Source organism: Sphaeramia orbicularis, chromosome 8 (assembly GCF_902148855.1).
Source record: "Sphaeramia orbicularis chromosome 8, fSphaOr1.1, whole genome shotgun sequence".
Taxonomy (NCBI): Eukaryota; Metazoa; Chordata; class Actinopteri; order Kurtiformes; family Apogonidae; genus Sphaeramia; species Sphaeramia orbicularis.
Genome location: NC_043964.1, coordinates 53,387,756 through 53,641,331, shown reverse-complemented (window position 1 = coordinate 53,641,331; position 253,576 = coordinate 53,387,756). Strand labels below are relative to the sequence as shown.

The 253,576-nt window shown below is 38.8% G+C and overlaps 6 protein-coding genes, 2 long non-coding RNA genes and 1 pseudogene across 15 annotated transcripts; 6 read left to right on the top strand and 3 right to left on the bottom strand.

Moving 5' to 3' along the window:
- The first annotated feature begins 10,290 nt into the window (after positions 1-10,290).
- LOC115424885 (uncharacterized) lies at positions 10,291-18,087 on the top strand (annotated as a pseudogene).
- A 3,032-nt stretch (positions 18,088-21,119) lies between these two features.
- On the top strand, positions 21,120-22,523 carry LOC115423374 (uncharacterized). Its single transcript, XR_003935959.1, has 2 exons — positions 21,120-21,198; positions 22,034-22,523. It is a non-coding gene; the product is annotated as an uncharacterized LOC115423374 (long non-coding RNA).
- Positions 22,524-31,035: 8,512 nt separating this feature from the next.
- Positions 31,036-122,923, top strand: LOC115423968 (neurabin-2-like). Of its 6 annotated transcripts, none has more exons than XM_030141020.1 (16): positions 31,036-31,139; positions 54,803-55,210; positions 56,557-56,756; positions 56,871-57,002; positions 57,075-57,299; positions 57,406-58,113; positions 93,568-93,700; positions 97,111-97,231; positions 100,635-100,739; positions 104,814-104,949; positions 113,329-113,472; positions 113,708-113,761; positions 116,347-116,478; positions 119,927-120,024; positions 120,127-120,223; positions 122,408-122,923. In XM_030141020.1, exons 2-16 carry the CDS (start codon positions 54,889-54,891, stop codon positions 122,459-122,461), a joined length of 2,661 nt encoding a protein of 886 aa, XP_029996880.1. In that variant the 5' UTR covers positions 31,036-31,139; positions 54,803-54,888; the 3' UTR covers positions 122,462-122,923. The 6 variants fall into 6 exon arrangements, with proteins under 6 accessions (XP_029996880.1, XP_029996881.1, XP_029996879.1 ...); XM_030141021.1 differs by having other exon boundaries at positions 56,871-57,014; positions 57,093-57,299; XM_030141019.1 differs by having other exon boundaries at positions 56,560-56,756; positions 56,871-57,299.
- A 233-nt stretch (positions 122,924-123,156) lies between these two features.
- LOC115423978 (uncharacterized) lies at positions 123,157-125,113 on the bottom strand. Its single transcript, XR_003936035.1, has 2 exons — positions 125,078-125,113; positions 123,157-124,934 (listed from the first exon to the last, which is right to left on the bottom strand). It is a non-coding gene; the product is annotated as an uncharacterized LOC115423978 (long non-coding RNA).
- Positions 125,114-142,558: 17,445 nt separating this feature from the next.
- Positions 142,559-146,059, top strand: LOC115423973 (E3 ubiquitin-protein ligase TRIM21-like). The gene is made up of 2 exons (XM_030141028.1): positions 142,559-142,701; positions 143,696-146,059. The coding sequence occupies exon 2, from the start codon at positions 143,698-143,700 to the stop codon at positions 145,336-145,338; it is 1,641 nt and encodes a 546-aa protein (XP_029996888.1). The 5' UTR covers positions 142,559-142,701; positions 143,696-143,697; the 3' UTR covers positions 145,339-146,059.
- A 12,322-nt stretch (positions 146,060-158,381) lies between these two features.
- LOC115423970 (E3 ubiquitin-protein ligase TRIM39-like) lies at positions 158,382-171,612 on the top strand. 2 transcript variants are annotated; one of them, XM_030141024.1, is made up of 4 exons: positions 158,382-158,505; positions 159,495-159,643; positions 163,597-163,599; positions 169,725-171,612. In XM_030141024.1, the coding sequence occupies exons 2-4, from the start codon at positions 159,497-159,499 to the stop codon at positions 171,216-171,218; spliced, it is 1,644 nt and encodes a 547-aa protein (XP_029996884.1). In that variant the 5' UTR covers positions 158,382-158,505; positions 159,495-159,496; the 3' UTR covers positions 171,219-171,612. The 2 variants fall into 2 exon arrangements, with proteins under 2 accessions (XP_029996884.1, XP_029996885.1); XM_030141025.1 differs by lacking the exons at positions 158,382-158,505; positions 159,495-159,643; positions 163,597-163,599 and adding an exon at positions 167,175-167,383 and having other exon boundaries at positions 169,573-171,612.
- A 2,412-nt stretch (positions 171,613-174,024) lies between these two features.
- Positions 174,025-192,812, top strand: LOC115423972 (E3 ubiquitin-protein ligase TRIM39-like). 2 transcript variants are annotated; one of them, XM_030141027.1, is made up of 3 exons: positions 174,025-174,034; positions 187,155-187,280; positions 190,449-192,812. In XM_030141027.1, exon 3 carries the CDS (start codon positions 190,451-190,453, stop codon positions 192,089-192,091), a length of 1,641 nt encoding a protein of 546 aa, XP_029996887.1. In that variant the 5' UTR covers positions 174,025-174,034; positions 187,155-187,280; positions 190,449-190,450; the 3' UTR covers positions 192,092-192,812. The 2 variants fall into 2 exon arrangements, with proteins under 2 accessions (XP_029996887.1, XP_029996886.1); XM_030141026.1 differs by lacking the exon at positions 174,025-174,034 and having other exon boundaries at positions 187,129-187,280.
- Positions 192,813-197,169: 4,357 nt separating this feature from the next.
- Positions 197,170-223,688, bottom strand: LOC115423975 (phosphoribosyl pyrophosphate synthase-associated protein 2). Its single transcript, XM_030141031.1, has 11 exons — positions 223,575-223,688; positions 219,423-219,583; positions 212,702-212,754; positions 210,068-210,134; positions 208,147-208,319; positions 206,063-206,178; positions 205,904-205,959; positions 204,016-204,176; positions 203,871-203,941; positions 202,368-202,514; positions 197,170-198,427 (listed from the first exon to the last, which is right to left on the bottom strand). Exons 2-11 carry the CDS (start codon positions 219,503-219,505, stop codon positions 198,269-198,271), a joined length of 1,086 nt encoding a protein of 361 aa, XP_029996891.1. The 5' UTR covers positions 219,506-219,583; positions 223,575-223,688; the 3' UTR covers positions 197,170-198,268.
- A 10,984-nt stretch (positions 223,689-234,672) lies between these two features.
- Positions 234,673-245,853, bottom strand: LOC115424884 (bryoporin-like). The gene is made up of 4 exons (XM_030142281.1): positions 245,620-245,853; positions 239,877-239,944; positions 236,827-236,967; positions 234,673-235,585 (listed from the first exon to the last, which is right to left on the bottom strand). The coding sequence occupies exons 1-4, from the start codon at positions 245,851-245,853 to the stop codon at positions 235,177-235,179; spliced, it is 852 nt and encodes a 283-aa protein (XP_029998141.1). The 3' UTR covers positions 234,673-235,176.
- Positions 245,854-253,576: the final 7,723 nt, after the last annotated feature.

Below are 253,576 nucleotides of genomic sequence, written 5' to 3'. Positions count from 1 at the left end.
AGAGCTACAAAGGGGCAGGGGCTCAAACTTCCAAAAGGGCACATGAAAACGAATAACCACCAATTACATATGATTTGAAATGTTTAATAAATCATTACACAAAGTATACATTTTTACATTAGTTTGGCAGACAGCTACAATAACAATATGTAATAACTTACGAAGTCGAATAAAGTGATAAAAATTAGGTTTGGAATTCTTTCTTGTTGTAGCCTCCTTGCAGGCCAGGTGAAGATCACTCTGAAAAGGATGGTCTCACTGGTCTGGAATAATCCCCATCCCAAATGTGGCAAGTTCTGGAACTGCAGACATTTACAGGAAGATAATTAATGTGTGTGAATGGTGTACCTAATGCACATGAATAGTATGGAATGTTATTCCTTATATTGTGCTTACCTGTAGTACTTTTTTTCACCCAGTTGGTAAGGGATCTGCTACTTTTAGCGGCTTCAAGTAGCTCCTTTCTGTTTTGTTTAATGTGTCTTTGTTTGAGAGGCATCTTCAAACTAAATAAAAAAAACAATAAAATATATAAGAAATACAACAAATACACCCACATACACACCGTGCATGTCAAGTTATTTTATTATTCATGAGTGAATGTAAGGGGTGAGTGAGTGGTTGGTGGTGGGCAGATGTGGCTACAACAGTAGTTTGGCACCAATGTGTATGGAATGAATACAAAATCCAATGAAAAGTGTCACTGAGTTTCCAAAAAAGATATTTAATACTAATGCTGCATCTTCATCATCATCATCATCATTATTATTACTATATTTATTATTATCATTCAGTATTATCATCATTAGTATCATTATCAGTATTGTTATCATTCAGTATTATCATTATTTTCCAGACTCCACATTCCAAGCAAGTCCTTGGAAATACCTGGTTAAAATTATTTGAAAACTGTGGGCTGGCTGTTGCTTATTTTCATGCAATAAATGTATCTGACTAATTAGACTAGACTCAGACTGCACCTATTCTGTGTATAGTAGGCTGCATTAGGCTACTGTAAAAGATGTGCATTTTCTACAATGTAAAATATACATCTCTCAGTCTCAAAAGTGAGGACTATTACCATGTGTTACAATTTTGCAGCTAAAACTCAACAGTTTATGGAAATAAAACAGAAGCAAATCTGTGTGAGTGCTTCAGCAGGACTCAGACTCAGGTGGACACCCAGCTGTTACAGTGGGCTGGTCTGGGAGCTCATTCCATGACGTGACGATGATATTGAATTATTTACTCACTTATGATCAGTTTTTGGCCCCAAAACTATAGTTGTAGAAGAACAGGACCAGGACCAAAAGAGACAAGTGAATGTTTTGGGTAGACAGCAGGGTGGACTCTCACATACCTGGAATCGTGGAGCTTCCCTCCCCCTCATTCATTCTCCAGACCAGGACATGTGCGTATGCGTGAAAGGTTGCACAGGAGGAAGGGGCGGGGCGTGACAGAGATGAAAGGGCACCATGACCAGGTCCAGTGACAGCCACATTAAACCACTCTGAACATTTATTATCATTGATCAAAATTTTAGTCATGAAAATTTTAGTCATGCAGTTTTTTGCGCAAAAAAAAAAAAGAGTAAAAAGGGCACTTGTAGGCAGAGGATCAAAGGGGCAGGGGCTCAAGCCCCCCTGGCCCCCTGCTTTGCACGTGCCAGTGTGCAGGTGTGTGTGTAGGTGGGTGTGGGGGCCTGTGGGTGTGTGTGGGTACATGTGTGGGTGTGTTTGTACATGTAGGTGTGTGTAGGTGGGTGGGTGGGTGTATGGGCATGGGTGGAGGTGTTTGGGGTGGGTGGTGTGTGTGTCTGGGTGTCAGTGGGTGTGTGTGTGGGTGTGTGGGGGACTAAACGGGGTGTGGGGTTTGGGGGTTGGTAGGGAAGGGCAGGGATGGGGGGGTGGGCCTCTGGGCCTCTGGGCCTCTGGGCCTTTGGGGCGCTTGGCCGTGGCATCGGGGTGTGCACTGGTCTGTGGCGGGTGGCTGTCTGGGCTGACCTGGCCTCCCAGCATGCTGGGTGGGACCCCTGCCCGGGGTGAGGGGTGGCTCCTGGGCTCGTGGGGCTTGGGGAAAGGCGCGTTGCTTGCCATTGGGTGGGCGGCCCCTGGCGGGGGTCTGGCGTCCCTGGCCCCCTGGGGCCGGTGCTCATCTGCAGTGGGCCTGGCTGGGGCCTCCCTTGACCCTCTTTGGGGTGGGTGCACTGTCACCTTTTGGGGGGGTGGGCTGGATCCCCCTCTGTGTTGTCTGCTGGTTGGCTGGTTCTTGGGGCCCTCTTTGTGGGTCCCTGGTCCTTGGAGGGGGTGTGGTTGTGGTTCCATGTGTGTGTTCTTCAGTCTCAGTCTCTTTCCTTGTTCTCTTTCTTTCCTCTGATGCAGTCACTCTGTCACAGCAGATTCATGTGAACAGCTGATGTTGGCTGGATTTGGTTCTGGTGTTATTTGGACAGTTGTTGTTTATCATATTCTGTTCAGGTTTTCTTTTCTCATATTCATCATTTAAAAGGCCTTATTTATTTTTATTTTATTTTATTGTAAGTTTCTTTCTTTCTTTCTTTCTCTTCTGCCCAGTTTTACTCAGTTCTGGTTCTACTTATTGTTTCCATTATAATCATCACCATGGTTGATATTGTTGGTATTTTCCTCTGAGGGTCTTCACCACCTTTTTCTTCCTTGTTCTCCCCCCTTCACCCCTCCTCCTTTAACCCTTAAAGACCCAAACGTCCACCTTTAACCTAAACCATCTACTGATCTAAACTGTTTAATACCTGTTGATCCACTAATCCTATCAATCCATGTCAATAATTGGTGTAAAATACAGTTCTTCATCTTTTCATGGTCATCAGATATGACCATATTTGGACGTTCAGAGGCTCCGTAGTTACCGTGGAAACACCGTCATCTTCTACAACATTGATTCACCACTAAGACCCATGGAGTTGGATCAAAGACAGTGGATGGACACACTGTTTTGTTTTGGGTTTTTTTTTATATATATAAATATATTACATAATAAATATAATAAACCAAAAATGTACTAAAATAACAAGTGACATGAAAAAATATGCAAAATTTTTTTTAAATTATGTACAAAAAATAAAAATAAATAAAAGAAGCAGGAAAATAGATAAAGTGATCAATAAAATTAACAAAATGAATAACAAATGGAAAAAAAATAATAAGTAACATGAACAAAATAAGCCTCAAACTAAATGAAGTTGAATAAAAACTAATAAACCCATACAGTTGGATCAGTACCAGTGGATGGACACACTGGGTTTCTGTTCAGTTCAGGACAGACTGGACTGAAAAAGACACTGTTTATTCAGTTTGATCTGTTTTTACAGAAGAACCTTTGAATTTATTCTGAGCTTTAATGAACACAGAGGATCATATTCTAATAAATGGTGGTAAATTGCTTCAGAAACACAACAGTATTTGTGTGTAACTGATCCTGCTCAGCCTAAATGTGTCAGTTTCATCTTGTCCTGGTTCATCTGCTGCTGTTCAATCATGTCATATATTTGGATTTGAACCTTCATCTGTGTCTCATGTGCTGCTCTGGTATTTAGACGCCGTTTGTCAAAGTCAAAGCACAAACACAGTTCAGACAGATTTAGATCCAACCTGATCAGCCTCAGTTTCCTGTTTCTTCACTCATGTGGACATGTTTGATTTGTCATCAGAATCTTGTCCTGTTTTCATGGCTGTCCTTTGTGTTTTTCCTGCAGGGCTCCTGTCTGAAAACAACAGCACTGCAACAGGTAAGAAATGCACAAAGGAGGGATGGGAACTGGGCTGAAGCTGAATATCCTGGTTCAGGTGGTTTTCATCTGAACAAACTGGAGCCAATGCAGAGGATTCAGGAAGGATGGGTTTTAGGGCTGCACAATTAATCGTTAAAAGATGCAATCTTGATTCACACATGAGTGCGATCTCATTTCACGGCTGCATTACAAACAAATACCCACAAACACTGAACTGCTGCTGCCTCTTCCCTCACCCAATGGTAAAGCGTCTTTACAACACATGAGCTGCTGCTGTCGGCTGCAGTTGAGTGAAGAAAGAGTGAATTACAGCGGAGGAACGTCTGCAGTAAAGAAAGTGAAATGGATGAAAACCCCAGTGGTAGTTTTGAATCACCCACCTGAACTGGTGTCCAGTTAAGGTTCACATTCAGCTGTGTTATTCTCATGTTCGTCTTCTTTTCTGTCGTCCAGATCCAAGTGTGTTTTCATTTTCACTTCTCTGACTTTTGCGCTGTTCTTCTTCTCCCTTTCTTTTCTTTGCCGGTGAGGATAACTCGGCCTTTAACCAGAAAAATCAAAAGTCTCGCCCTCTACAAAAATTTATATTAAAAATATTCCAATGTGCCAGCTGGGAAGTTTCTCTGCACTGCAAACTTACACAGATCAGCTGACGTCACTTAGCAACCGGGACCCCCATTGTATAAGTAGGACAGTAACCAACACACACGTGGGTAATGCTCGCGTGCACCCCCCCACCAAACCACGCATGTGCACACACCCCCATAGATAGATAGATAGATAGATAGATACCCCTCCCATTACACACAGACACACCAACAGATCAATTCCACAGCAAACACTGCATAAGTGACTGGACTACTTGCAGAATCATATGAAAGACACGAATCAGAGGTAAAAGAACCCATTTTCCTTGACAGTCGTGCAATAAACATTTTGTGAAAAAAAATCGTGCCAGAGTACCGTGATCTCAATTCTAAGCAAAAGAATCGTGATTTTGCGAGAATCGTGCAGCCCTAATGGGTTTCCAGAAGCTCCACTGAGCACGCTCAGCTCCTGTTCCTGACATTTGGACAAGTGTGGCTTTAAAGATCCACAAGTGAAGGAAACACTGACAAACAGGAGCAGACTGAGCCATTCAATTCACTGACTGAATGAATGAGGGATGAACTGAGTCCGTTTGGACACAAAATCTGTCAGTGGGACTGAAAACACTGTTCACACATGGAAACCACATGTGCTCAATAATCCAGTCCATGTGGTCCACATGGGCTGATGTGGTTCTGGACTGGACTCTGACTGGTCTGTCTTATTTCTACAGAGTCTGTCCACTTCAGGTTGGTGGGAGGAGCCAGTCGTTGTCATGGTGACCTGCAGATGAAACGACAGGATGGAAACTGGAAACCAGTGGAAGGGTATAACTGGTACAGGAAGTTAGGAAACAGAGTTTGTGCAGAACTGGACTGTGGATCTGCAGTTTCAGTGAGAGACAGATATACTGATTCACAGATAGATAATTGGAGGATCAGAGAAGACTGTGATGAATCTGAACTGAGTAACTGTTTTACATCTGAGACATATCTCTATTCATCCCTAAAGCTGAGTTGTTCAGGTAAGAGCATTAACACTGAACCCTAACCCTTCCACTGTCACTGTGGGCTCCAGATCCTGGTCAGTCCAAGACTTCAACTCACATTTAATGTCAACTCACACAAACTGATCAATACAATCAATCTGTCAGTCAATTGATTTTTATTTATTTAGCACTTTTCATACAGCGAAAATGTTGCACAAAGTGATTTACATATAAAGAATCTGTACAACCCCCCCCCACACACACACATCCACCCATATTATCACTAAACTAAATATAATATAAATGTACAACATTGAACAGATCAAACAGAAGCATTAGTTAAAGCCAAATTCAGAGGTGGGTGTTGAGCCTGGTTTTCAAATGTCTCCATTCTCTGTGGAAAAATAAAGGAAGGTCCACACATCCTGTGAGCTCCCAGAAACTTTATTAAACAAAGTGGGGACGTTTCGGGCCAAGGCCCTTCATCAGACTGAGGACAGATGGAAATGCACAGGCATTTTATATAGAGACTAATCACAATATCACATGACATGTGAATATACGTCATCTTAGATAACTGAACTTGTCGAACACGCAATTAATCATAAATAGTCGACAGTCAAATATTCACAGATACAGTGATCCAGGTACTTATACAATTATAAACAGATATTAATCTAATTTCTTAACATTCATATATGTCCATGTAACTTTACTGTCCATCTGATTGTGATGATAGAACCGTAGCATGTGTGTACAGTTTTCTTATTTACAAATATACAAAAACAAATTTATGAAAACAGAAATACAAAAACTGAAATTGCGTTTGAGGCAACATTGTGATACATTCAAATAGATATCTAAACGACAGTGTTAGAGTGAAGATATATGTACTGCATACACTGGAGTAAAGTGATCCATGAGAAGAGGGATATGAAGACATCTGAAGAGATGTGAAGAGTCTATAAAAAAGGTCTGAGATCAAATTCTTCATTGAGGCCTTTAGGGCTCAGTGTATCTAAGGTATAAATCCAAAAAGTCTCCTGTTGGAGTAACAACAGTTGATATCAGCACCTCGGCTGGGCACACTGACTTGTTCTATGCCCAAGTACTTTAACATGTTGACACTGTGTTGTGTTTGTGTGAAATGTGTGGCCGCTGGGCTTTTTGTGTCTTTGTTTCGTATATTTGATCTGTGTTCTGAAATCCTGGTTTTCAAAGGCCTAGTTTTACCAATGTAGGCTTGTCTGCGTGGACACTTTAACACAGTGGTTCTTAACCTGGGTTCGATCGAACCCTAGGGGTTCGGTGAGACAGTCTCAGGGGTTCGGCGGAGGTCAAGACACACACTCGACTCATTAGTCGGGTGTGTGTGTCAGGCTAGGTCCGTGTAAACAAACGGCTTCAGAGACTCTTTCTCTGATTGACATCCAATATACGCGGTGTATTATTGTTGCTTATAGCACTACAACACATCCGGAAGTGTTTATAATCTCTTCCACTTGTCTGACGATGAATTATTTGAGTATTTTCCACATTGTTGTGATGACTTTTGCTACTTCCTGTTAACCACGGAGGCAGCCATGTGTAGCGTTTGTTTACATTTTTCGGTCACTGCATTGGTCAGTTACAATCATGTGACAACCGACGCACCGTCGCGGACGGAGAAATCGTATTACGCTAAAGCTGAGCTAGTGCCATAATAAAACAACAATCACAAAAATACTGAAGGAGTAACGAGAACTTTTTTTGATACACTACATGCAATTATCTTTTTTTATGCAAAATTGCGTGGTTCTGAAAGTTCGGAGCGAGATGAAACGAAAACCGGGTTGACCTGATGGCCTACACATACATATACACAACAGCAGAAGTCACACTGATTTGCAGTAAATATTCATTATAATTGTAGCCTGATGGAAATTAGGTGATGGGTGTGTGTTAAAATGTTAAAAATGATAAATACCATAAATACAATAAGTTCATTATTGGAATACATAAGGTTAAAAATTAAAACCATTTCAGTGTGGTTGTATTAAAAAAGGTCATGTCTTCGTGAAAAGGTATGGAATTTGTTGTGAGTTCATGCACTGCATTGGTTTTGTTCTTTGAACACAGTGATGTTAATGCACGGTTCATTTTGTGCACCAGTAAAACATATACCTGTGTCTTTAATTTGAAAAAAAATCATATTTTATTTTTTAATAAAGAGGGGTTCAGTGAATGCGCATATGAAACTGGTGGGGTTCAGTACCTCCAACAAGGTTAAGAACCACTGCTTTAACATGTAAATTATGTTTTTTGTATTGCAGGTTATTGTTCCTTTGATCTTGTAGAATTTACCAGACCTCGGATGAGTAAAGGTCTGTGTTTTATGTGTAAAGTCACACTGAGTGCAGGGCCGCATCTATAATTACCATGTGGTATGTTTGGTAAAAAATGAGGTTGCATCAGGGGAGGTAAATGAGCCCGAACCAGTATGTTACTGGAATTTGGTGGACTTTTAAATACAACACGTGGTGATGTATTCTCTGTGGCCCTCAGGTCCCCCTCAGGTTCTCCTCAGGTTCTCCTCAGGTCCCCCTCAGGTCCCCCACAGGTTCTCCTCAGGTTCTCCTCAGGTCCCCCTCAGGTTCTCCTCAGGTTCTCCTCAGGTCCCCCTCAGGCTCTCCTCAGGTCCCCCTCAGGTTCTCCTCAGGTTCTCCCCAGGTTCTCCTCAGGTCCCCCTCAAGTTCTCCTCAGGTTCTCCTCAGCTTGTTCCATAGGTGAGGGTCATAATGCTGTAAATCTGCCTCAGCCTGAGTTGGAGTGTTTCTTCATGGAACAGTTCTCAGTCCAGTGCCAGAGGACCTCAGGGTCCACCAGGGTTCAGAAGGTCAAAGCGAGTCTAAGAGATAAGAAGGAGCAAGACCATGAAGACATTTAGGGTGTATTCACACCAGGAAAGTCCGATAGTCCACTTACTTTGGGCCGGACCAAATGTGTTTTCACTTTTTTTTTTTTTTTTAAGTGCGGTTCGTGTTCACATTGTACATTTTTGTAGGTGGACCAAAACCTGTAAACAAAACCACGTGTGCTGAGCTTGTTCAGCCATTGGACAGAAATGAGCAGTGTCAGTTAAAGCACTAAGTCCAAAGTGAAAGGAGAGAATCAGGGAAATTTTGTGTGCTGTTTTTGTTATCGTCATAGTAATATGATTTTTACAGATGCAGACGTTTGCACAAATGTTTGAGCGGCAAGAGCATTTGATACAACGTCAGGTTTACAATACTGTAGAATTCATTTCTCAAAGATGAAGACACAGAGCAAAATGGCAACGGAGGACAGCGCTCATGTGCGCACATTATGTTGTAACTGTTGGTCTTCTTCATGCAAGTCGTAACAGGTATAAAGTTGGAATTCTGCTAGTATATCAAAAGACTGTTCTCCAAAAGCATTAGTGCTCCGTACTGCTTACCTGTGTGTGTCTATCCTATATCACCATTAACTTCAGCCAGGTACAGAATTCCTTAACACAGGTAAAGTTTGCTGGAGGTGATGAAGTCGTTTATTATTTATCTTTTCAAGCACAACAGACAAATCTGACCAGAGTTCTGAAAATGAAATGTCCGCATGTGACTGTTTTGCATAAGCACTGAATCCAACCCATACCCACACTGAAGCTCAATTACTGGGAACATAAAAAAAACGACACTGGCTTTGACCTCTGCCTTTCTACAGTGTGAATAGGAACTAATAATGCACCATTTCCACAAGAGTAAAAAAAACAACTGTGTCGCATTGGGTCCGGTCTGCTTTCACACCTTAAACGAACCGCACCAGGCTTCGTATGGAACCACGCCGAGACCACCTCTTCAGCTGGGTCTGGGTTCGCTTATTTGGTCTGGAACAGAGTTCGGTGGTTTTTATTCACACCAGCCCAAAAGGTCCGAACCAAGGGCGCAAATGAACTCTGATCTGTTTTAAATGGACTAAACAAGGCAGGTGTGAATACACCCTTAGAAACCATTCAAAGGACCGTCAAACCAGGCCTGAAACCCACGGGGAGCCAATGCAGTGGTTTTCAAACCTGTGTAATGTGAGCCCACCTTCTGGTCTTCATCAGCACACGAGCGGCTGAGTTCTGCAGAAGCTGGAGGTGTGAAGTTCTATTTGTAGGAAGATCAGAAAGCAGAGCATTACTGTAGTCAGTTCTACTGGAGATAAAAGCAGGCATCAACATCTACGTATGGGCCGGACACAGAACTGGACGGACTCTGGCTATATTCTGGAGATGATCAAAAATGTTTTTAGATGGATCCAAAATAAGAAACAAAAGTAAAAATAAACAACCAATAATATCCACGTCCACAAACAAACAGCTGATGAACATCATGTCACACACACAAGAAACAAACACTAACACACATGAATGTGAGTCCACTACAGTCCAGTCAAATCCACTATATAGTCCAAGCCCCAGACCCCGGTCTACTCCAGTCCACTAGAGTCCCTTAGAGTCCACTTCAGACTGTAGTTTGATTCCAGTCTTCTTCCATCTGTGTCCACAGACTCTGTCAGACTGGTCCATGGGTCCAGTGTGTGTTCAGGCAGACTGGAGGTCCGGTCTAACCAGTCCAGGTCCTGGTCCTCAGTGTGTGAAGGACACTTGGACCTTCGTGGTGCCCAGGTGGTCTGTAGGGAGCTGGGCTGTGGGGCTCCTGGGCTCCTCCAGGGGGCGCTCTCTGGAGCAGCGGAGGCTCCTGTGGTGCAGACGTTCACCTGTGAAGGCCATGAGTCTGCTCTGCTGGACTGTGGAAGCTCAGGGGCACAGACCTGCTCATCTGGAACAGCTGTGGACCTTACCTGCACAGGTGGGCGGAGCTTTGACTGACACCAGCTGACATCAGTTCACTCACTTTGATCTCATTTATCTGTCACTTGTATTTGATCAGATCCTGATGATGTCAGACTGGTGGGAGGAGCCAGTCGCTGTAATGGTGAAGTAGAGATGAAACATCATGGAGAATGGGGATACATAGGATTGGGTTTTTCCTTTGACACCTGGACCCTGAAGGCAGCAGATGTCATATGTCGTCGACTGGACTGTGGATCTGCTGTTTCTGGGAGAACATCTGATCATTCTCGTCATGTGTGGTTCATCAGCCCCTCCTGTCTTCTCTATACATCTGCACCGACGGACTGTGTGAGAACATACATTGACTCCAGTGGCTCCACCCTGTCCCTCACCTGTTCAGGTAAGTCTACTGATGATGGTCCTGATTCTGTCAGAGTTCTTCCATGAGTCCATTCAGGTGTGTTTTATCTGAGCTGGGTCAAACCAGACCCAGTCAGACCAGGTCCACACATTGGACAGTTGGACTGAACCATCAAACACATGCAGCTGAATTCAGTTCCAGTCCATGAACGTGGTCACATGACTCTGCTTTCCAACAGGCTGTTGAACAGCTCAGAAGGACTGAGTCCATTAGTTTGAACTGGACTTTGTGTTGGTCCATGTGCTCTTTTTCCAGCTCTATGTGGGTCTGCTGGACTCTGAGGACACCATGGAAACATCACTGACACTAAAGCATGTCCTTAAATGCAGATGTTTGACATGAGCCACATGTTTCCAGTGGTCTGAGATGAACCAGTGCACAGGTCACTGATCAAACCCACTGCATTATGGTGCATTCACTGACCACTGGGATTGTGTGTGTGCCTTTGAACAGACCCCACTCACACATATTGAATGTTCAGTCTGACTTCAGAATGACTGTGTGTCCACCAGCGCTGACGTTCAACTAACTCTAACCTGTGACTGAGGATCCACAGAGTGGACCTGAGGCCTGTTTGAGTCCAGTCTGAATGTAGACAGCGCCCTCTGTTGGAATCCAGGTCAACAACAGCACACACTCACTGTGTCCTTCAGCTCCACATTCAACACTAAAGGGCCTTTTATTGGTGTGTTCTGTGTTCTGCTGTTTTCTTTGAGGACGTTGTGGCTCTGCTTGAACTGGTCCATGAGTCCTATTTAGTTCCTGTGTCACTAATGACTGACAGGAGGCTTTGAAAGAGTCCAGATCACTTTAATCTTTGATTTTAACATGGTGTTTCCTCCACAGTTCAGTGGTTTAGTTCATGTTCTACTGACATTTTGTCCACATTTCTCGAAAAAAAAGCATTTGTTCAAATACAAATGGACCTATTATCAGTTTCTTTTCAGATAATACATGTTTCCTGCTTCTGTAGAAGTCCACTTTCCATCATCTGTCATATTTCCAAATGGTATGTGGTCAGTCGGGCCCATGAATTCAAATTTTCTGGTGAGAACTGAAAACCTTCTGCAGATGAATGTGAGAACACGTGTGCACAGACATGGTTCTGCACAGGGAACATGGAAGAACATTTGAACATGCAGCCATTATTAGTAGTAGTAGTATTCAGAATTATTGCATATTTGATCCTTCTAATCATCTCTGTGGGTAACTAACCATTATTTATCTGTCATAATTGTTGTATTTATCACTGTGACAATAGACTGTATAGAACTGTTCTGTTATATATTGTACTCTGTTCTTCAAAATGAACAGATGTGTTGTTAAGTCTTTCAAACCTGACGTGTCATCGCTGACACACCCTGTGCATCTGCAGTTTGGATGGATGGAACTGTTTCACTGTTTAAGACGTTGTGCTTTACAGGTTTTATTGGGTCATTACGCTCATTTCACTCAGACCTGAACTAGAAGCTGGAGAAGAAGCTGTTTTAGCAGAATTAGAACATGCAGGAAATTGTACAGTGATTTGAGTGTCCAAAAACGCACTATAAAAATCTAATCCATTATTATTATTATTATTATTATTATTATTATTATTAAATTGTAAATGACTAGATTTTGAATGTTCCAAGTGTTCTAGAAATATGGGCAAAAGGACGAACTCACAGCATATTTTCTACCCTTTTTCTAGCCAAAAATAATAAAAAGTGCAGGCGGTCCATTTTCAGCTGAGGGTTGAAAGGGTTCCAGAGTCCACCCTCACACTGCCGTCTGTCCAGGGGCTTTTGTGTCTTTAAACATGTGTGTGTGTTGTTGTGGGTCCACAGACTCTGTCAGACTGGTCCATGGTTCCAGTCATTGTTCAGGCAGACTGGAGGTCCGGTCCAACCAGTCCTGGTCCTCAGTGTGTGAAGAGGATTTGGACCTTAACGATACCCAGGTGGTCTGTAGGGAGCTGGGCTGTGGGGCTCCTGGGCTCCTCCAGGGGGGGCTCTATGGAGAGGGGGAGGCTCCAGTCTGGACCAGTGAGCTCCAGTGTGAAGGCAATGAGTCTTCTGTCCTGGACTGTAGAAGGTCCAGCTCTGCTGGGAAGACCTGCTCAAATGGAACAGCTGCTGAACTCACCTGTTCAGGTACCAAGGGGGCGTGGCTTTCATATGACAGTGTGTTTCTTTGACTCATGTCTTTGTGTCTCTGCTCAGATCCAGGTGGGGTCAGGTTGGTGGGACAGCCGAGCCGCTGTGCTGGTACTTTGGAGATCCAACACCAGGGACAGTGGAGACCAGTAGAAGACCCTGGTAAACACTGGGACCTGAAGTCTGGATCTGCTGTGTGTCAACATCTGGACTGTGGATCAGCTGTTTCAGTCAACAGAACAGATAATTATCCACGCAGGCCTGTGTGTAGGGTCTCAGTTCCTTGTCTAAAGCTGACATCTGGACTGAGGGACTGTGTTGGACAATATTATCCCTATGATGACTCATCTGCTGTGGTCGTGGTGTGTTCAGGTACAAATGGACACAAACTGTGTCTGAACTGAATTCTCAGTGACCAGATGGTTCTGACTCTGATGTTTAAAGTTACATCTAATGACTCTGTTCATTTCATCAGTTGATTATTTTGTCTCAGTTCATTGTTTTTTCTGTCAAATGTGTCAAATATTGACCTTTGACCTTTGGAACGTCCAGATCCCAAATGAACGTCTTCATTTGGACCAGATGAGGCTGAAAACACAAACAGATTTCACATTAGTCTCATTTAGGACAAAAGGACCAAATGTTGACATGTGAGACTGTAAAACCACCACATGTGTGTCCTTTTTTACCCATAATGCCTTTGAAGGTCAGCTGTGCTCTAAATGATCTAAAATCACCTGCGCATGCGTGGCGTCTGTCAAACCGCCGGCGGATCTACTCCTAGAAATACAGCTTTTTAACTACTTATTTCTTGCCTTTCAACGCTTACTCACTTGAACCTAACCTCTTAACCGTGTCTTTTTAACTTGACGCCATCAATCCAAACCTCCATCAGGACAGGTCAGTATTGTCAGTGGATCCTTACCTCTGGCTGTCACCCACCGCTTCCCGCGCTCTGCCCCGGTATCTCGCTGTTTCCACCATGGCGTCATCCTCATCAGCCGGAGATAGTCCTCTTGTCGAAGCCAACAAAACCCTGGTAAAGGCTTACCAAACTATCGCGGATCTCAAAGAGGAAATACTGCGCCTCTCCTCAGAACTCGAGGAGAAAAATGCCCAGCTCTGTGGTTTCTCCAGCCGCCTTCCCACACTGTCCAGTCTGTTCCTGAAAAGCGCAGAGAAGCCCAAAGCCTCCTGTGATGATACGGTGTTATGGGATCCTTCCTCTGCCTGTTCTCGCCCCCCGTGTTCTACACCCTGGTCTGAAGTGGTGATTCGTGGCCGCAAAAAGAACACCAGCAAAGACTCACCACCGCCGACCATCAGCACATCAAACCGCTTCGCCGTCCTGTCCGTGGAGGACGCTCCGGCTCCTCCCCCCGCGGCTGGTGTGCCCCCCATCCCACCTGGCTCTGTCCCGGAACCGGCTCCTGCTGACTCCGTGGCTGCCACCGAGCTGATTACCGGCGACGGTCCTAAAGCCGGTCATCCTGTAAAGCCGTCGAACAAGGGTCCCCACTCCTCGGTCCGCTCCTCTGCCCGGCGCCGCCTTCTCCGAGAGGCCGTCCGCCGTCACACTGACAGTCCACCCGTGGAATGTCCACCTAGAGAGACCAGGAACCCTTCACCTTCAACACCGTCTCCTCGACCACTTTTCCCTCCGACCACCGCTATCCTCAGGGACTCCATCATCCGTCACGTCCGTTTCTTTAACGCCATAACCAGGTGTTTTCCTGGTTCCACCGTCACCTCCATCCTCCATGAACTCCCTCAGCTGCTGCTCTCACTGCCGTCCACCGTTACCCGGATCATAGTTCACGTGGGCTTCAATGACACTTCTCTTCAACAGTCCGAAGTGACGAAGGTTCATTTTAAAAACCTCTTTGATAAACTGAAAGGATCCGGGAAGGCTGTTTTCATTTCCGGGCCCCTCCCCTCCTTTGCCCGTGGTGTGGGCCGTTTCAGCCGACTCCTCAGCCTGAACACCTGGCTCCAGTCCGCCTCTGCTCTGAACGGCTTCAGTTTTATTGATAACTTTAATCTGTTCTGGAACCGCTCCTCCTTTTACAAGTCCGATGGCGTCCACCCCTCTACACTAGGCAGCAGCGTCCTGGCTCAAAACATTCAACACGCTGTCCAGACTAAAACCACTCCCACACCTATGTGACTACGCTCCCCGTCTTCTGCTGCAGTCACCTGCTCCCCCTGCTGGTCACATCAAACATCACCACGTTCAGAGTCTCCTGTACAGTCTGTAGTCAGACTGAATACCACCCCAGCTGATCTCTCCTCCTCTCCCAGCCCCTCACTAATGACAGTTACACCCCTCACTCACACCAGCTCACCTTTGAGGAACAGTCTCTCTACTGGTCACTATCCCATTCCTGTTATTTTCGGTTCATGTATGGGGTTTCACACTGCTAAAAGGCATCGTACTATCACCAATCTCTGCCCATTAATATACACCACAGTCATTGGTGCGTCCTTCTCTATAGGGTTATGGAATTGCCAATCTGCAGTGAACAAAGCAGATTTTATTGCTGCCTATGCCAACCATCACACACTGGACATCCTGGCTCTCACTGAAACCTGGATTAAGCCTGAAAACAATGCATCCCCAGCCGCACTTTCTATCAGCCACACATTCTCTCATACCTCTCGTCCATCTGGATGAGGAGGTGGTGTGGGTCTGTTAATTTCCAACAAATGGAAATACAATCAACTCCTACCTTCAGTCAAATACAACTCCTTTGAATACCATGCCATCCTAGTGACAGCACCAGTCAAACTTTACATAATTGTCATTTATCGTCCACCAGGGCAACTGGGTGATTTTCCTGATGAGCTTGACACTCTGCTTTCCTCCATCCCAGAGCATGACTGCCCCATGCTAGTCCTCGGTGACATGAACATCCACTTAGACAATCCCAGCTTCTCAGATTTCATGTCACTAATACTCTCTTTTGAGCTACAGCGGGTTGGCAGTCCTCCAACCCACAAAGCTGGTGAAGAGCTCGATCTCATTTTCACCCGAAACTGCATCACAGATGCTCTCACAGTCACACCTTTACACCTGTCTGACCACTATTTCATTCAGTTCAGTGTGTCTCTCCCTGAAAAACACTCTGCTCCCTCCCCCATGGTCTCTTTCCGCCGCAACCTCCGCAATTTGTCCCCCACCCACTTCTCCACTGTCGTAGCCTCCGCTCTCCCTCCCCCCAGCACTTTTTCCTCCTTAGAGGTTAATGATGCCACTGAGTCTCTGTGCTCTACACTTAGCTCCTGTCTGGATAATCTGTGCCCTCTATCTACTAGACCCGCTCCATCCTCCCAGTCCCACCCATGGCTCAATGATAACCTCCGGTCGCTGCGTACCAACCTCAGAGCCGCAGAGAGAAAATGGCACAAAACAAAAAGCTCTTCTGACCTGATCACATTCCAGTCACTATTGGTATCCTTCTCATCCAGTGTCACTGCTGCGAAGAAGGCTTACTATAATAACAAAATTCATTCTGCCACCGACACCAAGAAACTATTCTCAACCTTTAAAACACTACTCAACCCTCCACCTCCACCGCCCACTACTAATCTGACAGCAGACAATTTTGCTTCATTTTTCACAAATAAAGTGTCTACTATCAGCAGTCAGTTCACTGATCCACCCATAGACTGCACGCCTCCTTCTTCAACATCATCATCATCACACACTGCTTCCTCTCCCCTGACTATGGCTACTACTAACTCAACTGATAAAAGCCCAACTGCGTCATTCCCCTCATTTACTCCCCTCACAGAGAACGAGGTGTCTAAACTCCTTTCCTCTAGCCGTCCTACAACATGCCTGTTGGACCCTATTCCATCCAACCTCTTACAGTCTGTAGCCCCTACTATCACAGCACCAATCACACATGTGATTAATGCTTCACTGACTTCAGGAACATTTCCTACAGTATTTAAACAAGCGCAGGTAACACCACTTCTCAAAAAACCTTCCCTCACCCCCACTCAAGTGGAGAATTATCGACCAGTCTCACTCCTCCCATACCTTTCTAAGCTCATCGAAAGGGCGGTTTTCAAACAGGTCACAGAATTCCTCTCCCAAAATAACCTCCTTGACATCAACCAATCTGGCTTCAAAATCGGCCACTCCACTGAAACGGCTCTGTTGTCTGTGACAGAAGCCTTGAAAGAGGCTAGAGCAGCAGCCAAGTCTTCAGTACTCATTCTACTGGACTTATCAGCAGCATTTGACCCTGTCAGTCACCATATCCTGTTATCCATACTCTGGAACATGGGCATCACAGGCCACGCACACTCCTGGTTTCAATCTTACCTTACTGGTCGGTCCTTCAGTGTGTCCTGGCTCGGGCACACATCAGCAGTTCATCACCTCACCACGGGGGTCCCCCAAGGCTCTGTGTTGGGCCCCCTCCTTTTTGCCATATACACCACCTCACTCGGTCAGATCATCCACTCACACGGCTTCTCATATCATTGCTATGCTGATGATACCCAGCTCTATCTGTCATTCCCACCTGATGACTCCACAGTCTCAGTGCGGATCTCAGATTGTCTCTCTGACATATCTGCATGGATGAAAGCCCATCACCTTCAGCTGAACCTGTCCAAAACTGAACTGCTGGTCTTCCCAGCTAAGCCAACCATACAGCAGGACATCTCCATCACTATTGACTCCATACCTCTGGCTCCTACCAGTGTAGTACGTAACTTGGGAGTCATGATTGATAATCAGTTGACCTTCACGGATCACGTTGCCTCTGTCACCCGATCATGCCGTTTCACTCTGTTCAACCTAAGAAAGATCAGGCCATACCTAACCGAACAGGCCACCCAGCTCCTGGTGCAGACTATGGTTATCTCCCGTCTTGACTACTGCAATGCTCTTCTAACGGGCCTCCCAGCTTGTGTTGTCAAACCACTACAGATGGTCCAGAATGCAGCAGCGCGTCTGGTCTTCAATCAGCCTAAAAGGGCACATGTCACCCCCTTACTCACCCTAAAAGGGCACATGTCACCCCCTTACTCATTGAGTTACACTAGCTACCCATAGCTGCCCGCATCAAATTCAAATCTTTAATCCTAGCCTACAAAATTCTCCGTGGGTCTGCTCCTGTCTACTTAGGTGCACTAATAAAAGCTTATGTCGCCCCACGACCACTCCGCTCGTCTGGGGAACGTAGTCTGGTGGTCCCCAGACCTTGTACAAGACAATCCAGGCTCTTTTCATGGGTCGTTCCACGTTGGTGGAACGCTCTACCAAGTGCTACAAGAACAGAGTCATCCCTGCCTATCTTCAAGAAGCTCCTGAAGACCCAGCTCTTCCGAGAGCACCTCCTGTCCTAGCACTTTCAAACATTCCATTTTAAATATTCTAATAAGGTTTTTCCCAGGATAACCACAGATTCTTTCACGATTATCTCTGGACCTGCTGCGGTGGTCCGGCCTCTTCCCTGCCCTCATCATCACCACTCACTTATCCTCAACCGCCTCCATGTGTCTCCCCCTACTCCCCCCTTCTCCCCCTCTCCCCCAGTCTCTATCTCTATCGCTCTCTCTTTTTCCCCTTCTCTACTCTCTCTCTTTAACCCCAACTGGTCAAGGCAGACGGCCATCCTCCAGGAGTCTGGGTCTGCTCCAGGTTTCTGCTGTTAAAGGGAAGTTTTTCCTTCCACTGTCACCAGTCACAAGTGTTTGCTCCAGGAGGATTCTGTTGGGTTTCTGTAAATTGACTTAGAGTCTGGTTTTGACCAACTCTATATATAAAATGTCAAGAGATAACTTTTTTGTGATCTGGCGCTATATAAATAAAATTTGATTGATTGAGTGATTTAATTGGTTTTCCCCTGTAAGTCGCTTTGGAAAAAAGCGTCTGCCAAATGCGTAAACATAAACATAAACATAAACATAAATGACCCATTCCTCATGTTTTCATTGGTCAGTGTTCATCCCATCCCAAACTCCTGTGGATCAGATCCATCTGTGTCTGTGAGGAGGATGGATTCTCTGACTGCTTGTTTGTGCTCATGTGTGCTGCTTGGTCCAATCATGTCTCTGTGTGTGGACAGATCTGCTGCCTCAGCCCAACATCTCCCTGTCTGACGGGGTCTTTGGGGTCTACCAGCAGGGGTTCCGGGTGCTCGTGGGCTCCGACTTCACCATCACATGCTCCGTCCGACCACAGTACCCAGGAGGCTTCTTCCAGCTGATCTCCGACACCAAGAAGCCGCTGAACCTCACCATGCTGGCCGTCAATCACTCCGCCCACTTCCTGTTGTCTGCCATGGGCTATGCCCACCGAGGGAACTACACATGTGTTTATCACGTGGACGTTTATAACCACAGCTTCTCGTCGTCTCAGAGCCCCGCCCTCTATCTCACTGTTGGAGGTAATGTCAGGATAAACACACACAAAACACCCACAATGCATCAGTAACAGTCATATGACCATGTTCCAGTGAACAGGTGTGAGCAGAACCACGATGGTAGGACTAGATCAGGTAAAGCCGGTCCAGTTGAACCTGTCACAGACTGGGCTGAACCAACAAACACTCCTTTAATCTGAGCTCAGTTCAAACCACAGTTGAGTTTAAACCCAGGTTTAAACCCAGTCCATCCAGTTGAATGTGAAGAACAGTTAGTGTCCACAGTTCAAGGTGCATCTGTACGTGTGTGTGTGGTCCACATGTCCAGGGTCTAGGGGGGTCATGTTGGATCAGTGGTCCAAATGTTCTCAGATATTTGATCAGGCACCTGTGTGGGCAGCACTTTGGAAGCATTTTCAGGACGCACTTGGTCTCAGTTCAAGAATTTATTCGGATCACATGTGAAACCTAAACACCAGCACTGGTCTTTCTGGACAAGGACTCCTGCAGGAACTCAAGTCACAAAAAGCCTCAAATTCTAGGTCGGTTTGATAATTATCTTCTTGGATGTCTCCACCCTGAACAATAGGTTGGACTTCACAACGTCATCTGACTCCGTCTTCTGATTGGACCTCACCTATTGACGCCACTTACCAACCGTCAGTTCACGTCTTTGCTACTAGAACGTGCTACGCAAAGTGTTGTGATTGTTGTCGTAGACGTGTATCTATTGGAGTGCGAGTTCCCAGCCTCTGTAGACACAACATCTTCTCCAGCGAACAGAACTGACCCTGAACTTATCAGTAGTGACGTCCATGAGTTGAACTGGGAGGCAAGCTTCACCAGTAGAGAAATACATGAGGTGACTGGGACATTTTAGAGCAGCTCACAGCAAAACTGGATTTATTCAAGAGTTATTCTTCAACTTGAACTGAGATAAATGTTCAAACAGTACTATGTGTACGTGGATTAAACATGTCATTTATATCGCTGCGTAAAAATCTTCATTATCTGAGTGTTTCAGTTGTATTTTACGGTCAATGTGCTTTCAAAAACATCAGATATGGTCCTCAGATATCTGCTGTAGATATGGGTGACGGTCTGAGCACATTGTCCAGAATGGGCGTGGGCCTCAGACTGACCCCTGTGGGTGGACCTGGACTCAGGACCTTGTTGCTGTGAGGCCACAGTGCTGTCCACTGCACCAGCACCACCACCAGGACTGAACAGATTCTGTTCCAACACTAACAGTTGTGTGTGTGAACTCAACTCCCATTTGGAGCCAAATCCAACTGCAGTCTGAACTCAAACACACAATCCCACTGAGCTCAGCACAAACAGCCTCATGATGGGAATGTGTCCTGTTAGTGCAGATGTTCTTCACACTGAAGGTGTTCCATCAGTAGATGTGCATGTGTTCCATCAGTAGATGTGCATGTGTTCCATCAGTAGATGTGCATGTGTTCCATCAGTAGATGTGCATGTGTTCCATCAGTAGATGTGAATGTGTTCCATCACTAGATGTGCATGTGTTCCATCAGTAGATGTGAATGTGTTCCATCAGTAGATGTGCATGTGTTCCATCACTAGATGTGCATGTGTTCCATCAGTAGATGTGCATGTGTTCCATCAGTAGATGTGCATGTGTTCCATCACTAGATGTGCATGTGTTCCATCAGTAGATGTGCATGTGTTCCATCAGTAGATGTGCATGTGTTCCATCAATAGATGTGCATGTGTTCCATCAGTAGATGTGCATGTGTTCCATCACTAGATGTGCATGTGTTCCATCACTAGATGTGCATGTGTTCCATCAGTAGATGTGCATGTGTTCCAGGTGTTGATGGGATCGGTTCTGTTCACACTGTGATCAGCAGAGTAGTGTCAAACAGATGCAGTTTGTCAGTTTATCCAGACGTCAGGACTCTTCAGCTCCATTTTGATGGTTGTTGTCTTTGTTGTTGTTGTTGTTGTTGTTGTTGTTGTTTCAGACTTGGTGAGAAACCTGATCATCAGGGTGGTGCTGGTCCACTTCATCCTGATCACGGGGACCATTTTCCTCTACTTCTACTGTCGGGTTTGTTCACAGCTTTATTCAACACTAACACACTTCAACGCTGACATGGGACGCTTCTGCCAAACTGGGTTTACCTCCAACATCTGACACATGTGTTTGTGCAGGTTTACCAGACTCATGGTGTGGAGAAGACAATCACAGAATAACGGCCGATAACAGAATAACGGTCCTGAACCAATAACAGAATAACTTATGTTATTGTCCTGGTAAAAAAAAAAATTCTTTGCAAATGTAATAACTGAGCCAATAATGTAATAATGTATGAATAAAACTGTATCAAAGTTTCATTTAGTAGATAGAACTGTGATAAAATCACAGAGAGAGGGAGGGAGAGGGATTTTTTTTTACCAGGCCAATAACTTACAGCCAAAACTTATTCCGTTATCAGTGGTTCTTCGATTCTCTGTGGTTCTTCCGTTCTCGGTGGTTGTTCTTCATGGTGCTTTTCCTCCGTCCAACACCAGTGCCCTTCATGTGTGTGTTGAATGGTTTGACTGGTTGAACTGGGCTGGGCTTCATGTGGAAAATGTCCGCACAGATGAGATCACATGACTCAGGTCATGTGATGGTCTAAAGCTCCAACCTGGAAGGACTGAGGATGGGAACTCCAGTCTGTGGAGTCCAAGTCCTGGATTTAGTCAGTCCACCTCCTGTCTGTTCCAGTCCACCAGGAAAAGTCCAGACAAACAAACACTGAGACTGAACGTCTGTGTGCTTTCAGAGCCATCCCATGTCAGCAGGATTTACCTGATCAGCTGATTGGATTCAGTGATTGAATGGACTGGACATGGACTCACACACACATGATGATGACATGTTTGTATGTTTGTTCCAGGCCAGTAGGGGGCGCTTCAGACTGAAGATACGGAAGACAGGATGAGATGCACGACACAGTCTACGACCACAGTCTACGTCCACATCCACGTCCATAATCCACATCCATATCCATGTCCACGTTCATCTCCACATCCACATCCACAGTTAAACATGAAGAAGAAGAGTTGTTTGTGTCTTTGTCTCAGTTCCTTTCCTGGAGTCATGGTCCAGTCTAAATGCCTTTCATGCTCTCTGTACATATATATACTCATTTTACTCTGTGTTCATTATCATTAGAATAGAATAGAATAGAATAGAATAGAATAGAATAGAATAGAATAGAATAGAATAGAATAGAATAGAATAGATCTTTGTCACTGTCACAGCAACAATGAAAATTTATCAGCTCTGTTCTGCAAGATAAAAAAAAAAAACATGACTTTGTATTTACGCCTCCTGATTCCTGTCCAATGAACAGTTCTTCAATTAAAGTCTGTGTGTGAACAGTTGGGTGTGATCCAAAAATGTATTAATATGTCCAGATTTGGATTTAACAAGGATTTCATACTCGCTATACAAGCACTTTCTACTTTCCCCAAAGCAAGAATCAAAATGAATGATAGTCTATCTAATCCTATAGCTATACAACGTGGCTGTAGACAAGGCTTTCCAGCGAGTCTTCTTCTATTCAGTCTTTTCATAGAACCATTGGCCCAGGCAATTAGGCAAGAAACAGCTTAGGAGGGTATTTATATCAGTGAAAGTGAATATAAAATTTCATTATATGCAGATGATGTGCTGATCACAGTCAAGGATCCAGGCTCCAGTGTCCCATTGCTGATGAATATATATATATATATATATATATATATATATATATATATATATATATATATATATATATATATATATATATATATATACATATATATATATATTTATTTTTTTTTTTTCTTTTTTTTTTTTTTTCTTTCATTTATTTATTTCATTCATGGTTGTGCATTTCATTTCATTCAATAATCATCAAGTAAATAAACATATACACACCCATGCTCGAAAAGGAACAGGATGAAGAAAATCTTATATTTCCTGCCCCCTTCTAAATAATAATAGCCTTAATGGTCAGCCGTACACAACTAACTATAAAATCATACTGTACAAAGTCAGACAAACCAACTAAATACATCCAAAGATAATACAAAATGAATACAAAACCAAGTGCAAAACTACATATCCAGAAAGTACAAAACATAAGTAAATATAAACCTGATGAAATGATGCATAAACATTTTACCAGTCCAAAACAAGTACATAAATATCACAAAATGCAAAAACAAATACGAAGCCAAATGTAAAACTTATAACTGTTCATATAATCTCATTGTTCTTTCTTTATACACTTTTTTCAGTTGGAATATGTTTTTAAAGTCCTTCAGCTCATTATAAAGAGAATTCCAGAGTTTAACACCCACCACTGATACACACATCTGCTTGAAATGACCTTTCCTTTGATGCTCTTCCTTCTCTGAAGTGAAGACAAACAGTTCTTGTAATTTAGCAGCTAGTGCTTTACTTTTGGCCTTGAACAGATCAAGTAATGTCTGTAACTGAACTAGCTTTTGCCATTTCAATAATCCAGAATTAATCAATAGTGTATTTGTGTGTTCCTGATCATCTGCTTTATGGATAATCCTGATAGCTCTCATCTGTTGGAGATCCAATGGCTTTGTGTTGCTCTTATAAGTATTACCCCAGACTTCCACACAGTAGCTGATATATGGTAATATAAATGCACAATACAGTGTTCGCATTGCCCTGTAATCTAACAAATACTTTACCTTATTTAAAATGAAAGTACACTTTGACATCTTTTTCCTCACATGTGCAATATGGGATTTCCATGTCAGACCTTTATCTAATATTACTCCCAAAAAGCGAAGTTCAGAGACCCTTTCAATATTAATTCCATCTATAGTCAGTACTACATTTTCCTCCCTTCTTTTCTTACCAAAAACCATACATATACAGGGTGGGGAAGCAAAATTTACAATATTTTGAGGCAGGGATTGAAAGACAGTGTATGACCAATTAGTTTATTGAAAGTCATGAGAATTTATTTGCCACAAGAAAATGTCCATAATAGAAAATGTTTTTATTCTATGTGTCCTCCTTCTTTCTCAATAACTGCCTTCACACGCTTCCTGAAACTTGCGCAAGTGTTCCTCAAATATTGGGGTGACAACTTCTCCCATTCTTCTTTAATAGTATCTTCCAGACTTTCTGGTAATAGTTTTGCTCATAGTCATTCTCTTCTTTCCATTATAAACAGTCTTTATGGACACTCCAACTATTTTTGAAATCTCCTTTGGTGTGACGAGTGCATTCAGCAAATCACACACTCTTTGATGTTTGCTTTCCTGATTACTCATATGGGCAAAAGTTTCTGAAAAGGTATGGATAATAGTGTTAGATATGATTATGACATCAGTATATGTTTGGGTTCAAAACAACTGACGTAGTGTCTGCTGAGAAAAAAACAACAAAATGTTCATTGTACATTTTGCTTCCCCACCCTGTAGTTAGGGTTGCAGTCCAGGTGGCTTTATTGGATTGGTGGGACTCTCATCCTGTGGGTTGGCCAGCCTGGAGCGCACAGACCGCTAATTGGTGGAGGAGGACGGAGCCCGCCTTTAAAAGCCGCCTGTGGACAGCCCAGCCCCGCTCCTCGTCCTGCTCCCAACTAACACCGCCAGTTCGCTGTATTAGAGAGAGAGTTTCGACATTTTGAATTCAGTATTTATGCTCATTGTAAATAGTTTATGGACACCGCAGCACTTTTTATTTTCATCACGTTTTCTCCTGTTTTTGAGTTAGGAGGCCAGGTTAGTCCTGTGTATTTTTGTTCTTGTATTTTTACTAGGGAAGTACAGAGTGTTTGAGTTGGTTTTGTTTGTTATTTTTATCACTGCTCACCCTACATTAAATAAACTGCTGCTGGGATTTAATTTAACATTATCTGTCACGGCCTTCCTTGGGAGTGGGAATCGAGTGGGGAGTCCTTTTATGTTATGCCTTATTTTACCCCTAGACTAGGGCGTAACATAAATTGGGGGCTCGTCCATTTGTGATCTATTTCGTTTTTTTTTTTTTTCAAAATTGTTTGATAGTGTTTTTTCTGACGTTTTTTTCCGCAGGTTTTACAGCCTGGTTAGTTACGTTTGGTCTTTGTGTGTTTGGTTGGCAGACCTCTCGCTTGAGTCATGGCAGATTTTGAATTGGACGACTTTGCAACAAATCCTACTGAAAGTAAATTAGATAGATGTAAAAAAGCGGATCTCTTGTTCGTGGCCAGTTTCTTTGAGGTGAGTGTGCCGCTTAACGCCAAAAAAGCTGAATTAAAAGCGCTTTTGTTACAGGCGCTGAATGAGAAGGGTGTGTTTGCTACAACAGTTGGGACTACCGGGGTGGGTGGAGATGGGATTAAGGTGCCTCACGTACAACATCAATGTTCTGTGGAGTACGAGCACTTCTTGGTCGTCCTGTTGGTTTCTTCTTTAGTGCAGATCCAGTCTCTTCAAAGTTATTAATCCAACATTTTATCGCGTGTTTTGATGGAACAGCACCATGACATCCAAAGTTGTAAAAACGTCAGAACTCCCTCTGCGCAGCTGTCAAACTATCACCATTTTTATCAAACATTTTTATGGCTAATGCACGCTGTTGCCCGTTCCACTGATCCATGGTTACTACAATGGGGGTGTGTTTACTTGCTCAAGGTCGCTGTCTCGCAGTGCTGCCACTTGCTCATGTCTGCCAATACGCACTTCAAAAATTCCCGTTTTTTTGGGTCACCCTGTACATTAGGGTCCGATCGAGCCAAAGTGAACGTCAACATGAAGAAGTACATTTGCACACATCATTTATCCAGTGGGCTCACTTTTTAGCTAAATATCTGTATTTTAACATTCGATGAAGGAACCTGCAGTGTGAGCCAGTCCTTTGAGCCAGTGTGAGATTGACTTGTGTTAAAAGACACTAAAGAATGAACATAAGATGGTAAAAGACGACTGAGGGCTTTAAAAACAAATCACATCCATTGTCTATCACACCTGTTGGATAAAGAGGGCCATTCAACTTTAGAATAACGGTCATAATGGTGAGTTTTGCAGCTGTCATTTGCAGGGCCAGATTAACACTTCATTGTACCCTGGGCAACAATATTCAAGGGCCCCATCATCACAACCCCAGGATCCCTATAATCTGGCAAAATACAGAATAAATTCCAGGAATATATGCAAATACACCCCATACTTCAGTATCTAACTATCATCAAATGCATTTTGATGTACAAATGTGTAAATGCTCGTAGAACTACAAGTGCACCACTACAGCCTCTTGTCAAGGCCACTCACTTGCACATGATGATATGAAAACAAAACACATCATCATCATCAGTATAATCTAAAACTGATCCACTACATTAGAAAGAGAGGGAAGTGTCCTCCATTTTCACAAAAAATAAATAAGAAACCATTTCCAAAGTATCCAGTATTTATTTAAGAACACTTTTTGCCAACACAAATGTATTGAATCGTCAGAAAAAGCCCACAGACAAAACACAAACATAATCTGATAGAATCAGATATGAATTTTAAACAGAAATCCACTTGTCACCTCAGAATTCAACAAGAGAGTTAAAGTAAGTGCAATATAAACATCTGGAAATCTGCTTTCTCTGAACAATAAACATATCTCAACATTTTCATGAAGCCACCACAAGGAAAAAATAAATATAATGCAGTATAATCTGCTAAAATAAACATTTTGGTCCCAGTTTAACTTTTAAACAGAAAACACATCACAATTCAAGGCATGTCAAGGCAAGGGTTAAACATTTTAACACTAAATACTACATATACTGAATACTATAAACATCTGGAAAACCGTCAATTTCTCTCAAATACTTATCTGACCAATACAAAGTTTGTGTTCTAAATGATGGGGAAGTGCATGTTTAAATTTCACATTCCTGATTTTATTTGGCATTTTTCTCCTTTTTAAATTTTCGTTTGGCGCTCCCACTTAGCCGCTTCTCCATGTTTGCAATGTTAGATTCGCGTACGTCGCGTATGTCACGTAGTTCTTGACGTCTCACATCCCACTCAGTGCACGCACGTTGATTTGCGTCACCGCTGATTCGCTTTTTGGACTGACCAATGAGGAGAGGGTCTCAGCTCACGGTCACAGACAGCAGGAGCAGGGTTTCTGTGCAGTGCAGTGGCTCCGGGCAGCGGACGGTTTCATTTATATGCAAAAGATAACCAGATATTTTCGTCATGCCTGAGCTACCCAGGGCCCTTCAGAGGTCACGGGCCCCTGGGGAATTGCCCAGTTGCCCATATGGTTAATCCGGGCTTGGTCATTTGTAATAAATCTTAGAGCTGAATGATAAACAGTGTCAAAGGAATGTAAGGCAGTAGCAGGTGCATGTCTGTGGAAAATGTCTCTGTAATCCAAAACTGACTAAAAAGTAGCCTCAACAAGTTTCTTCCTGCAATGAAGAGGAAAGGACGATTTGTTTCTGTAAAAAAAGAAAAAAAAAAAACACCTTTCGTCTCAGTTTAGTTACTAAGTTAGATATTAGGGATGCGCCGATACTGTTACCAGTATCAGGCATTGGGTCCGATACTCAGCGTGTGTACTTGTACTCGTACTCGTAAAAGTACTCTGATACAATCGCACCGATACCACTTACAGCAGTGTGACGTTTACAGTTCAGTGCAGCAGGTACGAGGAGGAGGAGTAATGTCATCCGTGTGGAGATTTAACCAAATAAAAGACGGACACAAAAGTAATATTAAAGACACAGATGGATATTTTGTCATTTCATTTTAGGACAGTGTTGCTTATTTTTTCACTTCATTTATCATTTTATAGTTTTGTTTTGTTTTTTTATTCATTTTTGTTCATTTTATCCACTGTCATTGATATAACTCCAGGGGTTTTACTGGGGAATCAATGTTGTAGAAGATGACGGTGTTTCCACAGTAACTATGGAGCCTCTGAACGTCCAAATATGGTCATATCTGATGACCATGAAAAGATGAAGAACTGTATTTGACACCAATTACTGACATGTACTGATAGGATTAGTGGATCAACAGGAATCAAACAGTTTAGATCAGTAGATGGTTTAGGTCGATGGTGGATGTTTGGGTCTTTAAGGGTTAATCATTTGTAAAGATGCACTGAGATATTAACACGTATACTAAGACATTTGCAATTTGATGAAATGAATGAGAAATTCACGTCTGTTGTGAACAGTTGCCATATGGTTTGGAGGTTTGTCTGTGTTATTTTGAGGATGGAATTTCTGTTTCAAGAACTGAGCCAAAACAATGGAGTAAAACTGCAACAAGTGGTTCCAGTCACAACAAGCCCCGCCCCTCACACATACTGTAGTTTATTTTGTCATGGATCCAGCTGATGTCATCATATCAGTTGCCTCTATATATGTGCCAAGTTTGAAGTTAACTGAAACAAAATTGCTGTTTATATTAGGGGTGTTAGAAAATATCAGTTCTGCAATATATTGCAATATTTCATTTCACATTACTGTATCGATATTAAAAAATACTGTACTGATAATTTTTAGGTATTTATTCAAATGCAGATGTTGTGGAGTTTCTTTTTTGTTTTTCTTTTTTGTTTTTCTTTTATTTATTATTATTTAACACTCTTTTATCAAATAATGTTAGTTCCTTTGTTGGGATTGCACAAAAATAATGTTCTGAACTGATAGAATCTGAACATTTGAACAGGATCTTAAACTGTAATGTCTGTAAAACAAAATTTAAGCTTTAACATGGGAAAATTTGTGATATAGCATCAGATCATGTTGTGATCAAATAAAAATGTGTTTAGTATTTGTGCAGATTTCTGGTGTAATTCAATTCTTCCTGATAATCATTTTTAAAAAAAAAGAAACAAACAAAAAATGGCCCTTTTAACAGTATCATGATATATCGTGATATATCCTATCATGATCCTAGTATTGTGATTTGTATCGTATCGCCAGGTTCTTGCCAATACACAGCCCTAGTTTTTATAGACATTGGAAATTTCGCCCATTATAAGGAAATGGGAGAAAAAAAGATTTAAAAATTCCTAAATTATTTTTACTTTGACCTATTGTTCCTAAAATGTAATCTCATCTGTTCAGGGTCACTGGCAATTGATAAACATTAAGGAGGGTAGGAAGTACCCCAGGACCCCAGGACACGAGTCCCTCACACTATCTCAGATACTTAACTAATACCATGAACAGAACTGAATGTGCAAGAACCTGCTCTACCTCCCAGTATTCTATAATAGAATGTGCAATAACTTGTTGTTACCTTTCAGTACTTATTATTATTATTATTTTAATATTATTATTTTTAAATAATACTCTATTTTACAAATGTGTATTTGTGCTTGTATGTGCAATAACTGTTTTTATATGTTTTAGCTGAGTTTATGTTTTGTATCTGTCTTCTTTGTCATATCTTTTCCTTTTTCTAACTCTTTTTCTGACTCAGGGAAACGCACAAGAATTCTGATGTACCTACACTGCCTATGTATCTGTGCAAATGGCAAATAAAGTCTATTCTATTCTATTCTAAATCCAATTTGGTATGAATTCAACCAATAGTTTTGCTGCTAAAGCGTAAACAAACAAACAAACAAATGGAACCAAAAACAGTACCTGTTACCTCCCCTTTGGGGGGTAATACTATTTCCTTCTAATAACTCCACTACACAGTTGGTTGTACATTAGCTGCTTTGACCAGCAGATGTCACTGTATTCTTTATTTTCTCCGGTCACTTTTTGGCAGTGGTCTTTCCTGAACAACAGTTAAAATGTAACATCAGAACACGTGGTATGAAGTTTTATATGTGACTGAATATAACATACAGCATCTGAGCGAAGTCAAAGGGAGGTTCACATCTGGTCAAAAACATTTTAATTACAATAATCTAAACCAAACTTATATTATTGGGTAGGTAATTACTTATATTTTCAGGAAAATGTATTTTGAAATGAAAAAAATTTATGAAAAAAAATAGTGAGTATTTTAGTGAGTGTGAATGTTTGTACAGTGACTCAGTTTAGTGCCGTCATTCTGGGTTCATTTTATAAACTATAAATAAACTACATTTATTCAAATACACTGAGATTTGACTGTTATATTATTTATGTCATATTCTAAACACAGTGTTTAAATTAATAAATACATATATCTGTGCAAAATACATGTGAATATAATGTTAGTATTATTTGTATGTTGGAGATATTATAAATAAATGTACATGATATTGATAATTGAAATAAAAACTGTTTAATTGTATATTTCCTTTTGTTGTCCATCTGTGACGCTGACATTTGTCTAAACTCTATTTAGGTTTGATCATATATTTGTTTCCTCTATAACCGATTATTGGGTTGTAAAATAGAGGGTTTAAGGTTTACACTGAATACATTTGAGGAGGAAAATGTCAGAGGAACTTCACTGTGGAGAACTGTGGAATTCTGGGAAAAAAATAAAAGTACATTTTTTTCCATCCATGGACAAAAAAGGAGGAGGAGAAAAATGAAGAAGAAGAAGAAGAAGAAGAAGGAGAAGGAGAAGATGTTGAAGGAGGAGAAGAAAAAGGAAGAGGAAGAAGAAGGAGAAAAGGGAAGAAGATGATGAAGACGAAGAAGAAAAAGGAGAAGATGAAAAAGGAGAAGATGAAGGAGGAGAAGGAGAAGACAGAGAAGAAGATGGAGAAGAAGAAAAAGAAGAAGAAAAAGAAGAAGAAGAAAAGTGTTTTGTCTCAGAGAAAGTAAAGGAAGTAAAAGGATGAATAGAAGGACTGAGGATGGATGAAAACAGATGAGAAGAAGAAGGTGATGGAAGGAGGAAGGAGGGAGGAGCAGGAGGAGGAGGAGGGAGGAGAGGGGGAGGAGCAGAGGGGGAGGAGCAGAGGGGGGGGCCATCCTCGGCTCAGTGTGTTGGTTCGTTCCGGACTCAGGAGGACAATGGACCCAGTCCAGCTCAGCAGAACCTAGGACGGACCACGGCACCGGGGCTGGACACAAGGTAGGACTGATGTGGGCCGGGTCCGCCTGGGTCCGCCTGGGTCCACCTGGGTCCGGGTCCTGGGCTCCGGACCCACGGAGGACCGAGCAGACAGATAGAGCAGGAGAGGCACCGCAGAGCCCAGGGTGGAGGAGGAGGAGGAGGAGGCCCGGCTGCATCCGTCCTCCTGCCTCCGAACCCACCGGTGACACGAGCCCACACCGAACCCCTGACTCTGGATCTCGGCTCGTGCACGCGTTCCGCGACGCGACAGAACAAAGTCACATCCGGAGTCCACGCGCCGCGTTGTTGTTGACGTCACCGCCGCGAACTCCGTTAGAAAACGCTCCTGTTTTCAGTGTCCCTGCTGCCGCGTGGAAGGAAACACCTCCTGTGGGTTTTCCACCGCTTCAGTGTGTCAGCCAGCGTGTGGTGGGGAATTCGGGATGTGAGGGAAGCTTTAAACTCCACTTTATTAGAATTAAATCCAGTTTTCATGCGCGTGTGCTGGTGTGTCTGAGCTGAAGTGCACTGAGGAGTCCTGTGGGAAACCCACGGAAAACACGGGAAACAGTGGACGTTTTAGTGTAAGTCAACCCTCATTTGTGTCATATATTGAAGCCGAATTGGTCAATACAGTGGACTGATTAACATGCGACCTTAAAAGTTATTGATTGCGTCTGAAAAAGTGTCACCCGAAGCCGGTCCAAGTCCAATGCGGTGTTTTTTAAATGGAGTTCGGCTGTAGCATGTGTCAGATGTGCCAACAAAGCCTGTTTGTGGCCAACAGCAGCAGAGGGAGCATGCAGCCAGAAGGAGCCTTCCACTGGAGCAGGCCTGGGAGGCTTTCCTCAACACATGCAGGGATTGTCGTGTGAATAGATGGAGGCATTGTAGCTGCCATAATGTGTCTGCTGTTGGACAGTGCGCGTGACGCAGGGACACAGACAGAGATGCTGTGGATGGACACGCAGGGAATTATTACTCATCTGTCCACACAGCAGAGATTAGCATGGCAGAGCAGCAAGAGGAGAGAACAGAAGAGAACAGAAGAGAACAGAATAGAATAGAATAGAATAGAATACCTGTATTGTCATTGTGTTACTCCAGTCAGTGCAACAAAACACCAGTGCTACAGAAATAAGAATAGAGCTTTCTTTCTTTTTTCTTTTCTTTTTTCTTTTCTTTATTTATTTCAAACATGCAAAGAAACAAAATAAAACAAAACCAAATAAAACATTTAAATGGACAGCATCTATCTTCAAGCACACACAAGTCTGAATTTGGCAAAAGGAGTAGGAAGAAGTATAAACTTATTTAATCCAACCCCTCAGTGTAAAAAAAAAATCTGTAATTTAACAGAATTTTCACTGTTTATTTTACAGATTTTTCCTGTATTTTTAAGATACAGGAAAATATCAATGAAATGACAAAAACAGACTGTGATTTTACACGTCAAATGTAAAATAACACCAAAAAACTGTAACTGTGAATAAGCAAAAAAATTGCCATTTTTTTAAAGATTTTTTTTTTTCACAGAAAAATACAGTTAAAAATACATGTGCAAATGGATCATAGTCTCACAAATATTTATTTTGTATTTATGAGATTAAACTGTTAATTTAAAGCTTAATACTGTAAAAAAAATAAATAAATAAATAAAAAAATAAAACAAGATAAAATTACTGACAGTTATAACAAGAATAGAGCTAAGTAGAATAAAAAAACTAGAAAAGCACTCGGAGAGCGCAGGGCTCCACCAAGGCAGATCAGTGTCGTCCCCCCCCCCAAATCACCACCAAAATTTAATCATGTGTTCCTTGTGCCAGTATCAACATTTCCTGAAAACTTCACCCAAATCCGTCCATAACTTTTTGAGTTATCTTGCTAACAGACAGACAACTATATCACTTTTGCTACACATGATGAATCAATCTTCAATATCTTGTAGAACCTGTTGGGAACTTATTTTGTATATATATATATATTTTTTTTTAACCAAGCACTCTGACCATTTATTGGGGAGTTATACATGCATATGTTGAAAATATCCCTATCTCCCAATGATAAAGAATCCTTTTAAAAATTCCTGGATCCAGACAGTGATCCGGATCATTCCCAAAATCTAATCATTTGTTTCTCGTCCCATTTCGGACATTTCCTGAAAATGTCATCAAAATCCATCCATAATTTTCTCAGTTATGTTGCTAACAAACAAACAAACAAACAAACAAAACAAACAAACCCTGGCAAAAACATAACCTCCTTGGTGGAGGTAATAAAAATGGACAAAATACGAGTTGACAGTATTAACAGTATGTGACAGTACGTATATGTATGAACAATATTAACAGTATTTATTAATGAAAACTGTATGTATACTTATGAGCCGAGTCTATATACAAATAGTGATTTATATTTTGATAAATATTGAATAAATTTTTGGGCAAGAAGGTCCTGGGTTCACTTCCTTCCTGTGTGGACTTCGTGTGTTCTCCCCGTGTCTGTGTGGGTTCTCTCTGGGTACTCCAGCCTCCTCCCACCTTCCAAACACATGCACTGGTGGGTTAGTCTGGTGATCTGTATTGCCCATAGGTGTGAATGTGAGTGTTCGTCTCTGTCTGTTCAGCCCTGCGATGAACTGGTCACATGTCCAGGGTGAACCCCGCCTTCACCCATAAGTAGCTGGGATGGGCTCCAAGCGACCCCCGTGACCCTAGTGAGGATAAAGAGGGTTCAGAAAATGAATGAATGAATCAATTCTGCATTGTTATTGCAGAACAGAAGATTATTGCAGGACTTACTGCACCTAAGTCTGCAGTGATTCTTCTAGATCAGACCTGGGCATTGTACGGCCCGGGGGCCACATGCGGCCCGATAGCTGACTCTGACTGGCCCACATGAGGTCATTGGCAAATTAAAAGTCAATGCAAATATATATCACTGTAATAGATGCAACTAATACAACGGTAATGCTTTTATTTTGAAGAATCTGCTAAATTAGCATATTTCTGTGTGTGCTTTCTGTACTTAGCATAAGGCTTATGCACTGATTGGTTTGTTGGTCAGCTAACGCCAAAACAAGAAAAACTGATTTGGAATGCAGAGTTTTTAACAAGACATGGACTCTAAGTATTTCTTCGCTGAAGTCAGAGGTAAATAAAAGGAAAAGGAACTGAGCTATGCAAACAGAGGTGGATGGATTTACTGTTTTTCATGTAAAGTTAATGTAGAGCTGGTTTTGCACATTTTCGAAAATGTTTTTGTGAATATTCATTAAATAGTTGTATTCTGTGCTCCACATTTTCAATGTATTGTTTCATTTACTGTTTTTATAGAGATATATATTGAGCAGAGCTGCAAGTGTATTGATCCGGTCCTTAACAACTGTCAAACCTTCTCATGTGCCCCCATAAGAAAATTAATTGCCCACTCCTGTTCTAGATTGTTGCCTCTGCCAGGAGGTATTGTGATCACTTTGCTTTGTGTGTTTGTTTGTTGGCAAGATAACTCAAAAAGTTATGGATTGATTTGGGTGAAATTTTCAGGAAATGTTGATACTGGCACAAGGAACAAATGATTAAATTGTGGTGATGATTGTGGGGGGGGGGGGGGGGGGCTGATCTGCCTTGGTGGAGGTCTGCGCTCTCTGAGTGCTTTTCTTGTTTGTTTGTTTGTTAGCAGCTCTACAGGAAAACTATTCCAACCATCTTTACCAAATCTTCCCCACAGATAGGCCTAGGCCCTGGAACCAACCCATTAAATTTTGGGCCAAGTAGGCCAAAGTTCAAGGTCACAGCAAGGTCACAACATCTACAATTTTCTATCTCTCATCATTGAGCAATTTTTGAAAATTCATAAAAAATTCAAAATGACTCCGATTAGCCTCCAATTTGATCCACCTGTAGCTTAGAACGATATCTTGTATCTGGCACAAAATTGTCCACATCCACTGTGGAATGTGGACTCTGTGGACATTTACATTTAACATTGAAAATTCCATTAATGACGTATTTTTCATTATAACTCAACAAATGTTGATTGGAATTTAATCTAATTTGACATACACATGACTGGTACCAAGCTTCAACTTTTTCTGCTGTATGGAACAACCTGGAAACTGTGGAATTTAAACAGACATAGTCGATCCACACATGCACACCGTTCAGGGTGCTTGGCGGAGGTTTGCGTTCTCTGGACACTTGTTTCGACTGTATTAAATATACACAAGTGTTGGAATGGAGGCGTGGTGTTTTTACCATCATGAACTATCCAAACACCTGACCTTTAGAAAAACCACAGGCTTGGTTGTTTGTTGTGTGTCCTGTAGTCTGTGCAGACCCCTCCCACCCCATAGATATAGATTATAAATCAATACTCAATCATTTCCTTCAGCTGAGAATTATCAGTGTTAGGTGTTGGAGGTGAAAAGGGAGGGGCTTCTTCTTTGGATGAAATATGTGGACTGTGTGTGAATGGATGGTGCATAAAACAGAAGTGATTGTGGAGGATGGCTTTGTGTTGTAACAGGACTCTTCATGGCTGTTACTTAACTCTGTTTCCTCTTTTTTGGCTCAGTTTTTTTCTGGAAAGGTGCAAAGCAGCTCTACGATATGAGGAAAATATGCAGTAATGACATGACTGGCAATAAATAAAGTAGCGACTGTCTGATGTGACTTTTTTTCAGGGCTGATGACAGTAATAAAACAGAGAGGTTTAAAATGCATCTGGAAGTAAAAGGAAAAAACCTGGATCTGTCGACAACATTCAGCCAGATCAACCTGAGGGGGAGCAGACTGTGTTTAGATATGGAAGAGTAATCAGAGTATTCAAAGGAAGGCAGGGTCCGCTCCCCATTCCAGACCTCAGGTCAATAGACTTTTGTAAATCTGTGTCTATATTTGTCGTTTGTCATGTTCATGTTCGTATTTTAGCCTGAACCAGGACATTTTCTGAACCATAATCAAGTGGTTTTTGTGCCTAAACCTGAACAAACCTCAGCTGTGAAACAGTCTCAGTCTAAATGCAACAGTTAAGGAGTATTTTTCATGTTCTGAATAATATTTGGGTTCTTCTCTGAAACTGGTCCTAAAAACAGGACAGAGGGGCTGAACATTCAAACCAGATGTAGACGAATGTTATGAAGCAGGTTTGGAAGCACTTTGGGTCAGTTTAAAAAATAAATACTCACTGAAATAAAAGAGAAACTATTTTTCAGATGAAACACATGTTTATATTATTTTACATTATATTTAATACAAAACTCTGTATGTAACACGGTCAAAAGGACACAAAAATTACACACTACTATTTTTTTTTAATATGTCTTTATTCACTCACAGGTACATTTCGGGAATTGAACTAATTATCAGGTCAGTCAGGGGAATTAAAAAAAGGATGTTGGCAGACGTTACAACAAGCGAAGAATTTTTTTAATTTAGTACGAGATAGAAGGGTAACATATAATAATAATGAATATATCTGTAAATCAACACCATATTTATGTTCGTTGCCATGTTTATGGAATGACTTCTGGTGTCATCTCGTGATAATAAATAAACAAATCATCACATTTGTGATTTAATGGAAAAACCGACAATACGCACTTCTGTTTTTTTGACATTTAGTAAATATCGGAACAGAAATTCGAGAATTAGCCAGAGAATGTGTTTACCTCCAAAGGAATATTAGTGTCAGAGCTACCAGATCTACTTCAAAACACTGTCTGCACATGACAATACATGCACTGTTCAGGTTCTATCAGTGGAACATTTAGAAATCGATTGGCTAAATGGACATAAACTAACATATATGGGTGCTTCTCTGAAACTGGTCCTAAAAACAGGACATGGAGGTTAAAAATTCAAATCAGATGTAGACGAATGTTATAAAGAAGGTTTGGAAGCACTTTGGGTCTATTTTAAAAAATAAATAGTCACTGAAATAAAAGAGAAACTATTTTTCAGATAAAACACATTTTTATATTATTTGATACCATATTTGATACAAAAATCCACACGAAAATTACACGCTACTATTTTTTTTTTAATATCTCTTTATTCTCTCTCAGGTACATTTTGGGAATTGAAGTAAATATTCAAGGCAAAGGGTTTCACAAAAATGACCACTGTTGCATTCATTCGCCATTTATATGCGTTTAACTGGGCTGGTTCCGCATGCAACACCAGTGGACACGATGGGTTCCACATCAAACCTGGAATGAGACTGAGACTGATGACAAACCCACATGTGTGGATTAGAAAAACCACTGGGATCCACACATTTAACACAGTGTCTTTATTTAGAGTCTATAGAAGAGCATTTACACACATGTTTACACATCTAATGCACTGACACCTAGGGAGATTTAATGTCCATATTTGGGTCTTATTTTTGGACCCAATATTTGATTATAAATTCATCAATTATGGGATGGATCAGAGCAAGAGGATAATATTTTTTTTGTGCATTTATCTGAGGTCATCATTAGGTCCATCCTGGGTGGAAATATGTCAACATTTACCTTTTTATTATTGGGTCTAAAAAGATGGAAAAGTGACAGATTCTAAAATAAACCCAGTTTCAAAGAAGGATCCATTTATCTGAACATTAAGGAAAACCTCTTTCATATACAGTGTGTCAGTAATCCATGTGTTTAGGTGTGAGGATGTGTGATACACTGACTGATACAGTATTTAAAAGGACAACATGCCAAAATCTATGTGCATCTGTTTTTTGTTTGTTTGTTTGTGTTGTTGTTTTTAAGTATCTGTGTCCCCAGTCCTGTGGGACTACCTTTCTCATGTGTCTATTACCACAGAGCCAATCCAAAAAAAAAAGAGATCTTGCAGTGTTTTAGCTACAAATTAGTATCTAAGTACAGAAGTTCAGACACTGCTTCAGTGTTTTTGTCTATTTTGGACTTTTTTTTTTTTTTTTTTTAAATAACATCAACTCTAAATAGTAGGTGAAGACGCTGGCTGGGACCAGGCATCAGAAATGCATTTGGAGCTTAAAGTAAAAAACAAAACATGATAGGGGCGTGGTCCCAGATGGACTGCCCACTACTGTTTGATTCCTAACTGTTGAACCAGACCAGTTGAACACAAATATTCTACAGAATTGTAAAGGTCTAAATGCCATCTGAAACAGACTCAAAGGGAAACATTTAGTTTCAGTACTTTGACATGAAAAATATCTAAAACTACTGCGTCACAGATGGACAAAAAATGTGCTTCTATTTTTTTCCCAGAATTCCACAGTTCTCCACAGTGAAGTTCCTCTGACATTTTCCTCCTCATTGTAGTCAGTGTAAACCTTAAACCCTCTATTTTATAATCTAATAATTGGTTATAGAGAAAAAAAAATATTAGATCAAACCTAAATAGAAAGAGTTTAGACAAATGTCAGCGTCACAGATGGACGACAAAAGAAAATATACAATTAAACATTTTTTATGTCAATTATCAATATCATGTACAATAATTTATAATATTTACAACATAAATATAATATTAAAATTATATTCAAATGCATTTTGCATAGATATATGCATTTATTAATTTAAACACTGTGTGTTTAGAGTATGACATAAATAATATAACAGTCAAATATCAGTGCATTTGAATAAATGTAGTTTATTTATAGAGTTTATAAAATGAACCCAGAATGACGGCACTAAACTGGGTCACTGTACAAACATTCACATTCACTAAAATACTCAAACTTTTTTTTCATAATTTTTTTTTCTCATTTCAAAATACATTTTTCTGGAAATATCAGTAACTACCTACCCAAAAATATAAATTTGGTGTCGATGATTGTAATTGATTTTTTTTTTTGACCAGATGTTAACCTTCCCTTGACTTCACCCATGGATGGATGGATGAGTTAGCTTTAACATTAAGCACTGAAGGCATCTATTTGTATTTGGCTTTTAATACAAGTGTATCACTTACTTGTTTTATGTTCTGCTTGTGTTTCTGATGTTCTTATCTAGTTTGCAAGTTTACTGTATCTTGTACTTTGACTTATATCACTGGGCAGCTTGTGTTGTTTTAAATGTGATATAGAAATATACTTGACTTTGGTCTTGAACTTTTTTTGTAAAGACAAAAATCAACGCAAAGTTTTTTCATGTTCTTTATTAATATATTCTGTTTTCCTTTCACTAGACAGACAGACAGACACAGACAGAGATAGATAGATAGATAGATAGATAGATAGATAGATAGATAGATAGATAGATAGATAGATAGATAGATAGATAGATAGATAGATAGATAGATAGATAGATAGATAGATAGATAGATAGATAGATAGATAGATAGATAGATAGATTGATTTCAAACATACGTAGGCAAAAGAAATAGAGGTAGACCAGTGTATCATCCATCCGATATATCGAGCCGATATATATATATAGAGAGAGAGATTTTTTTCAATATCATCCATCTGCCTTAATTTTATTTTGAAAGCTAATGTTTGATCAGTAGTAAAACAGATGAGATATTTGATCAGGCACCTGTGTGGGCAGCACCTGAAGTTCAGTAAATGTTTAAACAGTACTATGTGTATGTGTGTTAATGATTTCATTCATATCGCTGCATAAAAATCTTAATTATCTGAGTGTTTCAATTGTATTTTACAGTCAGTGTGCTTAAAAAAAAACTGGCGTTCAATATCGGCCTCAAAAATTGGTTGTAGATATCGACCATCAGGTGACCAAATTTTAAAAAAATCCGCATTGACCTTAGAAAAAAAAAACATATTGGTCGACCTCTATAAAGAAATTACCAAGGTTATTATAGTTTTGGATTTTTCATTATAGTTTAGTTTTTACTTAGTTTTGACTTTTTTTCTCTAATTCAGTTAGTTTTAATTCATTTTTAGAGCAGGTTTGTGAGTTTTTATTACTTTTCGTTATTTTCTAAATGCTTAGTTTTAGTTTTTTAAAAAAATATCTTTTCTCTTCTTCTCTGTCGTCGTATTCAAATAAATCCCAGACAGGACTCTGCTGCTTTCTCCCAACTTTAGTCTCCATGTTTCCAGGTAGAGTGGGGACCAGAAGTGACAGACTGTTAAATATCATATGGTGCCAGCAGAGAAAACTGCTTGAGGGAAATAAATCGATTTTATATCAGTCCGACATTGACTAAGACGAAAACGAAGGGATTTTTATCCATAATTTTTTATCTGTTTTAGTTAGTTTTGTAAACACACAATACAGTTTCAGTTAGTTATCATTTTTTTCCTTTTAATTATAGTTTTTATTTATTTCAGTTAACAAAAATGTTTTTACAATTCCAGTTTTTGTCATTTTGTTAGTTTTCGCTAATGATAATAATCTTGGAAATGACCAATTTAAAATCCAATATATGGAAATAAGTCAACCAAAAAAGACAAACAAATGTGACATAAATGTAAGTATTTCCTTGTGTCTCTTAGATACTTGATGTCTGTAAAGGAGTAAAAAGAAGCTGAGTTTATATTATCCAGCCCCAGTTTTACACAACTTGGTTAATCAGCTGATGTATACAGTCCATATAAAGAAGAGGTCTGTTATTAAATTACAGAAAAAGAGAACAAAGTGTCTTTTCTGCAGCAACACTATGTGCCATTCACTAAGCAAAGAAGAGCCCAGTAATCTATAGAATCTATAAATGTTGTTCAATTTAAAGGTAAAGCTGCAGGTTTCGCCCACATTGATGCATTTGAGGCTTTTGTTTATTAGTCAGAGCAGGAGTAACGGCTTCATCTGAACAATAACAGGAAAAGTGTGTGTGTGTGTGTGTGTGTGTGTGTCTGGAGGTTATTTGTTTTGCATTAGATTTAGTCACTTCAGTTCACATGATGTCTGTGTGGATCTGCTATTAGTACGACAGTGTCACAAGACAGAGCTCAGCTGTTTGTGTTGAAACGACCTTTTCAGAGCGGAACCTAATCAATACGTTCTCCAGGCGTCATCAGCGCTAAACATGGACTAACTGTGAGCGTTGGAACCTTTGTGCTTAGTTCATGAGAACGTGTGCTGCAGTGGCCTTGTACTGATCAGAACACTCAGCATTCAGTGGATTATGAACCTGCAGTTATTTGGGAATTACAACAAAATTTCATATTTTATCTCAGTTCTTTATATTTTCACTTCCAGTAGCAGTTCTGATTAATCTGCACTGCAACAATCTAAATCTTACCAAGTGTATTTTTCTCATTTCTAGTCCAAATATCTCATCACACTTAAAATGAGACAATCACCTAAAGAGGAACTTTTCATTGAGATATAAGAACTGATTTATAGACAATAGATCTGGAAAATCTGATTTCAAGAAATCTTACCAAGATCATTTTCACTTGTTCCATTGGCAGATTTTTTTTTTTTTTGCCTAATTCAAGATTTTTTTTTTTTTTTTGCTTAATTCAAGATTTAATTCAAGATTTGCTTAATCCAAGCAAAAAATTCTGCCAGTGGAACAAGTGAAAAAAATTATCTCTGTAAGATTTCTTGAAATAAGATTTTCCGGAACTATTGTCTAAAATCAGTTCTTATATCTCAGTGAAAAGTTCCTCTTTATGTGATTCTGTCTTATTACCTCCACCAAGTGTAACGGCGGAGGTCAAGGCAGTAGGTTTGGTTTGGACATTGGTGTGGACACTGAAGTGCTCCAAGGCAGCAGTCCGGAAAGTTGATTTTTTTTTGCATTTACAATCATAATTTCACGTCATGTAGAGCTGATCAAACAAGTAAACAATCTGAGTCAGAAAAAAATCAGTAAATGACATGTTTATAATGAATATGTGAATATGTAAAGACAACACAAGAATTTAATGCATTCTGCAAAGTTATTCTAATGACTAACATATGCATTATTATTGAACCTCAACTGGGAATTTACAGCCTCTCCTCTTCCTCCTCCTCCTGCCTCTGTACTGTCTGTCTCCTAATAACAATAATAATAATAATAATAATAATAATAATAATAATAAAAATAATAATAATGAATTTTATTTGTATCACACTTTTCATAGAACTCAAAGACACTTTACATGCAGCAGATAAAACAGAAACAGACATTAAAAACAGTCTCCTGACATAAATATGTTGATTCATGACATATGAACAGATTATAGATACACTGATCATACAGTTTGATGGTCCAGTTATTGGCTGAGCAAAAAAGGCTTTTACTTTCAATTATTACATGTAATTTATTCCCAAAAATATGGATACAATCACATCTAGATTCAGAGGTTTTATTGTATTTTCCCCACAAATTTTCTTTGTGTTTTTTAAACAGTTGCTCTTCCATAGAAATGCATTAAAATAATCAGTAAAGTAACTTTTAAAAGTGTGTGTGTGTGGTATTAAATAGTGTCTTTTCTTCAGTATCTGTGTTGAGCCTCTACAGTTCTAGACCCTTGAACTAACTTACACTGGGACTCCTACAGAAGGGTCTTATGACCACTGTTCTTTTCTTTGACTCCTTTACATCCTAATTACTGAGCACACACACACACACACACACACACACACACACACACACACACACACACACGTCCAAATGTACATGTAAATGACTCCACTGATATTTAAATCCGTCTAGCTGATGTGACTCAGACAGAACAAATACAAACATATTGAAAACTGACGTTAGCGCTCCAACTGCAGGTTCCTTTGACAAGTAGATGGAGTGACAGCGGGGAGGGCCAATCACATGTATGTTAGCAAAACCAAAGAGCCAATCAGAGAGTGATAGAATGAGATGAAAAAATACCCTTGGTAAGATTTAGATTTTTTTTCCAGTGTGTGGATTATTTTTATGATTAATCATTTATTAAAGTCACATCTTCAGCCAACAGTCCAGAACCTACAATTAAAATAAAGTTTTATGCAAAAGATATTAGAATATTATATACTATATGTAATATTATTATAATATAAGTCAGCATACGTGTTTTAACATGAAAAAATAGTTGAAATGATTGATCAGTGATCAAACATGCACTTGATCAGTCAAAACTGTAATATTCTCAGGGTTTTATCGACCTTCAGTTTACTGGTGTTGCTATGGAAACGGATGTAAACATCACAGTCTATCAATGTTTTTTTTTCCATTTCATAGGAGATGAATATCATCATTTTACTGTAAGATACAAGCGAAGCTCAGAGGCTGCAAAAGTACACACTCATTCCACTATCAGTACAGATAGTTGCACAAGAAGAAACTTTTGTAAAAGTAGAAGTACTGATTAAACGTCTTCACTACAGTAAAAGGGAAAAATGCAGGTTTTGAAATGTACTCCTTTGATATTTCTGCTGGTTGTGTGTAAGTGAACTGAAACGTAATGTCATATTAACATAATGCAACTACTAAAGTTTACTTGTCGTCCATGGAGCGTTTAATGGAATAGCAATACATTTTTGTCTGAGCAATACTTGATCCTTTCAATCAATACAGTATATAGAGACTATTCTGTGATAATAATAATAATAATAATAATAATAATAATAATAATAATAATACATTAAACTGCATTTATAAAGCACTTTCCATTCAAAGGAATCTCAATGCATTATAGTGAAAAAAGAAGATCTTAAAGTAAAATACTAAAAAACACTAAATGCACAACAAGACGAAACATCATGATGGGTGGTTTAACCCATAAAGACCCAAACAGATACGTGACAGTGGATAAAATGAACAAATATGAATAAAAACCCTAGAAAATAATAAATAACATGGAAACAATATGTAAAAAATGTACTAAAATTAAGTAAAAATGGATAAATTGGAAACAAAATGAACAAAAACAGCCAAAGTAAAGTAAAAATAAAAAATGAATAAAAGATCAACAAATTTTTTAGTAACAAGAACAAAATAAGCCACAAACTGAACTAAATTGAAGAAAAAAAAAAAATTAAAACGGGCGACGAAATGTGCAAATATAAGTAAGTGAATAAGAAAATGTACAAAATGATAAATAACATGGAGAAAATCAGCAATAAAATGAATAAAACATGTAAAGATTGATTCCCCAGTAAAACCCATGGAGTTGGATCAGTGACAGTGGACGGACACACTGGGTTTATGTTCAGTTAATGACAGACTGGACTGAAAAACACACCTGTTCTTCACTTCTCTCTGTTTAGATATAATAACCTTTGAATTTACTCTGAGCTTTACTGAACATTTACATGATCAGTGAATTAAATATAGGAAAATACATGATTTACACTGAAAAACCTCCAAACACACAGGATAATATCAGAATAAATGAAGATAAACACCAAAAAAAAATCTGTAATTAAACAGAATTTTCACTGTTTATTTTACAGATTTTTCCTGTATTTTTCAGATACAGGAAAATGTCAATGAAATGACAAAAACAGAACGATTTTACACATCATATGTAAAATAACATAAAAAAAACTGTAACTGAGAATAACTAAAAAATTTCAATTTTTACAGACATTTTTTTCTTTTTTCACAGAAAAATACAGTTAAAATACATTTGCAAATGTATCGTAATTTCACAAATATTTCTTTTCCATTTATGAGATTAAACTGTTAATTTAAAGTTTAATACTGTAAAAAAAAAAAAAACGAGATAAAATTACTGACAATTAACCGTAAAAGAAGTATTTGTTCTGTCAGTTGAACCAGACTTGTTTGTTAATTGACAAATATCTTGTGTAATTACAGGAGGTTTCACAACAAAAATGTTGAATAAATGTATTTTTGTGAATGTATAACATGTATAAGCACTGATAAACTGTCCAAATACAGTTTTTATCAGTGGATTGGACAACTGAGTCTCACTGAAAATTATTTATGTATATATTTATTGGTAATTTGATTGTTTTAATACATGTATATATTCTTTATTAAACATTACAAAGTCAAAAAAATATGCAAAATCTCATGTAAAGTTAGGGCAAAAAACTGTATTTTAATTATGGAAAATTGCTGTATTTTTATGAGATGGTTATTTTCCAGTATTTTTTCGGCACCCCTGCTGCTGGAATATTCCTGTTTTTTTACTTCTTTTTTTTTTAACAGTGAATGACTTTATAAAAGGTTAAATACAGATACATCTTCCTATGTGCTGTGACTCAGATGTACGTCTGGGTCTTTAAAGCTCGTCTAAACAAGTGTATGAATATTTTTTGCAGTTCTATAAAATCTACTTTAGTCGTGTCCGTTGTCTGAATGTCAGACGGATGAAAAGTCGGTTTGAATATGTCGACGTCACATCGAACCACAGAACAGGTAAAAACGACTGGAAACTGTAGGCGATGTCGGAGCGTTGGTGCTGATCCGGTTCATTGCTCGGTCCTTAAACGCACCGTTCATTAGTCCTGTTAGGCCTGACCTCCCACAGCGGTCTGGCTCCTTCTGTTTGGGGCGCTTTGGAAAAACCACGCAACGTCACATGACTTTTCCTATGGACAGACGTAGGATTAAAGGATTCACGGTTCGCTGGAGACAGAGTTCAACTACTGTATGAATGTTCACACCTCAGCTGTGAATTTTCACACTGATCCCACGGTCTGAGACTGGATTTTAGTACATTTGTCCTCATTTGATTGAGACGGCGTCAGACTTATAAAACCACTGGTGTACGGTTAAACCCTGGTTTTATAATCCTTCATCCAGGCCAGTGGTTCCCAAATACGGCTGTAAGAAAATATCGGTTCTGCAGTGTATCGCAATATTTCATTTCACAATACTGTACCGATATTAAAAAGTACTGTATCGATAATTTTAGGTATTCATTCAAATGCAGATATTGTGGAGGTTCATTTTTGTTTTTTTTTTGTTTTTTTTCTATTTTATTTAATCTTATTTAACCCTCCAGTATCCGGGTGCACCTTTTAGGCACACTTTGCACTTGGTGTTAAAAAACTTTAGATTATTTTTCACAATTTAAATAAGGTTAGAATTCAAAAGTTGTTCATTTTTGCATGATCTTTAAAATTCTGTCCACCAACTCAAATGTGCACATTGTAAACGAAAGAAAATGACCAGACTAGCATCTGTCAAGTGTGCCTAAAACGCACTATTTCTTCCATTTGATCTGTATGATTAGGGCTGACCTTGATTGACAAAAATAAAATCAAATTATAGCAGAAAAATAAATCAATATGTAATATTTAATAGTTTGATTTATAGGTGTGCATTTTACGCACACTTGGTGACAGATGCTAGTATTTTTGAACATTTGACCTAGCACCAAAAATAATAATAATGCAAATTAATTGATGTTGCTGTTAATCATTGACATATGCCAGGCTGCAAAAATAAAATGATATGTGATCCAATTTTTATGTAGTATATTGAAAAAAATTAATTTTTTGTGTTTTTGGCATCCAAAAAACGGTTTGTTTACATTACAAACACAGCATTTAAAGGTAAAAAAATGTGACAGTTATTGAGTATTTGGTATTTTTATTCACAGCTCAAGGTAATGAAATAGAAAAAAGTGTAAAAGAATTAAAAACAAAGTGTATGAAAATTTTTTTGACATTATTCCACAAGTGTGCCAAAAAGGCACACTTGATGCTTAGTAAGGGCCTTGGTGGACGGGATACCGGAGAGTAAACACTCTTTTATTAAATAATGTTACTTCCTTTGTTGGGATTGCACAAAAATAACGTTCTGAACTAATGAATATGAACATTTGAACAGGATCTTAAACTGTAAAGTCTATAAAACATCATTTCAGTTTGAACACAGGAACATTTTGTGATATAGCATCAGATCCTGTTGTGATCCAATAAAAATGTGTTTAGTATTTGTGCAGATTTCTGGTGTAATTCAGTTCTTCAAAGAAATAATCATTTTTAAAAAAGAAACAAACAAAAAACTGCCTTTTAAACAGTATCATGATATATCGCATCATGATCCTAGTATTGTGATTTGTATCGTATCACCAGATTCTTGCCGATACACTGCCTTATTTCCAAACGGTTTCAGCTCCTGACCCGACTTATCAGTTAAATTTTTTTCTCTGCACACAAATTTACAAAAACATACCATGAATGACCATAATATAGACTTTTTTCACTACTTCTGTATTTTTGACCGGAAATACGCAATTGTCGTGGAATTCTACTTCCTCGCCTATCAGGGCAACTATGGTGCAAGTGAAGAAAGAAGAGTTTTAGTAGTGTTCCAGGTCGGTCTTGTTCTGCCCAAAAGCTGCCGTTAAGGATGTAACAACATGAAAATTTCATATCACGGTTATTATGACCAAAATAATCATGATCATCATTACTATTATCACGGTATTGTTGAAATGTGCTCAAAATATTCAAAAAGTACTTACGCACAACACTGAAATAATTTAACCAAGTTCTATTTTGAAAAAACACACATAATGTTCTTTCTGTTGTAGTAACATTAAAATATTAACAACCCTAAACAGAACAAACTGATGCCAGAATAGAATAGAATAGAATAATTTGCCATATGCACAGTGAACCAGACGTTACATCATACAATGGAAGTCTTCCTTTGCAGGTACTCCTTCAGCGAGCATCTACAATCGAAGCAAAGAACTATAACAATAATATAACTTTAAATAAGGAGCCTATATAAATATAAAGAAGCATATCTAACAAACTGTAACAAGTCTAAAAACATCTGAAAAGGGAGTCTAGATAAGCATATCTAAAAACAACTAAGCAAACTAATAATTGCAAATAATAATATGATATATATAATATAGGCAAGGCAAATTTAGTAGTATAGCACAATTCATACACAGGGCAATTCATAGTGTTTTATAAAAATGGAAAAGAGATGGGTTAAAAGCACACAATTAAAACATAATCAATAAAACATACGTAATCAATTAAAATAAAGTAAAACAGAAGAGTGCAGATAGAACATACAGAATATATAATGTTTCATTCAAAGCAGACTGTGATGCTTTAGTAAAGTCGACTGTACATTAGACAGGTATGATATCTATGTAAACATGCTAATGATGTGTTATCCTAGCACAGGGCTGTCAAACTCATGTTAGTTCAGTTCCACATTCAGCTAAATTTGATCTGCAGTGGGCCGGACCAGTAAAATAATAACATAATAATATATATAAATAATGTCAACTCCAAACTTTTCTCCATGTTTTAGAGCGAAAAAAGACATACATTAGAACTTACAGATCGCAGTGGATCTACAAATACACAAAACATTTAATAACAAACAGAAAATTGTTCAAATTTTACTTACTTCTCTTAAAGCTATACCTACCGATGTGGCACTTCTCACAGCACTTGGTAAAAGTTTGAACATAAGTAAGCCCGCTCATCCCAAGTCGTCAGAAATGGACGCATAGTCAGAGCCCCGTTTGACGCAGGGGGTACCCCTTCCGCTAGGATTTCGACGCGGAGGGCAGCCTGATAGAACTGCATGTAAATCCCTCAGTGTTGTTGCGCTCTGATGCTCCCCTTCTCTTACCTGATGCGCGTGATGGAAGCGAAGGTGGAAGTGGAGGTCCGGTCCGCTTTGGCGTGTCCGCGGACCCCGCCCTCAGTAATCAGATACATCATTCATCTGCCGTGGGCCCTGTTCCATCAGTAGACCATGTAGTTAAGGGTCTGGTCTGTGCAGCGCTGGGTCAGCGTCTTCAGCTGATGAGGTGCCCAGCACGCACACTGTGAACACGCGGCCTCCGCGAATTTTCTGTGGACATTTGAGGTTTCATAGTCCATACATTTATCATCTTACATAATCTTACACAGTGTGACACCATGTACATGTACCTGAATCGGTACTGCGGTCATAAAAGCTGAGCTTCCTGCAGACCTGTTCAGTCCAGTTCACCAGACTTCCGGACTTTTATCTCATCCTTCATTCATCAGACTCCTGTTTGTGCCCCTCAGTTGTTGTTTCTGTTCATAAATCCGTTTCTTCCCTTCCACATGTGCATGTCAGTTCTATCCAAACACATCCTTAGACAGTAGACTGTGGTCAGTGACAGGAGAAGCAGCGCCAGTGAAGTGTCAGATTCAGAGGGACACATATCAGATGCGGAGAGCGATAATGGATCGGATGCTGGACGGCAGTAATGGATGATTGACAGGAGGCTCAGCCAAGTTCGGCCAATTATTTCATTCGGACCGACTAAAATGATTGGTTAGACTTTTATCAGAACTATATGAGAATTAAACATTTTTGAGTTTCAAAACCTGGTGGATTTCTTTTATATTTTAGTTTGACACATGCTTATTAGGAGCATTTTAAGATGACAAAAGAAAAGTGTAAAAATGCCACATCATACGGTAGAGCTTTAAGACATTTCAGGTTATTCTTTTTTTTTTTTTTGCAAAATTATACTTTGTTTTAGTGTAAATACGTGAAAATATTTACATTTACAAAGAGAAACATTTGGAGTTGTCATTATTTATATGTTTTTATGATAGTATTTGACTGGTCCTGCCCACTGGAGATTGAATTGTTCTGAATGTGGAACCTGAACTGAAAGGATTGTTAATATATTAGTGTAATTTTTGCATTTCACAAATTCATCCCAAGGGCCGGACTTGGACTTGATTTGTCCACAATACCACCACTACTGCAACCGGAGAGAGATGGGGCCACTGGCATGATTCAAACTGGACGGAGCAGACGGGCCGTAGCCAGGCTGTTTGGACTCCACCACTCTACCGTTGGACGCCTTTCTGAACGTTACCACACCACCGGCTCCTCCAACGACTGTCCCAGATCTGGTCGACCGCCTGTTACAACCGCTGCACAGGACCATGCCAATCGGCACCCTGGCTCCATCCAGCTTGAAGCATGCCAATGGCCCGATCTCTCTCCGGTTGCAGTAGTGGTGTCATTGCGGACAAATGTGTTTGTGCTCCATTTTGGTGTCTTTTTAAAGGGAATGGTTGTACACAAATGAGGAGAGGTCTAATTCATCTGTGAGTTTGACTCCTGAGCAGACATGGGTGAGGAATACACAAATACAGTTCTAATTGGTAATCCAAATCAATCAACCGGAACCAGGAAAACAATCATTTCACTTGGACTCAGAATAGTACTGAACTCATTGTAGTTTGCAATTTTGCAATAACTGTCATATTTATGAAAAAATCGAGAAAATGAAAATGGTGCGTTTCTTTTTTCCTTGAGTGTATATCGCAGGGTTAAAAAAATCGCAGTGTCAGTTTTTTTCCAAATATCGTGCAGCCCTAGTTAAAGTTAGGTGTTAATATAGAGTGATTTTTTTTTTAGAATTATATCCATATTTTGGAGCTTCGTTTTTGCCAAGTTTCAGTGTGCACCACAGGATTTGTGTTGATTAACATGTGTGTGTATTTCACAGCTTTGTGGTTCCAGTCGTCTGTCGGCCACATAAGAAACAGAAGCAGAGATGAGCTCTGATGAAAACATCACATTAGTGGCGCACAGATCTGACAAGCTCACACTGCAAACGCAATCAGCCAGTAAATTAGATTGTGATCATGAGAAAACAGTTTGATATCTGGGGAGCAGGGGAGTGTTCTGCGTTCACACACTCCGACTTTGTCGCAGCGACTTTGGCAAACGAGAACAGCAGCACAAAGACACACAACATGTGAGGTCACAGTGCGTCATCGTTTTAATTGGATTATTTTGACAGCTCGGCGAGCAGCATGTGGCCCTTCTGAAACGGCACAAACGAACAAGATGCGGTTCTTTGAAGTCTCATTAGTTTTTTCTCATTCACTTGTGAAGAAAGAGAGTAAAAGATAAAATCTGAATGGAGGAATGCCACGGAATTTACAAAGAGGAACATTTGAGGTAGTTGAGATCGAAGTTGAGATATTCCAACAAATTCATCCAAAAGTTATTCTATCATTTATCTCATATTTATATTCATGTTCATTCATATCATTGACAAATAATAAAAACCACTATTATTTCTGTAGAAGCTTGAAATGAATTCCCTTCGTTTAACCCATAAAGACCCAAACGTCCTCCTTTAACCTAAACCATCTACTGATCTGAACTGTTTCATACCTGTTGATCCACTCATCCTATCAATACATGTCAAAAATTGGTGTAAAATACAGTTCTTCATCTTTTCATGGTCATCAGATATGAGCCATTTGGACGTTCAGAGGCTTCATAGTTACCATGGAAGCGCTGTCATCTTCTACAACATTGATTCACCAGTAAAACCCATGGAGTTGGATCAATGACACTGGAGAAGTGGATAACAAAAATGAATTAAAAAATCTACAAAATAATAAATAATGTGGAAAAAATAGGCAAAAAACTGACAAAAATAAAATAAGCAACAAAATGAACAAAAAGCCAAATTAATGAAGAAAATGAACAGAAATTAATAATAAATCAACCAAATAATAAGTAACATCAATAAAACAGGCTACAAACTGAAAAAAAAAAAAAAGAAAAAAATGTAGAAACGGGTAAGAAAATGAACAAAAATAAATAAAAGCGAATAAAAGATGTATAAAATAATACATAACATGAAAAAAAAAGGAATAAAATAAATAAAAAATGTAAAGATTGATTCACCAGTAAAACCCATGGAGTTGGATCAGTGACAGTGGATGGACACACTGGGTTTATGTTCAGTTAATGGTATATTTTGCAGAAAAAGTAAATTTTTCTTTTTATTTACATGTAATTGATTTTAAAGGAAAGTCCTATTCTCAATAAATCTCATTTTGATCAGTAGTTTGGTGGCTTTTTCAGATTATATCATTGTCAAAATCACACATTCCTTCCATCTAAACAGCTGATTTTGTGCATTTTTGTTTATTTTACGAGGGAAATGATCTTGTTTTGTTCAAAAGCAAAAATTCTTCTTGTAAATTTAATAGCATTGTTATTCATTTAACCCTCAAAGACCTAAATATCCACCAGAAACTAAAACAATCCACAGATTTATAATGTTTAATACTTGCTGATCCACTAATCCTATCAATACATGTCAATAATTGGTGTAAAATACAGTTCTTCATCTTTTCATGGTCATCAGATATGACGTATTTGGACTTTCAGAGGCTCCGTAGTTACCATGGAAACACCGTCATCTTCTACAACATTGATTCACCAGTAAAACCCATGGAGTTGGATCGATGACAGTGGATGGACACACTGGGTTTATGTTATATTTTACTGAAAAAGTCACTTTTTCTTCAGTTTTCTCTGTTTCTGATATAATAAGCCTCAACTTTAATCTGAGCTTTAATGAACATCTACATGATCAGTGAATTAAATATAGGAAAATACCTGATTTTTACTGGAAAAATGCAAAATACGGAGGATTATTTCATAATAAATGGTGTTAAATCATGTAGTAAAGGTTAAATATATAGAAAAAAATCTTCTGGGAACTGACGCTAAAGTAGCACTGGGTCTTTATGGGTTAATTTTCCATTGATTAGTCACACATCATTAGTGAGTTCATCATTAAAGTAATGAACATAATTTTTTTTTTTTTTTTTTTTTTTGTAACCTTTAACCACATTGGTCCCATAGAGTTGGGGATCTCTTTTTCAAGGGAGACCTGGCCAAGACGGCAGTGATCCAGTCCCATAATTCCAGTTTTACAATAATAAAAGCATCTGCAAACACAGAAAAAACATATACAATCAGTGGAAACTAGGGATGTAACCATATGAAAATTTTATATCACGGTTATTGTGACCAAAATTATCACGATTATCATTATTATCTCGGTATTATTGAAATTGTGCTCAAAATGTTCAAAAAGTACTAATACATACACTGGAATAATTTAACCAAGTTGTATTTTCAAAAAAAACAAACAAAAAAAAAAACCCAAATACAATAATTGGCACAATGTCCCTTCTGTTGCAGAAACATTCAAATATTAACCCTTAGTGGTCTGAGCCTATTTTGTCTGTTTTTCAGTCCTTTTGATTTTGCCTTTATATACTATATAAACAAATGTTTACTATACCCATGTTTGGGATTTTTTTATTTCAGTACAACTTCATTTATATCAAGTGCCTATTATTTTTTCACTTTAACCTACTATAACAACATAAAAGGACAAAAAACACACAAAAAAAAATATAAAATGTGATTTGATAAATGTATATAATTTATTGCATAAATAACACAAAGATGCTAAACGAACCTTTTCAAAGACTTTAAAATTGAATATTGGTTCCAAGTATTAGGTATATAAAATTAAAACTGTAATAAATTAAAACTATACTCAAATATTTGACATAAAAGCAGATCTTTACATAGGCGTTTTTTTCCCTAAAAAGTGCGGTAATCAAACACGGTTATCATGATAATTAGAATTTAAACGTTATTACTAACCGTATGCAAGCCTCGATTCCAGGGTTTTTGTGCGCTCTTTAAAATCAGTCAAAGGAATCAGTGTTTGTAGATGAAGCTCAGGCTGTAGCTGGTTCCAGGAGCTGAAAACGTCAAAGATTTTTGTCCTAATTCAGTCCTTATTTGTGGAACAAACAGTTTCAAAGTGTTCATCGAGTGGAAATTGGAACTTCTATGATCCCAGGTTAACAGTGAACAGAAATAAGAAGGACGTTTCCCCAAAACTGCTGTGTAAATTAGAATGTACCAGTGACTGACGCAGTTTACTGTAGAAACACAGTGATGCGTGAGAGAAGTGCAGTTTGTAACGAATGTCAGACATGCTTAGACTAGGAAGGTTATTAATATTATTATTACTAATTATAAGTTTATAAGTTGTACTTCTTCTCACTCCTTATTACCTCTGCCAGGAGGTATTGTGATCACTTTGCTTTGTATGTTTGTTTGTTTGTTTGTTAGCAACTTTACGGGAAAACTATTCCAACCATCTTTACCAAACTGTACCCACAGATAGGCCTAGGCCCTGGGACCAACCCATTCAATTTTGGTCCCAGTAGGCCAAAGTTCAAGGTCACAGCAAGGTCACAACATCTACAGTTTTCCTATCTGTCATCATTGAGCAATTTTCGAAAATTCATAAAAAAATTCCAAACGACTCTGATTAGCCTCCAATTTAATCCACCCGTAGTTTAGAACAATATCTTGTATCTGGCACTAAATTGTCCACATCCACTGTGGAATGTGGACTCTGTGGACATTTACATTTAACACTGAAAATCCCATTTACCACACATTTTTCATTTTATTTTGTGTATGTGAGTGAGACTGTGGATCAGTGTGCTTATCATGTAGACCTGTTCTGTGTGAGACTGTGGGTGCTTGAAAAGGGGGATATTTTTGGGTTTTTCTTACTATAAAATGTCTTTCGTTATTACCTCTGCCAAGTGTAACGGCTCTCTGTTTGTTTGTTTGTCTGTTAACAAGATAAGTCAAAAAGTTATGGACAGATTTTCATGAAATTTTCAGGAAATGTTGATACTGGCACAAGGAACAAATATTTAAATTTTGGTGAAGATGGGGGGTGGGACTGAGCTGCCTTGGCGGAGGTCTGCGCTCTCTGAGTGCTTCTCTAGTCGAATATGTATTATATGACTTATGTCTTATGTTTAAGTGTTTTGTTTATTTATTTTCTTCTGTTTAAACATTCATATTCGAAATAAATATATCTATCAATCAATCAATCAATCAGAGCCCCAAGATAAACACTGTCCAACAGGTGACAGTAATGCGCAGGTGCATTCACAGATAATCATTTTCATACTTCATTTTTCTGTTTCCCTGTAGGAGGTGAATGCCAAACAGCTCCAGGATGCTGCCGTCCTCATCCCTGCTAACCTGCTGTTCACCAGGGGGCATTTGATTGACCAAACATGATGAAAACCGAACCCCCTACGGCCACGGGAGGCAACGGCGCCTCCAGTGGGAGCGGTGGAGGGAGCAGCGGGAATTCCAGTCTGCGGAGCCCCTCCCCCCATCGCAACGCCTACGAGGCAGGGCTTGCGGCGCTGAAGAAGGCGACTGACCACCTCAACAATGCCGCCAACAGGGGTGTGGATCCTGACTCGAAGCCTGCTCTCTTGCCCCGCCCGACCGGGAGGGGCCGGAAGTATGGATCAAACGTTCACCGTATCAAGAACATGTTCATGCAGATGCAGTCGCCTGGTGACGAGGAAGATGGCGCTAAAATGATAGGTAAGTTAGAACATGACCAACATCTGACAAACAGCAGAACGTAGTACAAACCTGAGCCGCCTTCTTCTTCTTCTTCTTCTTCTTCTAGTATCTTTGTATCATAATGTGTTCATGCAGTTCTCAGGTACCATCAGTTATTGCTAACAGATGTTTTGTGAACTTGACCTTTGAGCTTCCTCTAGAGCAGGGGTCTGCAACCTATATCATCAGTCAGAGCCATTCTGTCCCCTCTTCCGCAAAAAAAAAAAAAAAAAAAAAGTCTGGAGCCACAAAAAATAACAGAGCTTAGAAACTTTTAAAAGTTTTAATCTTTTTTTACATTTTATCTGTTACAACCACTGAATACAACACAGAAGTGCAGTGTGGAATGGATTCTGGAGTATGATTACTCTAAAAGTACACAGTAAAAGTAGTTCATAGTATTTGTGCTAATAGTATATTAAGTACTAATACCAAAAATACCAAATTCACGAGGTACTTATTGGAAAAAATAATTGTATTCATCATTGAATTCAGTCTTAAATCCTATTTCAGATGAAAAAACACTTTTGGAGCTTGGAAGGGATTTTTGAGTATGATTACTCCAAAAGTACACAGTAAAAGTAGTTCATAGTATTTGTGCTAATAGTATATGAAGTACTAATACCAAATATACCAAATTCATGAGGTACTTATTGGAAAAAATAATTTTAGTCATCATTGAATTTAGTCTAAAGCCCATTTCAGATGAAAAAACACACTTTTGTAGCTTGGAAGGAAATCTGTTGTAGGATTACTCCAAAAGTACACAGTACTCATACTCATACAGTCGCTCCATGAAAAGTATCGCTATTTATAGAAATGATTCTCTTCCAAACTCAACACTGCCTCCACAGTTCCCAGTTGTACTGCTCCATATTCTGTCTGGGTCCAAGCCCTTGGAAAACAGACAGAATTACATGAGTAATATACAAAGGATGGACAGAACCTTCCGTCCGTCTGCGTCTTTAGCGTAGAGCATAAATGAACCCTTACTTTGGTTGTCCGGAAGGCACATTTGCTCCATGCAGCTCATCTACCGTAATTGTCGAATGAGTAGCACACAACAAAAATGCTAGCGGCTGGATTGACCGTGCAGAGGAGAATGGCGGCTGGCTTGACCGCAGTAAAGGGAGGAGCCTCTACAAGGAGGATGAAGAGACGCATGAGGTTCTGGAGACGCAGGTTGCCGACCCCTGCTCCAGAGATTCATGAACATATTACAAAAATCACAGTAAATTGAATGATAACGGCTCTATCATATGTATGGTATCAGCAGATTCTTACCAGCTAACGGCCCTGCTTTCCACTGATCTTCATGTCTTTGCCAGTTAAAGACCAGGTGGTGAAATTATCTCTGCCAAGAGCATCAAGTCTCAATGAGAATGTCGACCACAGTGCTCTTCTTAAACTTGGGGGCACAGTGTCAGAGAGGGTCAACCGATTTGATTCCAAAGTTGGCTTGGAAGGTGGAGGCTTCTCCAAGCTCCAGGAGACCAGGAGGATCTTTGAACAGCGGACTCTGCAGGTCAGTAGACCATACTTTAAATTTATTAGTCAGTTTGTTTGATTATTGTTTTGAATCAGTCTTTCTTACTTCGTACCGTTTTTGTTGTAATTTGAAATTTCAATGATCTCCTAGGAGAAGCAAGCGGCGACAAACCGGATCCTGCTAAAGAAGGAGCGGGCGTCTGGTTTCCAGGATGGGCGCCTGGATGTCGTGGCTCGTTTCAATGGCTCCACTGAAGCTCTGGACCGGCTGGATGACCCTCCTGCCGCTGCCCCTTCCTCCGCCCCCGCCCCTGTCGCTGCCCCCACCCCCGCCGTTGCCCCTGCCCCTGCCCCCGTCCCTGCCCCCACCCCGGCCCCTGCTCCTGTTCCAGCTTCTATTCCGGCTCCTGCAGGTGTAATCGGGCCTGGTGAGGCTGTTAGCCCCACGGTGAGCCAGCTCAGTGCAGTGTTTGAGAAAGGTGAACTACAAAACAATGTCTACCTCCAGAACCGTCGGTCAGGCCCCGCCCTAGCACCAAAACCCAAACCTCCTGCCAGGACAGAGGCCACACTGAGGAAGGTGAATAAAATACACTTAACTTAAATCATACTGTAGGTACTGCCAAAGTACGAGGGAAAGAAGCACTATTAATTTGGATTATTGTCTCTGTCTTTGTCTCTCTCAGGCCACTGTGGTCCCTCCAGGAAAGGACGGCCAAGAGGAGGCGACAACAGGAGTTACAGCCAATCAAGCAGCAGAGCCACCAAAAGAGACAAGTTCTCCACCTGGGAGCATAGGAGGAGTCCTGACGAGTGAGGACAAAGACATGTCCGGACAGTCGGGAGATGGACACTCCAACTCTTCCAACTCCTCATCTTCCTCAGTGGTTGTGACTTCCTCCTCTTCTCCTTCAGAGGCCAAACCAGAGTTGGAGGACCAGACAGCTTCTGAGGGCCCGTGTTCGAATACAGCAGTTTCTTTGGATCAGGAAGGACAGGATCAGTCCGCAGTGGGGTCCGAAGCTGGAGCTAGACTTGTTCAAGCTGAGGTTCACGCCTCCCTGGAAAATGGAGAAAAAGAGCCTCCGTCTTCCTCTCCCTCCTCCGAGGAGAAAGGACTGGACTATGAGAGGAAGGGGGAGGAAGAGGAGGAGAATGATGACGATGGCTCAAGGAAGGAGGATTACTCTGAGGGGGATCTGGTGGATATCAGCGCATACAGTGGGATCGGGGAGGAGGATTCTGGGGGCAGTCAGTTGGATGATGAGGAGGATGAGGACGAAGAGGAAGAGTACCATCCGGAGACCAGCTGCTCAGAGATCCCAGGCCTACCTGAGGAAGAGGAGCCTCCACCAAGCAATAGGAAGATCCAGTTCAGCACTGAGCCAATCAAGGTGAGTGAGCTTTTCTGGATGTGATTAGTCTTCATTCACAGCCTTCGTCTCCATTATGTGGAACAGTTGGTTCTTACAGTTGTCATCATCACAGCAAGGGAGTAACGTCTACCAGGTCCTTAGAAGGGGTGTGTACTGACAAGAATCTGGTGATACAATACAAATCACAATACTAGGATCACAATATGATATATCACGATATATCATGATACTGTTAACACGGCGATATTTTTTGATTTGTTCCTTTTTTTTAAAAGATTATTTTCTGGAAAAACTTATAGTGCAGCATTTGGATGAATAAAGTTTTAACATGCAACTTTACCAGTACAAAAAAAACACACAAATAAATAAATAAATAAATAATGTTTTACAGACATTACAGTTTAATATCCTGCTTAAATGTTTGGACTCTATTGTGAAAAGAATCCATCGTGTTCAGTCCCTGAATCATCCAACATCATAACATTATTTTTGTGCATTCCCAATGAAAAAAAAACAAACATTTGCCTCTTTCAGACAGTAAAAAGTGCTTTTAGGATGCTTGAAATAACCGTTATTTAAGAAAACGGTGTTATCAATTTCAAAAAGTACATTTATGCCCAGCAATATCACAATAGTACTTTTGTAGTATACAAACAACAGAACAAAATACCCATGTGAATATAGAAATAAAAGAGCAAAACGAGTCGAGTTGAACCTAGAAAAATGGTGTTGTCACTATTTATAGGTTATAATGCTATTATTTTACTTTATATTATATTGGTCTGTATGTGGAACCTGAACTACAATGAGTTTGACATCCTTGATTGTTAATATCGTTAGTATAATTTCTGCACTTTGCAATTTTATCCCGCGGGCCAGATTGGACTTTTTGGCGGGCCAGTTTTGGCCCCCGGGCCGCATGTTTGACACCCCTGCTTTATAGGGAACTCATTGAAATAGTCTGAAATACAAATTTCAACCTTAGTTGCAATCTTTGTTATTGGGCATCGCCATCTACCTCATCGTTGGTTGCCATGACAACAGTCTTCCTCCTGTTGCCATAAAACATCCAAGTAACTCTTGTTAAAAAGTAAACACATGCAATAAAACAACTATTGTGAGATCATACAGTGTCTGAATCTGTATAGTTCTATATAAACCAACATGCTTCTTGACCTCAATGAGGCGTGGCATTGGCCCCGTATTTAACATTTGCAGAAATGACCAAAAATAGTCACTTGCCCCATAAAGGGTTGAGGTGTTGAAGCCAGAAGGAAACCCCGTTAGTTTCAAACGCCGGCTTTTTAGCTTTGAGCTCCTTTTTGCTCGTAGTTCTGAGAGGAATTGGAGCCAGTGTTGAGCACCCTTTAGAGGAACTTGATGTTGAAGCACTTCCCTTGTGGCTTCGCAGTCAGCGGCGGTGGTTAACACTTGACAGCCTCTTCATCTAAGACTATAAGGCAGGAGTGTCAAACATGCATCCCAGAGGTCAAGTCCAGCCTGCAAAAGGTTCCAGTCCGGCCCCAAGGATGAAAGTGCAAAAATTACACTGAAGATGTTAACAGTCAAGGTGGTCCAAATGGTTTTAGATCAGGTTCCACACACAGAGCAATGTGATCGCAAGTAAAATCAAAACATAACAAGTGTTCAGAGAACACAAACCTCTGCCAAGCACCCTGAACAGTGTGCATGTGTGGATCGACTATTTCTGTTTAAATTCAACAGTTTCCAGGTTGTTTCATACAGCAGAAAAAGTTGAAGCTTGGTACCAGTCATGTGTCTGTCCAATTAGATTAAATGCCAATCAACATTTGTTGAGTTCTAATGAAAAATGTGTCATAAATGGGATTTTCAATGTTAAATGTAAATGTCCACAGAGTCCACATTCCACAGTGGATGTGGACAATTTTTTTGCCAGATACAAGATATCATTCTAAGCTACAGGTGGATCAAATTGGAGGCTAATCGGAGTCATTTTGAATTTTTTATGGATTTTCGATAATTGCTCAATGATAAGAGATAGGAAAATTGTAGATTTTGTGACCTTGCTGTGACCTTGAACTTTGGCCTACTTGGCCCAAAATGTAATGGGTTGGTCCCAGGGCCTAGGCCTATCTGTGGGGAAGATTTGGGAAAGGTGGGTGGAATAGTTTTCCTGTAAAGTTGCTAAAAAACAAACAAACAAACACACAAAGCAAAGTGATCACAATCCCTCCTGGTGGAGGTAATAACCTATAAATAATGACAACTACAAATTTTCTTCATGAAAAATTATGATAAAAAAATGCAAGTGAAAAAAATAACATTACACCATGAAAATATTTACATTTACAAAACTATCCTTTCACAATAAAATGCAAATAAATACATAAATCAAAACAAATATGACCAACCTGAAATGTGCAGTTGTACCAATATTCTATCTGTTCCTCAGTGTTTTGTGTATTTGATCCACTGTGATCCGTAAGTTGTGTCAATAATAAGCTCAGATGTAATATTGTAGAAAATGTTCTTATTTTAGTTTCAAATTCCAAAAATATTAACAATATTCTGCCCATTACCAAATATTTGTGTAACTTTGTGTGTAATGCACACGTATAAATAATAAGTCGAGGCATAATATTGTTAAAACAGCACAAATTCTTCTAATGAAATTGCGTTTTTGTTTTTGTTTTTTCAGGTTATACAGATCATTTTTGTAAAATGGAAATATTTTCAAAATTTAATGGGCTTTTTTTGTACTAAAGCAAAGAGAAAAACTTGGATTTGTCATTATTTATAAGTTAGTATGTCATTATTTTACTGGTCCGGCCTGCTTGAACTCAAATTGGGCTGAATGTGGAACCTGAACCAAAATGAGTCTGACAGCGCTGGTATAAGGTCTGTAGCCCACTGTAGAAGGTCTAGTGCAGGGGGGTCAAACTCATTTTAATTCAATTCCACATTCAGCCAAATTTGATCTGCAGTGGGCCGGACCAGTGAAATAATAAAATAATATAGAAATAATGTCAACCTCAAACTTTTATCTATGTTATAGAGCGGAAAAAGTAAAATTATGCGATGAAAATGTTTACATCTACCAACTATTCTTTAAAACAATGTGGATAACATGAACAAAAGTGCAATTTTAACAATATTCTGTCTCAGTTTATCATTTACATACAGTATGTACATTACAACTTACAGATCACAGTGGATCTACAAATACACAAAACATTTAATAACAGGTGGAATATTGTTAAACTTTCACTTCAGACATTTCAAAATGTTCATATTTGTTTGGGTTATTTGGATTTTTGTGAAATGTTAGTTTGTTTTAGTGTAAATACAGTAAAATGACATGAAAATGTTTACATTTAAAAAGAGAGAAATGTGGAGTTGTGAGTATTTATAGGTTATTATGATAGTATTTTACTGATTTGACCCAGTGGAGAGTAAATTGGTGTGTATGTGGAACCTGAACTAAAATGATTCATATCTTCAGTGTAGTTGTTGCATTTCCCACATTCATCCCAGGGGTCGAACTGGACCCATGTTTGAGACCTCTGCTCTAGTGGTTCAAAGTTCAAGGTTACTTTATTTGTACCCGCGGGTAGATTTGTTTTGCAGACATAGTGATTGCTTTTGGCATTACAACAAAACATACATTGAACCTGTTAGGCAGGTACTCGATGGAGTGTCCAGACAGGACAAAAAGTGCTCAGTGTTCCATCACTCATCAGTATAGCAGCATGGATAAGTAAAAGAATAAAATAAATAAATAAGATCAAATAAATAAAAACAAGATGCAGTAAAACACAATAAAAACCCAGAGAAGATAAAAACAGTCTGGAATAAAAACCAGGATAAGAACATAAAATTTAAAAATTTGAAGTCACAATAATAATAAATAGAGCAAAGAAATAGGATAAATAACTAAAATAAGTAAATAAAGTGCCATGTCACTAGTGTTTGTTACACTGCAAAAACGAGTTAAACAGAACAATGTGGACGTATAAACAGAATGAATTCAGTGGCTGTTTCTATATAATGTGTTTGTGTGTGATTTGTTATCGACTGTAGAAAGAGAGAGAGAAAAAAGACAGTGTAAGGAAATGACTGAAAAGACTTCCTCCCTCTTTAACGTCACACAGGCGGCTTTCTGGGGGATTTTAGCTCTTTGATTTCGCCACAGTATTTCCTGCTGACTCTAGCTTAAACCGTGTGTGTTTGAACATAGATCTTGATAGAACAGAAGCTCTTTTCTATACGCCGCTCCTCGTGCGTAGCCCCGCCCCCGCCCCCGCCCCCGCCCCCACCTCGATGCGGCGGTCGGCTGACGGAGCTCAGTGGCTTGTGAAACATGTCTTGACACGCACCGAAGGAGCTGTCACGGCCTCAACAGGCTTCTGAAGTCAAAAGACACCAGTGAAATGTTTAACTGACAGCAGGAAAGCATACCATGTTACACAGGAGGGAAGAATGTGAAATAACAGAGCACAAACATACGGCCCGTGGACCAAAACTGGCCCACCACAGGGTCCAGTCCGACCTGTGGGAGGAATTTATCAAATGCAAAAATTTCACTGAAGATATTAACAACCAAGGACGTCAAAACCATTTTAGCTTAGGTTCCACATACAGACGAATGTGATCTGAAGTGGGTAAAACCAGTAAAATTAGAGCTGCAACCGATTAATCGATTTGGTGTTTGAAGCGAATGCAAAAATTCATGATTCGATTAATCGACTCGTATTGATTGAAGAGAAATATTCTATTGCACTTTTCCTGAATTGAAGCTTCTTTGTGCGTCACAAAAAGCGTCCGTGTGAAACACAACAGTGGAACCAAAGTTTAACAGCAGAGAAATGAAGAAAACAAAGCTTTGGTTCTGGAGAATGATGATGTGGTTGAATGATTTTTTTGGATCATTTTGAGTCGATTAATCGGTTGCAGCTCTAAGTAAAATAATAACAATTTATAAATAATGACAAGGGCAAATTTTTTCGCTTTGTTTTAGTGTAAAATAGTAAAATAACATGAAAATATTTACATTTACAAACTATCCTTTGATCAAAAATGTGAATAACCTGAACAAATATGAACAACCTGAAATGTCTTAAGAAAAGTGTAATTTTAACAATATTCAGTCTGTTACTAAATGTTTTGTGTGTTTGTAGATCCATTGTGATCTGTTAGTTGTAATCAGAAAATCAGAAACAATAATACACATATTAAAAAACAACAATAAACTCTGTCCATTTCATAACAATAATACAGAAAAATAAGCTGTCCATTTTTTGTAGCAGTAATATACTTATCAAAAATAAACTCTGTCCATTTCATAACAATAATACACATATTAAAAACAAAAATAAACTGTCCATTTCATAACAATAATACACATATTAAAAACAAAAATAAACTCTGTCCATTTCATAACAATAATACATATATTAAAAACAAAAATAAACTTTGTCCATTTCATAACAATAATACACATATTAAAAACAAAAATAAACTCTGTCCATTTCATAACAATAATACACATATTAAAAACAAAAGTAAACTCTGTCCATTTCATAACAATAATACATATTTTAAAAAAAAATACTCTGTCCATTTCATAACAATAATACACATATTAAAAAACAAAACTAAACTCTGTCCATTTCACAACAATTATACGCATAGTAAAAAAACAAAAGTAAACTCTGTCCATTTCGTAACAATAACACACAAAAATAAACTGTCCATTTCTTAGCAGTAATATACTTATCAAACATATACTCTGTCCAGTTCATGACAATAATACACACATTGAAATCCTGTTGGACTGAATGTGGCCCCTGAAAGAACATGGCTTTGACACCCCTGTAATCGAAGATGGTGAAATCGTTTATAGGACAATAGTCTGATAAATGGGCGTTGATGACATTCGTTAGAAATCCCTTTTCCGTCTGCACTGTGTCCACTTAGGCAGACAGTAGAGGATCATAAGGAGGAAGGTGTTTTATTTCAGGCCAGGCACCAGGTCAAAGACATTCCTGTCATTTTCTTGGACCTTAAACCGCAGACCTCTTTGGCCACAGCGGAGCTATAAGTGGAGCTGTGGCCTGAGGCAGCGTTGTTTACTGCGCAGCTAACGGCTACGCTCAACTGGACAGTCAATCATGTCCAAGCAGCATTTACTACAGATGTGCAAACACCTGTTCTCACACTGAAGCACTGTGTTTCAACTGTTGGGTCACCTGGAATTTCTAGAAATTGATTTTAAAAAAAAATGTACAAATAAAAATCTATGGTGAGTTGACAGAGACAATCCTAATCCATAGCAGACAAACTGAGTGTGAAACTGAAGCACTGTGGTTCTGTTTATCTGTCAGATGTTCATTGTGTTCCACTGTGACTGAGGCAGAATATTGTTAAAATTGCACTTATTTTTTTAAATACATTTTAGTTTGTTCATAGTTGATTACGTTATTCACATTTTTTAAAGGATAGTTTGTAGATGTAAACATTTTCTTGATGTAATTTTACTTTTTTCACTCTAAAACATAATAAACAGTCTAAGTCATTTTTATTCGTTTTAGTTGTTATTCCCTCTGCCAAGGAGGTTATGTTTTTGCCAGCGTTGGTTTGTTTGTCTGTCTGTGTGCAAGATAACTCAAAAAGTTATGGACGGATTTGGATGAAAATTTCAGGAAATGTTGATACTGGCACAAGGAATTTTGGTGGTGATTGGGGGGGAACTGATCTGCGTCAGCGGAGGTCTGTAGTTTTACAGTTTTATTTGTTTTTGTTCATTTTGTGGTTTACTCTGTTCATGTTATTGTTATTTTGTTGACTTTTTTTATTCATTTTTCTTCATTTTATTGATCCCTTTGGCTGTTTTAGTTAATTTTGTTGCTTAGTTTATACTTTTTTTACTTCATATTAGTACATTTTTTGCTTATATTTTTCATGTTATTATTATTACCTCCACCAAGGAACGGCGGAGGTCATGTTTTCATTGGGGTTTGTCTGTTTGTTTGTCCGTTAGCAAGATAACTCAAATGTTACGGATGGATTTTCAGGAAATTTTCTGGAAATGTTGATAGTGGCACAAGGAACAAATGATTACATTTTGGTGGTAATCGTGAGGGGGGGGCAGATCTGTCTTGGCGGAGGTCTGCACTTTCTGAGTGCTTTTCTTGTTTGTTTGTTTTTATTTTTGTTCATTTTATGTATCATTGAACATAAACCCAGTGTGTCCATCCACTGTCACTGATCCAACTCCATGGGTTTTACTGGTGAATCAATGCTGTAGAAGATGACGGTGTTTCCATGGTAACTACAGAGCCTCTGAACGTCCAAATGGGTCATATCTGATGACCATGAAAAGATGAAGAACTGTATTTTACACCATTTATTTCCATGTATTGATAGGATTAGTGGATCAACAGGTTTAAACAGTTTAGATCAGCAGATGGTTTTGGTTTTTGAGGGTGAACAGAATAAATACAGGGTTCTGGATGTGATGAAATAATGATTTGTGCCCATTTTTCAAGTATTTTGCTTATTTTCTGCTCACTTTGGAAGTATTTATTCACTCTTATGCCATATTTCAAGGTTTATTCTTCATATTTCAAGAAGGTAAGTGTTGCCACGGTAACTACGGAGCCTGTGAATGTCCAAATGGGTCATATCTGATGACCACGAAAAGATGAAGAACTGTGTTTTGCACCAATTATTGACATTTATTGATAGGATTAGTGGATCAACAGGTATTAAACAGTTTAGATCAGTAGATGGTTTAGGTGGATGTTTGGGTCTTTATGGGATAAACTCTTTTTTTTTTTTTTTGGCTCTATTATGCAACACTGGTGAGACAAAGGACGTTTCCTGTCTTAGCTCGGCAGTGTGTTCTATTTTTGTTTCTCCTTCTAAAGAAAGGAAACTAAAAACAAACTCCAACTGGGGCGAGTAAATATGTGTCGACTTATTGTGAGGGATCATGTTGTTTCTTATGAACATTGTAAAAAAAAACATGTCTAAAAGCATCAAAATAGAGACTTGCTCAACAAAAACTCCAAATGCTAAGATTTTTAACAGACAGATCCGTCCAGACAGTAACAGTAATGTTGGGTGTGGAACAAACAGGAGTGGACTGTAGTACTCACAGAGGGTTGTTTTGAAGTTTGTGACACTACTGGCCTGACGCCTTATTCTGTTCAACTGGAAGAACAAACGCCTTCCGACTCCTCAGGCTCTGTTGAAACACATTCTGCAACACTTACATTTGGAGACAATCAAATTTTCACTAAAACAGGGCTGTCAAACTCATTTTCTTCCGGGGGCCACATTCAGCCCAATTTAATCTGAAGTGGGCTGGACCAGTAAAATAAAAGCATGATGGGTAATAAATAACACTGGGTTACAAAAAAATGTTTTTTGCAAGTTGTCTAGGTTTTTTCAACTGAATTAGGACCATTTTGCACCGCTAAATCCAAAAATGACATCTGTTTTTCTCAATCAGGTCAGGTGTTTTTTTGCTAATTTGATTTTGAAAAATTTGATCTTCTCACAAAATTGATTATATTTTTGTGACTTTATCAATTGATTTTTTATATAGTTCTCACCCAAAATAGGTTTTAAGAGAAAAAAAAAATCATTTTCTGACAGGATTCCTGTTAGGTACAATGGTGTATTCACCGCAGATGTAGCAGAATACGTCAGGCTTATTTTTGTAAGATCTTCTAGTCGAAGCCATTTCATTCACCTGTAATATTAAAAAAAATATTAATCATAAATTGGGAAAAGTAAAATCTTCAGAACTTGTTTATTGCAAGAAATATGAAAGAATTTTGTATCATATGATGTGAAAATGCCCATAAATGTAAGCAAACATGTTCAAAAGCCAATATGTAGCATAGTTCAGAAAGTTGACCTGATTGAGCAAAATGAATGTGATTTTTGGATTCAGCACCAAAATGATCCTAAATCAGCCCAAAAAACTTAAACAATAAATTTGTTGTTGACCAGTGTAATGACAACTCCAAATTGTTTTACTGCAAAAAATAACATTCAATTATGCCAATATTTACATTTAAAAACTATCCAAACAAAACGGATGTGAATAACCTGAAAAAAAGGGAATTTGTTAAGAAATATAGGTACAATTTTATCAATATTCTGCCTCGACTTATCATTTATACATATGCATTATAGGTCAGATCTACAAAGACACAAAACATTTAGTAACAGGCAGGATATCGTTAAAAGCGCACTTCATTTTCTTAAGACATTTCAGGTTGTTAGCTTCAGGTTATTCACATTTTAGAGGATAGTTTGTTAATGTGAACATTTTTATAATTTAATGTTTTCTGCACTAAATCAAAGAGAAAAAAAAATTGGTGCTGTCATTATTTATAGGTTATTATGTTATTATTTTTGAGTTTGATGCCCTGACTTACACTTTGTAAATTCATCCCACGGGCCAGATCGGACCCTTTGGCGGGCCGGTTTTGGCCTCTGGGCCGCATGTTTGACACCTGTGCACTAAAAGATAATGTAAAGTTATTTTATTCAATTTGGCAGCCCTTTATAGATGACTTTAATATTAAGTAATATTAAGTAAGTAGGCAGAACCCCACCCCCACCCCTTTTTTTTTTTAACATGTTTAACTGTTCTTGTTCTGACATCACATATATTGGATGCTGTATATGACTTTTTTTATATTGTCACTAGTTGCTTTTCCATTGACCCTCAAATTGCGCAAATATAACTTGCACATAAAAATAAAAAACAAAACAACAAAAACTCCAAATGCAGCCTTTTTCCTTGTAGCACCGTACACTAGTCAGCGCAAAGTGAAAATAAAACTGCTATTGCTTTAACTGTGGCTTAACTAAATAAAAAGTAGAACAGCTCTGTGGCTCAGCAGAACATATGAAAACATGTGTGTAACCGCAGCTACATACAGCTGGATGTAGGCTGAGGGAAACCCAGCATTAGTTTTATCATCCATAAAAGTGCTTAGTTTAACTGTGACTAAACATAGAGGCCGTGTGTTTGTAGGAGTGTAAGAAATAGCTGCTGTTTAGCAGAGGCGCTTCCTTCAGCTGCTCTGTCGTATCTGTTTATGAGCAGGGCTGAATATTGGAAAGAATTTGGTGATACGATACAAATCACAATACTAGGATCACAATATGATATAAGGTCAAAACACAGTGATGTCCTATCAGAGAGCGAACTTTAATTGACTGCCATTCCAACATTTATTTCACTATAAAGTAGCTCCTTGTTTTGGAAAATCCCAAATGGTCCAACTAAAGCAAAAATGAATTTAAAAGTAAAAATGTGAGTGATTTAGTAACACTAATTTGTCAAATTGTCTCTAAAATGTCCTGTCAGAGAGATTTGGAATACCGTGTTTTGACCCTATACTGTTAAAAAGACAATTTTTTTGTTTGTTTCTTTTTTTTTTAATGATTATTTCCTTGGAGAATTGAATTACACCAGAAATATGCACAAATTCTAAACACATTTTTATTTGATCACAATAGGATCTAATGCTATATCACAAATTTTTTCTAATTCTCCTAGTTTCCAAAGGAACTAACATCTGCCACTCTCAGTAAAAACAGTAAAAAGTGCTTTTAGGATGCTTCAAATAACCATTATTTAATAAAACAGTGTTAAATAATAATAAATAAGATATAAACAATAAAGAAAAAGAAAAAATGAAAATGAAAATCCACCATATCTGCACAAAATGTTCCTGTGTTCAAACTGAAATCATGTTTTACAGACATTACAGTTTAAGATCCTGTTCAAATGTTCATATTCTATTAGTTCATAACATTATTTTAGTTCAATCCCAACAAAGGAACTAACATTATTTAATAAAAGAGTGTTAAATAATAATAAATAAAATATAAACCAAAAAGAAAAACAAAACCAGAGAAAACACCTATGTAAAGATCTGCTTTTATGTCAAATATTTGAGTATAGTTTTAATTTATTACAATTTTGATTTCATATACCTAATATTTGGAACCAATATTCACTTTTAAAGTCTTTGAAAAGGTTCATTAAGCATCTGTGTGTTATTTATGCAATAAATTATATACATTTTTCAAATTGGATTTTATATTTTTTGTGTGTTTTTTCTCCTTTTGCTTTTATAGTAGGTTAAAGTGAATAAAATAATAGGCAGATGAGATAGATGAAGTTGTGCTGAAAAAAAGATACCTAGCATGGGTATAGTAAACATTTGTTTATATAGCATATATAGGGAAAATCAAAAGGACTGAAAAATGGCCAAAATAGATTCAGACCACTAAGGGCTAATAAAAGAGTGTTAAATAATAATAAATAAAATATTAATCTAAAAGAAAAACAAAACAGTAGAAAATACCTATGTAAAGATCTGCTTTTATGTCAAATATTTGAGTATAGTTTTAATTTATTACAATTTTGATTTTATATACCTAGTATTCAGAACCAATATTCACTTTTAAAGTCTTTGAAAAGGTTTGTTAAGTGTCTACGTGTTATTTATGCAATAAATTGTATAAATTTTTCAAACTGGATTTTATATTTTTTGTGTATTTTTTGTCCTTTTGTGTTGATACAGTAGGTTAAGGTGGAAACATAATAGGCAGATGAAATAGATGAAGGTGTGCTGAAAAAAAAGATCCCAAATATGGGTATAGTAAACATTTGTTTATATAGTATATAAAGGCAAAATCAGAAGTACTCAAAACTGGCCAAAATAGGCTCAGAGCCCTAAGGGTTAATAAAAGAGCATTAAATAATAATAAATGAAATAAAAAGAAAAACAAAAAAACAAAAATGAACCACCACAATATCTGCATTTGAATAAATACCTAAAAATATCGACACAGTATTTTTTAATATCGATACTGTATTGTGAAATGAAATATTGCAGAACGGTTATCTTCTCACACCCCTGTTTATGAGGGGACGGTTTCTGCAGACCCTCATCACATGACTTCACCTTAACCCTCAAACCCACCTCACAGCAGCACAGACGACGCTCAGTAAATGAGTAAACACACAGGTGAGCTCTGCAGGTCCAAGCTGCGCTGACTTAAGCTGATAATAAGATCAAATGCAGCAGGCGTTGAACGTGCACACTCAGTGTTTACAGTGTTTACATGCAGTGTTTACAGTGTTTACAGGCAGTGTTTACAGTGTTTACAGTGTTTACATGCAGTGTTTACAGTGTTTACATGCAGTGTTTACAGTGTTTACAGTGTTTACATGCAGTGTTTACAGTGTTTACAGTGTTTACAGGCAGTGTTTACAGTGTTTACAGTGTTTACATGCAGTGTTTACAGTGTTTACATGCAGTGTTTACAGTGTTTACAGTATTTACATGCAGTGTTTACAGTGTTTACAGTGTTTACAGTGTTTACATGCAGTGTTTACAGTGTTTACAGTGTTTACAGTATTTACATGCAGTGTTTACAGTGTTTACAGTGTTTACATGCAGTGTTTACAGTGTTTACAGTGTTTACATGCAGTGTTTACAGTGTTTACATGCAGTGTTTACAGTATTTACATGCAGTGTTTACAGTGTTTACAGTGTTTACATACAGTGTTTACATGCAGTGTTTACAGTGTTTACAGTGTTTACATGCAGTGTTTACAGTGTTTACATGCAGTGTTTACAGTATTTACATGCAGTGTTTACAGTGTTTACAGTATTTACAGCATCCTGGGGGCGACGACTCTGCACTTCAGCTGCAGTAGACCAGGGGGTTCCCAAAGGGGGGTGGTCATCATGTACCCAATACAAAATAAATAATCAGAATCTGTTTTTTTGGCCAAGTATGTGAACACATACAAGGAATTTAGCTTCGGTTTTTACAATGCCCACGACATACGGTTCCGACATGAACCCAGAACATGTGGACCTGGACACAGTATAGACAAACAGTCCACAGTTACAGTGGATTTACAATGGAATCTGTACAGAATGTGCAAAGTGGAGTTTTTATACAGTGAGTGGATGTGTGGGTCCGGTCTATTAAAAATATATGTATATATGTTTATTATTTACAGTGGGTTTTATATTGTAATATGTACAGAAAGTGCAAATTGAAGTATTTGTATAGTAAGTGCACTTCAGGATACAGGATAAAGTCTGCAAAAATATATGTTTATGTAAATATATAAATTATTGTAGTGCAAATACAGTTTTTTACATAGTGCAAATTAGACTGTATAATAATATAATATAATATAAATAATGAGAATTAATGCTGAAAAAAAAAGTTGTAACAGTGCTATGATGGCATCAAATGTAGATAAATTATACTTTTAATCTCATTTGTTTTTTTCATTTATTTATTTACTTATTTATTTTTATCACCCCCCCATTTTCCTCCTCTCTCTCTCTCTCTCCTTTTCCTTTTTCTTTCTCCTCTCATTTAGTTTCAATTACCTAATGATCATCTTTGGTCATTTACTCCTGAGACCCAGCAATGCATTTTTGTCCTCTGCGGGGGACAAGAGTTTCACAGCTTTACTTAAAAAAATTTAAAAAAAAAAAAATCCTGTCCACTGCAAAGGACATTCTATAAAAAAAAACAAAAGTAAAAATAAAAATTGTATCTGAAAAACTGTTGCATTATGCTGTTTCCAATCTAGACAATAATAATAATAATGATAATAATAATAATAATAATAATAATAATAATAATAATAATAATAATAATAATAATAATAATAATAATAATAATAATATTACATCGGTCTTATATAGCACTTTTCTTCGTACTCAAAGATGCTTTACAATAAACAGCCAAGGGACGAACACACATCAAACAGGTAAACAGATACGAAGTTAAGACTAAATGACAATCAAAGAACAAATACAGAGAAAAATATGGAAAAAGAAAACGCATAAGAGAAAGTAGATGAGGGTGGATGAGTTGGAACAGACAGTCAGTTTTCCAATGATGAGAAGAGGTGAGATTTGATTTATTGTAAAAAAAAAAAAAAAAAAAAAGAAAAATATTTACTTTCCTGGGTCTCAGGAGGATATCCCTGATTTTTTTTTTTTTTTTTTTTTGGGGTGTTATTTTCATTTATTTACTTATTTATTTTTATTAACCCCCCATTTTCCTCTTTTTTTCCCTTTTTTTTTTCCTTCTCCCTCTCCTTTTCCTTTCTCCTCATCTCACTTAGTTTCAGTTACCTAATGACTGTTTTTTTTCTCTCTCTTTTATTTTTCTTGAGAAGTTCACATCACAACAGTCACACCACATACACATCTTACACACTCCACCACACACAGAACATTTACACAACCAAGACAGGACATTGATTCATACTACTGACTGACTTTTTGTTTCGTTTGTATATTACATGCCATATGTCGTAACACCCCCACCCCCTTCCCCGACATTATGATGATTTAATGTAAATGTAAATATTGTATAATATTGAACATAAATCTCATTGTCACTTGGTGTCACTTTAAAAAAAAAAAAAAAGACAATTTATGCTGAAATATAAAACACAATAAATACATTCATATCATAGTTTTATTGTCAGTCATCTTGTTGAAGCTTTGGCAACATTTGAAGAACATTTATATTTTATATGATTCAAAATGAGTTTATTTGAATAGATAAGGAATTCTTTTTTTTTTTTTTTTTTTTTTTTTTTTTAACGAAATGTTCATTTATTAATTAATGGCCAATTTATTTATTTTTCTTATCAATGATAGAGGGCACTTTTCAGTTTATGTTTTGCACAAAATTTACTTTACAAAATGGATTGTGTTACTTTTTATATATTACAGTTAAATATATGTTGTTTTGTACATATGGCACAGGAACACATTTTGCCTAATTTTTTTGAAGTGAGAGTTGGGGGTACTTGGATAATAAAGTCTATTTCAGGAGGTACTCCACTGTAAAAAGTTTGAGATCCAGTGCATTTGACGAATCAGACTTTTTTAATGGTTCCTTTACTTAGTGCAGGTTCATCGTAAATGAACAGTAACAGCTTCATGCCGTTTTCAGAGCCAGAAAGAGAGAGAGAGAATTGCGGCATACTTTGATGTCGCCGCTACAGTGATCATGTGGTTCATGTAAGCCTTAATAGTTCCAAACAAACGGTGCGCTGTCATGTTCTTTAATGGGACAGACAGCAGCGAGTGGGTTATCGCAGGTAAATATACAAATAAACCACACACAAGCATATGTTCAACCATTGTGTCACAACTGTATGTATGTTTGAGTCAGGTCTGCTTTGGAGCAGAGGGGTCGACCACTGAAAGGACGGACTTGATTACTGTGAAAAGTTTTACATTTAGTCGTAGGTTTATGAAATGAGCGCCGAACAAATAAAACTACTGACAGGCATCACATGAAATCATTATGAAACGTTAATAAATGACAAATACAATAAAATAAGTCTCAAATGCCGCGTTTCACCTTTGTGGAACCGGCTTGACTCGACTCAGGTACCAGATCCTATTCCTGGAGACCGTTTCCATAACAGGATACTACTGACTTTTCAGTACCTGGTCGTCATAGCGATGCGGCGAATTACTTCCCTGTCGTCTGCTCATAGAGTCACTGATAAACTCACTCGTTGCGTGTTGTCTTGTCAAGCTCACGCTGAATTTTTACGTCGGCCACCAAAGACTGAATCTCCTGAGTGAATGGTGTAGTTTTTGGGCTGTCATCATGTGGATTAACCTACCGCTATATTTACTGTCAACTTCTGCATCTGTTTTTGTAAAACGGTGGGTCACAGAGTCAACTCTCTGACCAATCAGTGGTCTGCAGCGTTTACACGTCACCTTTTAGTATCTGGTCCCCAGTCCTGGAACTTCAGCGGAGGTGATACCAAAAAACTAGTACCAGGTACCAGATTCCAGGTCCTTTTTCGTAATGGAAACGCAAAAAGGACGAGTCAAGTTGAGCCAATACCACATAGTGGAAAGGCGGCAAAAGTGGACCCATATTTGTACCTGCAGTAAATGACACTAATGATCACATGACCTCAGCTGACAAACTGAACCAACACCACCAGGTTCAGCAAAACAACTCCAATAAAACCCACTGAGAACCATATTTGGACTCACGGTACCTTACCTTAGAACCTCCATCATTTGTAGTTCTAGTGGTTCCATGTGAGCAGCTGGACCAGTCCAACTATGGAACTATAGGACTACAGCTGAAAATAATATAAATGATATAAATGTATTAGGGATGTAGCGATTACCGGTATAACGATAAACGGTGGTAAAATTGCAGACAGTTAGTATTACCGTTTAAATTCTAATTATCATGAGAACTGTGTTTGATTACTGCACTTTTAGGGGAAAAAAACCCTATGTAAAGACATGTTTTTATGTCAAATATTTGAGTATAGCTTTAATGTATTAAAATTTTAATTGTATATACCTAATATTTGGAACCAATATTCACTTTTAAAGTCTTTGAAAAGGTTCATTAAGGATCTTTGTGTTATTTACGCAATAAATTGAATACATTTTTCAAATCAGATTTCATACTTTTTTTTTTTTTTTTTGTCCACTTGTGTTGATATAGTAGGTTAAAGTGAAAAAAATAATAGGGAGACAATATAAATGAAGTTGTGCAGGGAAAAAAAGATACTAAACATGGGTATAGTAAACATTTGTTTATAAAAGCAAAATCAAAAGGACTGAAAAACAGCCAAAATAGGCTCAGACCACTAAGGGTTAATATTTGAATGTTTCTGCAACAGAATATACATTGTGCCTGTTATTTTATTTGTTTGTTTGTTTGTTTTTTTTAAATACAACTTGGTTAAATTATTTCAGTGTGTATATTAGTACTTTTTGAACATTTTGAGCACAATTTCAATAATACCGTGATAATGAAGATAACTGTAATAATTTTGGTCACAATAACCATGATATGAAATTTTCGTATTGTTGCATCCCTAAAATGTATACAAACGCTAACACAGACCAAAGAAAACAGAATTTACAACAGAAATGTCACTAATACAGGAAATAGACCGGATCATTTCAAAGATGACCATATCTGATTAACTTAGTGCTGGAGTTGGTAAATCAGCTGAAATAGAAACGAATGTGTTCTGACAGCACCATACTCAATGTTTAATAATAATAATAATAATAATAATGGATTGGATTTATATAGCGCCTTTCTAGACACCCAAAGCGCTTTACATTATTGACCCATTATTCATTCGCGCTCACATTCTCCCTCTGGTGGTGGTAAACTACATCTGTAGCCACAGCTGCCCTGGGGCAGACTGACAGAAGCGGTCAGCACTGCTGCAAGTTTAGAATAATTAATTGACAATCAATTTAGAATTTGCTAGATTAAATTATTAATTGTCGGTTAATTGCCCTTTTCCACAGCATCTCTGCTGAAGTCTGGCTCCATCGTGTCAGAAATGTCCATTTCCTCTAAACTGCCCCTCTTCAGATCCATGTATTTTATTGAATTCCTCTGTTGAGTTTCTTTAGTTCTACTCCATAAATGTCATTACCTGTTCTGTATCCAATGGTTCAATAAATCAGTCTATAAGGAATATGACATGCTTTTTTCATGAAGTATATAAACAATATTTAGCTTTTATTCTTATAGACCACAGGTGTCGAACATGTGGCCCGGGGGCCAAAACCGGCCCGCCAAAGGTTCCACTCTGGCCCGTGGGATGAATCTGCAAAATGCAAGTTAGGGCATCAAACTCAAACATAATATCATAATAACCTGTAAATAATGACATCACCTATTTTTTCTCTTTGATTTAGTGCAAAAAACATTAAATTATGAAAATGTTTACATTAATAAACAATCCTTTAAAATGTGAATAACTTGAACAAATATGAACAACCTGAAATGTCTGAAGAAAATTAAGTGCAATTTTAACAATATTCTGCCTGTTACTAAATGTTTTGTGTCTTTGTAGATTTGACCTATAATGCGTATGTATAAATGATAAATCGAGGCATAATATTGATAAAATTTTACTTATATTTCTTAACAAATTCCATTTTTTTCAGGTTATTCACATCCTTTTTGTCTGGAGAGTTTGTAAATGTAAATATTGGCATAATTGAATCTTATTTTTTGCACTAAAACAATTTGGAGTTGCCAGTATTTATTAGCTGTTATAGACCCTGTTGAAAGAGAAATTCAGGTTCTCAGAAAAATTGCTGCTTATCAATTAATCGTTAATTGATCGATAAGGTCAACCAACAAATGATTAATGAGTTAATCGATAATTTACATCCCTAACATGGAACTATTAGCGCCTCCACAACCTGGAAGTAGGTCCATATTTCGTCCACTGTTTCTTACAGTGGGAGTCTATGGAATTGCTGCAACTCTGCTTTCTCTACCGCTCTGGCCTTTCAGCCATAATTCAGTGTGACAGTGCAGTGGTGTTATGACAGCCCTACCTCACTGGAGATTAGATCAGTTACTAGTCTTACATGTTCCTGGACGGCTCCGGTAAACAAAGGCCCGTCGACACAGTGGCCGGTCCAGGCACGTCGCCGTTGGAACTGGCTGGGCCGCCGTTGTTTTGACACGGTGAAGTGAACAGCGCAGAGTTCCAACCAAGACTCAACACGCCTCACATCTCACCTTCCACATCTGATCCAGCAGATACCAGCTTTAAACCTTTATTCCCACGCACATGGATACGAGTAAGGGCTCAGGCTGGTCGACAATGTTTGAGAAATGATCTGCTTCAGAGATTAAATGTGCTGAATGTTCCGTATTTTAATGAGATTCATAGGAAAACGAATGACAAAAGTGCAGGTTTGCTGATGTTTTCCTGGTAAATGGTAGTGTTTTTACACATGTGGGTGCTGTGGAGTGGTCCCTGGAGAAGTGGGTATACTCTCAATTTTTGCCCATTTTTTTTTTCTTTTAAAGTAGTCCAGAAAAATGCTGTTTTGGAAACAGTGACATATAAAACTACTCTATTTAGTTTACCCAGAATTCATCAGTATTATTAACTCATTATTATACAGGGTGGGGAAGCAAAATTTACAATGAACATTTAGTTGTTTTTTCTCAGCAGGCACTACGTCAATTGTTTTGAAACCAAACATATATTGATGTCATAATCATACCTAACACTATTATCCATACCTTTTCAGAAACTTTTGCCCATATGAGTAATCAGGAAAGCAAACGTCAAAGAGTGTGTGATTTGCTGAATGCACTCGTCACACCAAAGGAGATTTCAAAAATAGTTGGAGTGTCCATAAAGACTGTTTATAATGGAAAGAAGAGAATGACTATGAGCAAAACTATTAGGAGAAAGTCTGGAAGTGGAGGAAGCAACAAAAAACGTACCAAAGCTTTTATTAAAGCTCTCAAATCCAAAATCCTAAAGGATCCAACCAAATCCATGAGAAAAATGGCAATTGAACTTGAGGTAGACAACAAGACCGTTAGAAATGCAGTAAAATATGATTTGAAGTTAAAATCTTACACAAGAACACCAAAACACTTGTTGACAACAGCAACAAATCCAACTTTAGCAATTTTTGGGAATCATGTTTATGTCCGCCTTCTAAGCCCAGATCTAAACCCTCTGGATTCTGCTGTTTGGGGCGTTTTAGAACATGCTACCAATAGAACATCACACAGCAATGTCCACTTTCTTAAAGATACTATTAAAGAAGAATGGGAGAAGTTATCACCCCAATATTTGAGGAACACTTGCGCAAGTTTCAGGAAGCGTGTGAAGGCAGTTATTGAGAAAGAAGGAGGACACATAGAATAAAAACATTTTCTATTATGGACATTTTCTTGTGGCAAATAAATTCTCATGACTTTCAATAACCTAATTGGTCATACACTGTCTTTCAATCCCTGCCTCAAAACATTGTACATTTTGCTTCCCCACCCTGTAAACTTATCATGACTTGATCAGGAGCAGTTTGTAGGTTTTACTGGACACACAAACAGCTGCAGGAATGGAAATGGATTCAACATGAGGCAAACAGAGGATAACATTAGCCTTTCATAATGTTAGCCTTTCATAACGTTAGCCTACTCGCATAGTTTAGATTCAGATTCAGAAAACTTTATTTATCCCATTCGGGCAATTCATTTGCAGCTAACCACAGACATCAGCCCACTTCCAAAGTGCAATGTGACAAACATAAATAAATCAGTGCACAAACACAGGATTATTGAAAGCAACTACGAATAAATGCATTTAAATAATCAACAATAAATAATCAATAAATACCAATGCAGACTAAAAGACCCTATTGGTTATGCTAATATTTAAAAAAAGAAAAAAAAATATAAAATGACTGAAATGGCTTCTGTCAGAGTTTAAAAGTGTGATCACTGAAGGAATAAAAGATTTGAAATATCTGTTGGTCCTCCTCTGAGCAGCGTGGTGCAGTTTTGCGTGATGCACCATTTGCGCTACGCCTGAAAAACCACCTCTTGCCGGCGCAAAAACTTTTCAGCAAAAAATGAGACTTTTGTTGAAATTGTCGTTTTTTTATGAGGTAAATTTTTATGCACAAGTTATATTTGCACAATTTGAGGGTCAATGGAAAAGAGACTGTTGACTCACACGTGGTTAAATTTCACCACTTTTATTCTGGAGGCATTAGACTTGTAGACCAGTGGAATAAATGGAGGTTGCACCCAGCTGGTTAAAGTCGTTGTGTTTCCATGTGTGCGGACTGTTTCGCTGTGTTCGGTCTTTGTAAACACTGCGACCTCTGTGAGTGTGTGTACAGATGGAATGTGACTGGGTGTGTTTCTTCCTGCTCATGCCTGCACACAAACACAAATACAGAGGAAGGTGATGGATAACGATCACAATTACAGTTTGACAGTCCAAAAGCAAAACAAATACCTGGTGTATCAGTACGAGGTATTCACAGTGTTTACTTAAGGACAAATTGTACTGTAGTTTGGTTTTTTTTTTAATCTTTTTGTTAACCCTTAAAGACCCAAACCTTTAACCTAAACCATCTACTGATCTAAACTGTTTCATACCTGTTGATCCACTAATCCTATTAATCCATGTCAATAACTGGTGTAAAATGCAGTTCTTCATCTTTTCCTGGTCATCAGATATGACCCATTTGGACGTTCAGAGGCTCCGTAGTTACCGTGGAAACACCGTCATCTACAACATTGGTTCTCAGTGGGAAAAGACAAACCTCGGGGAGAACCACAGTGAAGGACAGATCCACTCCCATGGACAGACTGTAGATGAACCAGGACTGATGGTGTAGGTCCAGTCACATGAGGAGGTCCAGCATGCAGTTCATTTAAAGCCGGGCTCTCAAACTCATGTTCTTTCAGGTTCCACATTCGGCCCGATTTGATCTGCAGTGGGTTGGACCAGTAAAATAAGAACAGAATAACCTAGAAATAATGACAACTCAGAATTTTTGTCTATGTTTTAGTGTAAAAAAAACTCCCATTAAATTATGAAAATCCTCACTTTTAAAAACTATTCAAACAAAACTGATGTGAATAACCTGAAAAAACTGAAATTTCTTAAGAAAAATTTGTGCAACTTTAACGATATTATACCTCAACTTATGATTTCTACATGTGCATTATGAATAAGATCTACAAAGACACGAAATAATCACTAACAGGCAGAAAATAGTGAAAATTGTGCTTAATTTTCTTTAGACATTTCAGGTTGTTCATATTTGTTCAGGTTATTCACATTTTATTGGTACAGGGTAGTTTGTAAATGTAAACATTTTCATAATTTAATATGTTTTGCTCTAAAACAAAGACAAAAATTTGAAGTTGTCTTTATAGGCATAGTGATCTATCTATCTATCTATCTATCTATCTATCTACACACTTTTTTTTTTTTACATCAAAACAAGAAGAAAATATGAAGTCATTATTTTTTTACAGGTTATTTTGCTGTTATTTTACTTGACATCATATTGGTCTGTATCAGGGTTCTAATAGTTTTAGATTTTTCATTCTAGTTTAGTTTTATTTAGTTTTGACTTTTTTTCTCTAATTCAGTTAGTTTTAATTAGTTTTTAGAGCAGGTTTGCTAGTTTTTATTAGTTTTGGGGTTTTTTTCTAAATGCGTAGTTTTAGTTTAGTTTTAGTTTCTTCATATCTTTTCTCTTCTTCTCTGTGGTCGTATTCAAATAAATCCCAGACAGGACTCTGCTGCTTTCTCCCAGCTTTAGTCTCCATGTTTCCAGGTAGAGTGGGGACCAGAAGACGACTGGAAACCACAAGTGACGGACCCTTAAATATGGCTAGCTGCCAGGGAAATAAATTGATTTCGTATCAATCCAATAAAACGATGAAAACGAAGGGAATTTTATCCATATTTTTTATCCGTTTTAGTTAGTTTTGTAAACACACAATACAGTTTCAGTTAGTTATGTTTTCTTTCTTTTAATTATACTTTTTATTTATTTCAGTTCACGAAAATGTTTTTACAATTCTAGTTTTCGTCATTTCGTTCGTTTTTGTTAACGATAATAACCTTGGTCTGTATGTGGAACCTGAACTAAAATGAGTTCCACAGCCTTGACTGTGGAATTTTTGCACTTTACAAATTCATCCCACAGGCCGGATTGGAACCTTTGGCTGCATGTTTAAGACCCCTGGTCTAAGCCACAGCTAATGGAGATCCAAAGAAATGAAATGAAATGAATGACAAGAGAACGTGACAGTGTGAGTAAATCCAGAGGACTAGTACTGTTCTCCTAGTGTTGATCCAGTTAGACTAACTGTGTGAGGCAGGTTAATTCACTACTCAGCCGGGGGGGATTAACAGGTGGAGCTGAGGTCACGCTGGCAGCTGGTGCAGCGTGTGTTTAAGCTTCGTCTCATTCAACTGGAACCAATGGTTGGTGGGATTTTTGTTTAACCCGAAAGTGTTAAACCCAGTGTTACTTAAGTGTCAGTTCCCAAATGAATTTTTCTCTATATTTAACCTTCCTTAAGTGATTTATCACCATTTACTGTAATATTATCTTCTGTATTTGGTGTTTTTTTTCAGTGAAAATCATGTATTTTCCTGTATTTAATTCACTGATCATGTAGATGTTCATAAAAGATCAGATTACAGTTGACATCAAATTACATCAAAAACACTGAAAACTGAAAAAAAAGTGTCTTTTTCAGTCCAGTCTCACTGAGTCCATCCACTGTCATTGATCCAACTCCATGGGTTTTACTGAGGAATCAATCTTTACATTTTTTATTCATTTTATTCCTTATTTTTTTATGTTATGTAATATTTGATATATTTTTTATTCACTTTTGTTAAATTTATTTATTTTTTTCCTTTTTCTTGCCCGTTTTTACATTTTTTTCTTCTTTTTTTGTGCAGTTTGTAGCTTATTTTATTAATGTTACTTATTATTTGGTTGATTTATTATTAATTTCTGTTCATTTTATTCATTAATTTGGCTGTTTTTGTTCATTTTGTTGCTTATTTTATTGTGTTTTTTTCTATTTTTGTTAATTTTTTGCTTTTTTAAAAATATTTTTTCATATTTTGTAGATTTTTTTTATTCATTTTTGTTATCCACTTATCCACTGTCATTGACCCAACTCCATGGGTTTTACTGGTGAATCAATGTTGTAGACAATGACAGTGTTTCCACGGTAACTACGGAGCCTCTGAACGTCCAAATATGGTCATATCTGATGACCCTGAATAGATGAATAACTGTATTTGACACCAATTATTGACATGTATTGATAGGATTAGTGGATCAACAGGAATTAAACAGTTTAGATCAGTAGACGTTTGGGTCTTTAAGGGTTAATTCTAGATCTGTGTGTTCTATCACATGTATCCTGGTAAATTGCAGCTGTCCTACACTTTGACTTGTCTTCCCACATTCCAGTTGTGATTTCTGTTTGGAATGTGCTATTGGTTATAATTTAACACGGCCTTCAGATAAAGCACATGTTTGATCGACACAGCCTTGTGCTGAAGGTTCACCAGTCGCCCATTATTATTCCTGTATCGACATTTAATATGTGAACCTGTACCTGGAGTCAGGGCTCAGGGGGTAAAGCAGGGGTGTCAAACATGTGGTCCGGGGGCCAAGTCCGGCCTGGCAGAGGGTCCAGTCCGGCCCGTGGGATGAATTTGTGAATGCAAAAATTCTACTTAGATATTAACTTTTTTTTAGTTCAGGTTCCACATTCAGACCAATTCAGTCCCAAGTGGGTCAGACCAGTCAAGTACGGTCATAATTAGCGATGGGAATCGACAAGAATTTAACAATTCCGATTCCATCATTGATTTTGCTTTTCGATCCAATTCTCGTATTGATTCTCATTGGGTGAAGGAATAATACAGTACAAACAGGTGTGTTTGCATGAACTGTCTTTTATAGTTCCATCTGCACAGAAAATATAACATATGCAGTATGTACAAATAATAAGAACAGATGACGCCGGGCCTGGCTGGGGGGGCGGGGGTACAGTGAAAGTGAAACTAAAGATGCTTTACTAATTCCTCTATCGCTGCATTTCTACTATGTCGACCCGTCTCCCGTTGTTGTGCACCTCAGTTCCTTTCCCCTACCTTCGGAAACTTGTATTTGAGGGGGTACGATGTTTGTTGCCCGCACCAGAACCAGAACTGGGCCTGGATGATGGCCTGGTGTTCACTCTGCCACTAGATTCAAAAGCGCCGCTAAGTAGCAAATCAAATATGTGACATTCCTGTAAATGAATCCCATGCTGTGGATGAATGTTTGAACGGACCGGAGGGATTCCACCCTTTTGAAGAAACTGAAGCTTTGACAGTGTTCCAGTGGACCTGGTGTGGTCTGTTTGGACCTGGTCTGGTCTGTTTGGACCTGGTCTGGTCTGTTTGGACTTGGTCTGGTTTGTTTGGACCTGGTCTGGTCTGTTTGGACCTGGTGTGGTCTGTTTGGACTTGGTCTGGTTTGTTTGGACCTGGTGTGGTCTGTTTGGACCTGGTGTGGTCTGTCTGGACCTGGTCTGGTCTGTTTGGACCTGGTCTGGTCTGTTTGGACCTGGTCTGGTTTGTTTGGACCTGGTGTGGTCTGTTTGGACCTGGTGTGGTCTGTTTGGACTTGGTCTGGTTTGTTTGGACCTGGTGTGGTCTGTCTGGACCTGGTGTGGTCTGTTTGGACTTGGTCTGGTTTGTTTGGACCTGGTCTGGTCTGTTTGGACCTGGTCTGGTTTGTTTGGACCTGGTGTGGTCTGTTTGGACTTGGTCTGGTTTGTTTGGACCTGGTGTGGTCTGTTTGGACCTGGTGTGGTCTGTCTGGACCTGGTCTGGTCTGTTTGGACCTGGTCTGGTCTGTTTGGACCTGGTCTGGTTTGTTTGGACCTGGTGTGGTCTGTTTGGACCTGGTCTGGTCTGTTTGGACCTGGTGTGGTCTGTTTGGACCTGGTGTGGTCTGTTTGGACCTGGTCTGGTCTGTTTGGACCTGGTGTGGTCTGTTTGGACCTGGTGTGGTCTGTTTGGACCTGGTCTGGTTTGTTTGGACCTGGTGTGGTCTGTTTGGACCTGGTCTGGTTTGTTTGGACCTGGTGTGGTCTGTTTGGACCTGGTCTGGTCTGTTTGGACCTGGTGTGGTCTGTTTAGACCTGGTGTGGTCTGTTTGGACCTGGTCTGGTTTGTTTGGACCTGGTGTGGTCTGTTTGGACCTGGTGTGGTCTGTTTGGACCTGGTCTGGTTTGTTTGGACCTGGTGTGGTCTGTTTGGACCTGGTCTGGTCTGTTTGGACCTGGTGTGGTCTGTTTGGACCTGGTCTGGTCTGTTTAGACCTGGTGTGGTCTGTTTGGACCTGGTCTGGTCTGATTAGACCTGGTGTGGTCTGTTTGGACCTGGTCTGGTCTGTTTGGACCTGGTCTGGTTTGTTTGGACCTGGTGTGGTCTGTTTGGACCTGGTCTGGTCTGTTTGGACCTGGTCTGGTCTGTTTGGACCTGGTCTGGTCTGTTTGGACCTGGTGTGGTCTGTTTAGACCTGGTGTGGTCTGTTTGGACCTGGTCTGGTTTGTTTGGACCTGGTGTGGTCTGTTTGGACCTGGTCTGGTCTGTTTAGACCTGGTCTGGTCTGTTTGGACCTGGTCTGGTTTGTTTGGACCTGGTGTGGTCTGTTTGGACCTGGTCTGGTCTGTTTGGACCTGGTGTGGTCTGTTTGGACCGTTTCTGCCTCAGTGCCATGTTGGCTACATTCTGACCAAAACAATGCAGCATACATGTGATGTCATCGCGCATGCACAACGAAGGCAGAATCGATAAGCAGGCAGGCAAACGATTCCAAGGATTCGAGCTACTGGGATCTGGTTCTCAAAAAGAACTGAATCTCGATTCCCATCCCTAGTCATAATAACCTATAAATACAACACCAAATGTTTCTGTTTTTAAATGTAACCATTTTTATGTAATTTTACTGTATTTACTCTATAACAAACTACACAGTAAAAAAAATTCCAGAGGTGTTATTTGAACCTAGTTAGAGTATTTTTAGCTCTGTGGAGAGTAAACCAGCTCTAACAGTAGAGTTAAAAGTCAGTGTAAGGTTCTGCACAGACACAGTGTCAAATTCAACTCTACAGAGTGATGATTAGTGTCAGTCTGCCACATTGCATTGTGGGTACTGGACATTTAACTCATTGTGTTCTATTTCATGTGCAGGGGTTCGGGGGGGGGGGGTTGTGTTAGTGTTTATTTAGGTTAATGGGCCTGTTTTACAGTGGTTATTGGCCTTTTTGTGGTTATTTTTATTCATGTGACACAGGCAGAACAATGACAAACCTTCCAGGTGGCCGTGGCTTAGGTAGAGCGGGTTGTCTGATAACCCAAGGGTTGGGGGTTCGAATCCCATTCTGTCTGAGCAAGACACTTCACCCTCCTTGCATTCAGTGTCAGTCACACTGTGTATGTATGTATGAATGTGAATGTTCAGTGGTGGTCAGAGGGGTTAAAGCACCTCTTAGAGTGTTTGAAACCCATAGAGCAAATATTCAAACCTGTGAGTATAAAAATAAAACACTTAATCCATCAGTACTACCCAAAGATCCGCTCCCAGAAAATTTGGAAAGTCATTTCATGATTAATATTAATAAGTAAATCTGGAGTAAAAAAAGCTCTATAAAAGGCGACACGGTGGTGCAGTGGTTAGCACTGGTGCCTCACAGACAGAAGGTCCTGGGTTCGATTCCAACACCAGTCAACGAGGGTGGAATCTTTCTGTGTGGAGTTTGCATGTTCTCCTCGTGTCTGTGTGGGTTCTCTACAGGTTCTCTGGCTCCTCCCACCATCCAAACACATGCACTGATAGGTTAGTTGGTTAATCTAAATGGCCCATAGGTGTGAATGTGATTGTTTGTCTCTATATGTTGAACTGGTGACTCGTCCAGGGTGAACCCCTCCTTTGCTCCAGTGTAGCTGGGATAGGCTCCAGGCGACCCCCATGACCCTAGTGAGGATGAAGAGGGTTCAGAAAATGAATTAATAGCTCTATAAAGTGTAATCATATTACTTTCAACAGTGTGAAAACGCCACAGTGTTAAATATTTTTTACACATTTCATTGTTAATCTTGACACTGAATTGAGTAAAATTAACTCTGAAAATCTGACACTGGCCATAGAGTAAATTTTACTCTAATTCTGAGTGGGACCAAATGTTATCTGAAACAGAGTTAAAATCAACTCTCTAAGAGTTAAATTGACACTCTGTTTTTTTACTTTGTATCCTTCCACAAAAAGTGTGAATAATCTGAACAAATATGAACAACCTGAAATGTCTTAATAGAAGTCAGTGGAATTGGACCAGTATTCAGTCTGTTATTAAATGTTTGGTGTATTTGTGGATCCACTGGGATCTGTACGTTATGACGCACATGTGGAAATGATAAACTTAGGCAAAATATTGTTAAAATTGCTATTATTTTTTTTTCAAAAATTTCTGTTTGTTCATGTTATTCTTATTGTTTTAAAGGATCGTTTGTAGATGTTAACATTTCCATTATGTAATTTTACTTTTTTCACTGTAAAACATAGAATAAAGTTTGGATTGACATCATTAACATATTATTATGTTATTATTTTACTGGTCCGGCCCACTGCAGATCAAATTTGGCTGAATGTGGAACTGAACTAACAGGAGTTTGACACCTCTGGGTTAAAGGGTTAACCAGGGAAGCAGTTTATCAAACTAAATGTCAAACATGTTGATTGGTTTTGGATTCTCCGATGCAGAAGTAGTCCCATATTGTCTTACAGTAGTCCTATCCCTTACAGATGTTCTTCTATATTTATATTTATACATACTGTCTGTACATCCTCACACAGGCACATTCACCCCCTCTGTCATCACAGTAGTGAGTTTTTTTCTTATTTGTTTGTTTTGTTTTTTTCTTCTAAACTATGGAACCATCTGCTTCTCCATACCAGACAGGCTCCTCTGTTTTTAAATCCTTTCATCAAACCCATCTTTTCTCCTTGACTTTTGAAACCATGTGAGATGTTTGAGGGTACTATCTTTATTCTATTGTTTTTATTTGGTAGTGGTTTATTGTTCTTATTTATCTAATTATTTCTTTATTTATTTTTGTTGTTTTTAATTGTATGGTTTTTTAATCTATTCTTGTATTTTTATTTTGGTTTTAATTATTCTTCTGTACAGCACTTTGGGCCACTGCAGTTGTTTTAAAGTGCTTTACAAATAAAGTTGGATTGGATTGGAATTTTTTTTTTTTTTTTTTTTTTTTTTTAGAAAATTGTTAATTTGGAATTTGTTGCTGTTAAATCTATCCACGTGTTTTGCTGCTGGTGCTTTTATTCAACAACAATAGCAACAACAATAATAGAGTAATAGTCATGTGTGTTTAGTGCCCCCCCCCAAAAAAAAAAAAAAATCCTTGGGCAGTGTGTGGGCGCCTCTTTCCTCATATTTGGTTCCTTCTTACAAATATAATCGAGGCAGTGTTTGGATGTACATAAAATATTACCCATAAACCACTGTTCTGTTGGGGGGTTTTTTTGTTGGTTTTTTTTCCCATGTTGCCGTTTTTTCCGACTCCTGCGTAGCTAAACTCAGGCTCAGCTCTGCCATTGTTTCAGAGGCAGATCTGTGAGAGAAGCCGATGGTACTACGTTTCAGATTCCCAGGCTGTTAAACTGGGACGGCAGGAGGTGCTGGTAATGATAGTGTTTTGGTGTTTTGGCTTTTCAACGTTCTCATCATGTGTTCAATAAGTCTGAAGGCTCATGTGCTCACACTGCTTTAAAGTTACTCAACAGGAAGGAAACGAGACGACAGGAAACGGTTTAACAATTACGCCCTCTGACCCTGTTTGTACCAGAGTGTGTGTGTGTGTGTGTGTGTGTTCATCTAAATCATACTGTATACCTCCTGTATCAGTGTCCCTGACTCTACATGCGTCTCCATAACATTAGCATATCCACCAGACACAGATAGAGGCAGAGCACAAGGCAGTGCCCGTGCCAAACTCACACTGGGCAAGCCTGTGGTTACCATGGAGACCCAACCACGTGATCGCCGAGATGGTCACTGGGGAGACAGATGCTGCTGACCTTTTTTGAAAAAAAGGGGGGGAGGGGTGTGATACAGAGTAAGAGGAAAGATGGGAAAGTGTAGTAACATGGATGAGCTCAGAGGATGTTGACTCCAGGTTTTATGATCCACCATAAAAGAACAAAAGACATTCTGCACATTCATTTCACTCCACTGCATTTGCATCGTCTCAGGGGGTAATAGATTACTGCAGAAGGCAGCGCTGGTGGACAAGGACGTGGATGCCAAACAGTCCAGATAGAACCTTAAAATGGGCAGTGTATGGACAGAAAATGAAGGTTTTATATAATGTTTCCTACATCGTTATCCTCTTATCAGAACTGCCTAACTCAATGGTTTTAGAGGCGGGACTTCCAGCAGAAACTGACTATTAACCCATTGTGTGCCATAATCACTGACTAAACAGTACAGACAGCGGTTGTATTGGTAGGGACAACACAGTAGTGGATGGATATTGGTAGGGACATGTCCCTAGCGTCCCTACACAATTCTACGCCCCTGCTCTTTATCCTCACTAGGGTCATGGGAGTCGCTTGGAGCCTATCCCAGCTCCTTATGGGGGAAGGCGGGTACACCCTCCAGTTCATCGCAGGGCTGAACATATAGAGACAAACAATCACTCTCACATTCACACCAATGGGCAATTTAGATTAACCAATTAACCTATCAGTGCATGTGTTTGGATGGTGGGAGGAGCCAGAGTACCTGGAGAGAACCCATGCAATAAAACTCTATTCTGACATTAGTCATTATTGTTTTGTATCCCAGATCTGTGTTAGAAAAAAAACACCTGAATTCAATGTGTCCACATACTTTTGGACATTTGTGTAGGAGTTAGACCAGGGGCGTCAGGGGCCACATTCAGCTACATTTGATGTGAAGTGGGCTGAACCAGTAAAATAATATAATATATAACAATGTAACATAATCATATATAAATAATGTCAACCCCAAACTTTTCTCTATGTTTTAGAGTGAAAAAAGTACATTTACATTATGATAAGATTCACATCTATAAACTATCCTTTCAAACAATGTGAATGACATGAACAAACTGAAAAAATAAGTGTAATTTTAACAATATTCTGCCTCAGTTTATCATTTACACATGTACATTATAACTTACAGATCATAGCGGATCTACAAACACACAAAACATTTAATAACAGACAGAATCTTGTTAAAATTGCACTTACTTCTCTTAAGACACTTCAAGTTGTTCATATTCGTTCAGGTTATTCACATTTTTTGCAAAATTATGCTTTGTTTTTGTGTAAATACTTGAAAATATTTACATTTTGGAAGAGAAACATTTGGAGTCGTCATTATTTATATGTTATTATGATCGTATTTTACTGAATCCTGCCCACTGCAGATTGAATTGGTCTGAATGTGGAACCTGAACTAAAAGGATTGTTCATATCTTCAGTGTAATTTTTGCATTTCACAAATTCTTCCCCAGGGCCGGACTGGACCCTTTGGCGGGCTGGATTTGGCCCCCGGGCCGCATGTTTGACACCTGTGAGTTAGACAGTTATGATATGAGGATGATGATATGGAACATTTCCTACCCATGTGGAAGCCTATATCAGTATGGAGGCTAGAGCAGCACAATATATCGTTTGAGCATCGTCATCGCAATGTACGTGTGCACAGTTGTCACATCACAAAGTCCTGTAATGTAGGAGGGAAATGAACTCAACATGTTCTCATCTAAGTTCATCCTGGGTACCTGACACACACTGCACACAGCCGTCCACCAATCACAATCATTCTTAATCAGTTTGCCGAAGCAGACCACGCCCCCTGCATACGGAGTGAGTCGCTGGTAACGACACTGAAAAATGAGCAACGAACCAGAGAAAATCACGGAAAACAAAAAGTTGGTGCAAAAAAAGAAAAACAATGTCAGTTATCTGGAATTATTTCAACTACAGAAGGATGAAACTGAAACGTGTTCTGTGTCGACACAACCAGAGGAAACACGACTAATTAGTTTGAGCATTTATGTCGGCACCACACAGCTGTTATATCCTCCTGAGTAGTTTTTCATTTTGCAGTATATATCCCAGGGTTGATAAAAGTTTTTTCCAATATCGTGTAGCTCTAATGCAGGTATCCTCTTTTCTTTGAAATTATCTTTTTATTAGAAAGGCAAATAATAATAATAATAATAATAATAATAATAACAATAATAATAATAATAATAATAATTAAAACCGTAAGCAGTGTTAAGGCCCTCGCCCTCCCGTGCGACCGCTGAGGCCACCGACAGTAAGAGGACCCCTGATCGTGGGCTTAATCTGAAATTCTGTGAGATATACACAGTTTTATACTTCTGAAAATGAACGCTTCATCACAGGCTCATCACAGCCACGCCCAACATGTGATCAAAAATGTAGGTGATAACTTTTGATCACACATGTGTGTAGGTGATGTTCACCCAGTTTGGTTCAAATTGGATGTAAACCCTAGGAGGAGATGATGAAAGGATGAGGGGGGGGGGGTTTTAGAGGTCCACACTTCCACCCAATATGGCCGACTTCCTGTTGGGTTTAGGGTGGGGCCATAATGTAATTTTTTACTTGTCCTACCATGGGCTATGTCTGGACCAAGTTTCATGTTTCTGCGTGGAAATTTTTTTGGGTGGGTTCCCATTTGTGCAATGTATTTTCATATTTTTGAGGGGGTGTGGCCAAGTCATTTTTCAATATTTTGAAAATTCTTCTTGCTGGAAAATTCTACTTTTCCACAGTGTAATTTTCAGTCTGTGTACCATTAGTGGAACACAAAGAGGTTTTCAGCAATAACGTCCTTGTGGCAACGCCCCATTCATTTGAATGGTACAGCTTTAGTGTTGTCATGGAACCACAATTGTAAATAGGGGTGTGTCCTCATTGGCTTTTTGGTTCAGTTTGGCATGAGGGATGTGTGTGTCAAATTTTTTTTGCCTATGTCAAAAAAAATGTTTCACTCCTATTCAAAAACTGTAGGGGGCGTCAGAGAGCTATTTTACGATCCAAACATACGAGTTCCATATCATCGTGTTCAGGTTGTCATTCTGCACAAATGTTCCATTGGGTCCAACTCAATCTGATACTCTGTGTGTGAGATATACACACTTTTATACTTCTAAAAATGGCCGCTTCGTTGTGAGGTCATCACAGCCACGCCCAGTATTTGATCAAAAATGTAGGTGATAATTATTGATCACAATAATAATAATGGATTAGATTTATGTAGCGCTTTCTTTGGTCACTCAAAGCGCTTTACATTATTGCCCCATTCTTCATTCGCTCTCACATCCTCCCTCTGGTGGTGGTAAACTGCGTCTGTATCCACAGCTGCCCTGGGGGGGGGCAGACTGACAGAAGCATGGCTGACAATCTGCACCTACGGCCCCTCCCACCACCACCACCACACAGTCATATGCATTCATACACCAGTGTGAGTGGCACTGGAGGCAAGGAGGGTGAAGTGTCTTGCCCAAGGACACAATGGACTGACTAGGACAGAGCGGGATTCGAACCGCCAACCCTTCAGTTATTGGACAACCCACTCTACCATCTGAGACACGGCTGCCCCAAATGTCCGTCACATACATGAATTACAGAATCCTTCAAGAAAATACAATAGGATGGATACAGGAAGTTTCCATCATTATATCCATATTACTCTTCTATAATTTTTTTTGTGGATCATTAATTTCAGTTGAAACATTTATACAACAGAACAGAACAGAACAGGGGAGCGCACCACCTCATATAATCACAATCTGACATAAAAGCAGATAGGTTCACACAAAACACAAATACAGTCAAATGAAATCAGATCTGGTTGGTTTTACGTATTCAGTCCATTTGGACCAGATATTACAGGGTGTGGAAGCAAAATGTACAATGAACATTTAGTTGTTTTTTTCTCAGCAGACACTACGTCAGTTGTTTTGAACCCAAACATATACTGATGTCATAATCATACCTAACACTATTATCCATACCTTTTCACAAACTTTTGCCCATATGAGTAATCAGGAAAGCAAACGTCAAAGAGTGTGTGATTTGCTGAATGCACTCGTCACACCAAAGGAGATTTCAAAAATAGTTGGAGTGTCCATAAAGACTGTTTATAATGGAAAGAAGAGAATGACTATGAGCAAAACTATTACCAGAAAGTCTGGAAGATACTATTAAAGAAGAATGGGAGAAGTTGTCACCCCAATATTTGAGGAACACTTGTGCAAGTTTCAGGAAGCGTGTGAAGGCAGTTATTGAGAAAGAAGGAGGACACATAGAATAAAAACATTTTCTATTATGGACATTTTCTTGTGGCAAATAAATTCTCATGACTTTCAATAAACTAACTGGTCATACACTGTCTTTCAATCCCTGCCTCAGAATAGTGTACATTTTGCTTCCTCACCCTGTATAAAATTTTTCTTTTTAAACTCTGAGGGAAAAGGATATCTGCTCCATAACATACATCTCATAGACAGTTCCACTCCATTCATCACTGGTGGGAGGTTCTACCTTTAACCATTTCCTCGTAACAGATTTCTTACTGCAGGTGTCCTCTTTTCATTTATATTTTGTGCTGTTAGTCTTTGTGTCACTCAGCGACTTCAGTCTTCAGATAATAGTTCTGGAAACAACCTGAAGTAGTGCAGTTCTGAATTCTTCTTCTAAATGTGTGACAGTCTTGTGATGCTACAGAACCATCATTTCCAGTCTTCTCTCATCTGGACCCACTAACTAAACCGTAGTTTTTTTCTTCCATTGTTGCTTTGGTTTTACTGTCCAGAACCCCAGAACTACTTTGATTCACCCTCTATGGGTCTGATTTACTAAAGGTTTGCACGTGTAAAAACGTGCACAAACTTGACTGCGCACGCAAAAACATGTTGAAGCTCATCTACTGACAGGACGCACCGAGGTTTGCGCCTTTCAAATGGACAAAATAGGTCACGCAACCCATTTAGCATGTTTGTCCTGGTGAATATACAAATATGAGCGCTTCTGCCGGAACACACAAAATTACTGGGAGGAGTAAATGCAGATATTTATTTAGTGTGTGCAATGTGATTTACCAATCCTGAAAGTGATTGTGGTGGATGATTTTGTGTCTATATTTAGGGAGTCTGAAAGGCAGGTTTTAACAGACACAGCTTCGCGCTGCACAACACACACACACACACACACACACACACACACACAAACAGCGCTGTCCACAGTGTTGTGACTGGACTCCTGAACCAGCAATAAGCGGATGTTTTTGTTTGTTTTTGTTTTTTGTTTTTTTTTAATCATGCCCACGGACTTAAAAGTTTTCGTTCACCATGCAAAGCAACATAAGAGAGAAGGTATTTATTTGACTAATCACACACTTCACCACTGATAAACAACAGAGAAATACCTATTCACCCCTCTGTGTGGAAAAAGAACAACTTCATATTTATGAGTGCTGGCATATCCCAGAGCAGTTTTTATAGCGCACTGTCTCCATGACAACAACCAGTAGCACACCAAAATCCTCATTTAATTCGGGCGGTCTCCAAGACTTTGACCTGTTGTCATTTGTGCAGGTAATCTGAGTTGATCAGCTGTGACACGCAAATCAATAGCACATGCATTTTTAGCACGAGCAAGCACATTAGCGCCCGTTATTTGCGATCTTAGTAAATCAGGCCCTATGTGTACACTGCAAAAATCTAAATCTTCCCAGGTGTATTTTTCTCATTTCTAGTCCCAGTATCTCATCACATTTAAATCGGACAGAATCACCTACAGAGGAACTTTTCAGTGAGATAGAAGAACTGATTTATAGACAATACCCGATACTGGTGTCGGTGCATCCCTACTGAATAAACATACAGACTTTAGCCCTCTGACCTTTTGACCTTTGCTCCATGCGCAGGTCTTTACCACCTATTCTAACGAGGACTACGACCGGCGTAACGATGACGTGGACCCCATGGCGGCGTCGGCCGAATACGAGCTGGAGAAAAGAGTGGAGAAGCTGGACCTGTTTCCTGTGGAGCTGGAGAAAGGTAAACACCGTCACACTTCCACACACGTTTGCAGTCATTGAGGAGAGTCGTCAAGCCTCTTATGTAACTACACACACACACACACACACACACACACACACACACACACACACACTGACAGGGTGTTGTTAGCGGACGTACACTGACTGTGTGCTTACAACTTCATTATCCCCTTAAGGGTCTAAAGTTAGCGCAGATTAGCCTAATTAGCAGCTAGTAATTTTGAACAGAATGGATTTGAACCTGCAACCATGTGTAAACTCTTCTCTCAGTACAGTGGAATGACCAGAAAAATGACCAGAAAAGCATGTGTGTTTCACTGTGTAAACATTCTGTCCTGCCTGGAAGACGTACAGGTAACGTTTGGGCAAAAAATGATGCTAAAAATGCACAAAGCAGTCGACTAATGTCCACAGTTTATTCCACACTGGAAAAAATTTAAAGCTTGCCAAGTGTATTTTTCTCATTTCTAGTCCAAATATCTCATCACTCTTAAAATGAGACAGAATCACCTAAAGAAGAACTTTACACTGAGATATAAGAACTGATTTATAGACAATAGATCTGGAAAATCTGACTTCAAGAAATCTTAACAAGATCATTTTCACTTGTTCCATTGGCAGATTTTTTTGCTTAATTCAAGATTTGTTTTTTGCTTAATTCAAGATGTTTTGCTTTATTCAAGATTTTTTTGTTTTGCTTAATTCAAGACATTTTGTGCGTAATTAAAGATTTTTTGCTTAATTCAAGATTTTTTGCCTAATTCAGGATGTTGTGCGTAATTTGAGATTTTTTTTTTGCTTAATTAAAGATTTTTTTTGCTTAATTCAAGATGTTTTTGCTTAATTAAAGATTTTTTTTGCCTAATTCAAGATTTTTTTGCCTAATTCAAGATTTTTTTTTGCCTAATTCAAGATGTTTTTGCTTAATTAAATTTTTTTTTTTTGCCTAATTCAAGATTTTTTTGCCTAATTCAAGATTTTTTGCTTAATTCAAGATTTTTTTTGCTTAAGTCAAGATTTTTTGCTTAATTCAAGATTTTTTTGCTTAATTCATGATTTTTTTGCCTAATTCAAGATGTTGTGCTTAATTCGAGATTTTTTTTTTTTTGCTTAATTAAAGATTTTTTTTGCTTAATTCAAGATGTTTTTGCTTAAAGATTTTTTTTTGCCTAATTCAAGATTTTTTTGCTTAATTCATGATTTTTTTTGCCTAATTCAAGATGTTGTGCTTAATTCGAGATTTTTTTTTTTTGCTTAATTAAAGATTTTTTTTGCTTAATTCAAGATGTTTTTGCTTAAAGATTTTTTTTTGCCTAATTCAAGATTTTTTTTGCTTAAGTCAAGATGTTTTTGCTTAATTCAAGATTTTTTGCGCCTAATTCAAGATTTTTTTTTGCCTAATTCAAGATTTTTTGCTTAATTCAAGATTTTTTTTTTGCTTAAGTCAAGATTTTTTGCTTAATTCAAGATTTTTTTGCTTAATTCAAGATTTTTTTTGCTTAATTACCTCCACCAAGGAGGTTATGTTTTTGCTGGCGTTGGTTTGTTTGTCTGTCTGTCCGTGTGCAAGATAACTCAAAAAGTTATATACGAATTTGGATGAAAATTTCAGGAAATGTTGATACTGACACAAGGAACAAATGATTAAATTTTGGTGGGGTGGGTGGGTCTGGAAAATCTGATTTCAAGAAATCTGACCAAGATAATTTTAACTCATTCCATTGGCAGATTTTTTTTTTATTTTTTATTTTTTGCTTAATTCAAGCAAAAACATCTTGTATTATTTTGTTTCACTTGCTTTTAAAGGGGCATTTTTTCCTGTGCACTGAAAAATATGACAAGTTGATCTTATTTAATTGAATCTTAAAAACGATTGCACTCAGAAAAGGTACATAAACATGATCATTAGTCTGAAGTTCAGTTTACTTCACATCTACTTGTTAAGTTTATTTAATTCACTTAAAAAATATCAAGTATAATTGAATTGATCTTTCTAAGTGTTAGCAACTTAAATAACTGAAGAAAGCACAACAAAGAAGGATTAGTTTTAAAAGTATTTTTTATTCAAACAAAATCCCGTATCAGTTACACACAGATGGAAGCAGTACATGGACAGTTTTATGCAGTTAGACAAAAACAGAGGTAGAAAAGGAAGTGAAGGGAAGAGGACTTTTAAATAGGTTTAATTTAACTTGGAATGGATCTGTATTTAGCTTTGGGTTTTTCTTTTTCACAAGACGCTGTCATCATGAAAGATGAAAGAGGAAGGCCTTCCCCCAGGGAGAGGCCGAAAGGCTGAGAAGAAGGAGGATTTCCACACTAGAATGAGCAAGACCACGCTGACTCATGTTTCAAAATGGTCGCTCCTAGAACAGGTGTTCTGCCTGATTCCACCTTCAACCACGTCTTGAATTAAGCAAAAAAAATCTTGAATTCAGCAAAAAAATCTTGAATTAGGCAAACAATCTTGAATTAAGTAAAAAAAAAAAATGTTGAATTAAGCAAAAAAAATGTTGAATTAAGCAAAAAAAATCTTGAATTAAGCCAAAAAAATCTTGAATTAAGCAGAAAAAATCTTGAATTAAGCCAAAAAAATCTTGAATTAAGCAGAAAAATGTTGAATTAAGCTAAACGTCTTGAATTAAGCAAAAAATATTGAACTCAGCAAAAAAAAAATCTTGAATCAAGAAAAAAAAAATCTTGAATTAAGCAGGAAAAACATCAAATTAAGTTAAAAAAAAAAACCATCTTGAATTAAGCAAAAAATATTTTGAATTAAGCAAAAAAAATCTTGAATTAGGCAAAAAAAAAATCTCAAATTAGGCAAAAAAAATCTTGAATTAAGCAAAAAAAAATTTTAATTAAGAAAAAAACATCTTGAATTAAGCAAAAAAGATCTTGAAATAAGCAAAAATTCTTGAATTAAGCAAAAAATCTTGAATTAAGCAAAAAAAATCTTGAAATAAGCAAAAATTCTTGAATTAAGCAAAAAAATCTGCCAATGGAACAAGTGAAAATGATCTTGGTCAGATTTGTTGAACTCAGATTTTCCAGATCTATTGTCTATAAATCAGTTCTTCTATCTCACTGAAAAGTTCCTCTGTAGGTGATTGTCTGATTTTAAGTGTGATGAGATATTTGGACTAGAAATGAGAAGAATACACTTGGTAAGATTTAGATTTTGTCATTGTGTTACGTGTTAAACTACATCTCTTGTGTGTTTCCCCCACTGGTGACGTATGGTATTACATCCAGCGCTGTGTTGCATTTAAAAAAAAAAAAAAACATTTTGAGACACAAGCACGCATCATGGTGGCCAATGCGTCTCGATGCTTTTGCGTGTGCGTTTGTGTGTGCGTGCCCGTGCACTGGTCACATTCTGTCCATGTTTGTGTGTGTTTTTCCCAGACAGCGACGGTCTGGGCATCAGTATCATCGGTATGGGCGCAGGAGCTGATATGGGACTGGAGAAACTGGGAATCTTCGTCAAGACGGTGACTGAGGGCGGAGCCGCACAGAGAGACGGCAGGTACACGGCCCACCTGTTCACTGAGACAAACACCCAGAACACTGAGAAAGCACACAAATGATGCAAACTGAACATGTTTGATAAAAACACAAACAACTTCAGATGAATCCAGGGACGTGTTTGGTGAAGGTTTAGCACTGATAACCTGGTTTTTAGGTACGCAGAAATGGTTTCAAGGAAAAATGACGAAAAAAAAAAGCAAAAACTCACCTGACAAAAGTACAGCTCCAATACAGAGTTTATGTAATAATTGTATGTTAACTTTAATTTATTGTGTGTTTATTGTTAACTAACTTCTTCTAGCTGTCGTCAGAAGAGATGATGGGAAACTGCTAGCATTCCCCTGCACATAGAAATAAACCATATCACCAAAGAATTTACCAGAAAAAACTACAATATTATGTTTTTAACCCATAAAGACCCAAACATCCAGTTACTGATGTAAACTGTTTCATACCTGATGATCCATTAATCCTGTCAATACATGTAAATACATTAATTCAGCATCAAAACCCATGGAGTTGGATCAATGACAGTGGATGGAAACACTGGGTTTATTTATATTAATAAATAAAAATCAACAAAAAAGTTACAAAACAATAAATACTGTGAAGAAAATAAGCAAAAAATGTACAAATATGTAAATAACAAAGAATAAAATAAGCAACAAAATGAATAATAAGAGCAACAGTAATTAGTGTAATGAACAAATATTAATAATTCAATGAAATAATGAGTAACATGAACAAAATATTCCACAAACTGAACTAAATTGAAGAAAAAAAATTTCAAAATTACTAAAGTTGATTAAAAAATGTAAACATTGATTCACCAGTAAAACCTATTGAGTTGGATCAGTGACAGTGGATGGACACACTGGGTTTATTTATATTGATAAGTAAAATCAACAATAAAATTACAAAATAATAAATTTCATGAACAAAATAAGCAAAAAATTTACAAGGATGTAAATGAAAACGAATAAAATAAGCAACAAAATGAATAAAAATAGCAAAAGTAATTAGTATAATGAACAAAAATTAATAATTCAACCAAATAATAAGTAACATGAACAAAATAAGCCACAAACTGAACTAAATTGAAGGGAAAAAAAATCCAAAATTACTAAAATTAATTTTAAAAATTTAACTATTGATTCACCAGTCAAACCCATGGAGTTGGATCAATGGCAGTGGATGGACACACGGGGTTTGTTTATATTAATAAATAAAAATTAATCAAAAAAATTACAAAATAATAAATAAAGTGAACAAAATAAGCGAAAAATTTATAAGAATGTAAATAAAAACAAATAAAATAAGCAACAAAGTAAACAAAAAGAGCATAAGTAATTACTATAATGAACAAATATTAATAATTCAATCAAATAATAAGTAACATGAACAAAATAAGCCACAAACTGAACTAAATTGAAAAAAAAAAAAAAATCCAAAATTAATAAAATTAATAAAACAACAGTGATTCTCCAGTCAAACCCATGAGTTGGATCAGTGACAGTGGATGGACACTCTGGGTTTATGTTCAGTTTATAATATATTTTGCTGATAAAGTCACTTTTTCTTCAGTTTTCTGTATTTTTGATATAATTACCCACAACTTTAGTCTGAGCTTTTATGAACATCTACAGTCGTGGAAAAAATTATTAGACCATCAAAAGTCATAAAAACAATGGTTATGCAATCCAGTCCGAACTCCTGTGTCATGTGACCACACCATGTAGTCATAGAAACTGATGGAAGAACTGAAGTCATTTTGTTTTTTATCCAGAAAACATGTTAAATGCATAGATATCAGCTCTGAAATGAAACTACTATGAGTTATTTTTGTTGGTATCATGATATTTGTCCAAACAGATGCACCTTTAGTTGGACCAGGCATTAAAATAAACAAGAAACTGAAGAAAACAACAGGTGGTCTAATCATTTTTTCCACAACTGTACATGATCAGTAAATTAAATATAGGAAAACATGATTTTCACTGGACAAAAAAACCAAATACAGAGAATAATATTAAAATAAATGGTGATAAACCACTTAAAGGTGAAATACAGGGAAAACTTCATGTGGGAACTGTAATAGAAGTAAGTCTGGGTCTTTAAGGGTTAATGGTGTTACTAAGTTTTAACTATGTGTTAGCGAACAGAAGCTAAAAACAATAATAAGATGACTGGTTGTGAAAGTCCTGAGTGTGTGTGGTAAACCAACGCTGTAGTCACATGGTTTATCTCAAAGAGGAAAACAAACGGACTTCACAAAACATTCAAATATGAGCCTCAACTCTAATTCAGGTCAAATGTAGCTGATGATGTAGAGCAGGGGTTCCAAACATGTGGTCCGGGGCCCAAAAGCGGTCCGCCAAAGGTTCCAATGTGGCCCCTGGGATGTTTTTACAAAGTCAAAAATTCCACAGTTTTGAATTGAATTAAGCAAAAAAATGAATAAATAAAAACTTAGTTTGAATTAAGGAAAACATGTTGAATTAAGACAAAAAAAAAAAAAAAATCAATTAAGTAAAAAAAAAAAAATCTTGAATTAAGCAAAAAAAGTATCCTGAATTAAGCAGAAAATCTTGAATTAAGCAAAAATCTCGAATTAAGCAAAAAATCTTGAATTAAACAAAAAAAACCTCAAATTAAGCAAAAAAAATCTTGAATTAAGCAAAAAAAATCTTGAATTAAGCAAAAAATCTTGAATTAAGCAAAAAATCTTGAATTACACAAAAAATATCTTGACTTCAGCAAACAATCTTGAATTAAGCAAAAAAAAAAAATCTTAAATTAAGCAAAAAATCTTGAATTACACAAAAAATATCTTGAATTAAGCAAAAAATCTTGAATTAAGCAAAAAAAATGTTGAATTAAGCAAAAAAATCTTGGATTAAGCAAAAAAAAATCTTGAATTAAGCAAAAAATCTTGAATTAACAACTTCAAATTTTTGTTTGTTTTAGTGCAAAAAACCCCCATTAAATTATGAAAATACTGACATTTATAAACTATCCTGTAACAAAAAAATGTGAAACACCTGAACAAATATGAACAACCTGAAATGTCTAAAGAAAATTCAACAGTTTGAACTCTTTTCTGCCTGTTCCTCAGTGTTTAGTGTCTGTGTAGATCTGATCCAGAATGCACATGGACTAATGAGAAGTGGAGGCAGAATATTGTTAAAATTGCACGTATTTTTCTGAAGAAATTTCAGTTTTTTCAGGTTATTCACATCTTTTTTGTTTGGATAGTTTATAAAAGTAAGTTGTTTTTTTTTTCTTTACCCTAAAACAAACACAAAAATTCAGAGTTGTAACATATGCATTGTGTTGTCCTGGTGTGTGTGTGTGTGTGTGTGTGTGTGTGTGTGTGTGTGTGTGTGTGTGTGTGTCTTTAGGATCCAGGTGAATGACCTGATAGTGGAGGTGGATGGGACCAGCCTGGTGGGCGTCACTCAGAGCTTCGCTGCCTCCGTCCTCAGAAACACCTCCGGCACCGTCAGGTCTGGGACGCACACACACTGTCCTGCATATCCTGTCTTCACTGGGTTTTCTGCAGAAAACGTTTTTTTCATTTCATTTTACTTGTTTATTTAGACAGGGACAATGCACAACATACATGCACCTTAAACAGGACAGATGGAGTGGACCAGGCTGGAGCACTAGAGCTAAAGTCCACCTGTGGTCACTGTGCAGGCGGATGTTATCATTAAAAAACAGACATTAAAGGTCATCACACTGAAAGTAAGACAGAGTCATCTACAGAGGAACTGTTCAGTCAGATAGAAGAACGGATTTATAGACAATAGAGCTGGAAACAAGTCTGATTCAACAAGTCTGACCAAGATCATTTCCACTTGTTCCACTGGCAGATTTTGTTTTGCTTAATTCAAGATTTTTTGTTTAATTCAAGATTTTTGGCTTACTTTAAGATTTTTTGGCATAATTCAATTTTTTTTTTTTTTTTGCTTAATTCAAGATTTTTTGCTCAAGACCTGGTACTGGTGAAGAATTGGTACTAGCTCAAGATTTCCTTGCTTAATTCAAGATGTTTTTTTCTTAATTCATGAATTTTTTTTTTTTTTGCTTAATTTAAGATTTTTTGCTTAATTTAAGATTTTTTGCTTAATTCAAGCATTCAAAATGACTAATATCTCCCAAAATATTGTTTTCACTAGTCTGTTCCTTTTCAAAAATCCATTGAATTAAGCAAAACAAACTGCCAATGGAACAAGTGGAAATTATCATGGTAAGATTTCTTGAAATCAGATTTTCCAGATCTATAGTCTAACAGTCAGTTCTTATATCTCACTCTTGAATCTTGAATTAAGCAAAAAATCTTGAACTAGAAAAGCACTCAGAGAGCGCAGACCTCTGCTAAGGCAGATCAGTCCCCCCCCCCCCCCCCAATCACCACCAAGATTTAATCATTTGTTCCTTGTGCCAGTTTTAACATTTCCTGAAATTTTCATCCAAACCTGTCCATAACTTTTTCAGTTGTCTTGCACACACACACACAGACAAACAAACAAACTAACACCGGCAAAAATATAACCTCCTTGGTGGAGATAATTAAGCAAAAGAAATCTTGAATTAAAGGTGTCATATGTAGGACTGTGGCCCAAACTGGTGCTGCAGTCACATTCAAATACTGGAGAGCCTGGTATCCTCTGCCCCCCCCTCCAGACTGGGGGTGGACACATCCAGCATGAGCGTCTACTACGGGTGTTTCCACTAATCCACCACACCAGAGATTTAATACAAAAAACATCACCAGACTGATTCTACATCAGTCTGGTATAGAATAGAACCAGTCTGATATAGAACAGAACCAGTCTGATATAGAATAGAACCAGTCTAATATAGAACAGAACCAGTCTGATATAGAACAGAACCAGTCTGATATAGAATAGAACCAGTCTGATATAGAATAGAACCAGTCTGATATAGAATAGAACCAGTCTAATATAGAACAGAACCAGTCTGATATAGAACAGAACCAGTCTAATATAGAACAGAACCAGTCTGATATAGAACAGAACCAGTCTGATATAGAACAGAACCAGTCTAATGTAGAATAGAACCAGTCTGATATAGAACAGAACCAGTCTGATATAGAACAGAACCAGTCTGATATAGAACAGAACCAGTCTGATATAGAATAGAACCAGTCTGATATAGAACAGAACCAGTCTAATATAGAACAGAACCAGTCTGATATAGAACAGAACCAGTCTAATATAGAACAGAACCAGTCTGATATAGAACAGAACCAGTCTAATATAGAACAGAACCAGTCTGATATAGAACAGAACCAGTCTGATATAGAATAGAACCAGTCTGATATAGAACAGAACCAGTCTAATATAGAACAGAACCAGTCTGATATAGAACAGAACCAGTCTGATATAGAACAGAACCAGTCTAATGTAGAATAGAACCAGTCTGATATAGAACAGAACCAGTCTAATATAGAACAGAACCAGTCTGATATAGAACAGAACCAGTCTGATATAGAATAGAACCAGTCTAATATAGAACAGAACCAGTCTAATGTAGAATAGAACCAGTCTGATATAGAACAGAACCAGTCTGATATAGAATAGAACCAGTCTAATATAGAACAGAACCAGTCTGATATAGAACAGAACCAGTCTAATATAGAACAGAACCAGTCTAATATAGAACAGAACCAGTCTAATATAGAATAGAACCAGTCTAATATAGAATAGAACCAGTCTAATATAGAACAGAACCAGTCTGATATAGAATAGAACCAGTCTAATATAGAACAGAACCAGTCTGATATAGAACAGAACCAGTCTGATATAGAATAGAACCAGTCTGATATAGAATAGAACCAGTCTAATATAGAACAGAACCAGTCTAATATAGAACAGAACCAGTCTGATATAGAACAGAACCAGTCTAATATAGAATAGAACCAGTCTGATATAGAACAGAACCAGTCTGATATAGAACAGAACCAGTCTGATATAGAACAGAACCAGTCTAATATAGAACAGAACCAGTCTGATATAGAACAGAACCAGTCTAATATAGAATAGAACCAGCCTGATATAGAACAGAACCAGTCTGATATAGAACAGAACCAGTCTAATATAGAACAGAACCAGTCTGATATAGAACAGAACCAGTCTAATATAGAATAGAACCAGTCTGATATAGAACAGAACCAGTCTGATATAGAACAGAACCAGTCTAATATAGAACAGAACCAGTCTGATATAGAACAGAACCAGTCTAATATAGAACAGAACCAGTCTAATATAGAATAGAACCAGTCTAATATAGAATAGAACCAGTCTGATATAGAACAGAACCAGTCTGATATAGAATAGAACCAGTCTGATATAGAACAGAACCAGTCTGATATAGAACAGAACCAGTCTGATATAGAACAGAACCAGTCTAATATAGAATAGAACCAGTCTGATATAGAACAGAACCAGTCTGATATAGAATAGAACCAGTCTGATATAGAACAGAACCAGTCTGATATAGAACAGAACCAGTCTGATATAGAATAGAACCAGTCTGATATAGAACAGAACCAGTCTGATATAGAACAGAACCAGTCTGACATAGAACAGAACCAGTCTGATATAGAACAGAACAGGACAAACGTCCTGTCCACTCAAATGAAAGTTTGTGAAGATTCAGGAGATAGAGAAAGTCCCGGTGAGTCCCAGAGAGTCACCAGTCCCGGACTGGCAGTTTCTTCACCAGTACCAGGTCTGTTCACCAGGACCAGGTGCACAGACCACCGGTCTGGGACCGGGTGCAGACGGCGGTCCCGGCTCTCAGTGGTTCTTCCGGTGGTCAGACTAAGGCAGAGCCGGCGTCGGTCTTCTAATTCTTCTCCTCTTTCAGTCGTCTGTTTGTAAATCATCTCCTTGTTTCTTTTCTCTCTTTGTCTGTTTGTCGTATTTGTTCATAATCCCTTTAGTCCTTCTGGGTTTCTTCAGCTCAGACTTTTGTGCTCATAAATGTTCAGCTGCAGCTCAGTGGAACTGCCAACCTGGATGAACAAAGGTACTGACTCTGTGATTGGCAGACAGGTGATGGGCGGAGCCTCAGACCAAAACACACAGTGACATCCTAAACATCATTAGGGGGCTGACACTGAGCTTTAAATGTGAATCTTCTGTCTGGACTACTACTGTCAGTGAGATCAGGATGGAAATGAACAGGATTCCTTCATGTCTGGGACAGTCAAGGCCATTTTAGAACGACTGAGAACAGAATTCACACAGACTGCACCTTTAAGACAAAAAAAAATCTTGAATTAAGCAAAAAAAAAAAAAAAATCTGCCAATGGAACAAGTGGAAATTATCTTGGTATAATTTCTTGAAATCAGATTTTCCAGACCTATTGTCTATAAATCAGTTCTTCTATCTCACTGAAAAGTTCTTCTGTAGGTGATTCTGTCTGATTTTAAGTCTGATGAAATATTCGGACCAGAAATGAGAAAAATACACGTGGTCAGATTTAGATTTTTTTCCAGTGTGGTTCGTGTGTGGTTTATCGTTGACTTGTCTGGCTGTTTTTCCAGGTTTACGATTGGCCGAGAGAAGCCAGGTGAGCAGAGTGAGGTGGCTCAGCTGATCCAGCAGACTCTGGAACAGGAGAGGTGGCAGAGAGAGATGATGGAGCAGAGATACAAGCAGTACATGGACGAGGACGAGGAGGTACCTGCGCACATGTGAACACATCCACAGAACCACACAAAGTCCACATCCACAGAACCACACAAAGTCCACATCCACAGAACCACACAAAGTCCACATCCACAGAACCACACAAAGTCCACATCCACAGAACCACACAAAGTCCACATCCACAGAACCACAGAAAGGCCACATCCACAGAACCACACAAAGTCCACATCCACAGAACCACAGAAAGTCCACATCCACAGAACCACAGAAAGGCCACATCCACAGAACCACAGAAAGTCCACATCCACAGAACCACAGAAAGTCCACATCCACAGAACCACACAAAGTCCACATCCACAGAACCACAGAAAGGCCACATCCACAGAACCACACAAAGTCCACATCCACAGAACCACAGAAAGGCCACATCCACAGAACCACAGAAAGTCCACATCCACAGAACCACACAAAGTCCACATCCACAGAACCACAGAAAGGCCACATCCACAGAACCACAGAAAGGCCACATCCACAGAACCACAGAAAGGCCACATCCACAGAACCATAGAACCACAGAAAGTCCACATCCACAGAACCACACAAAGTCCACATCCACAGAACCACAGAAAGGCCACATCCACAGAACCACAGAAAGGCCACATCCACAGAACCGTAGAAAGTCCACATCCACAGAACCACAGAAAGTCCACATCCACAGAACCATAGAAAGTCCACATCCACAGAACCACAGAAAAAGTCAGGGTTGAGCTGCACTAGAACAGCCCCATGAACAGATGGAAAGACAAAAGGACACTAGTGTGAGGTTACAGTGTGTATTCAGTGTGTGTGTCTGTGTGTGTGTGCGTGTGCGTGTGTGTGTGCGTGTGTGTGTGTGTGTGTGTGTGTGCGTGTGTGTGTGTGTTTATAACAAAATGTCCGTGTATGTGCCACCACATGGTCTGTCAGATGGAAACATAGCCCACTGTCTCCACCTAGTGGTCAGACCATGATCATATTTAGGCCAGTGACTGAAAACCTCGTCTGAACATTAATTACAACTAATTACAGTTCTGGAATATTTAAAACATGAGGAAACATTTTCCAGAAAGTTAATGATTAGAATTCTGTGTCATTCTTTTTCTTTTTTTTATTTGAGTTTAGTTTATTTCGAATATGCAACAAGACAAAGTACTCTTACTTACGCTGCGTTCCAGGTGTTTTTTGAGCCCGTAAGTCACGACTTCAAACCACGACTCACGACTTTGTAACGTTCCAGACAAGTCACACCAAACTGCCTGAACGCAAGGAATTGTGGGAGTTAGATGTAAACAAACCAGCATGTCGGACCATACGTTATATTCATTTACAATCATTTCTATCACCGAAGGTTTTTGTTCTTCGCTTATTTGAGGGAAACAGAGGAGGAAGAATGGTGCATAAGGAAAGAGAAGCTGTTCTACCTTTTATGTCATTTGTATATTTGGATTTGTATTTGGTAGGCCTGTAACGGTACACAAAATTTTTGGTTCTGTACAATTTTCAGTTTTCAAAGCCACGGTTTGGTTTTTTTCGGTTCGGTACGGGAAGAAAGAAAACCCCTCAAAATATCTTTAATGCATTCATGAATTTTTAACATTTTTCCACAGATTTTTGGAGACAACAGAATTTAGAAAAACAGGAATAATATAATTCTGCTGCTATAAATCAAATAGCAAACTAGAAGCACTCGGAGAGCGCAGACCTCCGCCAAGGCTGATCAGTGGCCCCCCCCGTGGGCCCCCCCACCCCCGATCACCACCAAAATTTAATCATTTCTTCCTTATCCCATTTCCAACAAACCCTGAAAATTTCATCCAAATCTGTCCATAACTTTTTGAGTTATGTTGCACACTAACGGACAGACAAACAAACAAACAAACAAACCCTGGCAAAAACATAACCTCCTTGGCGGAGGTAATAAAATATTACTAAATGTATTTTAAACATCAGTATTGCACTTTTCCCTGAAAGGGAGTTTTGAACAAACAACAAAAATCTAATCACAGTTCTGTCAGTTCACATTCTGCAGAAAAATAACAAAAAAAAAATTCCACATAAAGTGCAACATTAAGAAGAGGTCAAACTGGTATTCTGTTTAAACAAACTGAAGAGAAACACTGACAAATAAATTAACCTAATTATTTATTTTAGGACAGAGAACAAACTGTTTAGGACACTTTGTGTACTTCTGTGTGTGTGTGTGTGTGTGTGTGTGTGTGTGTGTGTGTGTGTGCATGTGTGCAGGGTGTGACTTGTCAAAAACACAGAGGGGTTTTTTGTTTTTGTTTTTTTTTGTCGGAGGCGCATGGGGGGGGGGGGGGGTACGTGGGGGTTCGGTCCATAACTAACGTAACTAACGCCAGCGTGAAACGAAAGTGAAACTTTACATCCTTTCAGCTCCTTTCCAACTTCCACCTCCCGGGTTCTATTTCTCTATTATACAGTGTGTGTGTGTGTGTGTGTGTGTGTGTGTGTGTGTGTGTGTGTGTGTGTGTGTGTGTGTGTGTGTGTGTGTGAGAGAGAGAGAGAGAGAGAGAGTGAGACAGAGCTAGTGTCAGTGTTGTAGAACTACCGTAGTTCACAGGCGGCAAACAACGTCCGTCTTCTCTTTCCTGGTTGTTGTCTTTCACCTGAACCTGTACTGATCCAAACTGGACTGGACTGATGGTGGAGGGTCTTCAGTCTCTTCCCTTCAGGTTCACATCATATTTGTTGGGTTTTTTTAACCTTATGGAAGCAGCTATTTCATATTTCAAGTCATTGTGCGCTAGTTCCATATGTCTGTGTGGAACTTGCGCGGATTTAAAGTTCCGCATCGAACAACGTCTTTCATTCCTTTTTCTTTTTCTCCTCATACTGTGCCGTTTGGGTACAGCTGTGTACCGAACTGAACAGGTGTGTACCCAAACGGTTCGGTACATGTACCGTTACAGGCCTAGTATTTGGTATTCATTTATTCTTGCACTCCATGGACTGAAAACCAGCTAACGCTAGAGCAGCTGCTGATTATACAGAACACTTGCAGATAAATATCGTTAGGGTAATACCTTATTTTAATAAACAGTCTGCATTAACACCACATCCATGGGGGTCACCATTGCTGTGTGACATCAGAACTCGTAACTGGGAGTGCATCGATCTAGTACGAGTTCACGGGAGGGAAGTGCATTTTGACCGGTAGAAGGATGGAAAAACCCGAGTTACAGGGTGGACTGGAACACAGCATTAGTCCTTAGAAATACAATAGGTAGTAAGAAGTCATAGAAGAAAACAAAACAACAAAACTTATACATATACATGACTTTATTTGCACATTCAAAAAGGAGTGGAAGTAGAACTTATTCAATCCCAGCCCTTCTCCACACAACAGTCTGTCCTTTAACTTCTATCAGCAGAATATATGAAAAGTCCAGTCCCTCAGATCTGCTGTAAGTAAGTAACCTCATTTATCATCCTCATATACACATCCATATTGACCTACCAGAGAAACAAATAAATAAGTACATAAGTCTTTGAAGGCAACACCAATGAATACACAATAAACAATAACACAAGGTAAACAACAACAGCAATCAAACAAAACATAAAAATCAACAAACACCAAAAAAAAAAAACAAGGAACAAACAAAATCAGACCAGACAGAATATTAATGTAACAAAAGTATTTGGATCCATTCATGGTCTGAACCACTTTATCCTCTAGAGGGTCCTGGGGGTGGAGCCTGTCCCAGCTACTTATGGGTGAAGGCGGAGTTCCCCCTGGACATGTCACCAGTTCATCACAGATCACATAAACAGACCGACTACCAACCACTGTCACATTCACACCTAAAGACAAATACAGTTTAGGAAAAAAGTATTAGACCACCCCTTGTTTTCTGCAGTTTCTGTTCATTTTACTGCCAGGTCCAAATAAAGGTCCATTTGTTTGGACAAATATAATGGTACCAACAAAAATAGTTCATAATAGTTTAATTTCAGAGCTGATATCTATCCATTTAACATGTTTTCTTGATATTAACCAAAATCACTTCAGTTGGTCTGCTCAAATGTGGACAGAAAACCCATAGCTGGGTCTTAGAAGGATACACAATATTACATCAAAGTAGGAAAAAAAAAGTCACATTTCACAAAATATTTTACATTTTCAATATATAGATACAAATATAAGTAAAAAAAAAAAAAAAAAAAAATAATCATCATCATCATCATCATCATCATAATAATAACCATAATAATAATCATAATAATAATAACAATAATAATAATAATAACGAAAATAAATAACTAAATCAGAATAGAAAGCTTGAGGTGTAAAAATAAAAATTATATAAATTAAATGAGATTATATATTTGACACAGTCTTTTTATTTTACTTGCTTAAGCATTTACTATGTTCTTCAAATTATTTAAATGTTTGAAAAAAAGTGCTTTTAAAACAATATTAGGATGCTGGTGTGCAGCAATAAAACAAAAAACTTTTTTTTAATTGAACAATGAAGAATTGAACAGTATGTATACACAATATTACATCGAAGTAGGATAAAAAAAAGTCACATTTCACAAAATATTTCACATTTTAAATATATAGATACAAATGTAAGTAAAATAATAATAATAATAATAATAATAATAATAATAATAATAACAAAAATAAATGAAAAAAATAAAAAAAGCTCGAGGTATAAAAATAGAAATTAGATAAATTAGATAAGATTATATATTTGACACAGTCTTTTTATTTTATGTGCTGAAGAGTTTATTATATTCTTCAAATTATCTAAATAGTTGGAAAAAGTGCTTTAAAAACAATAATATTAGGAGGCTGGTGTGCAGCAATAAAACAAAAACTTTTTTTTATTATTGAACAATGAACAATTGAACAGTCTGTATACACAATGTTACATCAAAGTAGGATAAAAAAAAAAATAATAATAATAATAACTAAAAAAAAATCAATCAGTCAATCAAAGTAAAAAGCTTTAGGTATAAAAATAAAATTATATAAATTAAATAAGATTATATATTTGACACAGTCTTTTTATTTTATGTGCTGAAGCGTTTACTATGTTCTTCAAATTATCGAAATAGTTTGAAAAAAGTGCTTTAAAACCATAACATTAGGACGCTGGTGTGCAGCAGTAAAACAAAAGCTGGTATATGTTCCTGAGTGCAGGATGAGTCATCGAAAACCTAAAAACACTGTATTAGAAGTAGCGGCGGCTTCATGCTCTGAACGTCGTGGACTGTGTATTTCCCAAAGTGCAGCTCTTTTATTAGACTGTCCATGACGTCCTTCCACATTACCCACGTCAGCTTTAATTTGGACGGATGTGTCGGAGCAGAACAGCCAAACAGGATATGAAAGTGGAGTGCAGCAGCCTTCACTGCAGTCTGCTGGAGTCCAGTAAGAAAAGGATAAAAGGTGTTTCTGTGTCAGATGGAGGTGAAGAATCACTCTGTTCATTACATCACACACAAATATATTAAGTGCAATGCTAAATTCTACTTAATGGCTTTTTGTTGGCAGTGCGTTGCCATCAGTCTGAAAAGACGTTGTAGACGAGAGTTAATGTGGAGCTAATTTACTCTGAAAAGCAGAAGCAGAATGATTAGTGGACGCTTATCGATTTAGTTCAATCCTTTTAAGAGAAGACATTTACAGGCAGAGGCTGCATCCAGTTTCCAGGGGTTGAGTCTGAAATGTCGGACCACCACCACCAAGTACTAGCACTGCGTCTTTCACTTCATTTGTCATTTCATACTTGGCTTTGTGGGCGTCTTCAGGCCGGCTGCCACTCAACCCATTTAATATGACACATACTCCTGTGAATCCAATTATACAGACACTGATGAACAGACGAACCACTGGCACTGGGGTGCCCAACTGACTTTACTATCACTGGGATCTGCAAAAAAACAAAACAAAACAAAAAAAAAACCAGTTTGACATTTGAGAAATATGCATATGGGACAGATCCAGATAAACTGAACAACAGTGTCAAAAATTCAAGTTTCACCAATCAGTTCTCAAACAGGCTCCTTTTTTAGCTAAAAACTGTATTTATGAAACTGTAGAAAAAAAGACATAACTGATTATGTAAAGTTATACATCTGACATGTATATAAATGCACTATTAACTTTACAGTCATAATAATATTTGTTCAGACTCATATATGTAAATACACTATTAACTTTAATAATAATATTTGTTCAGACTCATATATGTAAATACACTATTAACTTTAATAATAATATTTGTTCTAGACTCATATGTAAATGCACTATTAACTTTACAGTAATAATAATATTTGTTCAGACTCATATATGTAAATACACTATTAACTTTAATAATAATATTTGTTCAGACTCATATATATAAATGCACTATTAACTTTAATAATAATATTTGTTCAGACTCATATATGTAAATACACTATTAACTTTAATAATAATATTTGTTCAGACTCATATATGTAAATACACTATTAACTATAATAATATTTGTTCAGACTCATATATGTAAATACACTATTAACTATAATAATAATATTTGTTCAGACTCATAGATGTAAATACACTATTAACTTTAATAATAATATTTGTTCAGACTCATATATGTAAATGCACTGTTAACTATAATAATAATATTTGTTCAGACTCATATATGTAAATGCACTATTAACTTTAATAATAATATTTGTTCAGACTCATATATGTAAATACACTATTAACTTTAATAATAATATTTGTTCAGACTCATATATGTAAATGCACTATTAACTTTAATAATAATAGTTGTTCAGACTCATATATGTAAATACACTATTAACTATAATAATAATATTTGTTCAGACTCATATATGTAAATGCACTATTAACTTTAATAATAATATTTGTTCAGACTCATAGATGTAAATACACTATTAACTTTAATAATAATATTTGTTCAGACTCATATATGTAAATGCACTGTTAACTATAATAATAATATTTGTTCAGACTCATATATGTAAATGCACTATTAACTTTAATAATAATATTTGTTCAGACTCATATATGTAAATACACTATTAACTTTAATAATAATATTTGTTCAGACTCATATATGTAAATGCACTATTAACTTTAATAATAATAGTTGTTCAGACTCATATATGTAAATACACTATTAACTATAATAATAATATTTGTTCAGACTCATATATGTAAATGCACTATTAACTTTAATAATAATATTTGTTCAGACTCATATATGTAAATACACTATTAACTATAATAATAATATTTGTTCAGACTCATATATGTAAATACACTATTAACTATAATAATAATATTTGTTCAGACTCATATATGTAAATACACTATTAACTATAATAATAATATTTGTTCTATACTCATATATGTAAATACACTATTAACTTTAATAATAGTATTTGTTCAGACTCATAGATGTAAATGCACTATTAACTTTAATAATAATATTTGTTCAGACTCATAAATGTAAATACACTATTAACTATAATAATAATATTTGTTCAGACTCATATATGTAAATGCACTATTAACTTTAATAATAATATTTGTTCAGACTCATATATGTAAATACACTATTAACTTTAATAATAATATTTGTTCAGACTCATATATGTAAATACACTATTAACTATAATAATAATATTTGTTCAGACTCATATATGTAAATACACTATTAACTATAATAATAATATTTGTTCTATACTCATATATGTAAATACACTATTAAATTTAATAATAATATTTGTTCAGACTCATAGATGTAAATACACTATTAACTTTAATAATAGTATTTGTTCAGACTCATAGATGTAAATGCACTATTAACTTTAATAATAATATTTGTTCAGACTCATAAATGTAAATACACTATTAACTTTAATAATATTTGTTCAGACTCATATATGTAAATGCACTATTAACTATAATAATATTTGTTCAGACTCATATATGTAAATACACTATTAACTATAATAATAATATTTGTTCAGAGTCATATATGTAAATATACTATTAACTATAATAATAATATTTGTTCAGACTCATATATGTAAATGCACTATTAACTATAATAATATTTGTTCAGACTCATATATGTAAATATACTATTAACTATAATAATAATATTTGTTCAGACTCATATATGTAAATACACTATTAACTTCACACACTTCAGTCACAACACAAACACTCCCCCTGTTAGAAAAAAAACACCTGAATTCAACGTGTCCACATACTTTTGTCCACGTGTGGATGAGTTAGGTCATTATGATATGAGGCTAACGATATTGTTTTTTCTAATTATATTCGCTGTTGTTTTTGTTGACATGCAGACGGGTGAATATGCCACAGATGAGGAGGAAGAGATGAGTCCCATGTTTCCAAACTCTATAGAAGTTTTCGACCTGGCGGAGAACCAAGACATGCTGTCTCCTGTGGAACTGGACCCTGAGAAACTGGCCCACAAATTCAAGGAGGTAAAGACAGACGTGGACTTGAATGGGTCCTGTGGTTAGAACGTCAGAGTACTGGAACTCCATTTAATCTGACCGTTCTGTTCTGTTCTTTGAAATAAAGCCTCAGTTTACCTCAGGACAGAACCACCTCCTGTCTCTCACCATCTAGTCACAGTTCTTTCCCTCTTTCCTTCTGTGAAATAACGTCACATCTGTCTGTTGGGCTTGTTTTGATGTTCTTTCCGTCTGCCTGCAGCTCCAGATTAAACATGCTGTAACCCAGGCCGAGATCCAGCTGCTGAAACGGAAGGTTAGACCACTTCACCCTGGAACACCTGACCATCACAAACCACACACAACATTCACACTGTTTGGAACTCAGATCTTTATTAGACCTTTGAACAAAACCCAAACTAAATAGTTTACCATATAATTTGGTTTTCAATGGATTTTTGTGTCACATTTGATAATTTGGGCGTTTTTATAAAGCACCTTTTGTACCTGCAGTAGCAAATTTGATACACATGTTTTTAACACAGATTAACTGTAATATAAAGAATTATTTATTATCAAGTAACTATGCATTGTTTTAGTACATGAAGTAGTTTTTTTTCCCCACAATATTTACCTCCGCCAAGGAGGTTATGTTTTTGTCAGGGTTTGTTTGTTTGTTTGTCTGTCCGTTAGTGTGCAACATAACTCAAAAAGTTATGGACAGATTTTGATGAAATTTTCAGGGTTTGTTGGAAATGGGATAAGGAAGAAATGGTTAAATTTTGGTGGTGATCGGGGGTGGGGGGGCCCACAGGGGGGGCGCAGACCAGAAAATTTCATCAAAATCTGTCCATAACTTTTTGAGTTATGTTGCACACTAACGGACAGACAAACAAACAAACAAACAGACGGACAAACAAACCCTGGCAAAAACATAACCTCCTTGGCGTGGGGGGGCCCACGGGGGGGGGGCCACTGATCAGCCTTGGCGGAGGTCTGCGCTCTCCGAGTGCTTCTAGTTTTATTGGTATTCAAGTTTTTTTTGTCATGAAAGGCAAACAAAGTAAATAATATACATGCATGATTCAAAACAACACAAACACCCATTCACACCATGTAAACTTGCACCAAATTTACATATACACACATATATATATATATATATATATATATATATATATATATATATATATATATATATATATATATATATATATATATATATTCTCATGAACATGTATACATATATGTAGAAAAATTAAATGCAATGTCTACAGTACTGTGGCACATAATATGGGTTTGCCTTTTTCCACAGACCAATCAAATGTTACCATTTTTACTAGAGCCAATCAGGGATACTGTTACATGAACGCATTATCCTCTTGTTTTTTTTTTTTTTTTTTTTTTACTCATTCTCCTCTTGTTGCCACAGTACTGTGGTCATATATGGAGTATACTGCAGTTCATTCTTTTGTACATTTTGCTACCACCAGACTGTGGCAACTGATGGAAGAAACAACAAATTAGTGATAATATATAGTATCAAATAGGAATTATTGTTGTAAATATTCTATATGTTGTTTTATGGTGTTCTTTGCTCTGGAGGCTGGAGAAGGTGGGCAGAGCTACATGTTAGATAGACGCAGTAGTGTGTCATGTGACTTCAGTTCTGTGTCAGTTCAGTGTATTCAGTGCTGTGGTCCTCTGGTCCTGACTTATATCAGTGTTGGATTGACTTACTGCTGCCCCGCCCCTGTTTGAAAATCTTTAGAAACATTTTTTAAAAAGCTACTCTGATCGGGAATTGAACCCACATCTTCTGCATTGCAGTCCAATATGTTACCAAGAGATCTAACCGTATACTGCGGTCCAGGTCGACCTGTTCACTATATGATTGTCTTGGTTCTTTTCAGAATGTACATGACGGTCTAGACATGATAGAACAAAGGCGCTGATTGGCTCTGTGGAAACAGACAAACCCATATTTCATGCCACAGTACTGTGTCAACAGCCACTTTGAAAATAAAAATACAGCAGTCATAATAAGGAAAAATAAAACAGTTAGAATTTGGATGTCATGTTCCTATTTTCCAGATACCATAATGTTCATATATGGTTCCTGTAATTGTACCCATTCCTCCAGTTTTCCTGTGGTCATATAAGTCAGTCTTTCCAGTCCAGTGCACTTCTGTTATCCATTGTTTTATAGAAGCAGCTTCCATACTCTTCCAGATCAAAGCCGTAGTTCTCCTTGTATACAACAGTCCAAAGTCCAACACTTTAGTTTGTTTCTTATTTTGTGTAAAATCCTCAGGATATATTCCCAGTATACAAAGTCTGGCACAAAATGGAATCTTGATTTTAAATACCTCAGACATACAATTGATGACCTCCTTCCAGAATATTTGTATCTTTGGACATGAAGTATTTATTTAAATAAAAAAAAAAAAAGAATAACATTTTAAATGTTCTTCAAAATGTAACTTTTTGAAAATTACCCAAGACTTTCATGCAAAAAGTGTGTGGATGATTTAACGATAGCGGCCATATTGAAAAAGGCCAAAAAAAACAAGTGGTTGTAGTGAGATGATAATCCACCAGGGGGCAGTAAACACATATCAAGTCACATACAATAGGTTTTTAAGGAAAGTATTGATCTTGTTGAATAGACGGAGGCCTTAGAACCTGGTGTAGCAAATATGATACAAATGGTTTTAAAGGGTTAAGCCTCTGTCTTTAACTCACATAAATAATCGGATGCATTATTCCGGTTGTTTTGAGCGTATACGAGCTCAGCAGCAGCAGTTGATGACTTAACGCTGGCTCTGCCTCCCACGTACCACCTCCTCCCTTCTACACTGACCCCCCCCCCCCCCCCCCTCCTCCTCTTTTTGCCTTCAGCTGGCTCACGCGGAACAGGATAAGTTGCGTTGGCGAATGGAGCGTGCTCAGTTGGAGCAAAACATCCGGGACAGTAAAGAGAGGATGGAAAAACTGGAGGGCTACTGGATGGAGGCGCAGAGTCTGTGTAAGGTAATGTCTGCAGGAGAAGAGGAGGAAGTGTGTGTGTGTGTGTGTGTGTGTGTGTGTGTGTGTGTGTGTGTTTATGACAAAATGTCCATGTATGTGCCACCACATGGTCTGTCAGATGGAAACAGTTCTTCAGTTTTCTCTGTTTTTGATATAATTACCTTCAACTTTAATCTGACCTTCTATGAACATCTCCAGCTGCGGAAAAAATGATTAGTCCACAGGTGTCAAACATGTGGCCCGGGGGCCAAATCCGGCCCACCAAAGGGTCCAATCCAGCCCACAAGATGAATTTGTGAAATGCAAAAATTCCACTGAAGATATCAACAACCAGTGGTGTCAAAATCCTTTTAATTCAGGTTCCACATACACACACATACAGTCCAATTAGATTTCAACTGGGTCAGAACCAGTAAAATATTATCATAATAACCTATAAATAATGACAACCCCAAATTTTCTTTGTTTTTTTGGTGTAAAAAAGTAAAATTACATGAAAATGTTTACATCACCAAACTATACTTTTACAAAAAATGTGAATAACCTGAACAAATATGAACAAACGGAAATGTCTTAAGAAAAGTTAATGCAATTTTACCGATATTCTGCCTGTTACTAAATGTTTTGTTCGATTGTAATAAACATGTGTAAATGATAAACTGATAAACCGAGGCAGAATATTGTTAAAATTGCACTTTTTTTTCTTAAGACAATTCAAGTTATTTGTGTTATTTAGATTTTCAAAGAAACTTTGTCGATGTAAACCTGACCATAATGTAATTTTACTTTTTTCAGTGTTATTATTTTACTGGCCTGGCCCACTGGAGATCAGATTTGGCTAAATGTGGCCCCTGAACTAAAATGAGCCCCTGGATTAGACCATCAAAAGTCATAAAAACAATGGTTCTGCAATCCAGTCCGAACTCCTGTGTCATGTGACCACACCATGTAGTCACAGATACTGATGGAAGAACTGAAGTCATTTTGTTTTTTATCCAGAAAACATGTTAAATGCATAGATATCAGCTCTGAAATGAAACTACTATGAGTTATTTTTGTTGGTATCATTATATTTGTCCAAACAGATGCACCTTTAGTTGGACCAGGCATTAAAATAAACAAGAAACTGAAGAAAACAACAGGTGGTCTAATCATTTTTTCCACAACTGTACATGATCAGTAAATTAAATATAGGAAAACATGATTTTCACTGGACAAAAAAACCAAATACAGAGAATAATATTAAAATAAATGGTGATAAATCACTTAAAGGTGAAATACAGGGAAAACTTCATGTGGTAACTGTAATAGAAGTAAGTCTGGGTCTTTAAGGGTTAATGGTGTTACTAAGTTTTAACTATGTGTTAGCGATCAGAAGCTAAAAACAATAATAAGATGACTGGTTGTGAAAGTCCTGAGTGTGTGTGGTAAACCAGCGCTGTAGTCACATGGTTTACCTCAAAGAGGAAAACAAACAGACTTCACAAAACATTCAAATATGAGCCTCAACTCTAATTCAGGTCAAATGTGACCGGAGCTGCAAAAAACTAACGAAATGACGAAAACTAGAATTGTAAAAACATTTTCATTTACTGAAATAAAAAGTATAATTAAAAGAAAAAAATGATAACCAACTGAAACTGTATTGTGTGTTTACAAAATTAACTAAAACAGATAAAAACTAGAAAAGCACTCAGAGAGCACAGACCTCCACCAAGGCAGATCAGCCCCCCCTCCGCCAATCACCACCAAAATTTAATCATTTGTTCTTTGTGCCAGTATCAACATTTCCTGAAATTTTCATCCAAATCCACCCTTAACTTATTGAGTTATCTTGCACATGGTCAGACAGACAGACGCTGGCAAAAACATAACCTCCTTGGCGGAGGTAATAATAATAATACTAACAATAACAATAATAATAATAACTAGAAGCACTCGGAGAGCGCAGACCTCCGCCAAGGCTGATCAGTGGCCCCCCCCGTGGGCCCCCCCACCCCCGATCACCACCAAAATTTAATCATTTCTTCCTTATCCCATTTCCAACAAACCCTGAAAATTTCATCCAAATCTGTCCATAACTTTTTGAGTTATGTTGCACACTAACGGACAGACAAACAAACAGACAAACAAACAAACAAACCCTGGCAAAAACATAACCTCCTTAGCGGAGGTAATTATGGATAAAATTCCCTTCGTTTTCATCTTTGTCAACATCAGATTGATACAAAATCGATTTATTTCCCTCAAGCAATTTTAGCCGGTGGCACCACACTGTAAAAAAAAAATCTGTAATTTAACAGAATTTTCACTGTTTATTTTACAGATTTTTCCTGTATTTTTAAGATACAGGAAAATATCAATGAAATTCCGAAAACAGACTGTGATTTTACATGTCAAATGTAAAATAACACAAAAAAACTGTAACTGTGAATAAGCAAAAAAATTCCATTTTTTAAGAGACTCTTTTTTACACAGAAAAATACAGTTAAAATACATTTGCAAATGTATCATAGTTTCATAAATATTTATTTTCTATTTATGAGATTAAACTGTTAATTTACAGTTTAATACTGTAAAAAAAAAAAAAAAGCAAGATAAAATTACTGACAATTAACCGTAACAGAAGTATTAGTTCTGTCAGTTGAACCAGACTTGTTTGTTAATTGACAAATATCTTGTGTAATTACAGGTTTCACAACAAAAATGTTGAATAAATGTATTTTTGTGAATGTATAACATGTATAAGCACTGATAAACTGTCCAAATACAGTTTTTATCAGTGGATTGGACAACTGAGTCTGATTGAAAATTATTTCTATATATATTTATAGGTAATCTGATTGTTTTCATACATGTAAATATTCTTTATTAAACATTAAAAAGTCCAAAAAAAATATGCAAAATCTCATATAAAGTTAGGGCAAAAAACTGTATTTTAATTATGGAAAATTACCAGATTTTTATGAGATGGTTATTTTCCGTTATTTTAGAATATTTTTCAGCACCCCAGCTGCCGGAATAATATCGTTTTTTTACAGGGTTTTTTTTTTTTTTTACAGTGCATATGGTATTTAAGGGTCCGTCACTTGTGGTTTCCAGTCGTCTTCTGGTCCCCACTAACTGGAAACATGGAGACTGAAGTTGGGAGAAAGCAGCAGAGTCCTGTCTGGGATTTATTTGAATATGACGACAGAAAAGAAGAGAAAACATATAAAAAATTAAAAAAAAACTACAACTAAACTAAAACTAAGCATTTAGAAAATAACAAAAACTAATAAAAACTCGCAAACCTGCTCTAAAAACTAATTAAAACAAACTGAACTAGAGAAAAAAAAAGTCAAAACTAAATAAAACTAACCTAGAAGGAAAAATCCAAAACTATTGTAACCTTGGTGTGTGTGTGTGTGTGTGTGTGTGTGTGTGTGTGTGTGTGTGTGTGTGTTTTCAGGCTGTGGATGAACACCTAAAGGAAACCCAGGCTCAGTACCAAACCCTAGAGAGGAAATACAGCAAAGCCAAGAGACTGATTAAAGAATACCAGCAGAAGTAAGAACAGAGCGATGAAAGAAAGTCTGATGTGAGCAAGTAAATAAAAGTAAAAGATAATGAGCGTGTGTGTGTGTGTGTGTGTGTGTGTGTGTGTTCCAGGGAGATCGAGTACCTGAAGAAGGAGACGGCTCAGCGGCGAGCACAGGAAGAGACTGAGGCCACACACAAAGAGGAGACGGACAACTTACAGGAAAAAGTAAGAATGAACACACTACAGGGTGTATCAGACAAAAGCAGACTCAGAAAAAAAAACATCAAACCCAAATGTGAAGACATTTTGAAAATTATTATTTTATAACTTTATTTTACCCGGTAAAAGCAACTGAGAACAGCTTCTCATTTACAGTAATGACCTGGTAAGAGGCCCCAACGGACAAAAACAGAGACAAAACAAAACAGAACGAAAGAAAAATGGATAAAAGGAAACAGGACAGATGAATCCAAGACTCACAACCAGTAGTGAATGAATGAATGAATGAATGAATGAATGAATGAATGAATGGAATCTTTATTTCAAACATGTAGATGGTGAAATCAAAACAAAAATCAACGAACAAAATATAAGTACTGGTACATAAATGATTGATAAGCAAACAAACACAAAATAAATAAATAATAGTAATAATAAATAACTAATAATCATAATAATGATAATAAGAAGATAAATAAAACAAATGAAATTAAATTATACATGCTCGAAAAGGAGTAGGAAGAAGTAAAAACTTATGTACTCCTACCCCCAATTATAGTGAGGAGACTATGAAGTTAAACAACATAAATAATAACTACTAGAGCAGAGCTCGCAAACTCATTTTCTTTCAGGTTTCACATTCAGCCCGATTTGATCTCCAGGGAGTCGGAGCAGTAAAATAATAGCAGAATAACCTATAAATAATGACAACTCCAAATTTTTGTCTTTGTTTTAGTGCAAAAAAAAACATTCAATTATGAAAATACTTACTTTTATAAACTATCCAAACAAAAAAGATGTGAATAACCTGAAAAAACTGCAATATATACAGTGTGTGTGTGTGTGTGTGTGTGTGTGTGTATATATATATATATATATATATATATATATATTTTTTTTTTTTTTTTTTTTTTTTTATTGAATTATACATTTACGTAAACATGTACTTAGAAATAAAGAACCATGCAGACAGTACAAAAATAACCTAATTATACAACAAACCTATTAAAGAAACAAACAAACAAAAACACAACAAGAAACAGCACCACCAACAAAATAAATAAATGAATATTATCAACTCCTCTTTCCAATGCTCGGGCTGATTGAAAGTTAATATAATGTAAACTAACAGCAAATGTCTCCATCCAGAGGACAGAGGACACACTAGGACACTCTTGTTAACAGTACAGGGTGGGGAAGCAAAATGTACACTGAACATTTAGTTGTTTTTTCTCAGCAGGCACTACATCAATTGTTTTGAAACCAAACATATACTGATGTCATAATCATACCTAACACTATTATCCATACCTTTTCAGAAACTTTTGCCCATATGAGTAATCAGGAAAGCAAACGTTAAAGAGTGTGTGATTTGCTGAATGCACTCGTCACACCAAAGGAGATTTCAAAAATAGTTGGAGTGTCCATAAAGACTGTTTATAATGGAAAGAAGAGAATGACTATGAGCAAAACTATTACCAGAAAGTCTGGAAGATACTATTAAAGAAGAATGGGAGAAGTTGTCACCCCAATATTTGAGGAACACTTGTGCAAGTTTCAGGAAGTGTGTGAAGGCAGTTATTGAGAAAGAAGGAGGACACATAGAATAAAAACATTTTCTATTATGGACATTTTCTTGTGGCAAATAAATTCTCATGACTTTCAATAAACTAACTGGTCATACACTGTCTTTCAATCCCTGCCTCAAAATATTGTACATTTTGCTTCCCCACCCTGTAGAGAAAACAGAATTCCATTGTTGATAAAACAAATGAATTTGTCCACGAACAGAAGACTTAATCTTTTCCAACTTTAAAAGTCAATCATGCATCCTTTGCACAAAGCTGGCTGGCAGAGGATCCTTCCACTTAAAGACAATCACAGACGGGCCAATAGTGGACTGAAGGACATGGAGTCACTGTGGGCTGTGGACAACCCCACAGCAGGAGAGGAAGCTCCAAAAATGACCAGTAGGGGGCATGGTTGCACTGATTTACCCAGAGCAGTGCTCATCAAAGCAGAAATATTATTCCAAAAAGTATAAAGTTTTGAGCAGGATCAAATCTAACACATTTTTTCATGTCCTCCAATAACACACTAAGGTTGATATTTTGACTCTCAGAGTATTTCTGTGGGTGACCTATAGTAGTTTGTGTAAAGTCAATATTCTTCATGCTGGTTTTTCCGCAGATAACAGACTTGGAGACCAAAGTGGACGCCCTGAAGAGCCCCAAACCCTCCTAGAGCCTCTGCTGCTACGTCCTACCTCCTGTCTGAACTGGAAGAGGAGGAGCTATGCCTTCATTTGAACTGTGTTCCATTTCAACCAATCACGTCCTGCACAGACGGGGGGAAAAGTCAAAGAATATCAAGGTTGTACAGGATCGGAAAAGGACAGCGACACAAACAAACAATCCCAAAAACACCACCTCTCACCTGTGACATCTGCCAGTGGCTCAATCCCAGAATGCATCTCCTGTAATACCCAGAATCCTCCTCCTCCTCCTCATGTGTCTTCCTGGTAACCTGCTCGGCAATCAGTGTGGAAACAGACGTCGTTTTCCTGCCAGTCCCATTCATTGGCCTGTTCTTTATTTACAGATGGTCTATTTTCACGTCTCGTCCTCATCCTACCTGGATTCTATCGTCACTGACTCCAGTTTATATGAAAAAAAAAAGCGCTTTTAATAAACAGGCTCGTCACAAAGTGCTTTATAGAGTCAAACACGTAGAAGAAGAAGAAGGGTCAAAGGTCGTTGGACGGCTGTTGTATCTCTCTCTTTGGAACCTGTTGAACTGGATGCTTTACGAACCTTCTGTCTTTGCCAGGACTGGACTGGATTCTTGTGACAAACGTTGTCTTATATAGTTACTCTATGGTAACTACAAAGAAAAATGGCCACCTCATTAACTTTTTTTGTTTTGTTTTGTTTTTTTACGAACTCAGCGCAAATTCTGACGTGGTCTACCAGTGGCGGTAGAAACACACGAAAACTGTGAGAAGGAAACTAGCCAACAAACATCCGATTAGTGTCAACAAGATGGGAAATAATGGGATTTCTCGTTTCTAACCCTGTAGGAAAGCATCAGGTGGGGGTGTTTACTGTATTCTGGATTAGACCTGTGGTGGCGTGTTGTTTGGCCCAATCCCAATGCACCCCTTGGCCCCTCCCCCTTACCCTTACCCTTCCATTTTGCGCGTTCACGTTAAGGGGTAGGGTTGTCCCGATTGTCGATGAGTCTAAGGGGAAGGGCTGTTTGACCTTCCAAACGGAGATTTTTCAGGACCGCGCTACAAAATGGAGGGGTTTGAGAAATCTCCCATAATTCAGTTCGAATCATTGGCAAAATGAAGCAAAAAAGTGCAGCAGTGACGAAAGAAACACACAAATATTTTATTTTCTGCGTAAACAACTTCATCATGTGATTGACAGTTTAATGCCGTTCCAATGTGTTATAGATCGCATTTCGGCGGTTTGCGGTAGATAGTCGCAAAAAGATGCCCAAAGCCCATGGAACAGAGACGGTTCCAGCTGCTGACGGCATCGGGAATTCTGTCGCAAACAAAGTTGTCGCATCTGTTTATATCGACATCGATGACTGATGATGACGGAACAGGTCTGGAAGGGTTGGACCGTTTCATAGGGGGACGTTTACACCACTACCCCTTACAACTCTGATTCAAGAAGTAGTGCCAAGGGGGAGGGGTTAGAGGGAGGGGCCAAGGGGTGACTTGAGATTGGGCCTTTGTACATATTCTATACATGTATTTAAAAGTGTTAAATGGCTTAAGCGGTCCAGTAGGTCAGGTGGCAGAGCGAGGAATGGCTCATTATGGGGTCCATTCAGTCTATTTCATCTCTATCATTGGCGAACAGGGTGTGAATTGTCTAATATTTGCTTGTAGAGCTTCTTAAGGTGTATATATAGTATGTGAGTGTTTACTACAGTTCAGTCCTCGTGTGTTTACATGCACACAAACATTAGCTTTTTTTAATTTAAGCTCATTCCTGACAGTGAACCTTGGCTTCTTCAGTATTCTGAGAACCACACTCATATAAAGCACGTACAGTCATATGTATGTGCAGGCCAATTTTATAAAGGTCAGGTGTGTTTTGTAGTTACGTTGTTTCCAAAAGGATCTCATTGGTAAACCGAAACAAACAGAGAAAACACCAGAATGATAAAACTGGATCTGTGAGGTCGATATTAAATGGATTAGAAAAACTGGACGTATTTGTTCTTAACCCATAAAGACTCAAACATATAAAACTCTATTCTGACATTAGTCAGTATTGTTTTGGATCCCAGACCCATGTTAGAAAAGAAACACCTGGAGTCAACATGTCCACATACTTTTGTCCATTTGTGTATGAGTTAGGTCTTTATGATATGAGGATAACGATATGTGACAGGACCAAAAACTAGACTTTTTCCATTGAAGCCAATGGAGCTGAGTGGAAAGGACTGTTGATCTGACCAGTATCTGACCAGTACCTGTCCAATATCTGTCCAGTGTATGTCCAGTATCTGACCAGTACCTGTCCAATATCTGTCCAGTATCTGACCAGTATCTGACCAGTATCTGACCAGTACCTGTCCAATATCTGTCCAGTATCTGACCAGTATCTGACCAGTACCTGTCCAATATCTGTCCAGTATCTGACCAGTATCTGTCCAGTACCTGTCCAGTATCTGACCAGTATCAGTCCAGTATCTGTCCAGTACCTGTCCAGTATCTGGCCAATATCTGACCAGTATCTGACCAATATCTGACCAGTATCTGACCAGTATCTGACCAATATCTGTCCAGTATCTGTCCAGTATCTGTCCAGTATCTGACCAGTATCTGTCCAGTACCTGTCCAGTATCTGTCCAGTATCTGTCCAGTACCTGACCAGTATCAGTCCAGTGTCAGTCCAGTATCTGTCCAATATCTGACCAGTATCTGACCAATATCTGACCAGTATCTGACCAGTATCTGACCAATATCTGTCCAGTATCTGACCAGTATCTGACCAGTATCTGTCCAGTATCTGTCCAGTATCTGACCAGTATCTGTCCAGTATCTGTCCAGTACCTGACCAGTATCAGTCCAGTATCAGTCCAGTATCTGTCCAATATCTGACCAGTATCTGACCAATATCTGACCAGTATCTGACCAGTATCTGACCAATATCTGTCCAGTATCTGACCAGTATCTGACCAGTATCTGTCCAGTATCTGTCCAGTATCTGACCAGTATCTGTCCAGTATCTGTCCAGTATCTGTCCAGACGTCCAACAAGCAACATTTAGACTCATATTTTTAAAATTATACACTAGTCTTTGCTTTATGTTTTTTAACTAACATTTTGCGTCTGGGAAATGTTTGTGAATAATACGAGCCGTTCAACACGGAACAGAAAACCCATAAAACTGTGTGCGTGTAAACACACTCCACATGTCCAGCGTTAGGAGACGACCTGCAGTTAGGGTTCAACGTCGTCTAAAAAATATGGGTTCAAAACCAAAAGTGTTGTTTTGGTCTTTTAATGTTCCATGAATTTCATGAACTTTGAGACCACACGGACCTAAAGAACAGGTTTGATTTTATTTTTTCTTTTTCAAGTGATCATTTTCTTCGTCATAAACAGTGTTAGAAGAAAAGCTAAAGCTCTTAAAGTCTTGTACAAATATTTGACACAGCTACAGAAATGGTTTTGCCAGTTGAATAAGAAGTGCTCTTGAAAAACCATTTGTCCCAGAAATGAAAAGTCCCACTGACATGGACGCTCCTGAAGGGGTTTCAGTTTGGTGAAAGCAGACGTGTCTTCAGTGGGAATAAAAACCAGATGTGTCTGACGGTGAACAGGTGCTCAGTGACGGCGTTCGTACAGACCTGTGGAACTTCCAGACACCAGTTGCGTATTCCTGCTGCTCTGTTTTCATCCACCCAGGTTCATAGATGGTTGTTTTTATTTACAGCTTGCTGGCGAGCTCCATTAGACTGCACTGAAAACATAAAACTAAATTCGGCTCCCTGAGTTTTTTCTCGACAACAGATGCAGCCAGTATTGGATGGAGACTTTTCCCTTTGTTGTGAAATTGTTGACATTTTTTCCATTTCTGTTTTTTTGTAAAGTTGTGTCATTCTTCTGTTTGTTTGTTTTTTTTTTTTACCTGTAGGTGCAAATGTATCATGTCATATGAGCAACTGGACACCCATGATAACTAGGGATGCACGATAATTTTTTTTCTTTTACAACCGATAACCGATAACTTCCTGCTTCTCGTAACCGATACCAAACAACAATAGTTCCCATTCTTCCAATTCTTTTATTCTTCTTTCCAGTCAGTGTTAAACTCACTTAATAGTCCAGTAAAGGCGTCTACAGAACCAAAAGGTTAAAATGGACAATAGACCAAGGGTTTTCAGTTCCGTACTGTTTATGTCCAACAGAGGTGATTGGTTTGAGACTGCAACATTCCGCTAACATTTCAGGAAATGCATGGGCAGAACTGCACTGTCGAATTTACAAGAAAAATACAAATTAGATTTACATTAAAATAGCACAAGCATGCACGTAATTTTATGGCTGTGTCGTTCTGGTCAGCTGTTTGTTTGCTTTCTGACACAAATTCCTTGATTAATTCTCGTATCAGTACCTACACTGTTGAACTCCCTGTTGACGTTGAGCGTCAGAGGGTCATCTATGAAGCAGAACTCAGCTGTTGTGAAGCGTGGTGGTCATTGGCTAAATGCGTCAAATCATCCCACCTAAAACCCTCCCACAGACGTTCAGCGTCTCTGGGGGTGAATGGGTCAGTAGGCGGGGCCACTTCGGATGTTGGATTGAATGAACTGTTCAAAAGACTAGTTATTGGTCCCAAAGGCTGAAGGCTGTGTGCTGATGTGGTTTTAGGGAACAGATGAAGCAGAACAACCTCAACAAGTGTTCAGAGAACGCAAACCTCCGCCAAGCACCCTGAACGGTGTGCATGTGTGGATCGACTACAGTTTCCAGGTTGTTCCATACAGCAGAAAAAGTTAAAGCTTGGTACCAGTCATGTGTCTGTCAAATTAGATTCAATTCCAATCAATATTTGTTGAGTTCTAATTTTAAATGTGTGGTAAAGGGGATTTTCAGTGTTAAATGTAAATGTCCACAGAGTCCACATTCCACAGTGGATGTGGACAGTTTTGTGCCAGATACAAGATATCGTTCTAAGCTACAGGTGGATCAAATTGGAGGCTAATCGGAGTCGTTTTGAATTTTTTATGAATTTTCAAAAATTGTTCAATGATGAGAGATAGAAAATTGTAGATGTTGTGACCTTGCTGTGACCTTGAACTTTGGCCTACTTGGCCCAAAATGTAATGGGTTGGTCCCAGGGCCTAGGCCTATCTGTGGGGAAGATCTGGGAAAGATGGGTGGAAGAGTTTTCCTGTAAAGTTACTAACAAACAAACAAACAAAGCAAAGTGATCACAGTACCTCCTGGCGGAGGTAAAAACTGCTTTATCTTCCTCTTGGTCTTCCAGCTGTAGCAGAGAGTAAGGAACTGAAAACCCTTTTTAAAAAAGAAAGTATTATCTTTAATTTAATTTTTATTTTTTTATATTGAACTCTGAACTGAAAACCCATCGACTGAATGGACTGGTCCACACCGCTTCTTCTTGGTTTTTTATGGTGGTTGCCAAGGCAACAACGTACACTGTGTACCGATGAAATGCACCAAATCTAAGCAATTTAGATTTATTATTATGGGCTGTATTTATCAGTGAAAACTTTAATTATCGGAATTATCTGAATGACTTTTTTTTTCAATATCGGACCAATAATTATCAGTGTTATTGTGCATCCCTAATCATAACTGTTGAATGATGGACTGATTTTACGTTAGCATGTGCTATTTATGCTTGAATTCAAGGGAAAGCAGAGGTGAGGAGGTCACATGTATGAGTTTGATATGTTCAATTTGTACACGTGTGCTCATGGAAGTTTGTGTTGGAGTCTGTTTTTTGCTGGAGATGGTCATTTCCTAATGGGAGCTACCTCTGCTCCTGCAGCACTAGCTCCCCACAGCTAGAGCTGGTACATATCGATAGGATTAATTTGACTGATTACATTGTAAGGATTTGGACAACAGTAAAATTTACAGATACAGTGGTAGTTTGGATCGTATTCACATCCCGTCAGGACTAACACAGGGGCTTGTTTTCAGCTGTGGACGGTAACGACAGTAGAACACGACATAGAAGCACTTTACCGAACAAAATGTACGGAGCAGTAAATCTGTTTGAATGGTGCTGATGCAGCATCTGCATAAATCTGCAACATGTACAGGTTCATAAAAGGGTCAATGTCCAAAATTTAAAATAATTATGTTAAAGGGCTCATATTTGTCTAAACCCACTTTTCTTAGTCTGTGCTTCATTTCTTTGTGGATTTGGACCCTAATAGTTCAGACAGTTTGAATTTGAACCCTCCAGCTGCTGCTAAACTATCTTTAAATTCATTTGGACAAAAAAATCCAGTGGATTTCTACAACCTGTTTGAATTCCTTCTTAATTAGTTGTGTCTATAACTAGTTCCGTCTCCACATTTGCTCATATCAGCTCCAGACTTCAGTCCAACATTTCTCCAGTTTTTCTCCATAATTGTTTGTCGTCATCAGCGGTTGTAGTCCAGACTGAAAATATGTCCAAACTTGGAGCCCATTACCTCAAATGTTCAGTTGTTGGTTGAACGGGACAGAGCAGCACAGCTGACAACCTGGAGGGGGCGGGGCCTGAAGTGTCTCCTATGCATTTAAAGGGCCAGCGCTCCAAACCACCTTTCTGGTGTCATTACTCAGAAATAGGGTTGAAGATGGAGCTGTGGAGTTGAATGAATGAAGAAGAATTCCATTATTAAAACTAGAAAAGGCAAGGCAGATCTGCCCCCCCCCCCCCCCCGCCAAAATTGAATCATATGTTCCTTGTGCCAGTATCAACATTTCCTCAAATTTTCATCCAAATCCATCCATAACTTTTTCACTTATCTTACACATGGACAGACAGACAAACCAATGCCGGCAAAAACATAACCTCCTTGGTGGAGGTAAAAAGGAAAATATCACCCCTTTAAGAAATAAGACATATTTATGTCATTGCAATTTACATTTATGCATTTAGCAGACACTTTTTTTCCAAAGCGACTTACAGGGGAAAAAACAAAAAATTAAAGAAAAATACAAGAATAGATTAAAAACATAAAACAGCTGTACAATTAACTCACTGTCATACAGAAGAATGAAAAGCAAAATAATAGACTAAAATATAAGAATAGATTAAAAACAGACATAAAAGCAGCTGTACACTCAAAAACAGTGAAATAAAAATACCTAATAAAATAAAAAAAAAAAAAGCATAAATTGGGACTGTTCTATACCAATTGTGGGCCCCATGAAAGGTAAACATTATGGACCCTTCATAAAATTCAATAACTTGATGATCTGTCAGTGGTATGGGGTATAGGGCCCCATGAATTTGTCATGTTTACCCCCCCTTAACAATATGTACCTTAAAGCTGTCATCAATCAATCAAATTGTATTTATGCAGCACCACATCATAATAAAAGTTAACTGATGACCCGTTACATTTAGAGCTGATCTAAACCAGACTCTTAATAAACCAGTTCACAGACCCCAACAGAATGCCCCCCCCCCCAAGTGGAGTTCGAATTACCGTAACTCTTTCTAGAGCTGCAACTGATTAATCAATTAGGTGCCTGAAACAAATGCAAAAAGTCACGATTCGATTAATCGACTGGAATTGATTAAAGGGAAATATTCTATTACAGTTTTCCTGAACTGAAGCTTCTTTGTGCGTCACAATAAGTGTCCGTGTGAAACTCAACAGTGGAACCAATGTTTAACAGCAGAGAAATGAAGGAAACTAAGCTTTGATTCAGGAGAACCGGGTCACTTTGAGTCGATTAATCGGTTGCAGCTCTAACTCTTTCGTGATTTGTCCGATCGGAAAAATTCCAACGGCTTCGGAAATCTGAGACCCTGCACTTTACAGGCGTTACGTTAATGTCACGTGTTCCTGTAGTAGAAGCTGGAAAACAAGCCTGGAGAAGCAGTCAGCAGACCTGAGTAACAGAGCGGATAACGGACACCAGCTTAGATTTACTGTTGGAATATGTCGACAAGACGGGGATCTCAGCATCACAGAACAAACCCCAACACAAACTTCACAAACCTGACATACTGAACAGGTTAATCTGGCAGAACTCTGATTTTAATGACACCTGTCGGATGGGAACGAGGACGCTCATGATGAAGAGCGTCCTCAAAGGAAAGATAATCAGCCGTATGAAAGTCAACTTGTGTTCTTTTTTTTTTTTATTACAGTTTGTGGTGAACCAATGTGAGCTGTACAGTTGCTGTTTTATCCCAAAAATCATACTGGGGTCACTTTTGGTTCACGACCTAAACACAGGAAGTGATGGATTTGCCTTGTTGGGACTCTTCTTCTTAGTTTTTCGTGCTGCTTTTCACCTTTACGAAGCCTTCAGACGTCCGCTTGCTTGTAGCTGTCTCTGCTGTTACCCATCATGCCCGCGTCAAATAACTAAATGCCGTTAAAGCAGTGTTTGAAAGAGCGCGTGGTGCGTTCAAGGACAGACGGGTTGTAGCATCGCAGCATTTTTAAGGGTTGACCCAGATTGTAGACAGACCGATGCCTTTCTCCTCCCTGAAAACTAAAGCCAATAGTCTGTTAGCGAAGTATAAAATCAGCTGTTTGTTTGTCATCTCAGCTCGTAGTTTAACCCTTTAACCCCTGACGTGATTCCAGGTAAAGGTTCTGCTGTGAATCTGCATCTGTTTCAGGTTTCAGGAGTTTGTGCTTGTGTTCCTTTTCTTCAGTGGTTTAGTTTTATTGTGTTTTAGGGTCAAAACAGGTGGAAGAACAGAAAAAGACAAAGGGCCTGATTTACTAAAGGTTGTGCAAACGTGGCAGCGCACACCAAGGTTATTATCGTTAACGAAAACTAACGAAATGACGAAAACTAGAATGGAAAAAACATTTTCGTTAACTGAAATTTTTAAAAAAAACTATAATTAAAAGAAAAAAATGATAACTAACTGCAACTGTATTGTGTGTTTACAAAACTAACTAAAACGTATAAAAATTCTGGATAAAATTCCCTTCGTTTTCATCTTTGTCAATGTCAGATTGATATGAAATCGATTTATTTCCCTTAAGCAATTGTAGCTGCTGGCACCATATGATATTTAACTTGTGTTCACTTGTGGTTTCCAGTCGTCTTCTGGTCCCCACTCAACCTGGAAACATGGAGACTAAAGTTGGAAGAGAGCAGCAGAGTCCTGTCTGGGATTTATTTGAATACGACGACGAAGAAGAAGAGAAAAGATATAAAGAAACTCAAACTAAACTAAAAGTAAGCATTTAGAAAATAACGAAAACAAATAAAAACTAGCAAACCTGCTGTAAAAACTAATTAAAACGAACTGAATTAGAGAAAAAAAAAGTCAAAACTAAATAAAACTAAACTATAATGAAAAATCCAAAACCATTATAGCCTTGGTCTGGATCATCAGTGCTGGCTGATCCTAGAGCAGTTTTTACAGTGTATTGTCTCCATGACGACAACCAGTAGTGTCCGCAAAATCCTCATTTAAATAGGGCGGTCTCCGAGACTTTGTTTTCATTTGTGCGGGAAATCTGAGTTGATCACCTGTGACACGCAAACCAATTGGATCTGCATTTTTTTTAACTTGAGCAAGTAAATTTAGATTTAGGATGTTGAACATCAACTGTGAACTGGAACACACTGAACAACAGCAAGGATTTGAATTTGGTGCCAGTAGGTTTAGATTTGGACTCTTTTTTTTTTAAAAATAAATTAGTCCAGCTGCTTTTTGACACCTGTTGAACTCCAAAAAACAGTTACACAGTCAAAAAAAGGAACAAAATAAGCAACAAATGAACAAAAACTAATGAAATAACTACAAAATAATAAATAACAGGAAAAGATATGCAACAAATGGACTAAAATGAAGCAGGAAAAAAAAAGAATAAGCAACAAGTATTTGAATTTGGGCCCAGGAGTATTTAGGTTTGACTTTTTTTTCTGCTTTTTGACACCTGTTTAACTCCATAAAGCAGTTCCACGGTCAAAAAAATAATAAAATAAGCAACAAAATGAACAAAAACCGCTAAAGTGATCAATGAATAATAAACCAACAAAATAATTAGTAACATGAACAAAATAAGACACAAACTGAACAAAATTGAAGAAAAACATTAAAAAAAAGATATGTAGGAAAATGAACAAAATAAGCTACTAAATGAACAAAACCAAAGGAAATGTTTATAAAATAATAAACAACATGAAAAAATATGCCAAAAAAGGACCAAAAATTAAGTTAAAAAAAAGAACAAAATAAGCAACAAGTATTTGAATTTGGTGCCAGTAGTTTTAGTTTTGGGCTCTTTTTTTCTAAATCAGTCCAGCTGCTTTTTGACACCTGGTTGAACTCCAAAAAACAGTTACACGGTCAAAAAAAGGAACAAAATAAGCAACAAAATGAACAAAAACAGTTAAAAGTGATCAAACAATGAACAAATATGAAAAATAAACCAACAAAATAAGTCACAAACTGAACAAAATTGAAGAAAAACAAAAAAATAAAAGACAAATGTAGGAAAATTAACAAAATAAACAACTAAATGAACGAAAACAAATAAAATGTTTATAAAATAAGCAGCATGAAAAAATATGCAAAAAAAAAAGGACTAAAATTAAGTAAAAAGAACAAAATGAGCAACAGGTATTTGAATTTGGTCCCAGTAGTTTTAGTTTTGGGCTCTTTTTTTGGACTCCATACAGCAGTTCCACGGTCAAAACTAAGTAAAAACACGGTAAAAAAAATAAAGGAAAATCACCACAACACTGGAAACAACAGGAAAAACAAACAAACAAAAAAGAATGCAAGGAAAACGTTAAAAAAAAAAAAAAGCCCAAACTGTCTATTTTTATAGTGAGTCGGTCTCTCTCACTGCTCTGTTTCGCCCCCCCATGGCAGTGGTGGGGGGTGCACTGAGCATGCTCAGATGTCTATCTATTCCATCAGCACGATTTGAAATTTCACTACTGAGTAAACGGTTGAATTTACATGAATCTTGAAATAAGTCCTCCATTCAGAAGGCTCAGCACAGACACGTCAGGGGTTAAAGGGTTAAACTCTTACTTAATACTGCTTCATAACATGTGGTCCTCACTGGTAGCCCCCCCCCTCGACTATCTCCTCTTGGGTAGGTGAATGGGTTTAGTGCCTTGTCTTGGTTAAAGGGTAACAGTCGTAGAGAGAAAAGGGGAGAGAACACCAACTTCAGTCATTGTTGATATTCAGGGTGGAAAAAAAAACAAAACCATGACACTTCCTACGTCCTGTAATCAGTCTTTAAAGCCAGAGCCGGTAGAAGCAGTAGAACAAATGCCTGTCACATAGATCAAGTAGAGACTTTTCCATGTCATGTGCTTCACAACACAATTATGTCATTTAAACAAAAACAAACAAAAAAAAAAAACTGGAAAAAATGGGAATGTGGTAGTTTTCTGTCGAGGTTTTCCGTCTCTATTGTTGTTTTGCTCCACGTTTCGTAGATTTCGGAGCGATTTCACCCAAGTCAACTCTTAACTTCTTTCTAATACTAAGAATGGAATGAAATGGAATGAGAACAAGGTATCAGCGAAGAAGAAGAGGAAGAGGAAGAAGAGCGTTGTGAGCGGGACAATCGGACAGATTTCTCTTCTGCCTCTTCTGCTGATGCCTCCATGTTTGTCTGAATCAGTACCTGTCTGTCAGAACTGAAAAATAAAGGAGAAAATGGGATTGAACTGGTCACGTTGCATGTGTATGTTTATGAACGTGTCTGCAGCACATTTAACCCTTAAAGACCCAAACATCCACCATCCACCAAAAGCATCTGAACTGTTTAATACCTGCTGATCCACTAATCCTATCAATACATGTCAATGATTGGTGGAAAATACAGTTTCACCTCATTTATTCATTGGATAAAAAGTTGTAAAATGGATAAAATACTTGAAAAATAAGGAAAAATGAACCAAAAACCTTTGAAAATATTGCGTAAAAGTTAATCAATCCTAAAATGAGAATAAAATGAACAAAATACTAGAAAAATGAGGAAAAATGAACCAAAAGCCCTTGAAAATATTGCATAAAAGCAAAAAAAATCCTTCTAAAGTGAGGAGAAAATGAGCAAAATACTGGAAAAATGAGGAGAATTCATCATTTCATAACAATCAGAACCCTGTATTTAGTCTGATAACCCTCAAAAAACAAAACCACCTACTGATCTAAACTGTTTAATACCTGCTGATCCACTAATCCTATCAATACATGTGAATAATTGGTGTCAAATACAGTTTCACCTCATTTATTCATAGGATAAAAAGTTGTAAAATGGACAAAATACTAGAAAAATAAGGAAAAATGAACCAAAAACCTTTGAAAATATTGCATAAAAGCGAACAAATCCTTCTAAAGTGAGGGGGAAATGAGCAAAACACTTGAAAAAATATGAAAATTCATCATTTCATAACATCCAGAACCCTGTATTTAGTCTGATAACCCTCAAAAAAACAAACCACCTACTGATCTAAACTGTTTAATACCTGCTGATCCACTAATCCTATCAATACATGTTAATAATTGGTGTCAAATAGTTTCACCTCATTTATTCAAAGGATAAAAAGTCATAAATGAACAAAATACTAGAAAAATAAGGAAAAATGAACCAAAAACCTTTGAAAATATTGCATAAAAGTTAATCAATCCTTCTAAAATGAGAATAAAATGAACAAAATACTAGAAAAATGAGGAAAAATGAACCAAAAACCCTTGAAAATATTGCATAAAAGCTAACAAATCCTTCTAAAGTGAGGAGAAAATGAGCAAAACACTGGAAAAATTAGGAGAATTCATCATTTCATAACAATCAGAACCCTGTATTTAGTCTGATACCCCTCAAAAAGCAAAACCATCTACTGATCTAAACTGTTTAATACCTGCTGATCCACTAATTCTATCAATACATGTCAATAATTTGTGTAAAATACAGTTTCACCTCATTTATTCATAGAATAAAAAGTTATAAAATGAACAAAATACCAGAAAAATAAGGAAAAATGAACCAAAAACCCTTGAAAATATTGCATAACAGTTTTCAAATCGATCTAAAGTGAGGGGAAAATGAGCAAAATACTGGAAAAATGAGAATTCATCATTTCATAAAAATCAGAACCCTGTATTTAGTCTGATAACCCTCAAAAAAACAAAACCATCTACTGATCTAAACTGTTTAATACCTGCTGATTCACTAATCCTATCAATACATGTTAATAACTGGTGTAAAATACAGTTTCACCTCATTTATTCATAGAATAAAAAGTTGTAAAATGAGACTAAAATGAGCAAAATACTAGAAAAATAAGGAAAAATTTACCAAAAACCCAAACAAATCCTCCTAAAGTGAAGGGAAAATGAGCAAAATACTGGAAAAATTAGAATTCATTTCATAACATCCAGAACCCTGTATTTAGTCTGATAACCCTCAAAAAAACAAACCACCTACTGATCTAAACTGTTTAATACCTGCTGATTCACTAATCCTATCAATACATGTCAATAATTGGTGTAAAATACAGTTTCACCTCATTTATTCATAGGATAAAAATTTATAAAATGAACAAAATACTAGAAAAATAAGGATAAATGAACCAAAAACCTTTGAAAATATTGCATGAAAGTTAATCAATCCTTCTAAAATGAGAATAAAATGAACAAAATACCAGAAAAATAAGGAAAAATGAACCAAAAACCTTTGAAAATATTGCATAAAAGTTAATCAATCCTTCTAAAATGAGAATAAAATGAACAAAATACTAGAAAAATGAGGAAAAATGAATCAAAAACCCTTGAAAATATTGCACAAAAGCTAACAAATCCTTCTAAAGTGAGGAGAAAATGAGCAAAATACTGGAAAAATCAGGAGAATTCATCATTTATTAAGAATCAGAACCCTGTATTTAGTCTGATAACCCTCAAAAAACAAAACCACCTACTGATCTAAACTGTTTAATACCTGCTGATCCACTAATCCTATCAATACATGTCAATAATTTGTGTAAATACAGTTTCACCTCATTTATTTATGGATAAAAAGTTGTAAAATGAGACTAAAATGAACAAAATACTAGAAAAATAAGGATAAATGAACCAAAAACCTTTGAAAATATTGCATAATAGCTAACAAATCCTTCTAAAGTGAGGAGAAAATGAGCAAAACACTGGAAAATGAGGAGAATTCATCATTTCATAACAATCAGAACCCTGTATTTAGTCTGATAACCCTCTATTTTACAACCCAATAATTGGTTAGAGGACAAAAATATTTGATCAAACCTAAACAGAAAGAGTTTAGACAAATGTCAGCGTCACAGATGGACAACAAAAGGAAATGTCAAATTAAACATTTTTTATTTCAATTATCAATATCATATACATTTATTTACAATATTTACAACATACAAATAATAATACCACTATATTCACATGTATTTTGCACAGGTATATGCATTTATTAATTTTAAACACTGTGTGTTTAGAATATGGCATAAATAATAGTTAAATATCAGTGTATTTGAATAAATGTAGTTTATTTATAGTTTATAAAATGAACCCAGAATGACGGCACTAAACTGGGTCACTGTACAAACATTCACACTCACTAAAATACTCACTTGTTTTTTTTCACCAATTTTTTCTCATTTCAAAATATATTTTCCTGAAAATATAAGTAATTACCGACCCAAAAATATAAGTTTGGTGTAGATTATTGTAATTTAATTTTTTTTTTTTTTTTAATTTTCACTGAATAACCAACCAAATGGAATAATCAACAATCCTGAATAACGACCTAGAACTGTCCTCTGTACCTTAGTTAGGCATGAATGTGTGAATGTGTGACTGAATGGGAGAGGGGCGGGGTTAGGGTTGGGTACTGTTTATACTCTGTTTTTTTCTTTTCTTTCTTTTTTTTTTGCTGCTTAATAATATTTAAATATGTTGCATTGTTTATTTCCTTTATTACTCAAGAAGTACCGTGATTTTGTGATTTATTCCAAACATGCAACGGAATTTAACACATATGCAAACAAGAAAAAAAACACATAACACAAATATCAACAATTATAATAATCTTAAACAGAAGAACAGCACAATAGTTCCATTTACATTTACCTGAAAAGAGGTGGGAAGAAGTGCAATGGATTTAATCTCACCCCCTCTCCATAAAATTTTATTAATAATCTATATGTCCCTTTTCCTTTTACATTACTCTTTTATATTTACAGTATATATCTATTCACACACACACACTCATTCATCCATATACACATACATATGTACATACGTTTATACATAGACCCACAACATACAAGTACACCAGTGGTGGCTGCTTGTCTTTCAGACAGGGGAAGCTCATTGTCAGCTTACATAAAAAAAAAAGTCAAGTTATTACCTCCGCCAAGGAGGTTATGTTTTTGCCAGGGTTTGTTTGTTTGTCTGTCCGTTTGTTTGTCTGTCCGTTAGTGTGCAACATAACTCAAAAAGTTATGGACAGATTTGGATGAAATTTTCAGGGTTTGTTGGAAATGGGATAATGAAGAAATGATTAAATTTTGGTGGTGATCGGGGGTGGGGGGGCCCACGGGGGCGGTGCAGACCAGAAAATTTCATCCAAATCTGTCCATAACTTTTTGAGTTATGTTGCACACTAACGGACAGACAAACAGACAGACAGACAAACAAACCCTGGCAAAAAAATAACCTCCTTGGTGTGGGGGGGCCCACGGGGGGGGGGGGGGGGGGGGGCACTGATCAGCCTTGGCGGAGGTCTGCGCTCTCCGAGTGCTTCTAGTTTAAACATAAATTCGTCCCTCCGTTCCTTTTTCAGAAAATGGTCAGTGACCTTATCGTACCAAGTAAACAAGAAAACACTGAAATTATGTTAAATTGAAACAAGGAAGTCCAATGAGTGTGTTTTATTTACAGTGCAAGAAATGAACGAGTAATTTTGTAGTGGTTTCTCTCTCTCTTTCCCAGCAGAATGTGTGACGGTATTAAACTGAACTGTGTCAGTGAAGGAGTAGATCTGAAAACAGCTGTCAATCAAATGGGGTTCAGCCTTTGGACTGATCCTCCAATCAGCACGTGGAAGCTCAGCATCCAGCCCGGCCAAGGTCCGCCCACAGCTCCATTCACCCCCAGAGACGCTGAGCGTCCGGGGGCGGGACAACATGGTGGCATTTATCCAACTGTTATGACCATGGGTCGTAATTTGTCTATTTGTGTTATATGTAAATATGTTTTCTGTTTAGTGTGTGTGTCCTCCCCCGTCCTGTAGGTGTGCTGTGCCCTTTTGTGTCTGTCTGTTTGCAGGTGCTGATTGGTGGAAGGTGATTGCCCGGCCCTTTTAAAAATGGCCTTGGAGCTTCCGTTCAGTCTCTCTTGCCTCCTGCCAGCTTCCAACCCTGTGTTCCATGTGTGACCATCAGTCTTCGTGTGCTCGTGTGAAATTCGATTGTGTATATAGCTGTAAATAGTTTTTTATAATTTGAACCTTTTTCTGGTAGGGGAGGCCAGCTCTTTTGTTTTCCCATTTTCTCCTGTTTCTTGGTTAGGTAGTTTAGGTAAGTTTGCTGTATTTTATTTCATGCATTTATTACCTCCGCCAAGGAGGTTATGTTTTTGCCAGGGTTTGTTTGTTTGTTTGTCTATTTGTTTGTCTGTTTGTCTGTCCGTTAGTGTGCAACATAACTCAAAAAGTTATGGACAGATTTGGATGAAATTTTCAGGGTTTGTTGGAAATGGGATACGGAAGAAATGATTAAATTTTGGTGGTGATCGGGGGTGGGGGGGCCCACGGGGGGGGCCACTGATCAGCCTTGGCGGAGGTCTGCGCTCTCCGAGTGCTTCTAGTTTTTGAGTGGGTAATTTAGTTTAAACTGTAAGAAGATATTTTGTTTGTTGTTTTAGCCATGTCCTCCCCTAACCCTCCTTTAGTTGTTTAATAATAATAATAATAATAATAATAATAATAATAATAATAATAATAATAATAATAATAATAATAATAAAAATAATAATAATAATAATAATAAATATTGTGAATTTAGTTTTGACTGACATGTGTGCTTGGGAGCTGGGAGGGGACAAACTGAGCATATTATGTTCACCCTGGTGAACCCCTAGGCCGGGGCGTAACACAATTACCGTCCAGTTTTGAGGCAATGAAAAAACCAGTTCCACTCAGTCCCACTGAAGTGCATGGACGCTGAGAGTCTACGGACAAATGCACTGAGCAGAGACTGAATGAGAAAACAGACACACGGGAATGGAGGAGAAGTGAACAACATCCAGTCCACTGATTTGTGATAAAGCTGATTCTGAACGAACTCGTCTGTGAGATGAACGTGTTCTAACACATTTGGAGTCAATGAAATGTCAACACAACCAAACATATTTAACCATTTAATTTGAGTAATTTTAGGGGAAGCTGAGCTTCCACTGCAGTCTGTGAGAAATCGCCTCTGAAGTACACATACACACATACAAATAACCGTTTACCTGTGTTTTTCTTAGTTGTGCTGGCAAATAAATAAATAACTAAAAGAAATGTATAGATAAACAACAGTGAACATATGGTGACAGTTAATAACCTTCATCCCTATATCTGGTGAAAAACATTCTCTTATAAGTGTTTTTGAATTGTCTTATGTTTGAACATTCCTTTTGCTCCTCCCTCCCTAGATTAAGGGTTAGGGTTGGGGGGGGGTACTGTTTTTACTCTTTTTTTGTTGTTGTTTTTACTATTTAATATTTAAATATCTCTCATTGTTATTTCCTGTGTTACTCTAGAAGTACCGTCTCTATAAAGTGTGTTTTCTGTGTATACGATGACTTCAATGTTTGCCCCCGTCCCCCCAAAAAATCTACACTTAAACCCAATCCCAATTCTTGTTTTCAGCCCTCCCCTTTACCCCTCCCCCTTGGCCCTTTCACTTGGCTCTACTGCTTTAAACACAGCTGGAAGGGGTAGTGGTTGAACTAGGGATGTAAACAATTAATCGACTATGGATTAATTGTCAATAAGAATTTGCTCGATTAAATTATTAATTGTCGGTTAATTGCCCTTGTCCACCTGTCCACACCTGTCTGAGGGCTGCCGGTTTGTCCACACTGCGATGCCACGGCTGGGATAGCCGGTCATTGAACCAGATCATGGCGTTGATGAGTTAGAATGTCTGTGTGGACATGGAGGAGCAAACACAGACCGACCTGTCTGTTTATGGGAGCGGTGCACCCCCAATAAATACACGCACAAATGCAGGGTCGGTATCGGAGTGTTTTCCCTGGAGGCTGGTGTAGTCCACGGTCAGTGAGACAGAAGCTGAAAACATTCTCCAGGCTCCTGATCCGGTCCACAGATATGTCGAGCATTTGCCAAGCTTCAGGAGGTGGAGAAAAGATAAATGAGCGAAAAGTTTCACTTTCACTTCTGCGGGGGCACGGACTGCACCAGTATTAGAAGTGGGATTGAAAGGGACGCACACATGCGCGCGCAGTTACCAACCAACACACACAGATCCCCTGGCCGTACTGCATGCATGTGAGTACCCCTCCCCCCCAACAAAACGCACATGCGTGCACCCCCCGTTACACACCGCCACATCAACAGATGAATTCCACAGGAAACACTGACTGTATCCAATGGTTCAATAAACCAATCATTAAGGAATATGACGTGTTTTTTTCATGAAGTATATAAACAATATTTAGCTTTTATTCTTATAGACTGTTTTGAAAAAGAAATTCAGGTTCTCAGGAAAATCGTCACTTATCAACTGATCGTTAATTGATCGATAATGGCAACCAACTAACGATTAATGAATTAATTGATAATTTGCATCCCTAGGTTGGACCATTCCTCTCTGAAATGGTCCAACCCTTCCACACCTGTTCCGTCATCAGCAGTCATCGACGTTACTAGAAACACGTGAGCGTTTGTAATTTCATTTTCAGTTTTCTTCTACTGTGTCTAAACATTTCAGGTTGGACTCTAACTCTTCCTTCTGTGTGAGAACAGATGGACTTTTCTTTCCTCAGTCAGTTTTGTCATATATTTGTGTTTGTCTTGTGTTTTTGTTTGGGACAGCTGTGCTCATACTAGGTCCAAACACCAATACTGACTTCATATTCATGGACGGCTCCTGAAACCTGACAGCATTCTGCAGATTTACACCAGCAGACCCCCACTACATAGACCAGGGCTTCACACACTGTCAAACTCATGACCCCCAAAATAACGCTGCCACAGACTGGTGACCCCCACTATCCCTGAAGTGACTGAAACAGAATCAAAACATGTGCACAGGACTGACCCAGTAAAAGGAGGATCCAAACACAGACACAACAACACAAAAGAACACAACAGTCTGACAACCATGAGACCAGTTCAACAGTGGTGGGCCATCAGGACCTGCAAGGCCTTCTCTGATTGGCCTAAAAAACATCTGAATCACAGACTGATGTTTATTCTATTTTGTCCATGAATACATCTTCAACTAGAAGCACTCGGAGAGTGCAGACCTCCACCAAGGCAGATCAGTGCCCCCCCAATCACCACCAAAATGTAATCATTTGTTCCTTGTGCCAGTATCAACATTTCCTGAAATTTTCATCCAAATCCGTCCATAACTTTTTGAGTTATCTTGCACACACAGACAAACAGACAGACAAACCAACGCCAACAAACACATAACCTCCTTGGCGGAGGTGATAATTCCAAATGGTCTGTGTGCTTCCTTTCAGAGCTTTTCCCCTGGTTGTGCTGCTTCCACACATGTATTTTCATATTAAAGCATTTAACCAATCACATTTCAGCCATCATTTGTTGCCAGGCAGGGTCCAAGTCACAGAAATCTGCCTGGAGGCAGTATCCAAACACAGACACAACAACACAAAAGAACACAACAGTCTGACAACAGGGAATATTTTCCAGCCTAACCTGCAGCTTCAACAGCTGACTGCACAGATAATGCTCTAACTGCTGTTTCTAAACATCCACACTTCCACACATGTATTTACAGAACCACAACCCTTCTACATGTCGTCTGTGCTCTGTGATCAAACAACACACACTCAGGTTTCACCATCACATCAAACAGGAAACAGATCAGAGGAGGAACCACATTCCACAGAACAAAGATCACTTCCAAGAAATGACAGTTGTTCCCAGTGTGAGCAGAGCTGCAGACGTGTGTGTGGAACCGTCCAACAAACCTTAAACCCACTTCATCAGATCTGTTTCCAGTCTCAGCAGAGTCTCTACAAACAGCGGTGAGTCCACCTGAGCTGATCTACAGCTTTAACTCCACACTGACACTGCAAACACACAAACACTAGTTCCTCTGTTCATTTCACACCAACTCTCCTGAAATGGTTCCTCTCACTGAACCACATGGACAAACCAACAGGATTTACATGGATTCTAGATGATTCCAGCCCATGTCCTTTAGATGGTCTGGACTCGGACTGTTGGTCTCTTCCTGGTTTTGTCACCACTAACATTTTCTACAGTTACACTTCAATGAACTTCCTGAACATTTCAAAGTCAAAGGGCCTGATTTACTAAGATCACACAAACCTTTAGGAAATCAGACCCAAAGTGTTGGACTGACGTCATGGATTTGAAACACTGCTGTAGAGTCATGTGACTGACCAATCACACTGATATGAAGACCTAAACGACTTTTATGGAAATGATCACATTTAGAAAAACACTTATTATATAATTAAAAATGTTTCAAGGTTCAAGGTTCACTTTATTTCCTCCAATGGGAGAAATTTGGCTGAAACAAAGACAAAAACAAGCTGAACTGCAACAGAAAACAGAACATATACTGAAAAAATACATAAAATATGTGACATAATAAATAAGTTAAAATAATATAAAGAAAAACCTAAAATATATACATACACACAAACATACACACATACATACATTTGTACACATCATGTGACTTCCTCCTTTTGGTAGCTCCACCTAACTGCTCATTAATGACCTTGATTGAAAGGGGGATAACAGAATGTTTAAAGGGTTGAACCTGCACAGCAGGACTCTGTACCTTCTGCCTGAAGTCAACAGAACATACTCTGGAAGCAGGACATGTGATGGTGGTCTGTATTTCAGTCTTGCGTCATGAGTGGACCAGGGGTCCCCATGATCTTCCTTTCCATCTTCACCAGGTTATGAATGTGAGTTTTGGATTTGACTGTCAGAGCCCAAACCAGCAGGTGATTTCACTGATGTGTATGTTCTGTTGGTCCATAGATATGGCTGCTGCCGGTCGGGTCCGATCTGAAGATCAGTTCCTGTGTTCCATCTGTCTGGAGGTCTTCACTGATCCAGTCAGCACACCATGTGGACACAACTTCTGCAAATCCTGCATCTCTGAACACTGGAGGGTTAATGTCCCATATGACTGTCCCATGTGTAAAGAGGTTTTCAACTTAAAACCTGAGCTGAAGATCAACACTTTCATCTCAGAGATGGTGGCTCAGTTCAGACTTGAAGCTCAACATGAACCAAACATCTCCAGCTCAGACCAACAAGCTGCCAAACCAGGAGAAGTTCCCTGTGACGACTGCACTGAACCCAAACTGAAGGCCCTGAAGTCCTGCCTGGTGTGTTTGTCCTCCTACTGTCAGACTCATCTGGAACCTCATCTGACACGTTCAGGACTCAAAAGACATCAGCTGATCCACCCTGTGGAGAACCTGGAGGACAGGATGTGTAAGAAACACGACAAACCTCTGGAGCTGTTCTGTAAAACCGACCACACATGTATCTGTCAACACTGCACCTACTCAGACCACAAAAGTCATGACGTTACTCCTCTGCAAGAAGAACATGAAAAACAGAAACCAAAGCTGAAGAAGACACAGGCTGAAATTCAGCAGATGATCCAGGAGAGACGACTGAAGATCCAGGAGATCCAACGGTCAGTGGAGCTCAGTAAGAACGCTGCAGACACAGAGACAGCAGAAGGTGTGGAGGTCTACACTGCTCTGATGGAGTCTGTTCAGAGAAGTCTGGACCAGTTCAAAGAGAAGATCCAAGAAAAGCAGAGGAGCACTAAGAAACAGGCTGAAGACTTCATCAAAGAGCTGGAACAGGAAATCTGTGAGCTGGAGAAGAGAAGCACTGAGGTGGAGCAGCTCTCAGGCTCTGAAGACCACCTCCACTTTGTCCAGAGGTTCTCATGTGTCAAAGCTGCTCCATCTATGAAGACCTGGACAAAGGTAAGCGTCCGTCCACCATCATATGAGGGGACTGTGGCCAGAGCTGTGTCTGAGCTGGAGGACAAACTGACAGAAGACATGAAGAAGGTGGTTAAAGCTGAGCTGAAGAGAGTCCAACAGTATGAGGTGGATCTGACTCTGGATCCAGATACAGCACATCCTACACTCATCCTGTCTGATGATGGAAAACAGGTTCATCATGGTGATGAATGGAAGAACCTTCCAGACAAACCACAGAGGTTTTCTAAAGGTGTTTGCATCTTAGCGAAGCAGAGGTTCTCTTCAGGCAGGTTTTACTTTGAGGTTCAGGTCAAAGGAAAGACTGACTGGCATTTAGGAGTGGTCAGAGAGTCCATCAACAGGAAAGGACGGATCACAGCGACTCCTCAGGACGGATACTGGACCATCTGTTTGAGAAATGAAAATCAGTACTATGCTTGGGCTGATCCTGCTGTCCTTCTGTCTGTGCAGTCTGGTCTTCAGAAGGTGGGGGTGTTTGTGGATTATGAGGAGGGTCTGGTCTCCTTTTATGACGTAGGTTCTTCAGTTCTCATCTACTCCTTCATTGGCTGCTGCTTCAATCAGAAACTCCTCCCATACTTCAGTCCATATATGAATGCTGGAGGTCTAAACTCTGCTCCTCTGATCATCACTCCTGTCGACACTGAGTAAGAAATTCATCAAATGTACAGATTTTCTCTGATTTACTGGAGTCACTAAACTTAGTGATGATGTAAACTGTCTGAACGTGTATGAATCTGGATCCAAATGCACTGAAATACTCACATTAGTGCTGAGAATAATCCTGGTTTGACACATTCTGATGCCTGTGATTTAATCCAATGATAATGATGGTGTTTGAATGTGAACTTGAATTCAAATGTTGGGATTGTGAATGTGTTTCCATGATGGGATCGATTTTAAACATTTAAATGATACAAGTGTTCAGGAGAATTCAATATTCAATAATAACAGTAAAGATTCTGTTCATCAGCTGTAATAAATACAGTCATATACTGTCTTCATTTGAAATCAGAAAAAACATTAAATATTAAATGTTTGTTGAGTTGTTTTCTATTTGTTCACAGACAAACACATGGAATTATTGTAAACACTGTAATTATTTTCACATCAGCTCAGACGGAGGTTATACGGTAATATTTCAGACCAAATATATTGAAATGATTCATCTGTTTTTCTAATATTTTCTGATTAAATTGACTGAAGTTGAAATCCAATCAATCCATTTGATAAATCACAAACCTTCGACTTATTTGGATGATTCTGCTCAAATATCTGAACTATGGATTTACATGGAAACGATGAAGAAATAGATGAAAATATTCACATTATTTCCTCTGTCTGTGAAATGTCAAACTTCAATAAATATATTCAACTGTAAACAGATTTGTCTGGAGTTTCTTCTTTTTTATCTCAAACTGTAACAGTCTAGTAAATAGTACAGAGTAAATAATAGAGAAAATGATGCAGAAATGCAGAGTTTGACAGCCTGATCAAACCACTGTCTGAATAAATCCAGGTTGTTGATTGTGAATGTGCTTGAATAGATCATCATGTGTCCTTTAGTCCAGATCACCCAGCCTCAGAAGAACAAATGGAAGAACTAGGAACATCTGAAGAGTTTAGACATGGGACATCTGTGGAAAAGGCTCTTTTTCAGTCCAATCTGTCATTAACTGAACACAAACCCAGTGTGTCCAGTGGGTTCACTGGTCAGTCAGTATTTACTTCTTTAAAAAATTTATTCTGTTGATTTTATTGATTGCTTTGATTGTGTTTGTTGATTTTGTTGCTTATTTTTCTTCATGTTATTTATTTTTTATAACTATTTTTATTCACTTATGTTCATTATTTTACTTTTTTTTGTTTATTTTTTCAAATTACTTCAGTTGGTGGCTTATTGTGTTCATGTTACTTATTATTTTGTTGATTTATTAATGATTTTTGTTCATTTAATTCATTATTTTGTATGGTTCTGCTCATTTTGTTGCCAATTTGATTTTTTATTTACTTTATTTTAGTTTTGCTTAATTTTTTCCACATTATTTATTATTTAATCTGGAGAACATCTACTCCACCCTGTAAAACATCTACACCACCCTGGAGAACATCTACACCACCCTGGAGAAAATCTACACCACCCTGGAGAACATCCACATCACCCTGGAGAACATCTACACCACCCTGGAGAACATCTACTCCACCCTGGAGAACATCCACACCACCCTGGAGAACATCTACAACACTCCATGCTTCTGAAAGCGTTTCAGATTCAGATTCAGAACACTTTCTTTATCCTCAGGTGACAGTTCAGTTTGCAGACATGTGTGGCAGCAGAAGGACAGGACATTAGACACACACACATTTCTCATCGATGGGTCAACGTACAGGACTGAACATGTGCAGCTGAAGGCTCCAGTCATACAGTCCAGCAGTTCCAGTATTAGTGACAAAGTCCAACAGCAGCAATAAACAGATCCAATGGATTTTAGAACCTAAAAACACACCCATGTAAATGAACAGTGTCCACTTCCCACCTAGCACTGTCAGCAGCATTTCAAAGGCTGAAAACAGAAGGAAGAAAAGAAGGAGCACATCTGTTGGTTTTCCTGCTGGGAGTCAGACAGCGCCTCCCAGAGGGCATCGAGGAAAACCTCTGTTTAAGCCCATGATCTGAGTGACCAATAATGCTGTTTGCTTTGTGGAGCGCCTGCCTGTTCCACAGAGAGTGTCCATGTGGAATCTGCACACCCACGATCCTGGCACAAGTTTGGACAATGTTGGACCAGCTGTTTTTGTCTTTCACTGACATCCCATAAAACCAACACAGAAAAGAAAAGGTGACAAGACTCTCAATAAAAGAACGATAAATAAAAAAAAAACACAAAGGAATTTAGATACAGTCAAAGAATTGAATTTCCGCAGCAGGTAGATTTGTTGTTGACCTTTTTTTGCAATAGCCTCCATGTTTTTCCCAAATTTGAGCTCAGAGTCAAATATTGTGCCCAAGTATCTGCAGGTGTCCACAGTTTGGACCTTTTCTCTTTTGATGACACTGACATCATGTTTTGAAGTTTTTTTCCTATCATGTCTTTAGTTTCTGTCGCATTCAGATCCAGATAATTGTCTCCACTAGGGATGTCATCAAACCAAAAATTCAGGAATCGATACCGAAACCACTAAAAGTACACGATTCTCGATATCAAATCGATACCACGGTAAAAAAAAAAAAAAATCAGAAGAACCCATAAACTGAAACACAAATCCTTTCAGTATTTGCATCTTAATGAATCTTGCTGTTTCCTCTAACTCTCTCATCTGTTCCACTGTCAGTCACAGTTTACTGCTTTGAATGCACACACCTGATTGGCTGAGTGGGATCACATGGGATGGTTCTAAATACATGTCATTGGTCTGTGTGTTTCCTCACTTACTCCACCTTCAGCTGCACCGGTTCAAATAGAAGCGCTCCACCACCGGCTGTAGGTCCGGGTCCATATGGGACGGCTTCTGGGTCCAGACCCGGGCCATGGTCCACCTGTTAGTGACCGCTGGTGTAGTTTCTTATTGTCATCATTTGGTATCGGTGGTGGTCCAAACGGGTCAGGCTGTAGAACCTGCGTCGGACCATTTTGCATTATTGTTTTGTTTTCATATTAAAATCATCAGGGGACTTTTGTCCCATATATTCAGTTCATTAGAGGTCATTCAGTGTAATGAGATCAAGAAGCTATTTTGAAATCATACTAAAAACTGATAGTCATGTGACAATCTGTGACATCATCAAAAGGACCCCTGAAGACTCATGAAGCAAAGCGAGTTTATCCCTCTTAAATATTAGATATTTTCATCTTTTCAGCCTATGGTAACATGAAATACAAATCCACGTCATTCAGTGAAATGCCAAAGAGCACTTTTATGGTTAGATTTTTATCTAAACAAATTTATTTTTTAAATAATCAGCATAAACTTTACAAAGTCAAGGTCACTGTTTGATATAGGTGGGTTACTGTTTCCTGTAAAATATGTTTAAGTATGAAAATGTCATTCAGTTTAATTAGGGCCTAAGCGCCGGCCATGCAACGGCCTGTGAAGGCCCCACTGTATTTGATTAGTTAATAATTACCTCCGCCAAGGAGGTTATGTTTTTGCCAGGGTTTGTTTGTCTGTCTGTCTGTTTGTCTGTCCGTTAGTGTGCAACATAACTCAAAAAGTTATGGACAGATTTGGATGAAATTTTCAGGGTTTGTTGGAAATGGGATAAGGAAGAAATGATTAAATTTTGGTGGTGATCTGGGGTGGGGGGGCCCACGGGGGGGGGCCACTCATCAGCCTTGGCGGAGGTCTGCGCTCTCCGAGTGCTTCTAGTTATTATTATGGAGGGTTTTTTTGGGTCTTCCATTGCATTTTTGAGGGACTGAACATGTGTGAACAGTCAGGGTTTTTTTTTTTGACAAAGTCATGAGCGGTGAATCTGACTCACAGCACCACCATCTGGTGGGCAATGGAATGAGATGCTGATTTATATGGATAAAATAGTCCCTTTAGGTAGAAACTTCAGAGAATGCACACACATGGCAGCTGAATGTGGCCAGTGATGTTTTCGGAGACTGTTCTCTGTTATGGGCTCGACAGAGATGTGACCTGACAGCGTTCCATGAGTTCAATGTGCATGGACAACTAGGATATGGGCAGGGATATGGGTACCTGCGCCCATAATATGGATGTTTTAACCTTAAGTGTTTAAGTAACTGACATCTACTAGGGACCTTTAAACTGCAACTTTTGCACTGCCCCGTTGAAAGGTGGAAATAAAGAAAATTGCTATAAGTAAAGAAAGCTTAACTTCTAAACCCTAAAAAAAATACAAACTTTAGAGAATATTCACTCTTAATACTTACCAAATGTAAACACTGTCACACAGCTGCAGCCTGTTCTTCAAAAAGAGGGATCAGCAAAATGCACTGCAATTGGAGCTGAAACTGAAAACATTTAAGCATTTAAATGAGATTCCTTCATGGTAGATAAGTAAACAAAATATTCAAGCAGAGGAAACAATTCAGTGATCATACCTGTAATGCAGTTATCAAGATGAGTGAGCATCAAAGCACTTTAATCAGTCAGAACCTGAAACATTGCAGTGAATAGTGGTCATTTATTTGGTACTGCATTGACCTGAAAGACTACATAGTATTCAATTTTCAGTTTTCCAGCTAATGATAACTGAGTCTAAAAAAAATGACATATCCCTGGTAATGATGTGCCCAAAAAGCGGCCTATAATAACAGATAATTTACATGTATAGCTCAATCTCCCTGGGCTTATGGCACTCACTTTATGTCTCATGCTTAAAAAGGAAAAAAAAGCAAGTGACACTTTACCTGTCTGATCTAAAACCATTTATTATGGCGGGCTTTGAACTTTATGACCCAAGTAATACTAGGCCATTTGATATGATTGGCATGACAGTTTGATACATCTGACTAAAGTAAACCTGCCTGTAGACATCTAGTATTATTATTATTATTATTATTATTACTTCTAATGTGTAGCTGCCTGTTTTTTTACTATAATAATAATAATAATAATAATAACAATAATAATAATAGCTGTATTTGTATAGCACCTTTAAAAACAAAGTTTACAAAGTGCTTTGACCGAGGGCACAACAGCAGGATACAAGAAGCAACTAAAAACACTAAAACAGAAGCAACACAATAAGAGAGATGTGTACTACAAATGCAAAAAATATGGCACTTCGAATAAATTAAGTGAATTGGAGTAAAGAGGGCAGGGACAACGTAACATGATGCTGTTAAATCAATGCAAAAATGAATAAATGAAATAAAAAAACATCATGTATGAGAATATAAATTAATAATCAAAATGGATGAAAATCAAATTTAAAAAAATAAAATTTAAAATTAAAATTACTTCTGTTTTATAGTTGTTCTAGTTAATTGCTAATTCACATCAGATGTTATGGTATTTACATTAAAATGTAGGATTTCCTACGGAGACGGAGGTTATACAGTAATATTTAAGACCAGATATATTGAAATGATTCATCAGTTCTTCAAATATTTTCTGATTAAATTGAGTGAAGTTGAAATCCAATCAATCCATTTGATAAATCACAAACCTTCCACTTATTTGGATGATTCTGCTCAAATATCTGAACTATGGATTTACATGGAAACGATGAAGAAATAGATGAAAATATTCACATTATTTCCTCTGTGAAATGTCAAACTTCAATAAATATATTCAACTGTAAACATATTTGTCTGGAGTTTCTTTTTTTTTATCTCAAACTGTCACAGTCTAGTAAATAGTACAGAGTAAATAATAGAGAAAATGATGCAGAAATGCAGAGTTTGACAGCCTGATCAAACCATTGTCTGAATAAATCCAGGTTGTTGATTGTGAATGTGCTTGAACAGATCATCATGTGTCCTTTAGTCCAGATCACCCAGCCCTCAGAGAACAAATGGAAGAACTAGGAACATCTGAAGAGTTTAGACATGGGACATCTGTGGAAAAGGCTCTTTTTCAGTCCAATCTGTCATTAACTGAACACAAACCCAGTGTGTCCAGTTGTTCTTGTTAATTACTAATTCACATCAGATGTTATGGTATTTACATTAAAATGTAGGAAATCCTAGTCCTTCTATAATTTGCTTCATGAGTTCTCTATAATTTGTGTCTGTTTTCTGGTTAAATTCTGACAGACAGACAGACACAGCTGTTGCATTGACCAGTGCAGAGACAGAGGCACAGTGAGGTTGACTGACAGCGGGGAGAGGGAGACACAGAACCAGAGGTGGTGGTGGTGTCAACCTGCAGACTCTGAACCGGATCGTCCCCAAAAATACACCCATTTAACGGTGTTTTCCCTCCGTCAGCCTGGATTCAGCCTTTACGACAAAACCAGTGGATGTTTCAGACTCGGCTTAAGCTTCTTTTTAACCCTTTCATGCATGAATTATGATCATCTTAGTCAATTTTTTTTTTTCTTGAGTGATTTTATTCCTCTTTAGACATGAAAAAAACAACGCTATTGAAATTTTTTAATGAACCAATTTTTCATGGAGTTACAAAACTGTCCACTCATTTGGACACCATGCGTTTAATTTCTGAAGCAAAGAAACATGTATTTAAAACTCATCACCAGAAAGTGATATGTCTGAAAACTATGAAATAAAAACATTTTTAATGCAGCTAATCTGGTGTTTTCTCACATTTTAACATACTCTAATACTAGTTATTACTCCACTTCATGGAGAAAATGTGCAAAAAAAAAAAAAAGTTTTTATTTAACAAAACTGTCAGTTACAGTCTCATAACAACTAGCAACTGATTTACACTAAAACATATTATACAGGTTTATCCAGAACAGCAAAGTTACAGTACTGGTATGGATGGTAGTGTTTGTGATGATGTGTCCAGTGTGTTAAAACAACAAAACCCATGAATATACAAGAGAACAGTTGTAGAATATCTGTTCATTGTAGTGACCACTATGTATGAAAGGGTTAAATTGGCTTCAGTTTAATTCACCTGCAACAGCCGCATCTTTATTAAATCTGATGGAATTGACTGTATTTGACTCCTCTGTGCGATCAGCTGTGACCTGAAAACAGGAAAGTCTCAGTAAAATCTAGGTTGTTTTTTTTTTCTTTTTTAAATTAAAACCTACATGAATGTGTGTTCAAGTGTTCCTTGACAGGTTTTATTTCATTACAGTTGAGGTCAGTGAAGTGCACTGAGGGCTGCCAAAGCGGACAGTGAAAAAAAACAGCCAAACAGTCATGAATGTGTCCATTTAGGGAATATTCCACAGGAGTTTGCGGGTGACGTGTGCGCCGAATGGACACCTGCTTGTGCCTCTTTCAGACCTTGTCTTGGTTTGATTCTATTTCTCTGTTTTTTGTCGTGGTGCAGTCGTTGAACCTTAAAAGCCGTGCTTTCTGAGCGGGGTTCCGCCTCCGTGTCGGACCCTCCGCTCTGGCTCACAGACACCGGGCGCCGCCGGACACAGAAGCCGCACAACTCACCAGGTCTGTGGTGTTTTCCATCAGGCCGGGCCGCAAGCGGATGTGCTCCGAAAACCATTAATAATCATTGAACCCCGCTGCACACATGTCATAGGTCACAACTTAGAACTAAATAACTCTGAGCGTAACCGTTCTTGTTAGCATTAGCATTTCACTAGCTCATTTTTTAGCCGCTGGCATTTTAAATGGATGTAGCATGCTAACTGCTAACGTGTTCAAACAGGATATATAAGCATTTATATCTACCCCCTGATGTAAAAACAGAAATAAATCTGAAATTGAACAGTTGCTCTATTTGACATCAGTAGTCTTGAATGACAAACACAATATTTTCAAGTTCATTATCAAGACATGACCATACACAGCTAGCTTTTAAAAATGTTCCCTTACCTTGCGCTGCTTGAATAGTGACGTCACCGCTAGCAGAAGTCACCGTGGTTCCGCCCACTGAGTGTCAGACAGAGGCAGATGAGTGACAGCTTTGGCTTGAATACTGCGAAAACTTTACAACAATCTAAAAAATGGGGCAGAGCTGTTGTGCCATTGATCGCACAAATAGGTTTCAAAGCACTGGGAGCTCTCGTTTTAGCGGAGACCTAAAGCCACAGACAGAAGAAGCAGATGGATCACTGACATTCACAGAAAGAACTGGAATCCAGACAACCAAACCTGGATCTGTGTCAGCTAACGTTCATTTCTGCTGTGTTCTGGTGTCAAATCATCCCTTAAATTCCATCTGGTTTTGGCTAACGTTCCTTCTTAGTAAAGCTCTTAATGTTAGCATCTGTCATTTAGTTCTATGTTTCAGAACTGAATCGTTTGTGTCTTCAGTTGTGTGATTGTGAACCTTGTGCTCTACATGATTTGTAAACTAGCTTAAACTGAGGCTAACCTAGTTTTCCAAATCAGGGGCTCCTCTAGCACACAGCTGTTGGATCTGTGTTGGATCCAGTATTTGATGTGAACTCTCCTTAAATCTCCACAGTACCAGTAGATCATCCACTCACTTGGGTCAGTACTAAGGGTTCAACTCCAGTAAATCAGTAGTGAACTGTGAACACTACTGCTGGGCCTTTACCGCCCAAATCACCGCCAACAAAATGCGTCTGCACTGACACAAAACCTCCAAAACAATAGTATGTTGAATGAAAGCACTCACCAGCTGGAATCCTCTAATGAACCAGGACCAGGATGGACACAACTCTGTGTCTGTTGGATGCTTTCAGCCTTTGCATTGGGGATTTTCCCGCCGTTGAACTCAGGTTCATCTAAATGTCAGGATAGGTGATTTCTGTCCCAGATCAGTGTTGGTAGAACACTGGTTGTTTGGTAGCTTGGATGGATCCATGTCCAGTCCAGTTGTCTTTAATTTCATGTTCTATTCCACAGTTTTCCTGGTCTGGCTGTAGTTACTGCTATACTCCACCATGTTGAGCCGGTTTGTTTTTGACACTCAGTCTGACTCAGAGGGGCGTGGCCTGTGGGGGGAAGTGACGTTTGTGCATTCACTCTGTACCGCGAAAATCAAAATATGGCGTCAGTGTGAAAAGGGATTTTTTTTTTTTTTTACAATGCAATATTAACCCTTTCATGCATAAATGATGAGAACCTTAGTCAAGATTTTTTTCTTAAGTGATTTTATTCCTCTTTAGGTGTGAAAAAAAACAATGCAACTGAAGTTTTTTTATGAACCTATTTTTCATGGCGTTACAAAAATGTTCACTCAGCTGGACACCATGTGTTTCATTTTTGAAGCAAAGACACATATATTTAAAACCCATCATTAGAAAGTGATATACTGTGTGAAAACTATGAAATAAAAACATTTTTAATGCTGTTATCTCACATTTTAGCGTACTCTAATACTAGTTGTTACTCACTTCATGGAGATAATGTGCAAAAAAAAAAAAAGAAAACCTTTTTGTTTAAGAAAACTGTCACAGCCTAACAACAATTAGCAATTATTTACACTAAAACATGTTTGTGCAGATCAGGTTTATCAAGAACAGCAAAGTTACAGGAACTGTATGAACTGTATGAATGACGACAGGATCTGCGCTGACCCATCTGTGTCCTCCCCCACCTGTCCTGGATGGACGTCCTCGCCCCTGCCTGTCTCATCCAGCGGGATAGACCCCCCATGTGCCCACCCTACTGCATCCTTGCAGACTAGAACTACATCTGCAAATGGACGTCCATCAGTCCTGGTGCATCTATAGCCTGTCCGTCCATGGGAGTGGATCTCTCCTTCACTGTGGTTCTCCCCGAGGTTTCTCCCTTTTCCCACTGGGTTTTGAGTTTTTCCTTGCCGAGAAGGAGGGTCTAAGGACGGGGGATGCCCTGGACACTACTCATTTTCTTGCTGTTTATTTGACTGTTGTTTACTCCAACTGCCTCTGTAAAGCCCTTTGAGATAACCTTGTTGTGATATTGGGCTATACAAATAAAGTTGAATTGAATTGAATTGAATTGAATTGAACTGCAGTGTTTGGGATGATGCAGAAGCGTCCACTATATTGGCTGATCTGGAACTAAAACAACCAAACCCATGAATACACAAGAGAACAGCTGTCCACTGTAGTGACCACTATGTATGAAAGGGTTAAAATAATAACATAACACAAACACAACAGAACAGAACACAGCCAGGGGACAAAACAGACAAACAAAAACGATAGATCAAATTACACAAAGTTCCAAACTGTTACATAAATCAGTGGTTTTGATAGCTTTTCTATTTTTAGAGTACTGAATATTTGAAATATACTGGGTAAGCTCAATTTTAAAAATTAAAAAAGAAGGTTTGAGATTTAAGAATTTGGATTTGTTAATGTGGTATTTTGCCAAAAATAGAATTAAGTTGATTATGAAATATTGATCTGATTTGTTTACAGGATATGAGAAGATACCAAACAATATTTTTGAATAAATAAAAGAAAAATCAGAAACAATATTTTGACAAATAAAAAAACAGACATCTTGCCAGAAAATATTTGAGAAGGGACAGGACCAAAACAGATGATATACATTTTCTTCTGACTGATTACAAAAGGAGCAGTCTACACTGATATCCTGTTTATGAAAAGGATTTTAAAGAGAAAAGTGAAGACAAAACTGGTGGACGGAAGAAAGTCTTCTTCTTCTTCTTCTTCTTCTTCTTCTTCTTCTTCTTCTTCTTCTTCTTCTTCTTCTTCTTCTTCTTCTTCTTCTTCTTCTTCTTCTTCTTCTTCTTCTTCTTCTTCTTCTTCTTCTTCTTCTTCTGTGTGGCAGCTGCTGTTCTATTACTGCCTCCTACTGGATAGCAGTGGTATCCTGGTGCTAATTCACTGAACTAAAATAATTTGTGTTCAAACAACACAAAAATATTCAGCAGGGACAACATCAGACATAATTACATATAGTTTACTATAACAAAAAAAATCCATTTAACCCAACAAACACCTTTTATGTGTTAAGTGAAAATGAACTGTGAACATGAAGTGAACAACTGCCCTGGTTCACTTTTTGGAGTGTAGCAGGTTCCTTTTAAAAGTAGATGGAGTGACAGCGGAGATGGCCAATCACGTGTATGTTAGCGAAAACCAAAGAGCCAATCAGAGAGTGATATCTATGTTAGAGGTGGGACTTCTAGTAGAGACCGACTGTTAACCTTTTATGTGCCAGAATCATTGACTAAACACTACAGACAGTGGTTGTATTGATAGTGAGTACACAGTAGTGGATGGATGTTGGTAGGAACGAGTCCCTAGAGTCCCTACGCATTTCTACGCCCCTGAAAAGCAAAACCATCTACTGATCTAAACTGTTTAATACCTGCTGATCCACTAATCCTATCAATACATGTCAATAATTGGTGTACAATACAGTTTCACCTCATTTATTCATAGGATAAAAAGTTGTAAAATGAGAATAAAATGAACAAAATACTAGAAAAATGAGGAAAAATGAACCAAAAACCCTTGAAAATATTCCATAAAAGCTAACGAATCCTTCTAAATTGAGGAGAAAATGTGCAACATACTTGAAAAATTAGGAGAAATCATCATTTCATAGCATCCAGAACCCTGTATTTAGTCTGATAAAACCCTCTATTTTACAACCCAATAATTGCTTAGAGGACAAAAATATATAATCAAACCTAAATAGAAAGAGTTTAGACAAATGTCAGCATCACAGACGGAAAACAAAAGGAAATATCAAATTAAACATTTTTTATTTCAATTATCAATATCATATACATTTATTCACAATATTTACAACATACAAGTGATATTATCATTATATTCAAATGTATTTTGCATAGATATATGCATTTATTAATTTTAAACACTGTGTGTTTAGAATATGACATAAATAATAGTTAAATATCAGTGCATTTGAATAAATGTAGTTTATTTATAGTTTATCAAATGAACCCAGAATGACGGCACTAAACTGGGTCACTGTACAAACATTCACACTCACAAAAATACTCAAATATTTTTTTCACCAATTTTTTCTCATTTCAAAATATATTTTCCTGAAAATGTAAGTAATTACCGACCCAAAAATATAAGTTTGGTGTAGATTATTGTAATTTTTTTTTCACCCAATAACCAACCACATGGAATAATCAACAATGTGTAATAACTACTGTATTTACCTGGAACTGTCCTCTGCACCTGAGTTAGGTATGAATGTGTGACTGAAGGGGAGAGGGGCGGGGCTAGAGTTGGTGGGGGGGCTACTGTTTTTACTCTTTTTTTTGTTTGGTTTTTTTTTTGCTATTTAATAATATTTCAATATCTCATTGTTACTTCCTTTGTTACTCCCCCTTACCCCTCCCCCTTGGTCCTCCCCCTTGGCTCTCCTCCTTTAAACACAGTTGTCAGGGGTAGTGGTTGGACCATTCCTCTCTGAAATGGTCCAACCCTTCCACACCTGTTCCGTCATCAGCAGTCATCGACGTCACTAGAAACACGTGAGCGTTTGTAATTTCCTTTTCAGTTTTCTTCTACTGTGTCTAAACATTTCAGGTTGGACTCTAACTCTTCCTTCTGTGTGAGAACAGATGGACTTTTCTTTCCTCAGTCAGTTTTGTCATATATTTGTGTTTGTCTTGTGTTTTTGTTTGGAACAGCTGTGCTCATACTAGGTCCAAACACCAATACTGACTTCATATTCATGGACGGCTCCTGAAACCTGACAGCATTCTGCAGATTTACACCAGCAGACCCCCACTACATAGACCAGGGCTTCACACACTGTCAAACTCATGACCCCCAAAATAACGCTGCCACAGACTGGTGACCCCCACTATCCCTGAAGTGACTGAAACAGAATCAAAACATGTGCACAGGACTGACCCAGTAAAAGGAGGATCCAAACACAGACACAACAACACAAAAGAACACAACAGTCTGACAACGGGGAATATTTTCCAGCCGAACCTGCAGCTTCAACAGCTGACTGCACAGATAATGCTCTAACTGCTGTTTCTAAACATCCACACTTCCACACATGTATTTACAGAACCACAACCCTTCTACATGTCGTCTGTGCTCTGTGATCAAACAACACACACTCAGGTTTCACCATCATATCAAACAGGAAACAGATCAGAGGAGGAACCACATTCCATAGAACAAAGATCACTTCCAAGAAATGACAGTTGTTCCCAGTGTGAGCAGAGCTGCAGACGTGTGTGTGGAACCGTCCAACAAACCTTAAACCCACTTCATCAGATCTGTTTCCAGTCTCAGCAGAGTCTCTACAAACAGCGGTGAGTCCACCTGAGCTGATCTACAGCTTTAACTCCACACTGACACTGCAAACACACAAACACTAGTTCCTCTGTTCATTTCACACCAACTCTCCTGAAATGGTTCCTCTCACTGAACCACATGGACAAACCAACAGGATTTACATGGATTCTAGATGATTCCAGCCCATGTCCTTTAGATGGTCTGGACTTGGACTGTTGGTCTCTTCCTGGTTTTGTCACCACTAACATTTTCTACAGTTACACTTCAATGAACTTCCTGAACATTTCAAAGTCAAAGGGCCTGATTTACTAAGATCGCACAAACCTTTAGGAAATCAGACCCAAAGTATTGGACTGACGTCATGGATTTGAAACACTGCTGTAGAGTCATGTGACTGACCAATCACACTGATATGAAGACCTAAACGACTTTTATGGAAATGATCACATTATTATAAACACTGATAATATAATTAAAAATACAACGTTCAAAGTTCAAGGTTCACTTTATTTTCTCTCATGGGAGAAATTTGGCTGAAACAAAGAGAAAAAATAGCTGCAACTGCAACAGAAAACAGAACATATACTGAAAAAATACATAAAATATGTGACATATAATGAATAAGTTAAAATAGTATAAAGAAAAACCTAAAATATACACATACACATATACACACATTTGTACACATCATGTGACTTCCTCCTTTTGGTAGCTCCACCTAACTGCTCATTAATGACCTTGATTGACAGGGGGATAACAGAATGTTTAAAGGGTTGAACCTGCACAGCAGGACTCTGTACCTTCTGCCTGAAGTCAACAGAACATACTCTGGAAACAGGACATGTGATGGTGGTCTGTATTTCAGTCTTGCGTCATGAGTGGACCAGGGGTCCCCATGATCTTCCTTTCCATCTTCACCAGGTTATGAATGTGAGTTTTGGATTTGACTGTCAGAGCCCAAACCAGCAGGTGATTTCACTGATGTGTATGTTCTGTTGGTCCATAGATATGGCTGCTGCCGGTCGGGTCCGATCTGAAGATCAGTTCCTGTGTTCCATCTGTCTGGAGGTCTTCACTGATCCAGTCAGCACACCATGTGGACACAACTTCTGCAAATCCTGCATCTCTGAACACTGGAGGGTTAGTGTCCCATGTGTACAGAGGTTTTCAACTCCGCATACACCACGGACGTCGTCACCACATCATCATCATCACCCCATTCGCTCGCAGTTGGTGGCAGTTTTTAAATACCTCCCACATCCGCATTCCACAGTCGTGACGGCACAGAACGAAGAGTGTAGAACGTGTCGGAGCCATTACGACAGTTTAATCCCACTACTACGTCCACTTACTCGTCATTATCTCTTCCAAACTCCATTCATCTCCATCCGTTCACCTGCTGGTTCATCTCATCCATTCATTCGCTGCAGCAGACGGCAGTCAGACCAGCAGCAGCCAAAACCCAGACCGGATTACACACTGACTGGACTGGACTGACTGACAGAACAGTGAAGACAGGGCAAGAGTAAAATCTTTTTTTTTTGTTTTTGTTTTCTCTAAAGCCCTGAAATGGAACTGTGCACTTTTTTATTTTATTTTATATATATATACAGTACAGGCCAAAAGTTTGGACACACCTTCTCATTCTTTGCATTTTCTTTATTTTCATGACTATTTCCATTGTAGATTCTCACTGAAGGCATCAAAACTATGAATGAACACATGTGGAATTATGTACTTAACAAAAAAGTGTGAAATAACTGAAAACATCTCTTATATTCTAGTTTCTTCAAAGTAGCCACCCTTAGCTCTGATGACTGCTTTGCACACTCTTGGCATTCTCTTGATGAGCTTCCAGAGGTAGTCACCTGAAATGGTTTCCTAACAGTCTTGAAGAAGTTCCCACAGATGCTTAGCACTTGTTGGCCCTTTTGCCTTCACTCTGCGGTCCAGCTCACCCCAAACCATCTCGATTGGGTTCAGGTCCGGTGACTGTGGAGGCCAGGTCATCTGGCGCAGCACTCCATCACTCTCCTTCTTGGTCAAATATCCCTCACACAGCCTGGAGGTGTGTTTGGGGTCATTGTCCTGTTGAAACATAAATGATGGTCCAACTAAACGCAGACCGGATGGAATGGCATGTCACTTCAGGATGCTGTGGTAGCCATGCTGATTCAGGTTGCCTTCAATCTTGAATAAATCCCCAACAGCGTCACCAGCAAAGCACCCCCACACCATCACACCTCCCCCTCCATGCTTCACGGTGGGAACCAGGCATGTAGCATCCATCCGTTCACCTTTTCTGCGTCGCACAAAGACACGGCGGTTGGATCCAAAGATCTCAAATTTGGACTCATCAGACCAAAGCACAGATTTCCACTGGTCTAATGTCCATTCCTTGGGTTTCTTGGCCCAAATAAATCTCTTGTGTTTGTTGCCTCTCCTGAGCAGTGGTTTCCTAGCAGCTGTTTGACCATGAAGGCCTGATTCACGCAGTCTCCTCTTAACAGTTGTTGTAGAGATGTGTCTGCTGCTAGAGCTCTGTGTGGTATTCATCTGGTCTCTAATCTGAGCTGCTGTTAATTTGCGATTTCTGAGGCTGGTGACTCAGATGAACTTATCTTCAGCATCAGAGGTGACTCTTGGTCTTCCTTTCCTGGGGCGGTCCTCATGTGAGCCAGTTTCGTTGGAGCGCTTGATGGTTTTTGCGACTGCACTTGGGGACACATTCAAAGTTTTTGAAATTTTCTAGACTGACTGACCTTCATTTCTTAAAGTAATGATGGCCACTCGTTTGTCTTTACTTAGCTGATTGGTTCTCACCATAATATGTATTCTAACAGTTGTCCAATAGGGCTGTCAGCTGTGCATCAACCTGACTTCTGCACAACACAACTGATGGTCCCAACCCCATCAATAAGGCAAGAAATTCCACTAAGTAACCCTGACAAGGCACAGCTATGAAGTGAAAACCATTTCAGGTGACTACCTCTGGAAGCTCATCAAGAGAATGCCAAGGGTGTGCAAGGCAGTCATCAGAGCTAAGGGTGGATACTTTGAAGAAACTAGAATATAAGAGATGTTTTCAGTTATTTCACACTTTTTTGTTAAGTACATAATTCCACATGTGCTCATTCATAGTTTTGATGCCTTCAGTGAGAATCTACAATGAAAATAGTCATGAAAATAAAGAAAATGTAAAGAATGAGAAGGTGTGTCCAAACTTTTGGCCTGTACTGTATATATATATATATATATATATATATATATATATATATATATATATATATATATATATATATATATATATGGTTTTTTTTGGATGAACTAAATCGTTTTTTTAAATTCTGAGAAAGTGTGGAAAACCCGAAGCTGATTTTTTTTTTTTTTTTTTTGTTAAAACAAACTGAACTGTTTGTTTCTTTTTCTTCTAAAAGACTGATACAAAACCTAAAATTGAAATTTTGCGTTTGGACTTTGTGTGTGTGTGTGTGTGTGTGTGTGTGTGTGTGTGTGTGGGGGGGGGGGGGCTGTGTGTTTGAATTTGTGTGTTTTTGTGCATTAATTGTTCAATACATGATTTTGAATTTTAAATGGTTTAAATGTGTGATTTCTTTTTCTGTCATTTAATGGCAGTGGTATGGCAGTGGTTCCCAACCTTTTTTTGACTTGTGACCCCATTTTAACATCACAAATTTCTGGTGACCCCAGACATTCAAAACAGAGACATTTTATTTTGCTAAAATTAATTTGTTTTTCATCGTGTAATAGTTTGCTATACTATGTTGCAAAAAACGTTACTTTTAGACAACATTTAGACTATATAACGTACATTTTTATTAGTAAGTTTTAATTTTTACATTTTTTTTAGGGTGACACGGTGGTGCAGTGGTTAGCACTCGTGCCTCACAGCAAGAAGGTCCTGGGTTCAATCCAACAACTCTGTCTCTTCAATTCAAGGAACTGAATCTATCATTACTACAGACCAGACCGCTGAAAGGGTGAACCGACACACAAACTCATCCTCTCAAGCTGAACCACGGACGCCGTTTAGAGGTAAAAGCACTTTTATTCCACCTTCCAAACACAATGCCTCCATCCACACATACTGCAGACTGGTCCAACAGGATGTCTCTCATCTCCTGAAACACAAAAGACAATATACAGTGGCACACAATCTATCAAAAGAACAACGACTGGAATTAGAATCTTTGAAAAAGGACAACTCAATTGTCATTAAAAGTGCCGACAAGGGGGGCGCTATTGTCATCTTGGATCGTTCAGCATATGTGACTGAAGTACAACGACAACTCAGTAATGATACATTTTATAAGAAATAGGACTATAATCCCACTCTAGCCTTTAAAGAAAAAATAAAGATGAAACTAAATCACCTCCAGGAGAATAATGACAGAACTAAAACTGAATACACCTTCATGACAGTAGAGTGTCCTGTCATTCCAGTCCTGTATATCCTTCCAAAGATCCATAAGAAGAACACAGATGTTCCACCAGGGAGGCCCATCGTATCAGCAATAGGCTCACTCACAGAGAAAATATCAGCATTCGTGGATTATTTTCTACAGCCCCTGGTGACATCACTACCATCATACATAAAAGACTCTATGGAGTTCATCACAATGATCCAGACCTTGGTGGTCCCAAATGAAGGTTTCTTAGAGACTATGGACATTGAATCACTGTACACAAATGTCCCATTTGAAGGAGGGTTACAAGCCACTGAATTTTTCTTAAATCAACGAGACGACTGCTCACCCAGCACAGAATGTATTGTAAACCTAATAGAAATAGTGCTGACCTCAAACTTCTTCATGTTTGAATCTGACTTTTATCTCCAGATTTCTGGAACCAGCATGGGTTCCAAGATGGCTCCCAGCTTTGCTTCACTCTTCTGTGGACATTTTGAACATCATGTGGTCTTCAATCCAAGAGACAATCCACATCTGCATTACATCAACTATTGGAGGAGGTACATAGATGATATATTTTTCATTTGGAACGGAACTGAGTCCCAACTCAAGGATTTTCATGAGTTTATGAACAACAACAACAGACATCTAAGATTTACCATGGAATATGACATGCAGAAGATCAACTTTTTAGACATTCTTGTGTACAAAGACTCAAACAAACTGTACACGAATCTATATCGTAAAAGCACTGACAGGAACTCTATTTTACCTGGTGAATCATTTCACCCTATGCCTCTGAAGAAAAGTTTACCCATTTCCCAATTCAACCAGATCCGCCGTATATGCAGCTCTGATTCTGATTATGAGACTCAAGCAGAGGATCTGGTAAAGCGGTTCCAACAAAGACAGTATGAAGAGGAATGGATCTCAGAAGCACGAAAAAGGTTTGACAAAAAGACTCAAAATCAATGTCTTCAACTCAGAAAAACTAAAAAAACAGAATCCAAAATCAACTGGATTATACAATACTCTCCCTTGGGCAAAGACTTTATACAGATTATCAACAAACACTGGCACAGAATACAATCAGACCCGAACCTAAAAAACTTCTCTGCACCACCACGACTTGTATTCAAAAGACCACCAAATGTGAGTAACATGCTGGTTCGGGCTCATTTACCTCCCCTGACTCAGCCACATTTTTTACCAAACATACCACATGGTAACTATAGATGCAGCCACTGCACTCAGTGTAATTTTACACATAAAACACAGACCTTTACTCATCCTAGGTCTGGCAAATCCTACAAAATCAAAGGAACAATAACCTGTAACACAAGAAACATAATTTACATGTTAAAATGTCCATGTGGACTAGCCTACATTGGTAAAACTAGTAGGCATTTGAAAACCAGGATCTCAGAACACAGATCAAACATACGTAATAAAGACACAAAAAGCCCAGTGGCCACACATTTGACACAAACACAACACAGTGTCAGTATGTTAAAGTACTTGGGCATAGAAAAAGTCAGTGTGCCCAGCCGAGGGGGTGATATTAACTGTTTGTTACTCCAACAGGAGGCTTTTTGGATATATACTTTACATACACTTAACCCCAAAGGCCTCAATGAAGAATTTGATCTCAGACCATTTTTACAGACTCTTCACAACTTCTCATACGTTCCTAAAATTAATCTTCACATAGACCACTTCACTCCAGTGTATGTAGTATATATATCCTCACTCCAACACTGCAGTTTAGATGTCTATTTGGATGTATCTCAACGTTGCCCCATATAAAAAATTTTTTTCATTTTTAGGCCCGAGCCGAGTAAAGCCGGCGCAGGGCCTATTGAGTCTGCAGTGGGCGCATGGGGACAAAATCGCCAGTGACGCGGTCGCCTTTCGCCACTGTCGCCACTCTCACACATATTCACATTCACGGCACTGAGACCTTTCCGAAGATGTACATGACATGTGCACAAGTCGCATATTTACACCTGCTCAGAATGAATGGGAGTCAATGGGCCACGCCCACTCTGGGTCAGTCATGTGGGTGTAAGTGCACAACATGTGACCTCTGACCCCACAGACATGTGGGGGAGCTCGAGAGCTTTCAAATAAGGCCAAATATGTGGTTGCCATAGAAACGGCTATATTGTTCTTGCTCAGATTTTTTTTTTTTTTTTTTATTTGTTGTTTTTTTTTTCCTTTTCCTGCGCTTTGAGCTCAATTTTGACCCTCTGAACATTTACAAAAACTCACCAAATTTTGCCCAAAATTCAGAAATTTTGACCCCCTGAACATTTACAAAAACTCACCAAATTTTGCCCAAAATTCAGAAATGTGCAAAATTGAATTTACATATAGGTTTCGTAGATGTCGGTAAAGAAATGTTGCGACAGCGCCCCCTTGAAAAGTGGAAATGCATTACGCCAATGGGAGCACGTCCAACATAAAGTTTGTCGTAGAGCCACGAAAATCAGTACACAGATTCATCATGAGGAGACAAACAAAAAATATTATTGTGGCAACGCCCCTAACCCAACCGGAAGTCGGTCATATTGGATTGAAATTTCTAAAATGCTGAGTCAGCGTTTTCGCTGACGTCATATTTTAACTATCTCCTCCTTGGCCGTTTGACCAAATGAGCTCAAAATCGGTGTACGGTATCTAGAGAAGTGGGGCATCAAAAGTTAGCCGAATTTTTTGGATTGGTGTCACCGTTTTTGTGTGACGACGTCGCAAACTTTGCAAAGTTTCTTCGCAAATTTACCATTACAAAAATTGCTTCACCTCATACAGACGAACACCAATTTGGCTCAAATTAGACTCAGACGTCCATCTCCCAGGCCTACACCCATTTATTAAAAGAAATTGAAATTTCGCACAATAGCGCCCCCTACAAATGTACATTTACAAAAATGACTTCAGTTCGGACATACAAACACCGATTTGGCTCAAATTTGACTCAGACATCTTTCTCCCAGGCATACACCTATTTGTCAAAAGAAACTGAAATTTTGCGCAACAGCGCCCCCTACAAGTTTTTTTTTAAATTTTTTATTAAAATTGCTTCAGTTCGGACATACGAACACCAATTTTGCTCAAATTTGACTCAGACGTCTATCTTTCAGGCCTACACCCATTTATCAGAAAAAATTTAAATTTGGCGCTATAGTGCCCCCTACAATTTTACCTTTTCGAAAATTACTTTACTTTAGACATATGAACACCAATTTGGCTCAAATTTGAAGCACTTGTCAATCTCCCAGGCCTACAGCCATTTATCAAAAGAAATTGCCATTTCGCTCAGTAGCACCCCCTACAAATTTACCTTCACGAAAATTGCATCAATTCGGATGTACGAACACCGATTTGGCTCAAATTTGACTCAGTGGTACATCTCGCAGGCCTACACCCATTCAATGGAAAAAGTTGAATTTTGCTTCCATCGTGCCCCCTACAGATTTATTTATACAAAAATTTGTTCAGTTTGGACATGCGAACACTGATTTGTCTCAAATTTGAGTCAATTGTCAATCTCCCAGGCCTACAACCATTCATCAGAAGACACAAAATTTGGGGCTAGAGCGACACCAGCTGAACGATGAGCATACTTCTACTGGACGAGCCCTTGGCGAGGGCCTTTAGATGCCGCTTGCGGCTTTAATTTTCTTTTGTTTTTGCTTTTGTAAATCTGTTCTTGTATTTTTGTCAATAAGAACTGTGCACACATGCTGTGGTGTTTGTAACCACATTCAGATGGACAGTATAACTACATAAACCTGCAGAAATTTGATTAATATCTGTTTACAAATATGAGAGAAAGCAGTTTGATCACTAAAAATTATGTGTATTTAGAGACATTTGAAGCACTTTACGATTTATGATTGATTGTACGTATGATAAAGTTTAATAAGTTATTTTCTGCTCTTTTAAGATGACGTATATTGCATGTCATGCGCTATTGTGGTCGGACACTGCATATAAAACACCTGTGTATTTTGTATTTCTTGATACTTGGAATGCTTGACTCTTGATCATTTATAATTGATCATATGTTTGAAAAGTTTTAATAGACTTTTTTCTGTTATTCCATAATGACGTATAACGCAGGTCACGTGTTGTGATTAGATGCTACATATAAAACACCTGTGTAAGTTTGTCTGTCCTCAGTCTGATGAAGGGCCTCGGCCCCAAACGTCGCTGAATAAATGGTTTGGGAGCTCACAGGCTGTGATAAAACACACACTCAGATTTCACCATCACATCAAACAGGAAACAGATCAGAGGAGGAGCCACATTCCACAGAACAAAGACCACTTCCCAGAAATGAAAGTGAAAGTTGTTCCCAGTGTGAGCAGAGCTGCAGACGTGTCTGTGGAACCGTCCAACAAACCTTAAACCCACTTCATCAGATCTGTTTCCAGTCTCAGCAGAGTCTCTACAAACAGCGGTGAGTATGAGAACATATATAAATATTTAAATGCTGATCCACAGTAAAAGAGGAATGGAGTGGAATCATAAAAGAAATAAACCCTGACCCTAATATCTGGTGGAAGACAATCCTCCATTTTGATACAGCAGCTTATACATATATATATATATATATATATATATATATATATATATATACATACACTCATGAGAATGGGTTTAACTCCAGAGGAATATTAGTGTCAGATCGACCAGCTCTACTTCAAACACTGTCTGTACATGACAATACATTCACTGTACAGGTTATTTCAGTAGAACATTTATAAATCTGTTTATAAATATACATAAACCAATATATATGTGGAAGAACACTTTATCATATACCGTCAAAACATCAGCAAACCACTTTTGGTCATTTGTTTCCCAATTGATCTGATTAAAATACATAACATTTAACACATTTAATCTGAGGCAGATCATTTCTAATAAACTGTAGACCAGTGTATGTGTTCAGTGTCTCTGCTCTCCTCTCTCTCTTTGTGTTTTAACCAAAAGGCAAATAACCAAACAATGTGTTTTATATCGAATAAGAAATATAAACTGGTACATTTATTCAACTGACAACATGATTGTAATAGAATATTTGGTTGCTGTGGAATATAAGGTTACATGAGTTGATCTTAAATTCTTACCTGAATCTTTCTCTTTTTTCTTTTTTTTAGAAAAAAAAAACAAAATCGAATGTTCCTGTCTACATGCACACACACACACACACACACACAGTGGGTCTCTCCTTGTCTTTAATCTGAACTCATGCACAGACTCAACAGCAGCTTCTCTCAGTCCAGTTCAAACAGAGGACAGAGGTGGACTGAACCACATGGAACATTTCCTAGACAGAAAAAACATCAGCTAACTCCCACCTAACAGCACAAACAGAGATCTATGTTTAAATGCAGCAAAAACATGGACTGGTGTTGATAATAATGTGTTGGTATTCAGTGGTAGAAGTAAACACATGTCCTGGTTGAACCCAGGTACTTCCTCCACTACTGAACCAACTGGAGAAGGCAGCGCCTGTGCACTGCTCTGTACAGGTGGAGCCCAGAGTCCCAGTCTGGGAAAGGGAGGAGGGAGGAGGGGGATCAAACCATTTTAGAGACTAGATGGGTGGGAGGGGGGGGGTGTGCTGTATTTTTGTTGTTAAAATATTCCCTTTCATCCATGTACTGTATATGGTTTGGACACACAAACACTAGTTCCTCTGTTCATTTCACACCAACTCTCCTGAAATGGTTCCTCTCGCTGAACCACATGGACAAACCAACAGGATTTACATGGATTCTAGATGATTCCAGCCCATGTCCTTTAGATGGTCTGGACTTGGACTGTAGGTCTCTTCCTGGTTTTGTCACCACTAACATTTTCTACAGTTACACTTCAATGAACTTCCTGAACATTTCAAAGTCAAAGGGCCTGATTTACTAAGATTGCACAAACCTTTAGGAAATCAGACCCAAAGTGTTGGACTGACGTCATGGATTTGAAACACTGCTGTAGAGTCATGTGACTGACCAATCACACTTATATGAAGACCTAAACGACTTTTATGGAAATGATCACGTTATGATAAACACTGATAATATAATTAAAAATACAACGTTCAAAGTTCAAGGTTCACTTTACTTCCTCTCATGGGAGAAATTTGGCTGAAACAAAGATAAAAACAAGCTGAACTGCAACAGAAAACAGAACATATACTGAAAAAATACATAAAATATGTGACATATAATAACTTAAATTATTAAGAAAAAAACCTAAAATGCATACATACATACATGCATACATGCATACATACTCATATACACACATACATACATTTGTACACATCATTTGACTTCCTCCTTTTGGTAGCTCCACCTAACTGCTCATTAATGACCTTGATTGACAGGGGGATAACAGAATGTTTAAAGGGTTGAACCTGCACAGCAGGACTCTGTACCTTCTGCCTGAAGTCAACAGAACATACTCTGGAAGCAGGACATGTGATGGTGGTCTGTATTTCAGTCTTGCGTCATGAGTGGACCAGGGGTCCCCATGATCTTCCTTTCCATCTTCACCAGGTTATGAATGTGAGTTTTGGATTTGACTGTCAGAGCCCAAACCAGCAGGTGATTTCACTGATGTGTATGTTCTGTTGGTCCATAGATATGGCTGCTGCCGGTCGGGTCCGATCTGAAGATCAGTTCCTGTGTTCCATCTGTCTGGAGGTCTTCACTGATCCAGTCAGCACACCATGTGGACACAACTTCTGCAAATCCTGCATCTCTGAACACTGGAGGGTTAGTGTCCCATATGACTGTCCCATGTGTAAAGAGGTTTTCAACTTAAAACCCGAGCTGAAGATCAACACTTTCATCTCAGAGATGGTGGCTCAGTTCAGACTTGAAGTTCAACATGAACCAAACATCTCCAGCTCAGACCAACAAGCTGCCAAACCAGGAGAAGTTCCCTGTGATGACTGCACTGAACCCAAACTGAAGGCCCTGAAGTTCTGCCTTGTGTGTCTGTCCTCCTACTGTCAGACTCATCTGGAACCTCATCTGACACGTTCAGGACTGAAAAGACATCAGCTGATCCACCCTGTGGAGAACCTGGAGGACAGGATGTGTAGGAAACACAACAAACCTCTGGAGCTGTTCTGTAAAACCGACCACACATGTATCTGTCAACACTGCACCTACTCAGACCACAAAAGTCATGACGTTACTCCTCTGAAAGAAGAACATGAAGAACAGAAGCCAGAGCTGAAGAAGACAAAGGCTGAAATTCCGCAGATGATCCAGGAGAGACGACTGAAGATCCAGGAGATCCAACGGTCAGTGGAGCTCAGTAAGAATGCTGCAGACACAGAGACAGCAGAAGGTGTGGAGGTCTACACTGCTCTGATGGAGTCTGTTCAGAGAAGTCTGGACCAGTTCTTAGAGAAGATCCAAGAAAAGCAGAGGAGCACCGAGAAACAGGCTGAAGACTTCATCAAAGAGCTGGAGCAGGAAATCTGTGAGCTGGAGAAGAGAAGCACTGAGGTGGAGCAGCTCTCAGGCTCTGAAGACCACCTCCACTTTGTCCAGAGGTTCACTTGTGTCAAAGCTGCTCCATCCATGAAGACCTGGACAAAGGTCAGCATCCGTCCAGCATCATATGAGGGGACTGTGGCCAGAGCTGTGTCTGAGCTGGAGGACAAACTGACAGAAGACATGAAGAAGGTGGTGGTTAAAGCTGAGCTGAAGAGAGTCCAACAGTATGAGGTGGATCTGACTCTGGATCCAGATACAGCACATCCTGAACTCATCCTGTCTGATGATGGAAAACAGGTTCATGATGGTGATGAATGGAAGAACCTTCCAGACAAAACACAGAGGTTTTCTGAATGTGTTTCCATCTTAGCGAAGCAGAGTTTCTCTTCAGGCAGGTTTTACTTTGAGGTTCAGGTCAAAGGAAAGACTGACTGGACTTTAGGAGTGGTCAGAGAGTCCAGCAACAGGAAAGGAGAGATCAGCTGTAGACCTCAGGACGGATACTGGGCCATCAGTTTGAGAAATGGAAATGAGTACAGAGCTCGTGCTGGTCCTGCTGTCCTTCTGTCTGTGAAGTCTGGTCTTCAGAAGGTGGGGGTGTTTGTGGATTATGAGGAGGGTCTGGTCTCCTTTTATGACGTAGGTTCTTCAGTTCTCATCTACTCCTTCATTGGCTGCTGCTTCAATCAGAAACTCATCCCATACTTCTGTCCAAGTCTGAACGCTGGAGGTCTAAACTCTGCTCCGCTGATCATCACTCCTGTCGACACTGAGTAAGAAATTCATCAAATGTACAGATTTTCTCTGATTTACTGGAGTCACTAAACTTAGTGATGATGTAAACTGTCTGAACGTGTATGAATCTGGATCCAAATGCACTGAAATACTAACATTAGTGCTGAGAATAATCCTGGTTTGACACATTCTGATGCCTGTGATTTAATCCAATGATGATGATGATGATGATGATGATGAAATTCTTCAGTCATCACATAATCCAACCAGTCTCAACACTCCACACATTACCCACAGGTTAGTGACTGAAAAGGCAGAAGCAGAATGCTTCTATTAATGCCTGTCCTACAGAACACATTCAGTTACCCAGCATTCACTGTAGGAAAAAGAAAAAAACAACAATGCATCCAAATGAACAAGCAAAAGCATAAAAAAGTTAAACTAACCCAGAAAAATAGAAAACATAACCAACCAAATTAATGGTAATTTAATGTAGAGTCGAAAATAAATTATTTACTTATTATTTATTAGACCTTAACAATTGTATCCTTCAAAAATTGCTCTACGTACCATTTTTTTTAAATATCAAAAATAAACTACACATTGTTAAATCCATGCTGGCCTCATTCCATAGTTTAACTCCAACAACAGAATATACATCTGCTTTTAGTCTCTTTTCTAGATTTTTGTTCAACAAATTTACAAACATCTCACAAATCACATTTAGACTCATGTGTTGAGAAGAACCTTTGTACACAGACAGGGAGTCACTTTAATTTTTCTTTATACAATATTTGCATTATTTTATAGTAAACCAAATCATTACATTTCATAATACTGGATTTCATAAACAATTCATTGGAATGTTCATAGTAACTGGCCTTATTAATAATACGTATGGCTGGTTTTTATAGGAGGACTCTAGTATTTACAGTTGTTTTATATACGTCCTGCCCCACACTCCCACACAATAGGACATATAAGGAAGTAGAAGTGAACAGTAAATTATATTTAGTGCCTTATGGTTGAGTATATTTCTGGACTTATGTAAGATTACCACTGACTTCGCGATCTTTCCTTTTATATATCTAATATGTTGTTTCAATGTTCATTTGTGATCAATAACCCCTAAAAATTTTATATCAAACACTCTTTCAATTTCAGCATCACATATTTTTAATGTCATGTCCCCATCAATTTCTCTTCGATTTCCAAAAACCATAAATTTAGATTTTTTTAATGTTAAGTGACAATCTATTGACATCAAACCAAGTTTTAAGAATCTCTAAATCCCTTTCAACCGTGGACAAAAGGGCGTTTAAGTTTTTCCCAGAATAGTACATATTTGTATCGTCCACACAAAATCATAAATTTTAATAATTCAGTGACATTACAAATATCGTTAATATAGAGCAGAAAAAGTTTAGGACCAATCACTGATCCTTGGGGTATGCCACAGGTGACCTTCCTGTATTGTGACATAATATTGTTCATTTGTACACATTTCTGTCTATTTTCCAAGTAACTTTTCAGCCAAAAATGAGCCACACCTCTGATCCCATACTTCCCCAGTTTTCTCAATAATATGCTCTGATCTATAGTATCAAATGTCTTCTGTAAATCTATGTAAATACCAACTGAATATTCCTCCTTTTCATTTGCCTTTGCTGTTTCTTCTACCATCTCCATTACTGCATGGTCAGTAGTTCGATTCTCCCTGAAGCCGTGTTGATGTTCAATCAATATTTTATATTTTTCAGTAAAAACATCCAGTTATTTAGCAAATATTTTCTCTAATATTTTTGAGAATTGGGGAAGAAGGGACACTGGTCTGTAGTTATCAATGCAATGCTTATCTCCTTGTTTAAATATTGGTATAACCTTTGACGTTTTCATGTTATTTCAAAAAACACCTTTTTGGAATGATAGACTGCATATCTAGGTCAGAGGGCTTACAATAATGATTACAATAATGATGGTGTTTGAATGTGAACTTGAATTCAAATGTTGGGATTGTGAATGTGTTTCCATGATGGGATTGATTTTAAACATTTAAATGATACAAGTGTTCAGGAGAATTCAATATTCAATAACAGTAAAGATTCTGTTCATCAGCTGTAATAAATACAGTCATATACTGTCTTCATTTGAAATCAGAAAAAACATTAAATATGAAATGTTTGTTGAGTTGTTTTCTATTTGTTCACAGACAAACACATGGAATTATTGTAAACACTGTAATTATTTTCACATCAGCTCAGACGGAGGTTATACAGTAATATTTAAGACCAAATATATTGAAATGATTCATCAGTTCTTCAAATATTTTCTGATTAAATTGACTGAAGTTGAAATCCAATCAATCCATTTGATAAATCAAAAAACTTCGACTTATTTGGATGACTCTGCTCAAATATCTGAACTATGGATTTACATGGAAACGATGAAGAAATAGATGAAAATATTCACATTATTTCCTCTGTCTGTGAAATGTCAAACTTCAATAAATATATTCAACTGTGAACAGATTTGTCTGGAGTTTCTTCTTTTTTATCTCAAACTGTAACAGTCTAGTAAATAGTACAGAGTAAATAATAGAGAAAATGATGCAGAAATGCAGAGTTTGACAGCCTGATCAAACCATTGTCTGAATAAATCCAGGTTGTTGATTGTGAATGTGCTTGAACAGATCATCATGTGTCCTTTAGTCCAGATCACCCAGCCCTCAGAGAACAAATGGAAGAACTAGGAACATCTGAAGAGTTTAGACATGGGACATCTGTGGAAAAGGCTCTTTTTCAGTCCAATCTGTCATTAACTGAACACAAACCCAGTGTGTCCAGTGGGTTCACTGGTCAGTCAGTATTTACTTCTTTAAAAAATTTATTCTGTTGATTTTATTGATTGCTTTGATTGTGTTTGTTGATTTTGTTGCTTATTTTTCTTCATGTTATTTATTTTTTATAACTATTTTTATTCACTTATGTTCATTATTTTACTTTTTTTTGTTTATTTTTTCAAATTACTTCAGTTGGTGGCTTATTGTGTTCATGTTACTTATTATTTTGTTGATTTATTAATGATTTTTGTTCATTTAATTCATTATTTTGTATGGTTCTGCTCATTTTGTTGCCAATTTGATTTTTTATTTACTTTATTTTAGTTTTGCTTAATTTTTTCCACATTATTTATTATTTAATCTGGAGAACATCTACTCCACCCTGTAAAACATCTACACCACCCTGGAGAACATCTACACCACCCTGGAGAACATCCACATTACCCTGGAGAACATCTACTCCACCCTGGAGAACATCTACTCCACCCTGGAGAACATCTACAACACTCCATGCTTCTGAAAGCGTTTCAGATTCAGATTCAGAACACTTTCTTTATCCTCAGGGGACAGTTCAGTTTGCAGACATGTGTGGCAGCAGAAGGACAGGACATTAGACACACGTTCCACATTTGTCATCGATGGGTCAACGTACAGGACTGAACATGTGCAGCTGAAGGCTCCAGTCATACAGTCCAGCAGTTCCATCATCTGTGACAAAGTCCAACAGCAGCAATAAACAGATCCAATGGATTTTAGAACCTAAAAACACACCCATGTAAATGAACAGTGTCCACTTCCCACCTAGCACTGTCAGCAGCATTTCAAAGGCTGAAAACAGAAGGAAGAAAAGAAGGAGCACATCTGTTGGTTTTCCTGCTGGGAGTCAGACAGCGCCTCCCAGAGGGCATCGAGGAAAACCTCTGTTTAAACCCATGATCTGAGTGACCAATATTGCTGTTGGCTTTACGGAGCGCCTGCCTGTTCCACAGAGAGTGTCCATGTGGAATCTGCACACCCACGATCCTGGCACAAGTTTGGACAATGTTGGACCAGCTGTTTTTGTCTTTCACTGACATCCCATAAAACCAACACAGAAAAGAATAGGTGACAAGACACTCAATAAAAGAACGATAAATTTAAAAACAAACATAAATGAATTTAGACAGATTCAAAGAATTGAATTTCTGCAGCAGGTAGATTTGTTGTTGACCTTTTTGTTGTTGAAGTTTTTTTCCTATCATGTCTTTAGTTTCTGTCACGTTCACATCCAGATAATTGTCTCCACTAGGGATGTCACCATAACAAAAATTCAGGAATCGATACCGAAACCACTAAAAGAACATGATTCTTGATACCAAATCGATACCACGGTAAAAAAAAAAAAAAATCAGAAGAACCCATAAACTTAAACACAAATCCTTTCAGTATTTGCATCTTAATGAATCTTGCTGTTTCCTCTAACTCTCTCATCTGTTCCACTGTCAGTCACAGTTTACTGCTTTGAATGCACACACCTGATTGGCTGAGTGGGATCACATGGGATGGTTCTAAATACATGTCATTGGTCTGTGTGTTTCCTCACCTACTCCACCTTAAGCTGCACCGGTTCAAATAGAAGCGCTCCACCACCGGCTGTAGGTCCGGGTCCGTATGGGACGGCTTCTGGGTCCAGACCCGGGCCATGGTCCACCTGTTAGTGACCGCTGGTGTAGTTTCTTATTGTCATCATTTGGTATCGGTGGTGGTCCAAACGGGTCAGGCTGTAGAACCTGTGTCGGACCATTTTGCATTATTGTTTTGTTTTCATATTAAAATCATCAGGGGACTTTTGTCCCATATATTCAGTTCATTAGAGGTCATTCAGTGTAATGAGATCAAGAAGCTATTTTGAAATCATACTAAAAACTGATAGTCATGTGACAATCTGTGACATCATCAAAACGACCCCTGAAGACTCATGAAGCAAAGTGAGTTTATCCCTCTTAAATATTAGATATTTTCATCTTTTCAGCCTATGGTAACATGAAATACAAATCCACGTCATTCAGTGAAATGCCAAAGAGCACTTTTATGGTTAGATTTTTATCTAAACAAATTTATTTTTTAAATAATCAGCATAAACTTTACAAAGTCAAGGTCATTGTTTGATATAGGTGGGTTACTGTTTCCTGTAAAATATGTTTAAGTATGAAAATGTCATTCAGTTTAATTAGGGCCTGAGCGTCGGCCATGCAACAGCCTGTGAAGGCCCCACTGTATTTGATTAGTTAATAATTATTATTATGGAGGTTTTTTTTGGGTCTTCCATTGCATTTTTGAGGGACTGAACATGTGTGAACAGTCAGGGTTTTTTTGACAAAGTCATGAGCGGTGAATCTGACTCACAGCACCACCATCTGGTGGGCAATGGAATGAGATGCTGATTTATATGGATAAAATAGTCCCTTTAGGTAGAAACTTAAGAGAATGCACATGCATGGCAGCTGAATGTGGCCAGTGATGTTTTCTGAGACTGTTCTCTGTTATGGGCTCGACAGAGATGTGACCTGACAGCGTTCCATGAGTTCAATGTGCATGGACAACTAGGATATGGGCAGGGATATGGGTACCTGCGCCCATAATATGGATGTTTTAACCTTAAGTGTTTAAGTAACTGACATCTACTAGGGACCTTTAAACTGCAACCTTTGCACTGCCCCGTTGAAAGGTGGAAATAAAGAAAATTGCTATAAGAAAAGAAAGCTTAACTTCTAAACCCTAAAAAAAATACAAACTTTAGAGAATATTCACTCTTAATACTTACCAAATGTAAACACTGTCACACAGCTGCAGCCTGTTCTTCAAAAAGAGGGATCAGCAAAATGCACTGCAATTGGAGCTGAAACTGAAAACATTTAAGCATTTAAATGAGATTCCTTCATGGTAGATAAGTAAACAAAATATTCAAGCAGAGGAAACAATTCAGTGATCATACCTGTAATGCAGTTATCAAGATGAGTGAGCATCAAAGCACTTTAATCAGTCAGAACCTGAAAAATTGCAGTGAATAGTGGTCATTTATTTGGTACTGCATTGACCTGAAAGACTACATAGTATTCAATTTTCAGTTTTCCAGCTAATGAGAACTGATTCTAAAAAAAAATGACATATCCCTGGTAATGATGTGCCCAAAAAGCGGCCTATAATAACAGATAATTTACATGTATAGCTCAATCTCCCTGGGCTTATGGCACTCACTTTATGTCTCATGCTTAAAAAGGAAAAAAAAGCAAGTGACACTTTACCTGTCTGATCTAAAACCATTTATTATGGCGGGGTTTGAACTTTATGACCCAAGTAATATTAGGCCATTTGATATGATTGGCATGACAGTTTGATACATCTGACTAAAGTAAACCTGCCTGTAGACATCTAGTATTATTATTATTATTATTACTTCTAATGTGTAGCTGCCTGTTTTTTTACTATAATAATAATAATAATAATAATAATAATAATAGCTGTATTTGTATAGCACCTTTAAAAACAAAGTTTACAAAGTGCTTTGACCGAGGGCACAACAGCAGGATACAAGAAGCAACTAAAAACACTAAAACAGAAGCAACACAATAAGAGAGATGTGTACTACAAATGCAAAAAATATGGCACTTCGAATAAATTAAGTGAATTGGAGTAAAGAGGGCAGGGATAACGTAACATGATGCTGTTAAATCAATGCAAAAATGAATAAATGAAATAAAACAACATCATGTATGAGAATATAAATTAATAATCAAACAGGATAAAAATAAAATTTAAAAAAATAAAATTTAAAATTAAAATTACTACTGTTTTATAGTTGTTCTTGTTAATTGCTAATTCACATCAGATGTTATGGTATTTACATTAAAATGTAGGAAATCCTAGTCCTTCTATAATTTGCTTCATGAGTTCTCTATAATTTGTGTCTGTTTTCTGGTTAAATTCTGACAGACAGACAGACACAGCTGTTGCATTGACCAGTGCAGAGACAGAGGCACAGTGAGGTTGACTGACAGCGGGGAGAGGGAGACACAGAACCAGAGGTGGTGGTGGTGTCAACCTGCAGACTCTGAACCGGATCGTCCCCAAAAATACACCCATTTAACGGTGTTTTCCCTCCGTCAGCCTGGATTCAGCCTTTACGACAAAACCAGTGGATGTTTCAGACTCGGCTTAAGCTTCTTTTTAACCCTTTCATGCATGAATTATGATCATCTTAGTCTTTTTTTTTCTTGAGTGATTTTATTCCTCTTTAGGCATGAAAAAAACAAACACAATTGAAATTTTTTAATGAACCAATTTTTCATGGAGTTACAAAACTGTCCACTCATTTGGACACCATGCGTTTAATTTCTGAAGCAAAGAAACATGTATTTAAAACTCATCACCAGAAAGTGATATGTCTGAAAACTATGAAATAAAAACATTTTTAATGCAGCTAATCTGGTGTTTTCTCACATTTTAACATACTCTAATACTAGTTATTACTCCACTTCATGGAGAAAATATGCAAAACAAAAAAAAGTTTTTATTTAACAAAACTGTCAGTTACAGTCTCATAACAACTAGCAACTGACTCACACTAAAACATATTATACAGGTTTATCCAGAACAGCAAAGTTACAGTACTGGTATGGATGGTAGTGTTTGTGATGATGTGTCCACTGTGTTCAAACAACCAAACCCATGAATGTACAAGAGAACAGTTGTAGAACAGCTGTTCATTGTAGTGACCACTATGTATGAAAGGGTTAAATTGGCTTCAGTTTAATTCACCTGCAACAGCCGCATCTTTATTAAATCTGATGGAATTGACTGTATTTGACTCCTCTGTGCGATCAGCTGTGACCTGAAAATAGGAAAGTCTCAGTAAAATCTAGGTTTTTGTTTTTTGTTGTCGTTTTTTATTAAAACCTACGTGAATGTGTGTTCAAGTGTTCCTTGACAGGTTTTATTTCATTACAGTTGAGGTCAGTGAAGTGCACTGAGGGCTGCCAAAGCGGACAGTGAAAAAAAAACAGCCAAACAGTCATGAATGTGTCCATTTAGGGAATATTCCACAGGAGTTTGCGGGTGACGTGTGCGCCGAATGGACACCTGCTTGTGCCTCTTTCAGACCTTGTCTTGGTTTGATTCTATTTCTCTGTTTTTTGTCGTGGTGCAGTCGTTGAACCTTAAAAGCCGTGCTTTCTGAGCGGGGTTCCGCCTCCGTGTCGGACCCTCCGCTCTGGCTCACAGACACCGGGCGCCGCCGGACACAGAAGCCGCACAACTCACCAGGTCTGTGGTGTTTTCCATCAGGCCGGGCCGCAAGCGGATGTGCTCCGAAAACCATTAATAATCATTGAACCCCGCTGCACACATGTCATAGGTCACAACTTAGAACTAAATAACTCTGAGCGTAACCGTTCTTGTTAGCATTAGCATTTCACTAGCTCATTTTTTAGCCGCTGGCATTTTAAATGGATGTAGCATGCTAACTGCTAACGTGTTCAAACAGGATATATAAGCATTTATATCTACCCCCTGATGTAAAAACAGAAATAAATCTGAAATTGAACAGTTGCTCTATTTGACATCAGTAGTCTTGAATGACAAACACAATATTTTCAAGTTCATTATCAAGACATGACCATACACAGCTAGCTTTTAAAAATGTTCCCTTACCTTGCGCTGCTTGAATAGTGACGTCACCGCTAGCAGAAGTCACCGTGGTTCCGCCCACTGAGTGTCAGACAGAGGCAGATGAGTGACAGCTTTGGCTTGAATACTGCGAAAACTTTACAACAATCTAAAAAATGGGGCAGAGCTGTTGTGCCATTGATCGCACAAATAGGTTTCAAAGCACTGGGAGCTCTCGTTTTAGCGGAGACCTAAAGCCACAGACAGAAGAAGCAGATGGATCACTGACATTCACAGAAAGAACTGGAATCCAGACAACCAAACCTGGATCTGTGTCAGCTAACGTTCATTTCTGCTGTGTTCTGGTGTCAAATCATCCCTTAAATTCCATCTGGTTTTGGCTAACGTTCCTTCTTAGTAAAGCTCTTCATGTTAGCATCTGTCATTTAGTTCTAGATTTCAGAACTGAATGGTTTGTGTCTTCAGTTGTGTGATTGTGAACCTTGTGCTCTACATGATTTGTAAACTAGCTTAAACTGAGGCTAACCTAGTTTTCCAAATCAGGGGCTCCTCTAGCACACAGCTGTTGGATCTGTGTTGGATCCAGTATTTGATGTGAACTCTCCTTAAATCTCCACAGTACCAGTAGATCATCCACTCACTTGGGTCAGTACTAAGGGTTCAACTCCAGTAAATCAGTAGTGAACTGTGAGCACTACTGCTGGGCCTTTACCGCCCAAATCACCGCCAACAAAATCCGTCTGCACTGACACAAAACCTCCAAAACAATAGTATGTTGAATGAAAGCACTCACCAGCTGGAATCCTCTAATGAACCAGGACCAGGATGGACACAACTCTGGGTCTGTTGGATGCTTTCAGCCTTTGCATTGGGGATTTTCCCGCCGTTGAACTCAGGTTCATCTAAATGTCAGGATAGGTGATTTCTGTCCCAGATCAGTGTTGGTAGAACACTGGTTGTTTGGTAGCTTGGATGGATCCATGTCCAGTCCAGTTGTCTTTAATTTCATGTTCTATTCCACAGTTTTCCTGGTCTGGCTGTAGTTACTGCTATACTCCACCATGTTGAGCCGGTTTGTTTTTGCCGCTCAGTCTGACTGAGAGGGGCGTGGCCTGGGGGGGAAGTGACGTTTGTGCATTCACTCTGTACCGCGAAAATCAAAATATGGCGTCAGTGTGAAAAGGGATTTTTTTTTTTTTTTTACAATGCAATATTAACCCTTTCATGCATAAATGATGAGAACCTTAGTCAAGATTTTTTTCTTGAGTGATTTTATTCCTCTTTAGGTGTGAAAAAAAACAATGCAACTGAAGTTTTTTTATGAACCTATTTTTCATGGCGTTACAAAAATGTTCACTCAGCTGGACACCATGTGTTTCATTTTTGAAGCAAAGACACATATATTTAAAACCCATCATTAGAAAGTGATATACTGTGTGAAAACTATGAAATAAAAACATTTTTAATGCTGTTTTCTCACATTTTAGCGTACTCTAATACTAGTTGTTACTCACTTCATGGAGATAATATGCAAAAAAAAAAAAAAAAAAAACCTTTTTGTTTAAGAAAACTGTCACAGCCTAACAACAATTAGCAATTATTTACACTAAAACATGTTTGTGCAGATCAGGTTTATCAAGAACAGCAAAGTTACAGGAACTGTATGAACTGCAGTGTTTGGGATGATGCAGAAGCGTCCACTATATTGGCTGATCTGGAACTAAAACAACCAAACCCATGAATACACAAGAGAACAGCTGTCCACTGTAGTGACCACTATGCATGAAAGGGTTAAAATAATAACATGACACAAACAGAACAGAACAGAACACAGCCAGGGGACAAAACAGACAAACAAAAACGATAGATCAAATTACACAAAGTTCCAAACTGTTACAGAAATCAGTGGTTTTGATAGCTTTTCTATTTTTAGAGTACTGAATATTTGAAATATACTGGGTAAGCTCAATTTTAAAACTTAAAAAAGAAGGTTTGAGATTTGAGAATTTGGATTTGTGAATGTGGTATTTTGCCAAAAATAGAATTAGGTTGATTATGTAATATTGATCTGATTTGTTAGCAGGGTATGAGAAGATACCAAATAATATTTTTGAATAAGTAAAAGAAAAATCAGAAACAATATTTTGACAAATAAAAAACAGACATCTTGCCCGAAAATATGTGAGAAGAGACAGGACCAAAACAGATGATATACATTTTCTTCTGACTGATTACAAAAGGAGCAGTCTACACTGATATCCTGTTTATGAAAAGGATTTTAAAGAGAAAAGTGAAGACAAAACTGGTGGGCGGAAGAAAGTCTTCTTCTTCTTCTTCTTCTTCTTCTTCTTCTTCTTCTTCTTCTTCTTCTGTGTGGCAGCTGCTGTGCTATTACTGCCTCCTACTGGATAGCAGTGGTATCCTGGTGCTAATTTGCTGAACTAAAATAATTTGTGTTCAAACAACACAAAAATATTCAGCAGGGACAACATCAGACATAATTACATATAGTTTACTATAACAAAAAAATCCATTTAACCCAACAAACACCTTTTATGTGTTAAGTGAAAATGAACTGCGAACATGAAGTGAACAACTGCCCTGGTTCACTTTTTGGAGTGTAGCAGGTTCCTTTTATAAGTAGATGGAGTGACAGCGGGGAGGGCCAATCATGTGTATGTTAGCAAAAGCAAAGAGCCAATCAGAGACTGATATCTAAGTTAGAGGCGGGACTTCTGGCAGAGACCAACTTTTAACCCTTTGTGTGCCAGAATCATTGACTAAACACTACAGACAGTGGTTGTATTGATAGTGAGTACCAAGGTTATTATCGTTAACGAAAACGAACGAAATGACGAAAACTAAAATTGAAAAAACATTTTCGTTAACTGAAATAAATAAAAACTCTAATTAAAAGAAAAAAACGATAACTAACTGAAACTGTATTGTGAGCTTACAAAACTAACTAAAACGTATAAAAATTATGGATACAATTCCCTTCGTTTTCGTCTTTGTCAATGTCGGATTGATATGAAATTAATTTCTTTGGCTCCAGCAGTTTGAGCTGGTGACACCATACGACACTTCACAGTCTGTCATGTGTGGTCACTGGTGGTTTCCAGTCGTCTTCTGGTCCCCACTCTACCTGGAACATACAGACTAAAGCTGGGACACAGCAGCACAGTCCTGTCTGGGTTTACTGTAGTCATACATGGGTCTGGGTTTTTTTTTTTTTTTTTTTTTTTTGGCGTACCGTGTGTGTGCGCGTGAGTGACAGACAGAGCTGAGCTAAAGGACAGAGTCAAACAGGACTAGCATCCAGGTTAAAACTGGAGAGTTTATCACCATGAAAAGGCCTTCCAAGCCCTGAACTGCACAGTTTAGAAGAGGAGAAAAGAGGAGGAGGAAAACTAATCCAATTACAGAGGTATGGAACCTGTTAGAATGTTCAAAAACGTTTGATGTTACTAGCAACAGCTAGCTGAACTGAACTGAAGCAAAGTTGGATAATAATGGAACTGGAGATGATTAAGAGATGAGAAATCTGCTAAGGTGTGGTTTACTGATGAGGAACTGGGTTATATATGTTTATAAGTGGTTTATATATGTTTCTGTCTGCTTTAACTGCTGGTTAACTGGTTTATATATGTTTCTATCTGCTTTAACTGCTGGTTAGCTGGTTTATAATATGTTCCTATCTGCTTTAACTGCTGGTTAGCTGGTTTATAATAGGTTCCTATCTGCTTTAACTGCTGGTTAGCTGGTTTATATATGTTTCTATCTGGTTTAACTGCTGGTTAGCTGGTTTATATATGTTTCTATCGGCTTTAACTGCTGGTTAGCTGGTTTATATATGTTTCTATCTGGTTTAACTGCTGGCTGCTTTGTGCATCTCCTCTCATGCTTTGCACATCTTCGCATTGTTTCACGTAAGTGACGTTGTGTATGGATTGCACCCCCCCTCAACCTGCTATAGGGAATTTATACATTGTACGGTACATTGTGTCTCTGCTCAGTCCATGAGCTGCCCTAACCCGACCCCCAAATAAAGTGTCCAGGGTAGCCCATATCCGCGCCTCACTAATTTCTTTGAATAGGATGATGAGGAAGATAAAATATATGAAATAACTAAAACTAATACTAAAACTAAACTAAACTAAACTAAAACTAAGCATTCAGAAAAAAACAATAACTAATAAAAACTAACAAACCTGCTCTAAAAACTAATTAAAACTAACTGAATAAGAGAAAAAAAAAGTCAAAACTAATTAAAACTAAACTATAATTAAAAATCCAAAACTATTATAACCTTGGTGAGTACACAGTAGTGGATGGATGTTGGTAGGAACGAGTCCCTAGAGTCCCTACGCAATTCTATGCCCCTGAAAAGCAAAACCATCTACTGATCTAAACTGTTTAAAGCTGCAGTATGTAGGAATTATGTTCTAAGTAATTGTAAAATTGCCTTGACTGTCACCAGACATTAAGGAATCATGTTCATTTCAAATACTGATCTCACTGACAGTAGTAGTCCAGCCAGAATATGTGCAGTTGAAAAGCTCAGTGTCAGCCCCGAAATGATGTTTATGTTGACATTGTGTGTTTTGGTCTGAGGCTCCGCCCATCACCTGTCTGCTAATCACAGAGTCAGAAGCCTTTCAGCTCCAGGTTGCCAGATCCCCGTGGGCTGCAGCTGGAACATTTCTGATCACAAATGTCTGACGTTATTAAACCTAAAAGGACTCTTATTATTCCCAAATACATCGTGACAAAGTGAGAAATAAAACAAGGAGATGATTTAGAAACATGGAGACGGCTGAAAGAGGAGAAGGATTTGAAGACCGACGCTGGCCCTGCCTTAGTCTGACCACCGGTAAGAGCCACTGAGAGCTGGGGTCGCGGCCTCTTCACCTGGTCCCTTCTCCCAGGGCCGGGCAGCAGTCTCTTCTCCTGGCCCCGGTGAAGAGACTGGCGGTCCGGGACTGGTGAACAGACCAGGTACCGGTGTAGGACTTGTCTCTGTCCATGGTAGCTCCTTGTAGTTCAGTGTTTTCTGTGGAAGTGACCTGTTCATTTAGCGGTGTGTTATCCGAACGGGGGGAGCGGGGGGGGGGGGGGGTGTTCGTGTCCGTGGTTCGGTCAGGGGGGGCGGGGGGTGTTCGGTCCGTGGTTCGGTCGGGGGGGGGCTCGGTAGCTCGGTGTCCGTGGTTCTGTCGGGGGGTTCGGTTGGTAGTTCGGCGTCCGTGGTTCGGTGGTGGTGGTGGGGTGTCGGTAGTTCGGCGTCCGTGGTTCGGTGGTGGTGGTGGGGTGTCGGTAGTTCGGCGTCCGTGGTTCAGTGGTGGTGGTGGGGGGGTTAGAGCTCCTGAATCTTCGCAAATTTTCATTTGAGTGTGCAGGACATTTGTTCTGGCCTGTTATATATTAGACTTATGTAGAGTAAGTCTGGTGATGAATTTTTTGTATGAAATTTATGGTGTGGTGGCAAGGATTAGAGGAAACGCTAGTAGTGGATGCTCATGCGGGATCTGGCAACCCCTAGCCTGCGGGGAGGAGGAGAGGATACCACGTTCTACAGTATTTTGAATGTAATTGCAGTACCAGTTTTGGCCACAATCCTACATACTGCAGCTTTAATACCTGCTGATCCACTAATCCTATCAATACATGTCAATAATTGGTGTAAAATACAGTTTCACCTCATTTATTCAAAGGATAAAAAGTTGTAAAATTAGAATAAAATGGACAAAATACTAGAAAAATAAGAAAAAATGAACCAAAAACCTTTGAAAATATTGCATAAAAGCAAACAAATCCTTCTAAAGTGAAGAGAAAATGAGCAAAATACTGGAAAAATGAGGAGAATTCATCATTTCATAACAATCAGAACCCTGTATTTAGTCTGATAAAACCCTCTATTTTACAACCCAATAACTGGTTAGAGAACAAAAATATATGATCAAACCTAAACAGAAAGAGTTTAGACAAATGTCAGTGTCACAGATGGACAACAAAAGGAAATATCAAATTAAACATTTTTTATTTCAATTATCAATATCATATACATTTATTTACAATATTTACAACATACAAGTAATATTATATTCAGATGTATTTTGCATAGATACATGCATTTACTAGTTTTAAACACTGTGTGTTTAGAATATGACATAAATAATATAACAGTCAAATATCAGTGTATTTGAATAAATGTAGTTTATTTATAGTTTATAAAATGAACCCAGAATGACGGCACTAAACTGGGTCACTGTACAAACATTCACACTCACTAAAATACTCAAATGTTTTTTTTCACCAATCTATTCTCATTTCTAAATACATTTTCCTGAAAATATAAATAATTACTGATCCAAAAATATAAATTTGGTGTAGATTATTGTAAAATTTTTTATTTTTTTTTTCACCCAATAACCAACCACATGGAATAATCAACAATGTGTAATAACTACTGTATTTACCTGGAACTGTCCTCTGCACCTGAGTTAGGTATGAATGTGTGACTGAATGGGAGAGGGGCGGGGCTAGGGTTGGGGGTACTGTTTTTGCTCTGTTTTTTTATTTTTTATTTTATTTTGCTATTTAATAGTATTTCAGTATCTCTCATTGTTACTTCCTTTGTTGCTCCCCCTTACCCCTCCCCCTTGGTCTTCCCCCTTGGCTCTCCTCCTTTAAACACAGTTGTCAGGGGTAGTGGTTGGACCATTCCTCTCTGAAATGGTCCAACCCTTCCACACCTGTTCCGTCATCAGCAGTCATCGACGTCACTACAAACACATGTGAGCGTTTGTAATTTCCTTTTCAGTTTTCTTCTACTGTGTCTAAACATTTCAGGTTGGACTCTAACTCTTCCTTCTGTGTGAGAACAGATGGACTTTTCTTTCCTCAGTCACTTTTGTCATATATTTGTGTTTGTCTTGTGTTTTTGTTTGGGACAGCTGTGCTCATATTAGGTCCAAACACCAATACTGACTTCATATTCATGGACGGCTCCTGAAACCTGACAGCATTCTGCAGATTTACACCAGCAGACCCCCACTACATAGACCAGGGCTTCACACACTGTCAAACTCATGACCCCCAAAATAACGCTGCCACAGACTGGTGACCCCCACTATCCCTGAAGTGACTGAAACAGAATCAAAACATGTGCACAGGACTGACCCAGTAAAAGGAGGATCCAAACACAGACACAACAACACAAAAGAACACAACAGTCTGACAACGGGGAATATTTTCCAGCCGAACCTGCAGCTTCAACAGCTGACTGCACAGATAATGCTCTAACTGCTGTTTCTAAACATCCACACTTCCACACATGTATTTACAGAACCACAACCCTTCTACATGTCGTCTGTGCTCTGTGATCAAACAACACACACTCAGGTTTCACCATCAGATCAAACAGGAAACAGATCAGAGGAGGAACCACATTCCACAGAACACAGATCACTTCCCAGAAATGAAAGTGAAAGTTGTTCCCAGTGTGAGCAGAGCTGCAGACGTGTGTGTGGAACCGTCCAACAAACCTTAAACCCACTTCATCAGATCTGTTTCCAGTCTCAGCAGAGTCTCTACAAACAGCGGTGAGTGTGAGAAACTCTGACTAAACCATCAAATCTGATCAAAGTTATTTAAGACAGAGGACAGAGGTGGACTGAACCACATGGAACATTTCCTAGACAGAAAAAACATCAGCTAACTCCCACCTAACAGCACAAACAGAGATCTACGTTTAAATGCAGCAAAAACATGGACTGGTGTTGATAATAATGTGTTGGTATTCAGTGGTAGAAGTAAACACATGTCCTGGTTGAACCCAGGTACTTCCTCCACTACTGAACCAACTGGAGAAGGCAGCGCCTGTGCACTGCTCTGTACAGGTGGAGCCCAGAGTCCCAGTCTGGGAAAGGGAGGAGGGAGGAGGGGGATCAAACCATTTTAGAGACTAGATGGGGGGGGGGGGGGTGCTGTATTTTTGTTGTTAAAATATTCCCTTTCATCCATGTACTGTATATGGTTTGGACACAAACACTAGTTCCTCTGTTCATTTCACACCAACTCTCCTGAAATGGTTCCTCTCACTGAACCACATGGACAAACCAACAGGATTTACATGGATTCTAGATGATTCCAGCCCATGTCCTTTAGATGGTCTGGACTTGGACTGTTGGTCTCTTCCTGGTTTTGTCACCACTAACATTTTCTACAGTTACACTTCAATGAACTTCCTGAACATTTCAAAGTCAAAGGGCCTGATTTACTAAGATCACACAAACCTTTAGGAAATCAGACCCAAAGTATTGGACTGACGTCATGGATTTGAAACACTGCTGTAGAGTCATGTGACTGACCAATCACACTTATATGAAGACCTAAACGACTTTTATGGAAATGATCACATTTAGAAAAACACTTATTATATAATAAAAAATACAAGGTTCAAGGTTCACTTTATTTTCTCCAATGGGAGAAATTTGGCTGAAACAAAGACAAGAACAAGCTGAACTGCAACAGAAAACAGAACATATACTGAAAAAATACATAAAATATGTGACATATAATAAGTAAGTTAAAATAATATAAAGAAAAACCTAAAATATTCACATACACACATACATACATTTGTACACATCATGTGACTTCCTCCTTTTGGTAGCTCCACCTAACTGCTCATTAATGACCTTGATTGACAGGGGGATAACAGAATGTTTAAAGGGTTGAACCTGCACAGCAGGACTCTGTACCTTCTGCCTGAAGTCAACAGAACATACTCTGGAAGCAGGACATGTGATGGTGGTCTGTATTTCAGTCTTGCGTCATGAGTGGACCAGGGGTCCCCATGATCTTCCTTTCCATCTTCACCAGGTTATGAATGTGAGTTTTGGATTTGACTGTCAGAGCCTGTTACGGAAAAAATATTACTCTACTAATTCGTCTATAATAATTAAGGATAAGATCAAACGTTCAGTGTCAAAGAAATCCCTTTATTTGGAGCTCCATAGAAAGAGATACCGCTCAGACAAAGACTGAGACGGTCTGAACCCAAAAATACAATCACCCTGTAGTCTTCTGTGTCCCATGAGAAAATTATGATGTGTGGAAAGTGTTTTGGTTAGTGTCAGGAACTTAAAGATCAGACCCCTGTGAGAAATGTTGGTTTGGCCTTCTACTGTGGACACAACACACAGAGGTCCAAACTGCTCTATAATACACAGTGGCATGAATATATCTGAAACAGAGTTAGAAGCCTATATGATATATGAAATATATATGGATATAAGCAGGGCTTTAGATTACCTTAATTTGGGCACATCAGATGCTGGAATCGGCGGAGGGGGTGGGTGCGGGATTAGATTTTTCAACAGTAATTCCTGTTTTCTCAGACTATTTCAGATATATTCAAGAGTATGAAGGCATGGATTCCACAAGTCTAATTTCCAGAAGTATTGATCAGCATATGGCCAGCTGATTTTAATTCCAAAATCACAGGACTGCATGCAGGCAGATAATTCATATGTCATATGTTTCACTGCGTTTGTTATGTGAGCGGCCTGAACTTATAGGTCGCCCACGAGGCATGGTTGTTGAGAGAAAACCTTTGGCGTACAACGTACGAGTCAATCTCCAAGCTCTCATCACCTCTCATTGGCCGAAACGGGTGATTTAGACCAATCAAACGGCGCAAATATGTCATACCTGCTGCCAGACAATAGTCTGGTCTTGTCTGTCTTTTATGTTTTGTGTGTCACTTCCTGTTTTATTTTGTTAAGTTTTCCCTCATGTGTCTTGTCTGTCGTCTTTACTTCCTGTTCCCCGCTCATCCTGACCTCTGTCCTGATTACCTGTCTCCGCCCTAATTTGCTTCACCTGTGTCTAGTTGTCTTCCCTCCCTTTTGTGTATTTAAATCCTGTCTTTTCCCCTTGTCAGTCGCCAGTTTGTAACTCCAGTAGTTCAGACCAGCGTACTTGACCTCGTTTGTTTGCCTGTTTTTTGACCTGTTTTGGATTCCTCGGTTTTTCGTCTTCTGCCTGATCTCTGTCGGTTTTTGTCTGCCTCATCGGATCTGGTTTTGACCTTCTCGCCCTGACTACCGGTACGTGAGTTTGCCTAGTCCTTATGTCCTGTTGCTCGATTGTTAGCCTGCCTGTGTATGACCTGTTTCCGTCCCTGACCTCCCTTTGCTTTTCCCCAGTCGGGGAAAAGACTCCTAACACCGCTCGGGGAGACGGGCTGCTGCCCTCGATCCGGAGGACGAATCTGAGGAGAAAATCCCCAACCATTATCCTCAAGATTCTGTCACTTATTATATTTTTTCACCTGTGTGTGAACAATAAACCTTTTGGAACTAACTTTTGTTGTCGGAGTTCTGCATTTGGATTCTGTGTTTGTGCTAACGTTATCACAAAATATGACTTCTGCGGGAAGCATGAATACTTGTGCTTTCCTGTTCGGTACATATGTGTTGTTGTCAATGTTTTCTCTGTCGTTATGAACAAGCCTTGTATATTATAACCGATGTGTTTTACGGGAGGAAAAAAGCAGGGGCGAGTGAGTCAATACTTTCGTTTACACTCTGCTCTGGCCTTTTTTTATTTTTAATTTGGGGACACTAATTTGGGGACATTTAATTTGGGCACACCGTTAGTCGGCCCAGCCAAGGTGTAATCTAAAGGCCTGATAAGTAATATTTCCATTACAAGCCCAAACCAGCAGGTGATTTCACTGATGTGTATGTTCTGTTGGTCCATAGATATGGCTGCTGCCGGTCGGGTCCGATCTGAAGATCAGTTCCTGTGTTCCATCTGTCTGGAGGTCTTCACTGATCCAGTCAGCACACCATGTGGACACAACTTCTGCAAATCCTGCATCTCTGAACACTGGGATATTAATGAAATCTACCAGTGTCCCATGTGTCAAAAAGCTTTTGACCCACGACCTGAGTTGTACGTCAACACTTTCATCTCAGAGATGGTGGCTCAGTTCAGACTTGAAGCTCAACATGAACCAAACATCTCCAGCTCAGACCAACAAGCTGCCAAACCAGGAGAAGTTCCCTGTGACGACTGCACTGAACCCAAACTGAAGGCCCTGAAGTCCTGCCTGGTGTGTTTGTCCTCCTACTGTCAGACTCATCTGGAACCTCATCTGACACGTTCAGGACTGAAAAGACATCAGCTGATCCACCCTGTGGAGAACCTGGAGGACAGGATGTGTAGGAAACACGACAAACCTCTGGAGCTGTTCTGTAAAACCGACCACACATGTATCTGTCAACACTGCACCTACTCAGACCACAAAAGTCATGACGTTACTCCTCTGCAAGAAGAACATGAAAAACAGAAACCAAAGCTGAAGAAGACACAGGCTGAAATTCAGCAGATGATCCAGGAGAGACGACTGAAGATCCAGGAGATCCAACGGTCAGTGGAGCTCAGTAAGAACGCTGCAGACACAGAGACAGCAGAAGGTGTGGAGGTCTACACTGCTCTGATGGAGTCTGTTCAGAGAAGTCTGGACCAGTTCAAAGAGAAGATCCAAGAAAAGCAAAGGAGCACTAAGAAACAGGCTGAAGACTTCATCAAAGAGCTGGAACAGGAAATCTGTGAGCTGGAGAAGAGAAGCACTGAGGTGGAGCAGCTCTCAGGCTCTGAAGACCACCTCCACTTTGTCCAGAGGTTCACATGTTTCAAAGCTGCTCCATCCATGAAGACCTGGACAAAGGTCAGCGTCCGTCCACCATCATATGAGGGGACTGTGGCCAGAGCTGTGTCTGAGCTGGAGGACAAACTGACAGAAGACATGAAGAAGGTGGTTAAAGCTGAGCTGAAGAGAGTCCAACAGTATGAGGTGGATCTGACTCTGGATCCAGATACAGCACATCCTACACTCATCCTGTCTGATGATGGAAAACAGGTTCATCATGGTGATGAAAGGAAGAACCTTCCAGACAAAACACAGAGGTTTTCTTACTATGCTTGCATCTTAGCGAAGCAGAGGTTCTCTTCAGGCAGGTTTTACTTTGAGGTTCAGGTTAAAGGAAAAACTGACTGGGATTTAGGAGTGGTCAGAGAGTCCATCAACAGGAAAGGAGAGATCATCTATAGTCCTCGGAACGGATACTGGACCATCTGTTTGAGAAATGGAAATGAGTACAAAGCTTGTGCTGGTCCTGCTGTCCTTCTGTCTGTGAAGTCTGGTCTTCAGAAGGTGGGGGTGTTTGTGGATTATGAGGAGGGTCTGGTCTCCTTTTATGACGTAGGTTCTTCAGTTCTCATCTACTCCTTCATTGGCTGCTGCTTCAATCAGAAACTCCTCCCATACTTCAGTCCATATATGAATGCTGGAGGTCTAAACTCTGCTCCTCTGATCATCACTCCTGTCGACACTGAGTAAGAAATTCATCAAATGTACAGATTTTCTCTGATTTACTGGAGTCACTAAACTTAGTGATGATGTAAACTGTCTGAACGTGTATGAATCTGGATCCAAATGCACTGAAATACTCACATTAGTGCTGAGAATAATCCTGGTTTGACACATTCTGATGCCTGTGATTTAATCCAATGATAATGATGGTGTTTGAATGTGAACTTGAATTCAAATGTTGGGATTGTGAATGTGTTTCCATGATGGGATTGATTTTAAACATTTAAATGATACAAGTGTTCAGGAGAATTCAATATTCAATAATAACAGTAAAGATTCTGTTCATCAGCTGTAATAAATACACTCATATACTGTCTTCATTTGAAATCAGAAAAAACATTAAATATTAAATGTTTGTTGAGTTGTTTTCTATTTGTTCACAGACAAACACATGGAATTATTGTAAACACTGTAATTATTTTCACATCAGCTCAGACGGAGGTTATACGGTAATATTTCAGACCAAATACATTGAAATGATTCATCTGTTTTTCTAATATTTTCTGATTAAATTGACTGAAGTTGAAATCCAATTAATCCATTTAATAAATCACAAACCTTCGACTTATTTGGATGATTCTGCTCAAATATCTGAACTATGGATTTACATGGAAACGATGAAGAAATAGATGAAAATATTCACATTATTTCCTCTGTCTGTGAAATGTCAAACTTCAATAAATATATTCAACTGTAAACAGATTTGTCTGGAGTTTCTTCTTTTTCTTTTTTATCTCAAACTGTAATAGTCTAGTAAATTGTAGTAAGTGCTATATGATTAGGATTTAATGATTAGCAGTACCAGGTGGATTTGCTATAGGCTCGTTTGGAATGAATGTTAAGAGAATCCAGAAGATTTCCAGGATCAGATCGCACGAGGGAATAATTAAACTGCTGCACAGAATGCAATGAAACCAGGAGACATGAGTTGCAGGTAAAAGTGGTTCCATGTACTGACCAGAAAATATGTACAATATATACAAAACAAAGGTTTGATCAACCAGTTCTATTATTATGTCCTTCTGTTTGGAAAAAACAACTGTTTATATTTCTTCATTTGGGTGCACCTGAAAGAGTTTCAATCTGATGGATCTTTTTTCTGTTCTTCCATACGACATAACTTTCACACAGTTTTACCATCAGTTCCAGTTCAATAAAGGGGAAAAACCAAAGTCAGAAGTTCAAAAGTCCAGGAAAGAAAAGTAGTCTGTTGTAGTCAAGAGTCCAAAAAAGTCAAGAGTCCAAAATTAAAGAAGGCCGACTTTAATTATATTCACTCTGTTAATGTGAATCAGATCTGATTTTGTCATTGCTGTAGTTCAAATCCAGGTCAGCTCATAGTGGGAGCATTAAAGACACTGGACTGCAGTTCTTCTGTCACTACTGGAGTCAAACACAAATGCATGTTTACAAGAGCTTCTGACAGAAAACTGACTCCACAGTCTGTTCTGAGGAGGGTTTAGAGCTGCACACACAATTCCCTTTGAGTGAATTTCCCTCCACTCTGGTGCTCTAAGGAAACACATTTACTTTGGGGGGGGGGGGGGGGGCAGTCGTTGCTTTCCAGGGAGGCTTGACCCAGGATGCTCTTGGACCTTCTGTATCTGTGAGATGGATGAAGACCTAGGAAGTGGAGTGAAAACAGCATCAGAAAAAAGCATCAAAACACCCAAATATGCCCACATGCTGTGTTCTCCACTGAACAGTCATCACTTCACTGCTTCAGTTCATTCATCTGCAGAATTATTTGATCATTTCTTACTTTTTGGTTCAATTCATGCTCATATCCTCACAAAATCCTTCCTTCAGTTCATAGTTCATGTTCATAATTTGTGTATTCCTGTTTCAAACACAGATATTTTCATGTTTTATTTTGCTCATAGTCAGTGCTACAAACCTGAGTCATTTTTATTCACAGTCATCAACTTCAAATGCAGATCTGTGTCCCTGCTCCTCCAGATCTACTGTCCTGCAGGTTTTAGATGGATCCCTCTAACAACACCTGATTCAAATGATGAGCCGACCATCACACACTGCAGAAGCCTGAGAAGGACTGTCAGCTGAGAAGGAAGACGGAGACATCTGAAACATGGAGGAGAGTGGATCTGGAGGACCAGGAGAGTGGATCTGGAGGACCAGGGTAGTGGATCTGGAGGACCAGGAGAGTGGATCTGGAGGACCAGGAGAGTGGATCTGGAGGACCAGGGTAGTGGATCTGGAGGACCAGGGTAGTGGATCTGGAGGACCAGGAGAGTGGATCTGGAGGACCAGGGTAGTGGATCTGGAAGACCAGGGTAGTGGATCTGGAGGACCAGGAGAGTGGATCTGGAGGACCAGGGTAGTGGATCTGGAAGACCAGGGTAGTGGATCTGGAGGACCAGGAGAGTGGATCTGGAGGACCAGGGTAGTGGATCTGGAAGACCAGGGTAGTGGATCTGGAGGACCAGGAGAGTGGATCTGGAGGACCAGGAGAGTGGATCTGGAGGACCAGGACAGTGGATCTGGAGGACCAGGAGAGTGGATCTGGAGGACCAGGAGAGTGGATCTGGAGGACCAGGGTTGAGGACCAGCCATCTATACATATACATACATATATTTATACACATGTAGATTTATTATATCAATCTACACTTTTACTGTTCGTAGGCAGTGCTGGGCAGTAGTGCACTGCTAGTAATATTACTGTAATTAAGTTACTTTTTTCCAGTACTACAGGAGGTTTGGTGCTGACTCCTTGAACAAACACACTTTCTGCTCAGACGTTTGAGAAGCTTCTGCTAATGAGATCCAATCCCTGTTTGACTTGTAAACATTAAGGCCCTGCTAAATGTTTCACTGCAGATAAACCAAATGTTCAACACTCTTCTTCGATCACATTCTACAGTTTATTCAATGAGCTGATCTGTGCTGTTTTTATGAGGGACAACGCAGAAAGTATTACTGGAAAAGTCAGAAGAGAGTTCCTTCATTTGGATTTGTGGTTTCCATGTGTATTATTGACAGTCCATTCCATACTGTGTCCCATCAGCTGATGAAACACTGCAGTGTTTACAACTCTAGGTTTTCTTCTGCACAGTTAAGGTCATGGAATGTTCAAATAAAATAAAATAAAGTGTGTTTAGTTCCCCAAGGAATAACCTGTTCAACATCAGTTTTTAGGGAAGGAAAATAATTATTAACTTAAAAGTAATGAATCTAATTCATTTAGCTACAAAGTCATAAGTAACATAAATACATTTGAAATGAGTAATAAATGAAATGTAAGTTATTCCACTTTGTTGGTAACTTCACTGTTTGAAGGTGCATCCTAAAATACTCATCTGTGGTTTGATATTCTGTCCACTCTAACTACCTGAAAAAACAATGCCTAATAAACCAATTAATACTAATCACTCCAATAATTACTGTTTAGCACAATAACCTAAAACAGCTGTTAGCAAAAATATCATGTATATCCTTGCAGTTTGTCAAAGCACAGACACACAAATGTAGAAGGAAAACTGAACCTGAAACAACAACACTGGTAGAGCTAACTGATCTGAGGAGGATCATTTCACTGCAGTTGTTTTCTACAGTCAGAAAACAAACAAAACACCTACAAATATTTACCTGCAGTTCTGGTTCAGGGTGAAATTCCAAGAGCTTGACTGGTTTGACTGGAGGAGGAGTGAAAAACACCCAAACAGACAGAACCAGTAGAATCTGTTTGGGCTTCATGTGTCTTTAATGCATTTGAATGAACGGAAACACGGACCAAACCATTTTTGGAGTTAACTTGGAGGGGGACGGGGTTAAGGCTAACAGCACAAACAAAACTTTAAACAGCACTAACGAAGCACAAACAAACACAACCATCTCCACTCAATTTAGAGGAAGTGGGGGGGCTGTGTGACGTCATCGGACAAAAATAAATCTTGTAATATCTATAAAACCATAACAGCACAAACGACAGTTTTAACGGCACAAACCAGCACTAACGAAGCACAAACAAACACCACTATTTCGGTTAAATTTGGAGTAAGTGGGGGGCTGAGTGACCTCAGAATGACCTTTCAAAGAATTGTTAATAACTCAATAACCATAACAGCACAAATGACAGTTTTAACGGCACAAACCAGCACTAACGAAGCACAAACGAATGAGAATATTTATCCAGAGATTTTCGTTGGGTGGGGGGCCAACTTCACGCAGGTCATTTACACACGTTTTCACATCTAATGCACTGACACCTAGGGAGATTTAATGTCCATATTTGGGTCCTATTTTTGGACCCAATATGTGATTAACAATTAATTAATTATGGGATGGATCAGAGCAAGAGGATAATGTATGTGCATTTATCTGAGGTCATCATTAGGTCCATCCTGGGGGAAATCTGTCTACATTTACCTTTAATTATTGGGTCGAAAAAGATGGAAAAGTGACAGATACTGAAATAAACCCAGTTTCATAAAAGCATCCGTTATCATTCATATTCTCTGAAAAATGGCCAAAAAAATCCCAAATTCTGCCAGGGTATGTACACTTATGAGCACAGCTGTATGTATTTTTGCTCAATGAACAGACTAGTGAAAACGACAAGTCGATAGGACCGATATTTTGGCAGATATTATTAATTTTGAATTTAACAGTCTTACACTAACGTTGCTATACCCAGAATGCTTTGGCGGTGACTGCTGGACAAATGTGGTACAACATGCACAAATACACAACACATAAAAACGACCACATGTAGAAACACGCTAGTTTAAAAAAAAAAAAAAAAAAAAAAAGTACTTTCCTGGGTCTCAGGAGGTTAAATATCTTAATAAAACCTTTTTTTTTTTAATGTTTTTTTTTTTAAAGAAAATTCTAAATGCATTTCAACTTTAGCCTAATTTTGAGTAATAAAATCAATCCGAAAAAGAAATCTTGATCCTTTTTTTTTTTTAATCATAATTCATGCATGAAAGGTTTAAAGAACAGGTCATTAAAACCTTTGTGGATTGTCATTTTCAGGCTGTCGATAGTGAAGAAAACGACACAAAAGCACCACAAAACCCACCGTCCTTTACCATCATTGGTCTTATTTATTCATATTCAGTGTTGAAAATAAATACAAAACATTTTGGAACGTCCGGTACAGTGACTAAGACCTGCTTCAGTCAATATTAGCTCGTCAAAAAAAGATCAAATTTACTCGATTACTTCAGTATTAGGTGTCAAATAATTTAACTCCTGCCTCTTTATTTCCCCAGTGTTCAAGGATTATTACAGTTATTATTCATCAATAGTAACGTTTCCACCGCAGTGACATTAAATACATCTGGTTTGTATGTGGGGTTTAGTGCTCAGCTGGAAGCCATGAGAGGAAAAAGACAAAAAAACATGATGGCACGTCCTATATATTTCACAAGTACACTGCCAAAAAAAAACAAAAACAAAAAACCTGTAAAAATCCAATGAGGTTGACACATTTTGGTGGAAAAAAAACTCCTGTGTAAATTCCAGTTTCAGCAATTAGTAGATTTGACACCAGATTAGTAGCAGCTACGCGCTATGGCAACCACACAGACATCTACACTAACGCTCAGACGGGTGGATTCAGCATCAGCGACACATTTAGACGTAACAGAAAACAACAAAGGGACGAGCCCAACAAACGCACACGTGCGCCAAGACGACTCCGGTGGATGAGCCGGGACCCTGCGTCCTCCGGCCGGGTTTATCTGGACTTAGTTCTGTTGTGGATCTGGAACCGTGTGTTGTGAGTTCTGACCCTGTTGAAGGCACTGACACCCTCGCAGTAGACTCTCCTTTAGCGATCAGACGGACATTCAGACGTACACGACTCAGTACTGCACGCACGAAGAGGCGATAACGACAGACGAACGTAAGAAAAACCAACAGGGTCTTTGAGTCCAGAGGAGGTGGAGGAGGTGGAGGAGGTGGAGGAGGCGGGTCAGTGTGGTCGGGTACCCGAGACCCTGGAACACTCTTATGTGTGTGTACTTCAGTCGTCATCTACGCTAAACCGCACTCAAGGGAAGGATTAGCAGTAATATGTGGAGAGTATCATGGACTACAGAGGTCTGACAAGGCAAACGGTGTGTGTGTGTGTGTGTGTGTGTGTGTGTGTGTGTGTGCGTGTGTGTGGTCATTGGTTCAGTCGTCCACTCCGATGTTGCGGAAAAGGTAGGACATGGATTCTCCGTTGTGGATGCGGCGGATGGCCTCGGACAGGATCATACTGATGTCCACCGTCTTGATCTTTGGACACTGGAGCTTCTGGAGCTCATGAGGAATCGTGTTGGTCACCACGACCTGGAAGAGAGGAGGAGGAGGAAGAGGAAGAAGAAGAAAGGAGGAGGAAGAAGAAATTAGAAAAAAGAAAGAAAAGGAAAAGAAAAGAAGGAAAAGAAGGAAAGGAAAAGAAAAGAAGAAAAGAAAGAAGGAAAAGAAGAAAAGGAAAAGAAAAGAAAGAAAGGAAAAGAAAGAAAAGGAAAGAAAAGAAGAAAAGAAAAGAAAGGAAAAGAAGGAAAGGAAAGAAGAAAAGAAAGAAGGAAAAGAAGAAAAGGAAAAGAAAAGAAGGAAAGGAAAAGAAAAGAAGAAAAGAAGGAAAAGAAAAGAAGAAAAGAAGAAAAAGGAAAAGAAAAGAAGGAAAGAAAAGAAAGGAAAAGAAGGAAAGGAAAAGAAGAAAAGAAAGAAGGAAAAGAAGAAAAGGAAAAGAAAAGAAGGAAAGGAAAAGAAGAAGGAAAAGAAAAGAAAGAAAAGAAAAGAAGGAAAAGAAAGAAAAGGAAAAGAAAAGAAGGAAAGGAAAAGAAGAAAAGAAAAAGAAGGAAAAGAAAAGAAGAAAAGAAAGAAGGAAAAGAAAGAAAAGGAAAAGAAAAGAAGGAAAGGAAAAGAAAAGAAGAAAAGAAAAAGGAAAAGAAAAGAAGAAAGAAGAAAAGGAAAAGAAGAAAAGAAAGGAAAAGAAAGAAAAGAAGGAAAAGAAGAAAAGAGGGAAAGAAAAGGAAGAAAGAAAGAAGGAAAAGAATAAATAGGAAAATAAAGAAAAAAGAAAAGAAAAAGAAAAGAAGAAGGTGTGACATGTTTCACTCAGCCCGTTTACATCCACACTAAATCTAATCCCATTTTCTTTCTATTTCACCAAATCCTAACAGAAGTTCTCTCCTGACACTTTCCATATACAGTTGGTCCAAACCAGACTGAAGCCAATGGACACAAACCCACCAGAATCCTCCAGGAGGAAACACTAGTGACAGTGGAAGGAAAACTTCCCTTTAACAGCACAAACCTGGAGCAGACTCAGACTGAGGAGGATGGACGTCTGCCTGGACCAGGGATTTTGGAAAACAGAGATTTCCTCCTCTGTTTGAAATGTAATTCGGTGAGAACTTTTATTTTTTGTTACATTTTTGAAGAATTTCATGCATCAGCCTACACTGGGAACCTGGTGGAATACAGTAAAAATGTCAAACTTCACTAGTTTTCCTCTAAATGGAATGTTGACATTAGAGAATGTACGGTTCTATCGTGTAAAGGCAGTGAGATTAAAAAATGTGGTTCTAATGGACGTCAAAAGAGCGTTTTTTTCCCCACGAGGGAAAATCTGACAACAGAAAAAATACTCATGTCAGAATATAGTTTTATATTATGGGATAAATATTCTATTGATTTTTAATATTGAAGTCTCTCTGTCTGATCCTCATGAACAGGACATCTGACAGCTGGAGACATGATGTGTCCACATATTTATGTCCATATAGTTTGTAAACATCAGTATTTTACTGAAGTTTAATGGTAGATTTTTCTTCCTCAGTCAGATGTGATGACAGTAGATGTTAGATGTGGAAGAAAATTATTATTTACAGTCGGAGCAGGAAAAATATTAGAGACATTTAGAGGAAGAACATTGAAAATCAGAATCATGGATAAAAAAAAATAAATCAATGTTGAGAGAAATGAAGTCCAAACCATCTGTGAGTCATTTTGGAAACAAAGATAATAATTTAAACCAAACTAACCAATGCAATAATATTTATCCCATAATATAAAACTCTATTCTGACATTAGTCATTATTGTTTTGTATCTCAGACCCCTGTTAGAAAAGAAACACCTGAATTCAGCATGTCCACATACTTTTGTCCATTTGTGTTTGAGTTAGACACTTATGATCTGAGGATAACGATGTGGAAAATATTTAATTTCTTGTGTTTTTTATAATAAATCATTGAGAATTCATGTAATCAAACTGGCATTTAAAGGGTTAAAACTGCTGAGTGTGTGGTAGTTTTGAGAAGGGCTGAAGTTGTTTCAGAGATTTATAAAGAAAACAGCAAAAAAAAAAAAAAAAAAAAGGGATAATCTGTGATGTTAAAATGGGGTCATGAGCCACAAAAGGTTGGAACCACTGATGTAACCCCTACGAGCCGCCGGTGTTCCCCAGCGTACGTCCGTCTGGTCCCTGCCCCCTGGACCTACACACCGTTAGTTAACTATCTGGTTTTGGGCATTAGTTCCTACACAGTGGAAGAATTCAAAAGCCTCAGGTCCTTTTACAGATATGAACAGTTCTGCTGTGTCTGGGTTCAAGGTTTGGAGATCTACAAGAACAAAGACTGAAAACACTGTGGTGGGGTCAAAGGTCAGCCTGTGGACACTGACATGTTTACGTGTGTATGGGAATTATAAATGCATTCAACTAGTCAGAAACTCAAATAACGTACCTCCAGGTCTCTAGGTTTGCTGTGCCAGTGACAGGAGGAACTGGAAAGGTCGGATAAATGCGACATGTCTGTTCAGACTGTGGTCGCATTTTAAAAAATCTGATATGCATCTGATTCAGCCAGAAGGAGGACAGGTCACTGGGAACCTGCAGCCTGACTTCCAGGTTTTATAATTGTATTTATTTATTTAGTGTTTTTACATTAAAATAGGAGGGCTAGTGCTATTTATAGTTAAGTATTTTTTTTTATTGCTGCTGTGATTGTTATTTGTTTATTTATTTTTCAATACTGGGCGGAGAGAGAGCCAGGGCACACTGTGTTGCATTGTCATGGTACTTGTACCCTGAACACACATGACAAATAAACCTGAAACTTGATTCAGTACCACTGGTACGACCCATTGGTGGGTCTGAGTGGCACTCCGTGGGTGTGTCCACTTTTTTCTTGCATGAGTGGATTATATGTTGCAGGTGTCAAGTCAGATTCTCCCCTGTGATTGGAGCAGCGGCTGGAGGCGGACCTTTAAAGAATGCCGAGCTGGGCCGGACCCCCGTCGCTCTTCCTCTACTCCCAACCCCGCCTTCATTCCGCCAGCGTTCCTGTTCAGAAGTAGGGGTGGGCTGCCCCGTTTGTTTTATCTCATTTTCTCCTGTTTTTGGTCAGGAAGGTTAGACCTTGTATTTTGGTTTCTTTTATTTTGTAGGTCAGCCTAATTTCTCATTAGTGCAGTTTTGTTTGTTGTTTTGGCCAGAGCCCACCCCAAAGTTTCAGTTGCCTTTTGTCTAGTTTTCAATATCTTTATGTTGCACCTTGTAAAATAAATCACCTTTTTTGTTAAACTTGCACAACCCGTGTCCAGGGTTTTTTTCTCTGTGGCTTGGGAGTGAGGAACAGTGACAACAGTCTTCATGTTGCACCCTAGGGTCCCCTAGCCAGGGCGTAACACCACATTTGAAAATGGTCCAAATCTGATTTGAAAAAATTAGATTTAAACCACATTTACCTGCAGTGTGAATGGAGCCTGAGAGACCGTGTCCATTACAGGATACTACCTACTTTTCAGTTCCTGGTCGTCATAGCAATGTGGCGTGTTACTTCTGTGTCGTCTGCTCAGAGTTGCTGATAAAGTCGCTCATTGCGTGTTGTCTCGTCAAGCTCATGCTGAATTTTTACATCTGAATCTCCTCGACAAACCATGGTGTAGTTTTCCAGGCTGTCATCATGTGGATTCACCTACTGTTAAATTTACTGTAAACTTCCGCATCTGTTTTTTGTAAAACAGCGGGTCACAGAGACGACTCTGACCAATCAAGTGGTCTGCAGTGTTTACACGTCACCTTTTAGTATCTGGTCCCCAGTCCTGGAACCTTGGCGGAGGCGTAACAAAAAAACTAGTACCGGGTACCAGATTCCAGGTCCTTTGTTGTAATGGAAACGCAAAAAGGCCGAGTCGAGTCGAGTCGAGCCGGTACCATGTAGTGGAAACGCAGCATTAGTGAGTCTAGTTTGAGTTTTGTTCCTTTTCCGTGCTCACCTCATCGATGGCAGATTCCTCTATGAACCGGGGGGCTTCTGATGACAGGATGCCGTGCGTTGCCATGACAAAGATCTTGTACGCCCCTCTCTCCTTCAGCGTCTCTGCCGCTGCCACGAAACTGTCCACGTCATCGATGATGTCATCCTGAGGGACAAACACACCTGTTTTCAGCTCAATGACAGACAGTCAGAGGGTGTTCTGTACAGGGATGCACCGTAACTGCTTTTTACAACCGATAACTTCCTGCTTCTCATAACTAATACCAATACCAAACACCAACAGTTCCCATTCTTTTCTTCTTATTTCCAGTTGGTGTTAAACTCTGTTAATAGTCCAATAACGGCTTCTACAGAACCAACAGCCTACGTCTGCTTCAAATGGACAACAGACCAAGGGTTTTCAGTTCGTACTATTTATGTCACAGACTGAATTTGGTGATGATCGACTGCTGTTTTCACACATTAAAGGAGTGATATTTGTCTTTTTTAAATGGAATTCTTCATTTTCCCACATTTCCCTGTGGTCTCCATAAACTAAATGCTCTGCTTGGGTCTGAATTCTTTATTAACCCTTTGTCAGGTAAGTGACTAGTTTTGGCAGTTTCTGCAAACATTAAATATGGGGCCAATCCCATGCCTCAGTGAGGGTGAGAAGCATGTTGGTTTTTATAAAACTATACAATAATGCAGAGGGATTTTATTGAAAATCTGAAGCTGTAAATAGTGAATATGAGTAGTTTTTGTCCGTTTATGACCTTATAACAGTTGTTTTATCGCATGTGTTTACTTTCTTGCAAGTGCTGCTTAGATATTTTATAGCAAGAGGAGGGAAGATGATGATGTCCATTAACATACAAAGGATGAAGTTTTGAATTTCAGAATATTTCAATGAGTGCCCTATAAAGGGTTAATTCAACTCCAAAGCTCCATCTTCAACCCTATTTCTGAGTAATGACACCAGAAAGGTGGTTTGGAGCGCTGGCCCTTTAAATGAAACATGAGCCACTTCAGGCCCCGCCCCCTCCAGGTTGCTGGCTGTGCTGCTCTGTCCCGTTCAACCGACAACTGAACATTTTAGGGTAATGGGCTCCAAGTTTGGACATATTTTCAGTCTGGACAACAACCACTGATGACGACAATTACGGAGAAATACTGGAGGAATGTTGGTCTGAAGTCTGGACCTGATATGTGCAAATGTGGAGACGGAACTCGTTATAGACAGAACAAATTAAGCAGGAATTCAAACAGGTTATAGAAATCCTCTGGATTTTTGCCCAAATGAATCTAAAGATAGTTTTGCAGCAGCTGGAGGGTTCAAATTCAAAGTGTCTGAACTATTAGAGTCCAAATACACAAAGAAATGAACCACAGACTAAGAAAAGTGGGTTTAGACACATATGAACCCTTTAAAATCGTTAATCGTGCAGCCCTAATCAGACCGATAGTTACTGTGCATCCCTAGTTCTGTACATTCAGGTGTCCGTCTGCAGGAGTGTCTCACCACTATGATGGCGATGCGTCCTCCTACGTCCCCCACCACAGTGATGGGAGGTTTCTCTTTTGGCATCAACACTGCAGAGATAGAGTGAAAAACATGTCATACAATATCCATTTTCTGTGTGTGTGTGTGTGTGTGTGTGTCGTACATGGTATGGGCACACAGAACGGCCCCTGGTGGAAGGCGCCGTGGGTCCGGCTGACGGTAGGAGGCGAATGTCGTCCGTCCACCTGGTCTGACTCGGCATCTTGAGCTTCACCGTGGATCACTGCGATGCCCAGACGGAGACGCTCAGCAAACGACTGCGCCCTAAAACAAACAAACAAACAAACAGGAGAGAAGAGTTATGTCAGGTCTGAAGTCTGAAAGCCTTGGACTCTGGCTCCCCCCTGTGGTAGGAACCATTTAATGCATAACCTGGATTAACCCTGCATTAGTCCCCTGGGGTGTTTTGTCAGCCCAATTTTGCTTAAGTGCTCGTAATTTCTAGTTGGCAACTTATTTCTTTTTCTCCCTCCTAGTACTCTTCTAACTCAACAAGAGTGGATCACATGTAGTGTGGTGCAGTTGTGGCTCAGTTGTCCTTGGAGGTAGATGTCGCTTTGGCCTTCTGGGGTGTTCAGTCACCCCCACCAGACTAACACAGGTATTTTGTTATGATTTATATATAATTACATACAATTCATATGTAGATATAATTACATATTATGTATTGGTAGCCTACTCTGTAATATAAATATGGAATAAAATGCTACTTGTGGTTAGTGTGTTGAAGCACACCGTTATTATTATGATTATTATTATCTGCTGTATTATGTCTTATCAATATCAACCAGCTACAAGCAATTCAAATGATTCAACAGGGACTGTAGATATATCCTGATCTAGCAGTATGACTATATTTTACATAAAAATAACACTATGAACATTTTTGTAATGGAATGTGTAAATACCCCAGGGGACTACTCATGTTTGGAATCCCCAGCAGAGTAACACAGGGTTAAAACTAGGATGACACTCAGTTTTAATGTAAAGTAGATGATAAAACACTACAGTAGAGATACAAATAATAAAAGGTAATTGAGTAAAATAATAGAATATCTGCAATTGACATCATTATGGTTTAGTTTAGTCAGAAGTTACGACATTAAACACAGTGCAGTGAATATTGACTTATACGACTTTAATGTGAAAAATCACATTAAAAAATAAAAATGGAAAGAGCATAAAAATATTCCAAACAAAGCAGAGTTTCCTATATTTACATGATAAAACCAGTAAAAAAACACAACAACAATAAAACAGTCAGACTAATCCTTCTGACCCTCATGGTTCTGCACACGGGCCAGATCAAGTCAAAGTCATCAGTGTCAAAAATTAAAGTTTCTCCTGTCATTTCTCAAATAGGCTAACTTTTTGGTTAAGAACTTTATTTTATGGAGCTGTTTACAAACGATCACCACCAAAATTTAATCATTTGTTCACTTGTGCCGGTATCAACATTTCCTGAGATTTTATCAAAGTCTATCCATAAATGAGTTATCTTGCTAACAGACAGACAAACCCCGATGAAAACATAACAAAAAAAAAAGCTCATAGTAGTTTAATTTCAGAGCTGATATCTATCCATTTTCCAAGTTTTCTTGATAATAACCAAAATCACTCCAGTTCTTCCATCAATATCTATGGCATTGCACTGACAAAAACAGTGCTCTTAGGCATTTATGTTTTCTTTTCTGTCAATTTTAGTCACATGACACACACAGGAGTTAGTACTGGATTGCATAACCATTGTTTTTATGACTTTTGATGGTCTAATCATTTTTTTCCGCAACAGTACAACAGGTTAATTAGAAAAGTATTGATCTTGTTGATTAGACAGAGGTCTCAGAACCTGATGTAGCAAATACGATACAATTGGTTTTATAACTAACTGTGTAGAAAGAGCACAGAGTGGGGCAGAGGGAGGAGCTTCAGTTCATGATTAACACATCAGGTACCATCTAACACCAGCAGCAGCCGAACACAGAACTGACCTTTTGGCTGATGCTGGAGATTTGGCCACAATCACTGCATTTCTGTAGTCGGGGATCTGCGGAGGAATGGACATACGATTATTCACCACCGAACTACAGACCTATGGAGGCTCCTCTAGAATGTGTGTGTGTGTGTGTGTGTTTGCATGTGTGTGGTACCTCTTCCTGTATGTACTGAAGCAGAAATGGAGAGGCTCTCAGATTGTCCACTGGGATGTTGAAGAAGCCTTGGATCTCCTTCTGATGGAGGTCCATGGTGATCAGGTGGGTCAGGCCTACGTGGACAAGAGCAGAAGGACAATCAACAACGTACATAAAACAAAAATGGGAAAGAGAAATTAACATTGTAATCACAGAGGACATGTGGACAAAGGCATGGGAAGTACATTTTTCATCAACAAACTCCAACACATGGCCTGACTTTAGTTGGAAAAACCTTATCCGTTTTTCTTTTTTGTAACACCTAAACAAAAGTCCAAATTCAGTACTGTTTCTGCACAGTGTTGGAGAGAGTGGACAGGCTACAGCAGATCATGGGCACATTTTTTGGTTGTGCCCACTTATTCAGCCCTTCTGGTCAGAGGCATCCAAAATAATATCAAAAACACTGGGCTTTACCATCAGCTGCTCTTTCACGGTACTGTATCTTGGTTACTTCCCAGATGAACTGGATTCAGACGATGTTTACCTCCTAAAGATTTTGTTGACATCAGCTAAAAAAGCCATAACAAAATGTTGGCTGCAGAAGGAACCATCCACAGTGGAACTTTTCATTTCAATTGTAGAAAACATGAGACTTATGGAACGCATGACTTTCACCCTGTGGCTCCAGGAAGAGCTGGGAAAAAGACGCTGGAGAAAATGGACAATGTTTACAAACTGTGACAGTACTAATAAAAAAAAGGCTCAAGTTGTATGTATGTTTATGCTATAATTGTCATCCCCAGACCTCCTTTCCCTTTTTTTTTTGTTCTTGTTCTGTAAAAATTAAAATGCTTATAAATAAAAAGTGTTTTAAAAAAATCAGCTCATGTTTAGCTTTCAGAAGTTCAAGTGTGAGCAGGATTTATTATGTGTAAATATTTAACCTTTTTCCCTAACAGTCGATCCATGGCATTGAACATCATGTGCTTATGAGAAGGAATACGCAGGTTCTACAAGTGACAATGTAGCACGACAAAAGAAAACACTGCAATAATAAACTGGATCTTATTGAACCGAAGTGCAGCTGCTCCTTCTACAGCAGGACGATTCCTTGTTTCTATGGCTACGCTCAGGAAGCAGACAAATGTGTCCCACATCTGATTTTTTGCCCATATGTGACCTGTATCTGATCTATTAAAAGACAGTTTGAACAGCACTAATCTGACCCAGGTCACTTTCATATGTGGTCCTAAATCCGATATGTATCTGATATTTTACAATGTGATTTCAGTCTAAACGTGCAGGTCGCATTTATCCGACAAATGTCACAATTCTGCGTCCCTCCATATTTCCTTCTGTAAACACAGTGTGCGTCTGCGTGGTCATTCCGTCAGGACCTCTTTTGTGCATGTGGGTCACTTCAGAGTCACGTTCAGTTCATACTCAAAACAGATAGAAGTAGCATTTAATGTGTAATATGAACGAGCACACAAAAAAATCCAAATTGTATATTAAGACCTGCTGTTTGCGCTAATGGTCCATTCATGCTCTACATGAAAGACACATACATACAGACAGAGCGCTCTGTCCCTTTCCTGCGAGTTTACGGATGAGAATCCAAACTGAAAATATGTTGCAATACCACTGGGAACCATACTGGGCAGTGTTGACATTTGAAGAGACTAAATTCAAGAAATGGTGGAAGTTTTCAAAGAGCGACTGTGTGAGTTAGTGAAAAATTACCTTTATCAATATCAACATCAGTATCGACATTAGGAAAACCTCCTCCATTTGTTATTATTGACTTTCTTCTTCTCATAAAACTTTACTCTTCTTCGTGGTATTCAGCCAATATGTTAATTAAGAGTGGCGCCCTCTGGTGGATTGATTGATAAATGCTCATTCCAATGTAATGGATGCATCTAAGGATGAAGGCAGTGACGCTTCACACTGTTTGAATCAGATGAACCTTCGTCTGTATGTAAAATGAGCCTGAACGGACCTTCAGGCAGTTCTCCTTCATCTTCTCCTGACCATATTTTACTGCAGGTAATAACTGACTGTTAACTCTACGGTGTGGTTTGTGCTCCACATCTTACCAGCTTTACACATCATGGAGGCGATGAGCTTGGATACGATGGAGCCCCTCTTCCTCATCTTGCACTGCTTACTGTAGGGGAAGTAGGGCAGGACGCCTGTGATGCTCCTGGCGCAGGACGTTCTGCAGGCGTACACCATGATCAGCATCTCCATGATGGTGGTGTTCACATCCCTGATACAGCCCAGGGTTTGGACGGAGACAGAAGTAAAAGCAAAGGATGAAGAGGGAAAAAGAGTGAGAGGGAAACAATGAGTGAGGCTGCGTTTAGATGGCAACGATCTGAACTGAAAACGCAAATGTGGCGTTGCTTTCTCACTTTTAATTCCACACTCAGACGTGCATTTTGGGGGGAAAATCTGCATGCAGACGGATATGCAAAAGTGTGTTAAATTTTCTATTTATCTATATAGTATGAACGCCAGGTGGGAAGGTGGCATCACCACCACCAAGACTAAGCGCCTGCGTAGACCCTTTCTACTTCTCTTCCTGTTCTCTCCTAGCTCCAAATACAATCACAGAACAGGAAACAGAACTTACTTGAAGGTCCATCACAAGGAAATCTGACATGTTTTCCTATACTGGCATGTGCCTGTGACGTAAACTCTACAAAACTAGAAAACGTAGTATTGCGTTTTCAACCCTTTAGATCAGTGTTTTTCCAACTTTGGGATCGGGACCCCACATGGGGTTGCCTGGAATTCAAATGGGGTCACCTGAAATTTCTAGTAATTGATAGAAATAAAAAAAAAAAAAAAAATACAAAACTTACTAATAAAAAAATATATGGTGAGTTGACAAACAATCCCAATCCATAAAAGACATGACAAACTGTGAAGCTGAAACTGAAGCACTGTGGTTCTGTTTATCTGTCAAATATTCATTGTGGTCGGTTTCAGATGCTGCAGCTCTGTCATAATTACCTCCGCCAGGAGGTATTGTGATTGCTTTTCTTTGTGTGTTTGTTTGTTTGCGTGTTTGTTTGTTAGCAACATAACTCAAAAAGTTATGGATGGATTTCCATGAAATTTTCAGGAAATGTTTATACTGGCACAAGGAAGAAATGATTAAATTTTGGTGGTGATCGGGGGGGGGGGGGGGGGGGGGGGTCTGTGCTCTCCGAGTGCTCTTCTTGTTCATAGTTTGAGTTCTTGTTTGTTCAGTATTAATTGTCAGCCTTGTAAATACAAGCTGGACTGACTGTACATATCCTCCTGAGACCCAGCAATGCATTTTTGTCCTCTGTAGGGGACAAAAGTTTGACAGTTTTACTTGAAAAATGCTGTCTATTGCAAAGCACATTCCGATTAAAAAATAAATAAATACATTTTTTAAATTATTTGTATGTATCTGAAAAAATCTGTTGCATTATGCAGTTTCCAATCAAGACAATTGTTTAAAATAAAAAAGCTAAAATTCTCACTTTCCTGGGTCTCAGGAGGATATCCTGACCAAGGAAAATCCAATTCTCCCTGTGTGCAGTAATCTACACCTGGCTTTACTGCCTCTGTCCACAATAATATACATTATATAGACTAAATGTCCTCTAAAAGTGACATTTATTTGCAACATAGTATAGCAAACTATTACATGATCAAAAACAAATTAATTTTAGCAAAATGTCACCGTTTTAGGGTCGCCAGAAATTTGTGATGTTAAAATGGGGTCACGAGCCAAAATGGTTGGGAACGACTGCTTTAGATGGTGACGCAAGAGTGGAGCGTTTTTAGGATTTCCACTCTGGAAGGTGGCTTCATTTTTTTGCATTTTCATCCCCCCCAAAACACTGTTGTCTAAATGAAAGGCACATCTGATCAAATATTTTGTCGTTTTCACCCGAGACCGTCGTCGTTTAAACTGGGCCTGAGATGAGTCAGGAGAAAACTGTGGAAATGTTGAGTCGTGTGGATTTTCTTTCTTACTTGGACACTGTCTGGATCACAAAGACATCTTTGCCTCGCACTGACTCCTGGATCTGCACCCGCGTTTCTATGGAAACAAATAGGGCATAAGAAACGAGCAGTGAGGGAAAAAGTGCACAAATGAACAGTCGTTCAGTCACACATTCACACACTCCCACAGTGGAACAAAGCCTTCAAGGCCAGTCGGCTTCATTAGTGAGTGCTCTGTGGCTCTAACACCACCCCCACCCCCTCTGCCCCCTCCACCCCCATCCCACTATCACCACTGTGGCTGTGTGGGACTGTAGATAGCAGCATTCCAAACATGTGCCTCCCACATGTAGGGCCTTAAAACACAAAGCACCTCCTAGCAGAGGTCAAGAAAACAATACAGACTTACAGAGTCAGAATATGTTAAAGGGTGTGAGTTCAACTCCATCTATGAAAACTGCATAATCTAAAATACCAACCTCCATGACAGGCCTAGCTTTTCAAAACACTTATTTCACAGTTGTGCACAGACTGCACTGGTCTAAAGCAAAACTAGCCAAACTAAAGTGGACGACTGACTCCAAATGTGACAGATGTAACCAGGAGCCAGGGATTCTTTTATTCATTAATTCATTTGTTTGTTTCGAGCATTTACAGAATACATGCAAATCCAAAATTACAAAATCATTCATCTACACTTGAAAAGGAGTGGGAAGCAGAAAAACTTATTTAATCCCACCCCCATTCTCATCATCAAATAACTTGACATGTTTTAAATACCCACTCCTGTCCTTTGACTTGAAGCCACACGTTCACACGTTTTGTCTCTGCACCAGATTGAGCAATTTCTGACAACCAATATTTAATTTCTATTCAGAGATTTTTGAAACTCCAACAGAATGTCATGTACTCACTGTGATATTTGGAGTGATTCCACAGAATACAAACTTCAACAAGAATTTTAAGAACATCACTGCCTTCAAGACTGTAACAGCTCGTCGGCTCATTCTACTTAAATGGAAAGATAGAAATCCTCTGACATTTACCCTCTGGATTAAAGACCTTATGAACTATCTGACATTAGAGAAATTAACATATGACACAAGAGGCAATGCAGCCAAATTCTATACAGCCTGTCTTATCTTAGATTGAAAAGATGGACACAACATCTCATTGTGACTAAAGATAATTTGTTTTATTAATCAATTAATAGTATTTATGTGTTTATTTTGGATGTGAGTTTCAGTGTTTCCTGTAAAATTGATCTCTTGGTGTGGCGGTGTGTCATGGGGGGTTATGCAGGGTGGCCATTTCTGTTCTGCATTTTTAAGGAAAGAAAATAACTACATTGCAAGAGCATTTAATATTTTATTTACATTTAATAATGAAAATAGTATTAATTATCGAGTCATGATGCACTCAATGACAGTCCTCTGTTGTGCAGAATGACTCTGAACGTCTCTGCCAGCGCATTTCAGGTAGTTTGTCCAAGTAGAGTTAGCATCATGCATGCGCAAATGGGCAGTTGATCCAGTAATGACAGACAGCAGAACCAACCGGTAAAGATGGAAGACGCTACCACTGCAACCACTGTTCTGTGTTGTAAAACCTTAAAAATTTAAATTCAAAACTTTAACATGCATAGCCTAATGTGTAGGCCTATTATTGGCAAGGATTGTACTGTGGTGCACAGGGATGGGAATACTGTAGATAAGAATTTAATGATTCCGATTCCTTATCGATTCTCATTGAGTGAGGGAATAACAGAGTACAAACGAGTGTGTTTGCATTAACTGTCTTTTATATTTCCATCTCTGCAAAGAAAATATAACATATACAGTACAGCGTTTCTGCTGGTAAGGTTTTGCCATGGCACAGTGCCGCGCCGCTGTGCCGCTAGATTCACAAGCATCGCTAATTAGCGTATCAAATACGTGACATTCCTGTAAATGAATCACATGCTGTGTGGACAAATGTTTGAGCATATTGGAGGGATTCCACCTTTTTAAAGAAATGGACGTGTTGCAAGTGTTACAAGTGGACCTGGTGTCGTCTTTTTGGACTGTTTCTGCCTCAACACCATGTTGGCTACGTTCCGACCCCAACGATGCTGTGTGCACCAGATCATCACGCATGCATAACGAAGGCGGAATCAATAAGCAGAATCACTAAGCAGGCAGGCAAAGGATTCCACGGAATCGAGCTACTGGGAACCGGTTCTCAAAAAGAACCAGTTCCCAATTCCCATCCCTAGTGGCACACCTTACCATCACAAACACTGGTGAGTTTATATACTTTGGTCACAGTATGAGGTGCATCAGCGTCAGGACTCTGAGTGGGGCTACATAACCACAGGGCAATATATTATGTACATTCAATTGTAAAGTTATGATTGTTACATTATAAAAATTCAAATTAAAAAAAAAAAACTTTGGAGAAAAAAAAACAACACTTTTCTTTACTGTGTTTGTTTTTTTCTACCAACAGCATTATCCTGGAAAACCTTACCAAGTGGTACCAGTATGGAAACTGGTAGTGCCTGTGAGTCAGTGCTGGTGGTTGTGGTGTCGTCTCACCACACAGGACACAGACAACACCATTATGTAAATGTGCTCAGCCAACAAATGTCCACTGGTGCTGAGTGAAGCACTGGTATCAGCTTACCTCTGTTGGCCTCCTGGTACACCTGCACCTTGCCAAGCTCCACCCCCAAGCGTCTGAGGCAGGACAAACACACTGTTAGGGACTCAAGAACATGGAAATATTTATGCACAAACTCCTATGAAGCTCATGGAATCTTGGGAAATCATAAAGCTCCATTCCGTATGTGGGTCAAAACACGGCATTCGAAATCTCTGACAGGACATTTTAGAGACAATTTGACAGATTAATGTTGTTAAATGACCCACATTTTTACTTTTAAATACATTTTTGCTTTAGTTGGACTATAACGGATTATCCAAAACAAGGAGCTACTTTATACTGAAATAAATGTTGGAATGGCAATCAATTAAAGTTCACTCTCTGATGGGACATTACTGTGTTTTGACCCGTATCTAACTAAATATGGCTTCTGATGATACATATACATTTCAACTGGATATTTTCCCAAGAAGGAGTTTTAGAAGCTTTCCTTAAAACCTTAAAATGTTAATTAAAAAAAAGCTAATAAAAATATTTCTTTTAAATACATGAATGTACAGAATGCTATACGTCAGGTTTTAGTGACCCAAAGTTCAGGTACTGTTTGTGTCTTTAAATTTTTGGCGCATGAGCGTAGGTGTAATTTGGAAAAGGACAAAAAAGCAGGAAAATATACAGCACACCTGACAGGGGTGCAACAGTACAGGTAGCCCACGTGGTTTTTGGCCACAGTTTTGGTTTGCGTTTTGTGCATAAAGGAAAAAAAGTGGATTTGCATAATTCACGAGAGCCTCATTTTCAGATCGGAAAAGACGGATTTATCCAGAAGAATCACACCCCTGATGAGGGCTGGTTATGATGGGGTCCTCCAGAATAATGTTAAGCTTCTGAATACAGAATAAAAACATTAATACAGTTTCTTACAGAGGCAGACCAATGTATCGGGCCAACATATTGATTTTTTTCAATATTGTCCATCGGCCTTAATTTTTTTTTTTTTTTGAAAGCCGATATTTCATCAGTAGAAAAAATGTTATAAGATATTTGATCAGGCACCTGTGTGGGCAGCACCTGAAGTTCAATAAATGTTCACAGAGTACTGCCAGCCTTAAATATCGGCCTCAAAAATTGGCAGTAGATATCAGCCATCAGCGAACCAAATTAAAAAAAAAAAAAAAAATTCTGCATCGGCCTCAGAAAAACTCATATCAGTCGATCTCTAATTTCTTATCATTTTGGACCATTAAAACCGCCTTATTTTCATACAAAAATTGGAACTGTACATTTGATGCTCTTCACGATGATTTCATGATGGCTTTGGCCTGAAGTTCCTGCTCTTCAGGAAACAAACAGCAGATCATGTCTCTCTTTTTATTTTTAAAGAACAGTACAAATTTGTTTACAAAAGCATTTTAAGATTAAAAAAGTAATATTCTTAGTTCATTGGATCAATACTCCTAAATTTGCAATTTCAGGTTTTTCTGACATCAACAAGTAGCATTAGCATTAGCATAAGTGTGTATTCCCCCTTACACTGTTTCTATTCGTTTGAACCAGTGGTTTGGTACATTTCCACCTGTTAATGTGCTGTTCTTTAATTTCCCCTCGACCACACACATGCACACACGGCATGGAAGTACCAGTGTCATATTGTAGGCAAACACTATTTGTGCTACAAACATTCGCAGAACAAAAATAATCCAGTGACTGAATGTCCTGGAGGAATTAGATTAACCTTGTGTGCATTTCCTGTGCAGGCATACTGTTGTCAAGGAAAACTCAGAAAAAAACCAAGACAAGCACTGAAAAAATGAAGTGAAAAAAAAAAAAAAAAAAACTACAGTTATTAAGGTGACATTTTAAAAGTACAACACATGGAATATTTAATAAACAACCAACAACTTGAACGTCTGAAGGATGGTTCATATTTTTGTGACATATTCATTTAGTCGTGTTTGTTTTGCGTCCTGGGAGCAGACTCTTCCCTTTAACTACTCCTGTTTGTTTTTCCCAATGAAAGTAATAGTAATACCTCCTCGTCCATCGGTGGTGTGGGTCTGTTAATTCCAACAAATGGAAACACAATCAACTCCTACCTTCAGTCAAATACAACTCCTTTGAATACCATGCCATCCTAGTGACAGCACCAGTCAAACTTTACATAATTGTCATTTATCGTCCACCAGGGCAACTGGGTGATTTTCCTGATGAGCTTGACACTCTGCTTTCCTCCATCCCAGAGCATGACTGCCCCATGCTAGTCCTCGGTGACATGAACATCCACTTAGACAATCCCAGCTTCTCAGATTTCATGTCACTAATACTCTCTTTTGAGCTACAGCGGGTTTGCAGTCCTCCAACCCACAAAGCTGGTAAAGAGCTCCATCTCATTTTCACCCGAAACTGCATCACAGATGCCCTCACAGTCACACCTTTACACCTGTCTGACCACTATTTCATTCAGTTCAGTGTGTCTCTCCCTGAAAAACACTCTGCTCCCTCCCCCATGGTCTCTTTCCGCCGCAACCTCCGCAATTTGTCCCCCACCCACTTCTCCACTGTCGTAGCCTCCGCTCTCCCTCCCCCCAGCACTTTTTCCTCCTTAGAGGTTAATGATGCCACTGAGTCTCTGTGCTTTACACTTAGCTCCTGTCTGGATAATCTGTGCCCTCTATCTACTAGACCCGCTCGATCCTCCCAGTCCCACCCATGGCTCAATGATAACCTCCGGTCGCTGCGTACCAACCTCAGAGCCGCAGAGAGAAAATGGCACAAAACAAAAAGCTCTTCTGACCTGATCACATTCCAGTCACTATTGGTATCCTTCTCATCCAGTGTCACTGCTGCGAAGAAGGCTTACTATAATAACAAAATTCATTCTGCCACCGACACCAAGAAACTATTCTCAACCTTTAAAACACTACTCAACCCTCCACCTCCACCGCCCACTACTAATCTGACAGCAGGACAATTTTGCTTCATTTTTCACAAATAAAGTGTCTACTATCAGCAGTCAGTTCACTGATCCACCCATAGACTGCACGCCTCCTTCTTCAACATCATCATCATCACACACTGCTTCCTCTCCCCTGACTATGGCTACTACTAACTCAACTGATAAAAGCCCAACTGCGTCATTCCCCTCATTTACTCCCCTCACAGAGAACGAGGTGTCTAAACTCCTTTCCTCTAGCCGTCCTACCACATGCCTGTTGGACCCTATTCCATCCAACCTCTTACAGTCTGTAGCCCCTACTATCACAGCACCAATCACACATGTGATTAATGCTTCACTGACTTCAGGAACATTTCCTACAGTATTTAAACAAGCGCAGGTAACACCACTACTCAAAAAACCTTCCCTCACCCCCACTCAAGTGGAGAATTATCGACCAGTCTCACTCCTCCCATACCTTTCTAAGATCATCGAAAGGGCGGTCTTCAAACAGGTCACAGAATTCCTCTCCCAAATTAACCTCCTTGACATCAACCAATCTGGCTTCAAAATCGGCCACTCCACTGAAACGGCTCTGTTGTCTGTGACAGAAGCCTTGAAAGAGGCTAGAGCAGCAGCCAAGTCTTCAGTACTCATTCTACTGGACTTATCAGCAGCATTTGACCCTGTCAGTCACCATATCCTGTTATCCATACTCTGGAACATGGGCATCACAGGCCACGCACACTCCTGGTTTCAATCTTACCTTACTGGTCGGTCCTTCAGTGTGTCCTGGCTCGGGCACACATCAGCAGTTCACCGCCTCACCACGGGGGTCCCCCAAGGCTCTGTGTTGGGCCCCCTCCTTTTTGCCATATACACCACCTCACTCGGTCAGATCATCCACTCACACGGCTTCTCATATCATTGCTATGCTGATGATACCCAGCTCTATCTGGCATTCCCACCTGATGACTCCACAGTCTCAGTGCGGATCTCAGATTGTCTCTCTGACATATCTGCATGGATGAAAGCCCATCACCTTCAGCTGAACCTGTCCAAAACTGAACTGCTGGTCTTCCCAGCTAAGCCAACCATACAGCAGGACATCTCCATCACTTTTGACTCCATACCTCTGGCTCCTACCAGTGTAGTACGTAACTTGGGAGTCATGATTGATAATCAGTTGACCTTCACGGATCACGTTGCCTCTGTCACCCGATCATGCCGTTTCACTCTGTTCAACCTAAGAAAGATCAGGCCATACCTAACCGAACAGGCCACCCAGCTCCTGGTGCAGACTATGGTTATCTCCTGTCTTGACTACTGCAATGCTCTTCTAACGGGCCCTCCCAGCTTGTGTTGTCAAACCACTACAGATGGTCCAGAATGCAGCAGCGCGTCTGGTCTTCAATCAGCCTAAAAGGGCACATGTCACCCCCTTACTCATTGAGTTACACTGGCTACCCATAGCTGCCCGCATAAAATTCAAATCTTTAATCCTAGCCTACAAAATTCTCAGTGGGTCTGCTCCTGTCTACTTAGGTGCACTAATAAAAGCTTATGTCGCCCCACGACCACTCCGCTCGTCTGGGGAACGTAGTCTGGTGGTCCCCAGACCTTGTACAAGACAATCCAGGCTCTTTTCATGGGTCGTTCCACGTTGGTGGAACGCTCTACCAAGTGCTACAAGAACAGAGTCATCCCTGCCTATCTTCAAGAAGCTCCTGAAGACCCAGCTCTTCCGAGAGCACCTCCTGTCCTAGCACTTTCAAACATTCCATTTTAAATATTCTAATAAGGTTTTTCCCAGGACAACCACAGATTCTTTCACGATTATCTCTGGACCTGCTGCGGTGGTCCGGCCTCTTCCCTGCCCTCATCATCACCACTCACTTATCCTCAACCGCCTCCATGTGTCTCCCCCTACTCCCCCCTTCTCCCCTCTCCCCCAGTCCCTATCTCTATCGCTCTCTCTTTTTCCCCTTCTCTACTCTCTCTCTTTAACCCCAACTGGTCAAGGCAGACGTCCATCCTCCAGGAGTCTGGGTCTGCTCGAGGTTTCTGCTGTTAAAGGGAAGTTTTTCCTTCCACTGTCACCAGTCACAAGTGTTTGCTCCAGGAGGATTCTGTTGGGTTTCTGTAGAATTGACTTAGAGTCTGGTTTTGACCAACTCTATATATAAAATGTCAAGAGATAACTTTTTTGTGATCTGGCGCTATATAAATAAAATTTGATTGATTGAGTGATTTAATTGGTTTTCCCCTGTAAGTCGCTTTGGAAAAAAGCGTCTGCCAAATGCGTAAACATAAACATAAACAACATAAACATAATAGTTAGTAGTAGTATAACAGTATTCTCATTATGTTATTATTATATTATATTACATTATATTGCATTTCATTATCATCAGTATCATAATAGTATGATCATTATAATAACAATAATAGTAGTAATAGAAGTACCATGATACTACTCTGGAACAAATGACAGGATGTTTGCTCTTTATCCAAATAAAAATTCCAGAGTTTTTCAAAACTGCTGTGTTTTTCCCCCAGACCTTGACTTTATGTACTTTTATAATTGTGTTCCTACTTTTTTTGTTGAGACTGTACCTGTTGCATGTTGTAGAAAAGTTCATGTTGATAAATGTATGAATGAATAAATGCATAATTCACAGTAAATTATGTTTTGCTGATTTTAAAAACATATGAAAATCATAAAAGTGCATAGATATCACACAAACCAGTTTGACTAGAATCATTCCAGTACCAACTGGTTACTGAAATTAGATCCAGTTTTTTAACATACTTTTTTCATGTATTTATTATCTTACAAGACTACGTGCCTTGGAGCAAACTGTAAAATTCAACTATGACAGACACTTTTTTCCATATTTTATTAGACTTTCACACAAAATTCCAGACTTTAAGACTTTTAAAGACCTGCACATACACCCTGAATGAGGAAGCTGTGAGACTGAAACTTCACATTTCCTCAAAATAAAAATAACTGTAACTCATCTATACTGCATGTATGCATTAAACAGGGTAAAAATTGCATCTCATTATACAGCTTGAATTATTTTAGAGGCACTTCCTGACCTTGTAGCTATAGTTTGCCAAACATATTTCATAGTCTCTTGCTAAAACATGACAGTGGCATCTTTTCAGATAAAGTGCAGACACACACACAGATGTTGCTGCTTTATAAATACTAGTAAGTTCTTGCTTGAAAACATTTAAAGCTGCACAAGGTTAGAGAATTCACATGTAATCAAAGACCGCTTCAACTGGGAAAAAAAACAAAGGAAAGACTGGGAAGTTACTCATTAAACTTTGCTATAAATGATCTGTGCACTGGTCTGTCATGCAGTGCAGACAGAACACCTTTAAACACAGAAATATGAACAGATATTCTTATGTTGCATGTTTGCTGGTTGATTTAACTCTGTTTTTATACACGGTGTTTTGGTTTGTGAAGCTCAGCTGCACATTTAAGTGCTAACTCCTGGCTACTACACTGTCAACACTGTACAAGTGGTGATAAAAGTCAAATAGTGCAGTGGAAACTTGGCTTTGAGGAAAACAGAGCGTGTTATTTTAAACAAATCTTCGGTACACTCAGCAGCTGCACCAGCCCTTCGTCTCTTTCTCTGAGACAAACGACCAGCGTGACCTCAAACACTCACGTGGTTGCCGACTTTAAATAACACCATTTTAATAGCATTTTTACACTCCATACTCTATGTGTGTGTGTGTGTGTGTGTGTGTGTGTGTGTGAAAGCCACGACCTCCTGTACTCACTCTGCGATCCTCTTGCCCAGCTCCCGGCTCGAGGGGTGTGAGTTGGCCGTGAAGATGACCAGGCCCCCCTTGGTGTGGTTCATGTCTTTGGGGTCTCGGGCACCGCTCTCCCCACACTCAGGCAGTGGATCCCTGGGCACCCACGCTGCGCTGAGCCCTTCCTGAAGCACAGACAGGAGGAGGAGGAGGAGGAAGAATAGGAGGAGGAGGAGGAGCAGGAGGAGGAGTTACTTCCTTTGAAAACAATGTGGTAGCGCTCAGACTCACTCAAGTAAAGAGGAAACCGGAAGCACAGTTCAGATAACATTCAAGACAAAATAGATTCATGTATATTATGCATTTGTCAAGTTCAATGAAATAAATAACACAACATGATTTTAGATAGAGGTGGTAGACCGACAGATCAGCTGGCCCATATATTGGGCTGATATATTGATGTTTTTTCAATACTGGCCTTAATTTTTTTTTAAAGCCAAGATTTGATCAGTAGTAAAAATGTTATAAGATAGAGTCTCTCTCTCTCTCTCTCTCTCTCTCTCTCTCTCTCTATATATATATATATATATATATATATATATATATATATATTATCTTTAATATTTTTTTGGTCTTGATCTTGTTGCATCTTTAACAAATAATTTAAAATAAGAGGAAAAAAATAGAAGAAATGAGTCAATATTACAATTAATTTCATACTTTCTTTTGCAAATTTAGCATAGTAATAAGCAGTCTCAATCTGATTTTTTTGTGCACTTGTTCATATTCCACATTAAATGCAACTTCTATTAGTTTTGAGTCTGAACTGAATGCGACCCTGAAGTGACCCACACGCACAAAAGAAGTCCTGATGGAATATGTGACTACGCAGACATGCACTGTTTACAAAAGTAAATATGTTTTTCCTGACACTCTTCCTGGGATGCAGAATTGTGACGTTTGTCGCATTTCAACAATGTAAAGGTTGGATAAATGTGACCTGGACATTCAAACTGAAGTCGCATTGCAAAATATCAGATGCATATCAGATTTAGGAGCATATATGAAAGTGGCCTGGGTCAGATTAAAAAAAAAAAAAAAAAAAAAATCAGATTTGTGCTGTTCAAACTGTCTTTAAAGGAGCTGTATGTAAGAATTCTGTTCCAGTAATCACCAGACATTAAGGAATCCTGTTCATTTCAAATACTGGTATCATTGACAGTCGTAGTCCAACCGGAATGTTTGCATTTGAAAAGCGAAGTGTCAGCCCACAAGTAATATTTATGTAGTTATTGTGTGTTTTGGTCTGATGCTCCGCCCATCACCTGTCTGCCAATCACAGAGTCAGTAGTGTTTGTTCATCCAGGTTGGCAGTTCCACTGAGCTGCAGCTGGAACATTTCTGATCATAAATGTCTGACGTTAATAACCTAAAATGCCTCTTATTATTCCCAAATACATCGTGACAAAGTGAGAAACAAAACAAGGATATGTATAGGAGATGCTTTTGAAACATGGACACGGCTGAAAGCAGAAAAGAATTTGAAGACCGACGCTTGCTCTCCTGTGGTCTCCAGCGGTCAGGCCCGAGTAAAGAGACCAGGCTGGTATTTATACTGGTATTGGACTGGTCACTTGCCATGGTAGCTCCTTGCAGTGGACACTCATGCTGGATCTGTCAACCCCTAGTCTGGGGGGAGGGGGAGGGGATACCATGCTCGACAGTATTTGGAATGTGATTGCAGTACCAGTTTTGGCCACAATCCTACATACGACTCCTTTAACAGATTGGATACAACTCACATATGGGCAAAAAAAAAAAAAAAAAAAAAATCAGATTTGGACCACATTTACCTGCAGTTTGAACATAGCCTAAATGTTTTGTGTATCTGTAGACCCACTATGGCCTGTAACTCATAATGTACATGTGTAAACGATAAACTGAGACATAATATTGTTAAAATTGCACTTACTGTTCTTAAGAAATTTCAGGTTGCTCATGTTTTAAGGAAAGTTTGTAGATGTTAACTCTTTCATAATGTCATTTTACTTTTTTCACTGTTACTCTTTTACCGCTTCAGCTCATATGGGGCTGAATGTGGCCCCTGAACAAGAAGGAGTTTGGCACCCCTGGTTAGAACTAGGGGTGTGTACTGGCAAGAATCTGGCAATACGATACAAATCACAACACTAGGATCACGATACAATATATCACAACATATCATGATACTGTTAAAAAGGCAATTTAATGTTTGTTTCTTTTTTTTTTTTAAAGGATTATTTCCTTAAAGAATTGAATTACACCAGAAATATGCACAGATACTAAACACATTTTTATTTGATCACAATAGGATCTGATGCTATATCACAAAAATCTGTGTTAAAACTTGAATTATGTTTTACAGACATTACAGTTTAAGATCCTGGTCAAATGTTCATATCCTCCTGAGACCCAACAATGCATTTTTGTCCTCTGTAGTGGACAAGAGTTTCACAGCTTTACTTTAAAATAAAAAAAATTACATAATGTCCACTAAAAAGGACATTACATAAAAATAAATAAATAAACAATGCATCTGAAAAAACTGTTGCATCATGCCGTTTCCGATTAAGGCAATAATTTACTGTAAAATGGTGGAAATATTTACTTACTGATTGTCAGGAGGATATTCTATTAGTTCATAACTAACATTATTTTTGTGTAATCCCAACAAAGGAACGAACATTATTTAATAAGAGTGTTAAACAATAATAAATAAAATGTAAACAAAAACAGAAAAGCAAAACAAAAAAAACCCCTCCACTATATCTGCATTTGAATAAATACCCAAAAATATCGATACAGCACTTTTTAATATCAATACAGTATTGTGAAATGAAATATCGTGATATACTGCAGAACAGATATGTTCTTACACCTCTTGTTAGAACATCCCACCATCTTCAACCACATCCATTCTAACTCCTCCTGCTTTCACATACCTTCATTTCTTGAGCATACTAAACATTAGGGCTGTGTATTGGAAAGAATCTGGCGATATGATACACATCACAATATGATAAATCACAATATATCATGATACTGTTAAAAAGGCAATTTTTTTGTTTCTTTCTTTTTTTTTTTTTTTTAAAAGATTATTTCCTGGAAGGATTGAATTACACCAGAAATATGTACAAATACTAAACATATTTTTCTTTCAGAACAGGATCTAATGCTATATCACAACATTTTTAAAATTCTCCTCGTTTCCAAAGGAACTACCATCTGCCTCTCAGACAGTAAAAAGTGCTTATAGGATGCTTCAAATTGCCATTGTTTAATAAACCAGTGTTAAATTAAAATAAACAAGACAGAAACAATACAGAAAAACAAAAAACAAAAATAAACCTCCACCATATCTGCATTTGAATAAACACCTAAGCATATCGACACAGTACTTTTTAATCTTGATACAGTATTATGAAATGAAATATCGCGATATATTGCAGAACAGACATTTTCTAACACCACTACTAAACATATCCTGCTTGACAGATCCACTGAATGCATGAACACAGTTTTTCCTCATGCAGAAAATGCTTGCCTTCCCCATCTGTTACCATGCACTTGAACACATCCACAACAAAGAAAAGGCTGCTCCTCTCAGGTGATATGTGCAACCGCATCATTAACAACTTATCTAACTGATAAGTAAACAGCTATAATAAATACGTGTCTTAGCTTTTCAACTGGTTATACAGAAGTGTACTGTTTAATGCGTTAGCTAAATGTGAGCTAGTGCTGTTTCATCCAACTCAAGCCACGACATTAGCTCCTCCTGTTGTTTAAGCTAGCTGTGGAGGACGGGACTGTAGACTTTAGTGTCCAACTGTTAGCTAACAACGAATGCGTCAGACTTTCAAAACATATGCTTAAATTGTGTTTAGTACCGGTAGTATATAAGAGCAGTTACACTAAATAAACCACAACAGTCGCCAGTTTGTGCTCGGTGTTTGGCTGTATCAACATGGGCTAGCTTCAGCTTCAGCTAACGGTACCAGCTGCGCTAACGCGATAAGAGGCTCTAAACCAATGTGGGAATTTATTTGTCCTGCAGTAGAGAGCGAATATACGGGTAGCAGGTCGAAAATGTTATGGTGAGAATAAAAGTGAGCAGAGAACAGTACAAGTCCTTACCAGTTTGCGTGTTAGGTCCGGTTTCAGCGTGTATGGTTAGTATGTGGTGGTGTTGTTCTTCTGCTCTGTTCAACCTGCGCCCCTCACCCAGACTGGCAGGGATGGAGGCTGTGACGGATGGACGGCTCGACCAATCACAGACGAGAAAAGGGTCAAGGGGAGGTGTTAAGAGGCGTTCATGTGCTCTTTTAAAAGTCGTAATAATTTTGATCATCTTACAAGACAATGTAAAGTTAATTGTTCTGTTTTTTGTTTTTTTGTTTATTTTTTTTTACAGAATGTTAATATAGAATAGAATAGAATAGAATAGAACTTTATTGTCATTGTACATTGTACAACGACATTAAAAACTGCAATCCTAAATGGTACATTCACCTGACATTAAAAAAAAAACACAGACGCAGTCACATTCATATAATAAACAGATTAAGAAATAAAAACACACAGACACAATCACATTCTATTGCACTATCTTTTAGCAGAATTGAGTGCTTTTACTGCAGCGGGGTAGAAACTGTTTTTCAATCTATTTGTTCTGGCTTTGATGCTTCTGTACCGTCTGCCTGATGGCAGCAACTCAAACAGGCTGGGACCAGGATGGAGTGTGTGTTTTGCCACGTTTCCACTATGTGGAACTGGCTCGACTCGGCTCGACTCAGCTTTGCTCAACTCGACTCGGGTACCAGGTCCTATTCCTGGAGACTGTTTCCATTACAGGACACTACCAACTTTTCAGTACCTGGTCGTCATAGCGATGCAGTGCATTACTTCCACATCGTCTGCTCAGAGTTGCTGATAACCTCGCTCGTTGTGTGTTGTCTCGTCAAACTCATGCTGAATTTTTACATCTGAACCTCTTCAACAAACCATGGTGTAGTTTTACAGGCTGTCATCATGTGGATTAACCTACCACTGTATTTACTGTCAACTTCCACATCTGTTTTTGTAAAACAGCGGGTTGCAGAGACAACTCTCTGACCAATCAGTGGTCTGCAGTGTTTACACGTCACGTTTTAGCATCTGGTCCCCAGTCCTGGAACCTCGGCGGACATGATACCAAAAAACTAGTATCAGGTACCAGATTCCAGGTCCTTTTTCGTAATGGAAACACAAAAAGGCCGAGTCGAGTTGAGTCGAGTTCAAGGTTATAATAGTTTTGGATTTTTAATTATAGTTTAGTTTTAATTAGTTTTGACTTTTTTTTCTCTTATTCAGTTAGTTTTAATTAGTTTTTAGAGCAGGTTTGTTAGTTTTTATTAGTTATCGTTTTTTTCTGAATGCTTAGTTTTAGTTTAGTTTAGTTTAGTTTTAGTATTAGTTTTAGTTATTTCATATATTTTATCTTCCTCACCATCCTATTCAAAGAAATTAGTGAGGCGTGGATATGGGCTACCCTGGACACTTTATTTGGGGGTCGGGTTAGGGCGGCTCATGGACTGAGCAGAGACACAATGTACCGTACAATGTATAAATTCCCTATAGCAGGTTGAGGTGGGGTGCAATCCATACACAACGTCACTTACGTGAAACAATGCGAAGATGTGCAAAGCATGAGAGGAGATGCACAAAGCAGCCAGCAGTTAAAGCAGATAGAAACATATATAAACCAGCTAACCAGCAGTTAAACCAGATAGAAACATATATAACCAGCAGTTAAACCAGATAGAAACATATATAACCAGCAGTTAAACCAGATAGAAACATATATAACCAGCTAACCAGCAGTTAAAGCAGACAGAAACATATATAAACCACTTATAAACATATATAACCCAGTTCATCATCAGTAAACCACACCTTAGCAGATCTCTCATCTCTTAATCATCTCCAGTTCCATTATTAGCCAACTTTGCTTCATTTCAGTTCAGCTAGCTGTAGCTAGTAACATCAAACATTTTTGAACATTCTAACAGGTTCCATACCTCTGTAATTGGATTAGTTTTCATCCTCCTCTTTTCTCCTCTTCTAAACTGTGCAGTTCAGGCCTTGGAAGGCCTTTTCATGGTGATAAACTCTCCAGTTTTAACCTGGATGCTAGTTCAACACTGACTCTGACCTTTAGCTCTGCTCTGTCTCTGTCACTCACACGCACACACACGGTACGCCAAAAAAAAAAACAACAAAAAAAACAAAAAAAACCCGACCCATGTATCACTACAGTAAACCCCAGACAGGACTGTGCTGCTGTGTCCCAGCTTTAGTCTGTATGTTCCAGGTAGAGTGGGGACCAGAAGACGACTGGAAACCACCAGTGACCACACATGACAGACTGTGAAGTGTCCTATGGTGTCACCAGCTCAAACTGCTGGAGCCAAATAAATCAATTTCATATCAATCCGACATTGACAAAGACGAAAACGAAGGGAATTGTATCCATAATTTTTATACGTTTTAGTTAGTTTTGTAAGCTCACGATACAGTTTCAGTTAGTTATCGTTTTTTTTCTTTTAATTAGAGTTTTTATTAATTTCAGTTAACGAAAATGTTTTTTCAATTTTAGTTTTCGTCATTTCGTTCGTTTTCGTTAACGATAATAACCTTGGTCGAGTTGAGTCGAGCCGATACCACGTAGTGGAAACGCTGGCACAAGATACTGTTTTGAGCCCTTCTGAGGCAGCGGGGACTGTGCAGTTCCTCCAGCGTCGGGGGGGTGCAGCTGATGACTCTTTGGGCTGAGTTGATGACCCTCTGGAGGTCCTTCTTCTGGGCCGCGGGGCTGCTGCTGTACCAAACACAGATACAATCAGTCAGTCTGCTCTCAACAGAGCAGCAGTAAAAGGACACCAGCAGCCTCTGTGCCATGTTGTTTTTCCTGAGCACTCTCAGGAAGTAAAGTCTTTGCTGGGCCTTTGTCAGCAGCTTAATGGTGTTCACACCCCAGGTCAGGCCTTCCTTCAATGTGATCTCCCAGGAAGCAGAAGTCTGCCCTCCTCTCCACACAGTCCCTGTTGATGGTTAGTGGTATCATGTCTGTTTTGTTCTTCCTGAAGTCGATGATTAGCTCCTAGGTTTTGGATGTGTTGAGGAGCAGGTTGTTCTCCCTGCACCACACCGTCAGCTTCTCCACCTCGTCCCTGTAGGCGGACTCATCCCCCCCGAGATGAGCCCCACCACAGTGGTGTCATCAGCAAACTTGATGATGGAGTTGCTTTGGTGGGAGGGGGTGCAGTCGTGAGTAGGGGTTGCTTTGATTCTCCTGAATAGAGCAGAAATGTGTCAAACTGTTCATGCATGGACTCGTTCACAGTTCCCATTCAAATGTTCTTTCCTCTTTTCTGCCACAACACATTCCTGTTTAGTCTAAATTGAAAATTCTGAAACTTACAGCTGCCAAAGTTCAGTTGCACATCAAAAAGGCAATGTTTATGCCTTCATTTTTAATTTATTAATGTCTTATATTTTTGATGCTTACAAGAAATACGAAGTTGAAAGTAATTAAATTTTATTTATTTTTATTTGTGTTTTATTTATTTTTATTTGCATTTGCAATTGCCTCTGGAAATGTTTCTAGTCAACAAAATACATTTTGTTGCGTATGCACTATATGAATGTAAAACTGTTAATTATCCAAAAAAAAAAAAAAAAAAAAAGAAGAAAGAAACCAATTGGTCCTTCATTATTCAGTGAAATACCTTATTTCCTCTTGTGTATTTATAATTGCTCTTTAAATAAGCAAAAATAAGTTCTATCGGATTACTTGATTAATCAAAGGAATTTTCAGTAGAATACTGGAATACTAAAATATTCAATAGCTGCAGCCCTAGTTGTGAGTGTAGAGGGTGTAGACAAGGGGGCTCAGCATGGGAGGGGCTGAGTGCTGAGGATGTGTGGAGACACAATGAGCCAATGAAAATGTGGAGCACAGAATACAGCTGAGAAGTCCATGTCTTGTAAAAACCTCTGCATTCTGAATCAGTCTTTCTTTTTTTGGCCGTAGCTGACATCTTCATGGGCTGAAACTAACCAACAAACCAATCAGTGCAGAAGCCTTATGCTAAGTACACAAAATATGTGCAAAAAAGTGTTAATTTAGCCAATCCTTCAAAATAAAAGCGGTGATATTGTATTGGTTTCATCTATTACATATATATATATTTGCATTGACTTGCAGGTCTGTTCTACATGTTTGCTGGAGAAATGCCTGGTTAAATGTCAGAATGTGTGAAGATGTCAGTGTCAGATTCCTTCCAGATTAACTTTTTTTTTTTTTTTTTTTTTTTTTTTTGCATTATTCCCTGGAAATGACAAATCTTTCTTTTAAGCAGAATAAACCAGATAACCAGCTGGATCTGAGGAAAGTTGGTGATTTTTTTTTTTTTTTTTTTGCTTAAAAATCACAAACCGTCCATTATATTACAGTCCATCAACTAACAGACTAATCAGTTAATGTTTGCAGCTCTTATCCAAGTAAAATCCATCAGATATATAGCTGACAGAAGCCTCTTCTGCCAATAAAGGCTTGGACAGAGAAATAGCATTTGGCTCCAGTTTCTCCTCAGTCTAATCCTTTGACCCCTTCTACTGTGGAATACTCCTGCCAGACTACTCTATAGTTTCCTTTGTGACTCCTCCCTCTGGCCCCGCCTCTTCCCTTGATGATTGTCACTGGTATGCCTATCACTGTAGGATCCCCAGGAACAGAGTAGAGCTGAGGCAAAGTGTCCAGGTGCAGACCAAAGTGCATTTTATTCACATTAAGATAGAAAATATTTACAACAATAGACAGGGACAAAAGTTTAAAATGTGCAAAATGTGCAAAAAAAAAAAAAAAAAGACATCGCTACAGTTAAGTTCATGCAGCACTTCCTCTGAACAGTAGAGGAGAACAGCCCTTTATAAACAGGCCAGTCCACGGAGTGTGGACCAGGCAGGAGCACAGGCACGTTCACTTCAACTACTATTCATCCTTTAACCCTCAAATTTTGTGCTGATGTGTTGATACTGACTAAATTCTATACTGTCTGTATTCATTGGAATTACCTTAGGTTGTTTTTGAGCAAGGATTAGGTTTTAGCTCAGTTAGAAATAGGGAGTGTTTTTATAATAAATTGTACTGTTTTGCTTAACGTCTTGGGCCCCCGTTTATAAGCTACAGATAGCTTCTGGGGTTACCCTTATTACAAAATCATATCTTGCTGGAAATTAGGAATACAACTTGTATATATAGTTTAAATGATTTGTAAGTAAAATGTGAACTGTGAATTATCCTTGGGGTCCATTTGACCCCAGTCAGTGTTTATCATTCAAAAAATAATAGTTGATGGTTTGTTTGGGTTTTTTTGTTTCATATTTCATGACTTTTCCTATTTTGATGGAGACAAATGATTAAGCATAAAATGATTATTAAGTTGTATGTAAGTATAGAGGTGAATGTATAGGCTAATGCCCCTGTGATCATCCTAAGTTTATTTGTTTTTTGTTTGTTTGTTTGTTTGTTTTGATGAAATCTATGTCATCATTATGTGTATTTTTAAAATTTTTAATTTATAGCAAACAAGTGATGCATTAATGTTGGCTGTTTAGTGCCTTGTTTCTGTCACCTGCCTAGGGACTGCAGATGAAAAGTAGTTATTTTTACTAATTCTGGCACATTTACACAGGTGTGTTTTTTTATACAGCAATATTCATCAATATGCATGGTCCCTGTTAAATAAACCCATTAAATAAAATAACTTTAAAAAATCATAATGATATTTGTTCAGTGTGCTGAACACATGTTGCATGCGTTTGTGTTTGTGTGTGTGTGTGTGTGTGTGTGTGTGTGTGTGTGTGTGTGTGTGTGTGTGTGTGTGTGTCCTAACATCCCCACACCTACCACAGTAATTTATCCTCCTCCTCTTATTTTTAAATCTCGAGTTTGGCAGCATTTCGGATTTTACAGGAGAGACGGCAAACTTGACAAAAGCAATGCAATTTGCAAAATTTGCCGTATCTTAACCAAGTGTACAGGTAGTACAACAAACCTGATCAGCCACTTGAAGCGGCATCATGGGATAGTTGTAGAGAGGTCTGCCAGTCCCAGTGCCCCCCCCCCTCCAGCAGCCCAGATTCACCTACCAGCTCCAGCACCGGTGAGCAAACTATTGCTATTTTTTTTCCATGCCCCACTGGATAACAACTCCACATGGTCAAAGCCAATCACCGATGCAACATCTTTTTTTATAATAAAAGATATTCAGCCCTATAGTGCAACGGAAAACGAAGGTTTCAAACACCTTCTCCACGTATTAGAGCCATGTTATAAAATACCTAGTCATAAGGTATTTTCTGAAAAACAAATCCCTGCCCTGTATGAAAGAGTTAGGCAACAGATAGCAGAGTCAATGAGCAGAGCCCAGAGGGTTGTGGTAACCGTGGATGGCTGGACATCCTGTGCTACAGCATCATATGTCACAGTCACAGCACACTACAGACGACGAGTGGACTTTTCAAAACCATGTCCCGCAGACCAGAGTGTTTAACAAGGCTCATACGGGAATAATCTTGCCGTTTTATTGTAAGATGTTTGCCATGAGTGGAAGATCGAGGAGAAGAGCCCTGCGTTAGTAACAGATAATGCTAGAAATCTGATCTTAGCTGGTGCTGGTGCAAAGATGGAACCACATGTGCGATGTATAGCTCACACTCTGAACCTGGCCTCTCAAAAAGCCTTGGAAGTAGATGAAGTGTCAGAGCTCGTGACAAAAGTGAGGAGGCTTGTCACTTTTTTCCATAAAAGCCCAAAAGCAACAGAAGTTCTACATGAAATGCAGACCCAGTTCCACCTGCCCAAACACAAACCCATCCATGATGTTTCCACACGATGGAATAGCACACCTGATATGTTGGAGCGATTCAGGGAGCAGCAGCCCGCTGTGCTTAACACTCTGCTGTCCGGGAGGATAAAGAGGGCAGAAGCTATGGTCAGTTTGACAGAAGATGACATGACCCTGATCCTAGAGATCGTCAAATTGATGTCCCCTCTGAAAGTGGCAACCACACTCCTCAGTGAGGAAAAACATCCCACCATCTCAATGATTTCTCCAATCCAAGCCAAACTGAACAACCATTTCCAACCAGATGAACGTGATCTCCAAGTTATTTCCCAGATGAAGGAGAGATTCGTGCAGGACTTTGCTGGTCGGTATTAATATCTTCAAGACCTTCTCCACTGTGCCTCAGCACTTGATCCTCATTTTAAAGACCTGGCTTTCATGGATAACAATGACACCAAGGATATGATGTTTATGAAGAGAACAACAGAGGTGGTTCAGATGACTGGAGGGGTGAGAACGTTTAAAGTAATACACATACCTGATGACACTGTTTTCTGTTTATTACTAAAGAGTGTGTGATTGGACATGTTTTCGTCAGTTTTTGTATTAAATGTGAGACCAAATGCATTTGACAAAGTAGGTGCCATTTGTTAGAAGTGATTAAATATATTGATAATCCACATCTTAAATGAGATAAATAACACTCTTAATCTGTTTTGTTTTACATTAAAACAAAATCAAATCTGATTTTCTTTGAATTTATCAATTAAGGAAGGGAGCAGTGACTCAGACACACCGAATGAAGACCAGGCAGCTGGCTCAGGAGGTGATGAGAGTCCCATCAAAGAGGAGGAGGAGGAGTCAGGTTTGTTTGGATGGAGACAATGTCAAAAATTACAGAATTGTGTTAGTGTGAGAAATACACAAGATTTATATTGCCATAAATAAATGTCATGCATATAGTGCACATACGCACTATTTGTTTTCAGAGTGTGTTGTGGAAAGAGATCATTTTAATGTAAGCTTCTCTTCTGTCTTCCTCCGTAGAGGATGAACCTCTAAAGAAAAAGACGGCCATGAACCAGATGTTTGGTGATTTCCGGACTGTTAGACCATGAGCAAAGTCCACAAAGCAGAGAGCTAAGGATGAAATATTCAAGTATAGAGAGAGGGAGTCATTATGTTTGGGTGGGGATGTGTTGCAGTGGTGGAGACAACAAGCAGATCTTCCACTGCTTTCAGCTGTAGCTAAGTGCTATCTGTCCAACCCAGCAACAAGTGTACCAGCTGAAAGAGTTTTTAGCACTGCTGGGACATTGTTACAGCGCAGTTTGCTTCACCCTGACCATGTTGATCAATTAATATTTCTGAAGAAAAACCTTTAAGTGGGCCATTTGTATTTGATTTAGTGTGAAATGGACTGAAGGTGACTGGCCAATCTGCACTATTTTAAAAGGCCAAAAGGAAGTCCTCCTGACTAAGTTCTGTGTTTTAAAATATTTTTTCTTTGGACTTAAGGTGACTGACCATTGTGTACTACTTTGAAAGACTACAAAGTGTCGTCCTTACCAAGTTCTGTGTTTTAAAATATTTTTTCTTTGGACTTAAGGTGACTGACCATTGTGTACTACTTTGAAAGACTACAAAGTGTCCTCCTTACCAAGTTCTGTGTTTTTAAATATTTTTTCTGTTTATTGCACATAAATGTTCCTGTGAGACTTGAGCATCACTATATGTGTTTGAAGTCATGGTTTCATTTGATAAATAAATAATCAAGTTAATTGAATTGCACTGCATATTCTTTTACAGAATGAATGTGCTGAATTAGAATGCGCTTAATCGCTCTGTATCGTGATTTGGGTGTGAATCGTATCGCATCGTGAGATGCCACACATGTCTTTAATATATCAGATCGGAGATGCTGTATTTAGATGCGTATTGTATCGGCCTGACAAGTAAGATTCCCAACCCTACTACACACAGAACCATCAACATTTATGGAATGACAGAAGAAAAAATAACACAGATGTTTGTCCTACCCACAATGCCATTGGAGAACTTCTAGATCAGGGGTGTCAAACTCTGGTCCTTGAGAGTATCCTGCATGTTTTAGATATTTCCCTCTTCCAGCACACCTGGTTCAATTAATGATCAGCTCATCATCAGTCTCTGCAGAAACCTGATGATGATGGAATGGCTTCCAGGTGTGATGGAAGAGGGAAACATCTAAAACATGCTTACCTTTTGGTGGTGATGGGGGGGGGGGACAACTGATCTGCTTTGGCAGAGGTCTGTGCTCTCTGAGTGCTTTCTAGTTTTCTCTTTATATTTTCATTTTCACTTGTTTATGGGTTTTTTTACCTGTCTTTTTCTCTGCACTTGCTTTGTTGCTTGTTGTTTGATGTTGCTGTTAACTGGGAAATTTCCCCACACTGGGATAATTAAAGTCTTATCTTATCTTATCTTATCTTAATTAAATCAATATGTTTTTAAGGAACTACAGGATGCTTGTTATCTATGGGCAGGCCGGCTAACTGCCACAGGTCATTATGCTCTTCTACTCATTTGTTTGTTGTATTTACCTGCTGTGGCTGATGTTTGGCTCATTCAGCCAGCAGATTATCCACCCAGGTGCATTTCAGACACTCTTTTATTCCAGCAGCCATCAGACTGAACAACAGCAGCTTGGCTTGAACTACATACATTCTGCTCTAAGAAGTCTTTTTGCATCTGTCCGACAGTCACTTGCACACTTATAAAAGTCACCTACTGCACTCTTGCTACTTTATCATTATTGTAACTAATTGTAAGTAATGCCAATACACACTCTCCTGTTACTAAATAAATAAATACAAAACATTTTTATTGCTATTTTTGTCACTTTTAGTCACTTTAACAATCAATCAATCAATCAATCAATCAAAGTTTATTTATATAACACTTTACAACACTTGCTTTACATCTAAAAACATGATCAAATTACAAGATAACAACAGTTTAATCAAATACTATAAAAAAGTGCATAAAACAATAAGACATAACACACAGTGATAGAAAAGACCACAGATTTAAAACCTAAGAGTGTCTCAAAGCTAAGAGTTAAAAGCCAGTCTGAACAGGTGTGTCTTTAAATTTTTATTTTTTATTTTTTTTTTTTATTTTTCTCATTTTTCTAGTGAATTAGATGTTTGTCTTTTGCTGCTCTACATTTGAATTTCCCCATTGGGGGATCAATAAAGTATATCTGATCATATCTTATCTTTTTCCTGTCATATATGGTTTAAGCCAGGGGTGTCCAAACTTTTTTTAAAGAGGGCCAGATCTGATAATGTGGACATTGCCAGGGGCCAGTGGTCCCTTCAGACATTTTTTAAACAGTAAAAATTACATATAAATGCGCTGTTCTACAACAATTGTATTTTCATTGTCACAATATCATTTTTTTAAATGGCAGTGTAACCAAATCTAAGCCACTCAGGTGTGAACAAATTAAAAAAGAAAAAACAATTCTGCCTTCCTTTCACATCTGGAGTCAGATAACATAGAACAAACTGTATAGAGTATCTTAAACATCCAAGTTGATAAAATTCTTAACCCCACATTCATTTTAAACATGACTTATATGAGTAATCATTACTCATATATTACTCAGTAATGCAAAGTCTGTTAACGTTTAAGATGAAAACATATGACTCTTACTCTTGTCTTTCACAAAATCATTTAGAAAATAATATTTTGTGTCACATCTACAGGTACATAACACCAGCAGTTAGAGGCAACTAACCTGGCAACTTGGTAGCCTGTCCTGGTGGTGAATTCATTGAACTCACAGGTTCACATGAAAAGTCACTGTTGTGAGTTTAAAGCAGCTGGAATTCGCTTCACTTTTTCGGAACGCTCACTCCCTGCTAGCTTGTCGTATGCGTTAGCATGTTTTGTCTGCTCGTGTCTCTTTACATTGAATTCCTTAAACAAGGCAACAGTCTCTTGACAAATTAGGCAAACACAATCGCCTCGATTTTCAGTGAAAAAAAATTGTAATTCCCATCACTCCTGGAAGCGGTGGCCCTCGCTGTCAACTTTCGTTTTTTTATTTACAGGTGCCGTGGTTAGAAATTAGCGAAAAAGGTTCACGGTGAGGCCACAGAGCCAGATAGAGTTAGAGTGGTGCTGCCACCATGAGGTGAAAGGAGGAACTGCATTTTGAACCTTTTATGATTCATGTGCTCGGTTCAACAGTCCAAGCGGGCCATAAATAATACAATATAAAACCCAAGCTGTGGGCCGTATAAAATCTGACCGCGGGCCGTGATTGGCCCCCGGGCCGGACTTTGGACATACCTGGTTTAAGCCATCATCTCCAGTTTTTTAATGTCCAATCTATTTATGTAACCCTAACCTTCAGTGAAAGTTCATGGAAGTTTTGGTTAGGGTAGAGGTATATTTGAGCCAACGTTGAGCAATTTGGGTTGTGTTTTAGCCACAAGCAAAACCTTTTCAGGGTATTAACACTTTCAAATGCTTATGATAGAAGTATAACTGTAAGCAAAACATCCTGTTCGTCAGTGAAAGGGTTAAGGTGGAGTTACAGTAGGCTTATAGTAAAATAATCAAATGTAAAGTATAATATTGATTTTTTAATCATTGTCCCCACTGAATTTACTAAACATTGTCTATCATAATATATACCATTACTGTGTTAATAAAATGATCTATATCCCTCTCAGTATCTACACAAAAAGTGCATTGTCTTTTTTATATGACATTTTTGTGTGTATTTCTTTGGTTTTACAGTTTGCCAGAATGTGCTGTACTCTCCCTCCCATTGGCACTCATTAAAACTTGACTCAGTCAAATATTTGCAGTTTGATAACAGGCGTGTACTCATCTGACATTGTCGCTATGACATTTACATCGCTGTCACCATACCTGATTTCCCCATCCCTCGCTTTACCTCTGATAAACGGGCCAGAATCGTAATACATCTTTTTATACAGGTCATAATTACATGGTGTGTTTTCGTCAAAGATTCCCACTGCGTAAAGGTTGGAATAAAAGTTGAAATTAAAAGGCACAGAGAACATGAGCGCAATCTTCTCAGTTTGCCCTGTATCCTGTCTCTGAAGATCGTAAGTGATGACGCCGACAGACCCACATGCTGTGTAACTTGTCTTGACGAACACACCACCGCCGCCATCAGAAGGGCCAATCACAGGTGTCAGAGGTTCCTTGCAATGTCCACTGTAAGTGTACATCCTAGTCAAGACAATAGTAAAATAATATGATTAGCCTCATATCAGAATGACCTAACTCATACACAAAAGGTCAAAAGTATGTGGACACGTTGACTCCAGGTGTTTCTTTTCTAACAGGGGTCTGGGATACAAAACAATAATGACTAATGCCAGAATACAGTTTTATATTATGGGATAAATATTATACTGATTATTAATATTGATTTTTCTATGTCCAATCCTCATGAACAGGACATCTTACAGCTGTAGACATGATCAGAGCCCTATAAAGAGAGTTACCACATGTTTTGATGCCACTGCTCCAATGATCATGTGGTTCAAGTAAGCCTGAATAGCGCTAACGACGTTCATTTTGTCTTCTGTTTATGTAAATATAGTATATTTTCTTTTGTTCAGACAAGGAATAGTTTTTAGATGTTACCTGCTTGACAGTTTCGACTGTGACTCCAGTCTTCCTCAGAAGCGTCATCTGACGTGTTGCTGCCGTTCAATTTGCAAGAGCAACTTGAGGCCTCCGTGAGAAAATTGCGTGATTTTGTGTTATACAAAGACCATACAGTTGTCACATTCTTCGTAAGGGTGCCTTTGGGACCTTCCTATATCTTACCTATGGCCACTTCATGAACTGAATGGCAGCTGTACCAACGTTGTAAGAGAGCCGCAAGAAACTAATGCTCCCTCCACGAATGTCTATGAACTCCAGATTTCGTACAAAGTGGAAGATTCATATAAACCCATTGTTTGGAAGGATCTTTGTGACTTAGACATTAGCGCTCTTTCCTTGAAAATGACAACATCCGGTCTCAGAAAATGAAAAAAGTGGTGTTTTTGGTTTGTTTTTCCATTTCTGTCAGGTAGTAACTTCATTTTTATTATTAGAGAAAAAAAAATCAATTCATGTTTTAAATTTGGTTTATCTGTTTTGACATTGAAAAAGAAAAATACCTTGAAATTCAATTTTAATTTGTCTATTTTAAAACGAAAATCAATTAACCCCTAGTTTTTCTTTTGTTCCTGTAAAGAAAATCCTATTACCAAAAGATACACAGACCTTTATCCCAATGTAAAACTCTATTCTGACATTTATCATGATTGTTTTGAATCCCAGACCCCTGTTAGAAAAGAACCACCTGATTCAACATGTCCAGACTTTTGTTTGTATTCATTCAAGATCAAAGGTTTTTTGTTTTGTTTTGTCTGTGTTTTGTTTCATTTTCCATAAATAATACAATGATCAGATACCTGGGTTCGGAGAGGATGTAGTTTTTGGTTTTATTGTCAATACAAATGGCGCACTGGCGATATGTTGGAATCATTTTAACAATTGCTTCACCAGCGGCGATGGCTGCCGCCACAGCTGCAGATGCCATGGCAATGGTGAATCTGTTTTTTAAAAAAAAAAGAAACACAAGCAAATAAGAGGATGGGTTATTTTCAAAGACTGCCGATTTCTCCTGACAAAAAGTGTCAGTTATGGTTACTTCAAGATCTTTTCAAAGCTACAAAGTCAGTTCATTAAATTAAACAAGTGGTTCTAGGCACAACAAACCCCGCCCCTCGCACGTATTGTAGCTTATTTTGGCATCGATCCAGCTGATGTCATCAGGTTTATGCATGTGCTGATGTCAGCATATCAATTACCTCTATATATGTGCCACTTCTGAAGTAAATAGAAACCAACTGGATGTTTTCATAGACATTTGAAATTTTGCCCTTTATAAGTAATGGGAGAAGAAAAAAGATTAAGAACAATTTAGAAAACATTTGAACTTCAACCTACTTTTCCCAAAAGGTAATCACATCTATTCTGGGTCACTGGCAATCTATAAACCCAAATTGGAATGAATTCAACTAATAGTTTTGCTGCTAAAGTGTTAACAAACAAACAAATTGAACCAAAACAATTCTCCTTGCCTTCCCTTTGGGAGGCGGGGTAATATACAGTATGTTGTTACACAGAGATCCCGGAAAAAAAGGTGCGTTCCCCAATCAAAGGGGCAGAGGTGCAGCGTATAGTGTGAAGTATAACTTGTGCGTCGGAAATACCCTGAGCATAGTGGTGTTGTTAACCTCACAGAGTCAGTCTGTCTTTCACCGTTCCACAAATGTTAGCATGGAAAGAGTCCTCCGTCCGAAGTGACAACAGCTGGTGGATCTCAGCATATCCCCGGTTTGACATCCGTCTGGTGGCGTTGATATGTTTGTTTACTATGCACGGCCCATGCTCATTTTTAAATCCCGCACATGCAATACATCATCAAAACGTTCCACCTTGGTTGGGGAATGAGAGGTGTTCTTTTTGCAGAGCATTCCTGAATCCTGGTTCCACCTTTATCAGGGCTCCGTTACTACCTCCAGAGGAGTTACAGAGCCGTGACAGAGGTGGGACCGAAGGATTCACCATTTTGTTTACACCAGGGGTGTCCAAACTTTTTTTAAAGAGGGCCAGATCTGATAATGTGGACATTGCCAGGGGCCAGTGGTCCCTTCAGACATTTTTTAAACAGTAAAAATTACATATAAATGCGCTGTTCTACAACAATTGTATTTTCATTGTCACAATATCATTTTTTTAAATGGCAGTGTAACCAAATCTAAGCCACTCAGGTGTGAACAAATTAAAAAAGAAAAAACAATTCTGCCTTCCTTTCACATCTGGAGTCAGATAACATAGAACAAACTGTATAGAGTATCTTAAACATCCAAGTTGATAAAATTCTTAACCCCACATTCATTTTAAACATGACTTATATGAGTAATCATTACTCATATATTACTCAGTAATGCAAAGTTTGTTAACGTTTAAGATGAAAACATATGACTCTTACTCTTGTCTTTCACAAAATCATTTAGAAAATAATATTTTGTGTCACATCTACAAGTACATAACACCAGCAGTTAGAGGCAACTAACCTGGCAACTTGGTATCCTGCCTTGGTGGTGAATTCATTGAACTCCCAGGTTCACATGAAGAGTCACTGTTGTGAGTTTAAAGCAGCTTGAATTTACTTCACTTTTTCGGAACGCTCACTCCCTGCTAGCTTGTCGTATGCATTAGCATGTTTTGTCTGCTCGTGTCTCTTTACATTGAATTTCTTAAACAAGGCAACAGTCTCTTGACAAATTAGGCAAACACAATCGCCTCGATTTTCAGGGGAAAAAATTGTAATTCCCATCACTCCTGGAAGCGGTGGCCCTCGCTGTCAACTTTCGTTTTTTTATTTACAGGTGCCGTGGTTAGAAATTAGCGAAAAAGGTTCACGGTGAGGCCACAGAGCCAGATAGAGTTAGAGTGGTGCTGCCACCATGAGGTGAAAGGAGGAACTGCATTTTGAACCTTTTATGATTCATGGACTCGGATCAACAGTCCAAGCGGGCCATAAATAATACAATATAAAACCCAAGCTGTGGGCCGTATAAAATCTGACCGCGGGCCGTGATTGGCCCCCGGGCCGGACTTTGGACATACCTGGTTTACACAGATGACATTACAGATTAAAGGTGATATTTTCCAGGAACAGAAGTGATGTGGAAAAGGGGCTAATGTGAACAACAGCATCTTTTCTGCAGACGACCTCCAGAGAAATCACCACAACCTGCCATTCCCACCTGTTCTGTACTCGCTTTTCCGTTGACCCTCAAATTGTGCAAATATAATTTGCCCATAAAAATTTACCTAATGGAAAAACGACAATTTTGACAAAACTCTTGTTTTTCGATCAAAAGTTTTTGCGCTGACAAGAGGTGGTTTTCGGAGCACAGTGCAAAGGGTGTATGATGCAAAGCAACAATGTGCAGACCTTTTTTCACTACTAGAGTCAGGTGAATTAAAAAAAAAACGGATGTTGACGGACAATACAACAAGCGAAGAAGAAGAATTTAAAAAGAAACATGGTGCTGTATGTGTGGACACACCAGGAAACCCAATTCTTTTTTAATTTAGCACAAGATAGTGGGGTAATATATAATAATAATTAATATATCTCTAAATCAACACAATATTTATGTTCGTCACCATGTTTATGGCATGACTTCTCATGTCATCTCACGATAATAAATAAACAAATCATCACATTTGTGAGTTAATGGAAAAACTGACATTACACACTTCTGTTTTTTCGATATTTAGTAAAGTAAGTAAATAAAGTTTACTGTATGTCCAAAGGAAAACCAACTTGTGATACCCTTCCCATCACCGACACCCTCTCAGTATTATCCGTGTAAAGCTTGCATATCAGCTGTATTCTACTATATTATTTTTGGATGTCCTAGTCTTTTCAGTCTTCACCTACCTCAGAACAGTCTGAACACAATCTGTGATAGTAGTGTTTACTTCTGTAAAATGGCTGTCCTTGATCCCCTGCAGGAGACAAGAGTTAATTAAGAGTAATAAATATAATTAGTACAGACAATCAATTTCATGAAAGACCTGTTCCATTACAGTGCTCACAGTTCAAATTTGTTCAGTTGATGCAGAATCACTCAGCTCATCTTACCTGCTGTGAACACCTGAGAAAGACGGCCACAAACTGATGGAATGTTCAGTATTTAAACTGCTGAAGAGGGGTGGGGAACGGAGTGGAGGAAGTTTGTTTCTTCACAAAGACACCTCAGTAAGAGGAAGAAGGGATGATGGTAGTGTGCTGATAGTAAAGCATCACTGTCACAGATATGAGGAAATGTCCTGAAGAGTTCATATGATATACAGTCTCTATGTCCAGGTTCACAGACTGTTCTGTTAGATGACATTTATAGAGATAAAATATGTCTAAAACAGTGTTTGTCAACCTTTTTTGAGCAAATGTCCCTTTCCATCATCATGAGCTTCCTGCTGCCCCCTGCCGAAAAAAACTGTGTGATTGGGGGGCGTACCACATTATCCTTCTTGTTGCATCCACCCCCCCTCCAAAACAAGTTCTCGAGCAGGGTGGGGGGGCTGACAGAGCTTCTATACATAGCATATGTAGGGCCCCCCTTGCAACCGGGGGGGGCAGTGCACGGTAATTGGCCATTGACTTATACGACTAACACCCACCATTTCGGTGTCAGCACCCCCCCTCTCAGTTTTCTCATTCCAAATACCCCCTGGAGGGCATTGAGAAACACTGGTCTAAATCCAAATATTTTTAGGGAGTTATCAGTGGTGGGCCGTCAGGGCCTGCAAGACCTTCTCTGCTGGCCTAAAAAATATCTGAATCACAGACTGATGTTAATAAAATTTTGCCCATGAATACTTATTCAATAATTCCAAATGGTCTGTCTGCTTCCTTTCAGAGCTTTTCCCCTGGTTGTGCTGCTTCCAGACATGTATTTTCATATTAAACCATTTAACCAATCACATTTCAGCCATCATTCGTTGCCAGGCAGGGTGGAGGCCTTCACAATCAGTTCTGCTAGCCCTCTAAGCAAAGCATAAGTCTCAATGACGCTGTTGCTTCAACCAATCAGATTTTGAGTTGCTGACACCAAGGCCCTCTAGCAGGCGTACGGTGACGTCAGCGTATTCACACCCTTTGATTGGATAGTCAGAGAGCAGACTAGCCAAAGCTAGCAAACCGCATCTGTAGTGAGCTGCACAAACAGAAATATAATTGTGTTGGTTTAACAGCTGTTTTGTCAACCCACAATGGCTGAAGGAGGAGAAGAAATGGATTTGGTTGCAGATTTCAAAGCCATTTTCAAGACGGACTTTTCCAGAAAAGCTGGACATCGTTAAGAAAGGTCGGACAATTCCGAAGCTAGCAAGCGGGTCACAACTATGAAAAGGATTTGTCTGTCACTTTCACTGCACGAACTACGAGCGGTACCTGCACAGATAATCTGTACAACAGAGGAGTTGAAGTCTTTTTGAGGTAAGAAAGGAGGGTGGATTTTGTGTACAAATCAGAGTTTTTGGTGAGTGAAATGTTGCTATTTTCCTAAATAATATTGCAAGTTAATAAGGTTATTATTGATGCTTCTTTAAGCCTCAGTCACAAAGCTTCGTATGAACAATGGGTTCGTACGAATCTCCCAGTTTGTATGAGTACTGAAGTTCGTAGACATTCGTGGAGGCAGCAGTAGTTTCTTACGGCTGTCTTACGAAGTCAGTTCGGCTGCTGTTCAAGAACATGCAAGAACATCTTGAGGCCACCATGAGAAAATGGCTTGATTTTGAGTCGTACTAACACCGTATACAGTTGTTATGGTCTTCATAAGGGTGCCTTGAGACCTTCCTACGTCAGACCTACGGACTCTTCATGAATTATGTTGTCATAAGGTCAATGCATGTCAGCCCTATGTGAAACTCATGGCGCTCCCAAGTCGATGGTTTGAAGATCTAACTCTGTTTCAGTCCGACAGCAGCAGAAGAAGAGAGACATTCTAAAGTGCTTACTAAAAACCTAACTTAATGTAGTTTAATGTCCCAGAACAGTGATCAAACAGCACCAAAGTTCGTGTGAACATCTGTAGTCATGTCCACTTTCACCTCTGCAAAAAAAACAAAACAACAAAAAAAACCCTAACCTTACTGTTAAAGTACTGTTCATTCATTATTTCATTCATTCATTTATTTTCTGAACCGCTTTATCCTCCAGACGGTCGCAGAGGCACTGTAGCCTATCCCAGTATTACAGATGTCCATGCATACTTTGGTGATTATTGATGCTCTTTTCAGACCTTAAACTATGTTAACCTATTTTTACATTAAGCCTTTTGTGAATGTGCGTTTTCTGTGTTTGGGATCGTGCGCTGAAATCACACATTACTGCGCGAAAACGGATCTGTACTGTTAGAAGTTATGAGTGATAATAAGACATCAAATCAAGAAATTTGAAGTAGAAGGTATAAGAATAAAACAAAGATACACAAGAATAACAGACAGAAGTGAACGTTAAAAACACTAACTGTCCAACACGCACATCCATCAGCCTGATCCTCGTCCCGGTGGACTGCATTATCTCTGCAGATTTGTTTCAAGTTAATTTTTCTGTTAATAAAAGACTTTATTCTTTATACATTCTGCACCATGCATTTGAGACCAGTCATTCCCTTCGTCTTGACAGTTTGTATTCGACCCCTCTAAGAACGCCACAAATGTCGTACTACTGCTGCACTGCACCTTGCATCCACCTGTGTGTGTTCGTTCATGTGAATGTCATATGGGACCTCTAATAACAAGATAATGTGTTCTACTTGCAGTCACCGCAGGAACATATGGGTCCTGGAAAAGACCTCCTGATCCACAGACGCCATGCGTTTTTCTCATGTAGTTCATTCGTTAGTGCAAAAGGGGGTTTCGTACTGCGTTCATACATAACGGCATTTGTGACTGAGGCTTCATGTGTGTCGCAGCTGTAGCTGCGGTAGAAGGAGATGTGTGCACCCCGGGTTTGTTACCTCTGCCAAGGAGGTTCTGTTTTTGCTAGCGTTGGTTTGTCTGTCTGTCTGTCCGTGTGCAAGATAACTCAAAAATTTATGGACGGATTTGGATGAAAATTTCAGGAAATGTTGATACTGGCACAAGGAACAAATAATTAAATTTTGGTGGTGATCGGGGGGCACTGCTCTGCCTTGGGGGAGGTCTGCGCTCTCCGAGTGCTTTTCTAGTTTATTCAGTAAAGGCATTTATTGTGGCTACACAAGTTATCTATCTGCGATGCAACGGCTCTTTATACTGCATTTCTGCATAATAAGATAGTTTTTATAACGATAAAACAGTTATTGAGGGGTGGTAGTCACAGAAAACATATTAGACCACCCTTGTTTTCTTCAATTTCTTGTTCATTTTAATGCTTTGTACAACTAAAGGTGAGTTTGTTTGGACAAATATGATGATAACAAGAATAGCTCATACTAGTTTGATATCTATCCATTTTCCATGTTTTCTTGATAATAACCAAAATCACTTCAGTTCTTCCATCAATATCTATGGTATTGTACTGACAAAAACAGTGCTTTTAGATATTCCATGTTTTATTTTTTGTCTGTTTTAGTCACATGATACACACAGGAGTTAGTACTTCATTGTGTAACGATTGTTTTTGATTGGGTTTGACAGTTGAATGATTTTTTCACGACTGTATATATAACCGTGTTCCTGCCCACCTGGGCAGTGTTGACCATCCTTTAGGCTCGGGTCCTTGACTAGAGGCCTGGGAGCCTGAGGGTTCTGTTCAGAATCTTAGCCCTTCCTGGTAGTGATACACGGATCAGCGGGTCTCTTGGGTAACCCGCAGGTCAAAAACATGTCATGTTATTTACGAGGTGAGTTGGGGTAGGTCATTGATTGAGCAGAGACACAAAAATATGTACAGTATCATGTATAAATTCCTTATAGCAGGTTAAAATATTTAATGATATATAGCCTATTATATTTTATATTATTTGGTGGCTAGTAAAACATAACTTGCATAACCTGTGGACTGTCATCACAAGAGCGCCAAGCTGTGACACTTGGCCACTTTAGCTAATTAACTGGTTGCGGGTACAGGTTGGGTAGTAAAAATAGTGGTGTGGGGCAGTTTGGGATGGGTCAAATAATTCTACAATAGACTAGAATACAATTAAAAAAAACAAAACAACAACCCGCACATCACTAGTTCCTGGGACTGTTCTCTTTTTAAACAGAGATCTCTGATGTTGTTCCTGGTATCTGCCAGTGGCAATTTCTCACAGACTGCAAGGGAAGCCCGGCTTCCCCTAAAATTATGAATATTAAATGGTTAAATATGTACGGTTGTGTTGGCATTTTATTAACTACAAATGTGTTAGAACACGTTCATCTCAAAGATGAGTTCGTTCAGAATCAGATTTATCACAAATCAACGGACTCGATGTTGTTCACTTCTCCTCCATTCCCGTGTCTCTGTTTTCTCACACGATCTCTACTCAGTGCATTTGTCCGAAGTCAATGGGCTTCAATGGGACAGAGTGGAACAGTTTTTTTCATTGCCTCAAAACTGGACGGTAATTGGATAAATGTCACGATGTTGTCCCACCCCCGGACGCAGGGCGTCTCTGGGGGTGAATGGAGCTGTGGGCGGAGCTCGGCCGGACTGGACACCAGAATCCCACGTGCTGATTGAAAGGCTGAATCCTGTTTGATTGACAGCTGTTTTCAGATCTACTCCTTCACTTGACACAGTTCAGTTTAATACTGTCGCGCATTCTGCTGCGAAATTGAGAGAGAAACCACTATGAAATTACTTGTTCATTTCTTTCACTGTAAATAAAACACACTCATTGGACTTCCTTGTTTCAATTTAACATAATTTCAGCGTTTTCTTGTTTCAGTTTCATAATTTAATCATTTCTTGTTTGAGTTTAATATCGTTTTGTAGATAGTTAAATTAATCAAACTGTCGGCTAGGTCGCAGTGAAAGGAGCATCTCTAGTTTAAAAAGGCTGAAGTCTTACACCCACAACACACTGGGCCAAGGCCGTCTGAGCAGCCCAGCTCTGCTGGACATTCAGAGGACACTGGTCCAGTCCTGGAAAAGACGCCTGCTTGGTACGATAAGGTCACTGAGCATTTTCTTAAAAAGGAACAGAGGGTCAAATGTATGTTTAAATAACGTTTTTTTTATGTAAGCTGACAATGAGCTTCCCCTGTCTGAAGGACAAGCAGCTGCCACTGGTATCTGCTGGAACCATCCTCTCAGCTTGGGGGTCACTACTGGTACCACTTTTGCCTTCACACCCCACATTTTCTCTGTCTCCTCTTTTAGCCCTTGATAATTCTTGAGTTCTTTCTTTCTGATGTTGCTATCACTTGGGATTGCTGTATCTATCACTACTACTGTGTTGGGTAGGTGGCTCCCATCTGGACCCTGGGACCTCCAGTCCATACTCAGTACAGATGTTCCTGTACACTATGCCCACTACCTGGTTATGCTGTTCCATGTATGCCTTGCCTTCCAGCATCTTACACCCTGCTGTGATGTGCTGGACTGTCTCAGGGGCTTCTCTACACAGCCTACACCTGGGGTCTTGTCTGGTGTGGTAGACCCCGGCCTCTATTGCTCTGGTGTTCAGGGTCTGTTCTTGTGCAACCATGAGTAGCGCCTCTGTGCTGTCTTTCAGTCCAGCTTTTTCCAGCCGCTGGTATGTTTCCTCGATATCAGCCACTTCCTCAATTTGCCGGCGGTACATGCCATGCAGGGGCTTGTCCTTCCATGATAGCCCCTCGGGCTCCTCGTCCTTACTGGGCTTTTGTTGCCTGAGGCATTCGCAAAGCAGTTGGTCATCGGCGGCCATCTTCTTGACATATACCTGGAGGTTTGCCATTTCCTCCTGGACGGTAGTTCTGACACTTACTAGTCCTCTGCCCCCCTCCTTTCGCTTTGTGTTTAGCCTCAAGATGCTGGCCTTCCATGCATGGTAAAGAGCTTTCTTGTCTTGATATCAGTGGCTTGTGCTTCTTCCAGTGGCCAGGATATTATTCCAGTGGGGTATCTGATCACTGGTAGGGCATAGGTGTTAATAGCCTGGATCTTATTTTTGCTGTTCAGCTGACTTTTCAGGACCTGCCTTACCCTCTGGAGGCAGTTGGCTGTGACCTCTGACCTCTGCCTCTTCATGATGATCATTTTGCCTGTGGATACCATCCGCTCAGATTTATCCGCTCATTCTTGGCATACAGTTTGACGTCTTCATGTAGAGGAGGTGGCTGATGGTTGTTCCATTTCAGAACCGGTACCCAAAGCCACTCTTTGTGATGATATGGCTGAGGGGGTTTAGGCCTATGCAGAACAGCAGGGGGGACAGAGCGTCTCCTTGCTCACCTGTGCTATTGGCTTTGAGTTGGCCTCCAGAGTCATGTTCCATAGCCACATGGAGTTCTGGGTGAACTCTCTTAGTGTTCTGTTAATGTAGTAACCATATATTGACCATATATATATATATATATATATATATATATATATATATATATATATATATATGTAAAATCACAGATCATCTCAATTAATGTTTTTTGGCATCATCATGTATGTGGATTCCCCTTAAACTAGTTAAACAAGGAAACTGGCTTCAAAAACAGAAACTACGTATGACAAGGATGCCAAACAAAGGTGTGGTTGCAATTCTTTTGGCACTGTGAGAGACGCATAACCCGGAAACAAATTGGCACGTGAATAATTATTTTTCACCGTCTAAAGTCATAACAGCTTCCATTAAAAACATGTATTTTGTACTTATTTTCTACTAAATGGACATGACTATAACACAGTCCACTTTGATAAAAGTGGTGGTGCTATTAGAGGCGCCAATGCTAAACCTTTAAGCTAACAGTCATCCACTGACCATTAGCTGCTGTGTAGAAGCCAACACACCTATGCTGAAAAAATGTTAACCCCTCAGTGCTGCTCACTGTCCATTCCAATTTAGACGCCCTTTCATCTCAAAGATTTTGGAGGAAGTTGTTGTACTATGAGGATGTGAGTAATGATGTAACAGTCATGTGTTTTCCTGGTTCCAGGTCCAAACAAATCCAAGACGTGCAACCTACAATAGAAATGGATGAGCCGGAGACTATTTTAATCATCACAAACTGTGTTTCTGAGCAGATGGAAATGGGTTTGAACTCTTAAGTCAAACTGTGTTAGCTCTGTGGTCATTAACAGCTGCGTCTGTTTCTAATCATGTTTTGTCTGTAGTTCTTGAAGACCGCTGTGCATGGGCGTAAATGATAACTTCATTTACCTTCCACTGAACTGAACAGAACAGATAAAGGACTGATAAACTAAATATGAAGATATGGAAACGCCTCATAAAAACCTTATTCTGTACTAAATAAATATATAAACATCCTGTTTAGCAGATGCAGGTGGTGCTAATTAGCTAAGATGTTAACAGTTTCTAGCACCAAAATTCTTTATTTTGTCATTTGTTTACTACTTGTAACTTCACTTTTTAGCTCCATCATCTTCCTCTAAACTGTATCATCACAGGTGAAGTGGCAGAATGACACCTGGATGTGTTTGATGGACTCAGGGACACAGAAGTGCAGCAGATTGAATACAGATGAATGAACACAAGTGGATCCACAAACAGGAAAAACACACTGGAATGTATTTAACTTGTTTATTAAAAAAAAACACAAAAAAAACAAACAAACTGTAAATGTGCGTAATGCAACTTTATGAGATTATACAAGTAAACTTTGAACTATTTTCCATTTGCTCAAACATTTGTTTGTCTAAATCAGGGGTGGACAAATCCAGTCCTCAAGGGCTGGTATCCTGCAAGTTTTACATATTTCCCTCTTCCAGCACACCTGATTCAGATAATGATCAGCTCATTATCAAGCTCTGCAGAAAAATGATAACAATGTAATGGCTTCCTGGTGTGCTGGAAGAGAGAACTATCTAAAACATGCAGTATACCAGCCTTCAAAGTCTGGATTTGGACACCCCTGGTCTAGATCATTCTGTGTCCATGTTCCAGCTTCTTATGTTTCATTATTTCTAGTTAGGGTTGCCAACCATCCCTTGAAAAAAGGAATCGTTCTGTGTTTAGAAACAAAAGTTTGTGTCCCCTGTTGAGCTGAAAGGGGACGCACATTTTCACACACACAAAAAAGGCTAAATAATTCACTACCCTGGGAGGGGTGAAGGCAGTTGGGTCGGCTGGCCCTGTCAACGAGGTGTCCCTTAATTTTTTTTTCTGGGAGTTGGCAACCCTGTTTCTAGTCCTTTTTAGTCTGTGCCCCTCATTTCACTGACAAAAACATCGATTATCTGCTTCTTTTCTAGACAGTGCATTTTTTTCTGTTTTCTGCCCTGACTAGCTCTCTGCAAAAAAAATAAATAAAATAAAATAAATAAATTAATTAATTAATTAATTAATTAATTAATTAAAAAAATAAATAAATAAATAAATATATATATATATATATATATATATATATATATATATATATATATATATATACATATATGTGTGTGTGTGTGTGTTTATTTATTTATTTATTCAAATTGTGACTGTGATTTATTCATTATGGATAAAGTGTAACTGGGACTCAGTTTATGATCATCACATCTGGTCAAAGGTGACTATTGATGTGTATAAATAGGCTCACAGGTGTCAAACATGTGCCTGTGGGCCAAAACTGGCCCACCAAAGGGTCCCATTCAGCCCCTGGGATGAAGTTGTGAAATGCAAAAATTACACTGAAGACATTAACAATCAAAGTTATCAAACTCATTTTAGTTCAGGTTCCATATTCAGACCAAAATGATCTAAAGTGGGTTCAACCAGTAAAATACTATCAGAATAACCTATAAATAATGACGACTCCAAATTTTTCTCTTTGTTTTAGTGTCAAAAAGTGAAACTACATGAAAATGTTTACATTTAAAACCTATCCTTTCACAAAAAATGTGAATAATCTGAACGAACATTAACAACCTGAAATGTCTTAATATAAATCAGTGTAATTTTAACAATAGTCTGCCTGCTATTAAATGTTTTATATAGTTGTAGATTCACTGTCATCTGTAAGTTGTAATGTACATGTGTAAATGATCAACTGAAGCAGAATATTAGTCGAATTGCACTTATTTTCTTGAGAAATTTCAAGTTGTTTATGTCATGTTCTTTCCATTTTTAAAGAAACTTTGTAGATGTAAATGTTTTCAGAATGTAATTTTACTTGTTTCATTGTTAATCTTTTACTGGTTCTGATCCATTTGAGATCATATTGGTCTGAATGTGGAACCTGAACTAAAATGACTATGACAGCCCTGGTCTACATGGTCCCTCTTTTCATTTAAAGACGATGACTTGTGTCAACAACAATATGATGATGATGATGATAAAGCGTAATTAAAACATCAAGTGCCCTGTGATAGACAGGTGACATGTCCACGGTGAACCCTCCTTTGCACATAAGTATTTGGGACAGGCTCCAACGATCCTGTGACCCTCACAACCAATAAGTGGTTCAGAAAATGGATGGATGGAAAATCACAAACGGTGATGTTTGGGCTGATGCGTCTCCTCTCAGTGGATGGAGTTTCATCACAGATCATCACAGTTAATGTTTTTTGGCATCATCATGTATGTGGATTCCCCTTAAACTAGTTAAACAAGGAAACTGGCTTCAAAAACAGAAACTACGTATGACAAGGATGCCAAACAAAGGTGTGGTTGCAATTCTTTTGGCACTGTGAGAGAAGCATAACCCGGAAACAAATTGGCACGTGAATAATTATTTTTCACCGTCTAAAGTCATAACAGCTTCCATTAAAAACATGTATTTTGTACTTATTTTCTACTAAATGGACATGACTATAACACAGTCCACTTTGATAAAAGTGGTGGTGCTATTAAAGGCGCCAATGCTAAACCCTTAAGCTAACAGCCATCCACTGACCATTAGCTGCTGTGTAGAAGCCAACACACCTATGCTGAAAAAATGTTAACCCCTCAGCGCTGCTCACTGTCCATTCCAATTTAGACGCCCTTTCATCTCAAAGATTTTGGAGGAAGTTGTTGTACTATGAGGATGTGAGTAATGATGTAACAGTCATGTGTTTTCCTGGTTCCAGGAGGCCATTGCTGGCTCAACTTATCCAAGATCTGGTCGCAAAAAAGCAGGTTAGTGGAAAGTGGGATATGTTATGACATAAGTTACCATGGAGGTTTATTCTGTGGAGTTAGCCTGCTCCAGACCAGGCTAAATTCCAGGATTTATTAAATCTCATCCCTTATCTCAGTCAGCAGTCACCACAAATGGAAACCAATAGTTATTCCACTGCCCATTACACAATGGAATCACAGGAACTAGACCCATTGTCATTATTTAAACATTTGTTGTCAATAATTTTAGATAAATGATGATTTTTAGATGATTTTGCAATCATTAGATCATTTACAATTTCCCATAGACTATATATGCCATATAAATACACATCAAAAACTAACATGATGTTCCTTTAGTGAATAAGGATAAATCAGCTCCTTTCAAAACTGAAGTCACACAGTGATTCTATGTAACCTGCTCAAGTTTAGCCTGTAAGAGGGTGTAGGTTATTTCTAGTTTTACATCAAACTGGTATATTACGTTTGGTGTAATTTCTCCTGCATGTTACTTTTATCCAGTAGGTGGCAGTGTGGTGCTGCCAAGACGGGAAACTTACCACTGTATTTTACTGGTAAGGGAAGAAGGAAAACAGAAACAGAACATTTACTTTACTCTGATGCAGTCATTCTGTCACAGGAGCTTAATGTGAACAACTGATGGTGTGTGGATTTGTTGCTGGTATTATTTATGCTGCCCTTGTTTATGATATTCTGTTCATGTCATTAGGGCAGTATTGAGGTCAGCCAAGGACAAATGTTGTGAGTTCGGTACCTAGTGGGTGTCCACGTAACCATTTGTTCATCCCCGTGTCACCACACTCAAAGGTAATCCACTGGGCTCACACGTCCATGCTCACATGCCATCCAGAGGTAAAGCCAACAATGTTTGATATCGGCTCATGGCAGCAGGTACCATTTGGATGGCGGCTAGAGAGGACACTGGCGCTGATTGTCCGCCGCTTCTCTGCCACCGTTTCGCTGCTTTGCCTCTGTTGGTAAATCTCTGCTTAAAGCCACCATTCAAGGTTCTCCGTTAAGTAAAAACTTACTGCCTTTACCGACTGCACTGCATGTCAGGTCGTTGCCTGCCGACCGCGTCTCTAATAGTGAATGCGGGACAAAACCTGCCCGTCGTAGCTGCCTCTGAACACCGAGGCAGTCTTTAGCAACGGCTGCTTCCAAAGCCCTGGTGTTAAGGGTTAGGTTTTTTTTATTCTGTAATGGGCTGTGTCATTTGTTCTGTTGTATTTTTGTAGTTTTTCTGTCCTCTTCCTTGTGTGTGGGTGTGCTCTGTTTTTTCCCTCCAACAGATAGTAGTTAAAGGAGGATGAGCTGCAGGTGTGCTGTTGCTCTGCTGGCTGCAGCTGATTGGTGCTTCGGAGATTGAGCTGGGAAATTTAAAGCCAGATCTTCATTCCTCCAGGGAGACTCCTCTCATTCCACCTCTCCCTCTGTGCAGACCAGCCTTTTGTGATTTTTGTTAGAACTTTGTAAAACCAGCTATACAAGGAGGGAATCTTTTTCTTTAAGTTTATTGTTAGGTAAGATTGATGTATTTTGGTTTCCTTCGTTTGTGTTTGTAGAATATTATGATTCCCTACCTGATTTAATTTTTCTTTTTTTGTAAATAAATATCTCATACTGCAGTGCCGTGGTTGCTGGTCATTTTGTTAATTTGCTCCTGTTTGTTAAGGGACATGGAGGGAGGGGAGTCTCAAACCATGTTGCGTCTCAGCAACCCCTAGACCGAGTGTAACACCTGGAGTCTGGGACTAGTTGCTCCTGGGACCGCTACATGGTGCGACTTTTTACCGTCAGCCACTCTGCCGCTGGACGTCTTTCACCAGACCACCTTTAAACGTTGACTGTCATGCCAGCAGCCACCAACTTCCAGCCCGGTAGCCGATAGCTGGCAGCTAACAGCTAGCACCGGTGCCCTGCCTCATAGCGACCATGGTGCTCTACTCTGCCTGGCAGCTCCGGAGCCTCATCTGCGGTGGTGTTCCAAAAGGCCTCTCCTCCATCGTCCAGAACGGACTTCTGGGTCAACCTTGCTACATCCACCGAGGGTCCCGGCGTCGGTTTGTCGTGAGGACACACGGCAGCACCGGCGCCGCCATCCCCTCGCTCTGGTCGGCTGCTCGTCCCGTCACACAACCGACATGTCCTCAGCCACGTCATCAGAGCACCGCCTCCATGGAGTCTAATAAAGGTGAGCTCTCCCACGGCCGGCGAGTCCGAAGTCCTGCAGTGGATTACAGCGTTCTTCGGACACTAAACACAGCTCAGCCTGGGCACCCCATCACCCCACAACAGCTCAACATACAATCGTTGAACAATAAAGCTGGATTTATACACCAACACATCCTGGACAGCCAAATACACATAATGTGCCTTATGGAGACCTGGCAACAGCCTGAGGTGTATGTAGCCCTTAATGAAGCCTTTCCCCCTGGATACTGCTATTTTAACAAACCCCGGACAACTGGCCGGGGTCGTGGGCTTACAATCATACACCGCAGTGACATTCAAATATCCCTTGTGTTCAAATATCCCTTGTGTTCCCCGCCCCTCCTCGTCCTTCTTGACCTCTCTGCTGCATTTGACACGGTAGACCACCACATTCTCCTCCACCATCTCCAGCACTTCATTGGACTCTCGGACACTGCCCTCCACTGGTTTCACTCCTACCTCACGGAAAGGACAGGGTACGTGGCCCTGGGGGATGCTAAATCCTGCCCCCATACTGTCAGCTGCGGAGTCCCCCAGGGCTCAGTACTCAGCCCAACCCTCTTCACCGTAAACATGCTCCCCCTTGGTCATATCATCAACAGACACAACATAACATTCCATAGCAATGCTGATGACACACAAATATACATCAAGGTTACCCCCTCCTCTAACTCCACCCCCACTGCTAGTGTAACACACCTGACCTCCTGCCTGGGGGAGATAAAGATGTGGATGAACCAAAACTTCCTGCAGCTAAATAGTACCAAAACTGAACTCATTCAGATCGGCACCACCCATCAGCTCCACTCCTCCCCCATCTCCTCCATAACATTCTCCGGTCACAGCACCCCCCTCTGTCCCACCGTCACTAACCTGAGAGCCGTATTCGACCCCCAGCTTACGTTTGACAAACACATTAGCCATAAAAAAAAAAAAAAAAAAATTCTTTTTTCCACCTCCGCAACATCACCAAACTCCACCCCTCCCTCCCCCTCCCTGCTGCAGAGAAGCTTGTCCACGCCTTTGTCTCCTCCAGGTTGGACTACTGTAATGCACTTCTCATGGTGATCCCTGGCAGGAGCCTCCAGAGGCTCCAGCACATCCAAACAGCGCTGGCAGGATCCTGATGAGAGGGCGTAAACACCAGCACATCACTCCTGTCCTCCACTCACTACACTGGCTCCCTGTTCAC

Bases quoted from the DNA above. Each gene is read 5' to 3' on its own strand.
- LOC115423968 (XM_030141017.1), top strand. From the start codon at position 54,889: ATGATGAAAACCGAACCCCCTACGGCCACGGGAGGCAACGGCGCCTCC. The intron at 55,211-56,556 runs GTAAGTTAGAAC...TCATGTCTTTGC, and splicing joins AGATGGCGCTAAAATGATAG to CAGTTAAAGACCAGGTGGTG. The intron at 104,950-113,328 runs GTACCTGCGCAC...GTTGACATGCAG, and splicing joins ACATGGACGAGGACGAGGAG to ACGGGTGAATATGCCACAGA.
- LOC115423973 (XM_030141028.1), top strand. From the start codon at position 143,698: ATGGCTGCTGCCGGTCGGGTCCGATCTGAAGATCAGTTCCTGTGTTCC.
- LOC115423970 (XM_030141024.1), top strand. From the start codon at position 159,497: ATGGCTGCTGCCGGTCGGGTCCGATCTGAAGATCAGTTCCTGTGTTCC.
- LOC115423972 (XM_030141027.1), top strand. From the start codon at position 190,451: ATGGCTGCTGCCGGTCGGGTCCGATCTGAAGATCAGTTCCTGTGTTCC.
- LOC115423975 (XM_030141031.1), bottom strand. From the start codon at position 219,505: ATGAACCACACCAAGGGGGGCCTGGTCATCTTCACGGCCAACTCACAC. The intron at 203,942-204,015 runs GTACGACACACA...CTATCTCTGCAG, and splicing joins GTTCTGTGTGCCCATACCAT to TGTTGATGCCAAAAGAGAAA. The intron at 198,428-202,367 runs GTGAGCACGGAA...CCTCTCTTCCAG, and splicing joins AGGAATCTGCCATCGATGAG to GTCGTGGTGACCAACACGAT.
- LOC115424884 (XM_030142281.1), bottom strand. From the start codon at position 245,853: ATGGCAAACCTCCAGGTATATGTCAAGAAGATGGCCGCCGATGACCAA. The intron at 239,945-245,619 runs GTTGCACAAGAA...TGTCTCCTGCAG, and splicing joins GCACAGAGGCGCTACTCATG to GGGATCAAGGACAGCCATTT. The intron at 236,968-239,876 runs GTAGGTGAAGAC...TTTAAAAAACAG, and splicing joins TGTGTTCAGACTGTTCTGAG to ATTCACCATTGCCATGGCAT.